The sequence below is a fragment of the Ambystoma mexicanum genome, chromosome 7p (genome assembly GCF_040938575.1).
Source record: "Ambystoma mexicanum isolate Mex_15411 chromosome 7p, UKY_AmexF1_1, whole genome shotgun sequence".
Taxonomy (NCBI): Eukaryota; Metazoa; Chordata; class Amphibia; order Caudata; family Ambystomatidae; genus Ambystoma; species Ambystoma mexicanum.
The window spans coordinates 802187723-802476080 of NC_090939.1; the positions used below are offsets into that span (position 1 = coordinate 802187723).

General features: G+C 45.3%; 1 protein-coding gene and 1 non-coding gene across 2 annotated transcripts; one reads left to right on the forward strand and one right to left on the reverse strand.

Annotated features, from left to right (window-relative positions):
* Positions 1–6386: 6386 nt before the first annotated feature.
* On the forward strand, positions 6387–210092 carry MFSD9 (major facilitator superfamily domain containing 9). The gene is made up of 6 exons (XM_069636926.1): positions 6387–6619; positions 72393–72480; positions 80595–80638; positions 98814–98943; positions 149752–149961; positions 206622–210092. The coding sequence occupies exons 1-6, from the start codon at positions 6512–6514 to the stop codon at positions 207407–207409; spliced, it is 1368 nt and encodes a 455-aa protein (XP_069493027.1). The 5' UTR covers positions 6387–6511; the 3' UTR covers positions 207410–210092.
* On the reverse strand, positions 141791–141952 carry LOC138526624 (U1 spliceosomal RNA). The gene has a single exon (XR_011283668.1). It is a non-coding gene; the product is annotated as a U1 spliceosomal RNA (small nuclear RNA).
* Positions 210093–288358: the final 78266 nt, after the last annotated feature.

Below are 288358 nucleotides of genomic sequence, written 5' to 3' on the forward strand. Positions count from 1 at the left end.
AAGCCACCCCAGGCGAGGCCAAGCTCAGGGACAGAAACAAACCTAAAGATAAAACAAATGTTGATTGAGAGGCCGGCAAAAGAATGCAATGTGGGGGAAATTGTGAATGACAATCGTGTGATTAAAGGGACATTACCCACACCAGTTAGCCTCCTTGCCATGACTCCCTTTCTGAATATTTATCACAACAAGGCGGATGCAAAGTTGTTATGGCAAGGGTTCAGGTGGGGCTTTCAGATCCCGGGGGTGGGTAAACAAGGGGGGAAGGAGACGGCCAACTTACGGTCAGCATTGGCAAAACCTGAGGTGGTAGAAAGGAAGGTGTGAAAGGAGGTGCAACTAGGGAGAGTGGCAGGCCCATTCCCGGCACCACCCATGAGCAATCTGGTGGTGTCCCCACTGGGGTTGGTACCAAAGGAGGAAGAGGGCCAATTCCGCCTGATCCACCATCTACCCTTCCCCGAGGGACAGTCTGTGAATGATGGCATTCCCGAGGAGCGGTGCAGGGTGCATTATGCCTCCCTGGAGGATGCGGTACAAATGGTGAAAGCAGCAGGGGAAGGGGCGCTGTTAGGGAAAGCAGACATAGAGTCAGCTTTCCAACTGTTACCAATCCACAGAGACAGTTATCACTTGCTGGGTTTTAAAGTAGGCGACAACTACTACTACGACAGGTGCTTGCCAATGGGTTGCGCTATTTCATGCGCATATTTTGAGGCATTCAGCTCCTTCTTGGAATTTACAGTGAGGCTGGGGAAGAAGGAAGGGGGAATATTGCACTACCTAGATGATTTCCTCTTCATTGAGAGAAAGGGGACAGAGGAGTGCAGGGCCCCGATGGAGGAATTTCAGGGGCAGATGGAACAGTTGGGGGTGCCTTTGGCACCAGGGAAGACCATGGGTCCAGCTACAACATTGACATTTCTGGGGATTGAGATTGATTCGGTGAAAGGGAAATGTAGGCTCCCGCAGGACAAGGTACAAAAGTTGCAGAGCTTGATACGTGACCTTTTGGGGAAAAACAAGGCAACCTTGCGGGAGCTACAGTCACTGGCAGGTAACCTCAATTTTGCAGGAAGAGTAATAACAGCGGGTATGGCGTTTGCCAGAAGTGTGGAACTAAAGACAGTGGGCTTACAACACGCCTCTCAGCACGTCCGGTTGGTAACGGAGGTAAAGGAGGATCTTAGGATGTGGGATATCTTCCTAACAGAATCCAACGGGGTAGCGATCTCGAGGGCGGATTGGGCTAGCAGCCAGAGGCTCAAACTGTTCACCGATTCCTCTGGGTCCCTGGGTTTTGGTGCGATCCTGGGGGACAGGTGGTGTGGCATGGCATGGCCACTGGAATGGCACAAGGAAGGGGTCACTAAGGACATTACACTACTGGAACTATTTCCCATAGTAGTCGCATTTAAGTTATGGGGGGTGCAGCTGCAGAATACAAAAGTTGCATTATGGTCAGATAATTTGGCGGTGGTCCAGATTATTAACACAGGTTCATCCAGCAATCTGAGGGTTCTAAGGCTACTCAGGGAACTCACCAAAAGTCTGTTAAGTCTGGACATTGAGGTCAGGGCACGGCACATACCAGGGGTGAAGAATATGGCCGCTGATTCTCTGTCTCGTTTACAGTGGGACCGGTTCCGGGAAAGCTGCCCCGAAGCAAGGAAATAAATGGCCCCATTCAAGGAACAATGGTGGGGGATGATTGGGGTGATCTGACCTCGTTGGTAGAGACAGCACTGGAGCCTGGTACAGCTAAAATGTACAGGGCATGTTGGGATCGTTTCACGCAATTCCAAGAAGAGGTGCTAACAGGTGACCGGGGTGAGAACACTGTACGGGCATTTGTGGGCTGGTGCTGGAAGACGGGGAAGACCCGAGCATGGGTAGGCTACCGCTTGGCGGCCATAGCGCATTACGCAAAAATGAAAGGGAAGAAGGACCCCACCAAGGAGCACTACATCATGCTAGCCATGAGAGGCTGGGCGAAACAATCCATAACAAAACCAGATGAGAGGCGGCCGATTGATATTGTAAAATTGCACGGGTTAATTGAATGTCTGGGCACAGTATGTAACGAGGTGGCCGAAAGGGTGCTGTTCACGGCCGCCTTTACGGTGGTATTTTTTGGGGCTCTCAGGGTCAGCGAGCTGGGGCCGGAGAACAAGGACGGCAAGGGGAGCGGGTTTTTACGCTTCAGGGACGTCCAGGTGAACAGCACCCAAGTCATCATTTATGTGAGGAGGTCAAAAACGGATCAAAAGAGAAAGGGGGCGGCATTGACACTGCAGGCCATCCAGACAAGCAGGGTATGCCCGGTGGCAGCAGCAGCCAACTTTCTCCAGCAGCGGCGGCCATCTGGGGCAGAGGCGCTGTGGCTCTTGCACAGAGACGGGTCCGCGTTAAGCCGCTTTCAGTTTAAAAAAGTGATGGCACAAGGATTGGCAAGGATGGGGTTGACAGGGGGCCGGTTTGGGACGCATTCATCCCGAATAGGGGCCGCCACCTCTGCAATGGTCGGGGGTTTAGGGGCGGAAGACATCAGAAAGTTGGGGAGATGGTCTTCGGGATGTTACAAACGTTATATCAGGCCTGAAAAAATGTAAGTTAACCATGCCGTTCCCTCCATTTGTCATTTCCCAGCGGCACAAGGAAGGAGGAAATGCACAGTGTGGGTAGTGGGGCATTTGTTCATCTCAAGGGCCAAGGCGAGCTGGATTCAACAGCAGGAGGCGTTGACGGCTGGCGAATTCAGGATTGAGTGGCACGGGGTGCCAGGGATGAAACGGGCTCAGCTGAAGGGGCAATTGCGGAAATTGCTGAGTAGGCAGCAGAAGCCAGAGGTGTTGGTGACACACTTGGGAGGGAACTACCTGACCAGCCTGGGGAGGGGTGTCCTGTTGAAGGACATTACGAGCTCACTGCAGGAAATCGCGGCACAATTGGGCGAAACGGAAATTATATGGTCTGAAGTTATTCCCCGGGCGCAATGGAGAGGGAGAGGGGCAGAGAGCCATTCAGCAGTAGAGAAGTCAAGGAGGAAGCTGAATGGGGCCATTGCAAAATTCTTCAGGGGCAGAGGTTTCCATCAACTCAGGCATGGCTTGATTGACGGGAAGACGCCCGAGTACTTCCTAAAAGATGGGGTGCACCTGTCCTCGAAAGGAATGGAGCTCTTTTTCTGGAACATTTGTACCAAACTGCTGGAGTTATGAGAAGGAGAGAGGAAGGAGGGAGCCACAGTGGGCGAGAACCCACCTAGTGGCGTGGCGGTGTTTGGGCAACCAAGCACAAATGATAGACTCCGACGAGCCAGAAGGAAACGGAATGGGTCTTCGCTCTTCTGGACCAGCGCCTCTTGGGGGCCTAAACGGCGGGGGCGTCTGGTGGTAACGAATAAGGCTCAGCTTCCCCCAAAACAAACGGCACTCTCCCCACCCACGGACACCTGCACGGGCAGGATAGGCTAAGGTACAATGGGTCGGGGGAGTTGGGGGCCTACTATACAAAGTATAGGGGGAAGCAAGGGAAATCCGGCAAGCAAGCACCACACTTACAGACTGAAGTTCACAAATGTGTACAAAAAATTCTGTTGTCATGGAAATAAAACTGCGGCCAAGTTTGCCATTTGAAATACTGTGTCATGCCAATTGATTGTGTGGAAAGGAGCAAACGCAGCGGGGTGCATGCGCAAAGGAATAATTGGCAGAAAAGGCAAATGGACAAATGCAGTGGTTATTAAATATTACAACAATCCACATCAGCACGTTGTTCTGTGTTGCTTTTTTTTTTACTTTGCCTTTATTTAGGAAGTTTACGGAACACAGCCCTACCCTAGAAGATGCCATATGCCTGATTTACAAAAGCACTTTTCAATGGAAAATTCCATTGGAAACGTTTTGTAAATCGGGCCCATAGGATTGTGGTATGGTTGGGGAGTGTCACAGCATTCTATCACCTTTTGGGGAAAAAATCAAATGAATAAACTAATAGATACAGCATCTGGTCCTGCAGCGATCACAAGCAGCTCATCACACTGTTGTCACAAACATCAATTATCTTCTTGGTTGATTTTTTAACACTGTCCACATTGATCTGTTTTACATCTAAAGTACACGCAGGTACAAAATATTGTAAAGGGCTCTGTAATTCCATACTAGTACACCCTTACACAGATCCGAGGTTTTCACTCTCCAACCCGTGCAGCAAAAGCTTAACACTATGAAATTCTGCCATTTTGCAATGCATGGCTGCAGCAACGCCCACACAAACAGAATGACAAAACTTTTCTGCTACAAGGACACGTATGTTCTCTAGGTTTCCAATATTTAGCATTAATATCAAAGCCTGCTGAGGAGGCCCAGCTGTTTCCAGTTAGCCAGACCCCTAGGTAACTGTAATAAAGATAACTAGATAAAAAATTGTTTTTGTCCCTAAAGTTTGCTATTGTGCACTGTGACCACAGTTAACTCCGCCCACCTAAGGCTCCGCCTCCTTGACCCGCCCAACTTAGGGCCCTGTGTCAGGTGCTGCCCAGGGGCCCTTTGCCTTAAATCTGCCACTGACCCCAGCTCTCCTGATCTTACCAAGTCCCCAATAGGCCAGGGGGGCGGGCTCTTGGACACTCTATTGGAAGCTAACATCTCTCTACAGAATCTAATAGAGAACCCAACTAGAGCCAAAACAAGATACTACCAATGGGCGTGGATTCATAACTACGAAAATTGTGCAAGGTATAAAGATTTCAATATAAACATCTTTCGCTCTAACTGTCTGGGACAAATGACTAGCTATCTTCGGAGGTGTCCCTCGGCTAAAATTAGAAATCAGTTCTTACGTGTAAGACTGAACTTATGGCCAACAAGAGAAGTTCTGGCGAGACGAAAAATGATAGATGTTGAACAGATTTATTGTCGTTATTGTAAATCTGGTACCACCATAGAAACACTGCAACATCTGATAGTGACATGTCCTCACTTAAAATCTTTACGATCAAAACAATTTACCGAACTTATAAATCTGTATGTGGACCGAGATGAAAAGGAGATATGGAGTATCCTAGTAAACAGTCCTAGATTTTCAATCATGAAATCAATGGTACATTTCCTGGAAACCATTTTACAAACAGAAATACATCTCTAAACTGGTATGACTAAATTTTACACAATGTATCTAATTCTATTTTGCCATAATATGGGAGAATGAAATCATTATGGGTTCGCATCGAGAAGATTTTATATAAACATGTGATTATTTGAAATTCAATGTATATATGTGATTTTAAATCGCTCACATGTTCTTTTTTATACTTTGTACCAATGTGAATTTTGTATCAAATAATGAACCATGTATTTATTTATTTGCAACATTTCATTTTATTAATTGTATAAATATGTAAATTTGAAAAGTTGATTGAATTCAGCTAAATCAAATCAAATAATAAAAATAAAATAAAGATAACTAGATAAAAAATTGTTTTTGTCCCTAAAGTTTGCTATTGTGCACTGTGACCACAGTTAACTCCGCCCACCTAAGGCTCCGCCTCCTTGACCCGCCCAACTTAGGGCCCTGTGTCAGGTGCTGCCCAGGGGCCCTTTGCCTTAAATCTGCCACTGACCCCAGCTCTCCTGATCTTACCAAGTCCCCAATAGGCCAGGGGGGCGGGCTCTTGTTAGGGGGCGTGGTCCAAGCACACCCGCCTGTACCTAGGCCATACACCCTAACAAGAGAACCCCCTTGAATTAGCCTCCCTCTTAAACTACTGGGCAGGTCTTACCAACACCCCAGACGACTTTGATTATATCCATCAGCGCTCAATCAGTAAAAAGAAGTGGGGTGGGGGGACTCTGGTGTACGCAGTGGATTTTGACTCATAGGAAGCGAATGTAAATAGAAATATACTTGCATATTTCATTTTAAGAAGTATTTCCCAAATAACGAAAGTCCATATGACAAACAATCATTTACCAAGAGAACATTTCCTAAAGATTGCTTGCTAAATAATAAAGATTTTGAAATGTGAAAGCGTGTCCTGTCGAGCAAAAAGTCAATAAGGTTGTTTCACATTCATCTGTTCAGATTCTTGTGCTTAACTTTCTTGCCTCACAAGAGCTCGACCCGGGTTCTGGTCCCGGATACGGCGCTGTATTATCAAGTGGAAGTTGTTTGCAATGAAATCATTTTTTTTTTTTAAACACAGAAGGGACGGCGCCCGCCCCGTTCTATCCATCTATAGTAGAAAGGGCGTACACAGCTAACAAACACAAATGAACTAAATGCGAGTTGATGTTTATCTAAAACTACAATGTTAGGGAATTCAGGGCTCCACCCACATTATGTTTATGTCTGAGATGTGAGATGCAGTCTAGTGTCTGCTATGTCTGACCCTGAAAAAAGGCGGAGCAAATAAGAAGCGCTCCTATCCTCTGCCAAACAGGCACGAGCAGTTTTCTGCAAACGTAATATTATTCGTAGTTGCAGGATGGCGCCGGCTCACTAAAAAGAGATGAGTGCATCTTCTGATCAAATGGACAAGGACTTCCCAAGGACTGCGCTCCCTCCGCTAGGGAAGCGCACCTATTTCGTGTCCTGTCTGCACCTGGTGGGGTTTTTAGTAAGTCTATTTACATTGCTTTGGGTGTTTAATAGGTTTGAGAGAAATAGAAGAGGGGCAAAGCACAGTTTTAGTAAGTCCACGGCAACATAGCGTTAAACAGGACGCCATGCTTTAAGGGAAAATTCAAAGTACAGTTGTATAGTTTCATTCAGATATTGAGATGTAAAGCGTCTTAAAGCACAGATCAGCCCCTCCTCTATTTTTTCTTTTTCTAAGAGACCTGGCTTTAACAAGAAACAAAAAAAACAATTTTGCTTTGGGGGTTAGTTTCCTGATTATTCTTACGGGATATTTGAATTGTCGAGTTAATGGGCAGTATCAGAATTGGAATTTGTCTCCTTCATACTTCTACTTTACGTTCTGTCTGCTGTTCCTGTTATGATTGCCTTTAAAATATTGCTTTCACATTTACCATACCCCGAAGGCGAAGTCTTCCAGCCCCCTATCTATTTCCTGCAAATCTTGGCAAGCAGTTGACACTTGCACGGAACAGCTTTCGGCTCTTGTGTTGCGTTGGCCGCGTTGATGTTTATTCAGTGTAGTGCATGCTTGCGTAAGCGAGGTCAGTACTTGATTATGTGGGCAAAGCCCGTGTAAGTCTGTGACCCGTAAAAAAAAAAAAAAAAATCAAGTCAGTGAATGCACACACATTGCCTCCCTCCCCCTGTGATTAGTCTGAGTAATTTATAGATAAAATGGGCCCGTTATTAAACACCTGTCACTTTCGTTTTGCTTGTGCCTCATTTTTGTTGGCTTTTTTTTTTAACCGTCCAAGAGAAGCTTGTCTCCCCTAGTCGTCGCTGACTTTTGGGCATTGTCCACAGCTTTTTAACGCAACACAACACTCTCGAAGTCAAATGTATTCTTTCTCTCTGATAAAAGCTGCCTGGTTCATGCTTTGCACCACACCAGCAACCGTTTATTCTCTCTGGGGAAAACACCACTCTCAAGTTCCACCTACCATAAATTCCACTTGTCCCTCGCTGTGATGAAGTAACTTCTACAGGAGTACAAGGTTGAGTCGAGGCTAAAGCACCTACTCATCCCTTGTACTTAATACAAACCAATAGAGCCAATACAATCATAAACATTTAAACCTGCACAGTTAAGAGAAATATCTCCTTCACTTTCTGGCAGGGCCGGTCTTTGCATCAGGCCATGCAGGTGACTGCCTGACGTGCTAGGCTCTAGGGGGCGCCTGTCCCAACTCCTCCAAAAGGGCGCCAACACCACCAGCAGCTTTTCCGCTGCATCCATCAAACCTGCACTAATGTAAAACACTGACTGTCAAAGAAAGGTTACTTTCGTTGAATCAAAAATAAAAGTTCCCATTTGCCAAATCCTTGCGGATTTCCTGTCCCTCGCTGAATGTGCGCCTACATCGAGCAACGCATGGACGCTTCTCCCGGTCACATGTTTGAAGTTATGCTTCTTTACTCCCCCGCACTCCTCTCCTCACTGCGTGCCGGTGGTTTGCACCCTCCACCCGGGGGACTGCTTTTCATCGGAGTCGACATAGGATTCATCTCCCAGAGATTGTATTGCAGGCTGTAAGCTCGCCGGGAGATTTTAGCCTGAAAATGGGGGCAGAGGGTATGTGTATCGGGGCACATTCATTTCGCTATGCCAACCTAAATAAAGTTTCATTTAAAAACAACTTCCAGCCATGCAATTACTTGTGGATAAGCGAGAGGTTCAGAGTGGAGTGTGTGTGCGTGAGAGGCAATGTTCACATATTTGTGCTATCATTTCAATGTATTCCCAGAAATGCTTTTTGGTTACATACCAGACAGTCATCAATACGTGTATCCTTTTCACCCGGCAGCCGCATCCCTGGGGCCAGAGAACGTAAGGGCCCCTCCCTTTTACCTGTCGCAAAGACACGTAGACACCTAAATGCGACAAGGCATCTGGGGTGGGTCATCTTGGCACCCTACATAGACAGGAGAGTCAAGTATCTTGCTGTTAAAATCATCAGCAGCCATTGGTGGATATGCTGACATTAAAGAGGCGCTAACAGAGAATGGACAAAAAAACCACCCTGTCTCTCACATTGTCTTTAAAATGCAAAGCAAAATGGCTGTCACTTGGCCACGCTCAGACTGGCCTATAGGGCAATAGGCCAATGTGGGCCAGTTTGATGAGTTACTTTTGACGTAATCATAATCGTTTTGACCACTAGTGTCGCTGAATAAATATTCTTCAAAATGCATCATTTGCATCACATTTTATCAACAAAAAAAACTATTGGGAACTACTCAAACAGTCTGTCACTAAAGGAATGAATTGCCATTTGCAACTGTGGCCCACTTTTTCATTGGTCCCGAGACACTTTTATGGCCCAGTCTGACCCTGCACTTGGCCGCCACAAAGTCTCCACTGCACTTCTCTCTAAGGAGGCTTTGCGTGGTATGTTGTGGCCATTTTCTTGTAGTGTGGCCAACTTACCAACATTTCTGGTAACATTAGTGGCAGATGGCTTTTGAACACATACACAGCACACAAAAATAACAAATCAGTAGCACCATTGTACCCTTATATTTGCAGACAACGTGCCTATTGGAGGGCTATCCAGGCCTTGTGTGGCAAAAGGCATGCAACCCTCCCAATGCCTTGATACCAACAAAAGAGACTTCACAGAAAAGGTCATTACACGTCGAATGTGATGCAAATGTATGAAAAGGGATGAAGGGTAAGCACTTATGAGTAGTAGGAGAGTCAAGAAGCTCATCACCCAGAATGGCTGTTACAGGTACTGTGAGCGCCAAGCCCACATATAGGACAAGCAATGAATTGGTCGGTGAGCTGACGCCCTTAATAATGTAGGGCAACTGAAAGTCAATACTCAGGTGGATGAGAAACACCATCTAGGATGCCAGCGATGACCACAGACCCTGCTGATCAAACAGTGGCCCCAAAAAGCCTGTAGCTGCAAAGGGAGGATAACTTATTTATTTATTACATTTTATTATACGCCCAAACCTGGGGGTATCGCGGCATAGGTTACGAGGTTACAGTGGAGCTTTATGGTTACAAGGGAGGAAGAAGTCAGATGACAATAATAACAATGGCAAGGTAGTTACAAAGCAAGTCACGTTATTCAGCAACATGTGGTGATAAACAGGGCTAATGAGGCAGACAGGTTAGAATTAGTTGAATAGCCAGGTTTTTAGCAGTTTCTTAAAGTGAGTGTGGGAAGGCTTGCTGCTTATGTTCGACAGGAGTGAGTTCCAGATTCTGGGAGCTGCTACACGGAAGCTGGAACCTCCTGTTCTTGAGTTCTTGAAGCGGGGGATGAGTAAGTGAGTGCTAGAGTTACATCTGAGAGCTCTAGTTGATGTTTTACGAGTAATGCATTGATTAAGATATGTAGGGGCGTTGTGGGTGATGCATTTGTGTGTGGTGGTGTTTTGTGTAGTATTCTAGCTTGTGTTGGTAGCCAGTGTACCTCTCTCCTAGTCTGTGAGATGTGATCCCTTTTTTTGATTGCAAGTGCTACTCTTAGTGCTTTATTTTGCAATAATTACAATTTGCCTGAATTTGTCTTAGTGGTACCTAGCAAGAGTATATTGCAATAGTCTAATTTAGAGAGAATAAGGGCTCTTGCTAGGGTGATGCAATTTTGTGCAGTGAGAAATTGTCGACTAAGGGCAATGAGTTTAGCCGTGTAGGCGGTGGATGCGGCGAGTGAGTTGACATGTTGGCTCATGGGGAAAAATGGTGAGGCTTGAGTCTTGGTATACACCTAAAGTTTTGACTTGGTTTGAGGTAGGAATAGGAGTCCCATCTATAACAATAGATGTATAGTCTTGGTGTTACCTTTTCAGTCGAGCAGGAAGGCCAACAATGAGGATCTCAGTCTTTTCTCCATTGAGGCAGAGACTGTTTGTTGCCATCCAATTTTGGATGAGAGAGTAGATTTTATTTATGAGACTAGAGTCCTGTTTTTGATTGCCTGTGATTGGGATGAGTATCTGTGTATCATCCGCAAAGTTAGTATAGATGGCTCCCATGTCATCTAATGCTGCAAAAGATAGTTTGCAAGGGCTAAGTAGGAATAGTGATTACATGATAGAGAGGAAAACATAGGCAGCACGAAGAAATCTCACACCACACCTAACAATAAATAGGGAACAAAGGAAGGAGCACAAGGGAAAACCAGGAACAGACTGGAAGAGAGAGTAATGGAGTAGGATATGGGAAACACAATCAAAAGCCCACATCCTCTCACCTCCTCACCCAAGGAAGAAAGAGAAAAGGGGGTACAAATAAGAATTCACTCAAAGAGGAAAGTCTCAGGGATCAAGTTGACAATGCAGAACACAGCAGGTGCAAGAAACTGTAGAACAAAGCTATAAAGAGCTCTTCATGAATAGGAAAGCATTGGAAAGTGCAAACCCAAATACAGAGGAAACCTGATATGGCAATCCAGGAAGCAGCCATTTCTAATAAGCAGACACAATCTGAAATCCAAGGACTCAAGAACAAGGAACAAGAAGCAAGGAACAAGAAACTAGGAAAACAGGGCCGGTCTTTGCATCAGGCTGTGCAGGTGGCTGCCTGACGTGCCAGGCTCTAGGGGGTGCCTGTCCAACTCCTCCAAAAGGGCTCCAGCACCACCATCATTCATGATGCATGATGCTGTAGTGCTGCATCATTTCATTTTATTATGCTAAAGTTAAGCACACTACGTTACTACCTGCATACAAAAAAACAAAGTGCTAATCGAAAGCAGACTCAGTGGGAAAAGCCAGGCTAGCAGTGCACCTGGGGTCTGCATGGCAGTTTTTGCATCATAGTGGAAAGCAACATTTGTTGCTTGACAGTTCTTCGGGCCTGGCCAGGTCTGACCGCACGTGCCTCCTCCTCAGCGCATGTACTCCAGTCAGGGGGTGATTGCTCAGCTGGCTGTGCTTTTCCATCAACTCATACTTTGGCCGGACAGCAGGGACTGGGCACTCTAAAGAGATTAATCGCCATCACACTTGGAGGATCAAGACCCAGGCACAGGAGCAGCAGGTCCAGTCAGGGCAGGACTGAGGAGGAGGTGTCACAAGCAGTGTCATATTATCTAGGTGCTGTCAAGGTATCGCCCACAACGGGAAGAGGACGCCGAGCAGAAGAGAGGCACTTGTAATGTCTTCCTCATCAGAGATATCATATATCCCATGCATGTAATTTATGTAAAATGGTCCTTTTGAAATCATATTCCAGTGGTGTGATAGAAATGCCCAATGTAGATTTTCACTAGAACAGCAGGTAAATGGGTCCTTGCAGCATCATGCAGGTGAGTGAGTCAACCCCCCGCCCCCAAGGGAAATCACCTAGTTCTGTGCCGAGATTTATTTCAGACAGGTGAGTTCTGAACTCTAAGGACAGGAGACTGGCCTCTGGGTAATGCCACTGCTGTAGATGTGAAGCTTTTAAGATCACTGTGAAAGAGGGTGCTGAACTGTAGTTTCTGAGGCCTCTGTAGTTTACATGGGTGGTGAATAAAGGCTGAAGGACTGCGTACCTACCGAAGCCCACTGTACTCCAGTATAGGGACGGCGTCAGGGCTTTTCAACTTTTTCAAATGAAATGTGTCTTGAGCCTCAGGGGGCCCCCAACAACTGCCCCCAGGTTGCCAGTCAGCAGTCTTTCAATATATTAATTTCTAAAACTGCATTTTCTCTTCCCATACGATATAGAGAAGTGTTATCACCTCAGAGCCTTCCAACACTGGTTCCTCTATATCAGTCATTTTTTGACAGAGAAAGCTTTAGAGCTCTCCAGTGGGCATTTCATCTTTAAGCTCCTTGGTGGCTGACCATCTTGTGATAATGGGTGGCTATTAACCTTACCTTTGTTGTCATTGTAATGTATGCAACATACGGGTGTTGCAGACTCTTTTCACTCAAAGCAGGGGGCCCGCAACCATCATGTTGTAATGGCCCCCCACACATCTTCAGCCAGGCCTGCTTGAGTAGAGTGGTCACCAATCTACAGTGTGAGTGCCTCTATTTTATAATTGGTTGACTACACCTTGTACGAGCACCGAGTGTTCAGTAGGGGAGTTTCACAAATACAGCAATGATAATGATATGTTTTTTATATAATGCTTTCACCAAAACACTTTACATAGAACATATACAGTATTACCCAACCAAGGTTGGTACTCTAAAAAGCTGATGTATAAATGAAACAAATGCCTTGAAGGAGCCTTTTTTTAATAGCGTACACCATGTAGGCCAACATATCTATTCCAGTCAAAGGATGATAGGCCAGTCTTGCATTTAACTTTGCATTCTGGGACTTGTCGTTCTGGATTTCCCCATTATAAATCCAGGACTACAGGTCCCAGAATGCAAACTTAAATCCAGGACTGGGCTAGCATCTCCATAATAGAATGGATAATATTGGCATGTATGGTACAGTATGAATTGAATAACTTCTAGGCTCTTAAAATTTTGACAAATATATCACAGTGCTATAAAATTTAATGTCCAGGATCACACACTTTGCAGTGAAGCTGGCATTTGAGACCAGTTTGCAATTTAGGAACTTAAGCAAATGTTCTCATGTCTAATTGTTAGAAATGTGTGCTTATGCTTCGAATTTGCAATGTGAAAGTCAAGAAAGGTTACTTTTTGGACACATAATACAAGTAACATTATAAGACTGTCACCTAATATCGAATGTATGCATTTTGTATTACATTTCCATCTGGTTCTTTATTGAGTGCACCATTAAGAACATTTGTGACATTCAATTTTGTTTTTTTTGAGGGGAATGGGGGGCGCCAACGATGCTTCCCGCCTGGGGTGCAATCTGGTCTAAGACCGGCCCTGCTTTCTGGTAACATGGGCTGAGGCAAAGTTATACTCCCAAGAGGGGTGTGAATGTGATTCAGTTGCAACCCAAATGGAGAAGTCTAACAGTCCAAAACAAAGGCATCAAGGTTACTTGTCAACATTTTACAGCACCTGGAAGGGAGATTTTCTCACGGAAAGTGAGAGATTTAATTTTCCCATTGGTTTGCATTGGAGAGAATGCCACCAGAAACAGCAACCCCAGGCGTATCAGATTCAACAGTCTTTAATCAGAACAAATTCCATGTGGTTTAAAGTTTTTATTTGAATAATTGACTGCCCCTCTTGCCTTGATTTCTTCTGTTTCCGTCTTTTATGTCGTGTTTTTTGTGTTGGTGTGCGCCCTGATGCCTGCAGGCTTTGACACTAAATAAATACATAAATAATTGTACCTAAATAGAAAACACTACACAAAACCAACCCCTGAGTAAAGAACAAAGAATAAGCAAAGAAAGCAAGCTACAACACTCTGGTTCATGAATCGCATGTGAAAGGCAAGTAAAAGCCACTAAGTTCTTTAAAAAGGATATATTCTTGGGTGCATATGGTATCAAAGTGATCTAACCAGTGTCTAGGGCCCAAAAACTGACAAAGGGGGCACTTACCAGTCAAAAATACCTTGTTGCAGTTGTTGGTGGTTCTTCTGCATCGAACTGGGCCTTCGAGCTGTTGTGCAAGCGGTTCGAGGCAAGTTTGGGTGCAGCAAGTAGTGTTCAATCCGCAAAATGATATTGAGTCGGATCAAATGTAGTAGCACAAGCGGTTCCAAGACAGCATTGGAGCGATGTAGGTTGGTGTTTTCCCAGGAGTGTTTTGCTTCCTAAAATGTGTAGGGACCTCAGGTACGTAATACATACCCCCCTACACAAGGTAAAGTTCTTGGACACAGGGAGGCAATAACACACATTTAGACCAGTAATTAGAATATAATTGGCACTTTACAGGCCCTTTATTCACAGTTACTAACAAACAACATACAAAGGAATACAGTTATGTATCAAACATAGAACCATACAATAACACAAAGACAATCACTGTTAGTGCAGCTGTAGAGAACCTTCATCTCGCCTGGCACAACACTGCAAAGCGCCAAAGCAGGTAGGCAGAGAGAACACCTCAGCCAACGGGTCCTCCTTCTCAATAAGACTTTTCCTTCTACGTCAGTGGATTACCCCTCTCTTCTTATTTGGTGTGGGTCTCTACCTTCCGTCTCAGGCCAGAGTGACAGACAACAAACATCAGAGGCACCCTTAGAGTGGAAAAATCCAGACAGTGGATAAAACCCATCTCATGCTAAAAGGGTTCATCTAAGACTTTCCCTGTGGTTGGAAGCTAATGTCCAAAATGGCTGATTATCGACGCCATATTTTAGCTCACATTTTCACTCGAGCACTACAAGGCGTCAAGTCGGTTCAAGACATGTGGTAACTTGTGTAGGGTTGCGAAGTGACACTTTAGAGATTTGAGCCAGGATATTGCAGTGAGCAGTTGATTAGAATCTAGCAGATGACCGGCTCTGCAAGGTACTATGCGGCATTGAGCTGGTTTGAGATTCAAGCACGCTGGTTCAAAGAGTTTGGTTGAGTACCAAAGGACGCATCCCCAGGTCTTGTGATTCAAGATGTAGTGAACTCTGTTCAAAAGCAGTTTGAGGAAATTAAAATAAGGTTCCTGACCGTCTTGGCTCTCTGTGAATCCCAATCCAGGAATTCATGGAGCAGATTAGTCCTTGTTCTTGGGCTCCTAGACCAAAGGGTGGCTGGCACTCAACTGCACAGGTCCTTCAGCATGGTGCTTCCTGTGGCTGTTAGAGAGGCAAATCTTACCCCAGCAGCAGTTCACCATCAATGGGGTAAGGGGTGGTGATGGGAGAGAACTCGCCTCTTCCTTGGGCCCTCAGTCCTCACCTCACTGGCGAAGGACTTTGTAAAGATCAACTGTCTCAACAGAGGTCTACTGAATTCTTCCAAACGCAATCAACAAAATATTGAGCGACACCTACATTTAAAGGCATAAGCCCACATGTGATTGTCCTAAAGGTAACCTGCTTTAGGGGTTCAATCCCTACTTGAAATTAGTCGACTTCCCCCTTCTGACATGACACCCAAAGCGCTTTGTGCTACAGGAAGTGGAAGGGACAGGAAAGGGGGAGAGAGAGAGAGAGAGAGAGAGAGGCAGAGAGAAACAAGATGGCAGAATCGTCCCCAAACTGTACAGATCTGTTCTAGCTACACGAAACACGCCCCCTTTCCTTCTCAATTGAATCAAAGGCCTTTACAAAAGCAGCATCCTGTTGTGAGGTCTAATGCTTTGTTGAATGGGTGTGCCCTTTGATACCTGTTCCCATCCCATTTTCCTGTGCAGTGGCTGTCTCTGGGGAAAGGGTGTTACGTGCCCTTAAAAAGGAACAAAGATGGGCAATTCCGCCACTTCCCGCTTGCAGAGCCTTGCGCAGCGATTCCAACAATATCGGCAGAAGGGCGCCGCCATATAAGACCACTGTACATTACATTACGTAAATATGGAACAACTTCAGAGAAGAGGATTTGTGATAAAGCCACATGTTAGTAGTCGCCATTTGACCCAGGCACGTATCGTGTTGCTACGAGGGGTAAACATTTCATGCTGCAAGCTACTAGACAGTCACTCACCCCCTCCGTTCTCCACATATGCACATCGCACATCACACTTTTTCATACTCTCCAAATGTCACCACTAGTAAATGGTTAGTGGCAAGCCTACATTCTGAGGCCTGTTTGAAGATTAGCTGGACAACATTTATACATTAAAACCCCTCACTATTAAAATGTTGTACCACCTGCTGGAACCTCCTGGCTGCTAGCTGGGTTAGCATCAGGTCCACAAAGCCACATACTGGTTATCAAAGTTTGTGATAATGCAATTAAAAATGTCTATTCTTTGAAAGGTGACTGCCGAATGTTTCTTTTTTAAAATGCAATTTCTTACCTGTATTACGTCCACACTAAGCTTTTCATATAACATATTTGGAGAGCCGCTATTGCAGGTATGGAGTCATTTTGTCATGTTGCCTTCCAAGATAGTGCTCCCCTTAGTTTATTTCACTTCGTGCTACTGAAGACTCAATGATCAGCATTTGTATTCCATCCAATGATGGAGGTATGATTTGACTGTGTTCTAAGCTTAACGCTTGAGCCAGGACGCAAACACATGGTGAATTGCCTACTCTTCTATGGAGAAAAAAAATAAAGCTAGATGACTGCACAAGGGACCCATGAAATGTTGTTCTCCACACCTGATTTTGTTATTTATTTTATTTGAATTATTGTCCAGTGCTGCCCCTACTCAGAGGCCACTGGTGTCGCACAGAACACCTTTTTAATTCTGCCAGTCTTAAGATACGAATTCACATCTTTAATGTCTCAACTATAGCAACAGAGACTGATGTTTGTGTGTGTGTATATATTTTTTTATATATTCACTGAAAAAACGTTAGTTAACGTGCTGTTAAGTTGCTCAGATTTAACGCAACAAAACCCTTGAAATTCAGCAGATGTGGGAAGTCGTACCCAGCTTAACTCGGCGCACTCCCGTTGATGTCCCCCATAATGCTGTTTTGCATGGCATTGTGAATCCATTCTCTTATAATATGTATGTGCTCATGGGTTTTGCAACAGGAGCACGCTGAGTTAAACTGCTCCTGACTTCTCATACCCGCTGAATTTGAAGCGTTTTGTTGCATTAAATCTGCGCAACTTAACTGCATGTTATATTTTGTTTAAATGAATTTTAAGGGATTTCTTATACCATCGTTTTTATGGGCCATCCGGTGGATCTCCATCTGACCCCTCTGAGGGGAGGTGGGCTGATTGGATAGATCCCTTTAGAAAGAACTTTGAAAATAGAAGGGAATTCATGTTAGGAGGGAAGGGTTAGAAATGTTTAATTAATGGCATTTATGTCATTTGTGTCTTTTAGAAATATAGAGAAGTCCCCATTGGGATGCCTAAAAAATCCCCTTTGGCGTCTGTGTACCGTTGGTACAAACTCAGGGCGTACCCTATCTCCTGTTTTAACAACTTTATTTGCAGGTTGCTGTCCGGGTCTTCTGTCCCGCTGGTCTGGTTGTGTGGATGGTTGGTTCTCGTGGATCCATCCCTGACCGGTGGTGAGGAATGTGCGCCCCTTCTCTTGGCCAGAAAAATCAGGGGTTACAACTGCATATCCATTGGGCCTCTCAGCCACTCTTTACTTATCATGCACTTTGCCGTCACCCACTCTGCCCTCATATCCATAGCCTGTCCTCAGTGGTGGAAATTGAAACAATTTGAAGGGGGATCCCCCAAGTGCCGGGTGGGAGCAGTGTTTGGAGGAGAGGGCAGAGTTTCGAGGAGGCGCTAGCACATAGCAGATTATATCACCAAGGCGAGCCCCCATGTTCGGAGAGGGACTGCCTTGGTTCCTGCTTTGACATAGATAGGGGGGCGGAGCCAGAAGAGCAGACTGCTCATGGTGCCAATGTGCTGTGTGCAGATCTGCCCCTTACTCCATACCGTAGTGAGGCAGTTGCTTTCGGTTGTATGCCAGGGCTGAGGCAGAGACAAGCGGGGTCCCAAGATCCGACTGGAGACCTGATGCCGGATCTCGAATCCAGCGAGAGCCAGCCACTTGGCCAGCGCTGCCTGTCTCTAACCTAGTGTACCTTGAGTCACTCTGTATTCTTTCGCATAGCTACTGGCCTATTCTCAACACTGATCTTGCTCACTGTGTGTAAAGTCCAGTAACCCGCTCTGTGCTCCCTCACCTACTCCCTGTTCCTTGACATTGCCTGAGACGTACAAGGTTTAAAAGGCGGGAGGTGAAGTAAAAAACATTTTTAGGACAAGTAAGAAGATTGGGATAGTCGATGTCAGGAGAATGGTGTTGCTGATTTAGTTGTGGGAAAAGCAATATGTTTTGAATAGTTTTTGGAAAGTGGAGGGTGCAGTGTGGATGTGGCGTTGTAGGGCATTCCAGGCTTTGGGTGCTCACTGGTTGTGCTCACGGGATGAATGCTTGTGTTTGTGTCAGTGCAGAGTCATTTGAAGGCCACTCTTTGGGGTATGAGGAGCCACTGAATCTTTCAGAGAACTGGGGCAATGTGTGGGTCTTTGGGTAGGTGGAGGAAAAACCTTGATGCTGTGTTTTGTATGGCTCGCAGGGGGCAAGGGTGCTGGGGATCCAGCAAGGAGAGTGTTTCTTTAGTCCAGCTTGGCTAGGACCAGTTGTTGGACTGCAGTGGGGAAGGATTTGTCGTATCTTGTGGAGAAGGTGTAGCTGTAGGTTGCGTGCTTTGGTGAAGCAAGCTCTGTGATTTGTGAAGGAAAGATGGGGCTCAATGTTGAAGCCTAGGGATTTGATCCAAGTGGCAAGGTTGAGATTTTGTCTTGGGTGACAGATGAGGAGGTATTCCATTTTGGGATGGTTGATTTTTGGAGAAATGGGTGGCCACCCAGGTGGTACTTCTGGAGAGACAACTTTTGAGGGTGTTGTGTTTTGAGGGGATGAGAGTATCATTTATTCTGCATCTTGGTTGAAATTAACGTTGTGGTTGCTAGAGGTTTGTCAGAGGAATTCAACATATAGGCTGAAAAGGAGGGAAGATAGTGAGAATTTTTGCAGAATTCTGTACATAACTCTGGTGGGGAAAATCAGTATGGATGGCTTGGAGACAAAGTGCATTCTGTCAGCGAGGAAGGAGGTGAAGCAGTTGAGAACAGTGCCTGAGAGTTTCATCCTGTGGGGTAGGATGTTTAGGAAAATGGCGGTCAATGGTGTTGAAGACAGTGGAAAGTTCAAGAAGTATGAGGAGGGCTGTGCGTCCTTTGTCAGTGATGTGGTGGTCATTCAGGATGTGAAGTTTTCCCCTTCTCAGTGCTGTGGCCTGGTCGAAATCCAGAATTGAAGGCGTTGAGGAGGCTGTTTGTGGTGTTGGAGTTGGTGTTAGGTAAGATTTTGTGAAGTCCCAACTGGTGTGGGATTTTACAAGACTTATCTGCTTGGTGTTAGTGACCCAACTTTTAACATAGGCCTTTACTACACAAGTTGATAGAGTGGCTGAGCAGACATCCTTATCTTAGAAAGGGTACTAAGAGCTGTGGAGCAGTACAATGAAATCAGCAAATACAAGTATTGAAGTAAACACTTATATTAGTTATATTAAATTATTTATTTAAATATACACAAAGCAATTGAATCACACTAAATGTGCAGCAACTAATAGTAACATCAAGCAGAATTTCAGAATCAAGTTATTCAAGCCGCAATAATGCAGGTGAGTACATTATTTTTGTACTTAACATTTGCAGCACATAGAGTGAAATCAATCAAGGTCACTAGTTGTACTTATGGCTCACCATACCATATTGAGTTTGGAGGGAAAGAGTGTTGGAGTAGAATAGAACAATGTAGCACTATAATAATAGTCTTTTTCTCCCAGAGGGATGTAGGACGTCTTTTCCTCAGAAATAAGAGTGTAAAACAATTAAAACATTTATAGGGAACAAGCATTGCTAAAGACAGTAGGGTTCATAAGGGATGTCTTTAGGGCGCCTGGAGAGCCAAAGCCAATAGGACAGTTCCAGTTCTGATGGAATCTTCTTAGAAAAAGTTAGTTGGACACTCAGTAGTTCATTGAAGATAAATCCAGGAGCTCAAGAGAGCCTACCTGAGGTGCACAAGCTGTTAGGCCTGCACAAGTGAATTGCAGTAATTCCAAAGGATAGAAAGGAGCACTCCCCAAGCTAGGAAGCACTAGATTTGACTAAAGGTGGTTACACCCACACCCCCACAGTACCTTAGAATTGAAGCAGATGTTCCAGCTGACTTTGTTCTTGTTGCGGCGATGTATACCTTTGTTCCTGGATCTTTGCCGTGGTGACAATAGGAAGGACGTCTGTCGGGCCTCTGTGGCAGCACTCTTGAGAGGGACTCTGCAGCAATGCATTCCACTCGTTTCAGTGGCTCTTTGCGGTCAGTGACAATGGCCCACCCAGATTCCAGTTTCCTGGATAGTGGGAAAAAGGCCTAAGTATCGCAGTATAGGATTCAATGCAAGCACATCCAGATTTCAGTTTAGGAAAGTTCCTAGGTCTTGCTATGGATAGATGCGGAGACGAGAGTTGCAACGCCTGAAGCATGAAAGGAAGCGGAAAGAAGGAAGTAATACAGCCGATACATAAAAGAGAGGACTTACGAAACAAAGTGGGCAGAGGCAGTGGGAAGCATGCTCACCTAAACCACTAGCTGGAGCTAAAGTGGCTTGGGTCAGGGTAATGGTGAGGGAAAGACCCTCAGATAGAAGATTACAGGCTGCTGGGCCAAAGCATGGGGCTGGACAATCGGTGAAGGAGGGAGGGACCGGAGGCCGGCGGGACGGTTGGAGGAAAGGGAGCTGGTGTCAGGGAAGGGCGAGAGGGCTTGGGGAACACGCTGAGGATTAAATTAAGAACAGGGGGTCAGGTGGCAGGAGGGCACACATTCATCTCGCAGAGCTAAAGAATAACCTGGAAGAAAAGCAGCTCGAACACATCTCCAGTGGCCAAGGAGGGTAAGGACACCCATAAGGGCTAACATCCTTGAGAAAGTTGAACAGCATAACTCAAAACGCGATCTCCTCACACATGACTTCTAGATGGAGAATAGTGGCTATTCATTAACTCCAGACACAGATGGGCTTAGGCCTTTAATCCCCTCAAGTTCTCAGAACAAAGATACCAGACGAATCCGAGTTCAAAGCTAAAGTCTTGGCTTGTGGCCCTGGAAATCAGAGATGGTGTCTTATTAATTGGGAAAAGCAGCACCTTGATGCCACTCTCCCTACCACCATTGTTGCTCATGTGCTACTGACCTACCAAGGGTAATGCCAACAAATCACTGTTCTCAAATGATGCTGTCTTGTAACTGTTGCAGTAGCCAATAGGTTGTTGATATGATGATGTCTTTTTACCTGCAATCTATTAAGAGGTGGTCCGAGGTGTGGGCAGTAGATAAGAAGTGACCAATGGAGAAACAAACACGTATACATAGACATTTCCCCTAACCTATCCCACCTTCCGGTAGGTTTTTCTAATCAAGATTGTAATGAGACGTCCGTTGTGACGTATTTTCTATTTTTAAACTGTTGTCAAGCTTGAGAAGGACTTGAGCGTGGAGAACATTTGTGTTTAATTCTAGATTGTCTTTAAAATAAAACGGGCCTTTGTCAATTACCGTTTACTCTTCTGTTATTGGGTGTGTGATTTCCCAGCCTGTCTGTTCCACTCAGGACTGGGTATTTCTAGCCCTCCATTACAGCTTCTGAACGAGAGGGGACGTTTGTCCTATTTTGAGTGTGGAGGGCATTGCACCATGTGAGAGACAGAAAGTGCAGAGCCAGGATGGTTATGAAGTTTGAAATGGCTTGACATGTGCATGCATCATCCAGAAAGTGTGCTGGTTTTGTTTTGGCGATGAGGGTTGGAATGTGTCCCATGTGGTGGAAGGTTTGGGAGTAGGGGGTGGGAGTGGGAACACAGAGTGGAGGGCTTGTCTGATATGGTGCATTTTAGAGTTGAAGTAGTACATGCGGGAGGTGCATACTGAGTGAATGTGGGTGTGGCGGGTTGTATGGGTAGTGACCTGTTAATGCTGAAAAGTCTTTGTGCAATTGGTAGCAGATAAGTGTTCTTGGAGGTAGGGTGCGGATTTGGCGTTTTGTATGATAATCTTGTGTTTGATGCAGCAGTGCTTGTGGGGTGTCCTGGTGCCACGGCATGTGTTAATTTGCCAGTTTCTTTCAAGCCATCTGGCTTCCTGTTTAATGGAGAGGAGGGAATTGTTAAATCATTGTTTGGTGGTTGTAGATTTCTTTGGTTTGAGGGGGATTTTTTTGTTGAGTGCCTGTATGAAGGTGGTGTTGTAATTGTTGACTATGGAGGGATGTGTGTGAGGGCAGGAGGGTGTAGTATGAGCTGTGCTAAGGTTGTGAGTGTAATGTGTTTGATTTGTCTGGCTAGAGGGTGAGGAGGATGTGTGGCAGAGTGAGTGTGAAGGCCCGATTCTCATCATGGTGCAGTGAGCGTGCTAAATAGCACAACTCAATACGCCATTTCTTGATGGCCAGGCACCACTGTTAATCTCATGTGAGCCTGGGCATCTTCGCAAAGCACAACAGTGCTTTTGCTGCAATCAGCCTGTTTCTAATGGAAACAGGTGGATTGTAGAATCTCGGCAGCACTTTCATTAAATAACGAGGGAATTGTTATTTAATGAAAATGCTGCCGAGACGAAAACAAAACATTCATGTGCTGTTTGGGTGTGCAGTTGGTGACAGGTGGGTCCCTCACTGCATTTGTTTATCTCTGTTTGCAGAAGAGTGCATACTGCCATCCATGTGGCCATGTGGCCATGTGGATGACAGTATGCACTCTTCTGCAAACAAAGATAAACACATGCAGTGCAGGACCCACCTGTCACCATCTGCACAGCCAAACAGATGTGTGCTTCTTGTGGCACTCCTCCTGTACAACACCAATTTGGTACCATACTTGGGCTACACATTGAAACAGGAGGAGTGCCACAAGAATACCCATGCAAAAGCAGAGATAACAAAAGTGCCGGTACCTAGGTCGGTTTTCGGCCCTTCCTAGCAACCGGCACCCCGATTCCCGAAAGTGGCGAATTCAGTCCGACTTCGGAAGAATGCGCCACCTTCAGAAAACTCACTTGAGAATCGGCCCTGATATGTGATTATTGCTTGAAACTAACTGGTCAAGGATGTTGCCAGCTATGTGTGTGGGCTAGTTGATGTGTTGGGAGAGATCATAGGGGTGAGCGGAGTTAGGCTGCTGTTCAGTATGGGATTATCTTTTGGGTGGGATCTACCCTGATTCAAATCACCAATGTGGATGTTGATGCAGGGGGGAGCTGTGGTTCTGCGGTTATTAGTGGTGAAGTCATATAAGCCACTGAAAGTTGGGACTGTGTTGGTGAGTGGTGGATGGATTTGGGGTCTCGGTGTGATGGAGGGGAGCAGTTGACAGAGCTTCCGAGGATGTTTGTTTGTTTATTTGGTAATGCGCACTAAACCCTTAGGTAACTGGGCGCAACAGATACAAGGATACTTAAAGCTTAGGTGCACAATGGTATGTGTACAGTACATAGATCAAGAAACAGAAGTACAAGTAGGTACAGTGATAATTTACAGTGGGTTGCATACATAAGGCAGGAACATAGGAATATATGGCGGGTATCATTGGGGATCATATGTCATTAAACTGGCTACGTTCTAATGTATCACGCCTAAAGCTGAAATAGGACTTGTGAGTTCTGAGGGCTTGAGGTAATGCGTTTCAAGACTGTGCAGCTTTCACTGGGAAGCTGCTTCGTCAAGCTTTTATTGGCTTACATCTAGGTATCTCTAGGCAGTGGGGATTAGCTGCCCTGGAAGGGAGGTCGAAGTTCTCCTAACCATTCTTTCTGTGAGGTATGGGGATGCAGCATTGTTGAGAAATTTGGAGGTCAGAGAGACTATTTTGAGTAGGATTCTGTCGTTTATCTTTAACCAATGGTGTTCTCTTCTGGTGTTGGAGATGTGAATGGGGTTGCCAAGTGTGAGTGAGTCTTTGTAAATGATGGTGATGCCACTACATGCTTTGTGTGGGCGATGTCCGTGCTGGATGTATGTCATGGAAGATGGGTGTGCGATGGGGTTTCAGCCATGTCTGTTTGAGAGAGAGCATGTCTGGAGAATGTGTGCTAATGAGGAAAATGTGTGTGTGCCAGTGGAGAATGCATGTGTATGTAAATTGTTTTAGTGAAGTGCTGTGATGGAGTCTGATTTATTTGTTGTGTGCAGGGGATAATGTGATGAATAATTAAATGGCATACAATTAGTTTTTAACCTTGGCTCAATCTTCCAGGCGATTAGATGGCCAATGCTTCTATTCCCAAAGTGACTAGAAGGTATTTCAACGGGAACCAGTGATAAATGCAGAATAACAAAGCAGTTTTCTTTCCACTCACTGAAGTAGAAGCAGGATCACTGGAAGCAGGTACGGGGCTGGAGGGAGTATTGTGATGGGGCTTCCAGTCTACAAGATGGTCGCTCTCAAGGGGGGGGGAAGAGAAGGGGATAACCTCAAAACCTACCACTCCCCTTTTCAAGTTCCCGAATCAAGTGCCCCTTAACAAGCATGCTCTGTCCTAGGGTCACTATTTTTGTCAAATTCTCTGTCCTCCTTATCCACTTGACGCAATTTACACCAAAACACTTATGTCGTGTTGCATTCCTCCTTTCACCTTTTTTCCATTTTAATCGGAGGTCTGTGGCTAATTTTTGTTCATTCTGATGTGAGGGCTGTGATTCATTCCACGCACCAGCAGTTAATCTTGCTCTTAGGCTAAGCCCTTTTTCTGGGGCAACACATCCAGTGCTTTAAATGGGACGGCACTATCCGGCCCTCAGTACCGACACTTCTCAAATATGTACTTTTATAGGGACGCCACTTCTCGGCAATAAAAATGCGTACCTGTACTGAGGGCCGTTGATTTCTCCCCGCAGGTCGATTTGAGCTCCAGAGCAAAGTCACAGCTGTGCCTATTCCTGGAAACTGATTAGTCACTGGATTCTTTGTTTAATAAAGCAGACAGAGCCCGATTAGCTTGCAGGATCAGATGGACAATAGTTTCTGGTCAGCGTCCCCAGTCCACTGTAATTCCCAGAAGTGGCAGTGTTAGCCAATGAATTGTGCAAATAAATGCATACAGTCAGGCACGCAAATACAGTCGTTTTGCCTGCGCTTGATTTCTCAGAAGATCCAGCCTGCAGCCTGACCCCGCCTGCAATTCGACATTAGGATAAAGTCGTAAAACAGATGAGCCTTTTCGTGAGCCTTTTCTGCTTGGTAACTCCTCAGCACCTTTTCGACAGTGACAAACTTTATTGCTCCCTGGTTACGATTATGAGAGTGTCTGTCTACACTGCTTCATAGATGTCTTTTTATCCGCACATAAAGAGCCTGCATATTACCGCCCGTTGTATGCCTTAGTGCACAGTGTGAAAAACTATGCTCGTTCCAAACTTGTAAAATGCCTAATAAATGTCATTTGTGCAAACTTCCTTACCAAGAAATCGCCCAAGGCAGCAGTCTTCTTTCTTGTATCCCTCTTCGACGGTCTCGGTCACGTCTTGGACTTGTCACATATTTTTCCATAGGCATGCCAGGCATGTGTTGCATTTCAAATTTGCCCCGAGGCTTCCCAATAACATAAGTACGGTACCTGAGGAATACACACAGACACGTCTTACTGTTACAGGATCCCGGCAGCGACTGGCTCGCACAGGCTTCCTTTTATTCTCTGCACATGCGTGAGCCAGAACGAGGGCCGCGCATGCATGCAGGGGTTCACATCGCTCCGTAACATTCCTCCTTTTTCATAAAGAACAAACAGAGTGATAACATGAATAACATTTAGTGGGCCAACGGGGTGGCCACATTTAGTGCAAAACATACATGCAACATGGGGACCCAACGTGGGTCAATACCGTCCTCCCTGGGACTCAGGGATCGGAGTCCATTATGAAGTTGTGGAACCTGGCCGGGCATCTGTGACCCTCCCCACTTGGATACCTCCGGCTGTCACTCTGGAACTGACGTGGAGAGTCTCCCGGTATCTGGTTACCGCCATCTTCGCTGTCCCTGGGTTCCTGGCTGACACACGGAGTCGCTGGCGAACTCTCTATCGGACTTTCCTCTGCTGGACGGCCTCCACCTTCTTGACGTAACATGCGTTCCAGGTAACCGCCGACACCATTGATCCATTGACATGTGTTACACCCATGGGGTTGGGCTCATATGTTAGGGATAGCTTTCCCTCTGGATGGCGGTTGTGCACTAGTACTGTGTCTGCCAGTGCAATGTTGGGCTGCTGGAGGTGTATTCTTGCGTTTTCGCGCTCGTTGCGCGCCTACCGCTCGGCCAGTGTCCTTTGGTCATCGATGGTACCCGTTTTGCGCCCTTCTATATCTGGTATTAGTCCTCTGGGGCACCGCTTGAAAAGGGCCTCTGCCGGGGCCACCCCTTTGGATTGATGGGGAGTGGCCCGATATTCGCAGAGGAATTGAAATAGGTTCCTTCGCAGTTCCCCTCCTTGATTCTGGGAGATCCTGAATATTTTATTTAGAGTGAGCATAAACCGCTCGGGTTCCTCGTTGGCCCTCGGCCAGAGTGGTGTCACCTTCCGGTGCTTTTGTTCCACACTCCTCCATGTATTGTGCAAATTGCTGGCCTTGAAAAGGGGGTCCATTGTCTGAGCATAGTTCAAGGGGGAAACCATGGGTGGCGAAGATTCGCTCCAATGCTTGAATGGTGTGATCGCTGGCGGTAGACTCAACCAGTTCTATTTCCGGGTATCGTAACCATTGGTCGATTACTACCAGAAAGTAGCTGCCTCTTCCTGTAGAGCCAAAGTTAGCATGTGCTGTGCCCCATGGTTTGTCGCTTCTCTCCATCGACTCTATGCAGGGTTCTTTCGCTGCTGTGCTAGCAGCCTGGCACCATATGCACCGTTGTACATACTCATCCACTCGACGTTCCAGGTCGGGAAACCATACCTTGGCTCTCAGACGGGCTTTGGTTTTAGCTGTCACCTGGTGGCCACTGTGGGACAGCTTCAACACTCTCTCCACCAGCATCGCGGTATGACAATCTGTCATCCTCTTAACAGTAAATCTTCTTCTGAAACGAACCGCTCATTGTGAGAATGCCATAGCATCTGCAGGTCACGTTGAGCGCCTTTCTCTCTTTGCGCTACGTTTGCCAGCGCCATCTTCCAGTCTCCCTTGATCATTGCAGTCTTTATGAGCTGTAAACATTCTGACAAGGTTAATGCTATGGGCATGGCGGACTCCACCACGTGATGGACTACTTCGGCACAATCTTCTTCCGCTGGCCCTACCTGCGCGCAGCCCCCTCCGGGGTGACGGGACAGGTAGTCTGCCGGGTTAATCGTGCCTGGCATGTATTGAAGTTTCACTCTGTATTCCATCAGGGATAACATCCATCTTTCAATCCGTGGGGGAGGCTTGCTGACGCCCCCATCATGATGGGGATCAACGGTTTATGGTCCGTAATGACCAACATTGGCTTGTCCAAAATGAACAAGCGGAAATGTTTGCACCCCCATAGAATAGCCAGCGCCTCCCTCTCTATCTGTGAACACCTCTTTTCTGTGTCAGTCAGGGCTTTGCTGGCGTATGCTATCAGCTGCATCTGTCCCTGCGTGTCTGGCTGCAACAGCACAGCCTCTAGTCCCACCAGACTGGCGTCAACAACCAGTTCATGATTGCTCCTTGGTATCAAAATATGCCATAGTTTCCTCCCCTGTTAGCGCTGCTTTGATGGTGTCTAAAGTCTTCTTCTGCCAGACGGACCACTTTCAGGTGGCGTCGTTTTTCGTGAGAGCCCTCAGCGGCTCAGATATGGAGGCCAGGTCCCGGATAAACATTGCACAGTAATTTACCATCCCGAGAAAACTTTGAATGTCTAAAGGGGGTTCGGGGGTGGGCCGCGTCTCTAATATCTTGTACCTTCTCTGGGTCAGGTGTAATGTTTCCTGCGTGAAACACAAATCTGAAGAATTCAATCCTGTCCTTGAAGAATTCACACTTCTCTCTATGGAGGATTAACCCCAGGTCCCGGATCCTCTCTAGGGTCTTCTCAAGTCTTTTCACATGTTCTGCCTTTGAGGACGCATATGCGAGGATGTTGTCACTTAAGTTCAGTACTCCTTTTAGGCCTGCAAGGGCCCCTCTGTTTGTGTTTTGAAAAACTTCTGCAGCCGAAGAAATCCCAAAACTCAATCTCTTGTTTTGGTAGAGGCCCTCATGGGTGGTGAAAGTAGTTATGTACCTGGATTCAGGGTGCAGCTCGAGCTGGTGATACCCTGAGCAAAGTTCCAGCTTTGAAAATACCTTGGCACCCTGAAGCTCCCCCACCACATCGAGTGTCGGTGTCAGGTGACGTTCTCGTTTGATGGCCATGTTGGGCAGCCGCATGCCCACGCAGATACGCACTGCACCGGGTTGTTTGGGTTTGGAGGCCACTACTATTGGGGACACCCATGGTGTGGGGCCTTCTATCCTCTCAATTATGTCCATATCAATGAGATTGTATGTCCATATCAATGAGATTTTATAGCTCGTGTTCTATCTGTGCCCTCAGGTGAAACAGGATCTGGCGATGTTTTAGAGCAATGTCGCCACCTTGGCATCGTCTTCTGTCTCCCCAGTGGCTCTAAAATACATTTCTAACTTTTTGACCCATAGGAGCCACTTGGGACCTAGTTTGAATGGGGGCCCAGACATGTCAAACTCGGGCATAGGTGCTAAAGTACCTTGTTGTCTCTACAGTGGCTGGGCTTGTGCTCTGGCATCACCCTGGTCTTCCATGGCCTAAAACCGCACAAGCACCTCCTTTTATAGAGGCTGCAAGTCTGCTCCACACGTGTTCACTCCGCTGCTCCAGGCCAAGAGCACCAAAAATGGACCCCTGGGGTGGGCAACGCTGTCCAGTGGGTCCTTGGTGAGATGTATGAGAAATGGGTCCTTATTGTGGATGAACCAGTGTCTTCAGCCCCTGCCTTGGCTGAGAGATTGTCACCAATGCACATATAGCCACAGTCATCTGTGTATTGACAACTGCAGAAATTCCCAAAATTCCCACGGCGCACAAGCACCCGGTGAGTGGCCGCAACCGCCGGAGTGCAAAATGGCGGCCGGCGTAGGTAACGGCGTCTAGTGGGCGTCGCGAAAATTTCAATGATGCCAGCAAAATTATGCCCAGGATATTTCCTCTCCCCACTCACAGCCGTCCTCATCGCCAATGTTGCATTTCAAATGGACCCCGGGGCTTCCCAATAACATAAGTATGATACCTGAGGAATAACAAACAGACATGTCTTATTGTTACGGGATCCCGGCAGCGACTGGCTCGCACGGGCTCCCCTTTATTCTCTGTGCATGCGCAAGCCAGAACGAGGGCCGCACATGCGCGGGGGGTTCACATCGCTCAGTCACTGCATGGATTAATCTTCATGTACTAGAAAACAGATGAATTCATATATGTTTTATACTTTATGAACTCGTTATGTGTCCTCCTGGAGCAACGTGCTTCTCACCTGTTACGTTCACACAGAACTGGTTTGGTTTTGGTAGCAGTCCCTTCGATCTGTGCATTGATTTTGTACCGCATTCTTCCTGATGGTGAAATATATGCTCTCCCACCTCCAGGCAGCCAACTAATAGGGCACTTTGGCATATGCTGAAACTACGCTCTTTCACCCTGGTAATATGCTTTCTGCCCCAAAAGCAGGGTCGGACTGGGTATAAAATTGTCTTGGGCAACAATTAAAAAGTGGCCCACTGTTGCAAATGCCAATTCATTGGTATACAGTCTTTATAACGAAAATGATGTGTGGACATGCACATATAGTGAAACTTTAATAATGAAAAATGTAACGAAAATATGGGGGTGGGGTAAAGGGTTAAATCTAGGGTGGAAATGTTTGGGGTGGATTTTTAGGGGTGGGAAACGGAGGTTTGCGGGCGAACCCCCCATAAAAAGTAAAATCGTTATTTATTTTGTTGTAAAATTTTCGGTATATGTGATAGGTCAGTGGAGTAACTTTGCTGAAAATGTTGGGGGGGACATGACATCTGAAGAAAAGGTGCCCCCGCCAAATGGAGACAAAATGGTGTGCTATGAAGTTGGGGGGGGGGGGAACAAACACCCCTGCCCCCCCCCCTAAAATTACGCCAATGAGATAGGTTATATATATATAACCTAATCCGTGGCATCTTGCTTCCAAGGCCAGCACGTTGCCCCTGAGCTATCCTCCCGAGACCAAAGATATTCTAGACAAAAGGTGTTGTTATAAAGACATATAGCCAATTCATTCCTTTTGTGACAAACTGTTTGAGTAGTTGGGGGCGGGGGTGATAAAATGTGATGCAAATTGTGCATTTTAAAGAATATTCAGTAACACTGATCAAAACTACTATCCGCATTCTGAAGTAACTTATCAAACTAGCTCGCATGGGCCAAAAAAGAGGCCCCCTTTGACCCAAAAAACCTGGCCCACAGTAGAATTTTGTGCCTATAGGCCAGTCCGAGACTGCCCAAAAGTGTGTGATTGCAGTGAAGCACCTAAATCCATTTCATTCCTTCGCTCATTTAGCTAAACTTGACATCGTTATCCAAGGCACTTTTTTGAATTGTGTCTATTAGGCGGTCTCTGACTAGGCTTCCTGAACCGCTGACGCTCTACCGTTCATGTCTCTTTCGTCCCATGACACATGCACAGGTTTTTCCTGGTGACATGGGTGGGGGGGGGGTTACAACATGGGGTTCAGGTTATAGAAGAAGTTGGGGTTATAACAGGGTGACCCAGGTTGTGGTTGTGATCTTGGGCAGATCACGTAATCGCAATATTCCTTATCTGCCAAAATAGTGACATCTATTTTTGTCCTTATGATCTCCTACAGTGCACACTTTTTGCATTCTGAATCTCATTTTTTTGCAAAATGTAAGGGAGCCTAACCTTTAGGCCAAGAAATTGTATAAATAACTGTAAACCAGTGAGCAACAATTTTCTTTATATTTCTCTCGTTGAAATTGTTAGTGCGGAAGTCAAGGAATCCTACCTGGATTGGTTGAAGCGCAAGACCCCCTAAGCCCTTTGAGTAGGGGTGTCACGGTATTAATTTTATGACGGTACGATAACCTTCTTGCCAAATGACGGTATATCATGGTTATCGTGGTATAGCAGGTGGAGTTAACTAATCTTAACAAATATTTTCTAAAAGGTCATAAATTGTCAGATTTATCACCACAACCAAAACCAGGCACCCAGGGCCAGAATTGGGCTTTTGAACATACTTTCCACTGAAATGCCACCCCTTGCTTCCACCAAACACAAACATGTGTGGAGAGGAGGAGGGTGGGGGGAAGCCCTGCTGCGACTGGCAAAGCAAACTGAATAGCTTTTTTAAGTGGTCATTTAGGCTTTTAGCTCCCCCACTGGCTACTGGTGAAGATGAACATGTTGCCATCTTGATAACCTGCATGCCACAGATTAATGGAGGCTGATGGTAGTATACACTTGTGCGCATACACATACACACGCGCACACACTCTCTTTATGTTACAGCCTTTAGTTTACCTACGGGCCAAAAGGTGTTCAGTAATCACAGACATGTTACCCCTTGGTATGGCAGCAGGGTATGCCCACAGAGATGAGTGAATTTCGTAGTGTGACTTATTATATGTAAATTCAATGATAGAACCAGGGAAATCCTACATTGTCATGTTTAGCAAGCATCCATTATAAATATATAAACCCCAAAGTAAACCCTTTTCCTTCTTGGCACTGTATGTATTCTTCCTATTGCTAACATATTGATTTTGTGTCAGGCACGTGTGGTTAATGGAATGGCATTAAAAACTGCTCCAACTGAAACTACTTTGCAGACGGCACATCCCACAGTGCAAGGCCAAGACTGTACAGCATTTGCTTACTGCAGCCTTTCCAAATCAGATTGAAAAGCACACTTAACGATATAAACGGTATACCGGTATAAACAATGTGACGGTTATTATTGTTCAATTAAGTGGTTCACGGTATCTTTAACGGTATACCGTTATACCGTTACATCCCTACCTCTGAGTTAGGAAGTGTAACCAGGACAGACAGACAGACAGACATTGGTTGGTTGCATAGGAAAAGGTATCAATATTAGTTTGCTGCAGTGGATCCAGAACAGCGCTTGTCAGGCTACAAAAAGGAAGCAGATGGAGTGTGAATGTATAGAGGACACTGAATCATCTGTTTGCCACAGTGCCCCTTCTAACACAAGTGAACGGTCATGGGAAAGTTATTGAACAAAAATACCCATCCATATGGTATCAAGATACCACTCATACGCACAAATCTGCTCTCCCTGTTCGGAAGAACACCATAGCGCTGCCTATGTAGCGCCTTCTATCCCTAGGCTGAGAGTGGTGTATCGCCACTAACAGTGGATAGGGAAGAGGCTGGCCCTATCTAATATTCTTTCCTACCATGTAATCCAAGCATACCAATTATGATACTAAAAAGAAACACACCTGTAAGGGCTAATAAAGGCAAATAAAAGGAGACGTAGTGTGCATTATATCCATCTCTATCTCAAAGGTGGTGCACTGTCCTCACACCAGGATTTCCTTCTATCTTTTAATTACCATTGTTGGGAGGCAGACACACCCATTATTAGCCTATGCAGTGTGATCATAGACGTAAAAATGCTCTCATTAGAGAACACAACATAAGCCTTCTATAGGCTAATTTTAGCTTTCTATAAATAAAAGATATCACTCATTATTAAACATGTCCCAATTCAATTCTGTTGGACATTGTCTACGGCATGAGGTCACCAGTTTCAATGATTCTTATAATTGGGATCATCTTCAGGACATTTAGTTTATCATGGAGGAGTTCCTTTGAGAGATGTTGGTCTCTGCAGCACTTCTGTTACCTAGGGGTAAGCAAAAAAGCAGGGATTCAGGGGCTAGAACAAACCCCTGAGCTATATCCCAAAGCCAATTTGGTGGAGGATATTGGGGTGTGTGGGTAAGTGGCTGTGTGCTATAGAATCACCGGAACCCATCTATGGGCTCCTAGTTCATGCACTTGTGACAAATGGGACCCGGGAGAGGAGTGAGGGGGGAAAAGAAGTGAATGCCCAGTTCAATGTTGTGGGTGGGCTCACGCATCACCAAGTGGATGGGCTGGACTATCTCATATAGTCTATTGTGCTTCCGTGATGTATACTGTGCACTATACCATGTGTGCGATACCCATGTGAAAAAAAGTTAAACTTTCCCAAATCCCTTCCAAGAATCCAAGAAATTACAATTTCACTCAAAAATTAATTCAAAGAAGATATTTTTTAAGGATATGTTTAAGTTTTTAGAAAGAAAAATATTTTCATATGTTTATTTATATAAACACAAGAGTTCAATTCACTTATGTTAAAAAAAATGATACATTTGAAGTTTGCAATAACACTTCAATTAACAAATGTTCAAGAGCTCTACGCGTTTCGATAGTTTAACCCTCTTCTTCTGGAGCTATTAATAATAAATCAACAATTTTTCCACAATTCAAACCAAGTAATGCTTTTTGTAAAACTTCATAATGCTAACAACATTATTCTTCAGAAGTCTTTCTTCGTAACATGTGGTCAAGTATTCCGTTGTGGAATTATGGAAACGTCATCTTGCAGCGTATTTGTTCATTACTGATGTTCTGTAAATATTATTAATGTATGTGTTAGTGAGTGGTCTGTCTAGTCAAGTCATTTTATTAATTCTTCTCTTTAGCACAAAACAGGTCCTACCTGTATGTTGTATAATATCTCATGGGATTCCAGGTATGTGGAAGCTTGTGAATTCAAAACAGCTTTTTCCTAAAAAGGTAAGGATGTATAGTGTAAATATTCCCATTGGTGCAACTCAATGGGTAATATACATTTTATTTACATACTTCAATGTGGTGAAAGGAAACTCACCATTCAGTATTCAGTAATGCACTTTAAGACGTAGTTGTGCTGTCTGTAAATGCGGTCTCTGCATGTAAATGCGGCTAGCGCGTGTTTATCTTTCCTTCGCTCGGCGGTGTAACGCCAGTCACAGTAGATCAGGAGTTTGTTTAGTCAATCCTGTCCAAATAGATCACAATATGTGTCAATGTCTATTCATGTCCTTATGAGCCTCTGTGTTCTTATAAAATAAAAAGGGGTTGAGAAATTACTTACTTCTTCGAGTATCCGAAGACACGCTGGTCAATGTTCTTTCCCTTCCTGCATTCACTGAACAAGCACGGTTGCGTGGCAACCATGCCTTATGATGTCATGTGATGTTGTTCACGTGACACTATAGAATTCTGGGAGTTGTAGTGCCCAGTTAGTTTCTTGTAATCCGTTCTTGTTGATTGCTTAATAGCACTGTTATTTTATGAACGTAGGATAGTAATCTTATTAGAATGTAATTCTGAGTATGTCTGTTGCCGAATATAGTAACTGACACTTATTCTTACACAGTAACTATTTTGCATTAGCAGATTATCTTTCCATAATTTCACAATGACATTTACAAATGCATAAGAGCAATCGATATATCCTGGTTCTCTTTTTTTTTTTTTCAAGCATTCAGAGTTGTACCCCTTATTTAAATTAAAGTGCTTGTCATCTTAGTGTCAATCACACATGTATGATATTTGTAAACATAATATTTTCATGTAATCATGTAGGACAAAATTTTCCACTGATTATAAGAACACACTCAAAGAAAATTCCTCATTCATTCCCCTAGGTTCTAGGGCATCAAGCTTGTGGACCCAAAACATCTCTCATCTCTCTACGGGACAGTATTTGCTGTAGGTTCCCTCCCCTGGCTGGTCGTGTTATTTCCAGGACTACAAATTTCAATTAGAAGATGCACCAGATAGCACAGGATTTAGGGACAAGTCTAAATTCTTTCTACCTATTCACGCCAACACAGTGGAATCCACTACATTTGAACAGGCTCTCCTGAAAACTTTAGAAAGTAATTGAAGAGAATATACCTTTCATACATTCTAATTGCACTAAAGCTGAACTCCATGCACTCACAGGTCTGGCTAATAACCACACAGTGACCATAAATCCTGCCGACAAAGGTGGCGCTATAGTTCTGATGGACACTAATGAATATAACACCATGGTGGATAACCTCCTTAGATAGAACAAGCTATTGAGTCATACGGGGAGACCCCACTCAGACACTTAGGAATATGATTAACACGCTGGTTGAAGAAGCAGCAGCAGAAGGATTTCTGAGTGCTAAAGAGGCAGCTTTCCTCTGCCCCAGCCACCCTGAGATTCCTGCCTTTTACGTGACACCAAAAATACATAAGGGCTTTTTTTCCCCCGCCAGGCAGGCCAATAGTCTCTGGAATACAATCCCCACTCGAACCCCTTTCACAATATGTTGACTTCCTTCTAAAAGAAGAAGTCCTCAAGATGCAATCCTACATAAAAGACTCTACGGCGATGCTAGTGCTCCTTGACACTTCGCTTTCAACGTTGCAGAAGAATGGATGGTTACTATGAACATAGACTCACTATATACCAAGATTCCACAAGCAGCCACCCTCTCCATGGTCAAGAAACTTATGGATTCGGGCATCGATCTACATCAAGTACCATCTTCATTCATTATTGAATTAGCCGAGATTGCACTCACAAAACATTTCTTTATCTGTAATGAAACATTCTATCAACAATTCTCAGGCACCGCCATGGGGGAAATGCTTCCCCCGAGTCTGGCTAATTTATACGTGGATGCATTTGAAAAGGACAACATCTACCATGCAACCAGTCCCTTCCTTAATCACATTTCCATCTGGCGTCGGTACATCGATGATGTATTCATGATTTTCAAAGGCACACAACAACAGCTAGCGGAATTCCACATTTGGATCAATACATGAAACACACATCTGTGTTTTACCATCAAACCTAGCAAAGAAGCTTTCCATTTACTGGAGCTGGCAATTACCAGTGAGAATGGAAGATTAAAATGTAGGGTGTACAAAAAAGACACGGATAGAAATTCTCTCCTCGCGTTCTCCAGTTATCATCCGAGGGCTCTTAAAGACAATTTGCCCTTCGGGCAATTGCTCAGGTATAGAAGACTCTGTACCAATACAGAGGACTATGTGAAACAAGCTAAGGAACTGAAAACGCATTTGACTGACAGAGGGTATCCGAAACTGATAGTTAATACAACATACAGACGGGCACGGAATATCCCAAGAGCCATCACTTTGCAACAACACCCCAAGCCACCGGCACGGGAAAACATTAAGGCAGTTTTTAGCTATTCACCTCTCCTGAGCCAGATTAAGACCAAAATCAAAATACTCTGGCCCATTCTCAACACAGGAGAGCAGCCTGTGCAGGAGCCAGCCTTTGCATTAAAGTGTCGAAGCAACATTCGCTACAAATTGGTGAAAACCCTACAAGAACCACAGAACAGTGATCCAGTTCAAACAACAATTTGGAATACCAACCCCCCCACAGGGCATGCCCTGTGTGGTAACTGCACGGTATGCCCACAAACATGTCGGAGTACACACATCGGTTTAGGATTAAAAACACCTTGGATACAAAGAACGCTTACTAACTGCAACACCTCGGTAGTTATCTACCTTATTACATGTCCATGTAATTTGCGATATGTAGGGATGACATTGAGAAAGGTCAAGACCAGGATGATTGAAAATAAATCATGCATAAGAACCAAAAAGATCACTGCCCCCCCTTGTCACCCATTTTTTTTACAAGCAGGACATAGTGCAGATGAATTTAGATGTACAGTGATTGAAAAAATACATCTACCCAGACGTGGAGGCAATCTACATAGTATGCTATTAAAGAGAGAACAAAGCTGGATTTTTAGACTCAAGACCAATTGACATGGTTTGATTGAACAAATACAATGGAACACATTGGCAGTGATGCATGGAGAAGTAGCTGACACCAACAGTTATCCCATAAGTAAGGGCATAACCTTTTTCCCCTTGGACAGCACACAGCATTAATAGCCTCATTCTTACTAGTCCCAGCTACACCATCAATTCTTCCTGGGTTGGTACCTAAAAGTGCCCCTCAATAGGCTTCATCACTTTGATGCAGTTCAGTATATGATCACCGATCTAGATGGCTTCAACATATACCACAGGAACAGCTGTGTTCCAGCTCTGCATTAGCAATTTACTCTAGTGAGGTAGACTCAAACCCGAGACACAGGCTCCACCACGGAGACCCTTGGGTTGTCTTGGTCCACTTATCAATCTGGAAAAGTGAATACCCTTCATTTGAATGACAGATGTAACTTGATGGCCGTAGGCACACCGTCTTATGCACCGAATTATAGAAATATAGACTGCTATGCTTAACCAACAAGCGGCCATTTTAAACATAGCAAGAATCGCCATTTTGCTTGTTAACCATTGCTCATTGCTTTCTGTCTAAAACTGCTTTGCAGTTTGCAATTCTTGCGGATTCTGCTTACTCTGCTCAACTGTTAACATTGTTGTCTGAATATGAAAGGGCAAGGTCACGGGACTGAGGAGTTTGTTGAAAACTCCTCATGAGTAGCCCAGAAAGGAATGCCCACGCTCCCTCTCTGTAGCCTTGAGGGAGAGCTGCAGGGCATTTAATCACTTCACAGCTGCCAGCCAGTCTCGTACGATGGTAGAATATGTTAGAATAAAACAGCTAAAGGCTTGAATTATGCTCTTCCTACGGCCCCCCTTTGCAAAACCCTATAGAGCGTGTCTGCTCCCATGACACGAATAGCACCTCCTAGATAGCAAAGCATGGAATGTGGCTCTTCCCCCCCCGTGTGCAGTTTGCTTCCAAGAACAGAACCACCGTGTTCTGTTCAACAACTAAAAGATGCCTCCGCACTTTCTAAATTGCACATTGTTACTAGAATAGACATCGAAAGTGTCATAATTGTCATACCCGTCGGAAATGTCCATCGTCATCCCGAGTTCAAAGAAACTTAATAAAGGAGGGTGTTAAACATGACATAGCTGATTGCATGATATGCATTTTGTATATTTATTTATTTATTTAAATTTGTAAATATATGTAACTGATGTACGTAATTCGCTCTCTTGCGTCCCTCGAGGTCTAGGAAACTTACGTCGCGGGGCGTGAGACCAAATTTGGCCAATTGGGACTATTTTTGCTTGCAATAAACCCTAGCATTGGGAATTTGAACCTCGTGTCTGGCGCATCTTTTCGTGTATGGTTATTGCCTTGTTTCCATATCACGAGGGACCCCTAGGGGCCCCTTTCAAGATGGCACCCGAATAGGGACCCTCCCCCACTTGCCCCATCGTATACGTTGTAACGGAGTAAAGGCGGAAGAACGGCGAGGACGGGACGATCGAGCCGGGATCGAGAGGTGTACGGGGCGCCCTGTAGAAGTGAGGAGAGATTCCTTCCGCAGATCTGCACACATTTGATCCCTGATCGACGTACCAGGCCAGAGGGCAAAGGAGGCGAGGGTCCCGAGACGAGGCAGAAGCCAGAGAAGCGCAGACACGACGTTGGGAGAGGTTGCGTTAGGACAGGCGACTTGTTTTATCAGGTGAGTCATTCCCCGATTCAAATAAAAACCTGATTTTTGGTAGAGTGTTGATTTTGCAAATTCAATCGTCCAGGTAAAGGTTAGCTAACCAAAGGGGAAGGTTAAAAAAACATGCCTGGAGTACTGTCCACTTTAGCGGGGCTTTTCAGCTGCGGTAGACAGTCCTTGGAATATGGCCAAAGTGCACCGCCAGCTTATGACATGTATGCAAAATATGGTGTAGGTGCGATAATATTTTGTGAAATTTGGCATAGGCAAACTAGAAAGCAACCCGACCATCAGTGGCCGATTAATGGTAGCTTTGAGATTGCGAGGATAGATAACCTAGAAAGGGTGCTGATTAGGAAAAAAACGTGACCCGCAGCTTTTAAGACTGTCAAAGATTGGAGGAGGGAAGCAATGCTCCGATTTAGGAGTAGAGAGCAGCATGCACGTAGGCACAAATCGAAGCTTGAGGTATCAGAAGAAAAGCAGGAGGAGGAGTGGACGGCAAGTCTAAGACGAGAAGGGAGACGTGAGCAAATGAACATAGAAGGAGTGTATCCGCAGCGGGAACTACACATAGCAGAAGAATTAATGGAACATTTGTTAACTAATACGGGTCGAGGCCCAAAACCAGAATCGAAAGCAAACACGCCAGTAGTGACTGCACAGGCCCAACCAGTAGCTCTCGTACCCCCTCCCGTAGCCCAAGCACTTCCTCTCACGCAAGCATTAACCCAAGCCCCACCCACAGCTCGAGCCCTCCCACAAGCGCAGACCGCAGACACACAATTTCCCAGCACCAAGGAAGGCCCTTCACAGATGCTACCTGTGTCACTTGTCCTATCCGCACCTCCCGCTCCAGAGACAGATTCAGCACCATCGCCCCTCCCGAAGTCGAAATTGAGACCGGGGAGGCGAGAGGCGGGGCTGAAGGAACAGGATTTGGACGGGTAACTCGAAGCGCGATCAGCAAAGAAAGAAAGATTGAATTACGGCAAGAGGCAGAAATGTACATAGAAGGAAACGATGGGACGGCAGCATTGGCCTCATTGTATGGGTACCGAAGAAGCAACGAGTTACAGGTAGTGTTGGAATGCATGGGGGAAATTTTGGTGGGAGAATGGAAAAAGATACTTGGGAATTTACCGCCACAGCGATTGTTAGATTTGAATAAGTTAGCACGCAGTGAGCAAAGAGATGAGGATGTAAGAAAACATGTGTACAAACTCATTGAACTGAAAAATGAAATGGAAGACAGATATGCTGAAATGTTTGCTACACCTGAATATAGTAGTGAGTGTATTAAAGGTAGGAAGGAGACGTCGAGGTTGTATAAGTAAAAATCGTGGCTGAGAGTTTTTTCAGGTGGTGCAAAGCATTGGCCGGTACCGGGACAAATAGGTGATAAACAAAGATTGCAGGTATGGGTGGGGGAAACAATGCGATGGATGTCGAACAAAAGAACGTCAGTGAAGGAAGTAAGTGAGATATGTAATATGTACCCATTGGAGATGAGAAAAGAAGCGATGCGAACAATAGTAGGAGTGTTACTGCAGCAGGTCATTGGATACAATAGAGGTAGAGGAAATGCACAAGGCAGAGGAAATTTGAATAATATGCATGGGGTGTCATTGGGAGTAAAACAATGTGCGTACTCTAAGGAGGAAGAACACTGGCGAGCGCAATGCCCGCACCTACAGAATAGAGGTGGGTTTGGTCAGAGAAGTCCTCATAGAGGACATCAGTGGTCAAATGGCCCAAGCAGAAATAGCATGCAGCAGCAGCAAGGATATACCAATGGAGGTACTCGAAACCAATCCTATGGTCAAAACCAAGCGCAACAGAACCAGGCATTGAACCAAAGTGTTTCGAACCAAAATCGGGGTGGGCAGGGCCAACAGAGAAATGATCAGAGTGGAGGACACCGAGGGGGAAATGGGAATATTTTTGATACACAGCCACACACGTATTATAGCAGCAGCACTGACTACACATCAGACGATGTGTTATTTTCGCGATAGGACAGCCCACGGCAGGGGTCGGAACCAGTGTCTATTCCCGTGAATCAGAGAGGACCCTACGTAGAAATGAGAGTCGGGAATAAGGAGCACCGTTTCCTTGTAGATACAGGGGCACAGAAGTGTTCGATAGACCATCACTTGGTTCCGGAGATCCCACTGTCGGGGCAAAAGAATGTTTCTGTAGGATTCGCAGGTACACCAGTAATTAACCCCATGTCCGAAGCTGTCCCAATTACAATAGGACCATTTACGGAACAATGTCCATTTCTTCTGACAGAAAATTGTGGGGAGAACTTGCTAGGATTAAATTTGTTGAGAAAATTGGGGGCAGTTATACATTGTATGGCAGATGGGGTGTTCCTCACGATGTGGCCTCACGATGCACCGGTGATGGAATTTATGTGAAAAGCGTTACCAAAAGAGCTAAGTAGAGTACCAACCTGTCTGTGGGCAATGCATGATAACGATGTAGGATGCTTGAAAATAGAGCCAGCAAAAATAACTTTAAAAGAAGGTGTTACATTACCACGAATTCCCCAGTATAACATTTCTGTTGAAGGTGAGAAGGGATTAAAAAGTATTGTTACTGACCTGGTGAGATTGGGGGTGGTTGAAGAAATTGCAGGTAGCACGTGCAACAGCCTGATTCTTCCAGTTTACAAGAAAGGAGGCAATGAAGTACCCTATCGTTTCATAATTGATCTGCACGCATTGAACAAAGTGGTGGACCCACAATTCCCTTTGGTCCCAGATGTCACAACAATACTAACAATGATACCGGCCACTGCAGAATACTTTAGTGTAGTTGATCTGAAGAATGCGTTCTTTAGCATTCCAGTGGATAAAAGCAGTAGATATCTGTTCGCGTTCACTCTAGGAGGTCGATCATTCACATTCACACGCATTCCACAAGGATACACAGAAAGCCCGAGCATTTACAGCAGAGAGCTAAAAGAGCAGCTAGACATGCTAGAATTACCCGAAGGTTGCGTACTTTTGCAGTACATAGATGACTTGTTATTAGCTGCTGACACGAAAGAGATCTGCAAAGAAAGTACTATATTACTATTGACACACTTAGCGACCCATGGTCACAAGGCAAGTTTGAAGAAATTCCAGTATAATCAGAAGGAGGTGTCTTATTTGGGTTACCTACTTTCGAAAGAAGGGAGAAGATTAACACCAGAACGCATAGAAAGTATTTCTAGTATGCCTATTCCAAAAACTCAAAAAGGAGTGAGAGCTGTAATAGGCATGGCCTCTTATTGTCAGCAGTGGATCAGTAATTTTGCGTTGATTGTGAAGCCGATGATAAAGTTAACTAAAAAGGATGCATTGATGCCTTTACAGAGGGATGAGGAATGTCAGAAAGCGTTTGAGCAATTGAAAGCTGCATTGTGTGTTGCGCCAGTTTTAGGCACTCCTAACTATAAAAAGATCTTTAGACTATTTGTGAGTGAGAGTGAAGGATGTGCATTGGCGGTTTTGACACAGGAACAAGGTGGAAGAAATAGGCCGTGCGGCTATTATTCTTCCGCGCTGGACCCTGTAGCGCACGCACTACCACAATGTTTGCGATCCGTCGCAGCGGCTGCTGCGTCAGTGAAACAAACGGAAGGAATGGTATTGGGGCACACTTTAATTCTGATGGTGCCACATGCTATAGACATTCTATTAAATAGAACACAGACGCAACACCTCACCTCAGGTAGACTAACAAGATATGAGCTCATCTTGTTTGCACCCCACACCCAAATTATGAGGTGTAGTGCATTGAATCCTGCAGAATTAATGCCACTGCCCATAGCAGAAATTGGTGACAACGAATCACCACCCCATGATTGTTTAATGGTCACTGAAGAAGAAACAAAGGGAAGAATTGACTTGAGCGACATCCCACAGAAAGAGCCAGATGGGGAGTTATTTTGTGACGGCTCTTGTTTTAAATTACCTGATGGCACATCAACGGCCGCATATGCAATTACTACCCTAGAGAGTGTTGTAGAAAGCAGAAGAATCCCCTACATTTCGGCACAAGCTGCAGAAATAATAGCACTGACCCGAGCCTGTGAACTCTCTGAGAATTTGAACGTGAATATTTATACTGACAGCCGGTACGCCTTTGGCGTGGTTCATAACTTTGGCCGGCTCTGGGCTGAGAGGGGTTTCTTGACATCACATGGGGCCAGGATTCAGCATGGCCCTTTGATTGTGCGATTGCTGTCTGCACTCACGTTTCCAAAGCGCCTAGCTATAGTGAAATGCGAGGCGCATAAAAAAGTAACATGTAAAGTGGGAGAGGGAAACGCATTTGCAGACAGGATTGCGAAGCAAACAGCCACAGATTTGGGAAATAAAATGATGACAGTACAGACTGAGGAAGTATCTTGTATGATAGAGAATGGAGTTGCCACAGTCAAAGAAATGCAGGCTGAGGCCACGACCGAAGAGATTCAGGGGTGGGCTGAGGGCTCTGCTGAGTTAGATTTGGAGGGATGTTGGGTGGACCAAGCGACCAAGAACGGATGTTGCTAAATTGTTACGTAACCGCAATGGTTACAATGGCACATAGCCCTACCCACATTTGCGTGAAGAAGATGGTACAGCATTTATCCACAGTATGGGAAAATGAGCACATAAAAAAGAATGCAGAAAGGCTAGTGTAGAATTGTATTACGTGCCTGCAACACAATGTAGGGAAAGGAACCGTGACTCCAGTAGGTAGTTTTGGTCCACCCTCTATGCCATTTGAGGTGATCCATTTTGATTTCATAGAAATGGAAAGGTGCCAGAACTACAAATATGTGTTAGTGGTGATTTGTGCATTCAGCAAGTGGGTGGAGGCATATCCTTTAAAAGACTGTACTGCCATGTCAACGGCAAAAGTAATGTTGAAGGAGTATTTCTCCCGGTTTGGGTTGCTCCGTGTCCTGTGGTCAGACAACGGCCCACACTTTGTGGGCGCAGTAGTACTACAGATCTGTGCAGGTCTGCAGATAGAGAAACGATTCCACAGTTCCAGGCATCCCAGTTCTGCCGGGCTTGTTGAGAGACATAACGGTATCTTAAAGTCAAAGATAGCTAAAATCTGTGCTGGGAGTTGGGTGGATGCATTACCCCTAGCACTATTGTGCATGCGCACGTCTGTGCAGGCTAAAACTGGGCCCTCCCCCTATGAAATTATAATGGGAAGACCGGCAAATGTATGGTGCGCACCGCAGCCCAAAAGATTATGTGAGGTCGAGCATCCTATGTTAAGCACATACTGTGGCCTTTTAATGCAGAAGTTGCGTTTAATTCATCAGCAGGTGCAGGAGGTATTACCAGTGCGATACACCGGACCGGGGCACTCGCTGGAGCCTGGAAGCTGGGTCTTAATAAAGAACTTTGAGCGGAAGACAGCATTAGCACCCAGGTGGCGCGGCCCCTACCAAGTACTTTTGGCGACGCAAACGGCCATTCGAGTGGACGGACGGAAGGCATGGATCCATGCGACACATGCCAAAAGATTCCCAGGACTGCTGACAACTTCCAATGACCAGAGAAAGGAAACATACTCGGAAACGAAAGAAACTGTTGCCAGTCCACTACCACAGCATCAGCCTGAGCGAGAAGTGAAAGTTGAAACCGAGCCTGAGGAGGCTGCCAGTAAGGGGAAAGGGCGAAAAGTGCCCCAGCGTTGCTCAGCAGAAACAACATCACTGCCGAGCGACACAAACCCTGCATTGCAAACACAAGCAGAAACAACGCGTGTACCCCTTTGGCGCCCACCAGTTTCTGCAAACGCACCAAAGCCAAAGAAAGAAACATCATTGCCATGGCGCTCATCGCTACCCATCATTGTGCCGCAGGCTGACACTGAGCCTGATACTGGAAGTGCAACAGCACTATTCACGGATCATACAATACCAGGAGTGAAACGGTATAATTTGCGGCCTCGACAGGCAAAGTAATCCACAGATCTTTGGTGCTTTTCTTTTGCCTTTGGTTCCACTCACGGACAGAGTAGGAGCTAGGGGCGTAGAGGAGAGAAGTGTCAGAGTTGTGCAAGTCGGACAATTCAAGACTCGCGGCTCCTCGGTGCGCTTATAAAAGTACATGTGTCAGGAGCCAGAGCAGGACAAGCTGGACGCACATAGTACTCTATCAATAAAGAACTGTTCAGAAATTGTCTGAGCAGTGGGAGAAAAAGAAAACACAACTAATCTTGCTCGGAGTGGATAGATGATCTAGGCTGTGAAAGGGCTGGCAGAATTGAACTGTGACATTTTCGTTGAACTTTTCTGGCATCAAGAACAAGAGACATTTTTGCGACGAACTTTGCCGGCAAGAAGGACGATGAAGAACAAATCAAGACCGGTTTCAGCCTCCTCCTGCACCCCTGCTGAAAAGATGATAGATTTAGAGACTGTACATTTAGGGAAAAAGCATGGTAAAAGGAATAAGGTACTGATTTGGACATTAGTCCTGTGTTTAAGTATGGTAGTACCAACAATAACAGCTATTACACTATGGTTCCTGGAGTCCGTGCACCCATTAGAAACACTTTTGCCAAAAGCAGCTACTGAAAGCCTGGTTCATGTAATCACTGGTACTTTGCCCCCAATGGAAGAAAGACATAGAGAAGGATACGGCAACAAAACATTGTTGCTCATCATGAACATGACCCATGCGGTTTTAAAGAAAAAAGATTGCTGGGTTTGTGCCCATTTACCACAGCACGGTGGGAAAGGGATAGGCTGGTATGTACAACCGTTACCATTGGTTTATTCATGTGAAGTATCATTGAGTGCAATGTTCTTTGGGAAATGGAACGAGAGTAATACGGGTCAGCTAGATGAGACCAATATGAATGAATTTGAGGAAGTGATCATGAGACCTGTGGGTTGTTCCATATTCCACAAAGCTCGCGTGTTTTCACCAGATCCCATGAGGAAGAATACACGAAAGACAACAAGACTAGATAGATTACACGGGCAGAATAGACCAACCCCGCCAACAGAAGAAACTTCAGTAATGACATTTCGATTGAGGGATGAGTGGAATAAAGATGCTGTGCCCCCTGCCTATACAGTGGATCACAGCCCGAAATTGCTCCCCTATGTTTACAGAAAAAGGGTTCCTATAAAGAAGGAACGTTTAGCAACTGCCTGAACACAGTGGTTTTAAAGCACGAAATAGAACCTGTGTACGTAGGGGAACTTGTTTACTTTATATGTGGGAAAAAAAGCATATCCATGGTTACCTAGGAACTGGGGAGGTACATGCTACCTAGGTCTACTGTTTCCAGGAGTGTTCCGCTTGGAGACTGCAGAAGTAGCCAGACGAACAAAAGGTAGAACTCAAAGGAGTAGCGAGGATGGAATGATAGCAATAGATATAGCCAAATCATTTATACCATTCTTGTCCCAAATAGAAAATTCCTACAATATAAGAAAACTGTCTAGAATATTAAAAAATACAATAGATTCAACAACGGATATTTTATTGACTATGACGTTAGAAGAAAAAGGAATAAGACTAATGGCACTCCAAAACAGGATGGCTCTCGATATATTATTAGTTGATCGTGGCAGAGTTTGCAAACTCGTAAAAACTGCATGCTGTGGGTATATAGATGATTACTCCCCTACGATATTTAAAGCAATCCGGAAATTACATGTCCTAAGTTCCACACTCTCTACTGAAGAGAGGGTTTGGGGGATGGGATCCTGGTTTTGGGGATTATTGCGGTCTTGGGGATGGAAGTTAATTTCGATACTAATGGTGGTACTTGGTATATTCATAACATGTTGCTGTTGCATACAATGCTTACCAATAGTTTGCACTGAAATAACTGATGGATGTACTAAGGGATGTATGCACATGGTGTCGAGAGGAAAGCAAACGGATGGCCGGAATAACAGAGACACTGATGAAACAAAAACAGTAAAACAATTCATGGCTATAGACATTAATGATGAAGATGATGCTCATGATAGCATGAAAGGTTCAGACATAGATACCCCAGACTTATCCTCATCGGAGGAGGGTACAATGAATGAATAAGACGTTTGGCATACGGCCAAAAGGAGGGTTTGTCAATCTGGAAAAGTGAATACCCTTCATTTGAATGACAGACGTAACTTGATGGCCGTAGGCCAACCGTCTTATGCACCGAATTATAGAAATATAGACTGCTATGCTTGACCAACAAGCGGCCATTTTAAACGTAGCAAGAATCGCCATTTTGCTTGTTAACCATTGCTCATTGCTTTCTGTCTAAAACTGCTTTGCAGCTTGCAATTCTTGCGGATTCTGCTTACTCTGCTCAACTGTTAACATTGTTGTCTGAATATGAAAGGGCAAGGTCGCGGGACTGAGGAGTTTGTTGAAAACTCCTCATGAGTAGCCCAGAAAGGAATGCCCACTCTCCCTCTCTGTAGCCTTGAGGGAGAGCTGCAGGGCATTTAATCACTTCACAGCTGCCAACCAGTCTCGTACGATGGTAGAATATGTTAGAATAAAACAGCTAAAGGCTTGAATTATGCTCTTCCTACGGCCCCCCTTCGCAAAACCCTATAGAGCGTGTCGGCTCCCATGACACGAATAGCACCTCATAGATAGCAAAGCATGGAATGTGGCTCTTCCCCCCGGGTGCAGTTTGCTTCCAAGAACAGAACCACCGTGTTCTGTTCAACAACTAAAAGATGCCTCCGCACTTTCTAAATTGCACATTGTTACTAGAATAGACATCGAAAGTGTCATAATTGTCATACCCGTCGGAAATGTCCATCGTCATCCCGAGTTCAAAGAAACTTAATAAAGGAGGGTGTTAAACATGACATAGCTGATTGTATGATATGCATTTTGTATATATGTAACTGATGTACGTAATTCACTCTCTTGTGTCCCTCGAGGTCTAGGAAACTCACGTCGCGGGGCGTGAGAGCAGAATTGGCCAATTGGGACTATTTTTGCTTGCAATAAACCCTAGCATTGGGAATTTGAACCTCGTGTCTGGCGCATCTTTTCGTGTATGGTTATTGCCTTGTTTCCATATCACGAGGGACCCCTAAGGGCCCCTTTCACACTCTGGTCTCTCTTTTCCCCTCCTGCCCCACCGCTTTTTGACCACTTGGGGGATCCACGTGTGCATATATGTGAATACAGGTGCAGATATCATTCCTGAATAAAAGGAAGACATTTCGAGTTATACTGGTTCACATGCAGGAGCGGGGCTGGGAGCCCCAGCTCCGAAACTGGGAGGCGCCTCTACTTAGCCTGTATTTTTTCCATCTAATTTTTCCATCAAGCTTTGCCGGTATTGGGAATAGATTGTTTCTACCTCCTCAGAGTCACATGCACATAGTAACGCTCATGTGCACACATTCCAATATAGGTGCTGTATTAATATCAGTAGGCATTCAGAGTCCGTTATTAGAGGTGAACCACCCACCCAAGATGGCGTCTTGGAGAGGCGGTATGCACTGTAGCCGTTGAATGCAATCTTCCTTATTGCAATGCCCGCCGCCGGCTCAACGTAGCACGGTTCCTTTCGAAGCCGGGTTAGACTCAGCACCTGAGAGCTTCGGCACTGCCTGCCTTTTGCAGGTAAGAACACAGCATTTTCACAAGTGGCCGGAGCATTTTGTTCAGCTAGGTTTCACCCTTAGATACTGAACAGCGGAACACCTCCATCTTTTCTTCTCTCTCCTTAGCGGTGTATGTACACACACCACATAGTACAGATGCCTGGCAGACCGTGTTATGCGAGAGTAAGCAGTTTGCTACCAGAACCTTCCCGACATCACCTTCCAAGGTAACCTGAGTAGCAATTTTTGCTTACTAAGTGGACACATACTTTACCCAGCACAGATTAATACATGCTCACATTTCTCTGTATTTTCATGCCATAGGAAGGAAGTTTCCTTGCTATTGACAACAAGACGGGACTAAAGACAGCTGGTTTCCCATTTACATTAAACAACCGCCGTGCTATAAGACATCCATACATGGCTGCTGGGTAAGGACGTTTGATTCACACTCAGACTTATGCCACCTTAGGCCCTGGTCACATGGGTATCACGCACATGGTATAGTACACAGTGTACCTCACTGAAGCACTAAAGACTATATGAGATAGTCCAGCCCATCCACTTGGTGATACGTGAACCCACCCATGACATTGAACCAGGCATTCACTTCTTTTCCCCTCCTCACTCCTCCCCGGGTCCCATTTGTCACAAGTGCATGAACTAGGAGCCCATAGATGGGTTCCGGTGATTCTATAGCACACAGCTATCTTATGAATAAGGAGCACAGTATCCTACCCACACACCCCAATATCCTCTACCAAATTGGCTTTTGGATATAGGTCAGGGGTTTGTTCTAGCCCCTGAATTCCTGCTTTTTTGCTTTACCCCCAGGTAGCAGAAGTGCTGCAGGGACCAATATCTCTCAAAGGAACTCCTCCGTGATAAACTACAGGTCCTGAAGAAGATGATCCCAATTATAAGAATCATTGAAACCGGTCGACCACACAGGGCATGCGTGATCTCATGCCGTAGACAATGTCCAACAGAATTGAATTGGGACATGTTTAATAATGAGTGATATAGTTTATTTTTAGAGAGCTACATTAGCCCCTAGACTTATGTTGTATTCTCTAGTGGGAGCATTTTTACGTCGCTGATCACACTGTACGGGCTCATAATGGTTGTGCTTGCCTCCCAACAATGGTAATTAAAAGATTGAAGGAAATCCTGGTGTGAGGACAGTGCACCACCTTTGAGATAGAGATGGATATAATGCACACTACGTCTCCTTTTATTAGCCTTCATTAGCCCTTACAGGTGTGTTTCTTAAGTATCATAATTGGTATGCTTTGATTACATGGTATGAATGAAGATTAGATGGGGTCAGCCTCTTCCCTATCCACTGTTAGGCGATACACCACTCGCAGCTTATGGATAGAAGGCACTACATAGGCAGGGCTATGGTGTTCTTCATAACAGGGAGAGCAGTTGTGTGTGTCTGAGTGGTACCTTGATACCATATGGATGGGTGTTTTTGTTCAATAACTTTCCCATGACCGTTCACTTGTGTTAGAACATTAACGGTCGGACAATGATTTGGGACCTTGAGTCCCGTCAATAAGAAGCTCTAGGTGTTTCTCTGCCACAGTTCCCCTGCATTTTCTGTAGAGGAAGGCCCACATCTACAAAGCAGTTCATCTGCTGCTATAAAGATCCATGTGGACAAAACTGACTGTTGGAGTACTGAGCAAATGCAGTACTTCTGCAATACTTATGAATGGCCCATTATCAGAGACAAAAAACTTGGTTGCTCAGCATGCATGTCAATGAGGTCATTGGGTGCAAACAAATCACAATGTTTAAGAGTATCAGTAGACTGGCTGGACTGTACAGTCACACACTATGGAGACAATAAAAATAAGCAGAAAGTTTCACTGCGAAAAAATATTCGGGAGCATAAATGCTCTATTGCCCATGTTACTGCAGAATAAGTTGCACAGGACTCTTTGGAAAAAAAAAACATTGAAAAACATGTTGTTGCAATGCGTGTTGCTGAACAGGAAACTTCATGCTGTGTGGTAGGCTATATATAGATATGATGGTTGATGTGGATGTACAAGAGCTAAATGGATTGAACATGGGCAGAGTTCTACACTCAAACAATTCCTGTGCTGATATCATAGACCACATTGCAGCTGAAATGGAGAACTGCTTGTAAAGGACATATTACTAAATAAACGAAAAATATGTCTGTTAATTGATAAATCCACTACTTTTAGTGGAAAGTCGGTGCTTGTACTATGCCTGCGTGCTGCAGTTGCTAATGATTCTGATGCAAAGCCTTTTTTGTTTTTTTTGTTTTACTTGTTTGAGCTTAAGGGTACTACAGTTTCTGACATTTTTAATTCCTCAATTGAATGTTTGCACTCTCACGGTTTTCATGAGGACTTACATCCAGCATGCTTTATTTCCCTTGTGTGTAACAGTGACTCTGTCATGCTTGAAAGGCAAGTTGGGGTTGCAACACAGCTTCAGAAGCGATATCTGGGTTTATTTGTGCGGCACTGCTCAAATCATCGCTTGGACCTAGCTGTGGGGGATGTTATGAAAGAGATGTTTGGGCTAAGTCATTTCCAAATTTTCTTCGATAAACTGTACTCTCCGTATCATGAATCCACAAACAAATCTAAGGGAACTGAGGCAATGTGCAAAAGATATTGAGCAGGGTAGATTCCAGTGAAAGGAGTGTAAAAGCTGTTTGGCAGAGCTTCTCTTCACTCCACCAGCATTTTTTTACAGCTGCACATGACCAAAAGCGAGATTCCAGAGACCGAGCAAAATATGGTAGTCTTGATAACATTCTAACGCCGTGTGCTTTTTCTTTTTAAGGAATGTTGGCATTATGCTGGATGCCTAATTGAATGAAGAGATTTTTTTTTTTTTTTCTTTTCAAGGCAGCGACACCACTGTGATACAACACTCCCAGATGCAGACAGATTGTTAGCCAGAGTCAACCGGGTTTTTGAGTCCATGTTAAAACACCCCAGGTCCATACGCGGAATAGGCCTTGGAGGCCTGCACCAATTTATCTTTTAAAGGAGTGGCATTATGTGACTGTAGTAAAATTCCAGTATTCCAATAAATGCAGGATAATTTTATAGGAGTTTGTCAGAAAATGTAAAATCAAGACTGGCTACCACAACCTCTTCACACATAAGCACTAATGTGTCAGATGCTGATTGTAGGGAAAAGACTAAAACTTTCATGCAACAAGTAAAAGTATTCTACCCAGCACACTGGCCACAAAGAAATTTATATTCAGTATGGGGACAAAGATGTGCAACAAATTTGCCAAATCCTCAGGGTAAATGTGGTGGATAGTTTAAGAGGAATTTGGGAATATAAGGAATTGAATGCCATGAATGAAGGATGTAAAAACCATAGCTGTATCTACCAGTGAATGTGAGCATAGTTTTAGTTGCATGAATGATCTTCTAACAGCAAAAAGAAAATTCCCTTGGCACACAGCCATTGTCATCTCTTATATTTTTAAAATGTGTGGGCCCACCAATCCAGAGATTTGATCCACTTCCTTATGTAAAAACATGGCTAAAGAAGGGAAGAAGATGTCCCGATGAGATAGCCTGCCGGTCTCGCAAACAAGAGGTGCAGCTTTCAGCATATGAGTCAATTTGTACACTTTTTTGACTTAATGTGCCAGTTTCCTGTACAAGGAACTGTTGTCTTGTTAAGAGATTTACTTTTTTCTGATTTCAGAACCATAAGTAAGACCTACGTTTTTGTGAAGTAACCTTATGCCCCATATCAAATACCAAGTCCTTAAGAGGCCATGAAAATTGTAGATAAATGTACATACTTAAATATGAGACTATTTAAAGTGAATAAACTTGTATTTTCCATTGCACGCAAGTGTGGACGACCTCCATTTTTCTATTTGAATTACAAATGTGTGTGTTTCATTTTACCCTGGTGAATCTTACAGCACTTAAGGATACATACAATGTCAGTATTCACAGATGAGTGCACTTAAACAGGTCCAAGAAATCTCACCATGAAAACCTAGACATTTTGCTGTTTGTGGGTTCACACAGTGGTAGCTTAGTGAAAACCACAATTTTCCTCCAAAATTCGATATATTTTTCTGGCTGAACAGGGCTCTTGGTGAGTACCTGCACTTCTTTTTTTCCATTTAAAGCACTGAACACATCACTCCAAGTTCCACCCATTCCAATCAACACTCACGCAGAGGAAAATATTACTATCTCTGCCCATCTAGGCCGTGCTTACCTGTGGTGTCCTTCTCTGGCAGATCTTCAGAAGTATTGCTCCTTCCCATGGTATCCATCGAATAACGCTTCCTGGAAAGAAAGTGGAGAGAAAGTGGTGTTGCGTTGTACTACAGTCTACAGCCTACAGTCCTTCTATGGTTGCTACAGTACGTGAGGGAGCTTGCCATACCTGCCTGCCTGCAAAGACTTAGGGGGTAATTCATAGAATTCAGCGCGCAAGTGGTGCACGCGGCTGGTGCACAGTGTGCGCGTGCGAATCCCTGCGCCAGCCGCGTGCGCCAAAACCCATTTCCGCGCACAGCGTATTCATAGATTCCAGCCACCAAAACCAGCCGTGGCGCACAGTGGCGCAGCAACCTTCCAGCAGCGCCAGTTACGCCCCCAAGAACGCCTTCCGCGCAGGGAAAAGCCATCAAAATCCCCAATCCAGCGCAAAGGGCTGCGCTAACCCTGTACCAGCACGGCAAGCGGGCTACGTGTATTTCAGGGGTTCACGTGAAGTTCCTCACGCGATCGGGCCTGGGGGAGCGTGCTACGTGTATTTCAGGGGTTCGCGTGAACTTAATCACGCGATCGGGCCTGGGGGAGCGGGCTACGTGTATTTCAGGGGTTCGCGTGAACTTTTTCACGCGATCGGGCCTGGGGGAGCGGGCTACGTGTATTTCAGGGGTTCGCGGGAAGTTTCACACGCGAATAGCCTGGGCGCGTGTATTTCAGGGGTGCGCGGGAAGTTCCACACGCGAATAGCCTGGGCGCGTGTATTTCAGGGGTGCGCGGGAAGTTTTACACGCGATTTCAGCAGGGTACGTGTATTTCAGGGGTGCGCGGGAAGTTTTACACGCGATTTCAGCAGGGTACGTGTATTTCAGGGGTGCGCGGGAAGTTTTACACGCGATTTCAGCAGGGCACGTGTATTTCAGGGGTGCGCGGGAAGTTTTACACGCGATTTCAGCAGGGTACGTGTATTTCAGGGTTGCCGGGGAGTCCTACATGTGATTTGACAGTGTGGGTCCTCCCAGGTGTTCCCTGTACACCCTCCACGGCCCCTGCAGGCAGCCCACACCACAGGGGACTACCCTGCATCCCTGGTCATGTCCCACAGGCAGCCCACCCAACATGGGCATGCCCCCCAGCAAAGGCACATGTCTCCTTGCACCAATGATCACCAACTCATGTCCCCTTGCACCCCCAGCATTGCGGGGCACCTGCCAGCAGGCCCCCACCCATGTCTCCCAGCACCCCCACCCCCCCAGTCACCAGGGGCAGCCTCCACCAGGCCCCCACCCATGTCTCCCAGCACCCCCACCCCCCCAGTCACCAGGGGCAGCCTCCACCAGGCCCCCACCCATGTCTCCCAGCACCCCCACCCCCCAGTCACCAGGGGCACCTGCCAGCAGGCCCCCACCCATGTCCAACTCATGTTCCCCACCCCCCAGCACTGTGGGGCACCTGCCAGCAGGCCCCCACCCATGTCCAACTCATGTTCCCCACCACCCAGCACTGTGGGGCACCTGCCAGCAGGCCCACACCCATGCCTCACACCACCCCCACCCCCCAGCAGTGCAGGGGCAGCCTCCACCAGGCCCCCACCCATGTCTCCCACCACCCCCAGCCACCATGGCCAGCCCCCACCAGGCCCCCACTCATGTCCCCTATCACCCCCACCCCCCAGCCACCATGGGCAGCCTCCACCAGGTCCTCACAATCCCCAACACACATGCACGTCCGCGTGTAATACGAGGAAAGGGCCATGCGCGTAAGCGCGCGTGGAAACTGCACGTCCGCGTGTAATACGAGGAAAGGGCCTATGCGCGTAAGTGACGTGACGCGCGCAGGTGTTTCCCTCATTGCACGTGATGACAGAACACACGTGGATTTCCACCAATCGCGTGTGAAAGTTCCCGGCACCCCGGAACACACGTACCCAGGCCACTTGCGTGTACGCACACTCCCCTCCGATCACACGCGATGACACTCGGACCGTATCCGAACACGGGAAACACGCGCACGGCAAAAGACGTGCACAGGCGTCAACGCGTCTGCCACACGAAGGCAGGCGGAAGCGTCCCCGCGCACAGCATAAAAGTGCGCGCAAACAACAAACGCGTATATACAGCTACGATGAATGCCCCATTTGTAGCTGCACTGATCGTGGGACACCGCAGGAGGAGGAGAATAGCCAGGGCACGCATTTTCGCAACACGGACAAGCCTTTTTGGGATGCCTGACGACCAGGTCTATGGCAGGTATAGGTTTCCACCCCATATCATCCTAGACCTGGTCAGGGAGTGGGAAGATGACCTCACATCCCCCACCCTTTGCTCCCAAGCATTGAGCCCCTTGGAGAAGGTGCTCAATGTCCTGCATTTTTTGGCCACTGGGTCATTTCAGCGGACCACTGCCATAGTGGGGGGGGTCTCACAGGCCACGCAGTCACGCTGCCTACACCAGGTACTGGCAATCATGACAGCGCGCCCCTCAGTCCGCAGGCACATATACATGCCCAGAACACCCGCAGAAAGGCAGGCCGTTGTCCTGGATTTTTTCAGGGTGGCACACTTCCCCAAAGTGCTCGGTGCCATAGATTGCACCCATGTGGCCCTACGTCCACCTAGGGCCATTGAGCACATCTACCGAAACCGCAAGCACTGGCATTCCATCAATGTACAGGTGGTATGTGATGCAAAGGGAATCATCACCTCTGTCTATGCAAACTACCCTGGCTCCACCCATGACAGTTTCATATACAGAATGTCCGCCCTGAGCCGGGCCCTGGAAGCTGGGCAGCATGGCGACACATGGCTCCTAGGTCAGTACAAATGCCCTTGCACATGCATGCAAGTCACACACAGACAAATATCCAAACCCTAATTATCTCAACTATTATCATCTCCCCAGGGGACAGTGCCTACCCTCTGAGCAACCACATGATGACGCCAATCCGGAACCCCACCACACCACCCCAGGTAAGATACAACGCCGCCCATATTGCAACCAGGGGCATAGTGGAGCGCACATTCGGAGTGCTCAAGTCACGTTTCCGCTCCCTTGACCGCTCTGGTGGGCAACTACTCTATGCACCACCAGTAGTGTGCAGGATCATTGTGGCAGCATGTGTCCTGCACAATGTTGCAACACGGCAGGGCGTCCCGGTGGACATGGTGGTGCCCCCACATCCCCAACCACAGGCGCTGCCCATGGGAGGGGACAGGGCACGTGGCGAGGAAGCCCGGACCCAGCTTGTGGCCACATTTTTCACCTAAACTCCCACCCCTGCGGAGTGCACACAGGCCTGGCACATACCAGGTGACAATCGATGATGACAAAGAGACAGTCAACTGTCACAACCTTACCACCCTGAGATAGTTGCCATGGAAGTGCCACATCGTCTGCATCCGTAGCTACTTAAACACAAGCTATCCTGTGTGACCAAAAGGCACACATATGACATATGACATGATATGGGCCATACACAAGTATTCCAAGGCGCAATGAGGCAGGGAGGGGGGGAACAAGGGAACACAGAGAACGGTACTACTAGGCCAGGTGTCATTGGGATCGTGCAAGTGCAGGGGTAGGGGGAATGGGAAAAGTGCAAGGGGAAGGGTGGGGGGGGAGTCCAGTACAGGGGAACTAGCCCGAAAAAATAATACATAGGTCACCTGGTGGCAACTACAAAGGTGAGTGCAGTCAAGTGCTGGGAAGGGAGGGCTGTAGGGATAGAGAGACAGTACTGCAGTGCAGGGGTTGCCAGGGAGGCAGTGCAAGTGGAGAGTGGCTGGGCCAGGGACCAAGGTCGGTGAGAGTGGCCCAGTTGCAGCTCCTGTGCAGTTCCAGTGGAGAATTCTGCAAGGGAGAGGCAGACAGTAAGCAGAAGCAAAGAGGAAGGACATGAGGTGCTTCCAGAACTGGAGATGATTCCCCTCAAGTTCAAGTCAGGCCGGAAGTCTGTTCCAGGGGGAGGGCCCTGCTGCGGAGAGAAATCTACCCCCAGCTAGTTGCTCTGAGAAGCGGATGACACGGACATGCAAGGTGTGCATCACACACACCTGCAAACCAGGCCATGGCCATCACTGTCATGTCACACAAACCCTCCCAAACATCAACATGTCATGGCACGCAATACCCATACACCAATGCAGTAACGATAAGGTACAAATTGCCATGTCCTAAATGCACAGTGGCATCGGACACTGCTGCCTGACCCGGAATCAGATGAAATGACAGACCAACAACCTCCCACCCAAAATAAGTCATTTCAAAATGCATTACAACAGTCGTAGACGTAACATCACAATGAATGCCTGTCTACATGCACATCATGCATTTCAAAATCAACACTGCAGCTCATGTCTGCAGTGTCCTACTCCTGCATCACACTGCTCAGCGCACAGCACATTGAACAGCCATTGTGTGTGATGCACACCCTGAGCATCACATCTAAGTGACAGACCACGTCAAACATCAAATCAGGCATGTACTGGATCCATGATCGGTCACAGAACATGTGCTGCCGGGACACAGTGGGCACCAGAAGGCAAAGAGTGTACATGTGTATATGCAAGGGTGGGAGTACATGTAGTGCATCAGAGTGCAAGTGTGTGGTTCTGCAAGGACATGCACTCCACATATGCATGTGCACTCAAGTGACCATCAGTGTTCCCTACACATCACATGTGAACATCCACCATGTGTACACCCCAGCATGTCAAACCACAACTATCCCCTCGCACCTGAAAGGAAAACACAACACATGAACAGGCATTGATCAGCAGAACACAACATGTACATGGGATACCACCATTACTATGTCAGAGTTCCCATCACACTGCAGGGCAAGGCAACAATCAACAACAACCCCCCCCTCCCTCACAAATGACCATGACCCACTGAACAACTGCACCTGGGTCATGGAGCCCCCAAACCTCAATTCCACCTGGCCACAGGATCACCTTTACCCTTCGTCACCATCTCCCACCTTGTGTGTAAAAAGATGCCTGAACCCTCAGAATACACACTCATTTCCGAAACACAAAATCCAAGGCATAAAAACGAACCCAAACACCCTCCAGTAGATGACTTGACGTAGCAGTACCTCACAAAGGCCAAGTACTACCACAATGATGCAACAACCAAGGTAGCACAGCAAAACAATGTCACGACAGGATGTGAGACATGTGTGGTACATGACATAGGATGATGCACCATGAATGGATGTGTACTGTCAGAGGACCCTGTACAGGCGCGGGAGTGCCACGAAACAACCACCCCCACCAAGTCCCGGGTGCCTGCAAGGTCAAACTCACACAGGCCCCCGAGACCCTGGTGGGGAAGGAGGTTCAGGGATATGCAGTCGGGACAGGTGTTGACACACTGGATGACTGGAATGAGCGGCAGGAGAGGGGAGGTGGAATGACACATGAAACTAGGGAATGCACAAAAATGTACAACCTGCATGAACACATACACAATCCAAACAGACTTGGACATCATTGTCATGGCCTTCTGTAGTCCAGGCTCAGGAGTGGTACGAACCAACCACCCCCTCTAGGGTTTTGGCGCCTGCAAGTTCGGGGCTTACACAGGCATCCGCAACCCCAGTGGGGAAAGAGGGTCAGGGAACGTTGCTTGGATAGGCACGGGAAGCAGGAACACCGGGTAGAGGGTACAGGTTTCAAAATTGCATAGGATCACGGGTGATTAGGGAGAATATAACATACCAAATTGAACCACACATACATCCATGCATCAGTACACTCCCCAGCAAGCCTATGCAGAGCAGTTTGTAAGAAAAACAAGACACTTAGCTCTGGTTTTGAGTGCTGGCCTCCTGCCTGCGCACTCTCAGGTCCGGTTACAGGAGCACTGCAATGCTGCAAAGAGAGACACAGTGAACAACCTGTACGTGCCAATTGCACAAAAACACAACACCAAACATGCCCCATAGCAACAGACTACTCTACAAACAGACAATCTGTGGTTGATGCTTCGTACCCATATATAACATCACCCCTGTGACGGGTCATACACAGTCAATGCAGTAAGGCAGCCGCTGCTGGGTGCGTGGCAAATGGAACACCAATGTGTCACAATTCACACAACATGCAATGTTCCCTGGGTAAGCAGACAGACCCATATTGCAAGCCATGACTACAGAGCAAGTTGTGTACCACCATGACCGAAACAAAGTTGGCAGTGCATTTATCATGAAGTACGTGGAAAAGACATGCACTGCACCCGAGTATGTCCCTTGCTGCATGTCCCTGTGAGCTGCCCCTTTCCATGTCTCGGAAGGCTACATGGTTGATACAAGTGGCTCAATGGACCTTGGTGTACCGGAGGGTATGTGCCACTGCCCCTGCATGTGTCCCAGACAACCCTACTATCAGCAGCCATCAGTCCACAAACACATCTGAGCTGCATTGTGTGCTTCAACACCAATATTCGTCTAAGCTCACCCTCAGTGCTGTGACTAAGCCTGCATGTGCAACTCGCCTGGTGCAAGCTTTGCTGTGTCGTGGCCCCCCTGTGATGCTCACCTTGCCTGGAGTTCCTTGGAACATGTCAGCAGTACTAGGATGTGGGTCTGCAATCACTGTGCCTCTGCTTCTGCACACATGTGCATGTGGGCACCAACAAACGGGTCCAGAATTCCGTCGTCCAATGGGAAATGTCTGCTGGCAAAGGTGCTCTGGAGGCTCATCCCCCTGCAGAAAGGGCATGTAACACATGATTAATGCTTCAAAGTCATCTGTGTGTGTCTCATCAGGCATCTCATTACTTGACCATGTCAGAGAGTCACATCACAAATCACACCATCAGTCCGTCTTTCACCTACAAAGTGTGGAACACTATCTACAGCATGAATTGCAACAAGCACATGTACAGGAAAGAAATGAAACATACTACACAATGCATAGCAATCAATGTCCACATTAATCATGATACACCCCATCTAGCAAAAGCAGAACAGTGGACAATGACACCTAAATCATCCCCACTAGGGGTGTCAACACAAGTCACACAGCACCAGACATGCCACAGATATGACAGTCCAATGCCCTTGTGTAAAATGCTGTAACACCGAACCATCCTTGCGAGCCCATGGATAAGGGAGGCAGGAGTGGCATATGTGAGTCAAGGAACCCAAGCAGCAAACACATACACAAGACAACCATGAAGGGCCCAGCTGGAACAGACAGTGGATGCCTTCAAAAGCCACAAAGCACCGCACCGTCACATGAAAGCACAATAGACTAGCAATTTTAAACTAAATCAACTATTAACTAATTACACTAACTATGGAAAACCTACATTACCTATTTAAACTAACTATCAAACAGAAACTTAACTAACTAAACTAGAAGAAAAATCAAAAATGGCCACATACGACCCGGGGGGGAGGGGAGGCACCCAGGAGGGGGGAGGTACAGGGTGCTGCTCAACATCCACATGCGATGATGCTGAGCCAAAAAAAAAACCTCCATGGGCTCAACGCCTGCACAGCACGACCTATGTGGGAGATAGATGGTCGTCCGAGTCTGGCTCATCCTGGAAAGGAGGACGTGGCACAGTAGCCTGGCCACGCCTAGCCGCAGCTTGCCCCTCGTCGGCAGCAAGTCTGCCGGACGGGTGAGCCTGGTTCTGTGTGGCGATGTGACGTAGGTCTGCATGCAGAACCTCCCGTGATACACGTGCTTCCTCTTGCAAGGTAGCACGTGTAACACGGAGTTCCTCCTGCAAGGCCTGGCTGGACAACCGCTGCACCTCCCGGCAAGCCTGTAGCTCAGCCGAGACGGTACACTCAAGCTGTGCAAACCTCTCCTCTGCCCGCTGCCTCTGGGACATCATAAGGACACCCAGAGTGGATCTGAGGGAAGCATACTCCTCCCTCAAGGCATCCATCTGCGCCTCTGCGTGAGCAGCAATTGCTTGACGCAGAGACGACATTTCAGCCTGGCGTGCCCTGTCTGAGGCCGCCATGCCCAGCCTGAGCGAGCGGGCCGTGGACCGTGCCGCCTGCTGCTGGAGAAGCACCTGCCTAGCAGGGGGGAGCACAGATCGGGCCACACGTTCCATGCTCTCAGCGATGTTCTCCATTGCTGCCCCCTGCCGTTCGGAATTGGCAGCCATGTCTTGATCCCACTCAGTATACAGCGGTTGCGCGCGGCGACCGCGTTGCCGGGCTTGACCCCTGCGGGACACAAGGACCGGGGGTCCTCGCTGTGTTGGCACCGCCTGCGGCTGCACGACTACATGCCCCCGTCGACGTGATGTCCCAGGCACATCAGTGACTGGTGTGGAGGGTGACCCTGCGTCCCGATCCACCACGGGCGGAGGAACCAAGACTGTCTGATCCCTCAGTGCAGGTGTCGCAGACAGAGGAGTGTCCACATCAGAATCACTCACCCCTGACACATGGACTTGATGGTCATCCAACTCAACATGGACGTCAGAGTCGTCATCAAGGCTGGACTCATAGGCAGCCAGAGACAAGATGGACTGCAGCACTTGGGGGGTTTCGTGGCCTACCACCCCACGACCCCCACTAGTGCCGGGTTGATGTGGCGTTACCAACCCTGTGTCTGGCATGACAACACCATCCTCTGCCTCCATTGCGTCATCACCTGAAAAATAGAGGGGAAAAGGTCAATACACATGTCAGAAGCACACGACACACACACACACCGACAGCAAAGGCATCAGGCAGACATGTGACACACAACATATGACCTGGCATGCATGCTGGGTCTACTTTGAATAGCTTCTGTGATCAGACCTGTTGAAAGGTGGCAGTTTCCATGGAAGTGGGTCTATGCAGTGCAGAAAATGTGTACGCCACTCACTACCTACATGTACAAGCACTACATGGTGTGTGCCAGGAAATGTGAAGGCAGTGCAATGTCAAAATCAGACATCATGTGCATTGTGCATTCAATGTGTACCATGTCCAGAAGCCAAGCACCCCTCCACCCCAGTACCAAAGCAGGGATGCCTATCATGGTATCAAAAGGCTGACCATACACCTGTGTATTGACAGGCAGTGTTGACTGGCATCAACAGCTTCATGTGATTCAAATGACAACACTGCAAATGATGCTGGGACAGTGGGCAGGACACATGATGGGAACTCCGGAGGCGGCCCACGTGTGAAGAAGACACAACAAGAGTTGGACAGAGTCATTGGCCATTGAACAGGCTGAGGCCTGTGAGCCACACAGATTGTCAGAGCCTAAACATGTGTGCAACGCAGGACTGAGGCACAGTTGACATGGGAAGGCTGATGAGATGGCAGGCAATGTATGTAACCAAGGACTGATATTACAGTGATCATCCAGTCAAGGACACATAGGGGCATGCGTGCAATGCACATGGAGCATGAATGGGCACTCATGTCCCTGCGGGACATCTGACCCATGCACAGTACAAGTGAGATACCCTGCATCGAGTACTAAGGCTGTACGACATGGCATATGTCTGGCAGATTCTACGCTGGAAGTTAGCATCTACACAGGACACATGGACAAGAAACTACACATTGGCAAGATTGAAGCAGACCAGTGCAAAGGTGGAACTGGGGTGCAGAGTGGCGGAGGAGGGGCAAGGGAGCATGCCTACATGGAGTCCCGCATGCAGGCAGAGGAGACATGCATGACGGTAGCATTGCATTACTTACACATCAGAACCATGTACACGTCACATGTAGCAGCAATCATGCACAACACATCCCACAAGTGAAACACACACGTCCTCAACAAACACGCATCAACACTCACTGGACTGGGCATCAAAGTCCAGCTTCTCTCCCACTCCTTCCACCAATTCAGGTGGTATGAACTCCGCAACGAGAGCCTCATGCGGAGTGAGTTCTTCCTCCTCTGGTGCAGGCCCACCGCCAGTCACCAGAGTCAAGTTGTAATTTGAGGCACGCTTGGCCTTAGTGCTGCGCTTGATGTCATTCCAACGCTTTTTGCACTCCTGCGCCGTGCGCACCTCATGGCCGAATGAACTGACATGTTCCGCAACATGCTTCCAGTGGGTGTCACGTTGGGCAGCCGTGGTCTGACTATTGGCACCCACTAGCATGTCACGGCTGTGGCCCCGCACGTAGTCCACGAGGAAGTCCAGTTCCTGCTTACAGAAAGGCTTCTTCCTCGACGTGCAGGAGGTCGTGGCTGTGTGTGGGGTCCCAGCCTGTGCTGCAGGTGCAACCTTCCTCCTCTTGGAGTGTGGCGCAGACCCTGGCTGGCTAATGCCGCCCTGACCAGCATGGCCAGTGGGTTCGGTGGATTGAGCCAAGGGAGTGGCAGGTGGAGGGATGACCAGAGGCCTGACTTGTGTCAGTGGCAGCTGGGTGCCCACTGATGGACCCTGCGCAGCAACATCAGCTGTGGCAGGGTGGTTGGCCGCAACGGTCCTGGTTGGCAGACTCACAATCAGGGTGCTGTTGGGTGCATCTGCCCCTGCACTTGCCAACACCCGCACGTGTCTTGGTCTGAGCAGCCCAGCGTGCCCCTATGGTTTCCCCCCTGGCCTGTTGGAGATCTACCAAGGGCTCTTCAAGTGCCAACGCAGCCTGCGCTGGCAGACCCTGAGCCTGGGTGGCGGTGTCCACAGCTGCACCTGCAGCTACCACCACCCTTGGGCCGGTGACAGTCGATGGAACGGACTGCCAGGTCATATGGGTGCCAGTGCCAGATGCAGGAGCTGCATCCCCCGGAACCACAGGGGGTGGTGGCATGGCTGCACCGACACATAGCACAACATTGTGCTCAAGTGGCGCACCCCTGCCTCTTCCCCCTCTGTGGCTGCCCTGGACACCCTGGAGTCCCCCTACTCCCTGGTCACCACGGCCACGTCCCCGACCACGCCCGCCACGAGGAGTACACCCAGCTGAGGCGCCCCTCACCTTTGGTGGCCTCCCAACCATGGCACAGATGTAGTAGTGCTGGCACAGATGGAGTGGTGCCAATGGGAGGTGTACACCACAATTGACCTGGGCAATTGGGGTGAAGGGGGTGGGAAGCAAGATGTTAACAGCCCCCCTGCACCTGCAAGGCTGTATGTGACCCCGGTGATGTGGTGACGGGTCACGCAACGCTCAGGCACCCCAAAACTGCAGTAAAACCGTGCACGCAACCCTGCAGCCTACGTGCGTGGATTGAACCTCCCGCAGTACGCGGTGGCACCCAGTAACACGAATAACGCGTACGCGTGGGACACGCAGGCTACTATGACATCAAAAATGGGTGCGATACACAGGGGCACCCGCAGTGGGAAAAAGAGCGTGTGTGACTCACCGTCTGACTAGCGCGATGCAGAAAAACACGCGTAGCCAATACCCCCGCCAAAAGAAGAGATACGTCCTTGAGAGCTGTGAAGTTGTGATGGCGCGCGAAACAACAGGAAGCAGCAACACACGTCGGTCTCCACGAAAGGCACGTACAGTGAACTGCTGGGCCCGCTCACCTTTAACCCGTGCTGAGGGAAACGCACGCGCGCGTCACGTCACTTACGCGCATAGGCCCTTTCCTCGTATTACACGCGGACGTGCAGTTTCCACGCGCGCTTACGCGCATGGCCCTTTACTCGTATTACACGCTGACGTGCATGTGTGTTGGGGATTGTGAGGACCTGGTGGAGGCTGCCCATGGTGGCTGGGGGGTGGGGGTGATAGGGGACATGAGTGGGGGCCTGGTGGATGCTGCCCCTGGTGGCTGGGGGGTGGGGGTGGTGGGAGACATGAGTTGGACATGGGTGGGGGCCTGCTGGCAGGTGCCCCACAGTGCTGGGGGGGGGGGAACATGAGTTGGACATGGGTGGGGGCCTGCTGGCAGGTGCCCCTGGTGACTGGGGGGTGGGGGTGGTGTGAGACATGGGTAGGGGCCTGGTGGAGGCTGCCCTGGTGGCTGGGGGTGCAGGGGGACATGCGTTGGGGGGGAGTAGTCCAAGTTGACATGTGGGTTGGCTGGTGGGCATGGGCATGGTGGGTGGGGTGCCTGCATGACATGTGCTGGGTAGGCCCCTGTGGTGTGAGCCACCTGCAGGGGCCGTGGAGGGTGTAGAGGGAACACCTGGGAGGACCCACACGTGCAATTCAAGTGTGCTGCTCCCCGCGCACCCCTGTAATACACGTACCCTGTTGATATCGCGCACACCTGTAATACACGTACCCTGATGGAATTGCGTGTGTAAATTCACGCGAACCCCTGAAATACACGTAGCCCGCTCCCCCAGGCCCGATCGCGTGAGAAACTTCACGCGAACCCCTGAAATACACGTAGCCCGCTCCCCCAGGCCCGATCGCGTGAGAAACTTCACGCGAACCCCTGAAATACACGTAGCCCGCTCCCCCAGGCCCGATCGCGTGAGAAAGTTCACGCGAACCCCTGAAATACACGTAGCCCGCTCCCTCAGGCCCGAACGCGTGAATAACTTCACGCGAACCCCTGAAATACACGTAGCCCGCTCCCCCAGGCCCGATCGCGTGAGAAAGTTCACGCGAACCCCTGAAATACACGTAGCCCGCTCCCCCAGGCTCGATCGCGTGAATAACTTCACGCGAACCCCTGAAATACACGTAGCCCGCTCCCCCAGGCCCGATCGCGTGAGAAACTTCACGCGAACCCCTGAAATACACGTAGCACGCTCCCCCAGGCTCGATCGCGTGAGAAACTTCACGCGAACCCCTGAAATACACGTAGCCCGCTCCCCCAGGCCCGATCGCGTGAGAAACTTCACGCGAACCCCTGAAATACACGTAGCCCGCTCCCCCAGGCCCGATCGCGTGAGAAAGTTCACGCGAACCCCTGAAATACACGTAGCCCGCTCCCCCAGGCCCGATCGCGTGAATAAGTTCACGCGAACCCCTGAAATACACGTAGCACGCTCCCCCAGGCCCGATCGCGTGAGAAAGTTCACGCGAACCCCTGAAATACACGTATCCCGCTCCCCCAGGCCCGATCGCGTGAAAAAGTTCACGCGAACCCCTGAAATACACGTAGCACGCTCCCCCAGGCCCGATCGCGTGAAGAACTTCACGCGAACCCCTGTAATACACGTAGCCCGCTCCCCCAGGCCCGATCGCGGTAAAAAGTTCACGCGAACCCCTGTAATACACGTAGCCCGCTCCCCCAGGCCCGATCGCGTGAAAAAGTTCACGCGAACCCCTGAAATACACGTAGCCTGCTCCCCCAGGCCCGATCGCGTGAGAAAGTTCACGTGAACCCCTGAAATACACGTAGCCCGCTCCCCCAGGCCCGATCGCGTGAGAAACTTCACGCGAACCCCTGAAATACACGTAGCCTGCTCCCCCAGGCCCGATCGCGTGAAGAACTTCACGCGAACCCCTGTAATACACGTAGCCCGCTCCCCCAGGCCCGATCGCGGAAAAAAGTTCACGCGAACCCCTGTAATACACGTAGCCCGCTCCCCCAGGCCCGATCGCGTGAAAAAGTTCACGCGAACCCCTGAAATACACGTAGCCCGCTCCCCCAGGCCCGATCGCGTGAGAAACTTCACGCGAACCCCTGAAATACACGTGCCCCGCTCGCACAATTGCTGTATGTTGCCACTTTTGTAATGCGCAGGGACGCTACCGCCTGCCTTTGTGTGGCGGACGTGTATCGGCTTGTGCGTGTCTTTTGCTGTGCGTGGCTTTGCCCTATTCGGTTCCATGAATACGTGTGGCTCGGATGCGTGTGGGCGTTCCGTCTGCTTCCCTGCAGTACATCCCCAGTTACGCCTTTGTTTTCGCGAGTTGTTCCCCATTCCGCACGTTACGCCCCGTGTTCCGCCCACTTTCTAGTGTATGCGCAGAGGTTGTGCGCTTTCACTGTGCGCATCGCACACGTCTTTTGGGATGTTGCAGTGACGTGTGCGCCATGCACGGGTTTGACGCACATCCCGTGGTAAACACGCGCAGGGACTTCCATGAATCGCACGCGTGCGCCTGTTTTTTTCCGCTTGCGCGGAGATTTTCGGCGCACGTTTGTTCCATGAATCGGCCCCTTAATAATCCTCATAGCGCAGAGTGCTGCACGGAAAGCAAGTGGGTAGAATTTGGTGTGTCGGGGTCTGGAAGGGGCCTAGCAATATCAGAGAAGTTAATCTGCTCTCCCTCCAAGAGTGCTTCGATCGGTAAGCTTTTAGCTCAAAAGTTGAAAGCTAAATCCACTTTTGCCGAGCATCAATTAGCTGTCTGCACCCTGTTCTCCATTGTGACGGGGTATTTTGTATCCACTTTTTTCCATTATCTGTTCTCCTGCAGGCTCCCTATATTGTCCCGGTTTGAAGTTGTTGCACTCCACAAAACACAACTAACGCGGCTCATGTGTATGCAGTAGTTTCCTGTAATTGTCATTTCTATCGCCAGCCTTTGTGATGTTGGACGGCAAAGTGTATTGAAGCTATCTGCTAATGTGTCTTTTTGACAACGCCATGGTTTTTTGCCACGGCTTCATTTGTTGTATTTCCTTTGGACTACTAAGACGCGGTGACATTGAGTGACACTTATACATTTTTGAATTAGTGTACAACGGATTGCCGCAGTGGATTGGTTTCTGACGGGATATACGATTGCCATTTTTTAGTAATTGGCAGAAAGGGACAGTGTTTGACAAATCTAATAACTGTCCTGAAAGCTAAAATGCTGCCGAAAAGAGAGTAAACGCACGCATGGGAAAAGATGCAAAAACAAGTAAAATTATACCGGCTATACATGAAACTGAGCCTGTATCTTTGGGGCTCATTACAGTGACGAGTACATAGCGGGTGCTTTTAAATAATTGCCGGGGTATCTAAATTTACGAAGTTCTTCAAAGTACCTCCAAGGAACGTTTTGCCTGAAATCATCACATTATACACATCTGAGCGGAAACCTCTCTCGGTTTGTGTAACGCCTCAACAGCGCTTGTCAATGACAATTCTCTACTTAAACTCTGCTTATCTTTACAGATGGAAGCTCAACAGCTACCCCGCTCAATAAGTCCAAAAGCAGTCGCCACAGTTCGTTCGGAACATGATATGTTAAGTAATCCCTTAGTTGCAGAGGGTGGATCCTACAGCCTGTTTTATGACCTCGATATCATATTATTCCAGGAGACATGGCTAATGGAGGAGGTTATTTTTGACGGATATAAGTGGTCCTCAAATCGGGCTAGAAAGGGTGACAAGGGTCACCCCTGTGGAGGATTATTGACCCTTTGTTCTAACTCCCTGGTGTCTTGGGCAGCTGTTATCTCCTGCGATAATCCTAGTTGGTATTGCATTCTTTTGCCGACACCCGACGGGTGTTTTGCTGAAACTTTCCATCAATTTTTTTTTGGGGGGGTGGGTAAAGGTAAATAAAGGGTTGGGGGGGGGAAGGGAAATAGAAAAATAAAAGTAATTAAGGAGGCTTGGAGGGAGAGGGAGAACCCCCCCCCCCGAACCCCTAAAATAATGAAAAGAAAAATTTGATGTAGTTTTTGGCAAAACTCCTGTGGCAAACACCCATCGAAAAAAGGGGGTCGGCGAAATGACATTTAACCTCCTAATCTTATGTTGGTTGATGCCGCACTCCACTACGGTTATCATTTATTGGTGTTAAATCTATATGATCCCCCAGGGGGGAGCTTTCACTGAAGAGATCCAAACGGCAATTTATGAATGTATTATCTAAGGTACTATGAATTGCCATGCCATGGATCTTATTATTGGCGATGACTTTAACTCCCCTTTCATTGATTACCCAGTAGATTATAAAGGCAATTTTTGATGGTTTTGGTAAAAGATCATAAGCGCATGTTTGTGATCGCCATTCTGTTTTGATTTGGGGTTTCAAATGTTTAATGGTTCCCCACATGATGATGTTGCAGCAGCAAAGACTTGGTATAATGGTGTCTTTCAATCAACTATTGACTATTTTTTACGGAAGCTTTGCTATGTTATAAACGGCCAAAAAATGTCTGTAAATCATGTTGATTTTAGTGATCATGCGATATTTAAAGTTAGGGTTAACATGCTGCCTATGAATTCCCCGGACCAAGACAGGGTGGGGGAGGTGAGAGTGAATAATTCAGTGAATAGACTAGGATGGTCTGACAGAAATATAGATGTAATAACACAATATATGAATAATCTTGAAGTTGTATATACAAATTGTAATTCCCCTAATCTAGTCATTGAGTGAATTAGCTTGATCACTAATTTTTTTCTGTATAGAGGTCGAGGTACATTGTCCAGGTTGGGAGCCACATACGTTTACCACTACGGTAAGGAAATAACTTTTAAAAAAAGAACTCTGAGGCAGGAGATTAGGAAGGTCAAAACCTGTAATATTAACTGCCAGGTTAATTATGTTCAAATTTAAGAAGTTTAACAATAGTGCCTCTCCTGGCTTAAGTGATATCGACTTTCCAACCATAAAACTGTTTGGAGAGACTCATACAAAGTCTTTTGGAAACATGATACAAAACACCTGTGGCATTAAATAATAGTCACAGGTTCGTCATTGGGGCTCATTCTGAGCCTGCCGGTTCCGGAAACAATGGTGCTGGTAAACTTACCCGCACTGTTGTTTCCGGACCAGCATGTTACAGGTCTGCATGCCAGAGCCACTGTGCCCAACAGGTCGGACCCTGCCGGGCACAGCGGCAACTGTATGCAGACCATCACGGAAGCACCAGCACCATTAAAAATGTTGCTTCCATGGTCCCCATTCCCATAGAGTCCTGTTGGACTTTATGGGAATGGGGAATTACAATTTACTGGCGCCTGACTTTCTGGACAGCCGGCGTTGTAATCCCCCCGTGTTAAAAGCAAGTCAGGCGCGGGTAAATATTTACGGGTCCGGCAACATGCCGGTAGTACTGGCACGGTTACGCCGAACCCGTAATGAGGCCCATTGTCTATTCATAGCTAATCCAATTGCTAGTAAAACCTGGAAAATGTATCTTCATAGAAAGTTTGCAACCAGAAATCCTATTCCTCCACTTGCCTGTCCATTGACCTTGTCCTTTGATGGGGACAATTTCGTTGGCATAATAAGTAAATTCCAAAAATCTAGAGCACGAGGGCTGTATGGTATCTCTAATGTAGTTAGCTAGCTAATCCCGAACTCTGGGCAGATATTCTTCTTACCACTTTTAAGCAAATTGCGGAGTGCAGCCACATTCCCGATTCATGGAAGGTATCACATTTCATCCCGATTCTTTAACGGGACAGATATGATGACCCCCTCAAATTAAAGTATACTATCCTTTTTGGATGGTCCTGGTAACTTTTTTGCCAAATATTTAGTAAGGAAGATTAAAAATTGGATTGATGAAAATCATACCCTTAGTCCCTTGCAGATGGGATTTAGGAAGGGCCTCTCTGCAAATTATTTGTTCTCAATTCTCTGATTAGACAAGCTTGTGACAAATCTATACCTCTATATTGTTTGTGGACTTTGCTACTGCGTTTGATGCGATTGATCGTTCATTTTTGTGGGAATTCTGACTGACCTGACCTGAACTACTATTAGCCTGCTAGCTATTACACAAAATTAGCTTGTGTGAAGCTGAATGGCAAATGGCAAAGCTGTCTGAACCCATACATATTGCCTGGGGTGTGAAGCAGGGGTGCATATTGGCCCCAGCTTTATTTAATCTGTTTATGTCAGACGTAGGGGAGTGTGAAGAATCCTGCGGATCCCTCACTGAAACGCTGTCTAAAGTCTCCTCCCAGGTCGCCAGGGCAAGGCAGACGCTTCCTGATCCCAATACTGGGGTTGGGGTACTGTGTAGGATCACCTGGTTGAAGACCGAGCTGAGGGTAGCGAGGAGATTCCATGGGATGAGACCCAGTGTTTTTCCTCTGGCTGGGAGACTCTTACCATTGTGCCAGAAGAGGTTATGTCTTATTGTCATTTTGATGTCTCTCAAGCTCCTATTAAACCTAATGTGAATCTTAAGGTTGTAGCAGCAAAGTATATTATAACAAAAGAAAGACTCCTTTTTGGTTCTACAACTCCAAGGGTACACTACAAGAGATTGTGGAAATGTTGTCTTCATTAAAATCATCTTCCTCTAGAAAAATTAAAACCTACAGCCCCTCTGTTATCATTCCTAATGGAATTATATCTACCCTTAAAACTAATCAAGCAGTAGAACAACCTAACTTTGAATAAACAAACTACATTTCCCAGAATCCTAGACGGACTGAGACGAGGACAAGGGCTGAAGAGGCATGTAGATGTAGTGGTCAGGAAATTAGGCCTAATAGCAAATGCAGTTGTCAGACAATTGAAACTAATGGCTCACACCTGAAGCCAATTGCCAAATGAGTGAAGCATAAAAAAGACCCAGCAGGAGAAGAGAGTAGGAAGGAGCTTGAGCAGGAGTTGGAAGGCTGGCAGTAGTAGTGGAAGAGGAGAAGCACAAGTCTGGCAATTAACGAGGAAGTGGGAGCACAGAAGGGATGTCGGAACGTGGAGACAGAAGATTTCACCTGCAAGTTCTGAGAGGGTCCTGTGTCCTCAAAACCTGCATTGGGAAAACTGCACCAAGGAAGACTTGCTGAGAGTGGAGTATTCCCCATGTGCGCTGAGTTGCTAATCCAGTTACTAATCCAGTCCCCTGCTTCCAATGTCCCGGAAGCGGGGGACACACCTGAAACTACTGTTCCCATTGTAGTGAGCAAGGGGGTGCAACCCCTGTTCGCTAGAATGGAACCGTCTGGCTCAGTTGACCAAATATTTGCTTGTACGATCATTTTGTGCAGCCTAAATTCAGTCAACTAGGCCATAAGGTAAAATATTTTCGGTCAAATTTGGCAAATTCCCAACCAATAAGGTACTTCCAATTGGCCCCAGCTTTGAGAGAACACTAGCCCTATTTATACGTTATCTGGGAAAGCAGCACACTATTAGGAATTTGTGACAGTTTGCTATTACCTGTGTGAGCAATGGAGTAAGTATGAAATATGCAGTGTTTTAGTCGCGCCCATAAGCGCATTACAATAGTGTCCATTGTCTTACCTTTGCTCTGCGTCGTGGAGTAGGACACATGCCACTCATAGTCGATGTTGGTGTGTGGCGTGACGTAGGGTGAGGAGACATTTTTTTTTTTTCCTGGTCATCTATGGATTCCAGGGCCCGATATACAGTTCAAAATCCCATAGCCACCTGATCCATTGCGGCACTGCTTTGCTGGTGTTGCACAATTCAAATGGGCCTGGCAGATGTAGGGCTAGTGAGTCCTGAAAACCTGCTGGGAGCCTGTTTGGTGTGCCCGCTGCGACTGTGGCTGGTATGTCGTCCCCCAACATGTTTGATTATTACTGATGTTCCCTCTGTAGCTGTGCACTCTATTATTGATTTGCCCCCCATGGTTGCTCACCTCCTTGTAAAATCGGTCCTCTTGATGTGCTTCTTGCACCCTTGACCTCTCCAGGTGTCTAGTGGGGCCTGGCCTTGTTGTGGTTGTGCCAGCGTAGTACTCCTGCAGCCTCCAGACGTTTGCCTTCGTAAAATGTATTTTTCAAACTAAACTGCATCAACCATTATTTTACAATTTTCACTTGATACCACTGATCTTGCACGCTTCCCGTTTTGTTTTGTCTTGACTAGATTGCATTACTAGTGACATGGCTTGACTTATGATTTGTACGTATTTGAAGGTATGATTAGCTGCATATTTTATATATTGGTGCAAGCCAAGTAAAGAGTGTAGCGCTTTGCAGATAGCACTGGGCTATGGTTAAACAAGGCGTGCAACTCTGTTAGCGTTTGAGAGTTAGGTTGCCTAATTTGTAAACCCTCAGTGCATCGCGACAAATAAAAAAATGTCTTTTGGAATGACCACTCCATTTCACTTGTTGCAGGATTTGTTTGGCGTGAGCATGGTTGTGCCTTTATTAAGCCACCACGTAAAGTCTCTTGGAGCAAGCCCAACAGCTGCCGGGGTGGTAGGTGAGTACGCAGCTGATGGATGAGTCATAGAATAACATATGCTGTCATGTTTCGTGCACTGCTTAAGAGACTCCAGCTCTCCTTACTTACTCGTGCCAGACATCGGCAATGTACAAACCGTGGTTATCATGTTACAGGGCACCTACCACTCCTTTTGGATCAACCCTTGACTCGAGTTACAGATTCTATCCACGCATGGAGAACTGCAACTATTTTGAAATGAGTGCTAAACTTAGTCTTTTTTTTTTGCTCATAAAATTTAGGATTTTTATTGTTTTATTGATTTTCATTGTCAATGGTTTAGCCTCATTTTATATTGGCACACTGCATTATTCATTGAAAACGTTCCTTCCAAGTTCACATTCATGTCTTATCTTTTAGCTTGTGATTAGCATCATGCATGTACTTTGTCAAATGCTTTTCGGAAAATGGAAAATGGCATTGTTATTAAAATTGACGCTGGCCTAGTGAAAAATATACATTGTCCAGTACGTTTTTTTTTTTTTGTGTGAATTACAAGTTCTATAGTCTTGCAAGCAGGTCTTTGATTTTTAAGGATTTTTAAGGGTAAATGGAAAGACGATGGTAGTGCAGTGGTCCTGAAAAGGGTACTGGGGCAGCCCAGACTGTGGAGTTTGTCTAGGATAGGCTTGGGTTTTAATTGGAACTTGGTAGGACTAAATGTGCGTGTCGCAGTAGATATGTGGTAACTGGGGATATGCCTTTATTAGAGTGTGTGAAGCAGATGGTCTTTATGTATGTTCATTTCAAGCTTCGCTTGGCTTCAATATCATGGAAGCTGGGATCATCCCATTAAAAGATGGCTGTGAGTGGGTCAGCAAGTGAAGCTCACGTGAGCTTGGAACGAGCAGCATGGTTCACTTGCGCACAGTCAGACTTTCTAAACATGTTTTCTTCAAGAGTTAAGGTCCCAGGAATGTCTCTTTCCCATTTGCTTCCAAACTTAAGTCCTCTTTAAAATACGAGTGTTCCGAAGCAGCGACAAAGGATTAGGGGACAGTTGCCTGTCTGTCCAGTGTCACTCTTCCCTTTCCATGGCGCTCCAAATTTCATCCAGTGTTTTGGTCCTGTACAGTCATTCTGGAGACTGTCATTTTAGGCCTCCTCATATCTGCACCCTTTCTTGTCCTCACTTTTGACACTGTACTCTTTCTTCCCCTCCACAGCAGTTACATTGTCCCACAGGGAATGCTACATCCTGGTCACGCTCTCCTCTGCAGCAGCTCATCTTACTGTTGGAAACACTACTTGTCAAATGCTCTCCAATTCTCAGAGGCTTTTACTTGCGGGGATATTCCGGCCTTCGGGACAGTACTGGAGCATTTTTTATAGCGTAACAAAAATGTTCCTTCTTTTACTGCTTGTAAAAGGCTTTAGCCCCACCCAGTGCATCGACCTCCAGTCCCTTTCTGCGTGCAATCGGGATCGCATGCACTTATCATCGTGGGTATTCTTGTCTTTACTGCTTTTTTCCTTTAAGTTTTTCTTCCTACCCCAGTACCGGGGGTCATGTTCTTTTCCTCCGCTTATGCCAGAGCGTATACCTTTTGCCTCGTGTACTTCCTGCTGGCATCACTACACGGCAATGGACCCTCTCATCCTCTGCCTTGAGTGCCTGGGCTGAGACCATCGTTGGGACGCGTGCTTCTACTGTGACTCCCACTCAGTCCATGCACTCAAAAGAAGGCTTATCATGTTTGAAGAGGTCTTCCACAGATTTCCATTAGTACGCCTTTGAAATTTCATTGAAGAAAAGAGACATTGCCTGGTAAGTAATATTCTTTTTAGGGCACCCCTCCAGGTGATTCGTTCCTGGGGGCATCCGTTTCTGGGAGGAGTAGTCACCAGGGTTCGCCCTGCGGTACCCCAAGCATGGTCTGAACTGGACACAGGAGTTTTGGCTGAGGTTCTTCCTTTTGGCCCTAAAAGTGCTAGGTTCTCGCTAAGGTTCCACCGCTGGGGACAAAAAGTACTGGGGTCTCTCCTGAGGTTACCATAAAAGGGGCTGAAAGAAACACCAGAAAGACAGAAGATCCCCAGAACTCCTAACAAGACTGGATTAACTTCTGAGGTTCCCCTCACAGGGGCTAAACATACTACCGGCCAGTTTGAGGGAGCGCATGGGTCGGACAAGTGTTCAAAGTCCTTATTCACTGGCTCTGCTGAGGATCCCTCACGGAGGGCTAAAGATTACCTCAAGGCTCCTAAAATATCAGCCAAACCCACAATGGCTTCTGCCAGACATGTGAAGCATGTCACGACAGAGGGTCTCAAGATGGCGCCTCAACCTGCATCGACTTTGTCTGCCATTTTGTCGACCTCTTCAGGGTTGGCCATTTTGTCAGGTCTAGAGGCCACGCCCAAATCTTTGCCATCTGCATCCTTGGAGAAAATCCATTCAATCCACATTTGGAATGGAATACAAAAATGCCCATTCTACCTACGTTATTGCTTCCTCCGACATTGGCTCCTCTGCACTATATGGACCCATGGATGGGGGGACCTTCTTGGCAACCAGTCTCAACAGACTCGTGGAGGCACAGCACGCTTGATCGTCCACTTCCTACTCCACAGCTGAGACGTCTTCAGAGGAGGCGTTCTTCAGTCAGTTCCAAAGCCTGATGCAGTCCGACCTTATGAAGGCATACTTTAGAGGCCTCTTCAGGGAAACTTTCCCCACACAACCAGAGCCTCCTGCACCAAGGGAGATGCCTCCTTCCATGCTGCCTTCCAGGCCAGTGGAAATGCCGCCTCCACCTCTGCCCCCTTCGATGAAGCTGCCTCCAGCGCTCGCTGCCGTTCCACGCTCCACTCCGTCTGTTGTCGATCCAACCAAAAGGGATGTGTCAGATGATGACGAGGATCTGCCTTCTTCCATCAGGGCGTTTCATGACAGGATGCTAGATCCTATGGCCATTTTGGGCATTCCAATTCATGATCCTCCTGCGCTGTAGGCAGGGTTCGGTCAGGGGCCCTTATGTTGAAGACTCAGGAAATATCTGTCATTTTCATTCAAAAGGACATTTTACCAGAGGCCTGCAAGGTGTGGGTTAAACCGCATATGCGCCAACACATAAACCAGAGGATAGACACTCGTTACACGCTACAGGACTTCTTCAGGAGTCTGAAGAAATTCCCTTGACTGCTTGGCCCTTTCTGTCTTATACTGTGGTTGCTGCCACAACCGTTCAGTGAAAGTCTTCATCGTCGTCCTCCTCCTCTGCCTCCCAGTTGTTGTCAAATGAGGACAAGGTTTTGAAACGGGTAGGGAAGAAAGTCTTTGCTAATGCTGCACTTAAGTTTCGTTAGGCACATCCTGAAGCGGTCCTTGCTGCTGCTAATCTAAAATTATGGAGATAACTTTCATAATTCAAACAGTTCTTTCACCACGACAGACTTGAAGACCGGTTTGTCCATTGCTGGCGCAGGATCTGCTAGAGGCTGCCGTGCATCATGTCAGTACTTCGGCACACAGCCTAATGTATGACATTGACATCACCCGCCAAGCGTGGCTAAGTGCAACCAAATTCTCAAAGGAGGTCCAGGAGAAGGCTATAGATCTTCCTGATGAGTTGGCAAAAACCAAAGCTAGCACTTTAACAGCCAAATCGCTGTCCGACCTATCTAAACCTCCATCTGCAAATTCTTCTTTCCCCCAAATTAGGTAATTTTTTCTTATACAGATCCTTTTCAGGGTTCCAGGAGTTCCAAGACTGCAAGACTTGTCAGCTGGACTGTTCACCAAGCGGACCTCATCGTAAGCAGAAGAGGCAGAGGGGCTGGTTTTTTTCCCACTCCTCTGCTTCCACTGCTGGATCCAGTACCCTGTCCTCTGATAAAAAATACCAGATGATAATTTGGAGTGGTCCTATGCATCTGCGGTTGGGGGGGTGGGGTGCATCTCCTCTCATCTGGAGACGGTAGCCCGTCCGGGTTTCCATCTTCCCCTTCCGGCAATTCCTTCATACCGCCCTCCTATACATCCGACAGGATCTCCTTCTCTCTGTGCCGATGTTCAGAGGTTTCTGGTCCTGAAGATGGTAGAACGCATCCTTCCAGCAGCAGAGGGTGTGGGATTTTATTTCCACACTTTTACAGTGCTGCAACCCAACCAAGGTGGCCTGCGCACTATTTTAGACCTGCCTGATTTCAATCTTCACATTACACAAGAGAAATTCAAGATGATCACGCCCATACAAATCTGCTACTCCATTGTAAGCAATGATTGGCTCTGTGTGGTAGATCTTCAGGATGAATACCTACATGTACCAATATGGCCCCAATACTGCAAATACCTTGATTATCGGTAGGGGGAGAACATTTTCAATACTGAATCCTCCTTTCGGGTTGAGCTCCACACCAAGGGTCTTTACAAAGATTATGGCTGTAATAGCAGCATTCCTCAGACTTTGTAGGGTCCAGGACTAGCAGTATTTGGACGACTGACTCCTCAGGAGTCACTGCCCCCATACAGCAGCGGGGGACTTGTAGTTACTACTTCAGCTGCTCGTCAAGTTGGGACGGTCAGTGAACTTGAGAAAATCATCAATGACGGTCTCGCAGTACCCGATTTTCTTGGGTTTTCGATGGAACACGGTCATTGCCAAGGTTTTTCTGACCAAGGGCAGGATGAGGGATTTAATGCATACAGCCGCCCTTTTCTTCAATTCCACCTACAAGTCGGAATGGTGGTTTCAGAGGCTCGCAGGGCTAATGGCCTCATGTATTAGCCCTCCCTGTGGCAAGGTTGAAAATGAGACACACTAAATTAACACTGAGCTAGAACTGGTCCCAGACATCAGATCCAGACTCTCAGGGCTCGATTCTCATCAAGGTGTTAAGTAGTGAAAAGGTTGCAGAAAGTGTTGGCAACCTTTTCGTTACTTAACACCTATTCTGAAGCTGGCACATTCTTCCGAACTCAGAATAAATGCGCCACTTTCGGAATATGTGTGCCAGTTTCTAGGAAGGGCAGAAAACCAACCTAGCAACCAGCACTTTTGGAATGTTTCATTTTTGAAGCCCATGCTTGTGGCACTCCTCCACTTTTGCAAAGGCAGATAAGTGGCTCCCATAAACTGTACCAAAATGGTACCGTTCGGGTCGCAGTTGTGGAGGAGTGCCACGGTTGGTAGTTTGTCAAGCCCCCAGCCTCGCCGAGGGACCACTCAGCGAAGCTGGGGGCTTTGAACAAATGTGTTATGTGCTACTTTCCCCACCATTGTGCAGGTGCATGGTGTTTATAGCACACAGACCACAAAAGTGATGGGTGGAAGGTTTCAAATTAATCTAAACCACTGGAAATTGCTCTGGGCAACCTTCCACACCATCGTTTTTTAGCCCGTCTGCGCCATTGCAAAAGGGGACCAGCCATGTGCAAATCGGTCAGCAGCTGCCGCCACCGAAGGTAGCAGCCCAGCCCGAACTGCTAGGCCAGGTCCCCTCTGCACAGAAAACCAAGCAACCCCAGACATGTTTCGGCCTTGTTGGACCTCCTCAGTGAGGTGCAGCCTGGTTCCCTGTGGCGCAGCGAGCAAGGGACCCACGTCTGGGCATACCCTCTCTCACAAGGAGAAACAAACTGACCACAAAAGTGATGGGTGGAAGGTTTCGAATGAATCTAAACCACTGGTGAGGCCAAGCCTGATTTGCATATGGTCTTTCCCCTTCTGTAATGGCTTGGCAGGCAAAGAACGGTGGTCTGGAGGGTTGCCCAGAGCAATGCCAGTGGTTAAGATTCATTCTAAACCTTCCAGCCATCACCTCTTTGTTTTTGCTTTGTCACCCCGAGTGGGACGGGTATGCCCAGACGTGGGTCCCGTGCCTGCTAGGCCTAGAGACCCAAGCTACTCCTCACTGATGAGCCCCAACAAGGGCGAAACATGTTTGGGGATGCTTGTGGTCTCGTGCAGAAGGGATGTGGCCTAGCAGTTTGGGATGGACTGCCCCTTTTGGGGTGAGGCCAAGCCTGATTTGCATATGGTCTTTCCCCTTCTGTAATGGCTTGGCAGGCAAAGAACGGTAGTCTGGAGGGTTGCCCAGAGCAATGCCAGTGGTTAAGATTCATTCTAAACCTTCCAACCATCACCTCTTTGTTTTTGTTTATAGCACACAAACATATCACGTGAGATATATATATGTATGTATATTACACGTGAAATATAAATATTTACCGAAACTGCTGCCGAGATTGCAATCCGCCCGTTTTCTACAAAACCATGTGGATTGCAGACAGTTCATGACACTTCTGTGCCGTGCACTGCGCTGACACCCAGGCCCACCTGAGAATAAGTGTGGTGCCTGGGTGTCAGGGAAAGGCCCAGTGAAGCATGCTGCTTAGCATGCTCACTGCGCCTTGTTGAGAATCGGGCCTTCAGTTGATTGCAGTGTCTCCAGAAATGACTGCCAGAGTCTTTTGGTTTATCGTTGACCACATTGACACCCACCTCCAAAATAAGAATGAAGAAGCTGATTACAGGGCAAGGGTGAAAATGCCACAACTAAACAGAACATTATTACAAGTGTGGAGACTAAACAAACACTTCTGGAGTTCCTGGGTATCGGGGCCAGTTGAATTTGGCAATTCCCTTGGCTTCCAGCAAGCGTTTTGGGGAGGGTGCACTAAAAATGATCAGATCTTAATGACGCAGTGTGATTTACATTTCCTCGATTCCCCCGCAGGCTTTCGTGATGGCTGCTACGAAAGTGGCCTTTATTCTTTCTTATATAATTGATGAGGCGGCCAACTGATCAATACCTTTTTTTTAGTTTTTTCAAACGAACCCATTTGTGTATAGCCTAACTTGCTTTAAAGCGAAAATGAAACCTGTTTCAGTGGAGGCAGCTGAGCCTAGCGGTGTCTGTAGCGAGTTACTCGATTTAAAACCGATTAGCAGAGGTGAGCGGTGTAATATGACTGAGTAAAACTCTGTGCTATTCTAAAGCAGTTTTCTAGAGGAGAAGAGAGCATCCTTGCCATAGCAAAGATTGCGAGAAGTGTTGAAAGATGCCTTTACCACCATAGTTGGTCGGCCCATTGTTCTGGAATCCTCAATTTATTTATGCAGGGTGATTTTCTTTTAATCTAAAAAAGTCTGGAAAAATACAAAGTAGTTTAGACACACCCTCCATTTCTTTACCTAACGATCTGTAAGGGTTTAACAATGAAAATACATTTGTGTTTATTCATTTTTTTTTTTTACACTATTCTACCTCTGATCTCGACAAAGCCCTTCAGTGCTTGGATCGTCTTACATTTTCTTTCGCTAGAACAAAGGCTGTCCTTTTCCCTGTTGTGGTCTTAATGTGAGGGCTCCATCCCTTGCATCCTTGGCTGCTATATGGTGACTAAATTGCTTTCTCCACTCGGAATCAGCATGCACTATGTGTGTTTAGGTGAACTATCTTGCCTTAAATCATCAAGTCCTGTTAAATTTCACTTACAGCGCAGTCATGATGGGTGCTATTCAGGAGTTCTGCCAGCACCATGCTATCGATCCCCGATTTTGATTATTAATTAGTCCATTCACTTTTGAAGAGTTGTCATGTGGTTGTGTAACCATCGGAATTGATGCTTTTGAATCTTTCATTAGTGTGGAAGGAGTGGAAGTCCATATCCGTAAAGGTTTCGTACCACAGTGACTCTTGTACCATCACTCCTTAGTTGTTAGTGCATCAAACACTAGTGCGCTAAACACACCCATCGTTTTCTTCTTCGTCTGTAGTTTTTGGCGTACACCGAGGTGTAGAAGGACTGAGCTGTTGGGATCCAGCGAGTGTGTAAGGTGGGTAGGTGGGTGGAACCTGCATGATGTGAATGCACACAAGGACGACGACTTCAATCAAATGTTGTCTTTCTGTGAAACTATCCCTGTGACCAGGATATTTACAACAGTCTGGAGGAGTGGGAAGGTAGACAAGCACTACCACTGAAAGCATTGTCAATAGAGTTTCTACTCAACAAAGTTTTTCTCACCCTTGTAAGTGTCATTACTTGAAGTATGTATTGCATTGATCTAACCCAATACTTTGAACAGTATTTCTGAAACAGTATAATCAGTGTAATTTGCCTTTTTGTCCTAATTCGATTTTAGGTTCTTTATATGGAATTCTACAACTGCTGTCCAGCAGCTTGGTGGTAAGTGTTTTGTGATTTTTGGTAACCTATTTTTGTAGAGAAGATTGGAAAACATGTTTATCTTTGGCAAATATGAAAGTTAATTGAGTGAACGCTACCTTGGTAGTCTCTTGGGTAGAGATTTGAAAGGACACAGCCTATGTGTGAATTGTTTATTTCCTGACCGGGATTCGAACTTGTGTTGCTCTGCTTGTCTTGCTTCCCAGGCCAACACGTTGCCCCTGAGTTATCCTCCTGACCCATAATAAAGGGAGATTCCTGACGCAGGAGAATCTCTAACTCATGTACATTGAGGTTTTATTTTGGTTCCCTTGTGCAGCTAATGCTAAATACATTCAGTACATGGCGTTGCATCCTGTCCTCCATCCTTCTCTTTTGATGCAATAAACCAAACACCAACATCTCTTCCAAACTCAAAACCTTTAGGTGAACTGTTCAACTAGAAAACACATTACTGGCTTGGCAACTACCTCTTCAACCACCATCAGTGCCTCCAATAACTGCTTCAGGCTAAAGACAACTTTCTCACCATGATGGCTTAGGGCCTCACTTTACAAACTCAGGAGATTGTTTTAGGTGATATGATATGATACGATAGATTATTTGTAACACGCTCAATACCCAGAGGTTTCTAAGCGCGAACCCAGGGATCGAACCAGTGGTGCTCCGTGTCGTCTTGCTTCCAAGGCGAGCACATTGCTCCTGAGCTATCCTCCAGAGAGCATTGCCACTAGCAGAATAGCTTTACCGCTGGTGGTAATTTGAGAATTAATCTCTCTTTACAGCATTACCGTTATCAAGGTAGTAATGGTGGTGGATGCTCTGAAAATACTGCTGGCTGTATGATAATAAATCTGAATTCATATAAAGCATTTCGTTGTTTCTCGCTCTTCATGGGGAGGGAAATGGCACATCCACAATAGCAGAATAGACCCCTGCTTGTACATAATCTTCTAATGCAGAACATTGTTAGAGATCACACTTTCATGCATTACCCGTTGACGGTGTTGAGACAATGAGTATCTGAGAGACCCACATTTATACAACCTACTAAGCCCACATGAAAAAAACTTTTTTCCGTTTTTTGAAGGGAAGTGCTTGTGCTTACTGAGTGAAGGTAAAAATTGACAGATTTTCAAGGTGATATTTCCTCAGGGCTCCCATCGTGAGCAGTCATCTGCAAAGTGCATCAATGTTAATGATTACTTTTTTGGGGCTTTGTTCTGAGTGTAAGCCTTTTCCCTGCAGCACTGATTGTGCACCTAACATGCCTCAAAGTACAAAAATGATGGCACCTGCTCACTCCTTACCCTGTAGGTATCACATAGGGTTGCTTGAAGCACCAATGGTCGTCTTGCTGTGAGTCGTGTTGGTCGCTACTGGCCTAGTGGAAGTTTGTTTGCCTTTTGGAGCTACCAAACGAACTATCTGTTATTTCTGTTGCGCACAAGCAGCCTAAATGTACTCTTTTTTTTTCTTGTTTTCCCCTGTTGGTCACCATAGGGCTACTTGTGTTTTTTGTATACCAACCTAACCTGTTGTCACCAACAGGTAACCCCTATGCACTCTACTGTGGTCAATTGACCTCCTTCATTCAATGGCACATGCCAATATTTCCATTTGTGATATGGTATGTAACATGAATCCAACAACTTTAACAATCTGTTCAACATATAATTGTGACAACTTTTTAACATCAAGAGTGTTTAATGCAGTACTAAAAACAGTACTAAAAGGTAGGATTCAACTTCACCATCCAAGTTACATTGCAAATTAAGTTTGATACAAATGGAATTTCACAAAATCGAATGGCCTACGTCCTTATACATTTTTGTTTATATACAATAACAACTCAACAAATGACTTTCACTAAATCTTGGTTCAAGTTCAACAAATGAATTTCACTAAATCTTGGTTCAAGTCAATTTTACCATCATGATTCACATTCAACCATTAAACAAGTAGCCAATGCATTTCGGATATTCCATCCATCATCAGGGCTTATATAACGTAATATTCTATCTTGAGGTATCCGCTCACATTCGCCTGTGTACCTAAAATGTATAATGATATATAATTTAGTGTATAGTATTTTTCAAATCTCATCCTCCATGGGTGGGTGCGTGACAAGAGAAGGATTGTTTGCAAGTCCTCTCTTTATGCATTAGTTGTGATTCAAGCTGGTCTTTTGATGTGGTGCACTGCTGTGCTACTCGCGACAGCTTTGTGGATGATGCATGCAGTCTTGAACAGTATTCTGGCCTGGAGAGGAAGCCAATGTAGTTTGCACAGGATGCCAGTGATTTGTTCAAATGTCGATGTACCTGTAATAAGATGTTAGAACATAAGGTTGAAGAGCACAAGGAACGTTGGTATGCTGCGTTAACAGGGTTGGCTTGTGTTATACGTTCTGCTACCAGTTTGGAGATTCCCATGGGACTATGCTCAATTGCCCCACTAAATGAAAGGATTAGGTTGTGGTGGGAATCAAGGGAAACCAGCGCTTTGGACAAGGTTCTGTATGAACATTAGTGGTTTAATTATTAAAATTTTCAGGATAAATGGTCACTCCTGTTTGAGGTTGGTTCTCATTTCGGCCTTTATTGTTGCTCAAGGCGCCGGCATGTGTTTCAACCCCACAACGGTCTTTATCAAGGCTGTGATATTATTAACACATATAACATATGACAAGATTTGTAATAAGTGTCCAGAATAGTTATCACAATTCAACATAACCAAAATTGCAACAGGGTTATATGTTGACCACAAGAGAAAGGAGGCTGCACCAAGGGGGAGAAAAAGAAGCGGGGGGGTGACAGAGGAGGTAGTTAGAGTAGTAGTTGGTCCTTGACACAGGTGTTGTGGGGGCTCTTATGGAGGCCAAAGTTAGCTTTATCTTGATTTTGCTTAACAATGAGTATGTTTCAATGGGCTTGATGACTATGATTGTTGCCATGTGTTGCGTTTCTGAGATATTGTATGCTGGTTAGCAATCTAAAGAGAAGTAAGTAGTGAGAATGACACTATTATCTATGGCAAATCAATGCGTTTGTACTAGGTGGAGCGGGATGGGTAGTGAGTAGGCTATGCTGTTGCCGTGCACAAGGTCACTGATGAAAGTCTGGTGTTTGCATGCAGGTGCAAGAGGGACTTGAAATAGCCTATGAGTTGGGTGTGTCTGGAATTGGCACACGCTGTTGGATATGGTCCTGGCCACCTCCCCTCGTATGTGATAATATGAGAATTACCTGGTTGTGCGTACTAATTCGGGATGCATGATTGGTGGTTGGGCCACCGTAGCCTGGGATTCTGAGTTCCAGGCGAGAAGTATCCGTGTTGGTCCACATAGTGCTGTAACACCGTGGTTGAAAGAGAAGCATGAACATGCACATGGGTCTCATTATCATTATATCATCAGTGATGCGTGAAGTGCCTATTAATGGCGCAAGTGGCGAGATTCCACACAGGGACATATCAACATCCTAGACTGGAAGGCTAAGCCAGTTGAGGCAGAGTGAGTCGGAGCAATGGGATGGCAAGGTCACGGTTCGACCTCGATGGCTCTATGAACCTGATGCCAGACGTGTGGCAGCAGCTGGTGTAAAGTCGCCCTTGTTGTTAATTTCACGGTGTGAGGCAGGGTACGTGGGGCGGGTGAAGAGAGGAGGGCAGTATGGAGTAGTGCAGGAGGGGGCGCTTGGGCATGGTGCCTCCAGTGGATACACGTGTGCAGTGACACGAGCAGATAGCGGTTGTGTTAAAAGTTAAGGAAGCGCTCTGTGACATCTGGCAGGACTGCTAGTGCGGAACACATGCCTGTGGGAACCGGTTGGCCTCTGTAGTCGGGTCTGGGCGGTATCAGTGATCGAATCAATCCCGTCCACCATATTTGTTGCAGTATTAATATCAGTAAGAGGCTTATTTTTGGCGCTGGTATCCCGCCTCTGATTGGTGGGTTCTATTAAGCGATTTTATTGGGTAAGAGGACAAGTTCATATAGCGTCAGATATTATAGGTTATCAGTTTGTGTGTGCTGGCATACATGCTTACCAGTGAGGTGAAGACCCTGACATACAGGTCAGCCCCGAGTGATGTGCAATTCCTAGTGGTGGGAATGTGTTCTGCTGTTGTGACAGGTGGGGTTAGTGTTATAGCAGTCTATTAAGCTGAGATTACTATAATGTTGTCAGCGAATTATAAGTACTAGGTTAACCCCCACACCCCTCCTCTTCTTTTTCTCCCCGTTGGTGCATCCTCCTTTCTCTCGTTGTCATATAACTTTCAACTCATACACATTTGACAATGCTACTCACCACTTATTGACCTTTATGTAATGTATACAATGTACACAAAGTAATTCACCATTAACTTATATGTCACCCAAGTTGGCACAACATTATGGGTATGTCACCTCATTGTATCTATACCAATCACATTGGACACACTTCACTCTGCTGCAATTTTGGTTATGTTGAATTTGGCTAACTATTCCAGACACTTATTACAAATTTTGTCATATGTGGTATGTGTTAATAATACCACAGCCTTGATAAAGACCCTTGTGGGGTCGAAACACGTGTTGGCACTTTTAGCGACAATAAAGAGCGAAATGAGAACCAACCTCAAACAGGAGTGATCGTTTATCCTGAGAATTTTCATAATTAAACCACTAATGTTCACAGGGAACGTTGATATGAAACACTGTTTCCCTTGATTCCCGCCACAACCTAATCCTATAATATGATGTGTTGCAGCGTGGTGTACTGCTTGTAGGGGAGCCAAGTGAGTGGTGTAAGGAAGGAGGCGGTTGGTTTGCCCCCCACCATACATTTGACATGAAAGGGACCACCTGCTCTTGCAATGGTGGGGGGATGGCTTCCTTGCCCTTATCTGGCCTTGGTGGACTAGTCCCTGGCACATAGAGGTGGTTCCATTGCAAGATACATCTGAACTTCATTTTGTGTACCCCAGACTCCCATCTTTGGACTAGGCCACATTCTGGTATCTGTGAAGCCTTCACTCCCCTCTGCAGCGCCGCGCACAGCGAGCACTGACAGCCCCCACCTTTTTCCTCCTGTGCCACCCAAGTCCATTTCTCACGGATGCCCTGGCGCAAATTGTTGCAAGCAAACAGTGTAGTCTTTTCATACTTCCTCTGAGATCACTGTCCTGTGTGTGACCGGGCCGAATCATGACTTGTGGCCCATCCATTTCAACAAACCCGCTCCTGCACCTCTCACCCGCATTGTTGGAAAATTACTGCCTGCTGAACCTTGTGCTCTTCTTTTGATGTAACAGAAGTGTGACCCTTCCTTGTTAACCACCCTCGAGTGCCCCCAATAAAACTAAGCTCCTGTCATGTATTCTCTCTTAAACTAACACCTGTCAATCAATCCCCTCTCGCTCTGTAGTGCTAGACCTGACAACTGTTACTCACACCCCTACAAGTTACATGGAGGGCAAGCCCCCAAACCCTTCACCTCACCAATGATCTAAAGCAGGATAATGTAAATAAGTGTGTACAATTTATAGACCTCTTTCACTACTAAAGGTTTCGTTTACAGGTTATTTTTTATTGCATGTATTGTGAAAGCATGTAGATTAGGATTAGTTAGACAGTACCAGCCTCCTCTCCCAGACCAAACCAGACCTTCACCTTGCACAGACCGGCCCAGCTGAACCACGTGATGCCGCCAACCCACCAACCTACCAGCCAATCTCGTGCAGCCTCACCCCAAAGCACTATACTAGGACCCATTCCCTCACCAATCCAAATGTAACTTGTAGACTGTATAGAAAACGTCACTGATGACTCTGTAACCCTTTATAATATATTGTATCTGTATGGTTTGCCAAAGCACTCTCAAGGCAGCAGAGTTCTCTGGATGCTGAATTTTACATAAAGACTTTGTTGTCCCTCAACTAATCTGTTGGTCACATTCCCTACTGTGATGTGTCCATTATTCTGAGTCCTATTTGCACTGTGGGGAATGACCGTCTTCGAGGGTGCACCGAGAGACACCGACATGTTGTGTGGCGAGATCCAGGACGCGCCCCAGCAAAACCATCGTCAACTGTGGTTGACCAGTGAGCGTACGCACCAGAGAGGTTCCAAGGGTCCCGTCCATTACAAATACCCGACTGCACGCCGGGGCGGGGTCACGACTTGGTTGGGGTGCGGCCCCTATTGTGGAAATCACCCCCGACAAGTGAGAATTGGTTGCGAGAACCTCAAAGGAGTGGGATTTTAAAGAAGAAATGATGAGCAGAAGTGTAGTGGTGAGGGAAAAGTGGGGGAGTCAGGTTGCGGATATAGGGCTTTTATGAGTGTGACTGGTAGGCTTTTTCTCCTCTTTTGTTTATGTGGCTATTAGGTTGTGAATATAGAGGTAACGGAATACGGGAGGAGTATGGAAACCTAGCTCCGAAAGGGGGTAGAAGGCGGTGCTGCATAGCATTGTCTCAACCAGTGCAGGAAACAAGCGGAGATAAAATAGAAAAACCTAAGAGTCTTGTGTAGCGAAAAGACTCGGGAGATATTAGGTCTTTCTTTTTCTTGTGTGCATAACTCTTTTAGAGGTCAGCCCAATAGGTGCTCATGGAAGGGGGAAAGAGGAGAGTGAATGTGGAATGAGAAGATGATGTGATCAAGGGAGGGGCGGGGGGTGTAACCAGAAGGGCAGCAGATCTGTGTTTTATGTTAATTGTCTTCAAGATCAAACGTGTCAGTATGTTTAAGAGTACATGTAAAAAATATTTGTGTTGAATTTGTTCAATTTATGTTTTTAAAATATGCTGGAGTCGAAAAGGTGTGAGTGAAAGGTTCTTTAAACTGTGATGTTTTACGTCGCCTACTTGGTGTTATAAGGTGAACAGAAGTGTATCTTGATTCAATTTGACATAAACACACACACACGAGTGAACATAATCAAGAGGGAATTATGGGGGGGGGAGATGCACCTTTAGAATATATTTGCCAGCATCTCCCCCTGTACAGCAAGAAAATCCAGAAGTACCATTATCAGTGGCTCACTGGAATAAAGGGGGAGGGATTGTCCCAAGTATGGCCAGAAGAGGATCATTTGACAAAATAATATTGGATCTTGTGACAACCCACTTGTTGGCCAAGTACTGGAGAAAGCAACTTCAAAATAGAAGAGAAGTTTTAGATCTTTGGAGGATGTTCAAAGATACACCTCCTGTGAGTGGTGCAGAAAAGGAAGTGCCAGGGAAGAGAAGCAGATGGGGGAGGAATGAGAAAGGGGGACTAAGAGCTCACTAGACTTTACCCACTTTTAACTAGGCCTGCTGCAGGGTACAGTGACCCATCTTATTTGCCTGCGCCAAACACACCCTCTGCTCCTGCAGCGAAAGCCCCGCCCCCCTATCACCCTAGAGGGTTGTATGGTCCCACGTGTGCCCCACCAGTAAATCACGCACACCTAACTAATGATTTAGAAAGACAACTCGCTACCACCCAAATGGAATGGACACAATAGAGAGCGCTATGTGACAGAGGCCAAATGTTGCCCGGGGGAGGGGAGCTGCCGTCCATCTCGTCGAGTGGGCCAACACCGTCACCACTCCCACCCAGGAATCCATCTAGCCAGCCGGAAGATGAGTGGAAATCGGGGGAATTTTTCTTTCACCTTAACAATACCCCAATACAGATAGTGCGAGTTGGACAAGAAGATAGCCAAGCAAGTGAAAAGCAAGGAAGTGTAGTATCAGACAGAGAAATAGATGAAGTGTGGTGTAATCTGGATGAATATGAGGAAGGGGTGGCGGCGGCAGGGATGCCACTGCCACTAAGAACAGAAGAGCTGGAAGATGGGGTGGTGCGAGAAAGGTGGCAGGGGAGGCTCCGAAGTAGGTTGCTTCAATGCTATTGATTAAAATGAAAGGAGTGAAAGTAAGTAAGAAAGGGAGCAAAACGAAATTGCAAATGCCCTTCATTCACAAGGGAGCAGGGAGGCCCCATTACATACCATGGACAAGAATAATTTATTGAAGGCATTGCCCCACTTTCGGGAGGGGTGGGGAAGTGGATATATGCTTTTGAGAAGCATACCGAGAGGGCCCGCTGGCTATAGGGGATGTAAAGAGCTTGCTGGTGTCCTCTGTGGGAGGCCAGGCAGACGGTGCGTGGGTGAAGGCCGGTTTCCCGGGAGTATCGGTACATTGTTTCCGCCAGGATGGGTCAGCGTTTAATAACGTACAGGCTCAAGTGTGGGATGCACTGCGGAGGACCTTCCCTGATGCCTCAGATTTACATTTGGTGATGCAATGCACCATGGGGGACGAGGAAGAGGCTGCACGGTACATTCTTCGGGTGCAAGACCTGTGGAGAGTCTGAGACGGGCAAGGCCTAGGACCAGTCAACCTGCCTTTTTTACTTTATCATCAAGAGAGGCCTCCTGAAGGAGGTACAGAAGGCCCTAGATAAAATTGCCTGAAATTCAGAGCATTATAGTACACCATTGTAGGAGGATCAAAGAAAGGGAACAAGAAATTGCACAGAGGAGGTTGGCAGACAAGGCCAAACTTGTACAAAACAAGCTGGTGACGGTCGCCGCAGTAACAGCGGCCCTGCCTACTGAAAGACAGGGAGACGGTGAGGAGGGTTCAGGAGGTTCACTGGCAAGGATGGCAGCAACATGGTCCACAAACAGACAGGGACAATGGGTAGGTGAGAAGCAATACCAGCGACCGCCACAAGCGCCGCAATAGGGCATGTAACCACAATTAGCTTGTCAAAACACCATGGGAAACACCCACACAAATGTCTTGCTACTTCAGCGAATGGCATGCCTGCGGCGTTCCGTGGAACAGCAATGATCGGGGAAAGCATTTTCTCTGTCCCGGGAACAAATACCTACCCAGATAAGGACAGCCCACAGAGAGCACTTTTGGGTGTCCAGTCCTATCAACTACCCTATGTCCAGACAAGGAACCACTGGTGGGGTGGAGATAGGAAACGAGCAGTTCATCTTTATGGTCGACTCAGGACCAGAAAAATCGTGCCTCATGGAAAGCCAGTTTCCGCTGTCGGGCAAAAATTTGCAAATGCAGGAATTCTCTGGGGCAATTTTAAAGGTTCATTACACAAAAGATTTGGACTTAACGGTGGGAGGAAAAATGGTGCGGGCACCCCTGTTACACCACAAATTTGCTAGGGAGAGATCTCCTCAGTAAACTTAATTAGACCATCTCTTTTACAGAACCAGGGATAGTGTGCTCTACTCCAGGAGCCGCAAGCCATTGGCCTACTACAGCGGGACATTAGATTCTGTGATGCAGGGGCACTTTGCGTGCGAATAAGCACTCGCAGCATTGGCCTTCGCAATCGAGAAAAGTGCCACCATAGTAATGGGATGTTCAGTGACGCTATTTGTCGAACACTCTTTATTTGCCATACTCGAAAGATCTACACTCCCCACGCAGCGGGCCACAACATATGAAATAATCTTATCGAGCCCAAACATACACGTTGTGCGCTGTAAGCCTGTAAACCCAGCCACTTTCCTCACAGAACCATGGACAGTGGAAGACATGCAAGCTCACGACTGCGCCACATACGAGGGGGAAGGTGACGATATTCCCAGAGCCAGCGAAAATGCCCTAGAAGGAGGTGAGGTGTACTTTGTGGATGGATCAGCGTCCATAGATCCAGAGACGGGAGGAAAAACATCTGGGGGCAGCAGTAGTGAGAATAGAAGGAGATGAGTATGCGGTGATAGTGCAGAAACGTCCCCCTTCCCATTTCTCTGCACAAGCGGCTGAGTTAATAGCACTAATTGAAGCATTACACACAACCAAAGGATGCACAGTCACAATATACTCTGACTCGGCATACGTGACAACCACGGTCCCCTCCGGCTTGTCACAATGGCGAAGAAGCGGATTCAGGAGAGCAGATGGATCCCCAGTACAACACGCACAGTTGTTGAATTATCTTATTGAAGCATTGGCTGAGCCATCAGTGATTTGGTGAAATGCATGCCAGGTCCACACAAATAACACTGACGTCATCTCACTCTGGAATGTAGCGGCGGAAAGAAGCAGCATGCTTTAGCATGCCCAAGGCAGTAGAATGTGTAGTACAAATGAACACAGAATGATAAAGAAGAAGGGTACAATCCACGCCAATTATGCAAATAATTTAATTACAGAGGCGTGCGCCAATAGAGCAACAGGACTTATGGGTAGGATGCAAGCAATCACCCAGAGACCTCCTCTGACGTCAAGAAATGGCGGGAAAAGTAGTAATGTCAGTAGAATTATTGCACATGGCCTTCCAACAGCTTCATTTCCCTGCACACGTTACCGAGCAACACATAGCAGCAGACATCCAGGAGGAATGGTTTGTTCCAAACCTCCAAGAACACCTTGCAAAACTGATAATAGAGTGCCTAACATGTCAGACATGCAGCTCGGGATGACCTTAAAACACTATGGGGGACACTTGCTCGCCCAGTTGGACCATTCCAAGAGTTACACATAGATTATGCCGACATGGGCGAGAGAGGCAAAGGAGCAAGATCTCGTTGTGGTGGTATGCCGCTTTTCATGTTGGGTGGAAGCAGGACCTTGTGCACACCCGGATGCGAAATGCACAGTAAAGTTCCTGGTAAGGGAAGTATTCCCCAGGTGGGGAATTTGTGATGTTATAAGCTCAGACAATGGTACTCATTTTATAAATGACCTTTTCAAAGAAGTGACATCGTTGCTAGGTGTGAAGCACAGACTGTGTCCGATTTACCACCTGCAGGCAAATGGGGTGGTCGAGAAGATCAATTACCTCCTTAAAAGCAGACTCTCTAAATTGTGTCACACCCTAAAAAAGTATTGGGTGTATTGCCTGCCCCTAGCACTATTTCAACTCAGAATGCAGCCTAGTAAGGACCATCATTTGTGCCCGCACAAAATAGCTACGGGAAGGCGCATTCAAACGCCACTACATTCCAGAATTCCCCCAGCCCATTCCACATTCTGTTACCTCATTCATAGGGATCTTTTAGAACATCTCATGTAATAGACAGCCAGCATATAACATATAACACCATGGAAAGGGAGAAGGGACTATGTGTAGTCCCTTTAACTTCCTGTAAGAATCTATTAGTATGCCAGTCCAATGGGCCTAGGTATTAATAGCAATAAGCCCCTTGCTGGGAGGAGGGGAGTGGAATTACACCTTCAGGCCCTGCTTTACTCGGGCCTGTAACTGTGGGCTCCGGGGCATTACTTCAAGCGGTAATGCCCCCCCAGTTCAGGGCCTATTGCTTAATGAAGGCATGCTTGAGTGAATCACGTCACAAATGGAATGATATATGGAACGCTAGGCATGTCGCAGTGAGAGTGTTCTACTCATGCCAGTTGATCCTGTGTGAGCTGAGTGGATTCATGGTGGGTGACCTATCCTTTACTTAATGTTGAGACAATTGCCTGATTCCTGTACCTTCAAGGATGTAATGAGAGAAATCGACCAACTTGATTTCTACATTTTTGACATCAGCCTATTTAGTGTGCACAAGATACTAAAACTTCCCCAGTTGTATTGATTCCCACTGAAAACGTTTTACTTGTTTTTTAATTAAAATGAAAAGTACATTCTAATGGAGCATAAAATACGTCCTATATGAGGCATGTTCAGCAATTAGTCCCAAGAGTAACACTGTCATAGGGTGGAAACTCTGTGTTCAGATAAGCCTTGAACCAGGCTCCCATCTAAGTTTGAGATAATCAGGCCCCAGCTTTAGGCTAGCAGCGTCCGATATTAGGATCTCAAAAGCTCTCAAAAGTTTCCTGAGTGGAGAGAGACAGTGGGTTTTCCCAACGATCAGATCTGTCTAAATTCACAAAGGATGCCTTCACATGGGCAGGCCATTTTAGGCTCTTTCCTCCAGTTAAACACAATATTTGGATTACCCCTTCACAGTATTTTTTCTAACCCTCAGTACTCCATACTCTGAGCCAATATAGGTCCGGTTTAAAAGAGAGCTGTGTTAATACTGGTACATGATTAAGTTCTAGGTGAAGCAATTCAGAAGGTGCACTGACGGGAAGCAATAGTATTTTTTTAAAGACACGTATTTTCACAAGAACTTAACTTTTCAAGATTTGTAAAACCCCATAATTCTGCATAATACAGAGCGGCCAGAAACGCTTGTTTCTTAAGCAAGTCCTGGACTGGTGATACGTCCCCACTCCCATGTTTACAAAAAAATGACAGAATACTGTTAGGGAGAATTCTCTTAAAAGGCTAATTTCCCAAACCTAGTGAGTCCCCCAGCAGCTTTGCTGGATTTTTGGGGGTGTTTTTTTTTTCTACTGCTAAGAGTGAGACTCTTTTGCTCCCACTCATAGACATGTTTGAGGTATGTCTTTGACTTATGTACTTCTGGGCTATGGGGTTTGCGTTTTACTCCATAGGGTATCATCTGTTTTTCTGTATGTGTGGTACACAGCACCCTCAGTGCAGTACCACATGGGTGTCACAGTGACCCCCAAACATAGACTCCATACCCTGGGACTGACTACTGTCTCCCATGGCATGTAAAGTCACCATTGGCTTTACTAGTCCAAAATTGTGAACAGAACCAGTACAAACCATCATATTGTGGAAGTACTGATAAGGGGTAATTCGATTGCCCCTGGGTCTGTTTTCAAGGGGGCACTGTCCAGTCCCCCCCCCTTGTCGAGTTTCTGGCTGGTGTTAGTGGTCACCACGCAAAATATTCCAACGGAATATTCTTTATGGGATTTTCCCATTCATTTTAAACGCACCACTTTTTGGTGCAATGTTAGAGATACCGCTGGTTTATTTATTTAATATTAAATCACCAGTTGGGTATTTTTGCCAGAACTCAATTCTAAAATGGTGTTTGTGTCCGTCTCTGTAACTCTGACCAAGGTTGTGCCATTTGTTCCACTTTTTTGCCAGGCTTCTCCACAGAAGCCCTCCAAATGGTGACACTCTGTCTGGGTTCCACAGGAAGGGTGGAGGGGGGAATTGGCACCCTGTACTGCATTGCCTCGGCAACCCATTTCGCACTCTACTCTGATTGGTCCAGTGGTGAGCCGCCCGGCTCACCACTTAGCATGTGTGATGGACAGCTAGGCTGATGAATGGGGGTTTTGCTGCATAAAAGCAGGGCCTTTGGGACTGGAACTTCAGAAGTCGCCACAGGACCTAGGAATCCGAAGAGGGATGAAGTTGAGCCATCTGCCACGGCGACACCACCGGTGGAGCCCTGCTGCAGCTACCTCACCACTTTCCTGACGACAAGAGAAGATCTTCTGCTGGACGAGTCTTCTTCCTCTGAGCTGGTGGGGCGAACCAGTTCACCCTTTTTGCCTTCCAAAGACGGCCCTTGGTCGATGGCCCCTGCCAAGCACCCCGGCAGCCGGATAGCCAAGCTCACCACTTTTGACCGCAAATAAAAGGACCACACCTTTTCATCGGGAACTTCGCGGCTGGTTTCATCCCTGTGCAGTGCAACGACTCCACGGTTCCTCCTCGACGAGATCCTCTCTTCCCCTGGTCGGAACCACGAACTTCAACCACTGCCAGGAACAACTGCCCCCGCTGGAGCTTCCTTCCCCTTTAAGGTACTTTTGTCCTACCTGGCCTCCCTTTCTACAGATTGCTAAAGAAGACCCTTAAATCATTGGCTTCAAAACTGGGTTGGCTCCAGGCCTTCTAACTATATCTTTTGAATCCCCCAACCTCTTTTGAACACTCTGCAAAGACTTTCAGTGCACTTTAAACCGTGTGATCTTGGGCACATTTCACTTTGCTCCATTTAAAGTGGGCCTGGCCTGTGAACTTTGGCTCTACAGTATTACCTGCCTTTCTCTCCTTGCTCTGAACTCTTAAAAGTGCTGGGAACTGTTTTATTTTATGCTCTGCCTTTTCTCTCCCTTTTTAACCTAAACTATTGGAGTGCCATCTAGGTTAAGTGCTCGCTTCTATCTTAACAAATAGTTGTGTTTTAACCCTGTCTTGTCTGATAGTTACTAAGTGAGGTGTGTATACTTACCTGACTGTGTTTTAAAATTACTTTTCATTGAGAGTGCTAGTGTATTACCTAAAGTGTGTTTTAAATAAATAATTATATACTTTTTATACAAAGCTCTGGTCAGTGTTTGTTTGCTCTACTGTGTTTTGACCCTATTGTGTATACTCTACATACCGCCCTACTCTTCTTGAGAGAAGTCTGACTGCTCAGCCACAGCTACCAAGTAAATCTGGGTGGTGCAGACTGCTACCAATTGGGTTTACTGCTTACTTCTGTAGTCTTAATCTTTTTGCAGTGGTCCCCAAGGGAACTGCACAGGATTCTGCCTAACAAATACCACAATGTTTCCATTGTAAGCGCTGACTGGTAGGACTGCTCTTCCCACCCACCATTGTCTTGGAAGCGCACGCCCAGATAATCGAAATGCGCGACTTGCTCAATTATAAGAGTTGCTGGCAATTAAAGCTATGGCTCTCTTCTTTGTAAAAGGAGGCTTAAACATCATTACTTTGGATTTTTCAGAATTCAAGGTTAAACAAAGGGACCTGCGCTTATCCTGAAAAATAGACATATCCCTTCTGAGGTCTGATGAAGTAGTGACGAGTAACATGGCGTCACCCGCATAAAAAAGAGGAAGGAATTTAACAGAAGCCAATCTGGGGGGTGGGGCGTCCTGGCACCCGTCCAATAAGGCGTTGATGATTTCTTGGACATAGATTTTAAAAAGGATTGGTGCGCGGACATATTCCCTGCCCGATGTCCATGCTGACAGCAAACTCCTTTGTCAGAAAACGACCAACTTGATTTCTCCATTTCTGACTCCAGCCTGGTCTGTTTAGTGTGCAAAAGATACTAAAACTTCCCCAGTTGTGCAACTTCAGAATATCCACAACTAACATAACTAAAAGCAGTAGTTTACATATCCACGCTTCTCATCAGTGACAATACTTCATTCCTTTAAAGTCCTAGAGCACCTCTGTGATTTCAGTGTAAACCAGCTAGTCCATCTCTGAGTGGGAGCCCAATGGAAAGGTGAAGAGTCCCGTTGGCCTATGACTGCTTTTGGGAGGGGTTTGTTTCTCTTTATGGTTTCGTGTGTCTGGCTGGCATGCTGCAGCTCAGTGTCAGTGATGTGCTGTGATGTCAGAGTGGAATGATGATGTCTGTGTGTGTGTTCTGCCAGTGGCAGTTACAACTGGGAGCTGGCTGGGTGTGGATGGCCAGTGGTTCGTGTTGTCTATACCTACTTTTCCTACATACTACCATACGCGTTTGGTGAACCAACAGACAATAAACTAATATACAGTGAAGCTTGGATCAGGTATCTTCTGTTGTACATGAACCGACACAATTTTTCTTCGCAAAAGTTATTCTACACACTTCATTCCTTTTTGAGACATTAGTGCAGATTTCTCTGTTACATTTTTAGGTATTCTGGCTCTAACCTTGATCACCTAACAAATGTTCTTTGCCTGATCAGTGTTAATCTGATAGTTAAAACGAGTCCCCACTGTACTCAGCACCTATGGCACTGAGGGTGGGGTCTGAGGTATCTGTCCATATGCCACCCAACATACAGAGAAAGGAGACATTGAGAGATATGCCTTTCTTATACCCATGAGCTCTTCCTCTTGCAAAACCTTTCATGCCTCCTGAAACCCACTAAAGCGAGGATTGTTCAGTCAGAGCCTTTCCCTTTATCTGACATTCCCTGATAGTTGTTGCACATGGAATACTGTGTCTCTATAGATGGGGAGAGACAGGGAATGATGAATAGAGACCAAAAGGTACACAAGGAGAACATGTTTTTGACATTGGTAGAGCAAGAAAATAATAATTGGAATGGTTTACAGTGATACTGTTGTGCAATGCTTGTTTGCAGGCGGTCATGATGTGGTTGTGCATTGTCATGCATTTGCAGAACTGTTACTCATTCTCTGCCTTTCCATAGCGTAGTATGCCTATTTAGACATTGTGATGCCTTTTGGTACTTTTCTGCCTTGTTTTACCTTTTTAGGCCAGGGCGGAAACTCGGGGCATTTAGCTTGACGCAAATTTGCAGGGCTTCCCTTCTGACTACCCATAGACATGTCACAAGCATGTCTACTACAGCACCACTCAACCTTACACGGGGTGACCACAGAATGCAGCTCGACACACACAGCCCACAAACAATTGACATAAGCAACCACACAACACATCACATCACAACCATCTACTTGATAATTGCAGCATTACCATCCTGGCAGGTACTGGTAAGTAACTGCCTGTCTAGTCCTCTGATTTGTTATACTAGCTTACCCGTAGGGTTAGGGTAATGTACATGTTTCAAGTATAAATGTGGTAAATTCTTACCATTCTACTAAGCCTTAGTCCATACTACTTGCTACGCAACAAGTCAGCATAGGTTATTCAATATAGCAGTACAGTCAGTTATGTGTTTGCCTCGACATTTGTATGAGGTCTGCAGTCACAGTTCTGAATCTAGGCAGTGCTGACTCAATCCTTCATCCTTTCAAGGTTTATGCAATTCAGTTTGTGGCTGATTTTGTTTGTATCAGAGCAGCCTCAAAGGGGTTACTGATAATGCACATAGTTTACATTCACCTGGGTTTCACCACCTCTACCCCCTCACAACAAGCACACCCTCGCCCCTGGCCACATCCTCTTTCACGCTCTGTCTACCCCAAAATGCCTGACACCAAAGGTGCCATGTTCATTTTAACTGCTTCCTGGCACCCCACCAACCCCGTCCAACATCGCCTATCTGCCCCACGCCAACCACTTACCTGCTCCCCCTCCTGCACTGCCAATCTCCTCTGCCATCTCTGGGGCCTGCGTGCCCCACCTGTACCCTCTTTCCTGGTGGCAGGCTTCTATGGGCAGTGTTTCTAGGGTGGCCTCCTTGTGGGCCATCCAGGAATCGTGGTTCGTAGACTTGAAGCATGCCTAGCTTATTGCTACTTCTTCAGATATCCATTCTCCACTCTGACCACCACCATAACCCAAGAATTCAGGGATCGCAGAAGTAGATCACCACTACTACTGTGTACTATCCAATTCAAGTATCCTAACTATGCCCCTTTGCTCATATCTACTCTACTATACAAAGGACATTTATACAGTGTTTACTGCATTATTTAACACAGCTGCCAATATTCCTGTTGACCAACTACATCACGAAGTTCCTGAAATTGGTGGAGTAGTGTCTTGTGTTAGCTATATAAAAGCAACATGTTTAAGACCCCCACACGCTCCCAACACCTAATTTTCGTGGGCCAAAATCACTTTTGAGGTTCAACGTTATAGTGTAAAAGTATCTTAACATTGGTCTGTCAAACTAAGGCTCTTATAGTATACATTTACTGGGGTTATCTGTATCATTGCTCCAATGTTGAAGTTCTGCTTATTTGTCGATGGCCTGAAAGCTGTATATGACCACTCCCTCAGCAGATTGAAGAATCTCCTCTACAATTGGAATCTTTCTTTTCCCATCAAAATCCAGAAGATGGAAGCTCGCTAACCTGGGTAGGGAGGCTTTAGTGCACTGCTGCTCAGCGATTGAGAAAGGGCAGTGTAGTTCCTTCAATAAACAGGGCAGGCAATCTCCAAATCCACATAAATAACATTCACATAAAAAGGCATGTTTAAGTTCTGTGACCTCATTTCATCTTTGTTGTTCTCACAAGGATAACCATTCATTCTAAAAGGTAATTGTGGGTCATTATGGGTTTGGTGATACCTGCCCAGTAAATCTGCCCAGATACGACCAGACTGTATACCGCCGTTTGATCCGGTGGAATTACCGCTGGACTACAAGAGGCAGTGGCAGTGTAACTTTGCATGTTTTCTGAGTTCACAGGACTCAATGGGGCTTTTCGGTGGAAATTCTGCCACGGTAATCCTGCCGAAATGGCAGCACATGGCTGGAGGTGAATCCTCCAACTTTCTGTCCGCCTCATAGTTGGGCGGTGCAGGAATGCAGCGGTATATGGCAATATTGATGCATTTATCTTGCACTGCCCATCACATAATGAGGCCCAATTGTGTTTAGTGCTTCTGAATTAACTTATATAGCTAATCGAGTTACTGTCCAATGCACTTTCTACTTGATCATTTTTTGTTTGCATAATGCAATTTTCTATCTTCAACAGGGTGGTTGGAGCGATGTAGTAGGAAGACGATACTCCCTTCTTGTCTGTATTCTTCTGAGCTCACTTGGTTATTTTCTTCTTGGTCTCTCCACTAACATCTTTTTGTATGCAGTTGCTAGAATACCTGTTGGTGAGTAACTTTATGTTGGTGCAGGGAAGAGTGCAACTGCCTTTTAATGGAAATATGGGAAATATGTTTTAGCATCTTGCATAACATTGTGAATTGCTGCAATAGAATGGAAATATAGAACTGAAGTGGAGATTTTATTAAAATGTTATGAAGAAGATGACGAAAAGGAAATATCCAGCCAGCTTGTTGCTTTGTACCAACCTGTATTGGGGGATGACAAGAACACTAAATCATTGAGTACAGAGGGCTCAAGCAATGCTTTCTTTTTTATTGGATGAAAAAGTTACACATACCAAAGGTTCAAACTCTGGCAATTTACCCTCAGGAGTTGTTATAACTGATGCTCTGCAGGAGTATAGGGATGAATGAGTAGTTCCTAAACCACATACTCAGTCCCAAACTACTACAATCCAGCACTGATCTCCATTATAAAGGTGAAACAGACACAGTCCACGACGTATACCTCCTTTGTCTTTTGTAGTAACGTGGGCCAAAGGTATGCTATACTCTTTTGGAGGGATGCTATGTGATAGCAGTATTAACCTAAACAACGTAAGTAGAATGGTAAAACATTTAAATAAAATGGCCAGTCAAGATTCTATAAAACGGTAGACTTTTAATTAAACAATAAATCCAATCAGCTAACTAGTGTACAGTAGAAAAACCCACCTCTCTTAAAGTAAATGAGATTGAAGAAAAAAGAGAATGTAGACATTGGGGAAAGGGCACTCTGGATAGACCAGCAGGGGTGTTCAGACACAAAACTGGCACAATGTTACTGTTCAAAAGATATGTCTTTAAGACGAAACATGAAGAGGACGCTAGGGTTTAAAAGTCACTAAGGTCCCAAATGTTGGCCTGGACAACATGACCTCTTCATAGACTTTTTTCTTAGGTGCTCAACACCTTTGTGGCAGACTTCTTGGCACTTTCGGTGTGGTAGAGCCCATGTTAAGAAAGTTCGAGTGAATGCAAACTCACTGGAGTTTTGCCTGAGTGGGTTAGATGGTGGAAAAATGGAGTCGCTGTTGAAGAAGATGTACTGCGGGTTGCCTCAGAACTCACCAGAAAAAAGTGCAAAAGTAATCAAAAAAGAGTGTACGTCAGGTAAGAAGTAACGCAATTTATTCTGGGCTGTTACAGCTGAGAAAGTGAAATTTGAACAGAATGCGGAATAGAACTGCATACAATGCGCTGTCAAAGTTACGCCCCAAAAATCAAAACCTCTATAATGGCAAAAAATAATTAGCATCAAAACACATTGCAACAACAAAACAATCCCCCCAAGTGAATCTAATTGACAGGGCTAGGATATTCCCCTATACATTATCCACAGATGATTGTGTCCTGCAAATCTTACCTCATCACCCTCAATTCCTGCTGTGACGTCACAGTCCAGTGCACGGTTCCCACAAAATGGTGCCAAAACATTGAGACATTTGAGATGACCTGCAGATTCTTATTCAACGGCCATCGGACATCTCCACCTGCTTCCCATGAGAACACGGCCAATGATGACACTACAAGAGCCTTGACATTTTAAAAAGTTATGGACTTAATGTTGCAGCCTAGGAACTCTTTGAGCCATATCCCAGGCTGAGATGTGCTAAGGGGTTGAAATTGCCATGAGAAATTTGAAACCAACAGTAGACCAGTTTCCTGAACTTCAATGCTGAATTATAAAATGATAGTACAGTTGCCGCCTTCCCCTGGCATCCATGAGTTTCGTCTCCTGACCTTGAATGTATCGATAGCTGTTTCCTGCAAGAGCCTGGGACTGTGTGTTTTGCAATGTGCTGCCAAATCCTACCGCTGCAAGGCAAATTAATAAAAGTGTGCATTTATTTTCTAGTGATCATGAGCATCCAGGCCTGTTTGTAATGCATAAATCGACTGTTATGTCCCACATACTTACCTGCAATTTTTAGCCTTATTATTTGTAAATTATTTAGTTGGAACACCATCAATAAGGGGCTTTTTCTAGCCTGATGCATGCCCTAAGCGGCCATCACTAAACCCCCTTCCCCTTTTAGTGAGCTAATCCTGCAGCTACATTAGTCCCCCCTTTTATTGATCTATCAATAACTACCCCCCCCCCCCCACCCCAGTCAGCTACTGTTGTTGTGGGTAGCCACGCTTCTACATCTGGTCATTTCACCCCATCATCTTCCCAGTTTTCCAAGGGCCTCTCTATTATTATACACCCCCACCCATCCATATCACATGGAATCCAAAAAGCAGTGTAATATTCTAGATCCATAGGTTGTATTTTTACCGAATCAGAATCATAATCAGTCTTTTCATCCTTTGTTACAGGGTTAGTATTTTCATCTTTGCCTTCTACCCCATCAACATTCAGGGGCAGCATGAATTTTCCTCTTTGGGTTAGTATAGAGTCTAAACAAGGTTTTGCCAATGTAGAAGGGGACGATCATGTGGACTAACGTGAGAACAGTCACTGTAAATACTAAGCCAAGCGGGCACCCAAGTAAAAATGATGTCCAGCCAGTTGGTTGATTGCTGTTAGGCACAATTACATGCAGTACCTTCTGGGAACAACACATACAATTAGGACTACAGGTGTAAGCAAGACCAACCTTTGGTATATGTCTGTACCACACAGGTTTTGGTAGCGAGCTGAGCAGCCAGGATCATTTGTGGGGTCACAAGCTGATTAGGCCTGTAAATTGGGAAAGTTTCACAAACTTTCACCGTGAGAGTGGCGTTCTCTCAATCGAGCTGGCACAGTATCTTTGTATGAAGAAACAAATGCTGCTGAAGTCGTTAGTTCCTGCAGATCTCACTGTTCCTGAGCCTTGATTGGTCCCACCAACTCAAAGGAAGGAGCCGCTCTTGAAGGAGCTTCTCTGTCAAATGGAGTTTGGCAATTTGGACCTGTAGCAGGGCTTCACCGGACAAACCAACGGTCCAGGAGTTGCAGCAGCCGTCCTCTTCCAGCTAGTCTTTGGTTCTTTCGTTCCAGTGGTCGACTTTCCACTCCAAGAGACTAGCTTTTTAAACAGTGCTCTCACTTTCATTCCAGCCTAGCTGTCACTCACCCAGCAGGGTGGCTGTTCTTGCCGGACAGTCAGCCAGCCAATCACACAGGAGCGCATTTGTTTCTCCTCGGAGACGAAGAACAGGGAGTTTCGGGCACCTTCCTCACTTCCTGCCCACCCCAGACACTCAGACGCCAGAGGCGGTCTTTACTCCTGAAGTCCGCCAAAGGCACACTAACAAAGGGATCAAACCTGGTTTGGCGTGCAGAGACAAACACTAGAAGGACCTTTCCAAAAAGAAACTACAAAAAAAGAAGACCAGGACCTGTTTAAATAAAGCGGGTTAAGGCACCATCTTGAAAAACATGGCTCTTGTGATTTTTAGCTACCGGTGTTTGCAGTCGGGAAAAATCATAGTATTTTGTTGTAAAACCACTGCCACCAGCCTTTTCAATAGATAAGGGTAGCATTTGACTGCTACATGAGTACTTAGACACCAGGGTACTATGTAACCCCTCCAGCACTCCATTGTAAGATGGCGTGTGTGCTGGGTTTAGGAATTGGGAAAGACTACTAAAGTCAATTTCACTTTACATTCTCTGGGAAACAGTAGTTTATCCCAGAGAATGTATTTAAACCTTTGGGAAGTCTAAAAGGCATCCCTTTGTCACTGCATTCAGAGTGCTGTGTAGCACACATGAAAAGATGATGCCTGTGGGGTTATCTAAAACCCCATATTCAAATAACACAAGTGTAAAACACACATCAAAACACATGAAAGAGTGGGAAAAAAAGGCTCACACTCTTTCTAGGTAAGAAAATCAAGTCCTCAAAGTCCAACAAAGTTGCAGGGGGTCTCTAAGGTGAAGGGAATTGTCACATTTATAAGAATTCTCCCTAACAATGCACCCCACTAACTTAATTTGTCATCTTCTCGTGGAGTGTTTGTATTTCACTTATTGCTGTTTTCAGTGTTCCATTTGAAGCTTCCCCATTGGGCATGATGGTGCAGCAACTACTGCAAAACTTGGCACACACTCTTCCTTCAATAGTGGTTAGAAGGTCCAACACAAACCTATTTTGCAGAGACACTAGATGCAGGGCTCTTAACTCCTCCTTTAATGAATTCAGGCCTTTTGCTGTTGAAGTGGCCAGCTGTAGTGACTCATAGCGCGTCAGCTGCAGCCATTTTACATTAGGTGTAGGCTGCACCCCCGGAAGCAATAAAGACATGAAAAAAGTAGCAGCCTTGGAGAACAGTCGGAAGTTAGCTGGAATCGCGGCCACATTTTCGGCACTCTTTTCAGACCAGTAATTTCTTGATTTCCTTTTTCTATTCAACAGTGTGCTTTGTTGCACCCCCATCTCCTTCAGCACGGTTTACTGCTCCTTTAACACGGGCCCCATGCTGCTGCTGTTTCGGGGCACCACCAGGGCAGGGCTTTGCAGAGTGACGATTGCTCGGTGTAGGCCTTCGATCCACATGCCCACCAGAGGTCCATTATCACTGCTGTCCCCTGCGTCAGCGCCACACTCCTCAACACCTTGGCACAGCCTGCATTAGTACCCAAATGGATAGACTCAATGGACCAGAAACACAAAGGCAATCGTGTACAACTCCTCATTTCAACTAGTTAATGAGTTTTGCTTATCCATGTTAATGCAGGTAAATATTTTCTCCACACAGCCTTGCAGCTTTCGTTTACTTTGACCACCATGTTTTGTTCGAACCCTACCAACCCTTCAGCACGACATTGTATTATTCCCCCCTTACATTTAACAACGTACCACACTGTTCCTTTTATTCTTGTTAATGGTCTTGTGTGACACCAGGGAATGCTGTGCCCCTCTTTGTCTATGCACTGAATTTGTTTATACTAACATTATTTGCTCCCCCCTTTAGAGACATTTGTTCTATATTCTACTGTTATATATTCTACTACCATATTTTTCGTTTCTTTAGTATTCACCATGCTGACCATTTTCACATAATTGTCAATGTATACCTCCTCCCTTTCATCCACCCATTGACAGATACATTTGTTCCTTGAAAGAGACTCCCAGAGGGACAGGTGCATTAAGTACCCTGCATCTCATACGGTACAGCCTGTGGCAGGAAGAGCGTGGGAGCCCCTGTTACTTGTGGTAGAAGAGAATAAATCTAGCATGTGCTGTTTGATCTTTCTCTTCGCACCCGCAACTTTCATCATACCATATGTTCCCCTATGATGTTCCCTGCCCTTTTTCAGCGTCATGATGGAATTCTTCTTGATTTAGCACATTTCTTTTCCCCTTTTTCACACCCACTTTAGAATGTAAATCACATTTTCTCTAAAAAGCAAAACACTATATTACTCCAATACTAATGCAAATTAATCTAATCACATTCCAAAAGGCATATATCTTTTTTGTCTGTTAACGCCAATTTCCACGTCTTTATTAGTGCCCCCATTCACACTAAAGGTCATAACCTCGACTGGGTTATGGCAAACAATCTTGTAGTTAATACAGTGGTCACCTCCCCTTGCATTTGGTCTGACCATTAACACATCATGTTTACAGTCTCTATTCCAATCCCACTTCCTAAATTACCTAATCTGCAGAAAAATGTTAAAAAACAGAACTTCACGAAAGTTACGCGGCTAGATCTGAAAGACTGCCTGGACATTATCATGTCGGCTACATCTGATTTGGACTCTCCTATTCTCACTGAAACCTTCAAAACGCTTATGCTCTCTGTGCTGAATAGGGTGGCCCCGGTTAGGAACAAGCTGGTTAGAGACAACCCTTCCCATCAGAAATGGTTTACACAAGATCTGTGCCAAATGAAAATTGAGAAATGTCAGGCCTAGACCAAATGGCTTAAATGCCCTTTCATTGATAACAAAGACCAGTGGAAGACTTTAGATAAAGCCTACAGAACAGCTATTAATGAAGCTAAAAAAAAAGTACATAACAAACAAATTGGGGAAGATAATAACAGTTCTGATGTTTGATGTCAATCTGCTTATAATCACATGCTGTGCATAGTCCGACATCCAGTGGTAACCGCGGAGTATTGCATCTTGTCTTTCGAGAATCGAAAGGGGATGTTGACATGGGCGTGCCTGTAACACTATCCCTACGTGATGTGTAGTGTACCCAAGATCCCTCACGCGTCGAGGTCCCTCGGATTGTTTTTTTCCGCCCAGATAACTGGTCGCCCTTATGTGGAGTTCGTAAAGAACATTGCTATTGACCAATGAGCTTTGGTCGAATTATTCCATAAACAAATTTAATATCATCCCTTGTCTCGATGGCTGTTCCAGTTTCCGCTGAAGACCTGCGCGATTTGATGGAAGGTGATCCTGTTGGCGTTGCCGACCATGTGGCCGGGCCTTCTGCTTGCTTATACAGTAGGGAGAGTGGGGTCGAGTGGACATTTCTTTTCAAACTGAAAATGCCTTTCCCTTTCTTCCCTCTTTCCCAGTTGGTGATAGTCACTTTGTGTAACCTCAGCTATGGAGAGAACTCCATTTAGATTTTGCCCTATTTGTAAGAGCAAATTCCCATGGAAAGATAAACACAGACAGTGTAACCAGTGCTTGCCGCTTGATCATAAAGAGGAAGGGTGTGCGGCTTGTAAGCGCCTCCGCCCCAAGACTTTGAAGGAGTGTATAGTAAAACGGTGGGCGGCCTACGGTATGTCCAAGGCCGGGACTTCTCCCACTGCCGCTACCACCGAATGTGACAACGGCGAGAGTGACTATCTGGCCTCCGAACCGGAGTTTGGAGACGTTTCCACGGAACGCTCGCATTCCGGATCGTCTGTCCCCGGCCCCGATAAGCACGGCGTAAACTCTGCTATGGGGAAGTCACACCCCGGCGACAAAGACAGACACGTGCATGACACTAAGTACACCACCTCTAGCCTTACTTTGACTACGTCGAAAAAGACTTTGGCGCCAACGGGTGCACTGGTAATTCCGGTGATACCCGCCGACGACGAGATCGGCAGCCCTCCTCGCAGCCGCATGGGTGCCTAGCGGCTGGGCAATCCAAGTCAAGGGACACTACTCCCAAAACACATAGTTCCGTCGACACGCATCACAGGAAAGCGTACATCGATGACAAAGGACTCTAGACAAGGCCTTACCACCCGTGAAAGTTACAGCACTGCCACAAAAGATGGCTGATAGGGGCAAGGCCCCGATTCGGTCGAAACAGACTCCCTTACCTACGTGCCTCCCCACTGGTGAGGACGTCGAGGTCAGTCTGGCAAGAATTGTGGCTGCCGATTCCCATAAACGGCAGGCTAGGGACTCTCTGAAAGTCTCTGAAAGACCCAAAGATACACCGCGATCTAAGGATAGCGTTTAGAAGTCGAGGGAAGGGCACAGGGAGGCCCCACCTTCATCGGTCCCACCAGAGGACTTTCATCAACGCTAAGGCACAGAACTCTTTTTTTTTTTGACGGAAGAGAGTGCTAGGGACACTTTTTCGACGGAAGACTATGAGAGAGACCACTTTCTACCCCTAGACTGTTCTAGATCGTCCGTTTGGACTAGGGAAAAGTTTGAGGACTGAACGGAAAGGCTGGACAAGTTTGTTTCACGTGCAGAACAACCTACACCAAGAAGGCCAAGGGAGGAAAGCCCTGCTAACCCTGGATCTAAATTCCCAAGACATTTTGACCCCTCTTTAGAAGAGGACATATATAATTATAACCTTACTGAAGAATTCTACCAGTTAAGGTACAGGAGAATCCTTTCTATAACGAGGAGGAACATGAGCCCATTGAAGATGAACTTATGGAAGGCTGGAGGGAGGAGCCAGATGTGGGTCACCCTCAGCCTTGGAAGTCCCCAGAGCCACAATACCCAGACCCAGATATTCTGGCCTTGGACTCTCCTCAGAACACCCCTACAAGAAATCCTTCTCCTATTGATGATCAACTAACATTTAATGTAATGTTACGTAAAGCAGCCGATCACTTTAAAATTGCCACTGAAGAGGCAGCACCTGAAGCCAACTTCGTTGAGGATATACTCAAAGAGAAGGCACCGACCAGCCAAGCCATCCCTCTACTCAATTCGATAAAAAAAACGTCTTGCTCTATCTTTGTCTACAGCGGCTCTTACGAGAGGTGTAAACCCAAGAATTGAAAAACGCTTCCGCTCTTCTCCATTAGACCCTCTATATATTGGGTAATTCCACCCCAGATTCTTTGGTAGTGACTACCACAAGGAAAAGATCAGGGGTTCCTTTATCAACAGGCGAGGCTCCCCCTGACAAAGAAGGGAAAAGGCTTTATGCCCTGGGTAAGAGGGTTACCACAGCGGTAGCGTACTCCACGCGTATCACCAATAACACGACTCTATTGGCCAGTTACTCTATTGGTGGTCTACAAGAGGCTCCAGTACCTCTACGGACCAGCCTACTTACCCCAGTCTCTGAAGGTAGGCAAGTTAACCAAAGTATTTTAGAATACACTTTGGATTCTGCTGAGAGAGCCAGCCGAGCCCTCGCTCAGGGCATTCTCATCAAAAGACTCACGTGACTTCAAAATTCAGGGTTTAAACCTGAAACGCTAGCATCTCTTATAAACAAACCTGTGGAGGAATCCAACTAAGTTTGGAAAGGCGGTTGATGAGGCCTTAGAGGCCGCGAAAAAAAGAACATGAAACCCTAAAGAGTTTGGACCAAATTACTCAGAGACCTTCCACAAGGCGAGGATTTGGAAACGGAAGGTTTTTTCATGGCCAACGCTCCAGTCACCAACAATACCCTTCAGGAAACAACTGGAACTCTCCACAAGGAACCAATACTTACAATACCCCATACCCCCAAAGGGGACAGTGGCGTGGTAAGGGAAGAGGCAGGAACCCAACCCCCACAGGATCTCCTGCCTCAGGCTCTAAATGACTCGAAGATTCGGGTCCCCTCCCATGCCTCTCCGGTCGGGGGTCGGCTGACATCATTCCTGAAAGCACGGGCGGTAATAACCACAGACCAGTGGGTGCTAAAAACTATAGCCCACGGGTACTGTGAGTTCAACCAATCCCCAAAATACAGATCTCCACGTCAACAAAGACTAACACTAGAACATCTTCGCATACTTCAAGAAGTCGAGATACTGGAACAAAAAGGAGCCATAGAGATCGTACCTCTGTCACAAGTAAAGGAGGGTATTTATTCAGTGTACTTCCTTGTACCCAAAAAGGATCTAACCATGCGTCCTGTTCTAGATTTGAGCCCAGCGAACAAGTTTGTAAAACCACAGAAATTTTGCATGGTCACCCTGCAGGAAGTAATTCCTCTGCTCACACAGGGGGACTACATGGCATACTTTCATATTTAGATGTTGCCAGCGCACAGAAAGTACCTCAGGTTTATGATATAAAACAAACATCAGTTCAAGGTATAAGCCTTCGGCATAGCATCTGCACCAAGGGTATGTACGAAGGTACTAGCAGAAGGGCCAGCGCATCTGCACAGGAAATCCATTCCAGTTTATCCTTACCTCGACGACTGGCTCATAGCAGAGGACTCCTACGAAACATGTTTGTCAAATACCCAAAAGACGATAGATCTTTTATTCAGCCTGGGTTTCTCTAGCAACGAGAAAAAAATCCAGCGTAGACCTCAGTCAAGTCAAACAATTCCTAGGGGCTCTAATTCGCACAAAGGATGGCCTTGTCTTCCCCTCCAACGAGAGGGTTCAAAACATGTTATTTCAAATCCCTCAATATGTAGCCAGTCGAGCGGTAACAGTACGCAAGGCTATGCGTCTGCTAGGAATGATGGCGTCCTGTATCTACTTAGTTCCTCACGTGCGCCTGCGCATGCGCCCAATGCAAGCGTGGCTAAGCAAGCAGTGGTGTCAGGCCAACGGACAGTGGGACGATTTAGTAGTGGTTTCACTGGCCCTAGATCTCTCGCTGCAGTGGTGGTTGAGGGAAAACCTCTTGAAAGGGAAATCCTTCACCAGCCCCGCAGTGGAAGCCACTAACCATGGATGCCTCCCTTACAGGCTGGGGAGCCCACCTGCTCCAGCAGACAGCAAGCAGAGTTTGGTTACCAGACATAGCGTCCAACCACATAAACCTGCTGGAACTGCTGGCAGTGTTCAAAGTACTGAAAGCGTTTGAAACACAACGACAGGGAAAGACTACCCTAATCCTCACAGACAGCACCAAGGCCATGTACTATCTGAATAAACAGGGAGGCACTCATTCTCCAGGGCTATCCAAACTGTCTCAGAACATTTGGAAGTGGGCTCTCAAATGCAACATGTTCCAGGGGAACTCAATCTTCTTGCAGACGTACTCAGCAGAGACTTTCCGTTGCCCAGGGAGTACGAATGGCAATTACAAAGAGACATCATTGCCAACGTTTTCACACAATGGGGTTTTCCAGAGATCGATCTGTTCGCGACCCTGGGAAATGCCCAATGCCAAGATTACGCCTCCAGGTACCCCCAGAACCGATCCAAGGGGAACAGACTCTGGATAACATGGTCAGGGAAATTTGTCTACGCTTTTCCCCCCCGACTCCCCTTCTCAACAAGATTGTGCACAAGATGCACCAGGAACCAGTCACAATGATATTGGTGGCCCCCATGTGGGCCCGTCAACCCTGGTTCACTCATCTGATGGAGATGTCCCTATCTCCTCCAGTCAAGCTGCCTTGCCCGTACAACATGTTTTCGCAAGACAAAGGGGAGACGCTTCACCCAAGCCCGCAGACATTGAACTTAGCGGCCTGGCTCCTGAGGTCATAGAATTCGGACACCTGCTCCCTCAAAGATGTATGGACATCCTCAGGGAGGCAAGGAAACCTAACACTAGATATTGCTATTCTAGAAAATGGAATTGGTTTGTCATCTGGTGTAACTCAAAGAGCATCAGCCCAATTGACTGCTCTCCCACATACATTGTTCTATACCTACCTCACTTACTTGATTCAGGCCTAGTCTTCAGCTCACAAAAAGGTGCACCTAGCGACACTTTCAGCATATACAACATCACAACAGAAGGTGTTGTGGTGGAAGATACCAGTGATTAAGGCTTTTATGGAAGGGGTAAAAAGAATTCACCCTCCCATTTCTAACCCAGCTCCCGGATGGCACCTAAATGTGGTGTTGACAAGGCTTATGGGAGCTCCTTTCGAGCCCATACACAAAGCAAGTCTTGGGAATCTAACCTTCAAAACTGCTTTTTTAATAGCAATCATCTCCAATAGGAGGGTAAGTGAACTGCTGGCACTCTCTATTCTAGATCCCTTTGTAACAGTTCACAAAGACAAGGTAGTTTTGCGCACTCACCCTAGATTTGCGCCTAAATTCATTTCCAAGTTCTGTGTGAGCCAGTCAATAGAGCTACCAACATTCTTTCAAAATCCCTCAAGCCTGGGGGGGGGAAGAACCCTGCACACTGGATGTACGCAGAGCTGTCATGTGGTGTATATGGAAAGAACTCGTCCACTAAGGAGGACTCATTTGTTTTTTGTGTCTGTGGCCACAGGAAAAGGAGATGCAGGCTCCAAATCCACTATTTCTAGATGGTAACCTGCTTCCCATTACTAACTGCCATTTCCTCCTTAAGATACTTGATAAAAGTGGCACTAACCAAATGCAAGCATTTGTTGAGAAATCTAATATCCTGTATCCGAGACAGTCTGGCTTTAGACCCTGCCACGGTACCAAGACCGCTCTGTTATTACTACAGATGCACATGCTGAAAATCTCAGATGTTGGCCACTCTTGGTCCTTCTGGACCAATCAGCTGCCTTTGATCTCCTTGATCATGATCAACTCTTGCTTGTGTTAGAGAAACAGGGCGGTTGCAACCCTGATTCTATCCTATGGGTGAAATTGTTCCTTCAGAATCGCAAATCCCAGGTATGTTGGGTTGAGGCCACCTCTCCCCTCTCTCCCATTTCCCATGGGGTTCCTCAGGTAGCATGTATGTCCCCCCGGCTATTCAAGATTTATATCAAACCCTTCTGTTATCTGTTGGATAAGCTCAGACTATATTTCTCAAATTATGCTGATGACACCCAGCTAGTCCCTGAGCTATCAGGGGACTATGCCAAGGACACCAGCCTTCTTCACACCATCTGTCTCCGTTTTGAGACCTGAATGAGTAACAACTGGATGTGTCTAAATGGGGATAAGACCGATCTGCTGGTCTTTGGTACCAAGTGTGGTGGAGCAAAATTAGACTTTAGTTATCCGTCATTCTCTATCAATTGCTGTCCAATTACGGTTTCAAAGATAAGTTAAGATCCTGGACTTCTATCTTGACCCGCTACTCAGTGCAGATGCCCACATCAACCAGACAGTAAAGAATGGATCATACTATCTCTGGCTGTTGGGAAACCTGCGCTCCTTTATGTCTGCGTCCAATTGCTCCTCTGTCGCCGTGCTGTGGTTTTTTCCAGACTAGACTATGGCAATGCTCTGTTAGTCAGAGCCAATAAGAAAAACATTCATGCTCTTCAAATCCTTCAAAATTATGCAGTCTGCATTATTGTGAAGAAATGTAGAAGAGATCATATCTTAGTTAGCCGGCAAGATCTTCATTGGCTCCTGGTTACCTCCTCGGCTAAGGCTTCTGCCCTAACTCACAGAGCACTATATGGCATTGCTTCCATCTATATTAAGGACCTGGTCTCCCTCTATGAGCCACTGAGGAAACTGCGCTCATCTACTTTGGTGCTGGTTAAAATTCCTAAATTCTCTCTTGCCAATTGTTTGGGAAGAACCTTTCCTATCAGGGCCGCTAAGATCTGGAATTCCCTGCCCCTGGAGTTTAGGCTGGTAAAGGAATACGATATTTTCCGTCGGAAATTGAAGACTGCTCTGTTCATCTGAAATTCTTCACAATTATGCCGTTCCTCCCTGCCTCGCTGGTCTTTCCTGCTCATCTGTCCCATTTTTCTATGGTTGTTCACTGTGTTTGTGTGCCCTGATGCCTGCGGGCTTCAGCACCCTATAAATCAGTAAAAATAATAAAAACACTGCTCTGCACATTGCTTTCTCCATCCTCATTGCTGAAAGACAAGTCAATGGAAGTTGGTGTATACTTCCCATCACACACTGCCCTTCTTCTCCAGTGGAGCCATTGATCTTGTCCCTGTGCACGTCAGTCAGATGGACCCATCCTCGGCGATTCTCTAATTTAACCACTGTAGGAGTTGCGTACACAACTGTGTATGGGCCAGAAAACCTACTGTCTTTCCAATTCCTGCCATGGTTTTTTTAATAAATACAGGATCCCCACTGTAAAGAGATGCTGCTTATGGAAAGTCCTTTTTCGGCCCATCAGTCTGCTCAGTCCGTAGTCTTGGTTTTACCTGCTGGGTTATATAGTGGTTTTGGATGTTCTGTGAGGTACTTGTGAAATTCCTCCCCAAAATATTAGCAACAGAATTAGCATCAGAAATTGTACATGTTGGAGATCTAGGCATATGCATTGTATGTCCAGTAACAATTTTGTGAGGTGTCAAATGGTGATCACCTCCAGTCGAATTGCATTAGGCAAAAAGAGCAAAGAACCAGCCATGATTTGCCAAGTGGTTGTGCTCGTTTAGCCATGCGCTCTTTTAGTAGCCCATTCATTCTCTCAGCCAAACCATTTGCTTGTGGCCGGTACACTGTGCATAATTTATGTTGTATCCCCAAAAGAGCAGTTATTTCCTTAATCAAATTGTTCGCAAATTGCTGACCATTGTCAGAGCAAATTTCATATGGGATCCCACAACAGGAATTTAGCTGCTGAACAGGCATCATCATGTGCACATGGACCCGCCTAAGCCAACGTGAAAATGTACACATCACAGCAAGCATGTGCCTGTAAGAGGAACATCTGTATTGTATGTCGACATAGTCAATATGCAAGTGCCAGAAGGGCACTTCCGGTTGCAGTAATGTTTTTCGTACCTCTCTTAAAGTTTAATCTGGCAAACATTTATGGCAAACCATACAATTATACACAAATGCAGCTACATACTCATACAAATTGGGCACAAACCAGTCCTCATTAATCCTGCAGCCACGTGCTCTTTCGACACATGGGCTGGGTAGTGGGGCTGTTCCAGAGCCACATTCAACAACCTTTTTGGCATTACCACTTTGCCTGTGCTGTCATGCCTTCAAATTAAATCAGTTGGTGACAGAGAGCATCCCCTTTTCCCCGATAGCTCTTTTTCCTCGTCTGATGCTTCACCCTTTAATTCTATTATTTGCACTATTGGGGTTGCATTAAAGCTTTCTGGTGGTGCTTTTCCTTTAGTTGTTTTAATCAATGCTGCAACTGGTATGTTCTCCTCCTTACCAGGGAACAGCACATGTGATCCTTCTTGTAGATATGCTGCTTCTTTCACTACTCTGTCTGCTTTTTTATTTCCCAGTGATATAAAATATTTCCCTCCCGTATGTACCTTACACTTTGCTATTGCCAATTGTACTGGGAGTGGCAATGTTTCCGGTAATTCACCCAGAAGGTGTACCATCACTCTGCTTGAATCCTCTCCTTTCTCACCTTGCTAATCCTGAATGTACAGTGGATATTATGTACGCGGAGTCAGAAAATATATTTCCTGCATGCCCTTCTGACATGTTAAGTGCTTCTATCAGTGCCACTAATTCTGCTGCTTGTTCAGAGTAGTGTGCTGGCTGACAATTCTCCTTCCTTGTGAATGATGTGCCTGTGCCCCACCACTGCAGACCCAGAGTATCTCTGTCCTGTATTTGGGTTCAACTCCAGTCAATGAAGATCATGCCCCACTTCAATTACTTCTTCTTTTACCAACGGGTTCCCTTTTCTCCTGCCTATACATGCCACACAATCATGTATGTAATCTCCCACCTCAATTGGCTCTGCAATGGATTCTGCTGGGTTTACCGTCCTGCATTGCACCACCTCTATTGAAGGGTTTCTCAGTCTAACCTTGTACCCTGATGATCGTTGAATTGTCAATGTTGACTGTGTCCTCTCTAGTATCGGGACAGTGCATGTTCCACTTACAAAATTACTGGACACCCCATTGTTATTGTTGATGCTTTCTCAATTGGTAATGCAGCAGCAGCAAGTGCCTGTTCACAAAGAAAGTGCCCTTAATTCACAGGGTCAAGACATCCCCTCTAGTAGCCGAGAGTCATGTTACCCTGTCCCTTCTTTTGTCGAAGCACAGCGGTCATTACTTTGCTGTCTGAGTGAGAAAACAAGTGAAACTTCTCTTTATAGTTGGGTGTAACTAGTACTGTTGCGTGTGCTAACTCATGCTTGAGTTCATCAAAATACTCGTTCATTTCTGCTTTCCATTTTATGTTGCTTTTGGTTTTCTGAGCTTCCTTAAGTGCTTGGAGAAGCAGCATAGTGCATGTGGAGTAATTAAAAACCCATGCCCTGCAGTAATTGCATAAGTCCAGGAATTGTTGCATTTCTTTTACCAATTTTGGACAGGGTGTTTTATGTATTGCCTCCACTCTTTCTGGCATTATCTTTCTCCCATCTGCTGATACAATCTGCCCCAAATAAACCATTTCCTTTTCACAGCACTGCAGTTTCTCTTTGTCCACCTTACACCCCTTTTCAGCCAGTAACATCAGTAATGTCACTGGGTCCTTCCTACACTCCTTCTGTCGCGCTGCACACCAAAAGGTCATCCACGTATTGTATCGCCATGATTTCTTCTTGCAAATTGCTCAAATCTATTTGTATTACCCTGTTAAATATGCTGGGACACTCGCAGTACCACTGGGGCATTCTTGTGTGTTCGAATCTCATCCTGAGATACGTAAAGATGGTGAGATCCCTAGACTCAGGATGCAGGGCGATAGAGAAGAAGGTATTTTTCAGATCCACTACTGTAAAGTAGTGTTCCTTTGCTGGGATGCTACAGAAAAATGACGCAGGGTATGGAACCAGAGGACATTCTGCTTCTATAATGTTATTTAGAGGGCGCACATCCTGCATGAAAGTCCACGCCCCTTTTGATTTTTCTATTGGATAAATTGCTGTTACATTGTGAGGCAGACTCCAGTATAATGCCTCACTGCCATCGGGTGTACAGTATCTCATATATGCCGTGCTGATTCTCGTGAAAGGGGGGATTGCTTTACTCGTGGTAGCGGTGCTCCTTCATTTATCTTAATGTGAACAGCCCCCGCCCCTTTCAGTATTCTTCTGTCATGAGGCCCTGTTGTCCAAAAACTCTTGGGTACTTTCTCCAAATCCTCCTACATGTATTTTGTCTCTTTTGTTCACCAATTGTCAACTGGTGCACTGCTCTCATTTATCTGCACTAGACAGGGTATGCTCAGCTGAAACACCTCTCCTCTTCTTCCCAATCTAGTGTAGCAAACAATTCTGTGTCTGTCACTCCTGTCAGCATTAGTTAGGGATCGATACACAGTATCAGTCGCCATTCCATGTTGTTGTCATCTGTAGCAACCAGTATAATCATGTATTTTCTCACTACCCATTCCTCCAAGTATAGCAGTGTGTATGTGCCGGATTTAATGGTGGAGGGGCATCGTGGGCTGAACAAAAATTAATTTGATAGTAGGAGAACCTTCCCCTGTATCCCTGGTATCCATCCTAGCAGGACCTGTGCCCCATACAAGAACACCTCTGTGGGTATCCCTCTCAATGTGCTGTGTGCGTAGTAGGTTTGTATCAACACTCCCACCCTCATTGGATACAACCCAGGTGTGGCGTTCAATTTACTTAACAAATCTCTTCCCAATATGTAAATGCGTGTCTCTTTAGAATACAATAATGGCACTACTAAATTTTGCGTCCCTATTGTCAATGGCAAATCTTTTGTTACAGGAACTTCTTGGATAGTCCCTGAAAAGCCTTGTGTGACCAATTTCGTGTTAGATAATGGGAATCCTTCCTCATTTATACAGGATATGGTTGCCCCCGTATCTATTAGAAAGGAGAAATCCCTCCATCCTATTTTAAATGCTTCCTTGGGCCCCTTTTCGGGGTCTTGTGTTACTGCTAGGATAGAACACTCTTACTTTCTAGGGGCACCCTTATTGGGAAAGTGTATTGCTTGAAGATGTAAATTTATTTCCGTTCACCACTGCTATCCTTCAGTAATGAGGCACCTCATTCTGACCCAATATTGTCACCTTCCCTTGTGTGAGTGTCTGTGCTGGTGCCTGTACTACACTACCCATATCCTGTGCTTCTGCTCCCCTATGGTCAGTCCTTGCTCCTGTGTAGGCGCGACCTGTGTCTATATGGGCTGCACTTGCATCTGTTGCTGCTGCACAATTTGTGCCTGTTGTGGCTGCACGAATGTCTGTGTGTATTGCAGTGTGAATCTACGTGAAATGACCGAATCCAAAAGTCAGAGTCCCAAAAGTCTGTTTTTTTTTTTTTTTATTTCCCATTTGTTTGTGTATATATATATATATATATATATATATATATATATATATATATATATATATATATATATATAGAGAGAGAGAGAGACCCCCCTGGAGTGTCCCCATCTTACCCTTATACATTTTTATTAACTTTACCCCCTCACATACATATATTCAAACAAATAGGGGTTGGACCTTTGGGCTTCAGACTTTTTGCCCTCTGTAATTTCGTACAATACTGCAGTGGTGGCTGCAACCTGTCTTGTCCAATTTGTGGAATGAGAGGGCATGTTCGTGCACAGTGACCACCATTCCCACAAACAAAGCATTGTCCTCCAAATCAGGGGCCCATTCCCCTATATGCAAATCCCTTTCCCCTTGGGTAGTATCCACTTCCAATATGATATTGTCCCATGTAAGGGACTCCACCTTCATGCAAAAAATCCAGGCTGCTGTGTGTTTATGAAGCCGGGCTGCTGCTGTACTTGCTGCATCCCCCACTGCGGATTGTACAGTACTTGTATGTTCCCCCTTTTGGTACTGTCACTGGAAGCCTCCCTTGTGGGGCAGGTGGAACGTGCACTGGTCCTGTGAGCACTGCACCCTACATGCTTATTTTTGCTAATCTTTCCTGCACAAGTTTATTTCTGCTTTTAATATATTGTCTACTGCCTTTTTGTCTTTTTCCTATTTCCTTTTGCAATAATGTACAAAAGTCGCTTGTATCTCAGACCATCCTTTTGCTTCTATCCCGACCACCTTTTCTAGGGAACCCTGTACGTCTGTGGGAATTCCCTTCACTAAGATGTCATAGAATAGAGGTATTTTATCATCCCATGATTGTTCTCTTGGGTCCACATTTCTTGGATTCATCGTATGTATTCTGCAGGGTCCTCATGTGGCTTCATTTTCTGTGGTAACATTAAAGCCATATCTGATGTGTCTGAATACAGCTCTCTCAGAGCCTTCCAGATGTGTGCTCGATAATTATTAAAATGTGTCCCATAATGTATGTTAGAGGTTAGTTTCACCCCTGCATATCCCAATTTCTGCCAAAACATGTCACTATGCTCCCCTACCAATACTGCCAGTAAGCTCGTAATATTCCTTTTGACTAATGGTATTCCTACCGTCTCCTTCTCAAATACGCATATCCACTTGCCTGCCCTTGCCATTAGTGAAGGTAAACTGTACACCAGATTGTCCCTATTCATTGTCTGCCAGGGTTCGTAATGCACTTCCCCTTTTTCCTTTTGTAGAAGGGGCAACTGTGCCCCCCGCCCTTGGAGCCTAGCCCCCTGGCGTTTTATTTTTACTATCGCCATCCTTGCTTTCCTGCCCTCAAAGCCTATTTCACCAATCCCCTGTGCGCTTCCCTCTTCCCTCTTCATTCCACTCTTACTCAGTAGCTCACATGTGTCAAATTTGTCGTCCCTGCTGTCATTTTCGCTGCTTTCTTCCCAGCCTGATGCAGTATGATCACCCTCTGTTGTGTCTTGTTTGTCTTCTTCCATGTTCACCCACCCAGTCATCAATTTTAAATGGTATGTGTCCTACTGTCCATCCCGTCTTCCCTCTTCCCCTGCTCCTTTTTCGTTTCTCTCTATCTCCCTCTCCATTACCTTTTCTGCTTCTCTAAACATCGAATCAAGTTGTTCCTGTATGTTTATCTTAATGTCTGCTAAGTATTTATTTTTCCCCTTTTCTTCCTTATCCCCTGAATGAGTTTCTGGCACTGCTTCTGCTTTGTTTTTCTTTGTTTTCTCCCCGTCTGGGATACACCCTTAGGGTTTGTGTATCCTGTGGCTGGTTTTAATAATGTATACAATGCATAAGGAAGGGGTGGTCCGTTTACTTTGTCTTTCCCCTCACCCTTCTTCTGTACCTTAGTTTCGTCATACAGTTTCCAAAGACCCAGGATATCCTGCCTCTTTTTAAGTTTCGGTCCTTCGTATGTTGCTGACAAGTATGAATTCATACTGTCTATTATGTCCTTCTGAAATGTTCCCTACCCGGGCCATTCTTGATAACACTTTCCCACTGTGTCTTTTACCCACTGAAAATATTTTTATATTTTGTCCCTATACTGGGACCATTTTTTACACATGTGATCGAGGGGGGCATCTATTAAATATGATGTCAGTATTGTGCCCTTTACCTACTGTTCTAGAGAACCCCCTTAATTCTATTGCCTATATCTCAAAATCCTTGCACCCTCCCTATTCGCACTCACTCTTTCACTGTTATACTTACCCTTTCTCTTGTTCCCCCTATTTCATTCACACTGGCCTTCTCCTCAGGCCCTGCCCTTTCACACCACTCACACACAATTGCACTCTCCCCAGGCCCTCCTTGTTAGTTCAGTTACTACATTAACGGCCTTCTGCACAGGCCCACCACCGTAACAATAATGCACTATGTTAGTTTTCCCAGGGGTTTGGCTTCTCCTCCCATCGTTTAACTGTGCCCCTTGCACCGCTACCCAACTCTTCAATATTTACACTTTAGTTCGGCCACAGTCCTTCCGCCTTGCCCACAGCCACAATTACCTAAATAGCACGCTACCTGCGCTTGCTAGAACAAACTTCTAACATTTGCACGAAATGCCCTGGCATGCGCCTTTTTTCTCTTCTTCTTCACAATTCTTCAATACTCTTTTCCCCGTACAAAATAATTGACACAATTATACCAATTACCTTCACTATGCACAACTCTTGTCTAACAAGGTCTGCCACCTTACTGTGCAACCCTCTGCTCTAATGCAGATGTGCAACCGCTCACTCACTCCTTATCGGGTGAGTGGGCCTAAAATCTATGATTACTATGACCAATCACCCTCCACCTCTTGAAAGTGTGTTATACACCATCAAAAATAATCCCTCCCTCTCCCTGTGCATTAGTGCACCAATACACTCCCATATGTTTTTTGGGAGAATTTTCAGTTCTCTCGACCCCCGCAGTCTCCCTTTAAAGGCCAGCACCCGCTTCCAAGAGCAGGGGATGTTTGGACCAGGCAGACCTTTGCAATCTCGGCGTCTGCTGAGTCTCCTCGGTGTTGAGCTCATAATATTGGTCCGCACACTGTCTCGCACCATTCCGGGAGTATGGCTGGAATCCCCACATCAAGTTGAGAAAGCTGAACTCTGCCCGTACGGGCCACCAAAAATGTACTGCTGGTTACCTTGAAACTCACCAGAAAAAATTACAAAAGTAATCAAAAATGAGTGTAGGCCAGGCAAGAAGTAATGTAATTTATTCTGTCCTCATTTACCGCTGGGAAAGCGAAATTCAAAGAGAATGCGGAACAGAACTGCATGAAATGCGCTTTCAAAGTTATGCCCCAAAAATGGCAAAAGCTAATTAGCATCAAAACACATTGCAAAAACAAAGCAATCCCCCAAGTGAATCTAATTGGCAGGGCTGGGTTATTCCCCTATAGCGGGACAAACATTATCCACAGATCATTGGGTCTTGCAAATCTTACCACACCACCCTCAATTCCTGCTGTGACGTCACAGTCCAACCCACGGTTCCCAAAACATGGTGCCAAAACATTGAGACATTTGAGATGTCCTGCTGCCTCCAGACATCTCCACCCGATTCCCATGAGAACACAACCGTTCATGACTCTACAGGAGCCCTGAAATATTAACAGGTTTTGGACTTAATGTTGCAGGCTAGGAACTCTGAGCCATATCCCAGGCTGAGATGTACTAAGGGGCAATTTGAGACTGCCATGGGCATTTTGAAACCATCAGTAGACCAGTTTCCTGAACTCACATGGTGAATTATAAAATGATAGTACAGTTGCTGGTTTCCCTTGGCATCTGTTTGCTTAGTCTCCTGACCTCGAATGTATTGAGAGCTGTTTAGTTCTTCCTGCAAGAGCCTTGGACTGTGTGTTTTGCAATGTGCTGCCAAACCTCCCACTGCTAGGCAAATTTTAAAAAGTGTGAATTTATTTTCTAGTGAACATGAGCATCCAGGTTTGTTACGCCTAAATCTACTGTTATGTCCCACATACCTGCCTTCAATGTAACCCTTATTTGTAAATTGCTTATTTGGAACACCATCAATACAGGGCATTTTCCAACCTGATCCATAAACCTATGCGACCATCAATATAGCCCCTCTCTCCTTTTACTACAAAGGAAAGACAAGGGGCCTCATTATAATGTTCCGGTATGGAAACAAGGGTGCCGGTAAGCCCACAGGCACCGTTGCTAAATTATTACGGGTCTGGCCGAAACCCACAGGTAACACCGGCAGGGTTACCGGCGGACCCGTAATGAGCAAAATGGGTCAGCAGCAAAATGATGGCCTTTGCTGCAATATGTCTGCATTCAGGATGGCAAGTTCAATGGTTTCTGGCCAGTCCATTCGGCACTCAAATAAATTACTCCCATGAAGATTGAGCCTGCATTCAGGTTACTCAAGACGGTCCACAGCAATGGGTTGACTTGGCATCTGGGTGGCTGGAGATGCAGCAAGTGGTCTGAAATGTGCGTATAGTGCCAAAAGCATCCCAGAGGGTCCTCTGGCAGCTCAGAGGCATTGAGTGCAGTAAATTTGCCTCAATGGCGTATCGAGGTGGTAAAACAGGCTTTAGGGTTGCTGTGAGACTCCTGGACAAAATGAGGTCTTCTGTTCTACAATATGCTCTTCACCTCCAGTGCACATGACCCTTATTTCAGTGCAAGGAAACTGAAGGGACCGCCCAGTGGGAAGCATAGGGCTAATAAGCTATGAAACATTATGGCGTCCTGCCACTCGTATTTAATACCTTACTCTTCATGTAGGCTTTGTATTAGTTTCTTAAATTATTCTGATTCAAGGGCATGTATCAATCTGCCCTTTCTGCCCCTCAGCAGAGGTAACCATGCATTCGCTGATTCAATCATACAAAGACATTTGCAGTTTCTATAAAACTTTATCATCATTTATTAATTAGCTGATATATTATTCTTCATTTTTTTTCAATTTACATATACAAAAAATATACAAACAGTAAGTGATCTACAGCACCGCCATTATTCATGTAAAGGTGGTGTTACAACCAATATCACATTTATTAGAAAGCAACTCCTAATCCAATATCAGAGCTACTGTCAAAATATGTGCTGAATATGTATCCTTTATCATGACCTTATTAGGGTCAACTGCCGGGCCAAGTGACCAATCCTTAAGGAAGTTTCTTAAATTATTCTGATTCTCGTACCCATACCCCATCCTATTTTATAGGATTCTCCAATGTCCTAACCCCTCCTCCATGCTCCCCATTCTACCCAAACACTGTAAGAGGGTAACTGAGGGTAGGAAGGCTAATGAGTACATATTTAGTTGGACAATCCCGCTAATCAGGTCAGGCACTTCACTTTAATCACAAACATTTGATACCCATTAGCTCCCACCACACGGATAAAAAGCGGAACATAGAGACACACTCTGAGCAAGGTGGAACACAAGAAGGAGCAGATCGTCGATGACGAAGGCGAATCCACTGGAGCAGCACGACCGATCGAGGGACTAGAGCAAAGAGTAGAGGAACCCTGAAGTTCCCTGCAGGAGGCCGTTGCCTCCAGGGAGCTGTGAAGGAGACTGTATGTTTTTCTTAGCATTCTCCCTGCCAAATCCAAGCATTGCTCATATATATATATATATATATATATATATATATATATATATATATATATATATGAGAGAGAGAGAGATCTATGTGCCAGCAGTCTGATTAACACATACACCTATTATAATTTAGTTAAGAAGTGAAGAAGATTAGAAATCCACCTCTTCCTGTAGGTACTTGTTGCAGCAGATGCTATCGATGCACACTTGGTCTTTGAACCATTGCAATGCAGGGATGGGGCTGCAGATGGCAGGAGACTAGTTACAGTTACTTTTGTCATGACACATTCGTGATTACTAGAGCTCTCATTCAGAAACAGCATCACCTGCATTATTTATTTTCGAAGAATTCTCAGGCTACCCCACCCTCACCAGATGGCCATTCTGTCACAACGCTTACCTGGGGTAATTGCTGTGCGTCCTAAACCTTCTACCCAGCCTGTGCAGCAATATGTGGGAGGTATAATAGGGAAGAAAGGATTCATGTCTTTGATTATGCCAGACTTTTAAAGAACATCTGCCCCAATACAGTCTCTGTCCCTGGAAAGGTCTGGGAGAGTGGTTCAGTCAAAGATCGACACTGGCAAAAACCATGCACAGGAAAATGTGCTTAATGGATGGATGCCTGGCCTTTCCCCAGTGTATAACAAACAGTTCAATACCCAGATACCAATGTGCCCTTTGTGGAAAAAGATGGAACATTTGTGTAAAGGTGTTAGGTACAGGCGAGGTAAGTAGGGACGTGAAGAGGCTAATGTGTTTTCATCACGTGAGAAAAAGATTTGGCATTGTCAATAACTAAATTTAAGGGACAGCTAATGGAATTAGCTGCCCTTTATTCTCGTACTATATTTACTACCTGTGAAAACCTATGCGAAAGCTTATGTATCCTTGTCCTCTTACGTCCTTTTGGTGTTTTCTCTTAACTGTGAAAACAATTGAAAATAAACAGGCTTCAACCATGAATGCTACTCGGTTTATAGAGCTCAAAGACCAATGTTCGTTTTAAGCAAACTCTGTATCTTCTTAAATGATCGTATTCAAGTTCTATTCCTTTTGAAAGTGCTTAAAAGTACTAACATTCTTCTTTCAGAATGTTATTTGAAGTTCCAGACAGGAGAACTCCTCTTGGGATGGCAGATCATTAAACTGCATTCGGCTTAATCTGTTCGTTTTGGATCATTGCTTCTATTTCCTCTGTAGATTATGGTTGCAAAGCGGCCATTGAAAGGACATTGCTTAGTTAATGGGTCATAAACACATATGCAGGTCTTCTTGCTAAAGTAGTCTAACATTTTAATTTCCTTTGCCAAAACATGCAGTGCGGCAAAATGCTCAATTCTGATTTGCCAAATTGTACCAAAAGCTTTGTGGAAAAGCTGAAATTGCAAAACAATGTATCCCAACTTTTGCTATATATTCAATTCACACCATACCTTGTATGGAACATGGTGTAGGCTTTCTGACATTGGTACGGCTATATGTAATTTCACACGCAATGCACCATTATTATTATTATTATTATTATTATTTGTATTTTTTTATTTATTTATCGTGCCATAGCCAACATTTGACTTTAAACACTTACAAAAAATATACATACAATAAGAAAAGAAATTAAAACTTTACAAACAATATACACATTCCACTTCCACCATTATTACCTTTAGAAACAACAGCAGCGAGTCTAAAATCTGCAGGAATTACTTCATTAGACACAACACAAGAAGAGCAAAGTAGAAAACACTAGTTCATCCCACCCTAGCTTCATTAGTCTACACTACCTTCTCTCCTCTTTTGAGCTCATTCATTCATCAAATTAAGTTCCCTCAGAACTCTAACAAGTTCCATGGAGAGAGCCGACTCTTGACAAGAGGATAATCTCCCCCAGAATTCATTGGTATGTAACCATGAGGCATGATAGACAAACCTACCAAATCTTCTTGTCCTCACACTCCAAGTACCTGGGCAATTACATAATAAGTGTATAGAAGTCTGATTATCACTATTATCACACTTGCCACACCTTGAAAGTATTTTCCCTTCACTATCTCTAGTTGCCAGAATCTCTAGAGTCGGAAGTAGATTTAAACGAAATCTTAGAATAGCTAATCCCAGACACAAATCCAGCAACCTTTTTAAATAGGTAGGGAGCATTGATAGTCGCTTGTTAACCATTGTGAAAGAGGCAGATCTCTTTGCCCTCCTCATACTATCTATAGTATCTATCCAATCACTCTGCCTCATCTTTTCTTTCACCCTATCCGGATTCCCAAGGAGGAGATCAACTTCACAGCCTGCTTTCCTTAATATATCTAAGCATCTTTGGTGGAATTTGGACAAAAAAAAACATTTTTACCCTGTTGCAGCTCTAGAGCTATTTCCTCAAATAACGAATTCTTAGGAGGATCTAAAACCGCTCTATATAGAGTCATCCATTTGCATTGCAACCAATGCCTATGTGAGGCAAGGTCTAATTCATAACGCAGAGAGACTATAGGGACAGAATCCGGTAACCCCAAAGTGCGTTTCCGCAGCTTGGCTTCAATTGTGTCCCATTTAATCTCCATGGCTAGACCATTATAGTCCAAACCAAAAAGCACTATCGGAACCACCCTGCCTATATAGAATCTCACTAGAGGGAGTAAGGAAAATTTGCTAAATTGAGTTTAAATTTTTCTCATTTGCGCACCCAACTTTACTATTTTTAATTCAATTGATCATTGCAGGTTGCATTTTATTGCAAAAGAACTGATAGTTGCTCCCAAATAGGTTAATTCCGAGACTAACTCAATAGGTAATTGGTCCAAGTTCCAGACATAGTGCTTCACAATCCTCCTAGGTTGTTTAAACCTTAGTATCTTGGTCTTCGATGGATTAATAGTGAGATTGTTATTTTGCGCATACTTTTCTACTGCAGACAAGAGACGTTGCAGCCCTACTTGAGAGTGATCTAGGACTACAACGTCATCTGCATAAGCCAACCAGTTGATTTTGAGTTTCCAATTACAGGAGATATTAAGCCTGTGTCTTTCAACCACCCCACAAGGTCTGCCATAAACAGGATAAACAGAAAAAGGGTTAACAAACACCCCTGACAGACCCCTCTCTCTATCCTGATCGGGTTTGACAGTAGGCCTGCTCTACTCAGCATTACCCACATTGAGTTGTTTGAGTGCATCTCTCTCAAAATTGATAATAAATCGGGGGGAATACCCCAACCATCCAGTTTTTTCCATAGGATCTAGCCATGCCCCAAAGAGGGGAGTTCCCCCTTTTTTGAAAGATGGCCCTGTCAAACAACTCAATACCGGACCATTAAGTGAAGTGAAGAGACCCTTTCTAAAACCCGATTGCTGCCTTGGTATAATGCACCATTATAGAGAGGGAGGCAAATACCAGCGTGACTAAATATGCACAGGTAACTGAAGTATGTCACAGTGAATGGTTAGGCCCAGACGATAAATGGTTTCGACCATGAGGCCATTTGCCTTTAACAAATGAGCTTAGCGAGCCCCAATCGAAAGCAACTGTGTTGTGGGACCCATTCGGTGGAGGATAGCTTGTCTAGATTTGGATTGATTACAATACTTTTAATTGCAATTCACCTGTATGCACCAAGGTCTCTGCTTCCAAATGCGAAGGCTGTCTGGATCTACTGACTGACCTGCTTGCTTGGTCTATTCCACCAACTTCAACATTTTAGTAAGCAGACCTGACACACTGATTCTTTTTATCTGCTAGTTGAATCATCCCACGTTTTTACCAGAATTTCAGGTGCTGTAGCTGAATGGATTCTGCATGTTGGGTGATGGTCATTTAGTATACAAACAGCAAGCTTTCACCTGCTCACTGTCTTATAGAAAGCCATCAGGTGGAATTGAAATGGACAACTTTCAGAAATAAAGTTCCAAGCAACACGAGAAATGTGGTCATGGAAGGAATACAGGGTAACCACTCCCATGTACTTTCCTTTAGAAGCCTAATGGAAGTGGAAAGTGAGTTAATGTTACGCAGTTGTCATTTGGCAACCCTGATCCATTATTACCAAAGCAATTAGTCACAAGAACAAAACAAAAGTATGTGGTTACTAAAACAAAAACCCTGCCTATGCAGAATGTTTTCCCTTCTCTAGAAATGAAACATTTTAAAACTGCATTTGCAGTGTTGATGCTTCTGTTATGCCAAATAGCGTAATGCCACCACCTCACAATTTGGGTGGCTGGTGCTCATAAATATAAGGCAAGATATACTTATCTGTGATTGAAGCAGAGTTACTGTGTGCATCGGGTTCCCCCACCTAACATTTGAATGATTTCCCCTGTGACCCCTCTCACAGTGCTGACACCACCTGGCTTGAGCAGAAAAAAAGAGATGCCTTTGTTCTCCCAAGTTACTTTTTTACATTTCCATACATGTGTGAAATATGGTTTCTAAAGGCAAGGTGGAACCTAAAACAGACTGTTGAATCCTGGACCGGAAGGGGTTGTTGGGTGTGAGAAACTCTGCTCACTCTACACCTGACGGAGAGAGGGTAGGAGCCCTCTCCCACCGGATTTTGCTGCAGAGCTCCTCCTGGACCGAGCCCCCCGATGCGCAACACCCCCATCAGCCTCTCACCAGCCACAGGGACACTAAAAGGTAGGCTTTGAAGCCTCGTCCAGCCCCAGGTACAATTTGGTGCTTAACACTGTGTGCATTCTCCAGGATGCATGTTTGCTGAATTGTGGGCACATCTCCTATTTCACCCACACCATCCACCTTTGGTGAAGAAACAAAGAGCTCTTCAAAATGGCCACCGCTCTTTCGATCCTTGTACCCTTGTTTCCAGGTACCCCAGTAGCTTCACCCTGATTGGCTAACTCGCCCGCCCTTATCTGATTGGGTAAGCCGGCAACCAGACGACGGGACCGCAGAACAAGGGCCTGTCTAGGCCTGTCTTGGCCGTAGGCAGCTGCAGGCCCAACACTTTGTCCGATTGCCCCACCTATTCGAGGACTGTGATCAAACTTTGGACTTTCACTCGCCCACTCTGATCTTGCCATCCTATTCATCCCAAACAGCACGTTACTACGGCCTTGACCAGTGCATTACGAGCACGTAAGTCACACCCCCTCTTCGACCGCACTTTGACTAATACCTAGCGCCTACCCGGTGAACCCGATCCTACATGCATAACTATGATGGTACACTGTTGAGCTCGCTTCTATATGTATATTCATGCTGGTATATTGTTGCGCTCGATTTTTCTTGTATAATTATGTTGGTATACTGTTAAACGACTCCCCGACTGTTGCTTGTGCGAATACTTGCGCTCAAACCCCAAACCCTCTAGCAAGTACACTTGCCATTGGGGCACGACAGCGCCTATCTACTGTTCTACCATGCTCTGCACTGCTAGAAACAACGTGCTATGTTGCTAATCTAAGACGGCATCGTGCTGACTTTGTTCATTTATGTCCATCAGGCCTGCAATACATTGCATCGCCCCAATCCTACTACCTTCAGGCACCTTTATGACTACACATGCCGTATTTAAATGTTCACCGATACACACACCACTCACGGGCAATGTGCGGATAACTAGTGTGCATGCATTGATTTAGTCCACAGCAGCCACAGCTACTTTACCCATTGTTTTATTCCGCGTTAGCCAGTCCAATGCTTAAAATAAACCCGCACAATGCACATGTACTGATCTAGCCTTCTAATCTCAAAGAAAATTAGCCTACTGCATTACAAGTGAACTAGCCTACTGCATTACAAGTGAACTAGCCCACTGCATTATATGTGAACTTGCCTATTACACTATAAGTGAACTAACCCACTCCTACTGCATTACAAGTGAACTAGCCTACTGCATTATATGTGAACTAACCCACTGCATTATATGTGAACTAGCCCACTGCATTATAAGTAAACTTGCTTACAGCACTACAAGTGAACTAGCCTTCTGTACGCCCACGGAATTAGCATCTGTACTTGAACTTGCCCACCCATCTATTCCCAGATCCATTTTATGACATACGTGCAAGACTACCACTTCCACTCCCATAGTGCATTAACAGCTCCTCACTAGAACTGAGCTAGCCTCTGATCTGTAATTGCCCCCACCTATATGGCCTGCCTTTACAGTGTCACCCTCATTATGGCAACTGTCCTCCAGCTTCTCAACGCATTCTTACCACCTGACGTCCTTCATCCATTGCAACCATATTCTTTGTTGCAATCAATACATACCTATGGAGAGTCGTCAGCTTGAAACATCTGCAAAACAGACTCCCTGTCCAACTGCACCCTCAGCCTTGCTGAATGGATCCAGCACTTTGCATCACCACCCACACCTTGGACTCCCTGCCCAATGAAGGCAAGGAACCTAAGACTTTGCTCTCAGATCCCTCAACGTAAGTCTACACTCACCAGTCCAACTCCCTGCCTACCCTCCACGCTTAAAGCACCTGAAACACCTAGCCCAGCTATCATTAAAGGCACACTCATTAATGCCCGATCTCTAGTCATTCATGCGTTAGACATCGCAGACTTAATTTCTAGCAAAGACCTCCACTTCTGGCAATTACCAAGACTTGGCTGCATCAGGCAGCAGGCCCAGTATTATCATTAGCCATCCCAGATGGCTACTTAATAATAAGGAAAGATAGAGAGGACAGCAAAGGAGGCGGAGAAGCATTCATTGCTAAAACGTCCATAGGCCTTAGAGCCACCCCCACTGAGAGCTCTACTTCAACGGAGCTACTCTCAGTCAAGATCCCCCTATCAGCAACTCGAACCATCCTCGTGCACCTCATCTACCACCCCCCAGGTCATATCTCCTCTTTCGAGAAAGATATCTCTGATCTACTGACCAATAACACTAAACCAGGATCACAAATAATCCTTCTTGGTGACTTTAACTTGGGTCTCTCTGATGCGAACAACCTCAATGCCTCATCCCTGGAAAATGCAATCTCCTAACTCGGCTTCAACCAGTGTGTCACGACTCTGACGCACAATAAAGGAAGAACACTGGATTGGTTGGCAGACCACAGCTACTCTACCACCATCCTTTAAAATGCTCCCACCACATGGTCTGACCATCACTTAATTTCCTTCACCATCCAAGGGAATGCACCGACCACACCAACTCCCCACATTGCCCCGCAAGTCCTTGCCAGAAACAACCAAAACTTAACGCTCCAAAGCCTACGTCCTCTGATCCAGAACATCCTAGACCCAGCCAACTTCAAGGACATGGACTCAAACAAGCTAGTTGACCTATACAATAACACACTGGAGGTACAGCATCACCCCCATTGAATTAGCCAAAGCCAAACCAGTTGCCCAACTTAACAAATGGTTCATGCCCGAACTAAAAATCCTCTGAAAATGCCAAAAGAGCAGCAGAATCCATTTGGAGAAAATCGCCTAACCCCGCTATCAAGGCGCAATTCACCTCTGCCGCCGCATCCTTCAAATCTTCTACCCTCAACGCTAAAAAGGAAACCTATGACAACCGTATTCTCAATGCCAAATCCAAGACTAAAGAGCTCTTCAGTATTCTCAAGGAACTTGAGTTCCCAGGGCCACCATCAGAAACCTTTGTGAAAGATGCAGTCTGGTGCGCTAATCTACAGAAACCACTTGCAGACAAAATTGCTATGCTCCAATCCAAAATTGAGCAAAAATAGAACAGCTTAGCCGAGAACGCCAACCCCGCCCTCCTTCTGCCTATCAGCACCCCAGACTGCCCACCCTTTTCCTTGTGGGCATTCTCGGCCAATGAAGTGGAAAAGATTATTAAAAGCCTCAAACCATCCAGATGGCAGGGAGATCTTTGCCCAGTGGCTATCATTCAGGAAGGCGCCAAGGATTTAGCCCATTCATCTCTGCATTAATTAAAGGCATGGTCTAGTAAAATAGTAAAAAATGTTATTGTCCCTACGGGTCGGCCATGTTTTTTTAAGCCTAAGTGGCTCGATTTTAGAAAACTTTCCTATGGACCCTACCCGAGTTTTCGTCCATTAAACGCACGCGAAAACAAGCACCAGGGAGCCGCCATTTTCTGATAATCCTATCATTTCCCCCATCGCCCGGGCTGACCTGCTTTTGCGGCACTAAATCAAATCCCCCGCCCCTGAGCCTGTCATCAGCAGACTCGTACCGCCCATTTCCCAACGCCAAAGCACGTCTTGTGTCAACATTCGCTGCGCTTCAGCTAATGACGTGTCGCCATGGAAATGGCAGGACGCCTCTTTCCTCAATAAGTATAAACAGACCGTTTCCAAACACACAGCAGCAGATTTTCGATTCCATTCCTCTCTCTGTGTGAGTATTCTGTGACTCGTTTCAGTGCTCTGGTCAGCTACCTTCGCCGCTTGTAGCCCGTGTGAACAGATACCAGTACCACCGCCATAAATTATTTTAGTTTGTTTATCACACAATGGCTACAATAATGCCCTACATGTACAAGCCCGAGTATACAGAGGAGGAACTACTGGAAAGGGAAGCACGCGAAAACGATGGGGATTCGGACGGCAGTTGGCAGGACGAATCAACAGATGAAGAGCCTGGGCCTAGCCGCATGGACGGTGTCTCCACCTGGTACACATGCAATCGGTGCGAGCTAATGCCAACTGAGGACGAGAACTGCTGCTGCCGAGAAAACTCGGGATGCCTGGCCTACGAGCCACGACCGCAATGCATCACCGAGCTGCCAGACTTCAGGGCAGCCTGCCTCACACGGGCCTTGTTGAGAATAATGATGGTGCTTATGCACGAACTTTGCGCAACTGTTCGTCCTCGTAATCCGAGTAACGAGTAAGTATACTCTGCTTGTCATGCCACTCCTATTTCATGTTCTTCTACTATATCCAAAATTACATCTACATATCATTGTAACGCATGTAAGTCGTTCAATAGTGTGCATTGTCTAGATAGCATTTGTGTGTGCAGAATGCCATTAGTTACAAGAATTGTCATTGACAACAAACGTTTATTAAACTTATCTTGGTCATTTAAAAACAGTTTGTTTCATTCCTTTTCACAGGTGGTACAGGCTGGTGGCCTATCGTTCCTTTACATGGTGGCTCCACGGGAGGCTTGGACACCGCGTTCGAAGAGTGATACCCGCCTGTGCCGTTCGTGCCATTAGAGAAACGTTCCCGAGTGACAGCGGTCAGTACAGGGGATTTTCTCTCGCTGTGCTGCAACCTGACCTGTATAATCTTTAAAGTCTTGTATTTTTGTGTCATGAAAATAAGATACAAAATAAAACACCACATATATTTTAACAACGATTGTTTCGATTTTTTTAAATGAATCAAGTGTGTCTCCATTCAAGGATGGACGTCAGACATCTGTGCTCCGAATGGGTGAAGGTCTGGTCGCTGTGAAGCAGGGTGGTCACTATCTATCTAAGCTAACATAACATATTCTCGATAATGCATGCACTAAATAACACTTGTTCAAAGTCTTTCAGTAGGTTATGTCTCTATAAAAGTCACACATATATCTATACTAACAATTACCATTGGATTATACAGGCCTTAGGGTCTTGACCACTATAATACACCGGTTCAAGTGTGGGTCTGTGCTCACAAGAATCTCCGGTATGTGGCATTTGTTATTGATAAGCAACGATATACTATCATTGATATAAAGGCGATATACTATATATTGATATAAAGGCGGTTCGCGCCAGTGGATGAGCGCTGGCATGGGGGGCTGTCAGGGGCGCGAAAGGCCAAGGTGCCAAACTACATGTACACTTCAAAAGGTATCCCACGCCAAGGGACCATCGGTCACATGGCCTCCTCAGACCCCGTGTCTCCAGCCAGGCCTCCCCTTGAAGCAGGCCGCCCCCCTGCAATCCACATAAGTGTGTCTCCATTCAGCAGTCTTCCTGTGCCTTATCTGCACGCCCCAGGCCCATCCATCCCTCCCACCCTCTATCAAAGGCGGTTCGCGCCAGTGGATGCGCGCTGTCAGGGGCGCGAAAGGCCAAGGTGCCAAACTACATGTACACTTCAAAAGGTATCCCACGCCAAGGGGCCATCGGTCACATGGCCTCCTCAGACCCCATGTCTCCAGCCAGGCCTCCCCTTGAAGCAGGCCGCCCCCCTACGACCACGACATACATACGTCATTCACTCACAAACGCACCCATGTTTCTAATACTTTATAAACCACTTGATATGTCTCATGAGAACATCTTTGTGCTTTGCAAGTCAACTCCTGAACGTGTTACCTGGCAACCACTGAGATCTACGCTAATCTGCTCGTCGTCGTGCTATCCGTGAACTTCTGTGACCGCTTAGAGCAAACCCATCAGTGTGCTACCTGTGGCCACCCACCTATTCTCCTGCAACATACTGCTCTGCTTGCTGAATCCAACTGTTTGTTGGTCAAGGTAAGGCCATGTATCCTAGTCATATTTCGCAGATTTTTAAATTTCTATCTATTTGCGAGTTGAGTACACAATAGTGCTATGTTCATTGGTCTCATTGCTATTCACTTGAGTTTCCATTGCTATGCTATCAATAGATCTATTTATTTTCATCTGTGTCTATTGTCATCGAATTGCATCCTTCGGGGGTCCAGTCTATAATGTAAGCATGTTTCCTTCTCGTGCAATACAGAACATCCAAAGAATGAGTCACATGTTCAGATTTTAGTCACATCATTTATACATTTCTGCAACTTATCCAAATACTAAGCCGCACATAATGAACTGGTATAGTTCCTGCGACCAAAACAAACCTTGCATTGATCATTGTATGATTAATTTACTTTTGTATCAAATCTTTATTCTTGAAGATTGTGTAATAATGTCGATATTTACTTTTCAGATTTATCAACAATGCCTGCCTGTTCGATTAGCGGTTACCCTTCGAAGACCCATGCGAAATCTGAAGGAACTAAAATGCATGTATTCCCGAAAACTGTTGATCGAATAAGAGAATGGGTCAGACATTGCGGATATCCACTGGATGAGCTGGAAAGTAGAGTCCAACAAGTCTTACAGGACAAGAGGGGTGATCGATACCGCATCTGCAGCCGGCACTTTTCCTTGGACATGTACACAACATCTTGGGTAACAAAGAAGAATAAACGGCGAACGACACGGAAATTGCTCGAAAACTCTATTCCCACTCTATTCGTCCACATTCCGCCACCGGTGCGTCAAGTGTCCGGATTTAGCTTTAGGCCTTGCGGTAGTGTGTAGGTATCCGAACGGATTAATTGATATTGTAGGTGTTCTATCCCTTGTAATAATTTCGATATTGATATGAGTGTATAGTTTTTTGAATAATGACATTTATCAATATATTCTTTTTCAATTTCATAACCCACAAATGTATATATATATGGGAACAGGGAACTGTGCTGTATTGAGCATTTTTCAAGTATTCTGTCGCCTTACATGGCTATTTTTAATATTGGCATTTCATTATCAATCATTAATTTACCTTTACAACTTCTTGACTATCCCTTGAATCTGAAGCAAGAACATTCTACATCCTTGACGTGGTCGCAGTTATCAACCACTTCTAGCGCGTATCAGGTAATCTTACTAGGCTAATCCGCTACAGACTTGTTTTATGCATGTCAAGTAATAGTTTTATTTTATCGTGTAATTATTTTACCGAATGTTTGGTTAGTGCTTTCCAATTGATATACACCTTAGTTATCGTCCACTGGTGTTTGTTTTCAGTTATAATTAGTGTTATCCATACTAATGCAAGTACTGTCTTTCAGGGAGATGCTGAAGCGTCCGCCACATCTACAACATTTCTAGATGTTCTTCACCAGCAGGAGGTATGGATACTGACAGCTCCATCGAGCGTCATCATCAGAGCTGGAATTCTTGTCGTTTGATTGTTCTACACAATGTTTCATTCGTGGTTAGCCGTTAATATGTACCTGTGCTGTCGACCCCAGGTGTGTGTTATGTTTTCATTATTGTAATCCTCACTAATGCAAGTACTATGTTTCAGGCAGTTGATGGAGCGTCAACCCCTGCACTTGATGCAGAGCCTGACATTCAAGTAATTCCAGGGGAAGTGAAAGCGGGATCATGCGTATACGAATCGGCGCAACAGCTTTCGGAAGTGCGCACTACATTTGCAACATCCATAGATATTCTTTAGCAGCACGAGGTATGGATAATGACAGCTCCATCATGCGTGATCATATAACGTGATTCCATTTGCTATACTTTCTTCCCTATTAACACAAGTGCTGTGTTTCAGGGAGGCGACAAAGCTTCCACCACAATCGCAACATCTCATTTAGATGATGCAGATGTAAAGGAATCGGAGAAATAAGTCGATGAAATGTGATCATATTTAGATTTTCCTTGATTCTTTTGGACAATGCATCATTTGTGGTTATCTCTTTATATGTACATGTGCCGTCGACCCCAAGTGTGTTTTGTGTTTCCAATATTGAAAAGCATACTAATTCAAGTACTGTGTTTCAGGGAGATGCGGATGCCTCCTCTCCATTACAACCATTCATGGCAGTCCATGCAGAGCCAGAGGTATGGATACTGACAGCTCCATCGAAATAGATCATCACTGGTCGAATACTTGTTGTTTGATTGTTGCACACAATGTTTAAATCGTGTTTGGCTATTGAGATGTACCCGTGTGTTCGTCCTCACGTGTGTTTTATGCTAACAATATTTTGATACATAGTAATGAAAGTACTATGTTTCAGGGAGACGATGGAGCCTCATTCCGTGCTGTCTACTATGCGGATACAGAAAATATAGTTGTTGCAGCGCAAGAGGAAGGGAGGACATGCGGAAACGAATCGGAGCTACAGCGTGCAGATGTTGAAGGTCGAGTCAAAAAAGTTGCAAAGAAAAAAAAACAAAAAAAGGTTAGTTACAAACAGTTCATAACTTTAAAAAAATGTTTGTGCTGGGTACTATTTTATGTTTTTTTCCAGTCAATTGTACTACACTTTATCTTGTGTTTAAACTGAACATCCCTTTTCCAATCTCTCCTCCAGTTACCCGTGTGTGTCAGAACTATACATACACAGACAGTGAAGCGAATGAGAGATGTGGCTTGCCAGACCGTGGACACTATGGAGGAACTATTAATTGAGGCGAGGCGTGTTCAGGCTCGAGATGCTCATATCCAATGGCCAGAACATGAATTAACTGTGTTTGGAGACTACAGCAAAGTTGCATTGGACCATAGCTACAGTGCGACCGCGCCACCACAAGAAGATGTTATTGAATGTATTGAAGATAGCTCTGAAGTAGTTGCAGATCAATTCACACAATCTACACCCGCCAAAAATTTGCCACCAAAAAACCTGTCGACATTGTTGTGTTCTCCTATTAATGTTGAAGTAATAGATGTCGAAATGACAGAGAATGAACCAGCCGCAGCATCCATAGACGCATTAGAACTTGATATCAGCGATATTACTTTCCAATGTGTTGAAATCTCCACAACGTCACAGGCCGAAACAACGTCGACGCAGGATGACAGTCTAATGAAAGAGAGCAAATACATTCTATTCGACAGTTGTTTGATGGAAATTATAAGTATGCTGAAATGTGTGCATTCCATTAGAGGGAAAGTATGTGGGAAGCCATTGATTAATGTGACTCGTCAAATAAAAGGCAGTAACGTCAAAATAAATGCCGCCTGTAGATTAAATCATAGGTTCTCATGGTCTGCACAACCGATGCTGGGGAAACTGCCAGCAGGCAATCTACTGTGTGCAGCTGCATCACTTTTTGGTGGCTCCAGTTTTATAAAGTTAGATGCTTTCTTTCAGTTTGTGGGACTCCATTTCATTTCTAAAGCGCTGTACTACATATACCAACGTGATTATCTGTTTCCGGCCATTAGTGATGCTTGGAAAATTGAACAATTGTCTCTAGCAAGTACATTCGAAGGCAAACGATTCAGGCTAGCCGGCGATGGACAGTGCAACAGCCCTGGTTTTTCTGCCAAGTACTGCACCTACCACTTTCAGGACATGGATAGTAAGAAAATTGTGAGTTCGGTGGTCGTGCACGTAACACAATGTACATCGTCAGTGGCCATGGAGAAACTAGGATTTATAAAATCAGTGGAATATCTACAATGAAGGGGAATGCACATCGACCTCATAGCCACGGATAGACACGTTTCAATTGCCAAGACAATGAGAGAGCAGTTCCCACATATTAAACATCAATTTGAAGTATGGCATCTTGCTAAATCAATCAATAAGAAAATCTCGGCTGCAGGGAAAAAAAAAGGTTTTGAAAGTATTTTGCAGTGGTCCCATTCTATCACCAACCATCTTTGGTGGAGCTCAAAAACTTGTGAAGGGTCAGTGGAAATACTACTTGAAAAATGGCAGTCACTGATGCACCACTGTACCAACGTTCACCGCTGGGCAGCAAATCAACATTTCCACCAATGTGAACATGGCCCTTTGTCCCCAGAGGAGGCACGGAAGAAGAAGTGGTTGATTCCATCTTCACCGACACACAAAGCCATTGAGAAGATTGTTTTTGACAAAACTCTATCAAGAGATTTGAGAGGACTGACAGAATTCTGTCACACAGGAGATTTGGAGGTGTTCCACAATATGTGCCTAAAGTACAGGCCACAGCGCTTGCATTTTAGCTTTCGGGGCATGAAACATCGCACTCTACTAGCGGTCTTGGCCCATAACAGCAATGTCAGACGTGAACAATCTAGGACTAGGGGTAAAGTAAGGATGCCTCGCTACACTAAGGTGTTTTCAAACGAAGTAAGCAATGGGTGATCAAACCAGTCTATGATGAAATGCAGTTCGACTTTGTGAAAGGCCTTATTGTTGCTGTGTTAGAGAAGCACAGATATGGAATTTTGGACGTTTCTGCGCAGAGCAGTGATCCATTGCCACCGAACATTGCGACTGTGCCATGCCCACCCGAAGCACAAATCCCAGTTTAAATAATTGCAATACGATTGTCTTTTTGGAAATAAATGTTATTGTACAGTGTACCTGTAACCCTAACCCCTACCTTCACCATCATGGGTGGCGAACAAGCTAGGTGTCGTCTTTGAATTCTCTCTATTCACCTCATATATGTGTATGTATATATTTTTCTCATGTCTCATCTCATGTAAATGTAAATGCTGCGCACTGTTAACGGAGGGGAGGCTTGCGTATTGCAAATAATCAAACAAACAAACAAACAATAAATCTCACTTTTAACTCAACTCCTGTGGTACTTTATACTTTCCCTGACCTTCCGCCAAAAATTAAATGTCTCAATTTGGGCTGCAAAGCTCGCAGACAATGGGGACAAAATTGGGGCACTTAGAACGCGCCAGCCAAGCGGGCCGTGGCATTTGGGAGAGAAGCCAGTTCGCATTTGCACATTGAGGCGCACTACATAGACGGATTCTAAACTTCAAGTTCTCACAGATGCCTATACTACGTGATGTTGTAAATAAAGAATGCGAAGGACAGCGGCTTTTATTTTCAGCTCGCGCCCAGATGAGGCCCACAAGTCGCACTGGAAGTATAAGGGTCTATTGTTTTTTGACCTTGAGACAGGGACCATGCCGAAAGAACTACATTTGAAGGGGGTGCGCAATAACGTAAGAGACGATAAGGCAGAAAATTCAGAAACTAGACTGAGTTTCATTTTAGTTCAGTATACGAAAAATCGTTGTCAAGAGCACGGTCCGTTTTACAGACTGCATTACGAAGAGACACAATGGAAATTTCAAATATAATGTAAGTAAATCTTTACATGCTTTTATACCGGAATGAAGATTTAATGAATGGATGCATGAATAAATGAATGAATGAAGAGCTAGGAAAAGCAAGGAAAACGTGTTCGTAGTGGGCACATGGGCATGCAGGTCCACTGGTCTCACCGATCTCGGTCCTTGGCCCAGCCACTTTTCCCTGCACTGCCTATCTGCACTACGGGACTGTCTCTGTATCCTTCAGACCCTTCTCCCAGCATTTACCTTGCACTTGCCACCAGCTGGCCCTATTATTTAATTTGTATTCAACTAACCATGTACAGCACTTTTCCCCTCCTCCCCCCTTCCCCATGCGCGATCAGAAAGACACCTGGCCTAGTAGGATCGTTGTCTGTCTGCCCTTGTTCCCCACCTGCCTCGTCACGCCTAGAAACACTTGAGTATAGGCGAGTTACAAATGCCATATCATATATCATATCATTCCTCACGCATGTAGACTAACTGTCGTTTATCATTGTGTGTTGGCCTCGATTTATTTCATTACTTTTCGCATTGATTTTAGAGCCGAACATACTCCATTGAACTATCCTTGCAAGCAAATAGTTTCTGATCGGCTGTAATAAATAAAATAAGTAATATTAATGAAGATCGGCTGGCGAGACTAATTATATATTTTTTTGTTTTCATAACAGGTATTTGCTCCCCTTCTGCTACTGCCATCGGTTTGAGACACCAGCAGATGGCTTTTACAGTAGACACCTGCAGCTTCGTGTGAACAACTGGAGCACTGCCAATTTTATGGGACGATCGCCAAGGGCCCACATGCCCTTACGCTGTACTAGTGGCTAGAAGCAACATATCAACCTTTACGATGGACTAGTGCCTAGTTGATCGAACAGCCTTGCGGTTCACCGGGCTTCCAAAGTGCTTCTTTTAACGAAATGCAACACCCTGTGTACCATGGCGGATACAGATAAAAGAAAATAACTGGCTTTCGGAGTATGGCAATTGCTGAATATTCTCTAAACATTAAATGTAAAATAAATGTACTTTACCAAATGTACCGTGTTGCTGTTTGATTTTAAAGTACAGTTTCATATTCCGAATTGTGGCGCGCTTAGCCTCCTAGGAGACCCAGATGCACTCTGGCGTGATTGGCTGGCTGACTGTCCGGCAAGGACAGCCACCCTGCTGTGTGTTTGGCAGCTAGGCTGGCATGAAAGGGAGAAAACTGTTTAAAAGTTGAGTCACTTGGACTGGAAAGCAAAGTCGACCACTGGAACGAAAGAACCGAAGACGAGCTGGAAGAGGACAGCTGCTGCAACTCCTGGACCGTTGGTTTGCCTGGTGAATCCCTGCTACAAGTCCGAATTGCCAAGCTCATCTCAACAGAGAAGCCCCTTCAAGGACGACTTCTTCCTTTGAGTTGGTGGGACCAATCAACTCATAAGCCACCTGGATACCATTCTCGAAGTTGTTTAGGATTAACCAGGGGGAAGGACACCAGCTTCAGTGCTTGACGACAGCTACTCAAACCAAAGATATTCAATTTTGCCAGCTTGTTTGACCCGTCCCCGTGCAGTGCAGGAGTCCCCCGACGTCCTCCCTCTTGTCCCCATGACTGAGGCTCAGGAAAAGTGAGATCTGCAGGAACTGGCAGGAACCAACATCTTCAGCTGCATCTTTTCTTCATATTAAGGTACTGTGCCAACCTGATTGAGAGAACTTACCTCTCGTGGTGAAAGTTTGTGGAACTTTCCCAACTTGCAGGCCTAATCAGCTTGTGACCCAACATATGATTCTTTTTCGTACAAACTACTTCTGAGAACATTGGCAAAGACTTTACAGTTTACTACAAGAACTGCTCTTTCCTATCCAAGACACTAGCCCATTGACTTTGACCTAGGCCTATTGAACTGAATCGAGTCCTCTATTGAACTGACACTATTTGCACTGTCTAAGAAAGTGTTTGTGATCTATTCTGGTAACTTGTGCCTTTTTACTCCCATTCAAAGTAAATGAAATGCCATTTTGCTTCTATTTCAGGGGAGCCTAATTTACTCAGAACTGTATTGTTTGGGTATTGAAGTATATTTGTGTATAATAAGTTGCCTCCTTCTAGTGAATGTTTTCTAAATGATTGTGTAATAAATTAATGTGTTTTACCAAGAAACCTTAAGTGTAAGTGTCTACTTGAACCACTGTGATTGTAAGACCTCTGTGTAACATCCTTCTTCTGCTCACATTCCCTCTTGAGATAAGCCTGGCTGTTCAGCTCCCTACCACAAAACTGTGTAGTACAGGTTGGTTTTGCTTACACCTCTAGTCCTAATTGTATGTGGTGGTCCCAGTGGGTACTGCATGCAGGTGGTCTCGGGAGGATAGCTCAGTGGAAACGTGCTCGCCTAGGAATCAAAACGACACAGAGCAACACAGGTTCGATCCCCGGTCCGGCTTAGAAACCTCTGGGTATTAAGCTAGTTATAAATAACTAATCATATCATATCATATCATGCAATTCTGCCTAACAGACACCCAGGTTCTCATCACACTCACAGGGTGCTATGAAGATGATTGTAAAAGGATCGAGATTTACCTGGAAATTGAGGCGTGGATGGCAGATCACTGCCACTGCCTCAACGACAAAAAAACCAAGCTCTTGATCATCGGCTCCCAAACCCGCCTGAACAAATTAGACCCCCGCTATGCTTCCATCGATGGAAACCCTATCAAAGTGGCCAAAGAAATCAAAACCTTGAGAGTATACCTAGACTCCACACTCACCCTCAAGAAACAAGTGAATGCCACTGCCTCCTCCACGGCCTACACTAACAAACAAATTAACACTTGCAAGTCATTCCTCTCGCATTACCTTAGCCAGGGCACTTGTGTTAACAAAGATCGACTACTGTTACACCCTTTGAAAGGAACATCAACAAACTTCAGGTCCTTCAAAATAATGCCCTCAGAGCAGCATTAAGTATACAGAGATCTACGCACATCACTAGCTACAGGCAAGACGCCCATTGGCTTCCGGTATGGGATAGAATTGTCCTTCGCACGCTCATCATCACCCACAAGTGCCTCTCAAATACCGCCCCTAAATACCTGGCAAATACCTGGCAGATAAAGTCAACAGTCTCTCCATTGCTTGCCGTAATCCTAGCTTCTTGATATTGTAACTGATTCTCTCATCTTTCGACCATCATATAACCATTGGTCAACCTGCACTTATTTCTGTTGTTGTTCTTTCTGTTATTGTCTAAACCAGGCTTGTCCAACCTTTTTGAATGTGGGGCCGAAGTATTAACTTTTTGTCACCCAGTGTGCTGGCGAGCCAAGAGTCAACAACCTCACCCAAAGCAGTATAATAAAAATCGATATTGTGTGACATTTGACACAATAGCATCACAGGCAGTGATAGCCATGCAGTCCCAAAGATAGTTTTTGGTGTCATGGGCAGTGATCAAAGGTTAGTTGCTTGTGATTTCTTTCAGTGTCTATGCATTCATATTTTTCTGAAATGTTGGGGGCGACCGACCGTAGCGAGGGAGCTACAAGGATCTAGGGAGTTTTTTGGGGGGGTTCCCCTCCCCCAGAATTTTTTTTCAAATATGATGTTTTAAAGTGGTGCATTTTACAGCAGAAAAGGTGACCAAAAAGCCATAAGTTTACAATCAGTTCTAAAGGGAACATGAAAATTCCATGTCACCATCAGCAGAAAAGGGCATTTTACAACACATACATTTTAATGATCAATGTGTACACAGTGTAAGACAGCACTGTCACTGATGTAACACATTGTCATGCTGGTTGTACCAAAAATATGCCTCTGTAGCAACATGTCTATGCTGGCAGTTCCCAATTTAGGCCAGCATTGTCCTGTATAAAGCACGATTGATGCTGCCTGAGCATGTGCAGTGTGCCTAATACATATGGCAGCTTATCTCTGTAATACACATTACTTCTGTGGTGATGAAAGAAGCATAATTCAATTCAACAGATAAAATGTGGAAAAGTGATTAACCAAAGGTGAACCTAATTGAAGAAATGCAATGTGAGCACAATCTTAAAATATGCAACCTAGCAGGCCTAGTGCACACTTTACCTTTTCTTTCTTTCACCAATAAATCGGGGGGAGAGCGCGTACGCAGTCCCCCACTACCAGAAATAATGCAGTTGTGCATCCCGCATTTGGGAACATAGCAGGGGTCAGCAAATCCGATGTGCAATATGTAAGCCTCACCCTGGGAGATCTGCCCTTGAGATCAGAATCTCCCCTGCCAGCGAAGTATGAGTTGCATGCAAGAGGGCAGGTGTTGGATCAGTTCTGGAAGCCCCGCTAAGCGAGGGTGAGAAGGCAGGCCCTGACCCAGCCCCAGGCCCCCATCCCCGGAAGATCTGAGCGTCTGCAGAGCTGCCTGTCCCACGTGTAGGGGGAAGCTCTGGCAGGCAGAGCCCAGCAGAAGAGCAGATTGTAGCACAGTTCCTTTCTCCCATCAGGCCCTGCTCGGCCCGAGATTTGTATAAATAGCAGGATGGCTCAAGCAGGCCCGTTTCAGTCTGCCCACTGGCATGTTGCCCCCACACGGGCCCATGGCCCTCCTGAGCACAGCTGCTCAGCGCTGGCCCCATTGATACAATCATAATCATCCTGGACCTCGACGCTCCACCACCCCTGAATCTTAGAGCTCTGCTCAATGACAATGCTGAAGCTTTGACATCTTTGCCGTAACCATATGCCGTGTTGTGTCAGCCGAGCCTGCACAGCGCCAAAGGCAGGTTTTTCCTTGTCCGGGCCCAGCCGTCACAGTCTTCCAGTGCCATCCAGTTGGCGCGGCCTACTGTTCCCAGCGTTTTCTACCCAGAAATCAGCACCACTGCCAAACAGAACTGTATCATTGGGGCCCATTGCTGCTGCTCTTTGACTTGACCCCAGCCCAGAGCAAAGGCACCCATGCTCCTGGTCTGATGCTGAAAAGCCTGGCTCTTCTGAGATCCGAAAGACGAGACCTAAGGTATTTTGGAAACATATTACTATTGTTTTTTGTGTTGCAACTATATCAGCTCACACCTCTTCAGAAGTATAGGCTGCCCTCAGACTGCGCTACCAAAAGAGTGAAAATAGGTTATACCTGTTGGGCTTGCCTGTTTCACTTTTATGATTGGGATCACTGCTGCATGGATATTAAGCGTGGTACAAATAACCTATCATATCAGATCATATCATACATCACAGCAAGGTGTAGGACTGAATTGGTAAAGGGACTGGGCTCCCATCTGCGATATGTCAAGCTCCAACCCCACCCCTCATGTGGATCTGAATAAATATGTGTAACCTTCATAAGCAACTTACAGAAACATTGGCAGGTGGTCCACTGAGGCCCATTTGCAGGTTGCATTGTGTTATTGTGGCACTACTAGGGTAACATATTGTTCTGTACATGTGGTATTCGCCATGCTTTGATACACCACTGGCCACATCTATAATGTCCAATGTACTTGGTATAATGCATGGACATTTTCATCAATCCGCACTGTGCTTGGAGGTAAACGTAACTGAGCTTGCGCTGTTCTTCCTTGTCTCGAAACGAGGAGAAAAAAAACGCACTGCAAAGGTTAAGTTTCTCAGCTGATAAAGGTTCATCTTTGGTGACATTTGCAATTCAAAAGAAGGATTTTTGGGGCAGACAGGCTGTCTCGCCACAACCCCTGCTAAACCTATGTCCAGAGATGACAAACCTTGAAAGTAACTCCGCACAATGGCCCTCTGAGCAGCGGCCCACGGCTAATCGGGTGTTCAGGAATCCGCTGTGCTGCGCTGCACAGCACCTGTCCACATAATCCTTTGCCTGGGCCAGCACTCTCTTCTCCTCACCTCACCACCTCCTGCCTTCATCTCTGCTCGCCTTTTGCCCCTCGGAGAACCATGCAAGAGAGGAACAGGCATGTCTGGGCCGAACCCATTCCTCTCTTGCATGGTGGGTCCTACGTGCCTGAAATGGGATATTTAAATGCACAGTAATTGCTACTATATTAATCCCATTGTTCATAGTTTCTGGGAGTACTGGGCAATTGTATGGACCCGCGCTCACTGAAAATGAACGGTATTCCCGGGGTAACCCTCACTATGCCGTCCCAAGATCTTCTTTACAAATTTATTTATTTCTGCAATGTTTGTCGGATATCCAATAATCATTGCATAAATAAATAAATGAATGCGTCGTGGCTGAGGACTGTAACTACCTCTGTTGACCCCATTTATATTTATTTATTTTACCCAAGAGTAGTTCAACATACGGGCTCGAGGACCGCATTGTGGCCCGCGGGCCGTATGTTGGACAACCCTGGTCTAAACTGTCTGTAACTCTTGTATAAGCTTTACGCACCCAGCTACCTGAAGGTTTGGTGCGCAGTACAAAAAGAAACTAAACTAAACTAAACCTGAGGTGTTTCCCCTGCAATTCCTGTGAATCCCTGAATCAGGGGCTGGACAAGCGAGGGAGGATCACCTTGGAAAGGGACCCTTGGAGACTGTGGGAAGAATGCCCTTGTGTGAGACATGGTATCCCCCATTCCAATACATCCCTACCCGACATCCCCTCAGTCATCATGGGATATTATTGCCCAAAACCCATTCAACCACAACAATACATCTGCCCCCTTCACCCTGACAAAAACCCACATGGATTTGTCCATGATCCCTAAGAAAAACTGCAACTCCCACAATCCTTTCATCCACTATAAAAACCCAAAGACCGAGACTAGGAAGATTGCCTACAATGATATGCAACGGCCCTGTTACACTAATAAGACCAAGCAGGGTCAGGTGCTCAGTCACCATCACGGCCACTCTGCCTTTAGGAAATATGTGCAGTGCCGTTACATGACCCACTCCATCCCCCATTTTTGAACAATACTAAGAAGGCGAGGAAAAAGGGAGCTATGAAGATAACCAATAGGAGCCAATGCACCATGGATTCCTGTGGGCAGTCACCATTTTGTCCAGATGATGAGGCCAGGTAAGGTCAGCCCTCCCTCCACAATTGTTCCCACCTGAAACCTGTTAAGCCCAGTCAGTATAAAAGGCAGAGCACACAGGCACATTTTAAGCGAGCTGTGGAGGCTGATAGCATAGTGCTCTCCAGAGGAGCCAAGGAGAAGCTGCAGAGACCCTGGGAAGAAACCCTAAGAAGGAGGACAGACTGCCAAGTGACTGGGCTATTGAGTGCAGTAGAGGCTGCAGTGTGGCAAGAGAGCTGTGCTTCCTGGCAACCAGACCAGGGCCAGCTGGGTAATCGGTCTTTGCATCAAATTCTTGTCCATCAAATTCTTTTGCATCAAGGGTTTTGTAACGAAAATATATGAATCAAATGCATTTTTTTGAGGGTTAAAGGGTTAATTTTTGTTATGGTGGGTTTTAAAGGGCAAAACACAGTGGGTTGGGGGGGGGGATCCCCAACAGAAATAAAATGCATTCGATGCAATGTTTTCGTTGTAAAAGATTTGATGGAAATGTCCCTTGATGCAAACAATTTGATGGAAAGACCATAAACCGGGCAGCTGGCGCTATCTGACATCACCCAAGCCAAGGCTCATCTCCTGGGTGTAACATTAATACGAGGCCTCTCAGGGGCAGGTGGGACGACTCTGACCCCAGAAAATCCCCATCGGAAACCCCACACATTTCTCAAACCTGCAGAATGCCGTTTTGGGCAGCTGGCGAAGTGGGAGCACAATAAAAAAGCTGCATTGTGGCACCTGAAGTCCAGAGACATTTTTTTTGATTGAACGGTTGTGCAAAACGAGAGGTTAAGGGCCTGACTGAGGGAGACCCGTGTTTGAAGCAAAGTAGGGTTCCGAGCCCGGCTGAGGGAGACCCTTGAGAATTGGAGCAGGGTGGAACATGAGAAGGAGCAGAACTTCTGGGGTAAAGGCAAACCCACTGTAGCAGAACGACCGATCGAGGGACCAGAGCGAAGGGTTAGGGAAACCCTGAAGTTCCCTGAAGGAGGTCATTGCCTCCAAAAAACCTGGAGAGAGCCAAATCCCAGGCAAGAAGATTGCATTGTGTTTCAAGGACGCCAGCGGCCCTCCTGGGTGCACAACAGAGTTGGGGAGGCGAGGCCAAGCCTGTGGTATTAACTTTGACTCCTGAATTGAAGCCGCAAAGTGAATGAACTCTGAAATGCATAATGATCAAGATTAACCCCAGCAAAAGGGGAAGTGAAAAGGTGAATGCTTGAAGGGAAATATTTCTTTGAACTTTTTGCTTAAGGTACATAACTGCCAAGACCAAGAGACACTGGGGCAAATAACACAAACGGACAGTGGAAGTGAAAGTCGAAGTGGTCCTGCTGAGGTCCATACCAAAAGCCTCACACATTTGAAAGTCTTCGACATCAGTGAAAGTTCCGAGCCCAACTGAAGGAGACCTGGAATTTGAAATAAGATGGAGCAAGGGAACCCTTTAACGAATGTGAATAAAGCTTGGAGAAGGGAACCCCTGCAAGTGCTGTGATTGCAAGTTCTGAGCCCGGCTGAAGGAGATCTATGTTGAATCAGGTACTTTTTGCTTTGAGAGGTCTGATCCCGACAGAGGGAGACCTATGTGAGCTGTGTATAGAACTGTGAAAGAAATTTGGTGAACTAGAAAGCCAATGACCTTAATGTGGAAGACAAAGCGGGCATCCACCTGCATTTTGAACTGCTACTTGATAACCTGAGCCAGAGTGTTTCATCCTGCCTATGGAGTGGGGGATGCCTTATTCCGTGCTGTCCAATGTGGGAAGGATCGCTAACTCAGTGATCTTGATACTTTATGTTGTAACACTGACTTTCCTTTGCATACACATTCCCCTTTAGACACTTTTTGTATAAGAGAAAGGGCAGGCATTAGGTTTTGTTAGTATAGGCCATTTTGTGAAAAAAGGGTATACAGCAGCCAGACTATGTTCAAAAATGTCACTGAATCTCTTAACTAAGAGACAAGAGAAGTCAATAAAATATGCTCTCCAGAGTCCTCTTACCATGGAAACAGTCATCCATGCTCTGTTAAATACGTTCCTTGTGAAAAGGTTTGAGGCTTGGCCCAGTCTCTTTGATAGGAAGGAAGCTCTTCATGTATCAAATGGTTTCTGAGCCTTGTGTAGATCCACTTGTGTTTCCTTTACAAAACCCAAAACCAGGTGTGAACGAGGACGTGGCAGTGAGGTGCTTCTTAATGAAGGTCATTGTTCTTCTCTGAAATTCCTGCCCATCATTTAAGTAGTCTGTAGTTCTAGATTCTTATAAACACCTTTAGAGGTTTGTCTCCTGCACCGCCGCCATCTGACTCTCCTTTCACAGAGCAGCCTTTCAACCATTGGTAGGGAAGCCCGGCACCTATGCCTTATCTGTGGACATTGGAAACCCTCAAGTACAGCAATTTCCCGAAGTTTTTCCTTCATTTGACACTCTGCCTCGGTGAATCCCTTTTCCCTAGTGTCACGGGGGAAAGCTCTGTATCCAACATTTTTCCACCTTTCAAATGGATTTTAAAAGAATTATTTATAGAGTGTATGTTCATCCTAATGGGGCAACTTGGTGCTGATAACAGATGTTTATTGTTGACCAACTCAGTGGTACTTATTTATCGAGCACAGTATGAAAGGCTGAGTGGATTTGCTGGGATTCAAACCTTTGACCATGAGCCCAAACACAGATCCCTGTAGTGGAATCATTAGTCCACTGAGCTACACAACCGATCAAACTGGATGAGAGGCTGCCTTCATCATAGAAGATATTAGCAGTTGAGTAACCTAGCCTTCAACTATAAACTTGGAACATTGGCCCATGCTGTACAATTGGGAAAGCTAGAATTTCCTGTGTCCTGCAGATTAACTATTCCAATGTGCCATGCCTCCACATGTGATGTTGAGGTTTCATTCTCTCCTCCCATCGCTTTATGGCAATAGGCTGTGGGTCCTCCTGTAACTCTTAATATCGAAGAGCGAGTTTGGGGTGACTGGTTCCTTGAGACCACCTCTTCCATGCACTCTAATTCAGCAGGTGGGAGAACATTTTCTTCCGACTTTTCTTAGTCATGTAAGAGCTAGCCATGACAGGGAACACACTCCCTGGATAAACCCTACTTGATTCCTGGCACTTACAGAACTAGTGTAGTGAGGTCCTTAATATGTGGTGCCTTGAGAGAGGAGAGCACCATGTTAAGTGATTCTCGCCATATCTGTTCTCCTCTGTGAGTTCTGATGCGAACCTAGTGGATGCACATACAACAGTAATATAAAGAGAAAACAGTCCAGTGCCATTACAATCGGCACCAAACGAGCGATTTAAATAATACTGAAATCATTATCCATAACATGTACATCTGGAACAAGAATAGCAGAACTTTGCCCTTGTACCAAAACAAACCAAAGCAAATGATTTTAGCATAATTTCTGTTGCTTAGATAATATGGAATGGAGCGAACCGGTTTAGATCCCAATGCTTACTATCAAAAACATTCCACCAGGGCAAAACTAAAACTGACAGTTTTGTTTGCTAGGGTTGCTGAATAACATGAAAACAAATATAGCAAACCAATTTCTTTTTGAGCTATGCATCAAACATATTACAAAAACAGATTTTGATTCAATTTCTTCCTGTTGCAAAACATTTTAGATAATGTAAGGGTGCAGAAGAAGGAGACTGACGCAAAGGTACCATGGTGGTTGGCAAAGACTTTTATTCTTCTTTATAAGAAAGGGAAAGGCTTAACTGTTCTTATTTCTATGAGGGGTTTTCCTGCCCCAACTGAAGACTAAAAGGGATCTGTCAGACTATCCGTTTAACTTAAATGTACATTGTCCTGTATCAAAATCCCTAGTTCTGTCCCTCACATTTATATCTCAAGTAGATAAGGCTAAAGTGTTTGTTGCCCAGGGGAATGGCTCAACACTTGCCAAGGACTTGTTGGTACGACTTCTCGGGACAGTGTTGCTATTCCTCTCGGCAGCCAGAGCTGTGCGTGGTCTTTCTCTTCTGGACTGGGCAATGCTTTTCTCATTTTTCCCCAGCGTCCTCCGGTCTCAGGATTCCAACTTCCCTCGTTTTGCAGCATCTCTGCTCTGTATGGCTTACCAGTGGGGCTCTCACTTTGGTTGTCCTTCGTTTTTAGTGTTCAAATGTTCATTTCCTTATGAGGGACTATACTGTTGCTCTCGGTTCTGGAGAGTAATCATTATGTCTGTAGGCCTCTTCTTCCTAAGAGTACTTTTAGGTTCCCTTTAGTTCTCCACCTGATAGCAGTACATAGGTTTACTCTCTATAAAGAGGTTCTTCAAGGAAAGAGAGATTAGAGTGTGTGGGTGTATGTTTATATTTAACGGGCTGTACCCTAGAGGGTCGTACCATCCCTGAAGGTGGAGTCCCTCCCCATGAGATCCTCCCACATTATATATACCACCCCAAGGGGGACTATCGGGTAGCCGCCTCACCTTCCTGGCCTCATGGTAGAAGTGACGACATCCAGGGATTCTTCACAATAACCAAACCTGTTTGCTTCATTCATATTATCAAAGCATTTGCTAAATTATTAGATAATGTGATATAATCTGGCCCCTAATGTTTTTAATCGAAGGAAACGAGGGTAGCATTAGGTTATGACTATTGTAGATGCACTAGTAGTGAGTTTGTTGCACTGTTAACTTGGGTCACTGCCAAGAACTACATTTTCCCTGTAATAATTGAATATGTCATGTTTTCTTGACTGTGCTATTCATGAGCCTTTGATTAGTAAAGAAAATCATAATTAACATATCTTGGAAAAGATTTAACTCTGTGTCTAATCAGGTTACAATGTGCCCTGGTCAATGGGAAAAAAACAGAACCCACCACTACAGAAAGAATTCTCTCTGTATTTGTATGTCTCCTATGGGGTTCCTAAATCGGTATTATCTGCAGTACACCCCGGAAAGAGTTATTTGAAGTGCTGAGTTTGACTCCTATAAGTATATGTTCTATTAAAAATAACCTATCACAATGATTTGTTTTCTATGACAATTCTAACGATTGGAACCTTTCTTTTCTGTATTGTCTTGTTTGTCTGCAGGTATCTTCAAACACTCACTCTGCATCTCAAAAGCACTTCTCTCTGATCTTGTGTCTGAGAAAGAGCGCCCCCATGTAATGGGAAAATTTAATGCAGCCTCAAACATGGGATTCATTCTTGGACCAGCGGTTGGCGGCTATTTTACAGAGTTAGAGGGTGGATTTTACTTTACATCCTTCCTCTGCTCTTCAATATTTATTTTAAATGCTGGTAAGCTTATAAACCTTTTTATGAACATCTGTATAATGGTACTGCAACTCACAACCTGCTGTTTGGCCCATTACAGCAATTGTTTAACTCCTGATTGCTCATTATGTGACCTTCCACATGTTTTGGGCTTCACCTCTTATCAGCCCTATCCAGCAGTGTCAGTAGTGAAGGACCATGGGAGCTCTAGTCCAAAATATCTAAAGGGCCACATTTATGAGAAGACATGGTCTAGCTGGTTATTTTGGTGCATTTGTTGCTCCTCTTATGATTATGATGATGACGGTGTGATTGGTAACTGAATGATATTTTTCCTCCTGTACAAAATGGGTGCATCACATCTGGGAAAAACCTTAAATGTAAGCATGAAAAGCAGTTCTTAGTTTGCTGCCTTAGTTGAATAGTACATACATTAATTCTTATCAAGCAGTACCTGATGAGTTTTCGATTGAACATTTCTTGCATTATGGTAATAAGACCTTTTTAGAGAACTGGTGAGATGTGCATATGCAGTCTAGTATGTATTTAAATCTTATTAGTTTTTATATTCTTATAATGTACCAAATGTTTTCCTAATGTATCCAAAGCGGTAATGTGTGCTAGGTTTACATTACATGATTGCTTATGGGTATGTGCTCTGTGTCAAAGTAACAGGTTTTTAATTTCTGTGCTAGAGGCAGGCTCTGTGGTTGGAGGGTGCTCCACACCCATAGAAAGGGGGTTGGAGGTTATCTGAAAAAATGTGGCTGCAGGTCCCCAGAGTGATGAGTCTCATCCCAGATGCTTGGTATGGCTGTTGTGCCAGGCCTGCTTGACCCAACTCTAGGGTGGGCAGCTGAGTGGAGGGAAGCCTGTTATAGTGGTGATGAACATCGTCTTTATTGGGCAGCTGGGCCTGAGAATGACCAGGAAGCTTCTACAGGCAGATAGCCTGGTTCTAGTATGGCAACCCCCTATGCGACTTTCTGGGTTGATGGAGCCATGGGAGGCAGCAGCTGTGGCGCTCACTGGAGGATGGTGTTCAGACGGAGTTGGAGATGGATCCCAATGGCAGCCATCGGTTAGGACCAGGAGACCCAGTCCACCCTCTTCATCACTGCCCTTGCAGATTGAAGATGTATCAAGCAGTATAACCATACTCTCAGCTGCTCCAGCGTAGAAAGAAAGAAGTCAAATACAACACTAAATGCCAGGGGTGTCTAATATGGAAACAGTAGGATTAAGAATGTGAAAGGTGCAAGACTCCAGAGGTGAAGTCTGTAGATCGGTCACCGCCCAAGGATAAGCAGAAGTAGCTCATAAAGGTGTGTGGAAACGGTGACAAGGCTGCTGATATTCAAAGTTCCCTGACCAAACCCAGGGGATGCAGTCCCTCTTAGTCAGGGTTTTGTGTTGAAGGAAAAAGACCGGCAAAGTAATGTCCTGATTTTGATGGAAAGAATAAGCGATCTTATGAACAAATGACAGATCAGTCCAAAGGATGACCTTCTCCGAGGTGAATTGGATGTAGGGTTCCCTTACCTGGAATGCTCCCAACTTGCCTATATACTTGGCTAAAGTTACTGCTAGCAGGAGAAAAACCTTCCAGGAAAGAAACCTGAAATCCTCATGTGCTCAAGATTCAAAGGGTGACTTCTGGAAGTGCCTTAAGACCATGAGCAGGTCCCACATAGGCAGAAGAGATCTGGTAGCAGGATGTTGAAGCCCCAGGTTCTGAAAGAGTCACTTGACGAAGCGACAGAATTCTGCCACGGAAGCGACTTGTTCCCTGAAGTCCTGGATAGCCATCCACTGGGAGGTATGTGTTGGAATGGCGAGACCTAGCGTAAAACCATCCTTGAGAAACTGTAGAACTTCCTACCAGTCTATTGAGATTGGTTGCTGCTTTCTGACGGAGCACCATACATGAATGAGGCCCAGTGTTGCTTATATGAAGCGATAGTTGATGGACACCTAGACCTCTAGATTGTGGTGATCTTTTTGAGATGCCCAGTGAGTGCAAGCAGATCATTTGGAGAACATTTGGAAGCAAGCAGCTTTCTTGTAGGAGGGAGGGGCATGGACTGTGGTAAATCTCTGTGGTAAAGCTGATAGCCTTCATGACTTAATACAGGGACGAGGAAGAGTACGACGAGGTGTAATGAAGATTGCTAGTAAGTCATGAGGGGCCGTCAAGTAAGAAGGCAAGTAAGAGATTAAAGGACAAGAAAATTTACTTTATTGAACTTGGTTGAGGCAAATAATGACCAGTGAATGTGCATTCATATGCTCAATTAACTATTTGCAAGCGGCTTCAGGCCGCACATATCCAATTACGACCCCTTACATCTACACAGACTTCCTCTTCAAGGACTGGTACACCATTAGCAGCTTTTTCCTCCCACCTAACCTGAGACTGGGCAATCTACTCCACATGTTTTCTTCCCTTGTTACCTGTAGATCCCTTGACACCAAACTGACCGCCCTCACCTTCCCCGTTGTTAGCTCCATGCTCCCTTGTATTGATCCCTTTCTATCTGCTTCCCTTGCCGTGTACTTCCCTATGACTTGTCAAGTTGTTTGTTGCTTTTCAAAGGTAGGTCTGGCTCAATAAATTACATAATAACAATTTAAAATAATGATTAATCTTTTACCCACTAGGGATACATAAAAAAAAAGTGCTGTCTTAAGTCTGATTAAAGCCCATAGCTGTTTCCACTTATTATAAAGAGGACATTGGACCAAGCACTGTCAAATGTAATGCAAAGGATGCAGGAGACGGAGAATAAGAAAACAATTACAATGGATAGTATGAAGCAATGGAAAAAGGGTAAAAAAAATGTGGAAAGGAAACAGAATTCACTTCTGGAGAGCCGAGCTAGTTAGGCACACCATGGGCCTCATTACGAGTCCGGCGGCAGCCATGCTGGTAAAACTGGCAGGCTGCCGCCGGACCCGTAATGAATTACCGCTGCCTGACTTGCCGGAATAACCGGGCCATTACAGCCCCAGCAGTCCAGTAAGTCAGGAACAGCTATTGTTAATCCCCATTCCCATTTGAGTCCTATAGGACTCAATGGGAATGGGGACCATGAATGTCTGCGGCCGGGTGCCGTTCCGCCCGACAGGGCAGACCTGGCGGGCGGAATGGCACCAGGCCGCAGTCTTGTACTTTGCTGATCTGGAAACAGCGGTGGCAGTAGGCTTACTACCACCATTGTTTCTGGACCGGCAAAGTTGCAATGAGGCCCCATGACAGGAATTCACCACTTGAAACTTGGTCAGAAAAGCCAATAGTGACCCCAATCCTGACGAACATGAAAGTCTACCAAGTCCAATCCTCAAACAGGAAAGAGGACAGCAAGGGAGGCCACCAGTAGATGGGTGGCAGAAGGTCATTGTGAAGCACCATAGTGGACAATAGGAGCCGCTAAGGCCTTCCGAAAACGACCAAGGGGCACATATTGTCTGTGGAAGCCCCTTACAAATGCTTTAAGGGGCACTTAAAGAATGAGACCATGGATGCGTTGGTGAGATGGGTTGAAGGGCGTGCAGGCTCCAATGGGATAGCAAGGGGCTCAGAGAATAAACATCACCCATATTCTCCGGGAGATCCCTCGCTTCTAAGTCACATAAAGAGGCCATTGTAATAAAACATCCAAACCAGAGCCCTCCCCTTCCACATCTGTCCTAGCACACACACCCTGGTCCTTGGAGCATATGCAGGTTTACTTTATGTATCCCATGGCCCAATTGGGCCCAGCTATGCAGGACTACATACTTGTCCTGTAAGGGAAATTAAGAAATGAAGAGAGACACCACGGGGTAGGAAACAATATTTTGTTTAATTTGTGTATAGTGTTTGTGTTTATGGATGCCTTTTACTTGGAGTAAACCATCCAGCCCATGGGATGTGGTAAGGGAAAAAAGACAGTGCTCCCCTGCCATGGAGTAGGACCGGCAGGATATAGTTAACATTCTAAAAGAATATGTTTGAAGGAGGAGCAGTTTTAAAGAAAAGACCCTTGAAAAAGGGAGTAAAAGAAAAGAAAAGAGAGGAGGCAGAGGCGAGCATCTCTCTAGAGGTTTTGGCCTCAAGAGGCCCCAAGGGCTGAACTACCTATAACAAGCCAAGCAATGTATCCGGGCTGTCTGGCACTACAGAGTATCTGGAAAAGGACTGCCCGACCGAGATAGCATAACATACCATCACCGACCCGTTTACCTCTCTGAAATCCACTACCACGAACTACCAGGACAGACACTGCTGGCGCACTGTCCTCCAAAGCATCCCACCCACCGATAACCACAGACACTCGCTCCTACCAGTATGCTCACTCCCCACTTTTCATCAACAAACAATAGAACACATATACACCCCTTGATCAATTCGGCCTAGCTGCACACCTACCTACATCGCTCATAACACACCTCAACAGCCTGCTATAATGCTGCTATACCCCACAAATAAATCAGCCTAGCGGCACACATAATCTCCTGCACATGCCCCACAGCAGCCAGAATGCAGACTCTGAGACCTCCATCCTTGTTACGCACATTACACTGATCTCTCACATCCACTGCACCAAACTTAGCATTAGTATGCAACTAACCTGTGTTCACATACAAAGTGCCCCCAAGCACTATATGCCACACTACTGTCTCCACTGATACGGTCCACGGTCCCCAAGTGCATTCAATCCAAAGAGATTTGAGATCATTCCAATGGTACATAAGGCGCTATACAAATGCCCTGTTACATAACATCTACTGCTGGGCCGTTGTTACAGGACCGGCAACTACGAGTTCTGCTCGTGGGTGCCTTCCCGCCTGCCAGGACTGGCCTGGCGGGCGTCCCGGCACCCGCAAACAGAGCATGTCCGATGTACCGGCACGGCTACCGCCAGTATCATAATGAGGCCCATTACCCTTTTCACTTTAGGATTTAGTCTGTTAGAATGTGAGTGCCAGAATAGTACTTTGGACACTGGACGGTTTTGCTTTGGACATTAATATATTGACAGACCCTTAGTTTTTGAGGGCATGGGAAGGGCTTCCAGGAATAAACTGCACTAGTAGACTGGTGTATTGGGGAGTTTCCAGACTCCCATGACTAGTCTCGGCTGAGTCAATGGGACTGGCCCCTGCGAAAGAACAGGAACCACTGGAGAGTGTCCCAGGGATTCTGCCCATTTCACCCCTGGACTCCTCACCTACTGGGCCGAGGTGGTACCTGCCTCCCTGAGCCATTCTCACGGCTGTCAATGGAACCAGGCAGGGGAATTTGCCACTCCATGGCATCCTTCACTGCTATGGGATACACCTCCTCCAATTGATAAACACCAGGCAATGTGGGCAGAGTTTGCCAGCATGCCTCATCGCTCTCTCACCCCTCATCTGTCCAAGTGACGCCACACAAGGAATTCTACCACCAGCAACCTGATGCTGCAGTGCCCATAATGGAATAGAGGCCCTACTAGTGGATGGTGCCTTTAGTTCAGGCTGAGCTAGGCTTGAAATGTAGGATGAGGTTTGGGCTGCCCCAGATTGTTAGGGCATGGGGGTGGAGGGCCACGCTCATGCCCTACCATGAACTGCTGTGTGTTTATGGCCATTCTCACATCACTGTCAATGCTGAGGGTTGCTGGAGTAAAAGGTGATGTGCACTATTTATATGTCTCATAGTTGCACACTTGAAAAGGCCTGTGCATCACAGTGATGCCCAATGTGCTTCTCTTAGTATGGTGAGAGTGTGGTACTGTTTTCCGGTAGAGAATAATTATTACTATGTACTCCTCCTTTACAGTCTTTCCATCTGTAAAGCCGTAGTACTCCATGACCAATGATCAGACGGGTCAGGATAACTACAGAACCTCCTGAAAACTTGCAGTGGTCTCTGTTTTCTCCTGAGTAGTCTCCTTGGTTCTATTTCTGGCCCCGCTGATTGGTGTCTTTCAGTCTCCTACAATAGGACCACATGTTCCCTCTCATCCTTCTGTTGCTACTTCTGCCTGCTGCTGTGATATCACCACTTTCTCTACAACTACAAGGTCAACATACTGTTGTAGTGAAAATTCTGCAGGTACTCCTTGGAGTGCATGTGCAGATACTGCATCTCCTCCTCACTTGTGTGGCAGGGTCAGTGTATTTATCCTGTCATGGGGGGAAGAGAGAGTGTGCATTGTATATGACTGCTGGTTCTACTGTCCCTTCCACAATGCCTGTCAGAATCTCTTTTGGTGAAAAAGTTGTCTTTCAGAATTGCAAATCCCAGAATATACCCGAGTGAAATCAAGAAAACTTGTATTGGAACCATAGGAAGCGAACCACGACCAGGCATAGAATGGACTGTATTTTCTTCTGCCAAACAAAAAAGAGATGTGACACCCAACACTGACCAGCCTCCTCCCGCCCAACCCCAGATGAACACCAGAAGAATATTGGGGCATCAAACTGAGTGAGAAGGGACTGCAGGGGCAACACAGAAATACTCCTCAAATCCAGCTGGGAACAAAACTCACCAGCACTTGAAAAAAATCACTAGGCAAACGAACAGCCTGAGCACATGACTGCCATCCCACAAATTAAGGTTGAAAAGGGGATGGGCTAACATTCTTAAAGCCTTCGAGAGGACGTCCCAACCCCCAGAGTGATAGCTTAGCCAGAGATTGGCCAAGTGGAGCATGTGACCAGGGAGACCAATTGGAGGAGTGCTGGAAGTGGGTAGGCTGGGCTATAAAAGCCCAGCCAGTACACAGAGGAGATTGAAAGGTGACAGAGTACATGTTGGGCGGTGGTGGATTCAGATGGTGAACAGTGGAGTGGAGTGCTGAGGAGACACTGGCAGCGTTCTGAGAAAGTGAAGGTAAAATACTATGTTTGAGTGAAACTGAGTGGAACCTGTTGATAGCAGTGTAGTGAGAGAATTGTTAGAGGTGCAAATGAGAGGTTTAGAAGTGTAGGGGGAATTTAAAGAGTGGGAGTGAATGGAAGTGATAGAGGGGGTATATGATAGGAGAGTGGGACGAGAGTGCAAGGTGGTAGTGAGTGTAGAGATGAGGATGGACTCGAGCAGGAAGAAGGTAGTTGGCAGAGAGTATGTGATAATATCAGAACACAGAGGTGTAGAAAGAAGGAGATGCAAGAAGGGGAGGAGAGAAAGAAGAGATTGGAGAGGGGCATGCAGGCAGCTATAGTAGAGCAAAGGGATGGAGCTAGAGACAGAAGGGGCTGAGAGAGAGAGAGAGAGAGAGAGAGAGAGAGAGACACTGGTGATGGAGCAGAGGTTCGAGGTGGTGGCAGGTGCTAGCTCTCTGATCATCTTCCCAGGCTAACATGGCACTTGCTAGGCCTAGGTCAGGCAGGAAATGTCCTAGGAGCATGTCCTTGTGTGCTCCAGAGAGCTATGTGCAAGAGAGTGCAACTTCTTGCAGAGAAGATAAGATGCTCACATAAGTGGGCATTTCACTGCACATCTGAAGATATTATTTTTGTGAATCTAGCCCACTGTCTTTGTGGATTTCTGAATACATCAGCATAAAGATGGGTATACAGGTTTGTTCTTATTTCAACATGTATTTAGGTATAGATCACCACGTTTGGATCTCATTTCCCAAAAATATCAAAGCCCTGTGGGCTGTCACGTTTGCATGCAAATTCCCTATTGAGAATGACGAATTACATTCAATCAATTACTCACTTTTTACCAAACATACCTTTATTTTAATACAGGAACGTTATGGTTAAAGAAGTCCAAAATCACATAAGATGCACGAGTTAGTAAATGTAGACCGCTCATAACACAATTTTATCCAAAGTGTATACAATGATATGGGATAACCTATCTCAGGTTAAGTTCACTAAGGTCATTTACAATCCTTCTCATCTGAAGAACCATTCATCATTCTGTATTGGTAAACCTGTTCTCAAACAGGACGTTAGTATCGATGTTCTCTCAGACCTTCACATGACTCAAGATATCTTCTTAGCAACTTTTTTTGCAGGATCCCTCATCAGATGCTGAACGAAGCTTCAGGAACCTAAAACCACAGTAGGTTTCTTATGGTATGTGTAGTCTTAGTTCAAAAAACAGAATTTCCCTTTGTTATAGTGGCCAAAACGAATGCAATCAACACCTGTCCTGTGCATCAGTTTGACTTCTTTGTTAGAAGCTTTGTTCAACTTTCAGGGAGGGAGCTTATTTGCACAAGGCCCCTTGGGCTCATGTAGTTCATCCAAAGCAGTGCTAGTGGCATTTCCTAGGACTGGGTAGTCTGGATGTTATCTGCAACATAGCCACTAATGGAATTTCAGCTCATTTTCCTAACACAGTTCTTCTTATTAAGAGTCCAACTGATTTGTGCAAAGTAATTCTTCAAAACATCTGATTATGGGAAATCCGCAGGGGTGGCAGTAACGGATGCAGATTTTAAGAAATCCTATTTGAGGTAGTGCAAGCGCTGTTGCAAAACAAAAAATGAAATGGTTGTATTTGCAAATGAAACAGAAACGCAGCAACATGTCTTGGTAGTGGTAGGCCAGATAATTGTGTCAGTTTTGTATGTAATGCTTCATGCAGGATTCCTTCAACTTCTAAGCACTGGTTATTATTAGCTCAGTTGATATTTTACTGACCTCTGAAGGATGTCGGGTAACTCAGGCCAGACAACATTTGATACTGAGATTAGATACAGATTTCAGCATTGAGCACCTGCCTATCTGCACTATTGTAGTACACCACTGGCATACTATTAAGGGTTCCATGTGTTAATACCGCTGCAAAAATATCGTCATACAAAAATATTGTCATATTTTTGTGGCGATATTAAGGTATGGAACCTGCGGGGGACATCCCCGCAACCCCAGAATTATTTTTAAAGGAGCGGGGGACACCCCGCACCCCCCGCTCCCAAAACCCCCAAAAATGAATGCCCCCTCCACCCAAAAATATGCCTATGGCCATTCCAGATGACCATATATATGCAATATTTTTGGTGGGGATAATATGTAGTGATGCCCCATTAAGTAGTACTAGTTCCAGTAAATGGGGCCTTTCAATCATCAACTGACAATTCTGATATCAAACATCAACATACAATATAATAATAGTCATGTTTGCTTTATCATATAATTGGCAATGTTCGTTTGTGTCTTAAAAATTCAGAAATGTACAGAAGAGATCAGATATACAATCCTTTGCAGGGGAAACATGAAAAGAGTATTAAGGTATCTCCTGTAATATTAAAATCCCTGTCTGCAGCATGCTTTAAGATGTGAACCATAGTGGCTAGGAATTGATACACAAATCTTGTGTTGTTCCAAGGTTGAATTCCTTCTAATTACGGTTTACTAAATTCCCACTCTGGAGCATTTCTGATTCTGGAAGCAGAGTTAGCCTTCATATTTGAACTAGTGGCTAGCAATGCTATATCAGGTCTATCTGTGAGGAGCTTGCAATGTAGTAACAATTAATTCCTGTTCTATGTGGGTGGAGCTCCCACTGCTGGTGTGCCATCCTGTTCTCTGTGGGTGGCGCTCCCACTGCTGTTATGCTATCCTATTGTACATGAGGGTAGTTTGGATTGCTTAGCCCCTGGTGGGCAAGTTCTTTGTGATGGGAACTGGAGCTGCTGAGGACTATGCTGTTCCCGTTCTATGAGAGTATAGCTTGCATTTCTGAGGCCTCTCATTAACCTGTTCGGTGTGGGGTTGCTTGCGCTGCTCCATCCCATGCAGTTGCATCTCTGTATGAGTGGAACTTCTACTGCTCTGAATGATGACTTCTCTCATAATCCTGTACTGATGATGCCCTCAACGTTCTGTTCCATGAGAGGAAAGGATGATGTACTGAGATCCATATCATACCTTTGCAGAATGTATGAGGGGAATGCATACTGCTGAAGCCTTTGTTGCACCTGTTCTATGTGAGGGGAGCTTCTACTGTGGAAACGCATTCCTTATCTGTTCTCTGTGTGGGTATCTTCCACCCTTGCTTTACCTTGCACTGATCCACTACACCTGTTCTGCATGATGAAAGCTTGTATTGCTGATGTCCTGATTCACCTTTTCTATTTGTGTGTGGGAAGCTTAAACGGCTCCGACCCCAGATGACCTGTTCTGTGTGGGTGAAGTGTTAACAGCTGGTGCGGCTGCTGTACAAATTCTTTCCATGGAGGAGAAGCACACAGTTAGTGCTTATCTGTTCCATTTGTGAGGGGATGTTTGCTATATTGCAGTCCGTACTTTATCTGTTAATTGTGAATGAAATCTGATTTTCTATCATGTGGACTACTGCCGTATGATAATGATTTCCATGCAGTTTTAACTTTTTGTATGTGGCGGCTGGATGTTATATACGTTTTACTCTCTTGTGAAGGAAAACACATTTACTAGTCTCAAAGTTTAAAAATAGGGAGTAAAGTACTCCTACCGCAAAGTCTTATCTGGAGCACTGCGTGAGTATCTGGGTTTCACTGCCAACATTATTAGTATTATTACTATTGTATTATTGCGCGCAGACCTAGCTTCGACAAGCAACGGAGCACTTTAAAGAAGTATACAACAATACAGATACATACTGGAGCACTTTACAGAGGTGTACAACATTACAGATGCATAACGGAGAGCTTTTCAGAGGTAACAATAGAACAGATATACAGTGGCGGGTAAGATACATCATTGTGAGAGAGAATTGATGAGCAGACTGGAGTATGAACTGCCATCGACACGCCACATGAATGGGTGGTAGAAGCTTCCAGCTACATATACTTGTTCTGAAGATCCACAGAATATCATCCACAGACGACCAGGTTGGGTGCACAGTCATTATGTGGTGGAAATCATGGCAATTTCCGGGTCGGCTCTGCTTTTGAAATTGAAGTGATTGCAAGGGATTGGAGCGGGGGTGCAGAAAGCTGATAAAGTGCATCCACCATTTCTAGGATACTCCCCTCCCCTGCCCACATTTTCAACAGCATCCTGTGTGAATGGACACAGTGACGAAAACTGCTGCAGATAGATGCACCACAGTGCAAGAAATTCGTTGTTTTTTTCACCCAGATACAGTGTGTCCTGGACCATTAGTATTTTTCAGGCAGTGTAATGGAGGTTACTGTGCATCTGCAAGCGCTTTAAGGTATGCAGTTTCAATATCCATGAAGAGACATTGCCATATACTTGGGGATTCAGATAACAGTTGCTTCATGACTTTGATAAAAGGGTAGCATACTGTGACAAGGGGAGAGAAGTGGCAGGATCTCAGATTAGCCCGCTGTACATCATAGGCAGTGCGGAAAGCTACCTGGCAAGACACATGGGACACAGTGTCCAGATAACCTCAATACAGGAGCAAAGGGAAGCTGACTCGCCCATGGGAGCGGTAGCAGTGCTTGGGGGGGCTTCTCCCACTCCGAACTGCACTATGTCGAACCAGAATGACATCAGAACGGCCTTGTTGCACTCTAGATTTCATGAACAAAGGCAACATCGGACTTGCCCTCACTCTCAAACTCCCCCCAGAGCCCTCCATGGCAGTACCTATCGATGACGTATCCACGTTGCCTTCTTTCATAACCTGATGTAATGATAATATCAACATTATTCAAGCATATGCGAGCAACATCAAAAAAGGTGTAATGAAGATGGAAGTGCATGTCACAGGACTAGAAGTGGTCATCATGTTAAAAACATGAAGCAACAAAGATGAACTTAAAAACGAGAGCTACATACTTTGGAAAGTGATTGTTCCTCTTGCTCTAGTTCTCAATCTTACCGATCTCTGCCTCTTGGAAGTACTGGAGGGCAGGGAAAGAGTACAGCTGAAGCTTTCCTGAATTAATTCTTCTTGCAACTGCTGGTGGTGGCACAAATTACCATTCATTACAAACCTCAGACTTGGATGTAAGAAAAATAACGAGACAAGATGGCAACTGAGAGGCATTCTTTTCATTTTGCTACTCTTCACCCAAGTGATGTAAATGGGTATAGCCAAAAAAATGGCAAAGATGAAAGGGATGGATATAACAGCCATATAATACACGATTTTTCTAACTAGGCGGCAGATTTTCAAGTGCGTTTCCATTCCATGAGCCTGATTCTGAGGTCCCTCAAAATCAAATATGGTTGGTTTCGTCGCACTAGGATGAAGATCGCCAACAGAGAGAGGACTATCCTATAAAGATCTGGAGGCTCTGCAGGCATATATCAACACGCTAATACAGGAAAGCATGAACACGACCTGGCACGCAAAGGGAAAACCAGAAAACAGGATTTCTCTTGTTATGCCCCAGTCTGCTGGACCACCATACCAGTCGCAATACTGACTGCCCCAGCTGTGCTACTGCAGTTCAGGAAGAAAACTCAGACCCTGCTCTTCAGAGACTACTTAGGGGTCACTTGGTCCTCCTAGTCCTATATATGTACCCCCCCTGTAGTATGGGAAATCCAAGATACTATAACCTGTAACCTCCCCTTCCACAAACCTCTGTTAATCTCCAAATTACTTTGACAGCATTCCGTTGCTTCCTAGTTAGGTTCACACTATATAAATCCAAATACAAACAATAAAATACACCAACTTGGTTGGCTCTGTATGCCAGCAGGATGATGCTCCTATGCCAAGAGTCTCATCAACCCTTTATGAAAAAACTAGAAATATACTGCCTTTTAGGACTCTAAGAAAAAGGTGGTTGGGACAGAAAGGTTATTGGGTGCGTTAAATAAAAAAGGTTTCTTTTGTATGCATGTAGTGGACTTTCATATAGGTTCCAAGCAATTGGTCAGGATGTTAATGTAGAGGTATGGTTTGACCTTTTGCCAAGGGGTGGGACTAGGTGTTTCCACTGGATAGCTGACATATTGGACTCCACAAGAGAATAATGTGGCATATACCCATTTCGGTCTCGCTTCCCCTTCTCGTTTAACCCCATTACCATGTGAGTAGTTTAATGAATTAAGGTATTTTATCTTCTTCTTAAGGGGTCACAACCCCTACCACCCCCCGTGAGGCTAGAGAGGTGGACCTGCTCCGCAACACCTGACCTAGGTCAAGGCGAGTTCCTGTGAGAAACTCCCTTGAAATGCCTTCAAAGTGATGGCCTACATGGATTTGTCTAACATAATGAACACTATCAATTCTTAAAGATAAATTGAATTTATGCTATCTGTAAAGATTGGGTTCTGCTAAAGATGACTCCGACATCTTCTGATGTACTGGTTACTTCTTTAATTAAGTTCTTGTATATTATATCAAGTACATCAGGTCAGGTACACTTAAGCTTAGAGCAACATGCACCGGCAACTTCCCTAGGGATCTACATCTCTCCAACTGCACACTCGTCCACTCGTACATCAACATTCTCACAGGCTGCATTCTCTGCCACTCACTCCAACATTCAACTCAGGGTCCATGGAAAGCTTAGTCACTACATATCTCCCCCCCCTTAATAATAACAAGCAACACATAGCAGCAAAAGATACACAAACGCACACCATCCAATGCATGTGCATCTCCTACCTCAAAGCAGAAACACTCTACAGACACACCAAAACCCTAAGAGCGTCCTCACACTGTGGGACAATTACTTCTCCAAACAATGTCTCTCCCCTTTTCTACACAGTAAAGGAGAGACACCATCAACATCAACTAAGATACCCTTCTCCACAACAACTTCAGGCATACCAGTCCCTCTAAACGTTTACTCATCTCACTGCGCACTATAGCACATCATTCACCCAGCTCCCTCACATCCACTCCATATGCACAACTCACTGGCTGCACACGCCACATATTCTTTAAACCAGGCTGGGTATTCTGAATACCCGGATAGCCAACACCAAACACTCAGTGCCACTATCCCACATGTGCCCGTGTTACAACAACACCTTCTACACCACACCTCTTCAAACTCTTCAAACTACAGGGAGATCCACATACCACATATCACATTCATTTCATCAACATCAACACATTTATCTTCACTATATCTTCTCATTGTCATTACAATTTTTAAAACTCTGAATTTCTACTAACAATGAGTTCCAATTATTAGACTTCTACATTTTCTAACATCAAATAAAAGTCCCACCTGGAAAAGCAAACATTATTAGTGTGGCAAAATTTCACAATTCACATTTCCGAACTCCATTTACTGCAAAACCTAACCAGTCCACACTGCCTTTTAATCTTTAAAGTCCGTCTGTGGGGAAAAACAAAACTGTTAAACATAACTATTACTATTAACTTAAACATCCACTTCTCTACTGTGCATTCCTAATAGAGACCACGACATGCACTGCAACCAGCTTGCACTCCACACAACTACAGGCCTCACATGACTACTTAATTCGCAACATGTCTTTCTAAATATCTGCTGCATGACTTCCAATTTCACTTTCTCAATAGATACTCCAGAACACTATATATTAAATACATCTCCCGAACAAAACTCTTTATATGCAGCATCCTAATAACACAAGTCAACTTTACACATTTATTTTTCTTGGCCAAAATTTCGGCCAAAAAAAATAAAATGGTGTCCACTTTTAAAAACATTACTGTTCACTGTTCCTTCTCTTGTCATGCACAAGATAATACCTCCGGGGACACGCCCCCTTAGCGCTGTACATTCCTTATTTCACCTTTGCTCTATGGCCCCCTTGAAGCTTCCTTTTCCCCTGGCTTCATTTCTTCTTTACCGCCCAAAATGCAGCTGTTAGCTGCCTCCTCTGCTTTGTATGCAGCATTGGTCCGCATTCACTAAATGCCGGATTGCACTTCACCAGATGCCAGATCCTCACTCCTTTTCACATGGCTATAATCGCCATCCCCCTGGGCATTCCAGGATACATCATCAGTTCATTTGAGCCACAGTGGGTGGCAGAGCTCCCTAAACCAACGGTCGCTGCTTAACGCAACTACTCTTGCCTCCAGTTTCACTCCCAAAAGGTGCCTGTGTCTCCTGATTAGCACTGCTCTGCGCCACATATTCTTTACATGTACTCTGCAGCTCCTCTCAGCCACTACTTCTAAATTGATTGCTCTCACTTCACTGCTCATATCATAAAATGGAGCCTCCTCTGTGACCCTGGGCTGCTCTCCACCACCAGGAAAACAGCAGAAACTTCACAGGTCGCCACAGCTCTTCTCATATCAGCTGCACCCACCATGAGGTAAGCCTCCACAGAACCAATGCTCAGCTTTAGTTCTTAACAAAGTCATATTTGAGCACCGCCTTCTGATTGCTTTGCCAATGGGCCCTAAGCCCCTCCAATGTTCTGCTAATGGTTTTTTAGCCCCTCGCAAACACAGCAGTGAGCTCCAAGCCCCTCCAATACTGATATGAGCTCCAGGTCCCTTCAGGTCGCAGTAATGAGTTCCAAGCCCCTTCAAGCGCTTTGCAAATGGGCTCCAAGCCCCGCCACTGCACTTCAATGGGCTCCAAGTCCCTTCATGGTGCTGGCATGGGCTCCAAGCCCCTCTTTTCGCAGCTATGGACTCCAGGCCCCTTCATGGTGCTGCCATGGGCCCTTAGCCCCACCAAAATCCATGTTGCCACGCAGCATACAGGCCCCCACGGTCATTTGCCTTCACACCTGCTGGCAGGCCCGCTGGCCCCAGGCCCTGGCACTGCCCTCTATATCCTGCGCCTCTGGGTCCAGCGCTGGGCCCCTCTTTGCTTGATAACAAACAGCACTGCCCCTACCTGAGAGGATCTTCTTCTTTGGTTGGGGGCGGTGCATGTCCCTTACTTTTGTGCTGTCCCCCAGCACAGCAATCATCCTCGTCATTGTAAAGATTGGTTTATGCTAAAGATGACTCTGACATCTTCTGATGTACTGGTTACATATTTAATTAAGTTCTTGTACATTATATCAAGTACATCAGGTCAGGTACACTTAAGCTTAGGGCAACATGCACCGGCATCCTCTCTAGGGGTCTACATCTCTCCAACTGCACACTCAGAACTTCCACTCAGACATCAACATTCTCACAGGCTGCATTCTCTGTCACTCACTCCAACATTCCAAGCATTCAACTCAGGGTCTAGGGGAGGCTTAGTCACTACACTATCCACAACAGGAAACTAAGACTATACCTTTAAATCAGTCCCTCCAATGGACTGTGCTGAGGATGCTGAAAAAGGAATGATATGACAAGAGAGAGTGACAGACAGTGAGAGAGTGCGAGAATCCGGAAAGCAGAGCAAATTGGGGGAAGCCCCCTGTGTTTATCAGAACAGAAGGAGGTGGAGCTCTCGCAGAACGCAGAGCATGTGTAAGTCAGTTGAGATCTGACGCAGAGCCAAAGATGCTGGGAGAGATAAGGAAGAAAACACAGCGCAATTGACATCAGAGTTTGGTTGTGGCATGATCACAGAGCAACAGTAGTGGGTAGTCTGCCTGCAGAACATCGCCAATGCCACTGATGGGAGAAAACCACTCCCTACCCAAGTTACAGAGCCAATTTGATCGGCAAATGAGAACAAAATGCACATGAACCAGATTACATGGCAAGTGAGCCGCAGAGCCAAGAAGAAGTAGAAAGAGAGTCCAAGTCCTTACCGCTGACGATACCCCTTTGAAACAGATGGTAATGCAGGGAACGGGGATATGGTACAGCGAAGAAGGACTCATTATAAGTCGAACAAAGCACATCCTAGTACTAATGAGAAAAGTATTGAAAATAAGCCAAAGGATGTGAGCAGTGTTCATGAATGACAAAGCTACACGAAATACACAAAGTGGAAAAGGAGTAGATTTGAAAACTCATCACCTTGCGATGTGGGAAAAGTTAACTCTGGTTCCAAAGATGAGAAAGAGAATATAATTAATAAAGACATTTGGGAAACGCACACCCAGGAGATGAAACCGCACTCTGGGAAAACAGGCCAGAACCTGACAAGAAAGACAGAAGGAACTTGTATAAAAGGGGACAGGAGAACTGCCAGTCCCTTACAAGAGTTACAGAACTTAATCCAGGAGATAACAAGAGACTATTTACCTATGGCCTATTGAATGGAACAAAGGAACATTCAAAACTTGTGAACAAACACAACAACCAGGAGAAGGGAGTCATTGGGCCTTATTGTGAGTGTGGCAGTCTGGAAACGATGGTGCCGGTAAGCTTACCAGCACCCTTGTTTTAGGACCACCACACTAAGTCTGCCTGCCAGGCTTGCTGTGCCCGACAGGTCTGACCCTGGCTGGTGCAGCAGCCCAGTAGGCAGACTCATCATGGTAGCAGTGCTTCCGTGAACCCATTCCAGATTGGACTCCATGGGAATCGGAGCTAACATTTTCTGGCACCTCGCTTCCCGGTCCTCCGGCACTTGTAATGTTTCAGTGGCACCGGGAAACTAGGTGCAGGAAACAGTGTAACGAGGTCGACAGTAACCCACTGGTCGCACCCGAGGCCCATTCTCCTGTCCTTAGTTATTTATATTAGTGGTAGTGTCAGATAGGGTAGATTTGGACAGTTGAGAGGCTTGTTTTTGGACACCCTGATTGATGAACACCTTAGTTACCTTAGTTGGTAAAATACGTAAGCATCTGGAGACCATGCAAATGGCAGCGGTGTGCAGTATAAATCATCATAACATAGCATAAAATAGGTATGGAACACCCCATAGATATAGGGGGAGTTGGCCTTTATTTTACTTTACTAGAATACAAATCATGCTTACAATTTCTTCATCTCCCCTGCGTCCTCCTTCTGATTCTCCACAGTAGGGATCACATTTCTGTCCAGTAGCTGATTTAATGGCCTGGATCACCCTGCAATGTATATGCTTATATGTAAGGGATAGCCAACCTCCACATAATTATTTCCCCACAAAAGTCTATGGTCCTCATTACGAGTATGGCGGTGTGAGGGGAACAAGTGGTAATGCAGTGGTAACTTTGTTACCGTTGTATTACCACTGTATTAGTACACCGCTGTACTATTTTGGTAAGGTGGAGGATTTTCCTCCAGCATAATGCTAGAGGTAAATCCTTCATCATAACGCCCAAAAAATGTCAAAATCGGCAGTATTACCACCGCTGGTAATTCCGGCGAAATCCCTATGGAGTACTATGAATTTCAAAATATGATGATTTTCACCATCCTCTACCACTTGTAATCCTGGGGTAAATCCGCAGGACCAAATGGCGGTAACAGTGGTGGTATTTCAGCAGATTTACTACCGAATGACCACCAAACACGTAATGTGGCTTGGTGTTTTACTTATCCCTACCCTAAATAATAGTTGGGCTTTATGAAAACCATTAACTAGAATGTCTGGGTTTAATGCATCCCTTAAACTGGGCAAAGGTGTTGGCACATTTACTCAGAGAAATTTGATTTATGTATAACTCCAGAAAGTAACTTTGACCTGCCTAAATTGCCTTAATTACAACATAAATAGGTGGTGGTATCTATCAGTGTTGGTAGGAACTTTGGAGTCTCTTCTGTACTAATACAGAAGTGTATCCCCATGTGGTAACTCACACGCTGGCTACCCAGATGGTAGCTCGAATATTGTTATAGTGCAGAAACTCACTTTATTCACTATTTATGCTTCCTCATCAGAACCCCCTTATTTTTGGGTTAATTTAGGGAAAACTCTTTACAAGCTCACAAATGACATCCCATTGTTGGCAGTGATTTTAAATTTACCGCTCCACTTGCAAAACGATCTGCTGGCCTTGCATGGCACACTTGCCCTCAGGAGCCCTGCACCCCAAAGGCATGTAGTTCACCTTCTTTCCCAACCTACACATAGCCTCCTTTCAAATTGACTATACATGTGTCAACAAGACTATTATATTTCGCCACTCAATCAGAGGTTTACATCATTGCCATTCCTTTCCATTCTCCATCCAGTACTTGGTCTCTGAGCTTGTAGGCCCCGTGAACCCTGATGGCATTTAGATGCTGGTCTTCGAGAATACATTGTTTCATGCATACACATTCTGGAAAACCTCCCAGATGTTCTCATGACTCCCCGAGTGTTATTGGATGCCTATAAAAACTCTTTCTGTGATATTTTAATCTCGGACACTGGTGACGTGAGGATAATAGAAAGTCAAGGATGGCAAAATATGGTATGCAGCCACAGGCAACACTGAGGATCAGGCACAGCGGCAGTCACCAAAATTAATCTTACAGATCAGGCACACATGGCCATTCTCGACCACAAGGCCCAATACCATCATAGCAAGAATAAAAGAGGACTGAATTAACATGTTTCCAGAAGCATAGACCAGATCTATCCTAATTTGCAGTGATTCAGAGTGATAATGGTACACCTAACAGATGATGCTATGATCACTAAAAACTTTCTCTCCTTTCAATCAAACAGAATACACATCAGAGGTGTCTCCTGCAAAATGTACTATCAGTACAATTCTTAGCAACATCCAGTCTCCATAAATCTACAAGTCAGACCTCCTGATATCCTTGAAGAAATTCAGGGGAACAGCTGCAAAAATAGGTCACCTGTGAGAAGGCCCCGGGACCTAGTGGCCTCAAGCTGGACTTTTACTGCGTCTTCCCTAATCTTTTAGCATCCACCATTTTAACTCTTTACATATCCATCCTAAACACACCAGGAACAAATGGCAAGATTAGAGGCATGAATAAAAGTCTTCCCCAAACCTGGCGGTGACCCTTTTGGTAGAGCATTATCATCCCATATGCCTTCTAAATGGAAAATGCAAAATCCATGCTAACATATCAGCAAATAGGACAAATCTAATGGGTGTGGCTCTTATCTCCACTGATCAAAAACTCAACAGCCCGTTTGCAATGTCAGTAATGCAATTTATTAATCACCATGCGTAATGTACAAAGAAATATCAAAACATAAATTCATCATATCCAATTCTGTTCTATTAAATAAACCCAGTCTGTGTTTCATAAAACCAGTGTTAACAGTAATTTTGAAAAAAGATAAAAAATTACAAAATCACAACTCGCCACCACACTACATTCGCTCAATCATAAAGTGCTTTGTGCCACCTTTCACTATATATTACTACAATCAGAGCTAGAGACCTTTGGCGACACAATGATATCATTTTTCTTCCAAAAAGGGCCTCTGCACTTATACACGCAATTATAAAAATAAACACATCATTTACTATTCCAATATTAGCTTGCCCAACATGTTTCGTTCCTGATCGGCTAGGTGACAAATCACAGGAACTTCTTCAGGGGCTTGGCTAATTGTCTATTACACAGTAGGGTACTTTCATATACACCTATATTCACACAGCCTAACCATCAATGTATGGTTTTAGAACTATACCTAGAATACACAAAGTTTTCTTCTCCATCATACAGCACTAATGACTAGTATGGGGTACTCTCTTTTTTACAGGACAAGAGTCACTCAGTTTAATCCTTTGTGAATTAGATTCCCTAGGCAGTCCTATGGGATAGATATCTGCAGTACACTGCAGTGATTCATGTTGTGTCCCTCGAGTCGCCTGTGGTGTGCTTCTCCATAAAATGTCACAGTTAGTCCATAAATTGAATTAGCAAAAGGCATTGTTTTTAACGGTTGTCAGCAGCAGCTTTCTGATTAAGTAGTGCAGCTCCGTATTCCTGGCATGCTTCCGTCCAGATATCTGCAAATATCACGAAGCACCCATGCACTTCAAACACTGTATAATATCTCCACTGAGCATATTGGGCCAGACAGGACTGGAATAATTTGAGGTTATTCTGTAACAGCATCAAAGCCAGAAAATATTAAACATTCTGGCGAGACTGCCAGGGTGCAGAGAACATGATAGACTTCACTAACAGCTCTGCAATTCCCAGAAGAATCTGCCTCACCATGGATGCACCTTAACGATGATAGTGTTAAGATGGATTTCTGAACTCTGACCTGGTGGGCTTAAAGTACTTTCGGTGCTGGTGCATGCGATAGTGAGGTAGAGCAAAAACGGGGTCTCTTGCAGGGGCTGTAATAGCTCAGGAAGGTGGGTGAGGCAATGAAGAATAAGTTACTTTTAGTCGAGGAGGGTCTTCCCAAGAGGGCAGAACAGGATCTAAGAGTTGGAAATAGGACAGTAGCACAGGCTACCCCGATAAATGTCAGTGGCCATCAAGAGACACTTGTGCGTAAAAATGGATGAATGCACCGGTGGCCACGAGTAAGGGTTGCAAGCACTCACGGACCCTAGACACACGTATGACCAAACTTCAGTCGAGGCCACTCCGATTGCGGGTTCAAATGCTGCAATTGTGTGGTTCTGCGGGTTTCAGCAGCTGAGTTCCAGGGATGATTCCATGGTGGGACAGTGGCGATTTCTCCTCTCCTGGTGAAGAGATCAGCGCAATTTCACTTCAGCTTGTCTCAGGGCACAGGGGGGGGCAAAGCAGCAGGGCACCCTCGAAGTTTGTCACCACGGCTGGGTGACACAGTGACCGTGTGCACTGTGGTTCAGATGTAATCTCCTAATTAGATTTAGGGCGCCTAGGTGTATGAAACTCGGCGGGAGAGTGCCTTATACCCAGTGCTTACGATCTTCAAAATCTCAAGAGTCAACCCGAGATGGCGGCTGTTCCAGTGCAACGGTCCTGTGCAAGCTGGTCAGCCCACTGGTTGGTCCAGGGACACTTGGAGAATGCTTGCTTTCTGGTTAATATAAAGGTGTTGAGAATAGTTGGTCCCTCTATTCTAATGGGTCAAAGCGCCTTTGCAGACCTAAGTTCGATCAGAACCAGGGTGGTCCAGCGGGACCAGGGTGCAAAACCTTCCAGCAGGTCACCAGCAGTTCCTCGACTCGGCTTCTTGGTTTCAGGAGACTTGGCTCCTATACGAAGTTTAGTGCAAACTCAAGAGATCGACCTGGTATAGGTGTTTGGGCCGTTCCCTTATCCAGAATCTCCTTTGCATCAAAAACGAAGAGGATCCAATGAGAGACCTGCTCACATACAGATATGCCAGACGTAGACCAATCACAGACCACAGTGGCCTCAGTCATTCCAAGCACACCAGACTCTATGGCACCCAGGATGTGTATTGGAACTAGACAATCACGCCCACATCCTGGAGGCACATACACAAGGCATGCAGAAGCCCACAAAAGCAGTGTGATTCGCGGGAGAATGCATGGCCAAATAAGGACTGTCCCGGGTCTGCTCGACCTGGAGAAGGCAAAGGGACAATATGGCCACAGGACAGAACAAACAACCTTGTGGCAAGGCCATTTTGGGCACTGCCCACCGTTCAGGTCCAAACGCGGTAAGCGCAGTGTGGACCACAAGAAAGGGTTACAAATATATGAAAAATAAGTTACCACCAGCTCTGTCCAAGGCACATTTGTACTCCTACCGAAAAATCCTTCGAGGGTGTCTAGGGCCTTAAAAATGAAAGGAAGACTCCAGCGCACTGTACTGTAAGGTACTTTGTGCACTGGTAACATGTTGCTAAAAACTTGCAACAAAGAAAAGAACTAAAGGGAAACAAAGTCTCCCAGTACTGACTGTCTTTAAGGGCATGCCAGTTTCTCCATAACAAAGTGAGTGAAAACCCAGTAGAGTGCAGCAGAAGGCTGTGCTCCACTAGCAAAAGGTCAGGCTATGGTGTTCAGACAACAGCAAAAAGTTGGAGGGTTCACCACTGAAGGGGAAATTACACATTAATGGAAATCTTTCCTAATGGTCAGTCTTTGAGGAGATTGTTACCCACAGGAAATACCCTCGTAATTGTTAACCCACAGGAAATACCCTCAATCCCTTGTGATTGTTAACCCACAGGAAATACCCTCAAACCCTCCAGAGCGGAGACAACAAACAAGGCCATCCAGTAAAGAGCGGAAAAAGAAAAGACCGCTGACTGGCAGTTTAGCAGGATCAGATGGAGATCTAAAGGCTAATTCGCAGAGAGCGTACCGGAGAGAACAAACTCAGAAAGTGAAACGTGATGGAGGACCCCAGAAATCCCCTGGCAGCCTTAAAATTTGGTCAGGGAGAGACAATGATTCAGACAAGGCAGCGCTCGTCGGATCGGAGGCTATGGCCAGAGAGGTAATAATAATGAGAGTCAATCCCCCAGCAAAGACAGGGACCAGCACATACAGAGTGGTAATGAGCATGGAGGTCTGAGCAGGCGATGACCATGTGTATGGACAAGGACCAGGACAGACTGGACAGAAGGGTAGCTGGCCAGAGACAAGATGGAGATGAATTCCCCCTCTCCCTCACACATTCCGTAGGGATCAGTAATGGATAACAGGAAGGGAGAGAACTCTGCTGATCCGAGAAACCTGACCGGGTAAGAACACTTAACATAAATGATCAAAGAACGCCCTCTACAAGAGGGATAAACCATGCATTGAGAGGCCTGAGCTGAAGCACAGAGGGAAGAGACGATACAAACACGCTGCAGGCCTTGGCAATGGAGGATAGGTACCTAGTAGCGAGGACTCGAAGGACAAGCATACCCAAGTGAGGTAAGGGCCAAAGAAGGAGGACACAGACAGCTCAAGATAAATGGTAGGTCCCATTCCCTGGACAAGAAAACAGAAAATATGTGACACAGAAAATTAGAGCTTTCAGAGGATAAGAGAGGTTTTTCTTATTATTCTCAAATTTCCTGACACTACAAAGAGACACAAAAGGAATCGAAGGGCCACGCACGTAAAAACAATGTGCCAGGAGGAAAAAACCAAGTGAAAGTTGAAAGCAAATCACATGGGGATGAATGAAGTGGAAGGGAGAGTCTTACAGAAATGAACAATAAAGTAGGGTGTACCTATGAACCATACAAAGAGGAATACTAAGCGGAACATGGAGACAAATGCAAACACCCCAATATTAGCAAATGTGGCTACCAAGAAAAGATATTGCAGACGTTATGACAGAAATAAAAGCACAGACAAGGTGTTAGCCAGGGGCGGGCTTACAAGGTGGTCAAGGGTCAAATGCCCTCCAGACTGGCTGGGCTGTTGCTTCCTAGGCGAGGGCTGCAAAATCCACACAGAAAAAGTATTAAAAACGAGGAAATCCTTCAGAATGTAGCCTGCCTGTAAGGGACAGAGTGCTGCAAAGACTGCTCAGCTCCTGTCTAGATGAGATGGGGCATTTTTGTATTGATTTCAACAATGTTGCAAATGTGCCTGGGCCGCACCCCGCTCATGGGCCTCCACAGTGAGTGAGAGGGAGAAAAACATGCCTAGCAGTCACACGACTAAAAACCGTACAACTAAAAACCGTACAGTGGCAATGTGAACATTTTAATGACCAATTTTGTAAGAAGTTACATGTTCACACTGCCCAGAGGCAATGTAAGTATTTGAATGACAGATTCTGGATGGTAATGTTGCCATTCACCAATAATCTGGTACAATCCTCAGTACCTTATCACTATTCTTTGTTGCTGAGCAAGTAATGGTTCATATCTTAATAATGTGTCCTCGGTTTCATTTTATAAGAATACTTCCAGTATGTTCTGATGAATTTCTTGATCACTGGTGAGTTTATTTCAAAAATAGATGAATGGATACTACTATATGGTGGTTTTAGAAACTGCTGGTTGGTTGTTTGTGGTACACATTTTCAGATGACAAACGCACAAAGAAAGATGTAAAATGTAACTATTCATTATTAGTAGACTACAAAGTGAGTCATTGATAGCTTTTCATTGTCTTTTCCAGTACACTCATGTGAACATTGAAAGACAAACCTACAAATCATTTGTTTACTGGGTTATGACCTATACTTTCTTGCATCTGGTCCATACTAGTTTTTTTTTCTTTTTTTATTGAGGTTTCTCAATTAGTTTATTTGTATCTGCAGCATGTGCAAAACAGAGTGAGGCATTCTGGCCCAATGCCTTACATTTTGCATGAGTTAAGAGACTGAATGCACTGACGTGCAAGGTAATTATTTGTTAAGATATATATATATTCATTGTACATAAGTGTGTTTATCATTGTGTACTATGTATGCATGTGTTTCACCCACATGGACCTTCTCATAGCAACCTTTACAAAGATGTGGTTTTAATATTTGCAACATTTCCAGTGTTGCACAGCTGTAGTAACCCCAAATTGAAAAACATAGTATATGGTTTTTGTATACAATTCCTTCATCACTTTCTTCAATATTCCTTCTTGAGTTTCACTTGTAATAAAAATCTGTTGTGATCATTAGACTATTTTAAATTATATCAGTTTCAAATATGTTTCCCCACAGCGGGTGTTAACTCATCCCAAAAGTTAGATGGAGTAAGTAGGTTCGGTCATTTCAATTATGCATGTTTCTCATGCTTGCCGTGTTGAGATAGATTTTGTGATTTTTGCGTTGCTGTGCACCTACAAATGAACATATACACATGTATAGATACAGAGTTGCATGAACACAAAAGCATCCTTCCAAATATACGTTACACAGTTACGATACTTGCAAACGTGCCACAATCCTTGTAAACACAAATAGATGGAATAGATCTGCTCTCACTCCCCCTCCGCCACCGGCTCCCAGACAGACTCCCTCACAGTTTCTCTGCCTCCATGAATCGAACTAGGCAGCTGACTTTCCAAGATAATGATGTTGGGAGTACGATCACAGCCAAGTCTCCTTGGTGTTTTTAGCTCTATGTTGTCCAGGTAGAAACCTTAGTGCTCAAATTCCCAATATAACCCCAACTACAGCTTCTAGTTTTGTCTGGCAGAAGATGATTGTCAAATCAAGTTAGTCTACCATCTACATAAGGTTATTAAGGGTCAAAGAATGAGCTTGGTTTGAAGGCAAATTGAAGGGGGTTAAGTGGTAAGGAATTGGTGACTGAGAAATAAGGCATAGGAGGGAAGTTGAGTTTAGGGTTAAGAGATGGAGTAATAGATGTTCCCTGTGCCTCACATCGCCGTCCGAGAGACTGGATGGTGCTTTCCTCCCTTGTAATCCCTCACTGATACTCCCTCTACCCTTTGTCCCTCCACATGCCCCCTTGACATTATGTTGGCGCTTGTGCCACACAAGTTAATCACCGCCGATGAGCCCGCTCTGCCTTGCTTTGACCGCAACTCTACAGTGATCTCCATGCCGCTCGCCACTCCTGCTTCCATTCCTAGGAGCCCCAGCAGATCCTTGACACCACCTTGCTGCATATGCTCATTACTGCGCCCACCCTTACCCACACTCCTACAGTGGGCACACATACATGGCACCAGTCCCCCATAGCTATACAGAATAACCATATTCATGTGCACAACTGGTATGACCTGTCACCTCGCAGCCCTCTATTTCCTGCAATGACACACTTTGGACCAAGTTCTGTCCCACTGAACAAACCCGCTTTTGCATCCTCAACGCCATCTCACAGATCCCACCCTCCCCGCCACCACATTCCTCTCTCCTGTGCTCTAGCCTTCCATGCTCTGACATCCCCATACAACCAGTGACACTCTTATCCCATATACCGCCTCATGCCCCAGCATGCACACCTTCACCAGCCCATAGCCACGGATGCTGCCACACACCTCTGCTGCTCAGCCCACACACCACACTCTGGCTATTGCCACCAACCGTACACTGCGCAGTCCCAGTCCTGTGCACCTGGGCCGTAGCCCCATGAATAAAAAGTTTGTCATAGCAGCAAGCTGCCAGCGTCCCACACCCTGTATCGGCAATTCAGGAAGTACTCTACCTGCTTGGGAATAACCTGTAGGTCTGTGCTCAGGGTCAGAACTCATCTCTCCACCATCTTTACAGCTCTACTATCTGGTACTTCTAAACTGAACAGACTAGGCTATCAAACCACCGCTCCTACCACCCTGCCTGCAGATGTGGTAACTTAGGCCCACACCACCCCATCCACTGACATAGCAACCCAGGCCCACACCTGCCCGGTTAAACCAGCTAAGCAACCAGAAGCTCTAAAATGTGCTCACATCAATGTTCGCTCATTTGGCGCACATGCTATTGACATCCTTGACCTTATCCTCGTACATCACTTGGGCAACGTAGCCACCACAGAATCGGGCTCACTACTCTCCATATCTATCCCTCCCCCCCCCCCCCCCAACTACAACATTTTTAGGGCAAACCGCCTCATCTCCATAGGAGGAGGGGTAGCCCTCATAGCTAAATCCTCCTTAAAGATTAGACCCTCCCCCTTCCCACCACCCCCGGGGTATGAAATGTTTTATTCTACTTAAGCTCACCACCAATCCCCAAACCACTCTCAACCTGCTCCTGATCTACCGGCAGCCTAACATACCCAGCTGTCCCGATATTGACAGCCCACTCCTAATAACTCCTCTTTTGAAACCCATGACTAAATGTATCATATTGGGTGGTCTTAAACTAGGGTATAATGATGCCACTGACCACAAAACGGCGGATCTCACCCTAATGCTCAATTACTCAACTTATTGAGTTGCCATCCCACTCTAAAGGGCGCACCCTGGAGAAATCGATCCTTAAGGCAAATGTGACTATCAACATATCGGCCATCAATTCAGTATCCTGGTTCGACCACTCCCTCATCCACTTCAATCTCTCCTTTACCAAGCCACTCAACATCCAGCTACCTACACTGAACCCCATACAAGTTTGGAACACCCAGAAACGGACTCTTGAAACCCTACAGCCCTTCCTCATAGCCTCACTGAGCTCAAGAGCACATGCACAGAATAACTAACCACAAGACCTAGCCAACCACTTCTACACATGTCTGCTCCAAGTGCTTGACCAGAATGCACCCATCAAAAGCAAAACATCCAAGCTCCTTAAACCTAATAACACCTGGTTCTCAGAGGATCTTGTATAGGCTTGGCTATAGGCATGGCAGGGGATCTCTAGCAGTCACCCCAATTACCAGCAGAGAACACCTGGGCCCATCAAAGACTCCCCTCCACAGGAACAGAAGAATCGGCCATGGGGCAAAGTTACTGTCTTTTATTATCCAACAAAATGACAGGGATCACACCAGAAATACAAGTATCCTCTGAAGCTCTCAGCTTCTAAGCATGTCTCACCCGGTTCTATCCCGGTGTGATGTCACAAATCCAGGTTCAATCCCAGAAACCTATCCAACGTTCACATTGGTCAGTTTGGGTGAGATGCACATAGGAGCTATAAAGGTTGGTTCTACTATTCTACTATTGGATAGCCACATCTAATGGCTCCTCCTAGGACCACCTCTACTAGTGTCAATCTACAATGTTGCAGGGTCACAGCGAGACCATTGCAACAAATTATATCCTCATGTGGAAGGTGAATCTGGATTGGGCAGAATGTGTCCTCCCATCCCTGGGACCCTGGCCAGTTACCAGACTGAGTGTACCTTTTCAAGGCAATGGGAATGAACCTAGAGGTTCAATGTGTTCTCTAATGTTGCCATCTCTGATCACCTACGCCTGAGAGAGTGCATTCAGTTAGCAGTTCGGCGGCAACACTCTTCTGGTGTGATGGGAACAGCCTTCTCTCCATCTACATTGGCCCAATGGGCATTGTCCTGATCGGATGGGTCACGTGTGTTGAGACCACGCACTTAAGCTGTCCTGCTTGTAATTCTGAGGATTTTAGCCTGATTATCTGCAGGTGGCTCATCACCTTGGTAACTGGATGTTTCCTGTCTCCACTTGTTCTTGGCTGGGTGCATCGTCTCTGCTCACCTATGGCTGCGGCAATCTTGTCCGCTTCTCCATGTACCCAAAGCCTGTTTCTCCTTTCTCATTCACTTCAGATACCTATAGCTTCCCTATTGTTCCTTATGGCTTTTCCATGTTAGTGGCAGTGAAGCATGTGTAAGCTAAATATATGAATACTTGGCATCTTGCAGTTTCACCTTTGGCAAAAGATATGAAAATATAGAGGTATGTATCCATACTCTGTCTACGTGGGTCATAAGCATGTGTTTCGTGCATATATGCAATACACTAGTCCATGTTTGTGTAACTTCATGAATGAATAAATATGATCTTCATGTATAAGTGTAGCTATGTCGTGATGTCAGGGATGAAGTCATTGATTTCTGGGTTTAGCAGTCAGTCGATCTGCTCGGTGGTTGTCATTTCCATATCGTCCAAATCATCGATTGGATATGGTCTAAATGGCTGTCTGATAGAGTAACACTTTTCACACCTGCCATACATCGATGATTGTGGTGATGGGCCCAAGAGCGAGGCACATCTGTTGTTTCTCTGCCTTCGTGTTGAGAGTCTTTTCTGGGGCATGAGTCATATTTGGCCCCATCTACAATCCACCCTCCTGTCGATGAGTCAACCACACTATCTACGCAACTCTGTTTATCTGCAATTATGGGAGCCAGACCTTTGGTATCCCTCCAAGATGTCCATAGTACTTTGCATGGTCATCCAGGCTCCATGTGACATAACGGCAGTCTCCATCAGGGTTGCACCAAACCAATTTTCCCCAGTAGTCACAGGTGTTGTATGGGAACTGGAGCACCGTTCATGTCGAGAACAGAGGACATTGTGTCAGTTGTGATTTCAGTGCATTCTGTGTCTTTGTTTCCTCCTCTTCGTCTGTCTCTACGTCTATCAGTACTTTCATTCCTAAAGTCTTTTCGTTGTCTTTCTACACTGCGTGATGATTCTCCTCTTCTGTATTCATGCTACAATCTCTCATTTTTTTTCTACCTCTATTGCTTCTTTTGTGAAGTAGTAGAGCTTGTACATCCAGTTCTATTTCTATATCATCACATTTGTCTACAAGTGTTGATAATAGGTTCTCAAGCGCTTCAAACAATTCATGTGACCTCATACTATTGTTGCTGACATCTAGGTTGCAGCCATATGCACTACCATCCCTCTCAGCTGATCCTGAACAGCTCACATAGGAGCTGGAAGGTGGGACAGCATCTCCGCCCAAACAACCCGCCTCAAATATTACCCCTGTTACATCATCCAACACTATACACATTCTCGATACAACAAGCAGAGTAATTATAGATGGGTTTCCACGCGTTAATTGTGGGTCGGTCTGGGCTACATTTAGCAGAAAAGCATGAAAAAATAGTCTTGGCGGAATCATTCATTCAGTTTCTGTCCATATCACAAATCTAATATTCTTGGAAGGAATTAAGTCTATTGAAAATCATAGAGCTTGAACAGTCTTTAGTTTCTCGACAAATATCTATTGTAAGGAAAAGAAAGTGTGCCTAATCTAGGTGTTCGTATTGTCCCTCCATAACTCGTTGGTCCTGGACCGTGTTATTCGCGGTTGTCATTCTTCTTATTATTTATCTTTTCTTTCTTCTTGCATCAAATCGTCTTCTTTTAAACAGGAAGAGGTCTCACTGCAGCAGGGCTTAACGTCTCCAGTGTAATTCCACACTGTTTACCCCCCTGAGTTTAACTGTACGACCTGTGGCATTTTCTACCACTTAGGGAACCTAAAGCCTGGGTTTGTACCAGGGCCTTACAAAATTTTGCAGTAAAACGGTATCCCCGGTAACGTAGTGGTTGTTTGGAAAGTCCTTCATTCTTGTCTGTGCTGTTATCTTCCTCAATGTTCTTTGACCTCACCCCCCGTGCCTGCAGTTGGCGAGAAATGTGACCCTTGTGTGTGATTCCCCACCCACGCCCTCTCCTGCTTGGGCTGCCTCCTCCTCTTTTGCTCTCTGCCTCACACCCCTGCATGGTGCTCTGTCTCCCCTATCTTCTCTAACTGCTATACTATCTCCTATCCTTCTCACTATGCCTGGTAGGAAGATGCTCAAAAGGGACATCCTAGTCTCCAAATCAGGCCTCCCTATCACTGATACCTACACCAGTGCTTCCTGCAGACAGACCCTCACTGGAATCCTCTTTGTCGTTCCTTCACCAGGCTTATGGACCCCCATATGGTCTCTGTTCTCTCTCCTTTTTCCTGCTCTCTTGTTAATGATGGCACTTGGTGGGAGGCCCTCCTGGCCCCCTTCCACTCCTCCAAGACCATCATTAATGTCCATCTGAATGGTGCCATCTTGGTCCAGGGCCCTCAGCCCAATCCCCCCACGTCACTGGCTTCTCACTTCACCACTAAAATTTAGGACATCCTGTCCACTCTCTCCTCCTCCTCTCCGTCTACAACTCCTGGCCCCTCTTCGGCCACCTCTCCTCCTCCTTTCTCCTCCTTCCCTGTGTTCACTCTCAACGATGTTTCTAGACACGTCCGATCCATGAAAGTCTTGTTAAAGCAGGTGCTCCTCTGCTCCTCCAGAACCATCAAAGACCACATCGACACCCTCGCTCCAGCCTTGGCCGATTTCTGCAATCGCTCTTTTGCCACTAGAACCTTCCCTTTCCCCCTAAAGCACTCCCCTTTGCACCCTCTCCTCAAGAAGCCCTCTGCTGATTCTACCTCTCCAGCAAGCTACCGCCCGATCTCTAGTACTTTCCTGGGCAAACTCCTGGAAAAGCTGGCCACCTCCCAGCTTACTCTCCATACTGAATCTGTTGGTTGTCTCCATTACCACCAGTCTGTCGTTAGAGCAGCCAGAAGCACGGAAACTGCTATCCTGTAAAGCCTCGCTCTCTAATCTCAATGCTAACCTTCCTTCTGTCCTCATTCTCCTCGATATATCCTCTGCTTTCGATATGGTCAACCACGCCATCCTGATCAATCATCTCCGTGACAACCTGGTCATCACGGGTTCAGCCCTAGCCTGGTTGACATCCTTTCTCTCAGATTGACCCTCTCAGATCCAGCTTGGCTCCTTTCTCTCTACCACCTCTTTCTCTACATGTGGTGTTCCCTAGGGTTCTAACCTCTCACCCTGGCTCTTCAACTATTACCTGGAATCTCTAACCCACCTCATCTTTACCTTCTGCTCTAACTTTCAGTGTTATGCGGATGACACTCGGCTCTCCTTCAGGCTCCCCTCATTCTCCTCTGCTCTCTTGCTCATACCCGACTGTCTATCCGCGATTCGGGAATGATCTCTGCCTTAATGCCAGTAAGACTGAGATCCTTCTTATTGGGACCCCTGCTCCCTCTTTCCCTCCTTTAATCTGGCCGCCCACCATGGGCCCTCTACCCACACCTTCCATCTTTGACTCCACCCTCTCCTTCTCTCCTCACATCTCTGACATCTCTAATAAGTTGCACTACCAGCTGCACCTCCTCAGAGGTAGTCTTCCTAGTCTCACTTCCCATAGAAGCTCACTCTCTCTAGAGCCCTAGCTCTCTCTAAGCTGGACTACTGCAACAGCCTCTTTCTAAATCTGCCTGCCTATACTCCTTGCCCTTTGCAACTAATCCGGAACAGGACTGCAAGACTTGTCCTTGGCCTCAACCCCAGGGATTGTATCTCTCCAGCCATGAAATCTCACCACTGACTCCTAGTGGCTGCAAGGATCAAGTTCAAGACACACTGCATCCTCCACAGGTCTTTCTGGGGCCAGGGATCACACTACATCCAACTCTTTCTTATTAAGCATCTTCCTTCTCGAGCCCTTTGCTCATCCACCTCCAACTCTCTGAGGGTCAGAAGCTTCTCCAGGCAGAGTGTTATGGGGAGATCTCTGTCCTCTGCTTGGGCCTCCCTCTCAAATAGCTACCCTACCTCTCTCAAATGTGAGCAGGACCTCCTAGGTTCCGGAAGTAACTCCAGACCTTACTCTTTGCTTCTGCTTTATCTCTTTCTCTCCCCTGCTGATGCTCCTGTCTACTGCGCTAACTGGTTACCTCTCCGCCCACTGAATCCCACAGGCACCAGGTTCCTGCAAGACCAGCAGCCCCTTGCACTGCCTCCGGGCCTCCCACCCACTTACGGCCTGGATCTGCAACCCTACAGTCCCCTGCCTCCCTGAACTCACTGGAGCCACCACCCTGGCAGCACTTAGTGTTTTTTCCACTGCATTCCCCCCTCGCCGCCCTAGCACTTCTCTTCTTCCCTCCCCCTCACACTTGCACGATCTGAATGACACAAGTCCTAGTAAGATAGTTTGTTTTGTCCTCCCTCTGTCTCTCCTTCCTTGTCTTGTCACGCCTAGAAACACTTGTGTTCAGGTGCGTTATAAATGACATATCATATCATAAAAGACACACTAGTCATCAAAGAAGCCACATATTTGTACATTTCATCTCCAAAATCATTCGATGTTGCATGTGAATCTGTCAATGCCCTAGTGGGAAGAGCCTGAGGAAGTTGCGTGCGCTGTCCTGTTGCCACCTCATGGGGCTTTGTGGTGGTCGGATCTGGGCTGATTGTGCAATGCGAACAGTGCTAAGGGCAAACAATGAAACCATCCCTTTTTTAAAGTGACTTTTATCTTGTCAATCTTTTCTTTGAGCAGGCTGTTGAGGCGCTCAAAAACCCCATTCAGGATAATGTAGTTGCATGAGCACAATCTGCAATAATGCTTTTGGGAGTACTAGCTTGCCTGTGCTCTCCTATCGACACAAAGCATCTGTAGGGGATATTGAACATCCCCTTCTCACCCATAATTCTTTTTCCTCTACTGGAGCCCTTCCCTGAAACTCTATTATCTGCATAGCTGGTGATGTATTCTAGCCTTTGTTTGGAATCGTAATGTGCAAACGGATACATGTGTTTGATGGGGTATCAAAGGGCCTCATTACGAGTGTCCCGGTCCGGAAACAACGGTGCCGATAAGCCTACCGGCACTGTTTCCGGATGGCAGACTACGATTCCGCAGGCGGATGCCATCCCACCAACCAGTGCGGTGCCAGTGCGGTGCCGGTGCTTCTGTGTTCCCCATTCCCATTGAGTCCTGTCGGATTCAGTGGGAATGGGGAATTACAAAATTACCAGTGCCTGAGTTCCCGGTCATTTTTTACAGGTCCGGTGGCAAGCCGCCGGTATCACCAGACCCGTAATGAGGCCCAAAGTCTGTTATATGCTGCGTGCTTCGCTTCTGCGTCTGCTGCTTCATTGCCCCGGGAGATTGGGTCCTCACCCCTCGTGTTGGCCTGGCACTTCATTACTGCTAATGCTGATGGGAGTTGCGCGTCTATGAGCCTGCCCAATGGGGGCGCGTGCTTCACTGCTGTGCCGGTAGCACGTCGAAAGCCCCTCCTCTGCCATTGTGACAGCCCAGAGTGTACTGTAGATGTCACGTAGGCCGAATCTGAATACACTGTCCCTTCCTGTTCCCTGTGCCCTTCTAAAGCCATTATGATAGCCACTAAGTCTGCTGCTTGTGCTGAAAAATGTGAAGGCAATCTCATGCTTGCTATTCCTAATGCTGTACCGTCTGCTTTCAGTCTCACCACTGCTGTCCCCGTATGTCTTTCCCCTTTTGTCTTGACTATTGTCGATGACCCGTCTTTATAAAGCACTTCTCCCCCACAATGGGAAGGTCGTCCTATTGTTCTATGTACATAGTACAGTCCCGTACATAGTCTCCCTCCTCCGCTGGTGCAGCTAGAAATGTCACCGGGTTTACAGTCCTGCACCTTACTATCCTTATTCCTCAAGATAATTACCTCACATCCAGAAGATCTCTGTGTAGTTAACGCACTCTTTGGTCTTTCAAGGATTGCAAAGAGGGCATGCTCCATGTAAAGTGTGGTGGTGCACCCCATAATTATACTCATTGACTTCTCTACTGCGAATGCGGCAGCAGCCAGAGCTTGTTCGCAAAGGTAATGTCCTCTCATTACTGGGTCTAAACATCCACTATAAGACAACGGTTTTTGTCCTAGGCTAGTCATCTTTGGAAGTACTGCCATCATCACTATTCCATTGGAATGCGAGAACAAATAGAATTTGTCATGGTACTCTGGGATTCCTAGTACTGGAGCTTTTCATATTGCTTTCTTCAGCTCTTCGAATACTTAGTCATTTTGTGTGTCCATAACAACTTGCCATTCCCTCTGTGTGCCTCCCTGAGCCCACTCAACAAGGGTCTCGTATATGTGCTAAAGTCAAACACCTAGGCCCTGCAATAATTGCAAAGGCCTAAGAGCTGCTGCATTTCTCTCACTGTCTTTGGCATCAGTGTTCTGCGGATGGCCTCTGCCCTTTCTAGAGTCACTTTTTGACCATCATGTGATATCGTAACCCTTTTCTGCCAATACTGTCAGCAAGTATACTGAGTAATTTCAACACTGGTCTTCTGTCTTGCTTCAAATCAAAATCTCATCCATGTATTGTATGACAGGCTCTTTATCTGTATGTTGCCTAGATCCATCTGAAGGACCCTCTTGAAGATAGACCGGTGATTCACAATACCCCTGTGGTAATCTTGTATGTTTCCACTTCCGGTTTCTGTATAGAAAAGATGTTAAGTCCCGTGACTCATAAAGTGGTATAGAAAAGAAGGCAGCCTTCAAATCATTAGCGTGAAGTGGGTAGCTTCTGTCGGAATGCTACACAGAATTGTCGCTGGATTCAGAACGAATAGGAATTCTGCTTCAACAATTTGATTCAAAGGATGCAAGACCTGAATAAAACGCCACAATCCACCGGTCGTCTTTTTCATAAGATACAGTGCAGTGTTATACTGCGATTTTGAAGGCACCAGAATGCCCTGCTTCACTAATGCAGTGATCGGCCTATAAATGCCCTCATCTGCTTCCCTCGATAGAGGATACTGTCTGACTCCTGGTAAAATAGCTCCTGGTTTAAGCTTTATCTTCACTGTTCCTATCCTTTTAACAGTCCCACGTCATAGGGACTATTGGTCCATAAAACACTGGGTACCCGCCCTAAGTCTTCCTCGAGAAATGGTGGTGGTGGTTTTCACAACACAGCCATTCTCTGTGACAATTCCCTGTAATGTATTCTTACCCAATGTGTAACGTTCCTGTCAAACATCACCTCATGGCCTGAGAGATCGTCTTGGAACAATTCCTCATCTGTCATGTCAGTCAATCTGTATCCTTCCCCTGCTACAATTACTGTGCTCCATGATCGTCCTGTGTTGTCAGTCCCATGCAATACTGTTCTCTCGTCTCTCACTTTAACTGCCTCAAGTTCTATTGGGATCACCTTGTCTTCCTTCTTATCTAAGGGAATCTCCGGTCTAAATGCGTAACAGCACAGCTTACCCTGTATCCCTGGGAGCCATACTATCAACACTTCTACCCCATATGAAAACAGTTCAATTTCTATAGGCACCTTCCCCTCTTCACCATCTGGCCACAATACGCTTGTATGAGTTCCTTTGTGTTCATGTATTGAATTCCTGGTGTCGAGCACACTATCCCCTGGTCTATGAATAAAATGGTCATGTTAAGTTGGCTCATCATGTCTCGACCCATTATATTTACTGGTGTCTGCTGGGAATATAACAGCGGCATGGTCAAGTCATGTTCACTCACAGAAAGTGGTAATTTGTCAGTAAAAGGAACCATATCCTTTGCCTCAGAGTAGTTCCCCAACCAGATTGGGTGTGACGGATAGGATCGAACACATTAGGTCTGTCTGTGGGCTGTCATATTGTGGAAATAATGATATTCCCGTCCCTGTAAATGGATTACCCCCACCACAGTCTCCCCTCCCATTTTTCAAGTCTTAATGTGTCCTAATGTGTCGTGGTTATGATGTTCTGTTGAACCAGTGTCTGCTGTGCCGGTTTTAATGGCTGCATGTGTCCCTGCATCTTCAGTGCATGTCTCACGGGCTGGTATTGCTGCATTTGCATGTCTTGAGTATGTGTCTGTTGTGGCACATACATCTGTGCTTGCGTGTGATGTTGAGCATAAAATTCGGTCTTCTCAGTCTGGTTTATGGGTTGTTGCTGCATTCCCCCATTTTGATGCATCCCGTTCTCTGTCCATGCACACTTGAGCTATGTGGCCTTGTCTCCTGCAAATCCAGCATACTATGGGATCCCTCATTGGTCTTTGCTGGCCCCCATTAAATCCTCCTACGTTCTGTTGCATTGGTTGTCCAAACCCTCTTGACTGAGGTATCCCTCCTCATGTCCACTGATTCATATCCACTCATCCTGCAAAATGTTCCCCTGCCAACTGCGGTCTGTCCTGTGCATGCTGAGTAACTACTCACTCTCCACTCGTCAGCACCGCCCCTTCCATTGTGTGCTTACATAATTTCCTCTGCACTAACTTTGCTTCTTCTTGTCTTCTTTCCTCACACTTCTTTCTTGCATTGTCTTGCAGTAGCCTGCAATAGTGCACTGTAGTTAGCTGAATTTCTGAGCACAGCTTAGCCTACATTTCCAGTAGCTTCCTTTTGCACTTGCTCGTGTAACCCGTCATAATATGCGGTAAAATAAACCCACTGTTTTGTCCCACGGTTCTATCGTCTCAAGGCACCATTTCTCTTGAATTTGTTGAATATATTGAAGTGGCTCTTCATCCTCATGCATTTTGTGTGCCATAATTTCGCTTATATCCCAGGTGTCTGGGCACTGTACCCTTACAGCTTGCCATAGGGCCGCTCACAGTTATTGATGTGTTTTGTGCTGTCACTCTGGGATACCCTAGTGTTAGGGAGAATTCTCAGAAATGTGCTAATTCCCTTCTACCTTAGAGACCCCCAGCTCTTTTGCTGGAATTTAGGACTTGTAATTTCTAACCTGGAGAGAGTAAGACCTTTTCCCCACTCTCTCATGTATTTTTCTCTGATTTGGACTCTGTGTTTCCTTTGACTTTGGAGTCTGACAAACTCCATAGGTATCATCTTTACATTGTGACACAAAGCACCGTCAGTGCAGTGGTACAGGGAAGTCTCTTAGATTTCCCAAAGGTTTCTGGACCCAGCACACACTATCCCACCATTGGGTGCTGGAAGGGTTACTTACTATCCTCTTTATCTAGTTTCTCATGTAACATGTTTGTTACCTTGTCTAAAATTAATGGCTGGTGGCAGTGGTTTACTTTTTACTACCATTGTATGTTTTTACTGCGAGCTGCGTTCACAGCTTCAGTAAAGCACCCATGGGTGCCAATTTTGACAAAATGACCCACGGTCTTGATTTTTTGCCATTTCTTGTTGGAAAGGTCCTTCTTGAGTTTTACTCAAGTTTGGTCCCTTTGTCCGTTTTGGATTTGGCAGGATTAACGAGTGAAGCCCACCTCTGACTCCAGTATGTCTGGCAGGGGTAGGAAGTGAGGGAGGTGCCCGAAACTCCTTGTGCTTAATCCCCTTGATTACAGGAATGCACCCAAAGTTGATTGGCCGTCTGGTGATCCTTGGAGGACAGCCACCCTGTTGTGTGATTGACAGCTAGGCTGGAATGAATGGGAGAAACCTGAATAAAAGGCGAGGCTTTTTGGCTTGGAAGGCAGAGTGGACCACTGGACGAAGGAATCCGAAGAAGAACTTGTAAGAGGTGCCTGCTGCAACTCCTGGACTGTTGGTTTGCCCAGTGAAACCCTGCTGCTGTGCTGAGGCTCAGAATTCGCATCGACTAGAGACTCCCTGCAAGGACGACGTCTCTCCTTGGGTTGGTTGGACCAAAAAACCCCAAAGCTAACTCACCTGGACATCCTCTCAGAGCTGGCAGTAATTCAGCTGCTGTTGCTGGATCCTCAGGACTTCCCTGACGCAGGACTGAGCAAGCCTGAGCCACCTCAACAGAGTGTTGGATCCCAGATGCAAGGAAAGTCTGAAGTGGTATCCGAGGACCGCAGTGTTGCTATTTGCTGTAGACGTGAGGAGCTGAAACCACGAAGTGCCACTGAATTGAAGTTTTCCCATTGCTGACTCTGACCCTGCCATTGCAGTGCAAGAGTCCACAGTCGTCCTCCCTCTTGTCCCTCGACTGAGGCCCAGGAACAACAGGATCTGCAGAGCTGTACAGGAACAGATGCCAGCTGGAACCATTTCTTTTAACCATAGGTACTGTAAACCTAAGAGGACTTACCTCTTGTTGTGTAGCCTCAATTGTTCTCAGTTGAGACGTGCCTTGGTTGCCATTGCAGAGTTGCTTGCAGCTTTGTCCCTTGCAAGCGTTCCAGCTTGTGGCCCTTCAAGTGAATCTTATTTCTGCAAACATTTCTAAAAACGTTGTGCTAGACTTTTACTCACCCGCAAAGAAGATCTTCAGCGCCCCTAGACTTTGCTCAACTAGCATTGGTTGTCCTGGCTCCCTGAGAGACTCTCCTTACCTCTGACTTTGTGCTTTTGCCTTTTCTCCAGGCAAGGTTTAATTTACTTTGCATTGGAAGGTTTAAAAAGTACCTACCAGTTTATGAATTATATGTTAACCTTTGCTTCATTCCTCTATTTTTATCTTTTGCATCCCAACTCAGTATTGCTCTAAATGTACCAGTGATAAATCAATGTCCACATTGTACTAGCTATTTAAGTCACCTGAGAGTGTAGGAAGTGTCTGTGTGCCATCCCCAATGGTTATCATCTGATTTAGAGAAACAGAGTGTGTTTTGAAGTGTATTATAATTAGGGTTTCCTGTTTTAGGGGTTTATTTTATTTTACTTCTGGGGGTGTTTTTCCAGTGTTTTCAACAAATGTCAGATGTGTTTATCAGTGTTTTCCCGTTTGCCCCTTTCAAAAAATCACGGACAACTGTTTTTCCAGATGTAAACACAGAAATGTTATTTTATTGCTTCATTGCGTGCATATGTAGGGTAATCTCTCAATGTGAGATGTTCTAAACAATTTCATGTTAATCTTGTTAATCCAATAATCTGTTGCATTCCTACAAGTCAAAATTATTGTAATAAATCATGCAATACTTCTTCAAGGACTCTTTGCCCATCTGTGCCTTTTCTTTTCTTCCCATAAAGACTTTTATTTGGGGAAAAAGACCTTTCCACATTGGCACTGGACACGGGCTTCGGCGCAGGAGACAATTGGGCACTCCCATTTTGGCACGCCCAGTTCGGCGCTGTGACATTTGGATGCAGGGATCTTTTGGCGCGGGATAGTCTCATTACTGTTTTTTTGCAGAGATTTCTCCAGAGGTGTCATTACTGTTTTTTGCCCGAGGAGAGAGGTGGCATTATTTATCTTTTATTCTTTTTTTCAAAGTCTCATTTGGGATGGTTCAGTCTTTTTTATTGTGAAGTGCTCTAATGCTCTTTTTTTTTTAATTAGACTGTTGTATCATGGCAGTTAAATATGTAATTTTGCTGCTTCAGGCGCAAGGGCACTTTGGTCTTGTGGTTAAGTTCCAAAACTCCCAATCTTGCAGGCCGTGGTTCGTGGTTGAGCTAAAGCTTTTTGATTTAATTGTTTTTGCAAAATATCCCATGGCCTGCAAGACTGTGGGGTAGAGAACTTAACACAAGGCCTATATCTCCATCGAATTTGCAAATACGACGCTCATATAAGAATGCGAGTGCCTGGAGGGTGTAAGCCCTGGGATGGGGAAAGAGGTGGTAGTGGGCAGGTGGTGGGAGGAGATAGGTGGTAGTGGGCAGGGGGTTAGAGGTGGTAGTGGGCAGGTGGTGGGAGGACAGAGGTGGCATCTTGCAGGGGGTGGAGGAGAGAGGTGCAGAAACATTGCAGAAATAAATTAATTAAATCGGATCCACGGACCTGACAAACATTGTCCAGATAAATAAATAAACAAGGCCGTGGCTGAGGCCTGTCATTGGCACCAAAGGCTGTAACAGTCCTGCCCAGGTTCTGCTCTTCTGCCACAGCCTTGTTTATTTATTTATTTAGACAGTGTTTGAAAACCATTCAGTGACTAATGGCCCATCATTAGCAGTTTCCTGCCAGCATTGTGATGGGAGGGGCTGGTATTAGCTGCAGGGGGAACTGAAGTGCCTTATTGTTGCGCTTATGAAGAAATAAGCGCAACAATAAGGGACTAATTGACTGAGGGAAAAAAAAAAGCAATTCGAAAAAAATGCACTCAATTCACCATTCGGCCACAAGGTGGCAATGGTGCGTAATCACTTAAGGCATTAAATACAACACTTTCATAGAGCTGCTAGGTTAGCTTACTGGCACCCCTTGTGTCTTGAATACAAGACATCACAGCTTCGAATCGATAATCACCGAAAACCGGACTCCCCAATTATAATTGTTACATGTTTTGCTCCCTTCTGAAGAAGGCTTATAGAACTGACTGTTAAATTCATAATTGTTTCATCAAGAAACCTTGAGTATACATGTTTATTTGAATAACTGTCACTTTGAAACTCTGTGTTACAACCTTACAGTTCACAGTGACCCCTCTTGAGATAAGCCTGGCTGCTCAGCCACCCTACCAGCCTGTGTAGTACAGACTTGTACCAAAGGTTGGGTTCCTAGGGTACTGCACACAGGCTTGCCTAACACTGTTTGCAGCGGTGGGATTTATTGTAGACTTGTTACATTGAGTGTTTGCTTTACTTCTGGTCAACTAAAAACCTTCACAAGGCTAAGCTTCACTAGAACAGTGATTGTAACATGCCTAGTATGGATAACCTCAAGCAGGAAGCCCTGCTCATTTTAACCGTAGAACAACTGAAAGAAATGTGTACGTTCAGGAATCTCTGTTAAAGGAAAGAACAATGAATTGATTACAAGGTTGTTAGATCACTGAAGGTTGGATAGTGGGCTTATAACTCCTACTAATCCAGAAAATGTGGAAATTGATAATGAGGATGACAATTCAGAGTCTAACTCTAATGCCTTAGAAGAGTCAGAGGAGGGAGAGGAGTCCCAGGATAGGAGTCCCTCTTTTCCTCAGCAGGCCCTTTTGCCTGAACCTATATCCACTGGGACCCCACAAGGTCCATCACTGATTCCAGAATATGTGTCTCTTGAGAAAATGAGACTTGAATTGGAGTTTAAAAGGTTGCATGCGCAAGCTGAAGCCAAACGTCAGGACATCAAACTCAGGGTATTGGAAATGCAACATGCTCTTGAAATGAAGAAATTGTCTCTTGAAACTGTTTCCTCCCAGAGTCCTCTAAGTCTTCCAGTCCCAAGAGGCCTTGCCTGCCCAAAGGAGCAGTGAGTATGTATGATGTGAAACTTGATATTTTGGATTGGTTGGGTGTTTTTGAATACAATCATGTGGTTCAGGGTCTCACAGGTAATCAGTTGATTACTTGACGTTTGTCTAGGCTCCCCCAGGTTGCAACCGATGATGTAATGGAGATGGGGGAACTTGAACGATTGGAGTATGAGAATGTGAAGCTGGCTTTGATATCTAGAGTTGGGAAAACTCATTCCCAGTACCTTAAGAGGTTTAGGATCCTCACAAAAACTGATGGTACCCCCCTGGGTGTGTGAATGTTTGAAAAACGTAGATGGATGGGTTAAGGGTTACAGATAACCTCCTTTGAAATAATGAGAAATTTGTTTTGGAATCTATTTTTGATGCTTGCTCTCCTGAGCTGTGACAGCGCTTGGCTAACTCAAAAGAGATTGATCCCAAGGAGCTAGCAAAAGCTGCTGACTTGTGAGTGGCCCTGTTGGCAACCCACAAGGATTTTGGGGTCACTTACAAGAGGGATGAGGGGAAGTAGCACAAGAAAGATGACAAAGAGAATTCTAAATCCAACTACCCAAAGGAGGGCCACAAACATAAGAAGGGTAAGCCATTTGGAAAACCGGGTAAGTCTAGTGAAACCTCTGATGCCAAACCAGATGGAGGTCAGCAGAAACCCCCATTTCAGAAAACATTTGGTAAATGTTATGCTTGTGGGTCAACTGACCATGTGAAAGGAGATCCCAGATGGAAGGGTAAACCTTCTGGGGGCCACACTGCCTCTTTAGCCTGCATCCCTGAGGGAGAAGTTCATATGGCAAGTGAAAACTTTCATCTATTGGCTGATGACCCCATTGGAGTCTCAGCCAGTGTTTCTTTAGTGTCCCTAGGTCTGTGGGAACAGCAGAATGTAGATTTGTATAACTCTTATTTCAGATAAAACAAAATAATATTACAAGGACAGTGTACTTGTAAGTGGTCAGGAGACCCCTGCCATTAGACACACCGGGGCCAGCATTACAGTGGTGGATGAAACCTCTTTCAAACCTGAGGATGAGGCACCCAAAGGCCCCACTAAGCTTGCTTGAGGCCCTGTCCAGAAGGTTCCAATACTACCAGCTCTCATCCAGTGCAACAATATGACTGTAACAATACCTGTCAGTGTACAAAATGAGGTGCCTGGGAGAGTCCTGTTGGGGAATGACTTAAAAGCTCTTGTAGTTGTATCAAGCATCCACAGGCTTCCCAGTAAAAGGAAGCATGAGCAGACTAGACTGGCCAGAAAGGCAACTTTGGATGACTCTCAGTGGGTAGTTGCTGAAGTACCTATAACTCTCGGCTACTCCAGTCTGGCTTCAATCTTGAGATTCAGGCTACCCTTCTTAATATGCCCATAGTGCCCAACGTGTTTGGCAAAGCGGTGGAAGGTGCTCTAAAGAGCGCATAAAAAGAATATGACACCCTAAAATCATTGGGGCAGCTCACAATTAAACCCTCCGGACAAAGAGGGGCTATCATTTTTGCTGTTTTAGAGAGCAAAACTCTCAACGTGCATCTGGTAACAACCAGGGTCAAAGCTCGTCCTGGGGTTCATCACAGGGACAGTACTCTAACAGGGATTTCAAAGAGGCCAAAGAAGGTCTCGCAGTAGGGGTAGATCCTCCTCCTTCAGAGGCGGCTCAACACCTCTCAAGCAATGACCACCTGCTACAGGTTCCCTCCCATGCTACTCCAGTAGGAGGCCACATTTCATACTTTCCACGTATGAAATGGAATCACTTTGGACAAGTAGGTACTTTCAACCGTAACGAGCAGTTATTGCATGGAACTGATGCAGCAACCAACCAACCACCCACCAAGGAAGAATAACCTATCCTGTTGGAAGAGGTGACAGCACTGCTCTTAAAAGACGCTGTAGGAATCGTCCCAGCGAACCAGGTAAAGAAGGGTATTTATTAAATGTACTTCCTTGTGCCAAAAAAAAGACCTCAAGATGCACCCTGTCTTAGACCTGCACCCTGCAAACACCTATGTTAAGCCACAGAATTTCTTCATGACAATGCTACAGGAAGTAATTGCACTGCTAAAGCGGTTGGACTACATGGCAACCTTGGATATGAAAGATGCATACTTTCATATTTCAATGATCCCAGCACACAGAAGATTCTTATGTTTTCAAAATAGTCAACCAGCACTACCAATTCAAAGTGGTAACCTTCGACATAGCCTCCACTCCAAGGGTATTCACCAAGGTACTGGAGATGGTGGCAGCGCATCTACGCAGGAAGTCGGTCCCAGTGTACCCTTACCTAGACGACTGGCTAATCACAGGGGAGAACCCCCAAATCTGCAAGCAAACTACACAAAGAACAATCAATCTACTTTTTCAATTGGGTTTCTACATCAACCAGAAAAAGTCAAGCCTTGTATCAAACAAGACCAAACAGTTCCCCGGAGCTGTCATAAAAATCGAAGAGGGTCTAGTCTTTCCGTCAAACGAAAGAGTACAAAACATACCGTTGAAAATACCTCTGTATCTAGCCGGTCACCAGATAGCTGTACGCAAAGCAATGCGCCTCCTCGGGATGATGGCATCATGCATTTACCTGGTCCCACATGCACGATTGCTCATGCGCCCAATGCAGGATTGGTTGGCGAAACAGTGGTCTCAGGCAAGCGGTCAATGGGACGATCTTGTTGTCATTTTGCCAACCCTAGTGCAAGCTCTACGCTGGTGGACAAAGGAGAACCTGGCGATACAATCGGTCATCACAACAGGCGCATCACTCGCTGGGTAAGGGGCCCATTACCTTCATCTCACAGCGCATGGTCTGTGGACTCAGATCAGAGCCCAGAATCACATCAACCTTCTGGAACGTCTAGCAGTGCTCAAGGCATAACAAGCCCTCCAAGGACACCAGACAGATTAGTCAGTGCAAATACTGACAGACTGCACCACTGCTATGATTTGCATACACAAGCAGGGGGGCACACTCTCTTCACACCTGTCCAGTATAGCACAAAAAATATGGAAGTGGGCACTCAACTGGGGCATGTTCCTAACATCACAACATGTTGAGGGGAACACAATTCTCTAGCAGACTCAGTAGCAGAGATCCTCTGCCAGAAGAGCACGACTGGCAACTCAACAAAGATATTGTAGACTGCATCTTCACACAGTGAGGCACCCCCTCTAGACTTGTTTGCAACAAGACAAAACAAAAAATGCCCAGACTTCACATCCCGGTTCCCCCAACAAGACTCCAAGGGGAACACCCTGTAGAACAACTGCTCAGGGAAATTTGCCTATGCTTTTCGTCCAACTCTGCTGATGAGCAATGTTGTTAACAAAATGCACCAAGAACAAGTGACATGAATCCTAGTTGCTCCTTTGTGGGCAAGACAGCCTTGTTATCCACATCTGCGCAAACTGGCGATGTGCGACCCGATAAAACTCCCCTACCCCGTCAACATGCTCACACAACACGGGGGAACAACATTGCACCGTCAACCTCAGTCTATGAACTTGGCAGCTTGGCTCCTGAAGTCATAGATTTGGCCATTTAAATCTACCTCAAAGATATATGAAGATCCACAAGGAGGCACGTAAACCTAACACTAGACACTGTTACTTTAACAAGTGGAAAATATTTGTTTTGTGGTGCCAGACAAAACAAATAAGCCCAATAGCATGTACTCCATCTCACATTACTCATTATATGCTTCACTTACTACAATCAGGGCTAGTACTTAACTCAGTCAAGGTTCACCTAATAGTTCAATCCACTTACATCACTTCTCAGAGTAAAGTTTCTTGGTGGAAAATCCCAGTCATTAAGGCTTTCATGGAGGGAGTAAAGAGAATCCAACTCCCCCATTTCAAACCCGCCACCAGGGTGGGTCTTAAATTTAGTACTTGCATAACTCATGTGACACCCCTTTGAGCCTATGCAAAAGTCCAGCCTTAAACACCTCACTTATAAAAAGGCTTTTCTGGTGGCTATCATCTCCATAAGGAGAGTCGGTGAATTGCAAGCCTCGCCAGTGGAAGACCCTTTCTTTGTTATCCACAAAGACAAATTGGTATTAAGAACGCACCCTAGGTTTATCACCTAAGTTCATTTCAAAGTTTCATGTCAATCAGGCCATCAAACTATCAGCTTTCTTCTAAAATCCATCAAGCTCAGCTGAGAAAAAATCTCCATACACTTGATGTAAGGAACGCAAAGGAAAACAGACCAACTGTTTGTCTCCACAGCTCCAGACAGGGAAGGAGACTGTGTTTCCAAGAACACCATCTCCAGATGAATAGTCGGATGCATACAGCTCTGCTACTCTCTGTCAAATAAAACACTGCCTTTCACACCAAGAGCTCACTCGAGCTACCTTGTCCTTTATTGCTAACATCCCAATGGACGCCATTTGCAAAGCAGCTACATGGAGCTCCATCCACAATTTTACTCAGCACTACTGCATTGACACACAGTCTAAAGCAGATTCCCAGGTGGGAAAAGCGGTGCAAAACATCTATTTGCCGCTGTACCTTCTCACAACACCTTAACTTCTCCAAACACTGCTCGCTAATCTATGCATAGCATGTGATCTAAGCAGATACAAGCCTCCAAAGGGATACACTACTCAGGTAATCGTATTTAATGCTTGCATCTGCTTAGATTCACATGTTCCCACCCTTCCTCCCCTTGGATAGAAGGTGCATAGATGTTTTCTGGGCTATAGCTGATACATAATCTGCTTTACTACACCTGTACTCGCACTACACTTCATGCAACCTCATGTCAGAAACAAATCAATCTGAGGGACCTTGATGCGTGAAGCATCATGGGCACAGTGAACGTCACACTAGGGATAGTATTACGGGCACGCCCGGTTGACAACCCTTTTCGAGTTTCGAAAACAACTGTAATACTCTGCAGCTAGTCGGCCTATGCATAGCATGTGAATCTTAGCAGATACAAGCATTATAAATATGATTACAGTGAGTAATGTATCCCATAATGTACATTCTACCTTGCTCCCCTGTATGAGTGTCATTTAAATGTAGAGAATGGCCTGCTTCCACTGGTTCCTACAGGATTGAACTCTTAAGAATAAGATGCCCAAGGATTTTTGTACTCTGCTCTAAACAAGTGTGGGTAGTCTTCTCAGAAAATGGACATACAGCTTTCTCTGAACATGCCCGTGTAACTTCCAATGAGCATCTGGAAGCTGCTTTCAAACGGTATATGTGTGCAACTGCAACTCTATTTATGCATGACAGCGTTTCTTGTGCCTGTGGGCTGGATATGTGTTATTCTCCAGTGATAGGTACTTTGTTAAAAACCCACTGCCCTTTCACAATACAAAAGTCTGCCTGTGCATTCAACAAAAAGGGACTTCAGAGGTTTTAACACTTTGCACAATGCATTGTATAGAACAAATTCTCTTTCTTCCTTTCTGTTGCTCAAATATCTAATTTATGGCTAGGCCGCCCCCAACTGCTTTAATGCCTGATATCTCTTGTAATATAATGTAATGTAATTGTCATTTGTTTAGCACCTTTTCCCATTGGTATGGCTACAAAGCGCTGTAGGTGAACGCCCTGGGTGGCCAAAGTCCAAGGTATGGGGAATTTGTCAGAAGATTTTAGAATGCTTGTTTGCATTTTTTGCCAATACGGAGGTAGGTAGAGGTGGACAGGTTCTGCTAGCTAACCATTTTGAGCTGGTATGTGGATGGGTAATGTGAGGTAATCTGGAGGGTATGTGAGTGCAGGAGACAGTGCCCAGCTAGACTGAATTTCTGTCATGGGAGATAGCTGCATTCTTATGGCAGAGGTGTTGTGAAATGTGTCTTAAAGTAGTGTATGCTAGCAGATGCGTGTGGGAGGGTGGCCACGCCTTCGGCTATCTTCCAGAAGCATGTAGTTATATGTACCTGTGTGTCCTGGCTGGGTTCTTGGCTTTGTAGATGCAGCTGAATTTAGAAGGGGGCATATTCTTAGACGATAGTCTGATAGTGTGTAATGAATACACTATGATCCAGATGATTCAACACCTAAACGTTGGATGTGAACATTTGAGATTTATAAAATTAGTATTATCAGGTTCTGTAGATAGGTGCGCACGATCACATGAGTCAGCGTTTGCTGTGATAAACACTGGAGGATTTAATCTTAATCTACTAATCTTTACATGACTCCCTATGTGAATTCTTGCATGAATTGGTATATATAATTTTTAGCTATGAAATGCAAGTTGTTTTGTGTTGCTCAAACTTTGCATCACGCAAGATATGGGTTTGTTAATAATTAAAGTTTGGGGTTTTAAAAGGTAACATGTATTTTCTATTCAGTTTGGGAGTGAAGAAATGCTGATTTCATCCTATAGAGAGCACCGTTGATGCATCTTCTGTATACTCCTTTTTCATGATATCAATATACGTGCAGGCATAATTCCTTTGGCCTCTCGTAAGATCAGATAAACTGCTGCATGGATTTAGCGAATGTATTGTTATGAGGCTGATATTTTGACAAAAGATGACCGGTCTCTTTAAAGCCCAGAAGCCAAGCCCATTAGCCAAAATCTGGCAATTGTTCATTGGGCTGTCCCTTTCAAAACAATAGATCAATTCTTCTATCAGTATTACCCGATTTGATGCACTCCAATTGATCGAATGGTCCATTTGACCAATTTCGGCCTGTACCATTCAATCGATTCGATTCAAAAGTTGGGTAAAAAATACAGAACACTGGGAGTAGGGTTGCGGGGGTGTCCCCCGCGCCCTTTGTTTGGTATTATTAGCCTTGGGAGGGTTGCAGGGGTGTCCCCCACTTCCTGAAGATTGGAGGCGGGGAAGAAAAAAAAAACAAAAGAAAAGGGGAGCTTGCAGCATCGAATCTGACCCGTGATGGAGGGACGGACCTGACGCTGCAGGGTCAGGTGAGGCAGCAGACGAGAAAGTGGGGGGGAATTATTAGCGGGGTTGGGGACATAGATTGGTTGAGTTTGACCATGGTAAAATTGTACTTGTGGCGAAATACACTACAGTCAATTCCGCCTTGAACAATTCTGCCATGGCAAACAACCCAGAACCGTTCTATCTGTGCTTATATCTTGTGAATGCATACCTGAACTGAGGCTAGTCCTTGGGAAGGAACTATCTAACAGTGTCAAGTTACCCATCTTAATTATCAATATTCCTAGGCATGTTCATTTCGAATTACATACAGTGGGATTCAGAGTAAAATACATGCATGTCAGTCAAAATAGAACTTTAAATGAGGCTTTGGTTGTACTCTATATTTCACATTATTTTGATTCAAATGAAACACATGCACATATACTCACTGAAGTTATATACAATGTTCTAAGCAACAGAAGTGCAATTTACATTCTCTGTACTTTGTGCTTTGTACTTGGGTCCCAGGACACCACATATGACTGCACTCCAACATTTTGGGCCTTGTCTTTTCTACATGTTTTTAAACTTGATTCGGGCAATAGTTGAAGTGTTCAAATTCTAGTAATTTCTGTAAAGTATCAAATCAGCCCTTGGAAATGATTGCAATTCATAATTCATCTTCATTTTATGAAATTATTGTTGGGACCACGCATTTAGTCACAATGTGCACTTTAAACGGGCATCCTTTTTGTCATAAGCAAACACAATTAAAAATCAGATAAGTCCACGTTTCCGGACACCAAAGAATATGGAAAAAACACACTGCAATCATTGGGAAATCTGTCCACAAAAATTAAATGGCAAAGATAGGATTGAACTAGCAAATGGAACATAGCAACAAATGGATCAACTCATCAACTGCAATGCCAAATTTGTTATGTATGGTGTTCTCTGCCAGTGTGGTAAATTGTACGTTGGTAGCACTCTACGACCACTTAGAATATGGATAATGGAACAATTAAGAGCCATCAAGAATAAAGATTGCAGATACCCGATGGCACTCCATTACAACTTGGAATACCCAAATTCATCGACCTTCATTCTAAAAAGTTATGAGTTTCGAGATGGTGAACCCACCATCTAGGGGTGGCAAGCGCGACCTTAGAGTACACCAGAAGGAGGCTAAATGGATAGAAATCATGGACACATGCCAGACTTGTTTAAATCAGGGCAATTAATTCTATATCCACCTCTAATGCTATATAAGAACTAGGAAAACATTTTTTTTCGGTTTGTATACAGTAATTCGTAATATTGTTTATTGAAGCAACATACAGATTGTGGCCATATTGATGGTTCATGTATTTATGTAATTTCTGTTGAATCATAACATCTAATTTGGCTAGACATTTTTGTTAGCGGAACCTGTAGATAGAAATATAATTTTACAATAATGTATATTGAAGTCACAAATAGATTGTGAACAAACTGCACATGAATGCATCTTTGTAATCATGCTGAATTAGGGCACCAAACACTATGGTTAGTGTTAGGTAGAATTATATGCAGTACCCTTTGGGAACACTACACACAATTAAGACTACAACTGACAGTACAATTTCACCATCGGTACAAGCCTGTACACCACAGTTATAGTGGTAGCAGTAGCGGAGCAGCCAGACTTATCTCAAGAGTAAGTGAGCAGTACAAATAGTTACACAAAGGACCGCAATTACTATGATTCAGGCAAACACTGACTCAAGGTTTCTAAGTAAAAGAACATATATATGTATTTACTTATCAGTTGTATAACAGTTCACCTTTCTAAGCAAGTCAAAAATCACAATCATAAATACACACACCATTTCCCTTAAATTCCAGACAAGTTAAGCTCACAAATGAAGTGGGAGCAAAATGGCACTCCAGCAATTTAAAAGGGAGCGAAAGACAAAGTTATTAGAAATTGGGCAAAACCAACAGTTAAGTAATCAGGGCAATGGAACAAGAGAGACTACAGTGAGGAGATCAGATAGAAAAGGTTTAGGGCCAAAATCAATAGGACAAAAGTCTTTTGTTCAAGATCACACAGTTCAGGGTAGTTTGCGGTAACGTTTGTGGCACAGATTCCAGACAAGGGGCCTCATTAGGACCCAGGCGGTAAGGGGTCTTTCTGCAGCTTTTGTCACTTCGCTTGGACTAAAACAAGGTTGCATCTTGGCATCGTTTCTATTTAATTTGTTTATTCTTGATATGGGTAACTCTTTTCTTCAAACACTCTCAGATGCACCTGAGATAGGTGGACAGCGCATCCCGTGGTTACTTTACGCTGACGATCTAGTGCTAATTTCTCAAACTCCTCTGGGTTTACAGAATTTGCTATCTGCGCTGTCCAAATATGCTCTGGAGAATCATCTATCGATAAATACTGAGAAATCGCAAATTATGATCTGTAGGCCCCTGGGGAAACGCAAATTACAAAACTCTGCATGGTACTTGCAGCAAAAACCGATGGACACAGTTTTAGAATATAAGTACCTGGGTATTTTCATTCAAAACAGTGCGAATGATCAATTTTACTCAAAAAAACTACAAACCAAACTTATATCTCTTATATCTCAGGCAAAAATTTTAGTTTAAGTATGGTAAATTTTCTTTAAATCATCTATTGTTATTTTATGAGCAAAAAGTATGTCCTATACTTACATACGGTGCTGAATCCAAATTATATACCAATGATCAGATGTGGAATAAAATAGAGGCGACCTTTTGGAGAAAAGTGCTCCATTTGCCAAATTGCGTCCCTATGCCGCTCCTTCGACTCGAACTGGGTATTAAATCAATAAACAGCAGAGTCAAATGGAGCATGTGTGTTTTTTTCCGCAAATGCCTGCTTGGAGTGTCTAATAATAACATACTAAGTACAGTTGCTAGCTATCTAATCTCTTCAAATCAGTACTTTCCCGATAAATGGCGAAATTTAGTTTTGAACACTCTACTGGAAGCCGACATCTCTCTACAGAATCTAATAGAGAACCCAGCTAGAGCCAAAACAAGATACTACCGATGGGCGTGGACTCATAACTACGAAAATTGTGCAAGGTACAGAGATTTTAATACAAACATCTTTCGCTCTAACTGTCTAGGGCAAATGACTAGCTATCTTCGGAAGTGTCCTTCGGCTAAAATTAGGAACCAGTTCTTACGTGTAAGACTGAATTTATGGCCAACAAGGGAAGTTCTGGTGAGACGAAAAATGATAGATGTTGAACAGAATTATTGTCGTTATTGTGAATCTGTCACCATTATAGAAACACTGCAACATCTGATAGTGACATGTCCTCACTTAAAATCTTTACGATCAAAACAATTTACTGAACTCATAAATCTGCATTTGGACCGAGATGAAGAGGAGATATGGAGTATTCTAGTAAACAGTCCTAGATTCTCAATCATGAAATCAATGGTACACTTCTTAGAAACTATTTTACAAACAGAAATACATCTCTAAACTGGTATGACTGAATTTTATGCAATGTATTTAATTCTATTTTGCCATAATATGGGAGAATGAATCATTATGGGTTCGCATCGAGAAGATTTTATATGAACATGTGATTATTTGAAACTCAACGCATATATGTAATTTTAAACTGCTCGTATGTCTTTTTTATATTTTGTACCAATGTGAATTTTGCACTAAATAATGAATCTTGTATTTATTTGTAATATTCTATTTTATTAACCTTGTATAAATATGTAAATTTGAAAAGTTGATTGAATTCAGCTAAATCAAATAAAATAAAAAAAAAAAAAATAATGTATATTGAAGTCACAAATAGATTGTGAACAAACTGCACATGAATGCATCTTTGTAATCATGCTGAATTAGGGCACCAAACACTATGGTTAGTGTTAGGTAGAATTATATGCAGTACCCTTTGGGAACACTACACACAATTAAGACTACAACTGACAGTACAATTTCACCATCGGTACAAGCCTGTACACCACAGTTATAGTGGTAGCAGTAGCGGAGCAGCCAGACTTATCTCAAGAGTAAGTGAGCAGTACAAATAGTTACACAAAGGACCGCAATTACTATGATTCAGGCAAACACTGACTCAAGGTTTCTAAGTAAAAGAACATATATATGTATTTACTTATCAGTTGTATAACAGTTCACCTTTCTAAGCAAGTCAAAAATCACAATCATAAATACACACACCATTTCCCTTAAATTCCAGACAAGTTAAGCTCACAAATGAAGTGGGAGCAAAATGGCACTCCAGCAATTTAAAAGGGAGCGAAAGACAAAGTTATTAGAAATTGGGCAAAACCAACAGTTAAGTAATCAGGGCAATGGAACAAGAGAGACTACAGTGAGGAGATCAGATAGAAAAGGTTTAGGGCCAAAATCAATAGGACAAAAGTCTTTTGTTCAAGATCACACAGTTCAGGGTAGTTTGCGGTAACGTTTGTGGCACAGATTCCAGACAAGGGGCCTCATTAGGACCCAGGCGGTAAGGGGTTTACGGCGGCGTAAACAGCGCCGACCCTTACCGCCTGATTCCGAGGTCCCTGAGCGCCCTGGAGGTTTTAACACCTGCTTTTAGCAGGTGTTAAAATCCATGGCGCTAAGGGACCTTGTTGTTAATTACGCCACCGTAATTTACGGTGGCGTAATTAACGCCTTCCCCACTCCCATTATGCCCTATGGGGCAAAAATGGGAATGGGGAAGGGTAAATGGGTTAATGGGGACTTACCGCCCCACTCACCTCGGAATGGGGCGGTAAGTCCGCCAACCACCATGGCGTAAACATAGTTTACGCCATGGTGGTAAAGGTACGACCCAGGCGGTAACTTACCGCCTGGGTCGTAATGAGGCCCAAGGTTGGTTGGTAGAAAAGTTAGCTCAAAGAGGAGAGAAGGACAAGCCCTCGGATTGTAGAAAGATTTCAAACACTTTCACTGCAGCTGACCAAAACGGACAACCGGATTTGCACAGCACCTTAAAACGGAGAGGGAGCTGTAGCTGAGGCGGACGTTCCTGGTGGTTCCTGCAGACTCACAGTTCCTGAAGCGTCTGTCGGACTGACACAAAGTAGGAAGACTGGAGGGTCCTGCGCCGCCCATGGAAGAAACCAGCAGCAGAGCAAATCAACAAATAAAAGGTGCGCTTCTTAAAACCCAAGCAGGGTCCGACCTTCCTGGCTATCCGGCCCACTGTAGCTCTGTACAGTGAATTCGACCAGAGGAGGGGTCCTGACTTGCAGTTTGGGCAAACTGGTTGGTCCCACCAGCTCAAAGGAAGAAGTTTCCTGAAGGATCTTCTCTGTCGTCGGATTTGGAGATTCAGACCTGCAACAGGGCTAAACCGGGCAGATCAGTCATGGTAGGGGTCCCCTTCTTCCAGTTCCTCATTGGTTTTTTCGTTCCAGTGGCGACTCTGCCGTTCCAGTCCCAGAGACCTGCTTTTTTATGCAGTGTTCCCCCATTCATACAGCCTGGCTGTCAATCACACAGCAGGGTGGCTGGCCTGGCAAGGCCAGTCCCCTTAGCCAATCAGGCAAGAGTGCGACTTGGGTTGCTAAGGCAACCTATGGCAGGGGTCCAAAGATCCCTCACATCCTGCCCCTCTAGACTATCAGGCGCCTTAAGGAGGGCTTCTGTGCAGAAGCCTGTGAAAAGACAGCTAACAAAGGAATCATCCCCGGTTTGGCGCGCAGAGTAAAACACGAGAAAGACTTTAACAAAAAGACATGGCGAAAAAACCCAGCCGGAGCCAAAATAAAATGTATTTGGTCAAGCTGGTTTATGTTCGAGGCTACTATAATAACCTAAAACAATATCACGTTTATGTAATATAAATACATAATCTATATATAGGAAAGTTAGGGTAGTTACCACTGCCACCAGCCAAGTCTTAATGTTAAGGGAGCGAAACAATGCTCCAAGAGGCACAGACAAAAAGGGATAAGAGTTAACCCTTTCCAATACTCCATGTAAGATGGGGTGTACGGGGGTCTGTGGTTTAAAGTGTCTATATAAGTTAATGGCAACTTTACATGTTTTTGCAAAATGGAGTCAGTGGGAAGTCTCATAGACAACCCTGTGTCACTGCGCTGAAGGTGCTGTGTAACACACACAAACAGTGGTGCACATGGAGTAGGTGAGTCTCCAGCGCCCAAGATCACACAAACAGTAAAAATACATATAGCAAAACATATGTAAGAGTGGGAAAAAGGCTCACACTCTTACCAGGTGAAAAAAATAAATCCTAGAAATCCAGCAAAGTTGCTGGGGGACTCTTTAGGTAAGGGAAATCAGCCATTTATAAGAATTCTCCCTAACTGTTAGTATCTAAAAGAAACTTTTTTTTCTTTTGACAGCACAATTCATAGATATGATTATAATCTTAGTACAATATACCAACCTACAATTATGAAATTTGTTCTGAATATATTGTGAGGATTTCTAATAGCTAAACCCAACCATAAAAAGATTAGAACTGAGAATTTTTAAATGTTAAGTTACGACCATCTGGGACAACAAACATTGTTGTTGCCATTAAACATGACAATAGTCAGAGTTTAATGAATATGACCTACACACTTTAACAGATGGAATGATCACAATGGAACGTGAATACGATGACAATCTCTGCATGTATAAACAATGTCCACTATTTTCAAAAGCCAGAACCACGCGGAATGGTGTTCCAAAGTCTCCCGTAACTTTTAGAGAAAAATATATTCTAAAGTAACAGAACATAGGATAATTTAGGAAACGGTCTTGAGAATATATCAAATCTATTTTGGTAAACTTAACACAATTGTGCATCATTTTGGACTAGTAATGTCTTTCCATTTTCTTCCACCCTTTTTTTTCAGTTAAAAAATTCTAAAAAAAACAATTGAATATAGAACTTCCTGATGATTCACATATAAAAGTATGGTGAAATACATCTAGAGGGCTAACTGATATAAAGAGAATGTTGATATTACAAACACATTTATGAGATTACATCTTCAAGAAAATTGTGTTGACACATTAAATTATTGTTACATTGTGTATTTTGGAAACCACATTTCTAATAAAATTACAAACCAAATTCACTTTATTTCAACTGTCAGGCGCAATACCTGACCCTTACAACCTATAGAATCAGTTTATGAGCATTGGGTAGACACAATACTGTGGGTGAGTTTTACCAACGACAAACGCAAAAAAGCGAGAGATCATCACTGATAAATAAATGTATGTCTGCAACTATACATGATCTTTTTTTAACACAACAGAAAATAAAATGCTCAATCCAAGAGGAAGTAGTATAGTACACTTTTGTGAGTAACAGCTCTCTCGCTCTTTAAGAAAGACCTTTCTGATCACTTTGTTTTCGTTAATTTTCCCTTACAATGTGATGGCGAGTCATATGGAATACCACATGTGGCAACTACACCATTTGCAATAATATAGCAGGTGGTGAAAAGGTGGTATTTTGAAATGCAACCTGTTTTTTCCATGACTGCCACACTCCTAATGAGGGACAGTCTGTTAGAGACCAGGTCCAGAGGTTTTTCTCAGTTTGGTCAGACTACTCTGAGCAATAGGTTATGCTGGCTTTTACGTTATAATATCTGCTTCTCCTTTGGGTGCGTTATTCACATAAAAAGTAAGATAATGGACTGGATTAAAGAAATAAGCGTATATTTCACACCGTAGTAACTTTGGTGCATCAAATTGTACAGACGTTCCTTTAGATAGCCCACCAACCAGACCAACTCTGTAGACTTTTTTCAACATCATTAGTATAGTGAGAGAACAGAAAATAATCAAACAGAAATGCAAGTGGTTTTCTAGAGAGAATATTCTGGGTGTTGGGATGCAATCTGGTTTCTCAAACTGCCACCAGAGGCGGTGGATGTCCCAGGAGCCTAGATGCAGTGTATTTCTAGGTATGTGAGTACATGTTTTTCCATGCTCTTTAACCTGTCTGTTTCATTGTTACAGGTCTTGTGTGGCTATTGCTTTCGGAGTATGATTCTGTCGTAAATGACACACAGAGTGTCCGAAGGAGTCCCACCACAATGTCATCAAAGACAAAGCAGAACCTAGAAACAAATTTGGTAGCTAATGGAGCAACAGTACATTGTGCAACTTACCTGTCTCTGTGGGTTGAAGTTACATCCGTCTTGAAAAAGATAATGACGTTAGCATGTTCAGAGCTTTGGGATTTATTTTTGGCACGTTTGCTGTTGGCACTTGCAGTATTGCTGTATTACAGCAACTTTGTTCTTGCAATCGAGGAAAGATTTGGAGTAAAGCCTAAGGTCAGCGGTTACCTCATCGGTTATGGCGGCATCCTCGCTGCACTTGCTGGTTTTGTAGTGGGACCATTAACAAGACTCTACCTGTACAACACCTATACAATGCTGCTGCATTCAAGCATTCTAACATGTTTCCTCATGTTGCTGTATTCACTCACCACTTCTTTCTGGCTGGTTGTTTTATCCTCTACCTTTTTGGCCTTTTCAACGACTCTCGGAAGAACTTGCTTGGTCGACCTTGAGCTGAGTCTCAGTGGAAATCATGCGAGTGGTGCACTCATAGGATTTGGACAAACCGTGAATTCAGTGGCGCGAATTATTGCCCCTCTTGTTTCAGGAATTGCCCAGGAATTCAGTCCCTGTGGACCGCCAAGCCTTGGCACAGGGCTGGCTCTGGCAGCAGTACTAATTATGGTAATAAACAAACCACACTACAGTGTTCACACAAACACCAAAGTGAAAAGACAATAGCATTTTCTATGGAATTTGATGGTCTGAATAGTCAAGAAATGCATTTTGACGAGGTATGTGGGATTTGTAGGATGTGCTTGCACTGCTGCGTTTATCTTACACCACTTGATGTTCGTGTAAAATACGACGGAGCTGAAGGGATGAAGAGAATTTCTAGTCATAAAGAGGTTTCTTTATGAAGTGTACCCTAATTATCTTAAAATCCTACATCATGTTTTCATTGGGTGGCTGGAAGTAAGTAAAGCCGCTTTGCTTCACCCAAACAGGATAAAACTCAAGTTTCCTCCATTGACTGCCCCATTGTTTATGCAATAATGTTTCACTTTGCATATCATGCACAAGCCATTGTTGGCAGACACTGAATGTTAAACTTTGGTGTGGGGTATCTCTAGTTGCTGTACCTTTTTGAGTACTTAAGAAGTCATGGTAACTTTGCTGGTAGGTTATCTCTGAACATTAGGTTATTACCCTATCACACTTTGGAACTACTTGTACATAGACAAACTGAAGTTTCCATCTACTCTCCAAAATATGTTAAAGGATGTTTCTTACAAAACCCTCTAAAAATACAAGTTTTCCTAACTGACCTATATTTGTGATGAAAGGTTCCATGCATCAAAATGAGCTAAAGGGAGATTGTGTCAATGGAGGTGATATTCTTTGATGGCTAATGGTGTTCAGAAAATACCCTAGCGTAAAGCATTCGTTAGCTCCCTGAGGCTTAGCTACTGGGTAATTGTATTTTTTTTTCTAATTTTGTGGCACCACAGGTAAGGCACAAAATGAGATGCTGGGCTGCAGGTCAAGCACTGCACAATCTCTGCAGGGAGAAGTCATGGAAATACCAAATGCAGAAAGACAACTAACTATATCTTCAGCAAGTGCATGGTTTGTTTGTTGAGTTGGACAAAATCGTATATATCGAGAAGACTTTCACAAACTAAAAACTGGGCTATTTAATTTTCCATAATTATGCATACAATTAAAATGAATTGGTTAAAATCTATTTTAATAGTCCTATAGGTATCAAAACGTCTTTCTTCAGAAATGGAATGTGCATAGAACTAATAGTACATGTGATGTAATACCAGTATTTTTAAGGAATAGTGTTGTATTGTAAATAGTCGTGAATAAGAATTAGCACAAAGATTATATAGGATGTTTCAAAGACAAAAAAGATATTCAAACGGATGTCCCTCGCCCACACTTGGGAAATTAATTTGCTGGGCGTCTGTAATGTTATCCTGCTTTTTAACTTTTATTTGTTGTAGTTCATTTAAATCAAAATGCTGTAAGCTGCACAAAGTATGAATAGAAGTTGAACATTATTTGATTTTCTGCTGCTACTGATGATAACCGATCAATCATTTTAGAAGAGGTGAAATTATGTGTATATACATATGTATATAGATGGTGAGATAGCCATGCATATGTAAATATTGCTGCCAAAAAGCTATTTTTAGTAGAGTATCTAAATCCCTGAAATGTGAGGATTTGTATTATATATTTTAGTTATCTATTATTGAATGGGAATGACCACAAACCAGATGTATAGGATAAATCACTGGCCTTTCACTAACGAGACTGTATTTGGAGTCTCATAGTACTGGTAGCAGTATTACACAAGCTGTGTCCTGCACCGAGTTTCCCTTTCGCATAAGATGATGTGAGTTTGTGTTTGCAATGCACCTTGTATACCAACCTGGGATTCAAAACATTGATAACGAAAATGTATTAGTCGGAATTGAATGTTAATGGGGAATATTGGGCAAAATCCCCCATTAAAAGAATGTAAAAAATAAAGGCTAAAAATAAGTTGATCTATGTATGCCCACAATCGTTATACCATGTGTTATTGAAAACACAATCTTCCCTGACCGCTGCAAAGGCTTTCGATGACCATCATGTGTAGCGGTCTCTTCAGCCGACTAGATGGACCTTGTCAAATAACTCATTTCTACTTGGAGGTGCATGGCCATTGAGCATTTTACAGGGCATTTAATATACTTTCATGCCAATACGTTAATCCCTGACCAGGGGCGTGTGGTGCTCATTTGCACTTTACACTCTGTGAACAAGTTGGAAGCGTTTGCAGCTGTCAACATGCCAGCAGATGTTCCATGAAACCTGAGCCCTTCCCTGGTCACAGACCTTCCATGTTACCATTCAATATGTGCAATAGTATGGGGACTGGAGACATGTGATTTGTGAACAGGCCACAATAAGACTACAGTCGCCTTTCATTCAGTACTGCATCCCAAGACTTAGAGTGTTTTGTAAATGTTTGGACCATACTATGTGAACCACTGATCGTCCATACTTGATGTGGAAAACACCTGTTTTACAGCCTGCCGTGTTGAAAATTATTTTCTACATCTAAGAAAGTTCAGTTACAATGAACAGTTCTGTACTGTAGATAATGGCATGATGTTTGTAACTTTCTAAGATCTGTTTGTTTTCCATTCCATTGTTTTGTAATGTGTTTATGTTAGTTCTCTGTATTATGTTATTCCAGCGATTGTTAATTGGTAGCATAAGGCATTATTCAAGGAAGAAGTTATGAAATGACTGGCTTTGTCCATAGCATGAATTGGATTTCATTTTCAATGCTGCCACATGGAAAAAGGGCAAACATTCAAAGTAACTGATTTTTTATAAAGTTAATATATAAGGCTTTTTACAAGGTCAACGTGTTTTCTTTTTGATGGGTATTTTATATTGGTATATGTTTGGGAACGTACATTTTATTATGTTAATACCTTCTTACTGACTGAGCTTTAGCCCTCAGAGGGGCGGTTTGGCACTGAAAGAAGGATTGCCAAGGAGTTAAGTAGATTCAGTAGGCTCATGGGAGGGTGAATTTAGTTAAAGAAGCTTCTAAAAAACGCTCTGAGCTGACATTGCCAACAATGCAATCCCAGGTTTGGGCGCACTTACATTAGTGATTTGATCTGATTTGTTTATTTGTAGCGTGCTTATTCCTCAGAGGAGGCAATCCAAACAAAGACTGTATCTGGCTGCAGGTGTTAAGTTGAGAGCAACCGTAAAAAGAGGAAGGTTTAAGAAAAAGGTGGGTTGTAAGCTTCTTCCGAAAGAAGGGAATTAGTAAATGGTGAAAATACTTACTAAGAATATGTGGTAGGGAGGTATTGAGACCGCACCATGTCAAATACATTGATTACATAAGAACATAATACAGGATTAACATTTGTAGTATTTAGACATGCTACATGATTATCAACTCGAATGTTGACATCTTTGTACAGCTGATAGGATGTCTAGTCTTATCCATGTGGTTGTGTACTGTGCCCCTGCCAGGGTCATACAGGCCGTAGGCTGCTGGAGGATAGACAATTAGATGAGGGAAGATAAGGGGATGGGAAAACAGTTAATCAATTCTAAAAACACAGTTGGAGGTGGGTGCCTGTGGAAGAATGTTTTGTGGTCTCATGGGTGCACATCAGTCCTGTTTGGTGGACCATAGTTCAGCAAAAGGGAGGAGGCAGATATGTTGTAAAGTGTTGTGGCATTAATCACTCAAGCTGTTAATGCATCTTGTCAGTCCGGTTTTATTCCTGATGTGCTTAAGCAGGCTGTGGTGATCCTGCTTTTAAAAACCCCCACACTGGACAAATCTGACCTGTCCAATTTTCCCCCATACTCTCTGCTTTCTTTTTCTATGAAGCTTCTATAATATTTAGTCTTACCTCTTCTTCTTTCTTCCTTTATTGAGTCCTCTTCTGACACCTTTTAGTCAGGGTTCTGTCCTTGCTTCTGCGAGTGTTCTAGTATCGGTAGAGGACGATCTTGCCAGGTTAGATGATGGTGGCAGCATTTGGACCTTAATCCTGCTTGACTTGTCAGCAGCGTTTGACACTGTTGACCATGCCATACTTCTTGCTCGCTTGTCTTTGGCAGGCCTCACCGGTCCCATACTGGACTGGTTTACATCCTTCCTGACAAATAGGGGTCAATCTCTCTTTCTACCTCCCTTCTGTTCTGCTTCCTTTTTTTTGACATGTGGCATTCATCAGGGCTCAGACTTGTCCCCCCTATTATTTAATATCTATTTTCAACCATTGGTTGGTCTCATCTGCTCCCATGGGTTCAGAGGCTACTCTTACGCAGATAACACGCAGATGCTGGTCGGTTTAGATCATGACCGGTCTGGTGCGCTGTCCCGCCTGAAAGATTGCTTGGGCGCTGTGAGGCTGTGGATGAGCCAAAACTGGCTCAAACTGAATGGGGACAAGACTGAGGTCCTTGTGGTTACCTCTGCATCTTCTTATCTTGATATTGCTCTCTGGTCTTCTTCCTTCTGGCCTCCTTCATTTGGCACTGTTCCAGTGACAGTTGTAAAAAGTCTCGGAGTCTATCTCTCCTCCTCCCTGTCTATGGCTCCACAGGTGAGCACTGTCTGTAAGGCTGGTCACTTTACTCTGAATGTTTTACAAATAATCCTTTCTTTCAGTTAATCGTCATCCTATAGTTGTTTGTTCTTTGGTCACTAGTATACTTGACTATTGTAATGCGCTCTATCTCGCACAATCTAGGGGCCTTATTCATCGGCTCCAGCTGCTGCAGAACTTAACAGCTGCAGTAGATACAGCTATCCCTTATGGATCCCACATCAGCCCAGTCCTCAGAACTTTTCACTGGCTCCCCGTGGCAAAAGGGACCATCTTCAAGTCACTATGCCTGGTTCATCATGCTGGTTGGAGTGGTTGAAGTGGGTGCTAGCTTTCTCCAGGAGATGTTTGCTTCGTATGTTCCTGCCAGGTCTCTATGCTCTGAGAACAACTGCTTTCTAGGTAACTTTAGGCATTTTCTTTCTTTGCAAGGCAGCTAGCGCATTTCTAATTGTTCATTGCAAATTTGTTTAAAGTAACTGATAACTTTGAAAACATTAACACTGCAACCTTATGCTCCTTATTGCTCGTGCCTGCTTTCATTGGCAAGCTTTGTGTGTGTTTTGTTGCTAGGAGAGCAACAACTCTCACGAGTGAACGCTATGAACGTTGTGTGTGAAATACATTACCCATAACTCTAGTGGATAAATAGGTTCAGGCGCTTCAGCGCCGGTGCTTCTGGGACGTGCCGGTCTTCATCAGTCATCACCGCAGCCCGCCGGCTTGCTGGCTCCTACTCCCTGCTAGGCTTCCGTGTCCCTCAGAAAGCCTAGATTGATCACCGGACTAACACACAAGTAAGTCCTCCACTCACCCACTCTCAGTGGACGAAGTGAGAGGTGGGCACACATTTCAAACATGTACTTAGACAAAACCGCACGCGTGAATAGTGAAACCGTTTCTAACATTGTGCCGCTGTTAGTACTGTCTCTTTCCTCGCTCAATACTCGCTCTTTGTATAAACATGGTGTCGAAATTGCAGACCATGTCAATGATTGCAACCCTGATTTCTTTGGTATTACTGAAACATGGCTTAACTCCAACCTGCCTACTCAAGCAAACCTCTCAACCCCAGATGAATATACTCTCTTCAGAGCAGATCGCTCCCAAGGCAAAAGAGGCAGAGTGGCACTCATGTGCAAATCCAGCTTCAATTGTCATGTGCTACCACATAATTCACCTGACGGTGAAAAATTTTCACTACCAGGTCCTCCACCTAAACTCAACACCTATCCGCGCTTGCGGAAACTGACTCGTAAATTGAAAAACATTACATCTTCTAAATTCTCATCGCTAGTAGCATCCCAGCTACAACCTATATCTAATTTAGCAGACTCTTCTGCCTTAGTTAACCACTTGACTCACACTATCATGCAAGCTGTGAATGAGCTCGCGCCCATGAAAATGAAAACCATCAAGCCTGAGGCTACTAAAAACACATGGTTCTCAGATGATATTGTTAGGGCCAGACAAGCCAAAGGGGCTCTTGAAATATCCTGGAGATGGGATCCCAACAACAATACACTAGATGCCTACAAAAAAGACACGCATGAATACAAAAAACGTATCATTATTTCCAAAGCCACACACTACAATAAAAGAATCCTAAACGCTCAATCTAATGTCGGTGAACTGTTTCAAATCTTAACTGATTTTCAGGATTAGCCTCCACCCTCCAATAACATAACTAAAGACTTTAAATGGTGTCAAGACATCCACAATGCTTTCCTCTCCAAAATCGACTCCCACAAGGAAAAAATCCATAAAGCCCTTATCAATGTAGCACAACCGCTACCCACAAAAAGTATTACACATCCTAATAATACTCAAGATGGAATACCCCAATTCTCCTCCCATTATTCTGAAAAGGAAGTGCTTAGAGTTATACAAGATCTTAAAGCTACCTCCTGCCCTGGTGACAACTGTCCCACTAACATTTTCAAAGAATCGACTGACTTGCTGGTTCCCTGGATCACTAAATTGATAAATGTATCTTTTGATTAAGGTGTGGTACCAGATGTGCTCAAATCTGCCTGGATAACACCCTTGCTGAAAAAAGAAAATCGTGACCCTACCAACCAAGATAATTATAGACCAATAACAAACATGACTTTTATATTGAAGATACTGGACAAATTAGAATATAAACAACTCCAGGCTCATGTTGAAGAGCACAAGATGCTCGACACTCGACAATCAGGATATAGGGCTCTTCATGGAACTGAAACAGCCATGCTCGACCTTAAGTCCACCCTGGTGGGCATTGCTGACAAGAATTAAGCTGCACTACTGATGTTACTTGACCTCTCTGCAGCTTTTGATCTGGTTGATCACAGATCACTAGTGACAAGGCTCGGAGAGGTTGCAAATTGTTCCTCGATGGCATCAAAATGGATTGCTTCTTGTGCCCTTGCATGGTAAGGGTTAGCGTAGGTAGTCATCACTCCACTCCTATCTCTCAAACATGTGGTGTCCCACAAGGCTCCTGCCTGTCGCCATTACTTTTTAATTTGTACATTCGACCTCTTCTTGACCTCTTAAACAAGCAATGAGTTCAGTATACTAACCACGCAGACAATACACAGGTCGTCATCCAGCTTAGCGGTCAGTACAGAAATGATGTTGATGCCATCAATAACATCTACAAAACCATCCAGGATTGGATGGCTTGTAACTCTCCTGCTTTAAACAGCAACAAAACCAAACTAATGATAGTATCCTCCAAGAATACCCAGAGCAAACTAGACACCGACTATGCATATTTCCCTATTGCAGACAACATCATTACTGTTCAGAGGAAGGTAAAAACCCTGGGACTTTTCTTAGACGACAAATTATCTATGAAGCCGCATGTCTCCAACACCAGGTCCAGCTGCGGACTGATCAATAAGTGAATCAATTATATCCACCCATTTATAACAGCTGAAAACTGTGCACTCTTGTCTACGGCGTTGATAAATTCCAGACTAGACTATTGCAACAGCCTACTGTCCGGTACTACTGCCGCAAATATTCAATCCTTACAAGTGGCCCAGAACAATGCTGTGCGGACTGTATTCAACCAATCTCGCCGCTCCCACATCTCCATCTTCAGGAAGAAGCTTCATTGGCTTCCTGTTAAACATCGTATTACACACAAAATGCTTACAACAACACATAAATGCCTGTCTTTCAGCAGCCCCATCTGCTTGTCTGAATGCATTAACATCAAGAGCAATGAAAGACATCTTCGCTCCTCCTCTGCCACAGTCCTTGCTCCCCCAGATTTAAGACTGCTAAATTTGGTGGCACCACTCTTGACATTCAGGGCCCTCTACTCTGGAATGCCATGCCGGCCGGGCTACGACAGATCCAAAACTACCTCCTATTCAAAAAAGCCATAAAAACTCATCTTTTTACCTTGGAGTAATCTTTTATGACCCCTCCTTTCTGCTCCTACTGGCTTTCTTTGTTGTCTTGTCTTTGTTTTTGTCTGCCCTGAGGCCCACGGGCATGCAGCACATTATAAGAATTAAGAAAAAAAATATATAAAAAATAAAAAAAAGAATATTGGTGCCGATATTTCAGTAAAGCAGAGATGAGGTTTGTGCCTTCACTGTGGCCACGAGTAAACTGTGGAACTCCATGTCAGTCAGCCTTAGACATACTTCAAACATCCACTTTTCCACTGTTTTGTTAAGACCTGGTTATTGTAACTTTTAGCTGGTTGTTTATGCTTTACTGCAGTTTTCCTAGTGGAAAGATACCTTCTGGCTGACGTGCGCATTATAAGTTTCAATAACATAACACAACGTGGAGAATGAGAAACAAAGAGGCTATGGATGGTGTGAGGTTGCAGAGCATGAGTGCGAGTAATATGAACAGGAGTTATCTGGGTGTGTAAGGGGAATGAAATTGACAGAAGACACCCCTGCTGGTACCAAAAACACCAGATATTTATGTAGTACAGCTGACGGTTACCATAGCGCCTGGAACAACACTTGTAATTGAAACTACTGCTCCTGCCGTCCATCACGCAAGATGACGATCGTGCATGTTGTGTGATGTTCATGATCCAACACCGCACACATGTAATCAGGTGCCCTGTAACTACAGAACCTGTGACCCCGGTAATGAAAGTAGTCAAAGCAGGACTCTTCTAAACCCCCACACATTCCAGACTCTCTATTTTGGAATACCTATTGAAGGTCTGAGGTTGCAGACTTTTTTAAATGCATGTTTTACCGGACTTGACATCTTGTTTGAATTACCCTTTGGCTGTATATGTGCTTTCACTGTGTATTTACCTGAATTGCCTTTCTGACTGATTTTTGGATCACCAAAACAGCTATGGTATATTTCACCTTTTTGGCTTTGTTCTATCTCCTATTATATTTAGGGCCTTGCATTTCCTTAGAGGTGCTACACCCTGGCTCTGGCTCAACCCTCCGCCTCCTTTGTCTTTGGATTCTTTAACTTTGTGTCCCCAGAATCTTTTTTTCTATGATCCTGACTGGTCATGCCATCTTGTCTGTTGGGATTGCTTCTCTGCAGTTGGCTACATATTCCTTCACTCTATAGAAAATCGGGATTTCTGCATGTTTCCTTCTTTTTTGTTCCCTAATCCCATACCTGCATACTGCTGTGCCTGGATCAGGTGTCTTGTCAACATTTCTGCACAGTACTATCTGTTTGGCAATAGTGTGTCTGGCTAACCATCACTGGGGGAATGCTTGTCTAGTTTTGGTATAAGTGTGTCTCTCTCTGTGGTATGGCAAGTTAGATGAGAGGGTGGAAATGTGAGAAGGTGGTTAGTGTATTTTTTTGTCTAACCTGTTGAATTTTCTTTTGCAGCCAGGGTGAGAACTATTCGGTATTCTTCCTGCATTTAATCTGAGCCCTTCACCCAGAGTTTTGCATAGTTCTCTAGCTTTCTCAGGGCGCGGCGGGCATAGTGGGTGGGGAGAAGTCTTCCTGCCCTCTTGGCCATTTTTCATTGTTTCATGAGGCTAGGATCACACAAATTGTGAAGCTCAATTCTTCCCACCATGACAGCTCAATGAAAGGCATGGCTGATCCCCTGATGGCCCTTATCCAAGGCATACAAGACCTGCATAGACATGCAGAGTAGCTTCTGTCCACTGCCTACTGACAATGACTTTGCAGGGAATGCACACCAGCAGCAGCACCACCACCACCACCGTCATTCCTGTACATCCCACCACTCCAATCATGATCTCAGGAGAGGTACCAGTGGTTCTGCCCACTCCTTTCCCCACTCAAAACTCCTGAATGGTTCCATAGGGACACAAAAGGATATTGGGCTTTCATAAATCAATGAGTCATTCTTCTTTTGCTTTTCTACAGCATTCCTGGATTTCACAACAAAGGCAGTTGTTGTGCTTTCCCAACTGTGTGGTCTGGCTGTACATTGGGCCAACCTGTTCCTGTATCCAACAACCCAATCTTGTACACCTTGTATTCCTTGTTGGCCGCAATGAATTAAGTCTTCGATATCTGGTTTAAAACCCAGGCTAATGACTTGAAATTACTGAAATGATCCCAAGGGAATAAAGCTTTGTTGGTAACTGTTGGCCATTTCCACTAGTTGGTTGCTGACATCACTTGGCATGGGAACCAAAAGCTGGCTGTGCATTTCAAAGGTCTTGCAGAGGACCTAAGAAAAGCATTATTGTTAGTGTCTGTATGTCTAAGAGACGGGATAAACAAAGGCATCTGGAACTATGTTTGTCTACTAAAGCTCATTCCTTACCTTCATGAGAGAGAAAAGGGGAGGGGGATTACCAAAACCAATGCCATGCAAATCGGGTGGCTCAAGTTACACTAATGTGAGAGGAATTAGAATGCAGTATGGCCTAAACTCTGTGCCTGTACTGTACCTATAGGTCAGCTTGAAATGCCAAGACTTACCCATAGATGGACCACCTGGACAAGTCGGCCATACAGGGTTCCTCATTGTTAGAGCCCAGACATTTATTCATGTGTAAGTGAAAGTTGAATTTCACTTCCCCATGCAAAAACCTAAGTCTTCTTCAGTAATGGTGGAATCAGGGGCCACTGTAACTACTCGGCATCACATATGCTAAGAAACTAGGCATTCTGGTGGTGCCCAATGCCTGCCCCAAGGCTGTTCAAGTACTCTAGCCCAGTTGTTGAACATATTATTGGGTTTGTTTTGACAACTTTTCAGGGGCACCAATAGAAGATTAGATTTGACCTTGCATGGCGCCCCACATTGTACCCAAGGCACCACGAGAAGAAGACCAGTGTCAGAATGCCAATATTGACTGGGTGAACCCATTGGTTTGTTTTTCTTCTGATCACTCCATACTAAGTTTAATGGTTCCTTATCCCCAAGAGAGATTTTGGCATGCCCTTCTTTCTGTCTACCATGAAGTAGGATCAGTTTCTTCTCTGTTTCCTGAGGAATATTAGTATTACATTAAGGTATTTGACAGACCAGCCGAGCGCCTGCACCCACACAGACCTTATGATTGCTTGATTGAGTTGGTAGAGGATGCCTCTGGAGATGGATGTATTCCTTGACCCAGAAAGAGGATGAGGTGTTGGAAGAGTACTTGGCTGGTGTGCTAATGAAAGGGGCGTATTACACATTCCCAATCCCCAGCAGCCTCATCCCCTTTCTTTGTACTGAAAAAGGTGATTTTCCACCTTGCACTGATTAATGAGATTACTCTCAGGAACGGATAACGCTACCTTTGATTTCGATTCTTATAGACCGATTGGCGATGAATTCTTCCAAGGAGTGGGAAATGCTAGCAGTATGTTTGATCGTCTACCTGCAATTGAGAATACTGAATGTGATTGTTTGTGATCCTTTTTCAAACACTTTCAGCCATACTCTAGAAGCAATTGATTGTTCTGAGCGGCACTGATATTTGATTACTATCACCAGTTTTCCTTAGAATTGGAGTGGAAGTAACAATGTGGGAGAAGATGGATGACAAAATGGGTCGGTCTGTTAAGTGTTGGGTAAGCAGTATATATTTTGGCCTTCTATGAGGGCTCAATTATTGGGCTTTATTGCATGAGTGCTTGTGGGAATATCTATGGGGAAAAACAAAGGGAAAGGACTACACCTGCGAATACAGTCAAAGGTGCCGAGAATTGGCACTGCTTCTTCAAGTGTGATACATCTGATTCAGCTGTTCTAATAACTGCATATAACATGAAGACATGGAGACTATCTTAATGCACAGCAGGAACACGTCATGTTAAACAAACATACATTGTCATCAGCTATTGTCTTCTTTGGGAGATGGCAATGGAAGCATGGGAACTGTCTCTTTTGCAATTCACCATTGTCGCCTCCAAATGTCCATAGGGACCTGAATGGGTAAGAAAGACTGTTCTACTAACCAGATAAGCCAATAAACTTAAATTGGAAGATTGAACTAAATCACTGTGTGATTTCATGAGCATGTTATGCTTACAGATGTCCTGCACTGACAAATCCACTAATAATTTCAAAGTAACATATGATTTGCTTTTAATAGAAACACAACTAAAATGATAAGTGGGTTGCATTCTACAAGGTATTTCATTCAAGACATGTGAATAACAAAAAAAATTATGGAAGTATAAAGGAGGACCAGAAGGCCATTATTAGTTTTAATAATATTGCTATTGCATTCTGTTCAGACTGCAATGGTTCTGGATATATGCAAACTTGGATTCACCCTGGAGCAGTTTAACCCCCTCCAAGAATTTTCAAGGACAGTTTTGCAAAAAACAGCTCATAATATCTCTTTACTTTAGTCATGAGGCTTCATTTGCAAGTTGTTTTCCAGTGACCCCAGTCACACATTTTTCCACAATAAAAATCACATTTGTAAGTTTGTCTCAACCAGTTACTAAGGAGAGCTTATATGAAATTGACCACTGAGTACATTGTGTGGCAATAAACTGCATTTATTTAGATACACTTTTGTTAAAAGCGTCACGTCTTGCCGTTCAACTAAAATATATAAAACCAATTAAAATCAATAACTGTATAGTGGAAAATGTTAGAAACCTGAATCCACTTGTGCTTTGTAGATACAAATACTCTCTGACCACTCTAAGGTAGACTACTGCAATAGCCTCTTCCATAATCAACCTTCTTCTTCTCTATGACCCCTCCAGCTAATCCAGAATAGGGCTACACGACTTATCCTTGGCCTCAAACCCAGGAGCTGCATCTCTCCAACCCTAAAATTTCTCCACTTGCTCACGGTTGCTGCAAGGATCACATTCAAATCCCTCTGCATCATCCATAAGGCTGTTTGGGGCCTGGGACCACAATATCTACAACTGGCTCTCACTAAATACTCTCCCTCCAGATCTTTACGATCCTCGAGCACCAGTGCTTTGCTAAACAGTGTGCTGGTGGCCAATCTCTTTCCTTTCAGGCTCTCTCCTCTGGAACAGCCTCCCCCTTCTTCATCTTCAGCCGTATCTCCTCAAATTTTGAAAACTCCTCAAGACCTTCCTTTTCACCTCCTCCTTCCCTTCCTTCCTCCCTCCCTCCCTTGCTAAACCCCACAGTTGCTGAGATTGGTGACCAAGGTACTTATGTGTCCTCTTGGGTCCTGGCCTCACACACCCAATTGCCTTCAGCCTCTGCCCGCTCCCAGTACTTGCCTTGGCCCCCACTGGCCTATTCCACCACAAGCCTGCACTAATTTATTGGCAGCTGACCACTCTCACCAAGTCACTTAACAGCTGCCTACTCCATAGCACTTCCCTCTTCGTTACACCCAGCACTTACTCCCCACCCCCAGTGCCCCATCTCTTCTCTTCTCTTTCTCTCTCTGCACTTGCACGTTCTGAATGCTCACAAGGCCTAGTAGGTTGGCCTCTATCTTCCATTGTTATATTTGCTTTTCATTCCCATGTTCCCTCCCTGTTGCCCTGTGGGTGATTTGAAACACAATTTACTTGATGTATAAGCACCTTACAAATGCACAATAAATAATAAAATACTAAATACCACCAAATGTTCATGGTTGACAAGTATGACAATTATTAAATAACAAGCAATATTACACACATGCTTTTAAGACATCTCTGTACGCATATCAAGCCATGGATACTGATGATGTTTGTTTTATTAAATTGGCCCCTTCATGTCAAAGGTTATATAAAGTAAACACAATTGCAGTTGTGCAGGAGGAGGGACTGGTCCCCACTTTAGTGTTCATGTCACAAGATTTAAATTCATAACCATCCAATCAAGATTAGGGAAGTATGTAGGGGTGTTTGATGACAGAACATTTCAATGAAAATAATTAGCATCATAATGTCAAGGAGTGGATAGGTTTGATCATAAAATACCATGCACACCAATAAAGGGGGATTGTGATGAGGATTAATGATGAATACAACTGGAAGGAGATGAAGGGTGCAGAGAAACACCAACTAGAGAGCTGGGATTCCATAGAGGTTGCAGAAAGAATGATCCCTATTCCAGATAAGATAAGCAGTACATATGGCAATCTGTCCACAGTAGCTTACTGTGCAGAAATATTTACAGAACACATTGTGACCCTTTTTTGACACAACATACTGGGGTTAGTATATATGCTATGATATTAACAAAGTCAGTGACCTATTACTGACTGTCATTATGCATTGTGCAGTTAGATTTTTAATACCGTAGACAGCACAGGCAGCAACAGGTGACCTAACCTGAGAATTCACTTTGATAGACATTAGAATGACACAGCGTAATGGGGCTAGTCTATCTGCTGTGATACTAACAAAGCCTGTGACCCATTACTGACTTCCATTTGGCAATGTGCAGTTAGACTTTCAATACAGTACACAGCACAGACAGCAACAGGTGATCTACCCTCCTGAGATTTTTCCCTGATAAATATTGGAATGAGTAAAGTTTTGAATTGTATTTATGAACGAACTACGTTTTGTAACATGATTACAAAGCAGTTTTTTTTATTCTTCGCATGACTCAACTAAACATTTGTCAAGAATGTTTTTCTGAACGTTTGCAGATACTTCAGTTGTCCTCTTTTTAGTTGATACTCGTATACAGCACGCAATCATGCTTCCCATCTTATTCTTTATAGGTTACAACACAGATGATTTAATATTCTGTAGTACAATTGAAGACACCCTACCTTTTTATTTAGGCAGCAATATAATTGTATAACGCTTATTATGATCTTTACATCACAGATGTCAGACTTTGTGCCCTTAGATCATAATATGTTTAGGGGCTACTTTGCTGCTTGTTGGGTACCATTTTAATTTCTGTGCCAATTCCCTTTAACCTTAGAGGCCCTGGGCTATTTTTCTGGACTCAGGGCTTTTTTTTAATTTTTTCTCCTGATTGAGTGGGACGTTTTTCTCTCTCGATCATGTGAGAACTATGATTTTCTGTGTTCCTTACTGTTTTATGGGTGTGGTAAACTCCATAGGCATCTGCTTTTGCATTGTGACACACAGCACCTCCTGTGCAGTGCCACTGAGAAATCCCTTGGACTTCTCTAAATGTTTAACTACATTTTCTTGGGTGAACTACTGTTCCCAAGAGTAGTAAGATGACTCCTGTCTTACTTACCTTTACTTTATGGGTCCAGCACACACCACCCTATATGGAGTGCTGGGGGTTACATAGTAATTCCTTTAACACATTCCCAGTAAGAAGAGTGAGAATAATCACTGGACTACTCCTACTTGTCTCAGTGAGGCAAACCTTTGTAAGAAGAGTGAGAATCATGACTGGGTTACTCATACTTGTCCTAGTGGCACCAAAGTCTTTGAGAGAAGTGAGAATTATTTTTTGAGTTCTCATACTTCTGCCAATAATGAGCAAGTGTTGGAAATACATAAGAAAAGTGAGAATTGTAATTACAACCACCTTGGTTTTCCTAACCAATATAAAGATTGGACATTGAGTCAAGAGCGACTTTCAAGTTTGTACAACAAGAAAGGAGAAAATGAGCCTTAAGAGAAAAGAGAAAGCCACATAAAGTATAAGAGAACACATCAGGAGGGAGAAAGCAAAGTGGAAAAGCCCATTATCAGAGCTTTGTGACTTGATAACAAAGATAACTAAGAACTACCTAAGAATACTGTATTAAAATAACTTGCTGAGAAAGCAGTCCACAGGAGAAGGGAGCCATTGTCCTGTGCTTTAGTTGTTTTTAAGTGGTAGGGTCAGGTTGCATTAGTTTATTTTGGACAGTAGACAAACATTTATTTTGGACTCACCGACAACTGATGAACATCCTTGTTAGTTTAGTTAGGTAGGGAAAGCCCGTAGCCTAGGGATACTTAGGCACTTTTTCTTTAAGTTTACTTGAATGAAGATTTGATTAATTATGGAAGTTCAGAGTCTGTCTCTTTCTGACCCAACACACTGTCCATATTTAAAATCCTCATTATGACTTAAATTAGATCATATTTTCCTTCTCTTCAGTAAATTGACACCTACAAGGTTGTGCAAACATGGTTTATTATACAAATATGCTCCTGGGCTATTTGTATTTCATTGCGGTTGATGCTGTGTACCTCAGTGAAATACAATTAGACCAGGAACATAGTCGTATAATGCACCCAACATGATTGAACAGGAAGTGTGATGTATATATTCAAGAACATATATCAATGCTTGCAGAACGTGCATAATCTGCATTCAACTATATAGACCAGTTAAGAGATCATCACAAGTTCATGAATTAGTCACATGAATATATTCATATAATGCACTGTTTGCACAACATTGTAAGTGTTCATTTACAGAAGAAAACGAAGAAAATAAGAGCCAAGCTCTGACCTAGTTGAAGCCATAATGAGGATTTCAAATATGAACAGCCAGTCCTAATAGCCTTGAAGAAGACCTTTTCAGGTCAAAACACATGTCGGCTACAGAAGTTCTAATAAACTCAGAAACCTACTGTACACAAATCATTGCATGTGTCCAATCAACCTTTATATGAAACTAGCGGATTGATTAAATTAGAAGGTAGCTAGCACCTGTGAAACTGGGTCCATACTCACCAAGTTGCAACACTACTGGCGTGGCCAGGGCAACCTGTATTCGCACAGCACTTCCCGACATTTTAGATTAAATCAAACCCTTTGAATAGCCGGCAGAGGACTAGGTGTGCCTATATGGCAAATCTCCTGCCAGAATCATGTTGCCAGAGCACCAAATGTTTAGGCAACATTGTGGGCACTGAGCATGACGCTCTCCTGCTCATCAAATATAGCAGTCCTGTGGTGGTCATTGTAATAAATAGTGGCGTGTGCGGCCAAGGAAAGAGGTATGTCTTTAGCTTAATATGCTCCCCACATGGTACTAATCTTCTTGCCCATGCTTTTTCCACCACCCACCACCATAAATCACCTGGGGTGCATCCCTGTGTGTGATCGTCACGGTGGAAGGTAGGAGCGGCCAGCAAGATCATCCCCGGGGGTCACCCAGGGAAATAAATGCTAGAGAAATCCATCCCAGTAGAGGTCTCAAATGTATAGAACACAAGTAGGAGAGTTAACAAATACATTTACCTCCACTTGAGGTTCCATACTCAAAGTGGGATTAGAACCTCAGCACGCACCTGCTGCACAAGCGTTAGAATGGAACGAAAACTGGAGCCAAGTGAACGGCTTTTTGCAGCGAATGATACCTAGAGATCGGGCATTCGTGTGGACACTGAAAACTAGAAAGTTCACCTGATTACGAATGAGAAAGCCGGAATGCCTGGCCAGGGGTCCACCTTAACACGGCCTGATTCTTAAATGACAGAAAAGGATTTTTACAATCTATGACGGGGGAACGGACCAATTTTATTCATCACTGAAATTAAGTGATATGTGGGGATATATACATGAGCAGGAGGTTGAACCACTATGGACAAAAATGTGTCATGATCTCAGACACTGATGGTGAAACTAACTCACCAACCAGCACCATTATTGGGGCAGTCACCCTTTTGGGTGCTGTACACAAATCTGGACAGTTAACCCAACAATGTTGAGGTTAGGATGTTGTTACAGAGGGAGAATTGTGTTAGAGGTCAGAGAAAGTTGGCTACGACCAGAACTTGCGTTGGCGAAACCAAGGAGGCTAAATATATATAGGGAGGCAGAACTGAAGGTGTCTTTGCCAATTAAGTCACACCCAGAACATGTCTGGTGATAGGAAAAAGCTAGATTATAAAGATTACTAGGAGCTTTAGCCCAAAGTCTAACAGAATCCAGGCCTTGAAAAGAACAATCAGGTAGAAGCCAACAGGAGCCTCTAGCTCAGATCTGAGGAAGGAGGGAGAATTCCTACCTGCAAATGCAAAGTCGAACATGGGCACTGGACTAGGTTGCCAAACTGTGCAGGGTTAAGCAGAGATGGCGCTCTATAAAGAATGATGCAAAGCGGCTAGGAGCAGAATCTTACACTTTGGCAATGAAGGTTCATCTTTGAGAAAGAACCTGATGAAGTATCAACTGCTGCAGACAAGTCACGCATAACTCGCAAGGAAGCATCATTATTGCCTTCATTCCAGAGATGGTAGAGCGCTCTCAGTACCATGTTCAGGGTGAAAATCCGTCTGGCACATTGCCAACAGATTATCAGTTTAGTTAATTTATTTACAACGCGCTCCAAACCTTGGGGTAAGTGGGCGCAATAAAAAATAAAAATAAAAAAGGCCTTAAGAGAAGGTTACAGACATACACAAGGATAAAATAAAAACATGCAGGTCGACTGATGGTTACAGGGTAGTCGAATTGCAGAATAAATGCAAGTGAGCATGTGAGAGAGACGCCAAGTGTTACAGATTGGGCGGCAGTACCACACAGATAGTATTTCCAAATGGTAATGCAGGATAATTGAACAGCTGCATAAGTGTTTAGTCTGCTAGACTCAACAAAGTATTTTAATTGGGTGGACACTATCTTTATGTGGATCTTTCTAAGAAATGAGCAATAATTAATTGGACAGCAGTTAATGACAATGCTGGTATCCAAGGAGGTATTTTTTTGTATTATTATTATTTTTATTTAGCAATTGAGTATTGCAACTTTAATATCCATAGAATGGAAAATGTCCTGAAGCCATTCAATGAACAGAGGTTTAGAGTGGTTAGTAATAGTTTTATTTTCTATGAGACATAAGGTTTGAAAGATAGTTTGTTAGTTTTCAGGAACCTTAATACAAGAAGTATACAGACAATTTTGAGCTAACGCAATTTCAGATTTGTGTTTGTTTCTAGTTAATTAAATTTAGTGTCTCATAGTTAGCGGAAGAGCTATTTTTCTGCCTTCTATGCCAGCGTTTCCTACGTTCAGAACGTAGTTTGTGCAATTCAGAATTAAAACATTGCTGTCTATTTGAACGGAGTCTGCCCTTGATAGGCCTTAAAGGAGCTAAGTAATCAGTAGCCTCACTAGTAATTGTATCATAAATGTCAACTCGATGGTTAAGAACAGAGTCTCAAGAAACTGAATCAAAAGCAGAATGAACATCTGGTATAGAAATGTTCATGTTTTAGAGAGGATGGTTGACGATTCTGCTTAGGAAGAGAGGTATAACCCAAAACCTTAATATGGTTGCGAAGAGCTGAAAGAATATTGTCCAGTCAAGATTGTTTACAGAAGAAAAAGTAATTGTAATATTCTTGCATACAATCTTGGCTAGTTCATGACCCTTGAGATGAGATGGGCCAGTGTTTAAAGGAAAAAAACGGGAGGTTCTAAGGAATTCAAAAGTGACATTGAGTAGGGATTAGATACAATAACCTACTATGAGACATGTTTTGATGCAATGGAAAGAGATAGTAAAAAAATGTCAGTAAATTATTCTTAGTAGCTGTAGGAGGAGAAAACATGGATATCTAATTACAAAAAGTTAAAATATTTCTTAAATCCAATACCTAAGCCACCGCCCCGTTTGTACAGTCTCTCCAGACAAATAAGAGACTATTCAGGGGGTGTAATAGAGAGGCTAGAATGCACGCTGTTGTCGATTAACCATGTTTCCGTCAGGAACAGTCTGTCGCATTTGGTGTCCGGAATGAAAGCACGAAGAGAAGACTCACGCCAAAAGCAGGACAGGTGTAAATGAAAAGGCCACTGCGTGCGTCTCCCGGAGCATTTATCGGATTGTGTCTGCATCAAGAAGACAATTAGCAGTGAGTATATTGTGAATTCTTGGATTAACATGATTAAGGTCGTTGAACTCATCCCCTGTACAGAGCATTTTTGACATAATGCCAAGGATAGCATTGATTTGTAAACTCAAAGTTGCACAGTCATTACCCAATTTCTGGAATTGCATTCGCATTCCAACCTGAAAAAATGACACTATGGGCCTCATTACACGGACGGCGGTAAGGGTTAACGGTCACCGTTAATGGCAACGGTGACCGTTAACCCTTACCGCCGTACTACGAGGCCCCTTTGCGGGTTGGAGGATTTAACGCCTGCTTCTTGCAGGCGTTAATATCCAACCCGCTAAGGGACCTCTGAGCTAATTACGGCACCGCAAAATTGCGGTGCCGTACTTAGCGCCTTCCCCATTTCCATAGAGCCCTATGGGGCAGAAATGGGAATGGGGAAGCGCAATGGCGGAAAGGGGATTTACCGCCCCTCCAACCTTGGAATGGGGCGGTAAATCCCCTTTCCGCCAAGGCGGTGCCGGTATTTTACCGGCATGGACCAAGGTGCTAATAGCACCTTGGTCCACCGCCTACCGTGTAATGAGGCCCTATGTTTATAATGTGACCACCTTCCGCACTTAATGGGGCTGTTAGATTTAAAGTAGAAGATGGTGGCAATCTCTGCGCGAATTAACACGCGGATCATTTATCAGGGGTGTTCGATCGATGACGGTACCCTGTTTTCAGAGTGTGCATTGACATATGCATGGAAGGAACAGGGTGCACATGAGCACATCTACCTGCCACCTACCTCCCGCCTCATCAATATATACCTGATTGGAGAATTATGCCTCAGCAAATCTCTTCTGGACGAGATCATTTCTACAAACACGTGTACGTTTGTCTGCAGCTGCGAAAGGGCTCTTTAGTTGTGTGACTCATTGAACCAGTCCATCCCAGGCACACGTTGTTCATGTCAATAAACTGCTGTAAGAGGCAGAACTTGCACAAAAGAGTCACCCATGCATATTGCACATGCCCCGGCTGCTGTATGGCTACTGAAGGGGTTTTTCGTAAATAGACAGTTGCAATTGTTGTACGTGGCCTTTACAGTTTTGATCAAAACCCCTCCTCTGCTTCAAACTGGTATTCATTTTTAGTCCTAGATCGATGATTGCTATTTCTACCACTAGATGGCAGCATAACATAATAGTTCTGAATAATGTAAATTGTCATTGTTTCCTCTCCTGCTGGTCTTGAAATCATTAGAAATGCATATAATAGCGAGCTTAAACATGGGTAAAATATACAAGGCGAGTTCAGATTATACTTGTATCCATGATTTATTTTCTAGCACCACACGTTTATTTTTAGAACACAGATTAATGATCATTGTAGTATTGCAGAGAGGTCTGATAAACGATACTTTATATAAACAAGAAATTTCACCAATAATGATAATAATGTTCCGTGTTGGATATGTGTCCTGTATTTGCATTTCCAATGTTACGTTCTATGCTTACTGTGGAGTGCAGCTACTACAGTCTGAGTAAGTCTCTGGTGGGAGGTGTTGGGGGCTGCTCCGGATCACCGGGCAGCCCCAGATACATGTCGGGATCACCCGACGGGTCCTGCGGTGCGGCGATCCAGCCGCGGACAATGCCGTGGGGATCACCCCACGGCGCTCCAGGTCACTGAAGCCCACACAGAGCTGAGGGCACCCAGCACACGACGGCCCCGGCTCTGGGGCCACCCAGGCCGCGGTCGTCCCGAATTGCCATGATCACATGGCCCGCATAGGGTGGAGGCCGGCTTTGCCCAGCAGGGGTGCCGACTTCGTGGTGGGCCCGGTCCTTGGGCCTACACCACGCGGTGTTGCGCCAGGCAGGCGCACGCAAAGAACCACACCGGAGTCAATGCATGGTGTGACTTCTTCTTCTTCTTCTTCTTAATTAACGAACGCGTGGGCGGACCCACGCAGGCGCTTCCCCATCCTAAAGGATGATGTGCACCACCTACACCAATCAACACACAGGCCACACTTCCACACAAACCACCCGCAACCCCACCGCAAACAACCACACCCCACCAATCCAACACCAGCCACCCGCAATCCCACCGCAAACAACCACACCCCACCAATCCACACCAACAGACACTACACCCCAAACTCACACCACCCAGGGAGCCCGGAGACCGGCGCGCAGACCCGCAAGACCCCAGCCCGTACGCCTACACATGCGCTTCAGGCGAGGCACCGCGCGCTGCCGCCAACCCACCGCGACTAACCTAAGCGACACCCACACACGAACCTCCAGCCACAAACAACTACTACCCCAAAACAACACCTGCCACCTGCAACCCTACCGCAAACTACCACACACCACCAATCCAACACCAGCCACCCGCAATCCCACCGCAAATAACCACACCCCACCAATCCACACCAACAGACACTACACCCCAAACTCACACCACCCAGGGAGCCCGGAGACCGGCGCGCAGACCCGCGAGACCCCAGCCCGTACGCCTACACATGCGCTTCAGGCGAGGCACCGCGCGCTGCCGCCAACCCACCGCGACTAACCTAAGCGACACCCACACACGAACCTCCAGCCACAAACAACTACTACCCCAAAACAACACCTGCCACCTGCAACCCTACCGCAAACTACCACACCCCACCAATCCAACACCAGCCACCCGCAATCCCACCACAAACAACCACACCCCACCAATCCACACCAACAGACACTACACCCCAAACTCACACCACCCAGGGAGCCCGGAGACCGGCGCACAGACCCGCGAGACCCCAGCCCGTACGCCTACACATGCGCTTCAGGCGAGGCACCGCGCGCTGCCGCCAACCCACCGCGACCAACCCGAGCGACATCCACACTACCACACGCGCCACCAGCCACCCTACCACAAATCACACCCAGCCAATCCACACCAACAGCCACCCCACCACAAACAAACGCCCCCCACCAACACACTCCCCGACCCCAGCTCCGCTACTCCCGCCACTACTAATCGCATCCGCCACCCGCGCAACACCCCTCAACAGCCCGACCACCGACCCGAAACACGCCGACCGCACACCAACGTTCAAACCCCAAACCCCCGGGGGCCCGCACTCCGTCTGCCGCCTCCGAAACTCAAGGCGTCGAAGCGCCACGAACTGCGTGCGCCCCGCCCTCCCCGGCCTACCCTGTGCCCCGCTTGCCCCCCTGCCCCTGGTCGGACGCTCGTCCACGTCTGCATGGTGTGACTGACGAGCCGGAAGCGGCTCGTCGCTTTTACTATGTTGGTCACGTGGCCACTGCCACGTGACCCATGACAACATCCTGGGAGTTACCATGCTCCCAGGGAGATTGCTATGCAACAGGAGGGGTCCACAACGAGCCCTAGGCTGGTAGCTTAGCTGGACTGGAACCCAGAAAGGAATCAAACCTCAATGTCATCTGACCTCGCAGAACACACAAGAGGGTCCTAGCATTCACCCAGTAGATGAGTGAACGAGCATATATTGATAAAGACACTTGCATGTTTCATTTTTATCACCACTCATAAATGCACAAAGTAGAACGCACTCCTCTTTCATTTGCATCACGTTATGCGTTTTAAACCACAGGCCAATCGGCCCAGGTGCCACTAACAAAAACGTCACTGCACCCGATTCCTAAAATATAGTGCATCTCCGAAAAATGCAACTGATGCACAGTTCAGTGATAGCCAATATAGAAAGATGCAGTGGTGACCTTCTTCTTGAAGGCTGCAAGCACGCAGGGGAGGCCTGGGTGGCAGTGTGCATGCTGTGCCGCCGGCTGCATGACTAGTGAGCCTCGATGCCCAGCACTCACAGGGCCCTCCATAAAGAATGAAACATTGTAACAACCTATCGTTCTACCTCTGAGGAACTGGTGCAAACCTATCTAGGGCAGCAGCGGGTCATGCCCCATGCCAGAAAATGCACACGCGAGGACCACTTGTCTGTCTTCTTTGTATAGCAATTCACGTTGTGCCCTGTCCAAAAAGACGCATTGGAACATGTGAGCGGTTTGAAATATGGAACAAAACCCAACAATAAAAAAGAATGGTTGGAGTCGAGCCCAGGTTTACAAAAATGTAACCTTGAAAGAAAAAAAAAAAGATTGCAGCCCCTTTGAGGTGTGTATATACAGAGGGTCCCGTATGCATGCACACAAGCATGAATGTGTCTGCTTTTGGTTTTGGCCCATGTGGTTCTGCTTGCACCACCTTGTGTCCAAAGCAATGCAACAGGGAAACAAGTGGGCAAGTGGAGTTGAGAAGCAGAATATGTCGTTGGCATGGCAATTGCCAATGTTTGCGGCATGCAGCCCTGTTTCTTGGCCTGGGCAGAGTCGGCGATGGCCGGGGCGCAGATCTAAATAGCTCAGGAGGGGCGCAGTAAGGGGCACACCCAGAAAGCGGACTCTGATCTTGCCGGACACAAGACATTAAGCAGCCTGCTATTCCCGGGGGAAAGGGTGGGGAGGGGAGTGGTGTGCTCCTCTGAGATGTTCGACTGGCTGCTCTCTGCTGACTTGTGGATGACTGATGTGTTTGGAATATGCAAACGGAGGAATGCATATTCCAAACACAGCGTGTGAGATGCTCTGGAGCCACACACCCTGTGCCCCTCATTCTTTGTGTGACAGCCTTTTAAGTGGGGCAATTTATAAGGGATGGCTCATTTAACAAGCCATTGTTTTTACACAGTATGTGCTTAACATTTTATTGTTAAGAACTGAACATGGGGCATTTTTATTCACCAGGCCATCACCAGTATCAGTTAGCTGACCAAACGTATGCATTCTTCAAAGAGAATTAAAATGACACACAGAAAAAGTTTTAAACTATTTTCTTTATGTTCACGCCTCTTTATTTGACACACAAAAACGTTTTTTTGGTACATTACTTTTTAGTTACATATGGCTGAGACCTGGGAAGGTTAACTGTCATTTTCTTGCTTCAAGTATTCTAGTGGTTGCTTTGGGACATGGCCTACATGCATGTGCTCAGCATCAAAGGTATTTTAATTTTCTAAGCAAGCCAACTACTGCATAGTGCACACCCTATGGCTCCTCAATGTGACTTGGCACCTTGATCAGGAAGGTAGAGTTCTTTGTGTATCACAATGCAGACAGTAGTCCATGGAAAATCAATGCAGTGATGTGTGCAACAATGTTTTATGCACTGCACAAGCCACCACCTTGTTGGTTAACAGAGTCTATGTGGCGCTCCTGTAATGCCTGTTTTAGTCTGTGTCCAATGTTCATACAATAGCATACTGGACTGTTTTGTGTATGTGGCTCTGACGAGCATGCCATAATGTGCCCACACTTAAACACATAAAGCGATCAAAGAAGTTGCCTCAAATTGTACATCCACTAGACCTAACACCCTTTCTGCACTGCCACACCATGATTTTCACTAGCTGCAAGCCAGCACTAATAGGACATGCTAATGCCAGCTCTGTTTGATACAGCATTCTTCATCTAAAAATCTTCAGAAACAAGAAGCAAAAGAGCTCTTGTACCCCATTTAAGTGGCTGATGTTGTATACTCACATCCAAAAACCTAAGCGGTCCAAATGAGTATGTATGGTTACTGTTACACACATTTGAATGTTGGGGTGAGTGTTGTGAACAGCGATGTGAGCACCAATCCATGCATCTGTTATTAATTTAGAGATTCACACATATATTCCTTTTATCACAGACTTGTTTATCCAATTTAGAGATCTCCGATCACTGTTATAGTCCTGTAATGCAACTAATGCAAAGCATACAGGAACCCTCACTGGTGCTATTTGTCCCCTTTCCCACTCTCATAGAGTGTACCAGACTGTTCATCTTGGTATGATAACCTTCCATCAGAAAATGATTCATATGGTTAGTCTAGTATTGTCCTTTGAAAAAAACAAGTGAGGTGGTACAAACAGAAGACCTGCAACACAGCTTCAGTGGGCCCTCAGACCCATTTAGGCTGGTCATACGGCAGTGTGCCAGTATGGACAGTTTGAAACTGCATTCAGGCAACTCCTTCCCTAAGAACAAGTGACAGAAAAACCATTTAGTTGTGCAGCAACAGCTGTGTTTTCGCATTAGAATTCTTCTGAAAAATACTTGCATTACAATGTAATGAAACCAGCGTCATTTATATACCCATTATTTATTCATATTGAGGAGGGGTTTTGTCGTTCGACACAGAGGTGTACTTTGGTAGTGACATGTGCCAGTCGGGGTGGGGGGGTGGCACATTCTGGTGTTTTGCCCTAGGGGGCACCAAGTTGGCTAGAAACTGCCCGGGTGGCATGCACTCGCTCCAGCACGAATTGGCAATTCTTGTTTTTTCTGGCTGTAGTAACCAATGAGTGCTTGCTTTACTGCTTTTGTTTTTATTCCATTCATTAGTGCAGCTGTTTGTCCCGGCTTTTGGGTCCAAGTGCACAGTGATCTTACTTGCTTTGTTTGTACGATGCTTGGGCATTGCCTGACTTAGGAGAGCCACACCACCTTACCAACCTGCCTAGAGGTTTGCAGCAGTGCAGCCTCTTGCGGGCCAGTGTTGTTGCTGGCAGAGAGGGACAGCTGCTGCTCATGCTAGTAGTCAACATCCGCCGCATCCCCAGCAAGCACCTTGAGTGTGCACACTGCAACCCCTATTCCGCACCTTCCTTAGTGCATTTGTCTTCAGCGCTCATTCCGACGTTGGGTGTATCCCAGAATTACAGGCGCTTAATTACTTTTAGGCTGCCTTACAAAACAACACTCACAGGCCAATGCATCCCCACACCTGGTGAGCAGGGACAGCTCAACTCTTTTCCAAAGTATCTAAATTCCGACCCCGATGGGATCTCGGAACATTTAAGGTTGTATTTTTCAGAATATTAATTCCAAATCGTGCAACACTACAGAGGGAGCAGAGTTCAACTTCCTAGGAAATCTTCACCTAAAGGTGTGGCTTCTGGCTTTGCCCATTAAAACGACTCGCCTTCTAATGAGCGTCTCAGCTGCGCTGCAAGGCAACTCTTTCCCCCGGATTTTCATGAAGGTGTAAGTTATGACAGTTTTTACTAGACTGGCAGTGATGCATCGGTGCACGTGCGTCTTTGTAGAGTAGCGTGGCAGCTGCGGGGGAAACGTCAGCAAACCACTGCCAACATAGAAGCCTATTACCACAGAGCCAGAAAGCCTGGAAAAAGTCACCTGTACAACCACAACAACCTCCACCGTGCTAGAAGACTAAGTTCAATTATTCATAAACCTAGAGTAGTATGTGTATCTTTTATGATATCACAATGTCTATGATTTAAGCCATCTTAAGTTCTAAAAGCAATCAGATCGTTTGTATCATGAACTGTGTAAATGTATTCAATTTCAGAAAAATAGTGGAATTGTAATTAACTTTTTAACAACAAAAAAACGTTGTTTTACATAAACACATATTTGAAAAAACACACAAAAAAGGCACATGTTGGAACAATTCGACAAATTCACAATAGCAATGTTAAAAAGATTGTTCAAGACACAAAAGACAAAACATTGTATAACAATTACAATTTTTGTGTGAGATCTTTGAAAATGAAATTGATAATTTCTGAACTAAAAGTATTAAATAAATGACTCTCACAGTGAATAGTGGAGAAACGTAGCAAAACTTTTTCTCTATCACAGTGCCAAAATCCCTAATTTTTTAATTGGCTTATTGGTCACGCAGCAGGTCTGCCTACGTGCGGGTGTCAGGATGGACATCCACAACATGTTTCAACAACAGTGCCACCTGCTGGGCGGTGAATTAAAAAGATGCCTTGCCCAGGGCGACAAAACAACTGAACCCTGTGGGGAAGCAGACACAAGAGAGAACAGTAAAGTCTACTGGTGGCTTTCAGAATATGTTTGGCTGCGTATCTAATTGCTAGTTTTTAAATGACTGCTTCATTGCTTAGAGACCCTAAGGGACAGCTTACCCAAAAATAGGGGGCACAGCCTTTAGGGAGCAGGCCGGGGGTGACCTTCCAAAGGGTAACCAAATGAAAACACAGTATGAAACTAATTTTCCAACAAAACCCGAAAGTACAATTCTTAAACCCATGCAAAACACAAATATAACCCCACTGAATAAACAACTACTAAATGGACTTTAAAATGCTGATACAAACAACCCCATTGATGCCAACTTTTCAAAGTGGTCTTGAATGTCACTTATGCGTTGCTCACACTTTCGTTGTCCACAATCCAACAATGTGCATAACTTGCATAGATCCGCCTACCTCACTTAAAGGACAAAATACACTGTGAACCCACTGTTGTCTCCCCAACAACAGGGACCGGAGGAATCTGGAAGGACGGAGCAATGCTCCTGGCTTGTAATCGGTGGGAAAAGAATAAAGGAATGCAGAGCCAATGTAGGGTTGGCTTCTCTTTATTCTCCCTCACAGCGTTATGTCCCAGACTCTAGTAGCCCCTCCCCTTCCTCCCTGTATGGCTCCCTTCTCTCTGTCTCCCTGTTTGGCTCCCTTCTGTCAGACCCTTATGCTCCTCTGTCCTTTAAGGTAGTCGTGTCTAGTACTACCCACAACATCTCCCCCTTATCATCCTTTTGGCACCAGGCTTCTTTCTTATTCCCCGTGGACTCCTGCTATCCTCGCCTGGTCTTCAGTCTCTGGTGGTCTTTGCAGTATTCGTCTTGGTCTTCCATTTGTTATTGCAGTCCTACCTTCTGCCCTACTCCGAAACCTCTGTCCAGTGCTCTCCCTTCCTGCGAGTAGGTGCTGGCATTTTCTACCCTCGAGATGTAGCAGCCCAATGACTTCCTCTTCTTCTTTCAACCGTTGACCTGCTGCCTGAACGCCTTCTGACCTCCTGCGTTCCATCAGACACACTTCTGCCAGCATTATACCCTCCTGTAGCCAGTCGTTGCTTCTCACCTTGGGTGGAGCACTAGTGTGAAGTAATCTATCATTTCCAGTGCCATGCCTATTACCTTTGCAGTGCTGGTCACTTTATCCTCCACCTCGCTCCAGATGATTCCACTGCTTCCATTGCTTTCTGGTTTCCCATTTGCCGGCCATTATGTCTCATCTCCCCGTTGCTCCTGTGTGTTCTGGAAACCCTCCCCTTCATCCCGGACACTGGGTCTCTCTTGGTCCTGTTTGGCTATTGCGTTCAGTAGCTCCTCATGTCTGTTCTGCTGGTTGTGAAACTCGTCTGCCTTTGGTTGTTTGCACCTTTTGGAGTTTGACAATGCCATACTTTTGTCTCTCTTCCATTTCTACCTGTGTTACTTGTTTGATCTGGTCCACAGGGGCCAGTGGCCTGTCACGTAACTTCATGATAGGCAACAGGGGTTCCAACTTTTGTTATTTGGTAGGTGGAGATTCACTTTTCACTTTATTTGGTTTGTTTTTGTGCCCCTGGTCTTTTGTGGTTCTAGTAGCTTCTTATACATCGATGGGCACTTTCTTTTCCTTTGCCTTTCATTCCAGTATGCTGCACCTGCGCCATCTTCACCACCCCGGGATTGGAGAGCTTTTCACTGGCCTGAGAAATCTTTTGTTAAATTTTAGAGCGTGTGTCTTCCTTCTGCAAACAATCTTCGTCATTCACTGTCCTATTTCTGTGTGTTATCTTCAATTCATGTTCTTTCTTCGTTTCAGTCATGACTTTCGGATCACAGACTTGCTTGGCAGAACAGCAGACTGCTGTCTATTGGTGTGACAGATAGCTGTTATTTATGTTGAGGCGTACTCAGGGCAGTTTCTAGCCAACTTGGTGCCAAGACGAAACATCAAAATGCCCCTCCCCCCTGACTAGCACAGATCACTCCCAAACTACAAATCTGTTGTGCACCAAAACCCCTCCTCAATATGAATAAATATTTGCTATATAAATGAAGCTGGTTTCATTACATTGTAATTCAAGTACTTTACAGAAGAATTCTAATGTGAAAACACAGCTGTTGCTGCCCAAGTAAATATTTTTCTGTCACCTGCTCTTAGGGAAGGCCTTGCCTGAATGCAGTTTCAAACTCTCAGTCCTTGCACACTGCAGTGTGAAAAGCATATCAGGGTCTGAGGGCCCACTGACTTGGTCCTGTGTTTCAGGTGTTCGGTTCGTACCACCTCACTTGTATTCGCAAGGGGCAATACTAGACTAACCATATGAATTATTTTCTGATAGAAGGTTATCATTCCAAGATGGACAGTCTGGTACACTGTTATTGTACTCTTTCAAAATACCTCTATAGGAGTAGTGGGAAAAGGGACAAATGGCACTAATGAGGATTCCTGTATACTTTGCCTTAAATCACAGAGCATTTCATGACTATGAAAGTTTCAGAGATCTCTACATTTATCTGTGATGAAAAGGATTTTATGTGTGAATCTCTTAATGCATAACTGATGCATGGCTTGGTGCTCACATCGCGGTTCACAATACTCACCATAACATTAAAATGTTTGTAACCATGAACCACGCATGCTCATTTGGACAGCATACTTTTTTGGAAGCGAATATAAAATGGCTGAAACACCAGCCACTTAAATGGGATACAAGGGCTCTTTTGATTCTTGTTTCTGAAGAATTTTAAAGGAGGAAGGGCTGGGTCTCAGTGTGGGCATACCCAACCCCAATACAGAAACATCTTTAGGGAATTATATATACAGACAGGGTAGGATACCACATAAAAAAGACATAATAAACAATGCACATAAAGGCTGCACAGAAAGGATTGTACCTCTTTCAAACTTTAGCCTAACTAGTAATGAGTTGATGAAGCGTTTTAAGCAAAACCGGCTTCTGATGCGTGGTATAGGGCCCACAGTTCGTCAGCCACTACCTCCTCACCATTGCGCAGGCCTCCGGGGTTATTTCAGCAAAAAAGAGCAGGCCCATGCTTTATATAACAGAGTTGGCATTAGCATCTCTTATTAGTGCTGGCCTGCAGCTAGTGAAAATCATGGTGTGGCAGTGTAGAAAGGCTGTTTGGCCTAGTGGATTTACAATTCGAGGCAACATTTGGATTGCTTTATGTGTTTAAGTGTGGGCACTGTATGGCATGCTCGTCAGAGTCACATGCACAAAACAGTCCAGTATGCTCTTGTACGGACATTGGGCACATCAGACAAAAACAGGTATATGTGCTGTTACATAAGGGAGCACCACATAGACACTATTAACCAACATGGTGGCAACTTGTGCAGCGCACAAATCATTGCTGCACACATCACTACATTGATTTGCCATGGACTACTGTCTGCATGGTGACACACATGAAGTCCACTTTACTAATCAAAGTGCCAAGTGACATTGAGTTGCCATCTGGTGTGCGTGTTAGGCAGTGTCTGACTTGTTTAAACAATTAAAAGACCTTTGATGCTGAGAGGATGCATTTAGTCCATGTTCCAAAGCAGCCATTAGAATACATAAGCAATAAAACTAGAGGTAACCTTCCAATGGAAGCACCATATGTAATTAAAAAGTAATATATATATATATATATATATATATATATATATATATATATATATATATATATATATATTAAAAAAAAAAGTTTTGGTGTGTCAAATAAAGAGACACGGAAATAAGGAAAATAGTTTGAAACTTTTCTGGGTGGTACATTAATTCTCTTTTGCATAGGTTTGATCAGCTAACTGATACTTGTGCTGGCCTGGTGGATACAAATGACCCACTGAAATTGTAAGCACATACTGTATAAACACAATGGCTTGTTAAACGAACCATCACTTATAAATTGCCCCACTTGAAAGGCTGTCAACACAAAGAATGAGGGGCACTGAGTATGTGACTCCAGAGCACCTCACATGCTGCGTTTGGAATATGCATTCTTCTGTTTGTATATTTTAATGCATCACAGTCATACCAGAGGCAGAGAGCAGACAACCGCACATTGCAGAGCAGTGCTTACCAGCACCGCAGGCTGCTTAATCTGTTGTAGGGAGCTTTCTCTGTGGGCCCCTTTCTGCGCCCCCGCCTCCTGAGCTATTTAACTCTGTGCCATGGGCTGTAGTCTGCTCCGCCCAGGCCAAGAAACAGGGCTGGGACGACTGTTGTCTATTGGTGTGGCGGACTGCCGTCTCTTCAGGTGCAGTGCACTGTCGTCTACTAGTGCAGCGGATTGCCATTATTTATGTTACGGTGGAGTGACATTTCTTCAGGTGTGGCAGACTGTCGTCTATTATTCGTGCACCAAATTGCCATTGTTTATGCTGCTGGGGACTGCTGTTATATCTTTAGGGTGGAATACGTTTTTTAAAATGTCTTTAGTGCGCACTACCCTTAGTATCTTCTCCTTCTTGGAGGTGTCCGTACGCCTCTAAACAGTGTATTCACATGAGGGGGACTTGTTTCCCCTCGTCGCCAGATGTTTTGTCCCTAACAACAGAGACACAGAGGATCTGGAAGGATGAAGCAATTGAAAGTGAGAGGCCCCCCCCAATACTGCTGGCAAATCACCTAACAGAGTCAATAAAGGTACATCCCAGGAGGGAATAAGACCAAGACCAAGAAAGAGTGTGGTTAAAGGCTTTTTATCTAAAGTTACGGCAAACAGAATCTACTCTGCTCATGCCGAAAGCGCTCTGCAGAAAACATGTTACCAATTTCTTTTATACAGCTTTATCATCATCGAACAGAGGGAAGGCCTAGGGGGCACAGAGTCAATCGGGTTGGTCAATAAGGGTCGGCACATATAGGTGCTATACAGCCGGTGGTGGTTGATTGTTCCATGGGCACGTGACGAGATGACATGGTGCTGAGGGTCAAACGTTTAGCTGGGCTCATTGGGTTGGCATCCTTCGCTGGTTTTCTGACATTCTATCTTTGGTTACATTTTGCCCTTGTGGCCTGTTAATGACTCCAATCAAGCATTCCCACTAAGTCAGTGCCTTGTCTGGGATTGCTCAAGGGAAGCCCTTATTTATATATTTATATGACAAGTTATAATCTGGATGATGAACCCTTGTATAACGCCCCGCTCTTAGAATCCCCCCTGACCCCACTGAGCCAAGAAGTAGCTTTTGTTTTGCAAATTGAAAAGGTTTATTTGAAAAACTAAACAATAGATATATATCACACTTTTATAATAAATTAATATTTGATATCACACTTACACATATGACAGTTAGTGATCAACAATGGATGATGTGATACTAGCACACTGGTTTAATTACTTAGGAGAAGTATAGAGGATAAGGTAGCTGAGAATGCTTTATACGGTACAAGGAAAGGCAAGGTGGAAAAGAAGCAACACAGGAATAAACTTGATATGATTTCAGCAAAACGTAATAGAATCACTTTTCCCCTTTTGGCAATTCACCCCCCCTCTATGCAATGTAAGGAGATGGAAGTAACACACACAGTCTTCAGGAATACAATCACAGTACAATACGAATTCTGTTCCCCCCCTAGCAAGCTGAGAGCAACAGGGATGATTTTAAACACAGGCAAAGTACTTTAAAGGTGGTATGCAAAGAAGGGAAAAATATGCTAAAAATTATTTTAATTCCCTCTAGAGGTTCAGGGTGAGTGATAGCTACTTTAAATTAGTTCAGGATCACTTTAGCAATGCTCTATGAATGATTGTCAGGTTGCAAACAAATTTCAGCAAAGGAAAGAAAGGAGCTGCTATTTTGACACGTGAAGAAATTTGATCCAAATCGCAAATCGCGGCACTTTTTCCGAGTGCGTCGAGCGTGATTACGGAAAAAGTATCATGAATAGAACGTTCATTGGAAAGCCCCAAATCTTAGCTTTAAAATGAAAGTTAAATCTTGCGTCTATCACAAACGGTTCAAGAGATACAGATGATTTTGTGGAGGTAGATTTTCAGAAATGCAAGTTTAAAGTTTCAAAATGACAGATGACAGTTTTGCAGCTTTAAAGTCACAGAAGGACACACAATGCTATGGTGTACTTCCAGATCAGTTAAAATAGTTTGAATTAGATTATTTTAAACTAAGAGATTGGTTTTGTACAGTTCTGGCTGAGTACTCACTATATTTTGGACAGGAATGCGACTTCGTCACGGATCGGGTCAGGATTGGCTGCGGTTCTCTCGGCACTGGGTACTGGTTCTGTGCACAGCGATTTGGGTCAGCTCTCAGCGATCTGGTCTGGGTCTGGTCTCTCTGGATCTCTGGTCTCTCTAGATAATTCTGCCTTCTGGATCAGCTACCGGTTCCGGCTGTTGAATAGTTTGCAAATGATTTGGAGGCCTGCTGAAAAAGGATTCAGCTTGTGGATTCAGGCCTCTCTGCTACAAGTTCTGGAGTTAAGTTCTGGTCTCTGGAGATTAATGGATTTGAAGTCTGGAGTATCCCGGCAAAGCGTCCAACAAGAAAGTGGAAAGTGAATGTCCCTGCCTGGCTTCCAGTGGCTCTTTTTATGTCTTTTGAAAATGGGTGTGGATGCTAACTTTCTTTGCCCAACCCACTCACGATTTGATAGGTCAAGGATTTCTCTTTGACCTGATTTGAGAAGGGAACAATGAGTCAGAGTGATGAGGTAGGTTTATGGTCAGAGGATTCTCCCCTTGTCAGATTGCACACAAATCTATTTCTGATCCAAATACCCTTTTATCTATGTACCATTTTTCTAATATTATCTGTCCAGTTAAGATATTTTCTGTAGCACCAAACCATTCGATCCCTGTCTTTGTAAGATGTTGTGTCAACTTTTGACAGAATTCTGCTTTTTTCATCCAGATAACGACCTCTAACTTTTCCAGATTTTACACAAACATGCACAAGGAATATGGGTTTCAGATGATAAAGTGTCAGATTTTTAACATGCATACATTTGGAGTAACAACCTTATTTTCTGCTACTACTTCCCAGAACATACCACAGAGTCCTGACACCTCTTAAAATGTGCACAGAAAAATCACAAGAATGATGATATTAATTATAAAATTTTTACAAGTCCGCACTATGAATTATCCATCTTTTTAAAATTATGCTCTGACCCCAAAGGGGTGTGCTTTTCCAAAGCACATGGTGGAATTTCTGGTTTGTCCACTTCCCCCAACTCAGCTTGCTCACAGATGCAGTGCCCCTCCCCGTTTCCTTCCAAGGGGAAGCCATTTACGACCCCCCTAATTTAACATTTGCCTGGGCCAAGGAAGGCTCATTGGTTAGTTTCCTGCAGTCCCCAGGTGCCACTCCCCTAATTCAATCAGAGAGGTGTCGTCTCCTTTTGGCAGGGGCAGCAGAATGCAGCCAGGCCTGGGAACACAGCTGCTGATCAAGTTTCAACTCCTGTCGGGGGTAGTTGTCAGGCAGAATTCACTCTCTTTAAGCCAGGCTTCAGCTAAAGGTCACTTTGGTTCCCAGTTTTCTACATTCAAACCAAACTTGCAATTTTTACACATGCAGCTAGAACACTGATTCTAAGTTCAAAACTATGACATTTAAACAATTGCAACCTATGCGACACTAAAAAGTAGGTCACTCATTTCTTCTAAACATTTCGATTTTAGTGGCTTTAAACCCAAATTCACTTAAGCTGCTGACATCCCCAGCTATTTTCAATACATACATTAGACAATTACTTCCTTCAAGTCATTTCAGAATATAGTTTTACATTGTATCCACCTCTTAGTAAGTCTTTCTTTGGCCTGGTTTGGTTCATTTGTTCAGTTTTACACAAGTGTCTGGTGGTTTTAAAACGCCGGCTTTCTGGTAGTGGTGAGCACCAGTATTGCATCCATTTCTGACATTAATAAAAACAGATTTTGAACAGCACCATAGTCCTTAGCACTGATCGGTGGCAGGTCAGGGGACCATTTTGTGTGCGCAAAGACTGCACGGTTCTCCAGGATTCTGGCGCAAATGTGGGTTTTTCCGCCATCTTGGATTTTCTAAGCCCACAGCACCAAATGTTGTAGCATAATAACTTGAACGTGGGTCAAGACACCCAACAAGCCCCCCGCCCGACTGTGCTTTGATTTCGAGTCGAGGGGGAGTCGGGTGCAAAGGATATTTTGATCCACGTGCTGGTATGTCCGCATCATCTTCTTCCAATTCCGCAGATGGCACAGTTCAGCATATTTTCCTCCATCCGGTTGGATCGATCGGTTCTCCTCGCCTGTCCTGATGTGAATATTGGGCGGTACCCCGGGCCCCTCGGATCTTTGCTTCCGGTCTCCGGGTTGTTCTCCTTGGTCAGTCTCCATGGTTTCATCTCTCCTAGGATGATAAAGCAAAGCGGCAATACACATTCCTAGACATTTTTCCACCACTATTAATGGTGTGGGGAACACATACATTTTATACATCTGGATACATTTTTCAGTCTTATTTTAAAAAACAAGATATAACAGGAAACATTTTCATACCAGAATCATGATATTTTAGAGACTATATGCGGGATGTTTTAGGGTTGGAACTGAATTACTCTGGAGCGGCCCCCACTGGGATTCCAGAGGATTCCTCCAGTAGCTGCAGAGTGTGCCTGGGATGGCAACACTTTAGCTGATTTATATGTACCCACTTGTCTTCCCCTTCCGCCAGACTACCTTTGGGGATGCAGATCTTATAAGCTACTGGGGAGACCTTGTCTATAATTTCAAACGGTCCCTTACATGTAGGCAGACATTTTTGCTGTTTGGCCTGGTTCCTTTGGAAATTATATAGATAGACCCGGTCGCCCACATTATATACTTTCCTGGAAGTTTTCAAATCGTAATGGGTCTTCATGCTATCAGCTGATCTTTCTAGATTCCGCTGAGCATAGGCAAAAGCATGTTGGAGGTGTTTCCTCAAATTCTCCACATACTCATGAGTTGTGGAGGCATTGATCAACGTCTGCTCTTGGGTCCTGTAGAGCAAATGCTGGGGAAGCACCATCTTGCGTCCAGTCATCAACTCAAATGGTGACATTTTGGTTGCAGATGAAGGGGTAGATGTGATGGCCATTAGGACCAGAGGTAATCGGATATCCCAACTTGGCCCAAAATCTGCCACAAACTTTTTTAAGATGCTCACAATGGTTCGGTTGTAGCGTTCTACTGCCCCAGAAGAAGCTGGTCGGTAAGCAATATGTAGCTTCCTTTTGACCCCCAGTATCTCCCACATCTTTGTCATTACCTCACTGGTGAAATGGCTACCTCTGTCTAACTCAATCCTTTGAGGTAGACCAAAACGGGAAAAGATGTGGTTAATCATCAGGGCAGCTGCTGTTTCTGCCTTGCAGTTTGGGGCTGGGAGACATTCCACCCACTTGTTAAACAAGCATGTGACCGTCAACATGTACTTGTTTCCTCAGCGAATCACAGGGCCTACGAAGTCGATTTGCAAATCTGACCATGGCAGTGTCATCCCCCTCTTTTGGAGAGGCGCCCGTTGTGTGAGGGATGTTGGCTGAAATTGTGCACACACAAGACATCCCTTCAAGTATTGGTCGAGGTCCTGCCCCATGTGTGGCCAGTATGCAACCTCTCTTAAGATTTCCAGTGTTGTGTGAAACCCCCTATGACCGGCGGTGGCCACATCATGGGCGTGACTTAACATCAGGCTTCAGAATGAGGTTGGAACCACCCACTGATAATTGGCCAGCTTGGGATTTCCTTACCAACAAACCGTCTTGGATTCGGAACATTTTTGGACATTTCATCAACACTCTAAGGTCCTCCTTCCCAATGTGATCGGTATCCGTCAGGGGAAAGTTCTCAGGGTCCTCAATGTGTTGGTAAAACTTACCAATTATTGGATCCCCCTTCTGAGCCGTAATTAAATCAACATCAGGGGTCTCCTTACTCCATTGTGCAGTTGAAAGATCATTGTGAGCATTTGTCTGGGACCTAGTGATAGCAGTGACCTGGATTTCCCCCAACAGGGACTCTATTTCTATTAGATCCCCTTGGATGGCCCCGGTTTTGGCCTGCTGATCAGCTAAGTCATTTCCAGTTTTGTCTGGTCCCTCTACTTTGGAATGACCCTTAATCTTCTTCCAGTAGATGGTCATCCCATTCAATGTGACCAGATCATCAATATTTTGGATCAACTTCCCATGTTTCAAGGGTTTGTTGTTAGCACATAGCATGCCTCTGGTTTTCCAATTAACCAGGTGCTCCACGAACCCGTTCCGTACATAATCTGAATCTGTATTTATGACCAGTTTGTGGAGTTGATGTTGGACAGCAGTGAGGACGGCTTGATACACAGCCATCAATTCTGCCACTTGACTACTTCGGGGACCGATTTTGTACCCAGCGGAGGGTTCTGGAGACTCATTCACCCAAGCATTCCCTACGCCAGCCACCAGTTCTTTTTCCCCATTGTTTTCAACATGGTAAGAGCATCCATCCACATAGACAGTGGGCATTCCCTCACACTTGTCTTCTTCAAAGACTTTGTGTGGGGAATTAAGGTATGCCTCCATGTTGTCCTTGATTTCTAGACTTTCGTCCTCGAGACAGTTTTCTCTGGCACAATCATGCAAGTCAGCCAGACCTTGCGCAGGGGACTCTTCTTGTTTTGGCCATATCTGACATCCACAGGAAAGCCTTGTATTGACAAAATCCAGGAAGTAATTCAGGAATTACTCACATTTCCGGCCCGGATTCTGTCACTTTGGAGGTATTGCGGAGGCTGGTGTGGAGTCTCCACTATGATGTGTTCCCCCTGGATGAACGGGCGGTAATTCTTCAATGCCCACACCGTTGCCAGGAGTGCCTTCTCACAATCGTTGAATATTTCCTCCACAGAGGATAACGTTTTGCTCGCATAGGAGATTACTTTATTGACCTTGTCATGCTTTTGGTATAATACTGCCGTCAAGCACGTATTAGAAAACCCTGTCTCCTTGAAGAACTCCTTGTTTCTGACAGGGTAAGCTAGGCAAGGCGCTTGTGAGAGGCTTCTTTTGAGTTGTCTTATTGCCTCGGATTGTTCTGGACCCCATTCCCACTTGACCCCCCCTTCAAGAGATGAATCAGGGGTCTGGTGATCTCTGCGTAGCCCTCAATGAACTTTCTGCTGTAATTAGTCAGTCCAAGGAGGCTCCTTAGTTCCCTCAGAGTTGTGGGATCGTTTAGTTTCTGAAGTGCTTCCACTTTCTTTTCCTGGGGACAGAGACCCTGAGGAGTAATCTCATGCCCCAAGAAATTAACACGGGTTCTACACCACTGTGCTTTCTGAAAGAAAAGTTTGGCTCTGGCGGCCCTCAACTGTGTCAGAACATAATGGATCTCCGCTATATGTTCCTCCACAGATGAACTTTTGATGAGGACATCATCTACATAAGCCAGGTTACCCCTCGCACCCAGGTCGGGCATGGCCTTATGTAGGAAAATGTTGAATTCATTGCCGGAGTTGAGGTATCCGAAAGGAGTTCGGGTCCATGTGTACTGCTGGCCCCCAACGGTAAAAGCCAGTTTGTATTGGTCCTCCCTACTGACAGGCACGGTCCAGTATCTATTGGTCAGGTCTATTGCTGTGAATACCTGTGACCCTTGAATCTGGGCCAGCCCTTGGTCAATGTAGGGCAGAGGCCATCGGGAAGTATGGACCCGTTTGAGCTCCCTAAGGTCAGCGCAGAGTCTCCACTGGCCGTTTGGCTTCAATATTCCCAGCACCGGATTATTGAAGGTGCTGTGTACTGGACGGATTATTCCCCGGGACTCAAGGTTTTTAATTATTTCAGTAAGGGACTCCATGGATGCGAGAGGCAAACAATATTGCTTCACAAACACTGGAGTTATTCCAGGGTCTGTGGGAATTGTTGTTGTGTGGATGTCGGTGCGACCACAGTCATATGAGTCTACCGCAAAGAGATCTTGGAAATCCAAGAAAACTTGTTTCAACTTTTGCTTCTGTTCCAGAGTCACACAGGCATCAGCTAGGTTGACTCTCTCTTCCACCATCTGCCTGAAGCCTGGAAGGACTTCTGGTTTTGCTATCTCAGCGGCCTCCTCCAGCTGGGTGGAGAAGTCTCTGGTCAGAGTGCTGATTTGGACTGGAGGCTTCAGGTGGGAAAGGCAGCCCTCATGGACCTGGAAAATCACCTCATCCCTTCTGAAGTCACAAGTTATGTCTTCCTTACCATAAGGGCAAGAAGTATACACCAGGAAGTTCCCCCCATGCCAGGAAAAGATCCTGTATGATGTTGTATTGTCATCACTGTCACTGTCAAAACAGTCCTTGGGGATTGGTCCTAACAGTTCATTTCCTAAATCGAGGGAGAAATGTCGGTCATCAACCGCCATTCCAATAATAGTGCCTGCTGCTAGAGTAATACTCTTTAAGTCGATGTTATCCACCTCTATTGGAATGGTGTCATGTTCTATGTCGACTAATGGTGTTGGGTTTACCCCTATCCCTTGCTGTTGAAGGAAAGCATTTAGATGAATATAAGCATCAGGGTTTTTCAATTGTTGTCCTCTTTTAACTTTCACTTCCAGGGAGAATTGTTGGGTCCTTTCTGGGATGGTGACTTCCTCTTTAATCTGAATTTCAACTGCATAAGGTCGCAATTGAGCTGACGTAAATGCTTTTTCTGGATCATCAAAGCCCATGGGATTATCCGCTAATCGGGACCAAGCGTTGAAGTTTATTAGGTCCAAACTAATGGCAAAGCGATTGAGAATGTCACTGCCTAAGTAAAAGGCGGCAGTGACGTCTCGCACGACCCAACAATTATGGACTATGCTCTTCTTGCCAATGGAGATTTTGAGCATACACCTGCTTGGCAGAAGATGTTTCGAATTGGGTGTTTCCAGATCCATTTCCCATTTGTCTATCAGTTTGAATGTGGGAATGGCTGGATCTTTTGGGAGTTGGCGGAACATGACTTTGCTGATGAAGCTCTTACCGTTGTTCACACACACTCGAGCGAGAACAGAGTCCTTCCCATCATTTAACTGAACAGGGATAAACAACTGCTCTCCAATTTGCTGACTATCAGCCAGGCTCTGAGCTGATTTCACATCTTTCTGGACTATAGGAGTGGGAGTGTCTGATTCTGGATTGGTAAAGAATTTCAGAGTGTTTCCTTCCAGTGTGGAATACAACCTTAAAGTGGAAGGTAGGTTGATTTTCAGAAATAGAGAGGACCCCCCATCACCAGTCTGTTGTCCTACTGCTATTACTGTCACGTCTGGAATTTGGTTGTTCTGGAAGTGAAATTCTACTTGGTCAGATTTTTGTTCAACCAGTTGGCACGTGCCGTTTAAACTAACATGGTTGACACTCTGCTTTAATTTTATTGGTCGGCTAGTCTGGGTCCAGAGGACCTTGTTTACACAATCTATTAGGGGTGACAACCTTCTCAGGAGGTCATTCCCTAGTAAACAAGGGGTGCCCTCTGGAGTCACTACTATGACCGGGTGTTTCACCTTGTGTCGCCCAATTTTGATGTCCAAATCCGCAGTCCCCTTGACAGGAATTTCCTTCCCGTCAAAGTTCTGGAGTTGTCCAGGAAGAGAGGTGAGAGGAATACGGTAGTTCTCCCCCCTTCCTGCATTTAGTTCATCAAAGGCCTTTTTGGACAGAAGGGTAACTTGGGATCCAGTGTCCACCAGTGCCAAAATTGTACCCTGCCCCTGTACTTGTACCGGGGCATAGTATCTTCCCTCCTTCTCCTCAAGGGGGCACAGATAATGCACATTTTTGGACAACTGGTGGGCTAATTTTCTGGTTTTGGACATTGCGTGAGAAGAGATTTGGGCAGAATTCTGTGGAGAGTCTGGGGAATCTGAAAGAAAAAGCTGGCAACTGGAAATGGTTTTGGGTTCTTTGCCGCCCCCCCTTTTTCGACGCAGTCATCAGGATGGGTTTGACCCATGGGATTTTGGTATTGTTGGTTCTGGGATAGAATGATGGGCGGCGACAGCTCAATCCCCACATCTACCCAGCCTATTGATTCGGTTGTAGGTTCCCCTGGTTCCGGTTCTGGGCCGCCCCTGATTTTTTGGAGGCAGTCACCAGGATGGGTTTGAACCAGGGGTTTTTGGTATTGTTGGTTCTGGGATAGGATGATGGGCGGCAACAGCTCAATCCCCACATCTACCCAGTCTGGATTGAAATCCCTTGGGACCCATTTTTCCTTGGGAGGAGTTCCCCCATCTCTGAAGGAGAAGATCCTTTCCCCAGGATACTCTTGGGATCCCTCTCCCTCAAATTGGAAGACCTGTACCTCCTCCACAAAATGGGTCTGTTTGGGTCCTTTGTTTCTTCTACCTCCTCTTTGCTCCTTGGGTGGCAGACTTTCAGGGGTAGGAGATTTTGTATCCGGTTCCTGGGTTTCCAGGGGCTGTTTATAAGTGAGGAAGGAAGCTTCCTTCAAGGCTTTACAGCCCCCTTCCCCTTGTGCCTCCTCCCTGGGAACCGGTGGGTTATCAGGGTGCTGCCCCCGTCATTGTTCTGGAGCACTGGGTCCAGAGTTTGGGGCATTCTGTGCCGGCATGCCCATCTGAGGGTTCTGTTGGGCCCTCAGCATGCGGCCCAAATCCTGTGCCATGTTCTGAACCTGGCGCTCTAACTGGGAAACCCGCTCAGGCAGATACGGGGTCCTGTTTTCTCCCCTGGGCTGATCCCGGGAAGGGTAGCTATCCCTTCTCTGGTAATACCCTGGGTTGGGAAGATTTGGGTACCCCTCCACCCTTGGCCTCCCCTCTCCTGGATTAGGTTGTCTGGGCTCAGGGAATTGGGGAAAGAAGGATGGATGGTTTTGGGGTTGGAAATTGGGTGGATACCTGGGGGAAAAAGTTCTGTCCAGTGTTTGGGGAATTTCTGCCCTCCTGTGGGAAGTTAGGAGGGAAGTTCCCTGGGTCAGGTGCTTGGCTGGATCCCCCCCTTGGGCTGGAGGAGTCCACACATAACCCAGGATTGGTCTGTTTCCCTTGTAGCGGGGACTTACATAGTCAGGGGAGCGAGGGACCCCATTTGTGGGATTACCTCCTTGACTCCCTGTCTGTGACTGGCCTGAGGGCCTCCTGGGCTGTGAATTGTTCGGTGCAGGCAGGTTTTTAGGCCCCCCCATCTCCAAATCTAAAACGGGGGCAACCTTTACCTCTGCCACCTTTGCAGCAGCAGGGGTGCTGTTGGTTTTGGGTTTTTTGGGCTGATTCTTATTTTCCACCGGTTTCTGCACCTCGTAGATGCGGGTGGCTTGCTCAATGACCCAGTCTAAAGATCTTTTCTCATGAAAATCTCTCACGAGCTGGGTCTTTATGTATTTGGGGAGTGCATGGAAAAATGTGTTGATGAATTCTCTGCTGTCCGTGCGCACCCTTCTGGTGGTCTGCGCAAAGGCACGCTTCAATTCTTGCACAAATTCTTGTGGGGCCTGATCCTCCCCACATTGCAAATTGTAGGCTGCCTTGCGAGCCTCTTGGGGATTCCGGTGAACAGAAAAATGTTTCAAGATGGCCACCCTATATGTGGACCATCTTGAATGGTTTTGGTCCTCCAGCCCCGCAAAGAAACTGGAGTATTCTGGGGAGAATGTCCATTTGACGTACTGGATGCAGCTACTGCTGTCCTTCAAATGGAAAGTCTCCATCATTTGCTCATAAAGCTCCAAGTGTTCCCAAACAGAATACTTGGCGTTCTTGTGATAAGGGGTGATGACACTCCTTATTGCCTTGATCTGCTTTAAGGGGTCCTTAAGCAAGGCCCCTTTTGCCTTATTGGCCTTTTTGGTTTGGGTAACCCTGGTCCACTCATCCTCTGACTCTCCCAGAGGTGCCCGTCTGATCTTCCAGGTTTTCCCGGATTCTGCGAGCCCGGGAATGGCTGGCAGAATGTTGGGACCTGGTCTCCTGTGTCCTAGGCCGCTCAGAGGAGCCTTCAGATCCCTCCTTGCTGCCAGGATTTGATGGGTACCCCCCCACTGACCTAGCTGGGTGGAGGTTTTCAGGATGCCCTTAGTGGGCCTACTCTCCTGGGGTTCCCCACTAAATTGCTTAGGTGCCTATACCCGGATACCCGCCCATCCATTCCTGGGAGGTACTAGCCTATGAACCCCATACTTTTGGCCAGATAGTAATCTGCCCTCCCTGTGGCCCTGTGCTCATGTGCACCAGGGGACATGGGGGTGGCAGAGTCCAAGGACTGGGACAGGTGAAGGCCTCTGGTACTAGGGCTCCTGAGGTTATGCTCGGGTGTTTCCCTTTCCCAGCGAACTTCATCTCTATCAGCCCCTGCTCCCTCTTGCAATGCAAGAGCCTGCGCTTTCAGTTCCTCAGTTAAGGCCTTACTAGACTCTATCAGTCTCTCCTGCATGGCTACTTGTTGCTGGAGCCTATCATTGTGCTGACAGAGTGCCTCATTCTCTCTCTGTGCCTCCTGATTGGTCCTGGAATACTGAGCCAGTCTTTGCTGCCGGAGGGTTACCTCCTGAGTCCCATCCCTACTGGCCTGCTCCTTTCTTGCCAGAGCATCTTCCACCCCCCTGGTGTGCTCTAACAAGTTCTGATGCTCTTTTTGGAGGTCACCCAGCCCCTGGAGGGCCAGGTGATTTCCTTCAATTTTTTCTTTTAATTGGCAGACTTCCTGGCCTAAGGTATCCCTTTCCTGAGTAAGAGCCCGCATCTGTGCCGCCAGGTCGTCCCTCTGCCGTTGAAGGGCACCAGCTTTCTGGCGCTCTTGATCAAACTCTGCCTGGGTATCCAGGTCTTTCAAAATCAATGTATTGCTTTCCTCTTTCTCACTGTCTAGTCGGATTTGCAGGGTGGCTACCTGCTCTGTGCATGCCCTGTTAAAGTCTAGTTGTTGCTCCAGCTTTTTCTGGCTCTGCAGTAGGGAGTTCAAACCTTCTTGGTACTCCTTCTGCAAGGCCAGAAATCTGGTATCCTGGTCAGCCTTTTCCTGCTGTAGGATATCCATATCCTCCTTTATTTTACTAATATACTGCCTACTATCATTTTCTGACTCCTGGCTCCTCTGCAGCCTCTGCTCAGAAGAGACCAGGTCAGATTGGGCCTTCTCTAATGCCATCAGTTGCCTATTTGCCAGATCTTGGCCTTCAGCACATTTGTCCTGTATGGATCCCATATGTAGATATAAATATGCCGCTACCCTGCTCATCCTTGGCCTTAGGGGCCATATATAGTTCACTCAGGGCCACATGTAAGGCACCCTGATCTCTCCATATATCTGACCCTGTTTCAGTGATCTGGGATGCGACTGCCTGCAACCAGACCACCTGGTCCTGATGAGCCCACTCACCTCTCACAAATAGCTTATGTAAGAGGTGTTCTCTGGCTATTTGATATCTACCAAGGTTGTCATTCTGGAACTTGATTTCCTTCCTGACTTACAGAAGTTTGTATTTTATTTTGCAAAACAGACCATTTCCTCAGAGCGTTCCTTTGAGGAGTGCTTTACAGCATACCACAGCGTGGTGATCCGACCGTTTGTATGTATCCCGTCAGTTAGCACACTGTATGTTAATGCACAAATGGTAGATATAATCCATCAAATCCCGGACGAGCCCCCACTTTGTTAATGACTCCAATCAAGCATTCCCACTAAGTCAGTGCCTTGTCTGGGATTGCCCAAGGGAAGCCCTTATTTATATATTTTTATGACAAGTTATAATCTGGATGATGAACCCTTGTATAACGCCCCTCTCTTAGAATCCCCCCTGACCCCACTGAGCCAAGAAGTAGCTTTGTTTTGCAAATTGAAAAGGTTTATTTGAAAAACTAAACAATAGATATATATCACACTTTTATAATAAATTAATATTTGATATCACACTTAGACATATGACAGTGAGTGATCAACAATGGATGATGTGATACTAGCACACTGGTTTAATTACTTAGAAGTAGTATAGAGGATAAAGTAGCTGAGAATGCTTTATACGGTACAAGGAAATGTAAGGTGGAAAAGAAGCAACACAGGAATAAACTTGATATGATTTCAGCAAAAGGTAATAGAATCACTTTTCCCCTTTGGCAATTCACCCCCCCCTCTATGCAATGTAAGGAGGTGGAAGTAACACACACAGTCTTCAGGAATACAATCACAGAACAATACGAATTCAGTTCCCCCCCTAGCAAGCTGAGAGCAACAGGGATGATTTTAAACACAGGCAAAGTACTTTAAAGGTGGTATGCAAAGAAGGGAAAAATATGCTAAAAATTATTTTAATTCCCTCTAGAGGTTCAGGGTGAGTGATAGCTACTTTAAATTAGTTCAGGATCACTTAGCAATGCTCTATGAATGATTGTCAGGTTGCAAACGAATTTCAGCAAAGGAAAGCAAGGAGCTGCTATTTTGACTCGTGAAGAAATTTGAGCCAAATCGCGGCACTTTTTCCGAGTGTGTCGAGCGCAATTGTGGAAAAAGTATAATGAATAGAAATTCGCTTCCGGGTTCGCTGGAATGCCCTGAATCTTAGCTTTAAAATGAAAATCTCGCGTCTATCACAAACGGTTCAAGAGATACGGACGATTTTGTGGAGGTAGATTTTCAGAAATGAAATTTTAAAGTTTCAGAATGACAGATGACAGTTTTGCAGCTTTAAAGTCACAGAAGGACACACAATGCTATGGTGTAGTTCTAGATAGGTTAAAATAGTTTGAATTAGATTATTTGAAACTAAGAGATTGGTTTTGCACAGTACAGTATAGTACTCGCACTATATTTTGGACAGGAATGCGACTTCTGTCACGGATCGGGTCAGGATTGGCTGCGGTTCCACTGGGTACTGGTTCTGCGCACAGCGATTTGGGTCAGCTCTCAGCGATCTGGTCTGGGCTCTCTGGATCTCTGGTCTCTCTGGATAATTCTGCTTTCTGGGTCAGCTACCGGTTCTGGCAAAAGTTCTTGGCAAAAAATTCAAACCGCTCGCCTGGCTGTTGAATAGTTTGCAAATGATTTGGAGGCCTGCTGAAAAAGGATTCAGCTTGTGGATTCAGGCCTCTCTGCTACAAGTTCTGGAGTTAAGTTCTGGTCTCTGGAGATTGATGGATTTGAAGTCTGGAGTCTATCGGCAAAGCGTCACACAAGAAAGTGGAAAGTGAATGTCCCTGCCTAGCTTCCAGTGGCTCTTTTTATGTCTTTTGAAAATGGGTGTGGATGCTAACTTTCTTTGCCCAACCCACTCACGATTTGATAGGTATGGGATTTCTCTTTGACCTGATTTGAGAAGGGAACAATGAGTCAGAGTGATGAGGTAGGTTTATGGTCAGAGGATCCTCCCCTTGTCAAATTGCACACAAATCTATTTCTGATCCAATTACCCATTTATCTATGTACCATTTTTCTAATATTATCTGTCCAGTTAACATATTTTCTGTAGCACCAAACCATCCGATCCCTGTTTTTGTAAGATGTTGTGTCAACTTTTGACAGAATTCTGCCCTTTTCATCCAGATAACGACCTCTAAACTTTTCCAGATTTTACACAAACATGCACAAGGAATATGGGTTTCAGATGATAAAGTGTCAGATTTTTAACATGCATACATTTGGAGTAACAACCTTATTTTCCGCTACTACTTCACAGAACATGCCACAGAGTCCTGACACCGCTTAAAATGTGCACAGAAAAATCACTAGAATGATGATATTATTTATATAATTTTTACAAGTCTGCACTATGAATTATCCATCTTTTTAAAATTATGCTCTGGCCCCAAAGGGGTGTGGTTTCCCAAAGCACATGGTGGAATTTCTGGTTTGTCCACTTCCCCCAACTCAGCTTGCTCACAGATGCAGTGCCCCTCCCCATTTCCTTCAAGGGGAAGCCATTTACGACCCCCCTAATTTAACATTTGCCTGGGCCAAGGAAGGCTCATTGTTTAGTTTCCTGCAGTCCCCAGGTGCCACTCCCCTAATTCAATCAGAGAGGTGTCATCTCCTTTTGGCAGGGGCAGCAGAATGCAGCTAGGCCTGGGAACACAGCTGCTGATCAAGTTTCAACTCCTGTCGGGGGTAGTTGTCAGGCAGAATTCACTCTCTTTAAGCCAGGCTTCAGCTAAATGTCGCTTTGGTTCCCAGTTTTCTACATTCAAACCAAACTTGCAATTTTTACGCATGCAGCTAGAACACTGATTCTAAGTTCAAAACTATGACATTTAAACTATTGCAACCTATGCGACACTCAAAAGTAGGTCACTCATTTCTTCTAAACATTTCAATTTTAGTGGCTTTAAACCCAAATTCACTTAAGCTGCTGACATCCCCAGCTATTTTCAATACATACATTAGACAATTACTTCCTTCAAGTCATTTCAGAATATAGTTTTACAATGTATCCACCTCTTAGTAAGTCTTTCTTTGGCCTGGTTTGGTTCATTTGTTCAGTTTTACACAAGTGTCTGGTGGTTTTAAAACGCTGGCTTTCTGGTAGTGGTGAGCACCAGTATTGCATCCATTTTTGACATTAATAACAACAGATTTTGAACAGCACCATATTCCTTAGCACTGATGGGTGGCAGGTCAGGGGACCATTTTGCTGTGCGCAAAGACTGCGTGGTTCTCCAGGATTCTGGTGCAAAAGTGGGTTTTTCCACCATCTTGGATTTTCTAAGCCCACAGCACCAAATGTTGTAGCATAATAACTTGAACGTGGGTCAAGACACCCAACAGGCCACAAATTCCCATCCATTCAGAATTGACCTGTTCGTCCGGCAGCAAGGCCAGTATCTTGCACTTGTGAAAACACGCCTCTGAAGCGAGCTTATTCATTATTGGACATGAATATCAAAGGTATCACTCTCTTGTTGAAACGCATTCAAATACCAGGTCTGGGGTAGGGGTTATGAGGTCAATGTATGGTCATGGGTGTTCATTCGGTACTGACAAGGGGAATGGGTTGCAAAAGGTATATTTAATGCTAAACATGTGTTTCCTTGAAGGGGGCTCAGGGGTTGACTGTCCAGACAACAAAACTCCTTGCTGACGCCACAGTGATCAGGGGCGAGCTGAGGCCCCCTTTAGAGTTCAGTCCTTCACTACATAATGGCTGAAAGCATTTCTAAATATATTTGACATGCAACTTTTTAACACATGATTGGCAGGCTTGGAACATACTTTTATCTCTATACAACTAGGCAATTCTACGACAACAGATAAAGAGAGAGAGAGAGACTGTCGACGATAACCACATAATAAAACATTTCTTTGATTCGAGATTCACTTACTCGTGGTCATGCAAGTTGTGGCTAAAGGTCGATGATAATGCCAGCCAGGGGCGACTAACTTCTATATTATACTTTTCTGACATCATAAATGTAATTACATTCAGCTTTGTCGAAAATGAGGTAGCATTGTGTGAGTATGTACAGCTCTACATTTCATTAACCATTGTAATATCGCAGTTAATATTGTGAAGGTTTCAGTATTATAAATTGGCATATATTTTGCCTTCAATACAGCAGGTTAGCATAGGAACTTCCAGTTACACACATATATGTATTTACATTCCTTACTCACAGACCTTCTTAAGTTATCTGCAGGTTTATACTATTTCGCACAAGAAGAGAGGGCATGCTTATTTTTATCCATGTCAAAGGAAAGACAGGTTCACTGGTTTAAGAGTCTTTTTACGTGTTGACTTTTCCCTAGAGTGTCATGACCCGGCGAAATTGTCCCTTCTGGATCTCATGGTCATTGTCACGAAGGGCTGGTACTCCTTGTTCCTCCCAACATGGCCGTACCAAGCTCCGTGCTACGCACTAGCTTTCACGTCGTGGCACGTACTCTAAATTGGTCATGCCCCTGCGGGTCCACGCGTCTCAACGCTATCTTCGGTAGTGACCCGACGTGTTTACTCTCTACATTGGTTTCCTTTGATCCTCTTGCTTCCTTCCTTGCCTTTTATCCTGTTCCTGGACCCCCCCCCTACTTACTCGTTCATCGCTATCCTGGATACCCTGGAACCACGAACTTCCCGGAACTCTGAACGCGTCCTACAACCTGACGAAGCTCGGGCGAGCCTATTCAAGACCCGAACCAACCACAGGAAGAGTCCTGCGGCCGAACAAGGGAGATCCCGATCACAGGTGAGACGGGGGAGATTTACGACAGTTTGAGACGCCAAACGATCAATACGGCTTCTACCATGGAGAATGCTATTCAGGACCTGATGCGCGGAATGCAAGAACTTTCCACAGAGATGCAGAATTTAAAAGCCGAAAATGCAGCGCTAAGACAGCTTGTCTTGTCACGTGACTCCGTGAACAAGGACAGCGTATTATTGGGAGGAGTGGTTGATAAATACGACGGTTCAACAAAGACCTTACGTGGATTCTTGGATTCTTGTTTGGTACATTTTACCTTCAAGCCCTACTATTTCTCAACTCCTAGGGCTAAGGTGGGTTTCATAATATCGCATCTTTCCGGTAATGCCCTTACATGGGCCACTCCTTTACTCAATTCAGGGGATGCTCTCCTGGATGATTATGAAGGGTTCATCGCGGAACTCAAGACCATGTTCGAACGACCAGAGCTGGTCCACGGTGCTCAAGAGAGTTACTTGACTTTCAACAAGGATCCCAAGACATGTTGACCTATGTTACCAGATTCAAACAGTTAGCCAAAGAGGCAGACTGGCCCCTGGAAGCCAGTTTTACCTTTTTTCGCAGAGGTCTAAATGAAGAGATTAAGGACGAATTAGCCAGGGTGGCACGTCCTAGTTCATTCCAGGCCCTCTTGGACTTGTCTATGCAAATAGACTTCAGAATCCAAGAACGAAAGGCCGAAAAGAAAAAGAATAAAGTATCAATTCAAAGAAACTCCCCAGAGAATACTACAAGGTCAGAATCTGCCAAGAATCCGAGCACTGATTCTGAACCCATGCAACTTGGAGCCTTTCGTGGACCAATTTCCCCGCAGGAAAGGTTAAGAAGGATTCACACAGGCTTATGCATGTATTGTGCCACAGATAAACATCTAGTTAAAGAGTGTCCTCTGGCTCCTCCCCGACGCTCGGGAAACGCCAGCTCCCGATCCTAAATGGAGCAAGGTTTCGGGAGAGCGATGTTTGCTCCACATCAATTCCATCCTTGAACTCTCCTGGACAAAACAAATTGGTGATATTACAGACCTTTTTATCGCCATCCAAGGACAAGGTCTACCCCCATACGGGCCTTGGTGGATTGCGGAGCAATGGGAGTCTTCGTTGATCAAGATTGGGTCAGAAGTCATAACATTTCATATGAAGCAAGAAGTTTTTCACAGCCAGTGGAAGCAATTGACGGAAGACCTCTTTCCTCAGGACCCATAAGTCTGCAAACAAGGGAGATCCATCTTTCCATAGATCATCATCAAGAAAGAATTGTTTGACATTATAAAATCAGCCCATTACCCCTTTGTTCTGGGCATGCCCTGGTTACAAAAGCACAATCCATATATTAACTGGACGGCCGGATCCTTATTCCTGGGCTCGGAATTCTGTATGAAACATTGTTTAAACCTGGATACCTCAGTCACAGCTCCTATAAGTCTACCAAGGTGTCCAGACACACCACTCATGGTTTCCAATATTGTACAAGTTCCAGAGATCTATCAAGGGTATGCTGATGTATTCTCTACTGCCATTGTTCAAACCTTACCTCCACATAGACCCGAAGACTGTGCCATAGATACAGAACCCTCAGCAGTGATTCCCTTTGGCAGGATGTTTATCCTTTCAGAACCCGAAAAGAGAGCCCTCTGGGAATACCTAGACACTAATCTTGAGAACGGCACCATAAGACCTTCAAAATCACCAGCTGGTGCTTCATTGTTCTTCGTTCCAAAAAAGGATACCAAAGAGCTTAGACCTTGCCTGGACTATCGGGGCCTAAATCAATACACCCTGAAAGACAGAGACCCACTACCCCTGATCTCGGATATCCTTGAAGCTGTGAGAGGTGCAGTGATATTCACGAAACTGGATCTCCGAGGTGCTTACCATTTGATCCGTATCCGGGAAGGAGACAAATGGAAAACATCCTTTAGAACACCCTTTGGTCACTTTGAATACCTAGTCATGCCCTTTGGTCTGACTAATGCTCCCGCAGTCTTCCAGCGTTTTATGGATAGGGTGTTCTCTGACATGTTATTTCTCAATGTTATCGTCTACTTGGATGACATATTGATCTTCTCCAAGGACTCCTTGAAACATGAAGAACATGTAAAAGCAGTACTTCAACGTCTCCGTGAAAATCAACTCTTAGCCAAACCTGAAAAATGTTTGTTTCATGTCACATCAGTTCACTATCTGGGATTTGTCCTTAGTTCAGAAGGAATTAGTATGGACCCTTCAAAGGTGAAGGCCATACTGGCTTGGCCCGCCCCAACATCTGTTGTATCCACCTCTTAGTAAGTCTTTCTTTGGCCTGGTTTGGTTCATTTGTTCAGTTTTACACAAGTGTCTGGTGGTTTTAAAACGCTGGCTTTCTGGTAGTGGTGAGCACCAGTATTGCATCCATTTTTGACATTAATAACAACAGATTTTGAACAGCACCATATTCCTTAGCACTGATGGGTGGCAGGTCAGGGGACCATTTTGCTGTGCGCAAAGACTGCGTGGTTCTCCAGGATTCTGGTGCAAAAGTGGGTTTTTCCACCATCTTGGATTTTCTAAGCCCACAGCACCAAATGTTGTAGCATAATAACTTGAACGTGGGTCAAGACACCCAACAGGCCACAAATTCCCATCCATTCAGAATTGACCTGTTCGTCCGGCAGCAAGGCCAGTATCTTGCACTTGTGAAAACACGCCTCTGAAGCGAGCTTATTCATTATTGGACATGAATATCAAAGGTATCACTCTCTTGTTGAAACGCATTCAAATACCAGGTCTGGGGTAGGGGTTATGAGGTCAATGTATGGTCATGGGTGTTCATTCGGTACTGACAAGGGGAATGGGTTGCAAAAGGTATATTTAATGCTAAACATGTGTTTCCTTGAAGGGGGCTCAGGGGTTGACTGTCCAGACAACAAAACTCCTTGCTGACGCCACAGTGATCAGGGGCGAGCTGAGGCCCCCTTTAGAGTTCAGTCCTTCACTACATAATGGCTGAAAGCATTTCTAAATATATTTGACATGCAACTTTTTAACACATGATTGGCAGGCTTGGAACATACTTTTATCTCTATACAACTAGGCAATTCTACGACAACAGATAAAGAGAGAGAGAGAGACTGTCGACGATAACCACATAATAAAACATTTCTTTGATTCGAGATTCACTTACTCGTGGTCATGCAAGTTGTGGCTAAAGGTCGATGATAATGCCAGCCAGGGGCGACTAACTTCTATATTATACTTTTCTGACATCATAAATGTAATTACATTCAGCTTTGTCGAAAATGAGGTAGCATTGTGTGAGTATGTACAGCTCTACATTTCATTAACCATTGTAATATCACAGTTAATATTGTGAAGGTTTCAGTATTATAAATTGGCATATATTTTGCCTTCAATACAGCAGGTTAGCATAGGAACTTCCAGTTACACACATATATGTATTTACATTCCTTACTCACAGACCTTCTTAAGTTATCTGCAGGTTTATACTATTTCGCACAAGAAGAGAGGGCATGCTTATTTTTATCCATGTCAAAGGAAAGACAGGTTCACTGGTTTAAGAGTCTTTTTACGTGTTGACTTTTCCCTAGAGTGTCATGACCCGGCGAAATTGTCCCTTCTGGATCTCATGGTCATTGTCACGAAGGGCTGGTACTCCTTGTTCCTCCCAACATGGCCGTACCAAGCTCCGTGCTACGCACTAGCTTTCACGTCGTGGCACGTACTCTAAATTGGTCACGCCCCTGCGGGTCCACGCGTCTCAACGCTATCTTCGGTAGTGACCCGACGTGTTTACTCTCTACATTGGTTTCCTTTGATCCTCTTGCTTCCTTCCTTGCCTTTTATCCTGTTCCTGGACCCCCCCCCTACTTACTCGTTCATCGCTATCCTGGATACCCTGGAACCACGAACTTCCCGGAACTCTGAACGCGTCCTACAACCTGACGAAGCTCGGGCGAGCCTATTCAAGACCCGAACCAACCACAGGAAGAGTCCTGCGGCCGAACAAGGGAGATCCCGATCACAGGTGAGACGGGGGAGATTTACGACAGTTTGAGACGCCAAACGATCAATACGGCTTCTACCATGGAGAATGCTATTCAGGACCTGATGCGCGGAATGCAAGAACTTTCCACAGAGATGCAGAATTTAAAAGCCGAAAATGCAGCGCTAAGACAGCTTGTCTTGTCACGTGACTCCGTGAACAAGGACAGCGTATTATTGGGAGGAGTGGTTGATAAATACGACGGTTCAACAAAGACCTTACGTGGATTCTTGGATTCTTGTTTGGTACATTTTACCTTCAAGCCCTACTATTTCTCAACTCCTAGGGCTAAGGTGGGTTTCATAATATCGCATCTTTCCGGTAATGCCCTTACATGGGCCACTCCTTTACTCAATTCAGGGGATGCTCTCCTGGATGATTATGAAGGGTTCATCGCGGAACTCAAGACCATGTTCGAACGACCAGAGCTGGTCCACGGTGCTCAAGAGAGTTACTTGACTTTCAACAAGGATCCCAAGACATGTTGACCTATGTTACCAGATTCAAACAGTTAGCCAAAGAGGCAGACTGGCCCCTGGAAGCCAGTTTTACCTTTTTTCGCAGAGGTCTAAATGAAGAGATTAAGGACGAATTAGCCAGGGTGGCACGTCCTAGTTCATTCCAGGCCCTCTTGGACTTGTCTATGCAAATAGACTTCAGAATCCAAGAACGAAAGGCCGAAAAGAAAAAGAATAAAGTATCAATTCAAAGAAACTCCCCAGAGAATACTACAAGGTCAGAATCTGCCAAGAATCCGAGCACTGATTCTGAACCCATGCAACTTGGAGCCTTTCGTGGACCAATTTCCCCGCAGGAAAGGTTAAGAAGGATTCACACAGGCTTATGCATGTATTGTGCCACAGATAAACATCTAGTTAAAGAGTGTCCTCTGGCTCCTCCCCGACGCTCGGGAAACGCCAGCTCCCGATCCTAAATGGAGCAAGGTTTCGGGAGAGCGATGTTTGCTCCACATCAATTCCATCCTTGAACTCTCCTGGACAAAACAAATTGGTGATATTACAGACCTTTTTATCGCCATCCAAGGACAAGGTCTACCCCCATACGGGCCTTGGTGGATTGCGGAGCAATGGGAGTCTTCGTTGATCAAGATTGGGTCAGAAGTCATAACATTTCATATGAAGCAAGAAGTTTTTCACAGCCAGTGGAAGCAATTGACGGAAGACCTCTTTCCTCAGGACCCATAAGTCTGCAAACAAGGGAGATCCATCTTTCCATAGATCATCATCAAGAAAGAATTGTTTGACATTATAAAATCAGCCCATTACCCCTTTGTTCTGGGCATGCCCTGGTTACAAAAGCACAATCCATATATCAACTGGACGGCCGGATCCTTATTCCTGGGCTCGGAATTCTGTATGAAACATTGTTTAAACCTGGATACCTCAGTCACAGCTCCTATAAGTCTACCAAGGTGTCCAGACACACCACTCATGGTTTCCAATATTGTACAAGTTCCAGAGATCTATCAAGGGTATGCTGATGTATTCTCTACTGCCATTGTTCAAACCTTACCTCCACATAGACCCGAAGACTGTGCCATAGATACAGAACCCTCAGCAGTGATTCCCTTTGGCAGGATGTTTATCCTTTCAGAACCCGAAAAGAGAGCCCTCTGGGAATACCTAGACACTAATCTTGAGAACGGCACCATAAGACCTTCAAAATCACCAGCTGGTGCTTCATTGTTCTTCGTTCCAAAAAAGGATACCAAAGAGCTTAGACCTTGCCTGGACTATCGGGGCCTAAATCAATACACCCTGAAAGACAGAGACCCACTACCCCTGATCTCGGATATCCTTGAAGCTGTGAGAGGTGCAGTGATATTCACGAAACTGGATCTCCGAGGTGCTTACCATTTGATCCGTATCCGGGAAGGAGACAAATGGAAAACATCCTTTAGAACACCCTTTGGTCACTTTGAATACCTAGTCATGCCCTTTGGTCTGACTAATGCTCCCGCAGTCTTCCAGCGTTTTATGGATAGGGTGTTCTCTGACATGTTATTTCTCAATGTTATCGTCTACTTGGATGACATATTGATCTTCTCCAAGGACTCCTTGAAACATGAAGAACATGTAAAAGCAGTACTTCAACGTCTCCGTGAAAATCAACTCTTAGCCAAACCTGAAAAATGTTTGTTTCATGTCACATCAGTTCACTATCTGGGATTTGTCCTTAGTTCAGAAGGAATTAGTATGGACCCTTCAAAGGTGAAGGCCATACTGGCTTGGCCCGCCCCAACATCTGTTAAGCAAATACAATCCTTCCTGGGGCTTGCCAACTTCTACCGGAAATTCATTCCCACCTTTTTCGCGATTGTTCAACCCATTGTTAATCTCCTGAAGAAAGACGTTCCATTTAACTGGTCTATACCACAAGACAAGGCATTCCAACGCTTGAAAGAAGAATTCACTCAGGCCCCCATCCTAGCCCAACCTGACATAAATCGACCTTTTCTAGTGGAAACTGATGCCTCCAATTACGCCATAGGAGCAGTTTTAAAACAAGAATCCGATGATAAGTTGGAACATCCCATTGCTTATCTCTCATGGACCATGACCACCAGCAAGACTCACTACTCAGTTCTGGAGAAGGAGTTATTGGCTATTCGTCATGCCTTCACTGAATGCAGACATCTACTCCTGGGTGCTAAATATCCAGTTCAAGTCCGTACTGATCATCGAAATCTTCAGGTCCTACAATCCATGGAGTGCAGGAACAGTAGACAAGCTCGGTGGGCCTACTTCTTTGCTCAATATCAATTTCAAATTTCACATGTTCCTGGATCGCAAAACTTGATTGCCGATGCCCTTTCTCAGCGTCCCGACTACGCTCCCTTGGAGGATAAGATCTATCCTAACATGTTTCCACCCACAAGCTTTGTAGCTCAAGCGATCGATCTCCTGGAAGAAATCAGAGTACAGACTCAATTATCAGAACTCTGGAAGGACATATCGAAGAAAAATCCCTGGCGTCTAACAATCAAGGAAGGATATTTATTCAAGAACAATTCAGTGGTCATTCCGACAAAAGAACTTCAATAGAAGGTAATGAGTCTATGCCATGATACTCTTCACTCCGGCCATCGAGGAGTAACCAACACCTTCTGTCTTATACAAAGACAGTTCTGGTGGCTAGGGATGAAGTCCAGTGTAGTTCAATACATCAAGACCTGTGCTATTTGTAGTCAGAACAAATACGATAAACAGAGGCCGGCGGGTCTGCTTCTACAACCTACGTTGCCAACCAGACCCTGGGAAGTTATTGCCACTGACTTCATTGTTGAATTACCACCTTCCCGAGGATATACAACCATCATGGTAAGCATTGACTTGTTCACTCATCTAGCTCATTTTACACCATTGTATAAACTACCATCTTCCTCAGAACTAGCTGGAATTTTCCTGGAACATATTTTTCGTCTTCATGGTCTTCCTTCCAAGATTATTTCGGATCGGGGACCTCAGTATATTTCACAATTCTGGAAACATCTCTGTCGTGTTCTAGGAATCCAACGTGCCCTTTCTTCAGGCAATCATCCACAAACCAATGGGGCAACAGAACGAGTAAATCAAACCCTGGAACAATATCTTCGTTGTTTTGCCACCAAGGTTCAAGACGATTGGTCTCTCCTTATACTCTTACAATAACTCTGATCATTCAGCTCTCAAGATCAGTCCTTTCTATTGCAGTCAAGGTTATCACCCGTCTGTTTTACCATCAGTTCTTCCAGAATCTACTCCGGTACCTACCCTTGACTCTTGGATTCAGACGCTGATCGACTTACAAAGAGAGGCCAAGGATCAGTTAGAACAGGCCCAGACTCGAACCAAAAGATATGAGGACTCTAAGAGAAGACCATCACCTTCCTATTCAGTTGGCGATCAAGTCTGGTTAGCCTCAAAAATGTTACCTCGACATCTACGACCAAACAAATTAGCTCCTCGCTATTATGGTCCATTTTCTATAAAGGAGATCATCAATCCTGTCTCCTTCCGACTTAAGCTCCCGGATTCCTGGAAGAAGATACATCCAGTCTTCCATACTTCCTGTTGAAACCCTACGTTAGTTCTACTCGAAAACCCTTCAAACCCACACCTGTTGTTGTGGACGACCAGTTGGAATATGAGGTGTCCAGGATATGTGATTCCAGGTATAGGAGGGGTCGACTACAATATCTGGTCGAATGGAAAGGCTACCCCCCTAGCGAGAGAACATGAGAACCCGTTTCTAATTTAAAGACCCCTCGTTTGCTCAGAAGATTCCATCTGGGTTTCCGGTACATGCTGCATGTAAACATTGATATTACTACTAATATTATGGACATTTACTATTTACTCCATTCTTATGTATACATGTAAAATGCAATTAACAGCAAATGCAAAACTATTGGCTTTGCCAGTGCTTCCCCCATTTGTGCCTTGACAAGTGAATGTGCACATGGGAAAGCTCCTTTTTGCTTTGGGCTCACTCAGTGGTTTTGCCACCGGGTTATAGGGTTTGGTAGAGATTCATCGTACGAACAGGTAATGGCCTAACTTAACTTCCCTACATTTTACAGCACACCTTAATCACCAGAAATTCTCTGGCTAATACAATAAAATTAATTGTAATTCTGGGATCTAAAAAATTTATCTTTTTTTTCTTACTAGCGACAAGAGCTGCCTCCGCTTCACCAGTAATCCGCCATCTCCATCTGACTCACACACAACAGCGACACCTGAACCATATCGGAGCCATACCCGTGCCGGAGATGCTGAGATGTGCATCGCACTCCACAGAGGTGTGGTAAGGGTAAGGGATACTACTCTCACACTGCAGCACACACTACACCAATACCGGGGGCCCACTAGAAGATGGCACCCTATGATTCCCCCTTATGTGCGACCTGTGAACTTGGCACTCCAATGAGGAGGCTCGAAGAGGGGCCATCCCAGCTCTGAGCCTTCCCACGGCTGAGAGGCTGCCTTCATCCCCTGCCGGGGACTCGGGTAAGCTTTTTTTTTTGTTTTTGTTTTCCCTTCCCTCCCTCCTCCCTGCCCTCCCCACCCCACTTACCTGCTTGCTCCTGCGTCCCCGGTGGGGGACGATAGCAGCCTCCAGCAGTGTGGAGACTCGGAGCGGGGCCATCCCCGTTCAACGCCTCCACACGGCTGGAAGCTTCCAACGTCCCCCGCCGGGCACGCAGGTACTTTAAAAAAAAAAAAAAAATCTTTTCTTCCCCTCCCTCCCAGCCCCACTTACGTCCGCTCCCGATTGCTGCCATGGAAAGGGTAAAACGGACTCTGTTTTCCCTTTGCATGGCGAGCCATTTTCCTGGTCGTTTTTTTTTTTTTCTGTCCTGAAACGCTGCAGCGTTTCGGGACAGAAAAAAATGCTTTTAGTGCCTCGGTAACGCACATAATGTGGGCCGGGGTACTAATAGCAATATGACCCTCGCGGCGGGGGCATTACCGACGAATGCCCGGGGCCTTCGTTAAGGACCTTGATTCGCTCGGGGCTATAACTATGCTATTTTACATTGCTTAATTATACTTGTAATAAAGTTTTTGAAGTCTCATCACGCATCCAGGAGTCATTGACTCAACATAAAGTACTGCACGACACCGTAGACATTGCTTGGAAGCCTAAGCAGCGTATGGCTTCCCTGGCCACTGCACCATGCAACATCTCAGCACTTTCGATATTGGTTGTTGGCTCTAACAAGCAGTGCCCTTCCCAGAAACCGTGCCAAGCAAACTCCCTAGCGCTCCCGCAACCCCACATTAAAAAAAGTAATCTGCTCAGCACTTCATGTTTCTTGGCCTTATTAGGACAGGGTCATCAGTATTAAAAAAGTGTGATGTTCATAGAGAAAAGACTCCCAGGACCTTAAAGCTGCTTGGATTGAATGCTTTAAAAAAAAAAGCACTGGCAAAGCCAATAGTTTTGGCGTTTACGTCTGTCCCTTGCATTTTGAATTTATAGGCACCAGGGTGCAAGGAGGAGAGTGCAAAGTTTTAAAGGACCTTGTGATAAGGGGTGCAGGTGTGGGGGTAGGGTGGGTGGGTGGGGATAGGGAATGTGGGTGTACTGTGGGTGGCTGGTGTAGACAGAGAGGGGCCAGGGGTGTGGCTGGGGGTAGAGAGAACAGGGTTGGGTGGGGTTAGTGAGAGTCAGGGCAATGTGTGTAGGTGGAAGAAGAGAGACTGGGGTGAGAGTGGATGTAGGTTGAGAAGAGTATGGAAGTATTGGTGTTGGTAGAGCGAGTGGGGGAAGTGTTGGGTGTAGAGAGATTGGGGGAAGGGTGGGCAGGTGGGGTTTAGAGAGTGGAAGTAGTGTGGGGGTAGGGTGGCTGAGTGGGATAGGGACGGGTGGTTGTAGAGAGAGTTTGGGTAGGGTGCGTGTAGAGAATGGCGGTATGGTAGGTTGGGTAGGTGGGGGTAGAGTGAGTGGGGGTAGTGTTGGTGGGTGGGGGTAAGTTTGGAGGCTGGGGTAGAGAGAGCAGAATAGGGTGGAAGGGGTGTGGGTAGACCGAATGGTGTAGGGAGGGAGTTGGGGTAGGGTGGGTGAGTGTGGATTGGATCGGGGTAGAAAAAGTCTGGTAGGGTCAAGATAGAAAGAGTTGGGGTAAGGTGTGTGGGGGTAGAGAGAGTGGGAGTGCAGTGTGTGGGGGTAGAGAGAGTGGGAGCGTGGTGTGTGAATGGGGTAGTGAGAGTGTGGGTGATGGTGGTTAGGTTAGTGCATAGAGAGTGGGTTGTAGGGTGGGTATAGAGAGAGTGGGGGTGGAGGTAGAGAGGGTTGAGCTAGCGAGGGTTGGGGTAGGGTGGGTGGCTAGGCAGCGGTAGTTGGTTGTGGGCAAAAAATATGAAGAACAAAGCAGCATTGGGGCGACTTCTCAAAAGTAGCACAAAATAGCACAAGGAAAACCGCAACAACACACATAATGGGGAGGTGTGAGAGGGTTGGGATAGAGAGAGTGGGAGTGGGCTGGGGGTAGAGAGAATGGGGCTGAGGGCAGAATGAGACTAAGTGGGTTGGGTAGGGGTAGGGAGACAGCCCCAAGAGGACAAAAAACAGATCTGCTGTGAAAAGTAGCCTAAAGTTAGCCCAATTGTCTGCAAAATAGCACAATATAAACTCACTGCGCAGCTGGGAAATGAAAAGCTCAGCACCTGAATTGCTTCTGCAAAACAAGAGGTTATGGCTGGAAGGTTTAGAATTAATCCTATCCTCTGGCATTGCTCTGGGCAACCCTCTAGATCATCGTTCTTTGGCTGCCAAGCCATTACGAAAGGGGAAAGACCATGTTCAAATCTGGCTTGGTCGCACCACAAAAGGGCAGTCCAGCCTGAATTGCTTGGTCACATCTCTTCTGCTCAATACCACAAGCATCCCCAGACATGTTTTAGCCTTGTTGGGCCACATCAGTAAGGCCCAATCTTTCAATTTTTTTGTAAATTTGTTAGTGCCATTCTTTTTTGGGACATGCATGCCCAGAAGTGGGTCCTGTGCCTGCTGGGCATGCATGGAGACCCAAGCTACTCCTCACTGATGATGCCCAAAAAGGCCAAAACATGTCTGGGGATGCTTGTGGTCTTGTGCAGAAGGAATGTGACTGCCTCTTTGGGGGTGGGACCAAGCTTGATTTGCATATGGCATTTCCCGTTTCTGTAATGGCTTGGCAGTCGAAGAAAAATGGTTTTGAGGCTTGCCTAGAGCAATTGCCAGTGGCTTAAGATTAATTCTAAACCTTACAGCCATCACCTCTTTGTTTTGCTTTGCCCAACTTGCTTCTTACAAAGCTGCTGATTGGAGCAAATATTGTTAGGGAACGCCACAATGGGTAGTATGGTGCAGGAGTTTGGAAAAAGAGATTTTAGTGATTTGGCAGTTTCACACCATGGCATTACTGGTTGCTATACCAACCAGATATTCTCAGTTTAGAAACCTTGTTCCTGCTCTCTCTTCTGTAACAATGGTTTAGTCAATTTTCTGGCGCAAATGACACAAACATTCGCCATACCAACGAATATATGACAGCATTGCAATGCATTTGCTGGCTTCCTTCCCCATGTAGAAAGGCAGCTGAGGATGATCCTGGAATGGCCACCCCATGCACGCTAATGCTTTAGCACATTGAAGCACACTAGACATTTCTCCAATGCCCAGTCACCTCAAGCATCCCATGAGTTTTTAACTTACTTGGAAGATTTAGACAGTCAGCTGCTCTCCTCAGTGAAGAAGAAAGTGATCCTCCTGAATTGCTTACGATCATAAGCACAAGATGCGCCACCCATTCCAATGGTGCCAGACATACCTCCCATGTACCCTTTTAAAGGAACCCTGGAAAGACTGGACACATACTACTTATGTAAGTAAACAGAGCTATGGAGATGCATGAATTTTACATCATAGAACAACACTTGGGGAAGGCCATTAAACATTATGTTGCCATCATACGCAACCTAACATTGAACTTCAAATTTGGAGATATTCAGAATGTGGTCATAAAAGACCAACTGATGGTGCACATGAACAATCACTCTGTGTGAGACCACCTCTGGCTTGTTGGACAACTTACTTTGGACAAGGGCATCACTTTAGTCAAAGATCGTGTAGCAGTTCATGGCATGGAACAATGCTATCGGCAAGGAGGGAGAACACCTATCCATGCCAGGGCATGCAAAGAGCCCCATATGCACTTCACTTGGAGCTAAACACCCTGACGGGTCTCTTCCAGTGACCCCCCCCAACACAAACGTGAACTCAACTTCAAACCTAATTCATTCTCCAAACCCTTAGCCACTTTGCACAGCAGCAGTGTGCTCATTCAGCAGTATGCACAGTCAGGGAAAGAGGGTTGCCCTGCTTGGGGCCATAAAAGTGCATCATGTGGCTGCCCAAATTATTTTTCACATGTATGTCGATAGAGTATTTAGATACAAATGTCATCGAACAACACATATCCCAATGTTCAAAAGTCCACCATAGAAATTATTGATGAGCTGAAAGAGTTGAACCCTGGGGGAGGGAGAGCTTACCAACCACCTTTCAAATGTGGCTCTAACCTTCATTCAGCCAGAAGATATGGGCCCCCCAGACCCACCATACAGTTCGATAAAGCTGGCAAATTGATCTCCCCAGTGCAAATTCATGTACCTTGTTGTAAGGAATACATGGTGGCAACAGTAAAGAAAGACACAAGTGATCACAGTTCCAGGGTGCTTACATGCTGGGTGAAATAAATGCCTAATCTGAACCTAAATCTAAGATGGGAGCAAGCTATGACCATCAAATAATAATAAGGCAGTCCTAGTGGCGTCTTGTCAAATGAAAAGGGCCTATACTAAAAAAAGAAATATTGGCAATACTTACCACTAAATTGCAAAAAAAGTGTGGGATAATGTTCACCAGAAAAGAAAGAAGTGTTCTCAAAATGAAAATTCAGGATGATATGGCTGGGTCTCCCTTGTCCACATTTAAAGCATGGAACAAGGCGGGACTCTCAAGCAGAGCACACTCCTGGGCCTCGTCCGCAAGAGGTTCACAGTTCTGGTTCAACAACATCAAAAACCTTCATAGGCTAAGTCTCTTTCCTTATAAAGTCTCTTGCCTTAAAAGGCCTGCTGATTCACAGCGATAAACAAACAACCAAAAGGTTCCTTCGGTACTCTTGTACCTTGGGCGATTGCTCTTCAGCCCATGGATCTCCCTCCGCCGGGCTCGGATCCTTCTTGCAACTTGGGCCTCGCTCCGTTGGGTACACTACATCCTTTCAAATTTTGCTTGTATGATTCAAATATCCTTTTCAACAATTCCCCACTGTGGACAACCCTCAACCAGGTTTACTCTTGTCGACACAAGGTTTATGGGTGTATTACTCTTGATGAAAAAATAATCAAATAAACAAAATTTCTCTCAGTGGTCTTGCACCTTGGGCGATTGCCTCTCACCCCTAGGATCTCCCTCTATTGGGCTCAGATATTTCTTGCCTTTTTGGGACTCTCCCCATCAGGTTTACTATGGCCTTTCTTTAACACAGTTCATGTAGTTCGATTACAGTTCAAGTGTGGCTCCTTTTCATCAGAAAGCAATGTTTCCTTCTACTAGTTTTCTTTGGGCATCCCTCTGTCTGATTCACATTTGCCTTATTACACAGTTCAAAATCTTCTACGAAAGCGAGGTTCCCTTCTCCTAGCTTTTCTCTGGCCACTGGTCAGAGGCTTTCAATTGTATAAGGGATTTGACATAACCCTTATAGGACCACTCTGATGCCTCATGCCACCCTTTCCTAAGGCCTTCTGTTTCTGTAGTTTATAAACAGGTCCCAGTCAGAGTCTTTCTAATGAGCGCCCACATGGCTCCGGACCCCTCTGCACCAGCACCTAAACTGGGCTTTCTTTAAAGTTCAAACACATACGCAAGTTCTTTCTCTTTCACACTCAATTCAATATATATATACAAGACCATTGGGGTCTAAAGGGTTCAATGCACGAAATATGTTGACCACCTAGATGGGAAGGAAACAGGCAGTGCAGATAGTCTTTAGGCCCAGTTCAACATCAATAATACACCTATCTTAGAGGCAGTCCAAGCCCTACAAAGAGAGGAGCCTAACGCTCAATAGTACATGCACGCGCTTGTGCCAATGGGCCGAATAGGGTCTCTTCAGGGGTCTCTAGCAGCTCAGGAAGGTGGATGAGGCGATGCAGAACAAGTTCCCACTATTCAAGAAGGATCGCCACTCGAAGGCAGAGGCAGTTCGAGAGTTTGCGATGGAGTTGCTATCTCGCAATAGCAGTGGAAAGGAGAGGGGCCCTCAGGGGCCACTCGTGCGTAAAAAAGGGCTATTGCGCTAGGGACCACCGGTTTGGGTAAGAAGTACTCATCAGTCACCGATGCAAGCAGACCTAAACTTTGTCAGTTCAGTCCACTTTGCTGGCAGGTTTGAATGCGTCAAAAAGGACGTCTCGGCACCTTTCTGTTCCTAAGATACAACGATGATTCCTAAACGTGACAGTGGTAATTTCTCTGCTCTGGGTGGAGTAATCAGCCCAGTTTCACTCCAGCCGACTTCAGGGGCAAGAGGGTCACAAATGCAGTGAACTTGCACAGGTTGCTGCAACGGCAGTGCAACACGGTAACCACGTTTACTCCGGTCCTGGCGCACTTGTCTCACTTCAGACCTGGGTATGCCAAGTGTACGAAATTCGGTGTGAGGTTGTCGTGGACACACAGCTAGCAGTATACTAAGTTTCACGGGCCTCCTCAAAAGGATGGTGGTGACAGAGCAAAGGTCCTGTGTAAGCTGGTCAGCCCACTGGTTGGCCCATGGACACTTCCGAGAAGGTTTATACTTGCACGGTTTGATGAAGGTGTCGGGAATAGTTGGATCCACTATTCCAATCGGTCGAAGCATCTTCGCAGATGCAGAGGGGTCACACGGGACGACAGCGGGCTCCGGGTGCCAAACCTTCCAGCGGGTCACCAGCAGTTCCTCGACTCAGCTTCGTTGTTGCAGGCTACTTGGATCCTATCCTTTGGATAAGAGTAGGTTAAAAACACCACAACCATGTCGATCTCCTGAATTCTCACTGAACAAAGTTCCCTTTGCGCCAAAACAGAGAGGACCCAATGGGGGATATGCTCATAAACACACACTCTATACGTGGACCAATCATGGACCACGGTGGTCCCAGGCATTCATGGCACTCCAGACTCTCTGGCACCCAGGATGTGTATTGGAATCAGACATTCCAGCCCACATCCTGGAGGCACACACACAAGGCATGCAGAAGCCTGAAAAAGCATTGGGATTCACGGGAAAGTGCATGACCAAATAAGGACTGACCCGGGTCGACTCGACCTGGGGAAGGTGAAGGGGCAAGATGGCCAAAGAACCTCGTGGCATGGTCATCTTGGAGCCAGGCAACCTATTCGTGCCAAACGCGGTTAACACGGTTAACATGGCAGGAAAGGGTTAAAAATAATGCAAAAAGATAGCTGCCACAAGTCCTGTCCATGACACCTGCACAGTTCATAAAAAGTCCAGCGAGAGTATCTAGGGCCTTTGGAAATTACTATACACCCAAGTGTGCTGTATGGTAAAATGCATTGCACACTTTTTACATGTTGCACAAAAGTTGCAACATGAGGAAAGGACTAAGGGAAACAAAGTCTCCCAGTACTGACTGTCTTAAGGGCATGTCAGTTTCCCCATAAAAAGTGAGCGAAAGCCCAGAGAAGTGCAGCCGAAGGCTGTTCTTCTCTGGCAAAGTCAGTCAATGGTGTCTAAACCGCAGCAAAACGTTTGGGGGTTGACACATGGATGGAAAATTACATACAATTATGAAATCATTCCTAACACTCGCCCCTCCCAGACTAAGGACAGGGGGAACTAATCCACCCCTGGATGAGTTTCTTGTTCAGGTTGGTTAACCATTCTGGACAACCCATCAGCATTGCTATGTTGGACACCTGGCTTATGCTCAATAGTGAAGTCAAAGCCTTGCAGACTTATGGACTATCTAAGCAACTTTGAATTCTCTCCCTTCATGTTCATTAGCCACTTTAAGGGTTTATGGTCAGTTTGCACAATGAAGTGGGTCCCATAGAGCTAGGGCCTCAGCTTGCTTAGGGCCCACACAACAGAGAAACATTCTTTCTCTACTGTGGACCATCTGAGCTCTTTGCCCTTAAGCTGGTGACTAATGAAGCCAATAGGGTGTTCCTTACCCTTCTCATCTACTTGTGATAGTAAAACTCCTATCCCAGTGTCAGAGGCATCTGTCGGCACAATAAAAGGTATTTGGTAATCAGGGGCCCTGAGAACAGGGGCCTGGCACAAGGAGTCTTTTAAGCCATTGAAGTCCTTCTCACACTCTTCAGACCAAGTTACCTTCTTGGGTTTCTTTGGAGTAGTGAGAGCAGTCAGAGGGGCAGCTATGGTACCATAGTCTGCCATTAAATTTCTATAGTACCCAGTGAGTCCCAAAACGCCTCTCACTTGTGTCTGGGTAGTGGGAGTAGGCCAGTCTTGTACTGCTTGTACTTTACTGGGTAGGGACTGTATCCTCCCTCCACCTACTTAATGTCCAAGGCAGACCACCGATCCTTGTCCATTATGGCACTTACTGGCCTTTATGGTCAAGTGGGCCTTCTGAAGAGCCTGTAACACAATCCCAAGGTGTTTCACATGGTCTTCCCAGGTAGCACTGAAAAATGATATATCATCCAGATATGCAAGACAGACTTCATCCAACCCATTCAACACATGATTCACAAGCCTCTGGAAAGTGGCAGGGGCATTCTTCAACCCAAAGGCATTACCCTTAACTGCTAAAGACCCTCTGGTGTTGAGAAAGCTGTCTTCTCCTTGGCATGTTCTGCAAGGGCTATTTGCCAATAGCCTGCAGTGAGGTCAAACGTGCTGAGGTACTTGGAGGCACCCAAAGTATCCACCAGCTCATCTGTTCTAGGCAAGGGGTGCGCTTCTGTCTTGGTGATAGTATTCAGAGTCCTGTAATCCACACAGAACCTCAATTCAGAAGTGCCTGCTTTTGGAACCAAAACCATTGGGCTGGACCAAGGACTACTGGAGGGTTCAATCACCCCAAGATCCAACATTTTGTTGACCTCTGTCTCAATGTAAGACCTTACTTTGTCCGACATTCTGTATCCCCTACCTTTGGTAGGTACACTGTCTCCTGGGTCAATGCTATGTTTGCACCAAGGTGTCAAACCAAGAGACTGTGAAAACAAGAGGGAAAATTGCCTAAGCAAACTTTTCACCTCAGCCTGTTCATCAAAAGTCAGGTGAGGGGCCACGTGGACACTCTCAATGGAGCTGCCTTAAGGACTGCTTTGGAACAGGTCAGGGAGAGGTTCTGACTCCTCTTCCTCAACACCTGAAGCCAACAGCAGTGCAGCGATTTCAACTCTTGGGATGAAAGCCTTCAGTCTATTTAGATGGAACACTTTTGAAGCCTGATCAGCCCTTCCACGGTCCCCTAAATAGTTGACCTCACCCAGTGACTCCACCACTGGGTAAGGGCCTGACCACTTGTCCTGTAAAGCTATAGGCCTTATGGGATTCATGATCAGGACTTGCTGACCAGGTGTACAATTGATGAGGGAAGCTTTCTGGTCATACCAGTGTTTCACATATGACCATCGTAAAAACAAAATGAAACAGCTAATGGTGTGCAGGGGACGGGAGTGTCTTTAAATTTAGACACTTTGTTAGTTCATGTTTTATTCAGGCTCCAGTGTCGGGCGTGTATTCCTCCCCAGCACCCTGAATCATTTGAAATTGTCTATGTAACTTTTTCACCTATTGACAGAAAACTAGGTTTGCCCCTATTGACTACCATTTTCGCTTACATACCAGTGTTTCACCAGAGCTTGCCCTGCCTTCAACTTTTCATTAGCCAGACCTACCAGGAGTACCATCCTTTTTCTGAGCCCTGGCACATAGTCCACCACATTGGTAGTAATGGGAGGAGTGGGCATCTCCCATCCCTCCTTGACTATGGCTAAGGGTCCCCTTATAGAGTGACAAAACAGAAGTTCAAAGGGGCTGAAGCCAACACCCTCTTGTGGTACTTCTCTGTAGGAAAACAGTAAGCATGGTAGCAGAAGATCCCATTTTCTTCTTTGAGGTTCTTCCAGAGCCCCAATCATGCTTTTCAAGGTTCTGTTAAATCTCTGAAACAGATTATTGGTCTCTGGGCGGTATGAGGATGAAAACGTATAGGTGACACCACATTCCTTCCACATGGCCTGCATATACTTGGACATAAAGTTGCTGCCTCTGTCGGAAACAACTTCTTTAAGGAAGCCAACCCTAGTAAAGATACCAAGCAAAGCTTTTGCAACTGACTTGGCAGTCACAGTTTTCAATGGGATGGCCTCAGGATACCTGGTGGCATGGTCGACCAGCACCAGGATAAACCTATTGCCTGGAGATGTTTGGGGGTGAAGGGGACCAACAATGTTGATCCCTACCCTCTCAAATGGTACCCCCACAACTGGGAGTGGTACCAATGGAGCTTGGATTTTTGAGACACTCTTACCAGATAACTGGCAGGAGGCACAACTCCTGCAGTGACTTTCTACTACCTCCCCCAATCTTGGGCCAGTAGAAGTGCATGGATAACCTTTGCTTGGTTCTCTTGATTCCAAGGTGACCAGCAATGGGCACTTCATATGCCAGCTGCAGGAGAAAGGGTCTTAAAGCAAGGGGAACCAACAACCTCCTATGGTCTCCTTCTGTAGACTCTGTAGGCTCACTATATAGGAAGCCACCTTCCCAATAAATCTTGTGCTTCCCAGGAGGTTCACCCTCAAGCTGGGAGCAGGCCTGTCTCCTTAGGCCTTCCAGAGATGGGCACTCATGTTGACCCTCACTAAATTCTTCCCTGTCAGGACCACCTTCCACTAACAAATCATTTAGTTCAGGATGGTCATGGGGGCCAAATATTTCAGGTATCACCACCTCCTCGTCAGGTCCTGGTGATTGACCAACTACTTCCTCCTCAGTGGTAGGTGAGTTAGGATGAATATTTTCTTTCCCTCTGTTTGACTTCTTTACTCCTTTTAGCCTTGGGTTTCCCCTTTGGCTGGGGCAGGGCATTGGTCTTGGCCAGTGCTGCCCTTGTTTGAGACCTTGTGCAGGGTCTTTCAGCTGTATCTCCTACAAGCCCTAAAGCTGAGATAATTTCCCAGCAAGACCTTTCCTGGGACATTCCTCTGTATGCTCACTGGAATTCTGACTGCTGTACCATTGATAGTAAGAGTTACAAGTATTACTGGAAACATGAGAGGTGGGCCATAAGCCAATTTAGTGGGTACCAGGGGAGCTCTGGCAACTTTCTCTGGGTCTACCAAGGTAGAATCCAATACAGTTCGACTACACCCACTATCCCTAAGAGCTGAAGTATCTTCTCCATTGATCAGCACACTGTCTTTAAAGTAGTGCTTGGTATTATCTTGAATCCTAGCATAAGCCTCTGAGACTTTAGGCACCCAGGAACCCAGGGAAACTAAAACTACCTGAGCTTCTATCCCACTGGGGAAGGAGTCAGAGGAGAAGGATGCCCCTGTAATTTCTTCTTCCTCATAGGAGGAGGCGGCCAGATTAGCAGAGTGGACCCCCAAGGTTTTGACCTTACATTTGGGGTCCCCCTTCACATGGTCAGTTGCTCCACACGCAAAACAAGGTCCACTGCGTCTGTTTAATGGGGAGGCTTACTATAACCAGAGTTCTGTTTTGGAGGATGACCTCCACTACCCTGTGAGTTCTCTTGTATCTTACCCTTATTTTTCCTTTTGAGGCACTTCTGGGAGGATGTTTTACCAGAGTCTCCACCCTCCTTATCCTTGGACTTTTTCCCCTCCTCCTCTTTACCAGGATGAGTCCTGTCCTTATGGGACACTCTATGTTACACCCACAAATCTGCTGCTATGGCAAGCTTCTTTGGATCAATCTCCTTTGAATCTGCCAAATGCTGCTTAAGCTTAGGGGAAGAAGATGCAAAAATATGTTCCAGCATGACAAGACATATGATAACCTCAAAAGTAGAGACCTTATAACCTTCAACCCAGCCAGTCAAGTTTGTTAAGGATTCAGTTACATAAGATACCCAAGTACCACCTTCTTTTTTCTTGTACTCTCTGAATCTTTTTAAGTATTGGGCAGGAGTCTTTCCAAACTTTAAGGTAAGAGTTTGCTTCAACATTGCAAAATCTGCTCTCTCAGCTTTTGACATTTGCATAATGGCACTGCAGCCAGAATGGGGCAGTCTGCTAAGTAACCAGGCAATTTTATAAGTATTGTCAACTTGTTGAACCTCACATACATACTCAAATGTATTCAGCCAGTCCATAATGTCTTTCTTTTCCTCATACACACTGAGAAGATCTTTAGGAAACCTTGGGTGAGAGGAGGTCCCAGTCCCATGTCCATGACCCTTGGATCCATTGGCAACCTGAAGCTTGGCCAGTTCCAACTAGTGATCCCTGTCTGTTCGTTTTTTTCTACCTGCTCTATCTTAATGTTTGGTCATGTTAAATTCAAGCTCCTTCTGCCAAAGCAGCAGTTCTTGCTTCTTGAATTCAAGCATGACCTCACCTTCAGCACTGGCAGAGGAAACATTAGACATTACATTCTCCAAATCCTGTCAGTTCTGCCAGTGGGAGCAGCCCCACCTCCCTCTGCACTGTTATCAGAAGCTATGGTACTAAGCTGAGCTTCTTGCCAGTCCATGATTCTTTGGATCATTTCCATTTTTGTGCCATGAGCAGAGACACCTCTCTCAGCACACATCTTTCTCAATGTTTTGGATTTAGAAGCATTTGAAGTTAACAAGGTACTTGTTTCCATATTGATAGATAGGACTATGGCCTTTTTCAGTTATACTACAACAATTCACTATGTGTCCTGTTAGGAATAACTCGAAATGCCTTCACTAGTATGCAACACTGGATACCTTCAGTCCTAACCCACTGCTGTACACCAATTTGTTAAGAATGATTTCTGAACTCTGACCTGGAGGGGCAGAGGTTCAGAAGGCCAACCTAGTTTCTTGGAACTTGGTAACCTCTGGACAAGCCAGACCAATCAGGGTAGCTATGGCAGGCGGTCAAGACTAAGTCTCAGGAGGGGTGAGGATGACTGAAGGACCTCAATGAGCACACAGAGCAAGGACACTTAAAAATTACTCCAGACAGGTGTTATATAAAAAATATAGACACATTTATTACAAGGCCTTCATAACATAGACCATAGCAAAAGAATCACAGTAACACAAAGTTAATCCAATACATTGCACGCATTTCAATATATATACAACACCATTGGTGTCTAAAGGGTTCAATGCACGAAATATGTCGACCCCCTAGATGGGAAGGAAACAGGCAGTGCAGATAGTCTTCAGGCCCAGTTCAACATCAATAATACACCCATCTCAGAGGCAGTCCAAGCCCTACGAAGAGAGGAGCCTAGCGCTTAATAGTAGATGCACACGCTTGTGTCCGTGGGCAGAATAGGGTCTCTTCAGGGGTCTCTAGCAGCTCAGGAAGGTGGATGAGGCGATGCAGAACAAGTTTCCACTATTCAAGAAGGACCTCCACATGAAGGTAGAGGCAGTTTGAGAGTTTAGGATGGAGTTGCTATCTCGCAATAGCAGTGGAAACGAGAGGGGCCCTCAGGGGCCACTAGTGTGTAAAAATGGGCTCTTGCGCTAGGAGCCACTGGTTAGGGTAAGAGGTACTCACCGGTCCCCGACGCAAGCAGACCCACACTTCGCCAGTTCAGTCCACTTTGATGGCAGGTTCGAATTCGGAAAAAAGGACGTCTCGGCACCTTTCCATTCCTAAGATACAGTGATGATTCCCAAATGGGACAGTGCCAATTTCTCCGCTCTGAGTGGAGGAATCATCCCAGTTTCACTACAGCCGGCTTCAGGGGCTTTAGAGTTACAAATGAAGCGAACTTGCACAGGTTGTTGCCGCAGCAGGGCAACACAGTAACCGCTTTTACTCCAGTCCTGGCGCACTTGTCTCACTTCAGACCTGGAAACACCAAGTGTACTAAATTCTGTGTGAGGGTGCCGTGGGCACAGAGATAGCAGTATACCAAGTTTTGAGGTTCTCCTTGAAAGGACGGTGGTCCCACTATTCAAATGGGTCGAAGCGTCTTCGCAGACCTTCTAAGACGATCAGATGCAGAGGGGTCACACGGGACGACAGCGGGCTCAGGGTGCGAAACCTTCCATCGGGTCACCAGCAGTTCCTCGACTCAGCTTTGTTGTTGCAGGATACTTGGATCCTATCCTTTGTTCAGTGAGAACTCAGGAGATCGACATCGTAGGGGTGTTTTCAGCCTCCTCTTATCCAAAGTTCCCTTCATGCCAAAATGGAGAGGACCCAATGGGGGATCTGCTCACAAACACCCACTCCATACGTGGACCAATCATGGACCACGGTGGTCCCAGGCATTCATAGCACTCCAGACTCTCTGGCACTCAGGATGTGTATTGGAATCAGACATTTTAGCCCACATCCTGGAGGCACAAACACATAGCATGCAGAAGCCTGCAAAAGTATTGGGATTATCGGGAAAGTGCATGACCTAATAAGGACTACCCCTGGTCGACTCGACCTGGAGAAGGTGAAGGGGCAAGATGGCCAAAGGACAGGACAAAGAAACTTGTGGCATGGCCATTTTGGAGCCAGGCCACCTATTTGTGCCAAACGCAGTTAACATGGTTAACATGGCAGGAAAGGGTTAAAACTAATGCGAAAAGATAGCTATCACCAACGGCACAGTTCATGAAAAGTCCAGCGAGAGTATCTATGTCCTTTGGAAATGTCTATGGACCCAAGTGTGCTGGATGGTAAGATACATTGCACACTTGTTACATGTTGCACAAAAGTTGCAACATGAGGAAAGGACGAAGGGAAACAAAATCTCCCAGTACTGACTGTTTTAAGGGCATGCCAGTTTCCCCATAAAAAGTGAGCAAAAGCCCAGAGGAGTGCAGCTGAAGGCTTTGCTTCTCTGGCAAAGTCAGTCAATGGTGTCTAAACAGCAGCAAAATGTTTGGGGGTTGACACATGGAGGGAAAATTACATAAAATGATGAAATCTTTCCTAACAGTGAGGGAGTGGCTGCTCAACAGCTTTTTCACGTAAGCATGCATGCTGCTAGAAAGGAACACTGAACGTACATGAGATGTGTCCACGATGAAAGAATGACAAGTGCCAGGCATTGCCAGCACACACTCACCTGCCTGAGACACCTAACGAAATAGACATTGAGCCATGCCAACACATAGGAAACATGCATGTCTCCACACACACATCCCTGCACTGCATGAAAAACCAATGGACAGATACATACAACCAATTCACCACGCCAGTACTGCACATCTCCAAAATCCCATAAAGGATGAATATGGAGCAAGCAGGGATCAACAACAACTCCATTGCACTCAGCTGCACTCAAACCACCTTATGCCCCTCAGCACAACCAGAGCCTGCATCAGTGTCCACACGTACCCCTACACCAGCACACATCCACTCGACATGACACACATGATCAGTCATCTGCATGCCGCACCCACAACAATTATCAATTGCGCAGAGATTAATGTGACACAACTACAGTACAGTCCTACAGAATTCAAACACTCCACAGTGCTGAAACCAATATGTCACGCTGGAGGACCAACATGAACATATAGGTTGGCCTGGCAGGCCATGCAGAAAGCGTAGTGCACGCTATCCCCCAGCAGATCAACCATCCAAAAGTGCACATCGGACACCTGTAATACTGTGCACCTCATCCACGGGTATATCTCCCCCACTCTTACCACCTCCAACTCCTCTTTCATCACCTCACAATACATGAGTCACTGGCTTGGTGAGAGGGAGGAAAAGGAGAAGCAGGAGCCCGTTGTGTGTCCCTGCTGGCTACCCCTGGCCATAGGGGGAGTCAGAGGGACAGAGAGAACAGGGGACCTGTGAGGCGAAGGCGCTCTCTGTGTCAGCGATAGATGTTTTTGGATGACACAGACGGCATCTTCGATTGCCCTCAGTTCCCCACTGTCTGTCCGCAATTCAGACTTCAGCCCTGCAACCTCCTCTCTCAAAGCCCTCTGTTCATGCAGTTGTCTCTCCCCCAATTCCCTCACCTCCCTTGCCACCACATGCAGGACCGCTAGCAACTGTTGCCATGGTGATCTGAAAGTGCAGTGTCAGCGAGTGCTGGGGCAGAGACAGTGTTCTATATAGGTGGAAGAGCTGCAGCCAGGACTGATGGTCCTGGTGGTGCTATGGGCACTGTTGGCTCTACTCCTGCATGTGCCATTGGACACGGACATGACTCATGTAGTGCGGCGGTTGGGGTACCCTCCCTGTGCATGCTCCAGATGGGGAGCAAGTGTTGCAAGGGATCAAGGTTATGAGACAGTCCATGTATAGGAGCTGGCCTCATGCAGCTGAGTGGTGGTCACATGGATGAAGGCTGGAGGGACAGGTGGAGTAGGAGGAGGCACATGATCTGCAGCAGATGGATCTACCTTAGTGCCTAGGAGGATGGATCTACCCTAGTCCCTAGGAGGATACATGTCTCTGTGTACCCTGTCGTCTGATGCCCCTGTGCCTCATCATACCACACCTGAGCCTCCACCCCTGACATCTCCTCCAACTCTGCCATCCTCCTCCTTGTGTGCATCCTGTAGGTGGGTTGCTGCTCTCATACACTGGCATTGTCATGGGCCACATACTCAACGGAGGCTGTACGGGAGGAGAAAAGGGCTCTTGGAGGAAAGCATGTACCAAGGGAAATACAGCACGGGCATGTGGCACTCACATGACAACTAAATACGTAACATACACCAGGCACATTGGCCCATGCAGATAGGAAGACTACACATCCAGCGTGGCGTTGTGTGTAGATCTGCATTTGGCACACACGCCTGGAGAACGAAGGGCATGATATATGATATGATAGGTTATTTATAACGCAAATAGTACCCAGAGGTTTCAAAGGGCAGAGCTGAGGATCAAACCCGTGGTACGCACGTTGTCCCTGAACTATCCTCCCGATTATGTCACAAACATGTGACAGTAATCACCGACAGGCTGTGTTGGCCAATAAGGCGGGGAACACCTACTGGGCATGTGCTGGGGCCTGTCGAGGCATGAGAGCCTCTCATAGTCCACCAGGCAAATCTGGAGTTCCAGTTGGCTGATGCGGACGTGCAGTATGGGCTGGGGTGGATCATCTGTGTCCGTCTCCAGAAGCTTCTGTGACTTTATGGCAGTGACCTGCCTGAGGTCATCCCAGCACGTTTTCACCTACATGGCACCGGTACACGCCAACCTCATGATGCACCTTGTGATCTTTGCCCCAGACTTGGCCCATGCTACCACCTCAGTGTGCAGTGAGCTGCGACTGGGAGGTGCCCATAACTGGTGAGCACCTCAGCCCCGAGGACATCCACTACATATTGGCTGAAGTTGGGGTTTCACAACACAGGCGCTGGAGGGATTATCCTGAGATGGTGAGGAGTCATTCTGCAGTGTGATGGGACTCGGGGTAGGGGGCGTGGGCTGGCTGGTGGCAGCAGTCATGGCTGGCCGGGTGTCAGGGTTGCACTCCTCACTAGTGTCCTCCACATGTCGCATGTGCGAGGAGGTCCCCTTCCTCCCCCTCCTGCTGGTCAGGACTCCGGGGTGAGCATGTGCAGGAGTGACCACAATGTTTCGGGTGGGGGCAGTGTGGACATTGTGCTCAGCAGGGCGCACTGGTGCTGGTGGGCCTGGCTGAGTGCTGCTGGCCCATGGTGCCCCCACATTCTGGGCACCTTTGGTGGTTGAGGCGCCTGCATCCACTAAAGTGGTCAGCCAGCCCCTGCTTCTTGTGACACTCTTGCACACACCACAGGGTCCCTCCAATGGGTCTGTTTCATCCCTGCCTACACAGCGTTTCCTGCTCCCTTACATATCAGGTGTCACCAACATGTACTTGCATGGTCGCCCTTTATGTGACGTGGGAGGGCCATGGTTGCTAGGAATGATCACTCCTGCCATGGCACCAGGCTGAGCCAGATGTTTTGACATGTATTGGTGGGCAATCCACGTTTGACTGTGTGCATTGGTGCCCTTCACTGGTGTACCAGGAGTGGTGCATGCAGGGAGCCTTGACTCCCAATGTAAGGACAGTGGCGTGGACACATGCACAAGGGCATGTGACCACGTGTTGGTATGTCCTGCGGTTGCTGTTGTACATATTGGGAAGATGGGGCAGTGCAATAACTTGGGCACCCAGTGCACATGCCATGGACTGCTTCCTCCTCCCAGTGAGGTATGCAGTTCTATGTACATGCAGGTTCACCTGTGTGGTGCACTGTATAATAGAGGTTTCTGGATGTGCCATGGCGACTGTGACTCATGCCATCAAGCGTCCACTTATCATGATTAGTGTTGTGCAGCAGATGTTGGTGGATACACCTGGCGTGATTGGCATTTCATCTGCGTATATCTTTACTTTACTTTAGTGACTTATAGCACTGCCACTGACCCGGAGGCTTAAGGGTGCTTAACAGACAAGACACAAACAAAAACAGGTAACCTAGTAGCACAAGAAAGGAATGTCAGAGGTGGTAGTCATATACAGGGGGGAAATCTCATTAGTTAAATAGTTAAACAAGAAAGTTTTCATTCCCTTTTGAAAACTGTGATGGAGGTCTCTTCTCTTAATCCAAGGGGTACTCCATTCCATAATGCTGGTGCAGCAGAGTAGAAAGCTCAATTTTTCACCTGAGTCAACTTACATACAGGATTTTTGAGTTGAGAGCAATTATTGGATTTTAAATTGTGAGTGCTGGATTTTAGTGCCAATTCATCTTTGAGATATGATGGTGCTGCATTTTTCAGGCATTTGTGCGTGATTACCATAAGCCGAAAGCAAATTCTTTCATTGATTGAGAGCCATTGTAGATCCCTTTTTGCATCAGAAATGTGGTCTCTTTTCCTATGGTCCACAATAACTACTCTAACTGCATTATTTTGCATCACCTGTAGCCTATTAGCCTCACACTTAGGTAGGGCAATCAATAGGCTACTGCAGTAATCGATTCTTGATCCCATTAAATCACATGCCAAAGTCTCCCGACTTGTTTTGGAGAGAAAAGGCAGCGCATGGGATAGAAGCTTAATATAATATACAATCTGAAGTTGGACGTACTGATTTTCCAACTTGCGTGTTTTAGCTTCCATTCCCACTAGCATCAATCCATTCCTGCTAGTATTGAGCTCAAGGCCATTAGTACACATCCAATTTTGGATTAAACAATAGATCCTGTTTATGTTGGCTTCATCATCCACAAAGACACCTGTAAGAGGGATGACGCATTGAGTGTTGTCTGCGTAATTAGTGAACTCAATGCCATACTTGTCCAGGAAATCCAAGAAAGCCACTGCAAAAATGTTGTAATACATGGGAGAAAGACAAGCCTCTTGCGGAACACCTTGGGCCAGCTTTTTAGGATTAGCATCAGCCAGTACACTACTCGCCCTCCATTGATGTTCAAAGAGAAATGATTCAACCCATTGTGCCACCAAGGGGGCAAAACCTGCTACCTCCTCCAACCTGGTGACCAAAATTGTATGGTCCACTAAGTCGAAGGCGGCAGACGGGTCCAGAAGCATGAGCATGCTGGTATCCCCCTGATCCATATGCTAGAGAAGTGTGGACTTTAAGTCCAGCAATGCTATCTCCATGTCGTGATTCTCTCTGAATCCTGATTGTCTCTGATTCAATATGTTCTAAGATTTCAAATGAGTGAGCATTTGCAAATACATGACCCTGTCCAAAATCTTCAGAAGAAAGGGAGAATTCAAGATGGGTTGATAGTTCAAAGGATCGCTAGGTGGTAGGCCTGTTTCTTTCAGTAAAGGTGTTATACAGGAGTTTTTGATACTTCCGAGCATGCAGCAGTCCCTGAATGAAGCGTTCACAAACCTACAGAGAGTGGTGATCAGAGCGGAATAACACGCTTTAATAGCTGGGGCAGGACATATGTCCCCCTTACAATTCGAGTGTTTAAGTTTTTCAATAATCAATGTTAGTTCAGCTTCACATATAGACTTGAAGGTAAATAGCTCTTCAGATTTCCATTCCTTGTGTATCGAGATTGAGGTATTAAGATCCTTACTTCATTCGATAGCGCAATCCTGTCTTTAATTTTCTTAAGTTTGGAGTCCAAAGCCTCTTGTACTGAGTTACACCAATTGGCATCTCTAATGATCATATCAACATTATTTTGTTTGGTAGTTTCCAACTCTTTAAGAACTTTAAAAAGTTCCCTGGGTTGGGGCTGCTCCTTAGCTATACAGTCATCTATATAGGATTTCCTAGCTGTAATAACAGTCTTTTAAAAACTTTTTACACATGCTTTGTACATTTCTTTATCCAAGTCTGTCAACAAGCTTTTCAATTTGTAGAAGGCTTATTTTTTGATGTTTCAGTTTCTGAAGGTCAGGGGAGAATCAAGAATTGGTCTCTTTGCAGTACCTTCTTGTTTTGACATGGCGCTAAAATGTTCACTGCTTTCCGAAGAGTGTGTTTTTATACCTTAGTAATTTCATTTACTGAACACTCATTCAACTTCTGCCTCATTGAGCTAAGCCATGGATCCAATGATTCAGGTGTCAGATATTTAAGATATCTGCAGCGATTTATAGTAGAGATAATTTTCTTCTTTATTACTTTCTTTTCAGATACGATTTCAAAGTGAATAAAAGAATGATCAGACCAAGGACAGGGGCCTACACTCTGGTTGGCGAGTATGGCATTATGTCCCACCAAACAATCAAGTGTGTTCCCCTTTATGTGTGTAGGTAGCTCAACAAACTGATAGAAACCTAGGTCCATAAGAGCCCTATTAAGGGACTTAGCTTGCAGATCAGTATTGTCAAATAGCCAATAAATACAATCTCCAAGTAATATTTTAGAGGATGGTTTCAAAAAGGCTAAAAGAAGGTCACAAATTCGGCTAATAAAAATCTTCATGTGAACGGAGGGTCGATATACGAGAATAAGATTCATGGTGTTTTCAGCATGAAGTCTGATTTTCATATGGAGGATATCGCAGTTATCGACCATGATGGAGCCAACTCTCAATAAATCCAGGTAGTCTTTAAATATTATTGCTACTCCTCCACCTTTACCTTCCTGTCTACCCTAACATAAAATGTCGTAGCCTTGAGGTATGGCTAAAGCAAGGATGGGCCCGCAGCTAAATGACTCAATTTAACCATTAGAGCGTATATGTCGATATTCTGTGCGGATATAGAAATGGAAACCTCAAGCATATATTTTATAAGGGATTGTGTATTAAGTAATAGATATTTTAGGTTTTAGGTAGTATTACCAGCAGCCTCCTCACTCTCGGGGACAGGCATTGTCACTATGTCATTCAGTCATTCAGGTCAGCAATATCATTTATGCTTTCAATCTGCCCAGTATTATTTATAACAGAGCGTTCTGGGCATTCTTTCTGTATGTATAGGTCCTCTGGTAAAGCTGATGAACTGATGCCTGTGAGTGTATGTGTATTACCATCAGCTTGTTTAGCTGGTTTCCCTACAGCCACGTTGTCTATCTGCATTCCTGTCTTGATAGGATAACTTTTATGCGCGTTACACAAAAAGGAGCAGGACTCTGCAGCTTTTTCCAGAAAACAAGCCATTCTGCATTCAGAGTCTGCTCTTTCTTTAGCTATCATGGCAGAGATTAAGGAGGCACTCATGTTGTCTTACCAGAATGCAGAACAGCAGAAAACGGGATGTTCGCCCTGCAGTCCCCAGAGCTCCACGGAATGTCACAGACGGCCTTGGATCTGGCACATGCCATGGACTGCTTCCTCCTCCCAGTGAGGTGTGCAGTTCATTGTATCATGGAAGTTTCTGGATGTGCCATGGTGACTGTGACTCATGCCATCAAGCGTCAGCTTATCATGATGAGTGTTGTGCAGCAGATGTTGTTGGATACACCTGGCATGATTGGCATTGTATCTGCGTGTGTCATGTACATGAAGGCTATGTCCCGTAGACTGGCGGATGGATGTATGTACGGATGCCTGAGCTTTCTATTGAGTATGATCTGGTGTTAGGGGGTTTGCTGAGGCCTGAACTGCAGGATGTCTGAGTGGCAGCTTCTTGCTCTGTCTGTGCGTGCATGACAAATGCATGTGTTACTTCACTGCTATATGTTTTGCACGTGTGCGTATCATGCAGGACATGACTGCATCCCAATATCTGCACACATATCATGGTTGTGGTACAGGTTACGGGTGGCACATGTGGGATGTCACTGCAATTCTGCTCAGATTACAATGTCACTGGACCGATGCATGGATGTGTTGGATGGATGCATGCACACTGCTGGTGACACTGAGGGGTACGTGTTCCCTTGCCCTTATGGTGGTGTGTGTGTGTGTGGTGATGCCGTTTGTGCAGTGGATGTGTAAAGGTGTGCATGATGTATTTTTCCCATGGCCTCCACTCACAAAGTTACAACTTCCCTCCACACAAATGCAGCCCATGTCCCTGTGCCTTGCAAGCCATGACATACAAGTTGGTAGTGAACAAGTGCTTTATTGAGTGCATGTGTGTAGTGTTGTACATGGGGGATGTTCAGGATTTGGTGGCACGTGTGGTAGGCGGGAGTGGGGGTGGGGGCAGAAGGAGGATTGGAATGAGGTGGGTCCGAGCAGGGTCAGATTGGCCCATTGGCCAGGCCAAAATCATTTTTGTGTGGTCGAGTTCGTGGGGGC

What these genes read in the sequence shown, in the direction of transcription:
- MFSD9 (XM_069636926.1), top strand. Translation starts at nt 6,512, where the DNA reads ATGAGTGCATCTTCTGATCAAATGGACAAGGACTTCCCAAGGACTGCG. An exon ending in TGCACCTGGTGGGGTTTTTA is followed by an intron (nt 6,620 to 72,392) that starts GTAAGTCTATTT and finishes CACTTGTTGCAG; the next exon opens with GATTTGTTTGGCGTGAGCAT. An exon ending in AGTTGCTAGAATACCTGTTG is followed by an intron (nt 98,944 to 149,751) that starts GTGAGTAACTTT and finishes GTTTGTCTGCAG; the next exon opens with GTATCTTCAAACACTCACTC.